General features: G+C 50.3%; 7 protein-coding genes, 1 long non-coding RNA gene and 1 pseudogene across 15 annotated transcripts; 5 read left to right on the top strand and 4 right to left on the bottom strand.

The window, feature by feature from the left end:
- Nucleotides 1–3,724: 3,724 nt before the first annotated feature.
- LOC110546463 (THO complex subunit 4-like) lies at nt 3,725–4,374 on the top strand (annotated as a pseudogene).
- A 20,324-nt stretch (nt 4,375–24,698) lies between these two features.
- On the top strand, nt 24,699–25,933 carry Ins (insulin). Its single transcript, XM_021634785.2, has 3 exons — nt 24,699–24,893; nt 25,012–25,212; nt 25,728–25,933. The coding sequence occupies exons 2-3, from the start codon at nt 25,026–25,028 to the stop codon at nt 25,871–25,873; spliced, it is 333 nt and encodes a 110-aa protein (XP_021490460.1). The 5' UTR covers nt 24,699–24,893; nt 25,012–25,025; the 3' UTR covers nt 25,874–25,933.
- Nucleotides 25,934–35,824: 9,891 nt separating this feature from the next.
- LOC132653753 (uncharacterized) lies at nt 35,825–44,118 on the bottom strand. The gene is made up of 4 exons (XR_009591612.1): nt 43,491–44,118; nt 38,970–39,028; nt 38,098–38,373; nt 35,825–37,399 (listed from the first exon to the last, which is right to left on the bottom strand). It is a non-coding gene; the product is annotated as an uncharacterized LOC132653753 (long non-coding RNA).
- Nucleotides 44,119–45,268: 1,150 nt separating this feature from the next.
- Nucleotides 45,269–51,720, top strand: Igf2 (insulin like growth factor 2). 2 transcript variants are annotated; one of them, XM_021633698.2, is made up of 4 exons: nt 45,269–46,206; nt 48,768–48,933; nt 50,179–50,327; nt 50,523–51,720. In XM_021633698.2, exons 1-4 carry the CDS (start codon nt 46,180–46,182, stop codon nt 50,757–50,759), a joined length of 579 nt encoding a protein of 192 aa, XP_021489373.1. In that variant the 5' UTR covers nt 45,269–46,179; the 3' UTR covers nt 50,760–51,720. The 2 variants fall into 2 exon arrangements, with proteins under 2 accessions (XP_021489373.1, XP_021489380.1); XM_021633705.2 differs by lacking the exon at nt 45,269–46,206 and adding an exon at nt 47,044–47,176.
- A 96,053-nt stretch (nt 51,721–147,773) lies between these two features.
- Nucleotides 147,774–149,384, top strand: LOC110546683 (uncharacterized). Its single transcript, XM_021633676.2, has 5 exons — nt 147,774–148,053; nt 148,142–148,277; nt 148,362–148,485; nt 148,570–148,694; nt 148,781–149,384. The coding sequence occupies exons 2-5, from the start codon at nt 148,223–148,225 to the stop codon at nt 148,984–148,986; spliced, it is 510 nt and encodes a 169-aa protein (XP_021489351.1). The 5' UTR covers nt 147,774–148,053; nt 148,142–148,222; the 3' UTR covers nt 148,987–149,384.
- Nucleotides 149,385–183,793: 34,409 nt separating this feature from the next.
- Nucleotides 183,794–191,683, bottom strand: Mrpl23 (mitochondrial ribosomal protein L23). Of its 3 annotated transcripts, none has more exons than XM_021633663.2 (5): nt 191,531–191,683; nt 189,152–189,274; nt 188,121–188,203; nt 187,149–187,222; nt 183,794–184,017 (listed from the first exon to the last, which is right to left on the bottom strand). In XM_021633663.2, the coding sequence occupies exons 1-5, from the start codon at nt 191,545–191,547 to the stop codon at nt 183,874–183,876; spliced, it is 441 nt and encodes a 146-aa protein (XP_021489338.1). In that variant the 5' UTR covers nt 191,548–191,683; the 3' UTR covers nt 183,794–183,873. The 3 variants fall into 3 exon arrangements, with proteins under 3 accessions (XP_021489338.1, XP_060238928.1, XP_060238933.1); XM_060382945.1 differs by lacking the exon at nt 191,531–191,683 and adding an exon at nt 191,163–191,524; XM_060382950.1 differs by lacking the exon at nt 191,531–191,683 and adding an exon at nt 191,013–191,031.
- An 18,418-nt stretch (nt 191,684–210,101) lies between these two features.
- On the bottom strand, nt 210,102–221,522 carry Tnnt3 (troponin T3, fast skeletal type). Of its 4 annotated transcripts, none has more exons than XM_021633620.2 (11): nt 221,513–221,522; nt 220,456–220,467; nt 217,356–217,374; nt 215,019–215,064; nt 214,369–214,485; nt 214,200–214,277; nt 213,825–213,938; nt 213,613–213,722; nt 213,377–213,467; nt 212,364–212,404; nt 210,102–210,287 (listed from the first exon to the last, which is right to left on the bottom strand). In XM_021633620.2, the coding sequence occupies exons 5-11, from the start codon at nt 214,450–214,452 to the stop codon at nt 210,233–210,235; spliced, it is 573 nt and encodes a 190-aa protein (XP_021489295.2). In that variant the 5' UTR covers nt 214,453–214,485; nt 215,019–215,064; nt 217,356–217,374; nt 220,456–220,467; nt 221,513–221,522; the 3' UTR covers nt 210,102–210,232. The 4 variants fall into 4 exon arrangements, with proteins under 4 accessions (XP_021489295.2, XP_021489278.2, XP_021489304.2 ...); XM_021633603.2 differs by lacking the exon at nt 212,364–212,404 and adding an exon at nt 211,681–211,721; XM_021633629.2 differs by lacking the exons at nt 220,456–220,467; nt 221,513–221,522 and adding an exon at nt 220,240–220,254.
- Nucleotides 221,523–231,102: 9,580 nt separating this feature from the next.
- On the bottom strand, nt 231,103–263,542 carry Lsp1 (lymphocyte specific protein 1). Of its 2 annotated transcripts, none has more exons than XM_021633484.2 (11): nt 263,390–263,542; nt 241,723–241,872; nt 239,554–239,712; nt 237,510–237,606; nt 237,074–237,166; nt 236,855–236,898; nt 236,621–236,702; nt 235,717–235,851; nt 235,329–235,406; nt 235,085–235,191; nt 231,103–231,472 (listed from the first exon to the last, which is right to left on the bottom strand). In XM_021633484.2, the coding sequence occupies exons 1-10, from the start codon at nt 263,455–263,457 to the stop codon at nt 235,102–235,104; spliced, it is 996 nt and encodes a 331-aa protein (XP_021489159.1). In that variant the 5' UTR covers nt 263,458–263,542; the 3' UTR covers nt 231,103–231,472; nt 235,085–235,101. The 2 variants fall into 2 exon arrangements, with proteins under 2 accessions (XP_021489159.1, XP_021489168.1); XM_021633493.2 differs by lacking the exon at nt 263,390–263,542 and adding an exon at nt 254,004–254,543.
- Prr33 (proline rich 33) lies at nt 232,609–233,975 on the top strand. Its single transcript, XM_021633298.2, has one exon. The coding sequence runs from the start codon at nt 232,609–232,611 to the stop codon at nt 233,926–233,928; it is 1,320 nt and encodes a 439-aa protein (XP_021488973.2). The 3' UTR covers nt 233,929–233,975.
- Nucleotides 263,543–283,150: the final 19,608 nt, after the last annotated feature.

Here is a 283,150-nt window from a genome sequence, read left to right as displayed (position 1 = left end):
CCACTCAATTATATTTTCAGGGTGTCCCCTTGATTCATTCCTTTTTAGTGATGCTAACCTGTCCAGTTCCCTTACTGGGAAGGGACTTTTTAGTCAAAGTGGGAGCTTCTATCTCCTTTACTCCACCCATTCACCTGACCCCAAGCTCACCAGCGTCCTGTCTCCTTTTCCTAGCTATCCTACCTACCAGTTGTGACACATCACTTCCTTTACCAGCCTCTCAGGTGGACCCCCAAGTCTGGGATGTCTAAAACCCCTCTGTCACTAGGCACTATTCCCCTGTGGTCATTCAGCTACAGGATGACCTGCTATATTACCTGCTATGTTACCCAATCCCTGGGGATGAGAGAACTAGAGAAGATAATTCAATGCTCCTCTAAGGTCACTGCCTCTCTGACATCCCCCCTCCTAAATAATACAAACCTGTTATTTCGTCTCCTACTTCACACTCTGACCTCAGCCTACAAGCTCCTTAATGTAACCTAACCAGGCCATGTTAAAACCTGCTGGCTATATGTTCCACCTGGGACCAACTCAGCACTACCTCTGACAGCTTCTCTGGTGACTCTGTCAAGTAAACTTACTTCACCATTCACTACTGCCCTGACTCTGATGTTGCCACAACCCTTTTTCATATTACCCTCTCTGGTGTGGCAAGCTGTTTCAAGGCATCCGGGACACACTGTAGGAATGCTAAGTTCCTTAGACTGTAATAAAACTATAATCCTTGATACCTCATCTCAATCCCAATGCTTTGCTGCTAATAATACCTCAATTCTTTGTGGTACTCAGGTCTACCATTGTTTGCCTGCTGGTTGGTCAGGAGTTTGCATGCTGGTGCTCCTCTTCCCCGACCTGGGGGTAATAAATGAAAAGGGGCCCCTACCAATACCGGTCATGAACTCAATAGCTGCCCAGCAGGATAAGAGGGCAATTCAAATCTTGTCCCTCTTTGCTGTTGCAGGAATCATGGCAGCTGTTGGGACTGGGACAGGGACAGCAGGACTAGCCACTTCACTAACTTTGTATTATCAGTTATTTTTTCCCAGTTCATCCAGGACCTCCAGCAAGTGGCTCAGACAACACTAACTCTCCAAGGACAGATCGACTCACTGGCAGCAATAGTACTTCAAAACCGACATGGATTGGATCTCCTTACAGCTGAAGAAGGTGGCCTTTGCCTCTTCCTCCAGGAGGAATGCTGTGTTTATGTCAACCAGTTGGGTATAGCAAAAGACAAAATCCAACAACTCCAGACAAATCTACAAAAGAAAAGGGAACAGCTAGAGGCCTCTAGCTCTTGGGCCTTTGAGAGACCCATATGAAAATGCATTCTGCCCTTTGTCACACCTCTCCTGCTCATCTTTCTGCTTTTGCTTTTTGTACTCTGCTTTATTAACTTACCTCTCTACATTCCTCCTACATTTGCATTTGCATTACAACAAATGCAAAAATCCTCTAACCAAACCATTAATCAGTTACTCTTACAGGATTATCAACCTCTTCCACAGAACCAGATGACAATGACCTTTCAATCAACCCTGATGGTGGGGACCAGCTATACCCTGAGAATGACAATTCTCCTTATCAGCAGGAAGGAGCTTGAATAGCAAAAGTCATCCCTATGCCCTCCCCTTCTTACTAGCTCCTTACTTTTTAATAAAACAAAAGGGAGGAATGTTGGGATTTGTAAGCAGGCATTTTTACAGCCAGCCTGAAGGGACCTGATAAACCGGATATCAGGCATCTGTGAGGCCACCTACCAACCACCCATGGACCACCTGAAACCACCTGCTAATGCTCTGGGTCACATTATAGGAGAATTCGCACCACCTCCTCTACCCCCCCTTCTCTTTCTCCCCTACCCTGCCCAGAGACAGTCTCTGTGACCCCCTCCTCCTTCCCTTAATAAAACCTCCCATGTGGAACCGGTCATGTGGCATGATTTGTGAACCTGCCATGTAACTTTGCTGCACAATCCTAACGATAAGGACAGGCAGTATCATAATAAAAGGCTTTAGAATACTGGTTAGTGCTACTCTAGATGGCTTAAAAATAGAAGCAGAAAATGAAAAGCTAAATAACTTGATTGAAATGGGCTCAATACCAATTATTATTATTATCGTTTTGGTATTTTATATTTTATCCTTAATAGGCATAGTGGCTTTTTGTACCTACTCAAAGAAAAATGCTTTAGAAACACAGGAAAAAGTAAAACATGAAAAGTGGATTGATAAGATACAAACCTTAGAAAGAAAATTAGAGAGACATATAAATAAAAATGAAAAAAATACTCAAACACAGGAAGAGGAATTTAGACAAGCCTAAGAAAGAGTTGTAAATGAGAATAAAGAAAATTCTCAGGCACAGATTTAGACAGTGTTATAACCTGCTTAAACTCTATAGCCTGTCTGTCGAGGCTTACTTTAGTTCTTAGGATAATTGTGTCTCCTCTGTTAATACCTGCTATAGCCTTTAGCATATCAGAAGCCATTTTGCCTCTAAGTCTTTATTTTTATTATAAGGTGAAATTAAGTTCAAGCTCTCAGGCTATATATGCCTGAGACCAGAGTACAATTCAATAGTTCAAAACTTGCTGCTTAGAATAAAACAATTGATGATAAATGAATGTTCTGCTTGAGTTAAAGATCATTACATCCTGCTGTGTTCCCTACTCCCAGAAAGCTAGAAAACCGCCAAGAGCTCCCCTACACTAAATCCCACCCAATCATCTTAGAGTGCTTTGTCTAGCTACCTAGATGCAACACAATACACTTGGAACAAAAGTGACTAGGTTTAGCTAGCCAAAATGATGTAATGTGCCCTCCCCCCATACCTGATTACCTGGTTGTTACCTGGTTACGGTTTTTCATATACAAAACCTGCCTTAGGAACAGACTGGCATCATAGTCCGGCTCCCGAGTACAGATTATGGCCCTGACTGGCCAGTTTTTGTTCAATGTTCAATAAGCTTCCATCATCTGACTCTGGTGTTCAAGTGGTCAGCGTGCGGCTATTTCTGAACCCATAACAGCAAAAGCCTACCTTGCCACCCCATAATGAAACTGAAAGGGGGTGGCCCAAGGTTGTTGGAAAACCAACCTTACTTTATCCAGTTACTATACAAGACATACCAGGAGATGTGGGTACCCCAAGATTATAATGAAATTAAGTGGAATCCTAGCAACATATTAGATTAGAGGAGATTTAAAAAAGTGATTGTGTCCTATGGCAGGCATTCATCCTATGTGAAGCAGATTCTAAATTTAGGGTGACTCAGAACAGGATTATCCCCTAAGACTGGAAAGATTTGGCAACAGCAGTATCGGAAGCTGGTCCTCAGAGCCAATGGAGAACACGGTGGGAAGAGGAAGCTGGGGCTACAGAGCTTTGAAATCAGACCAGCGGTATCGCTATTTCCAAGGATTGGTACCTAGGTGAAGGTCGATATCCTGAGTTACAAAGACAGCTTGAATTTGATGATCACACCTTGGCATTATGTCGTTTAGCAGCTTTAAATGCTTGGGGTAAGGTTGAAGACTCAGGAAAGAGGTCTGAGTCATTTACTAAAGTCATACAAGGCCCCAAAGAAGCCTTCACTGATATTTTGCAAAGATTGACTTCCTCTGAAAATAGAATAATATCAGATTCATAAGTCAGAAAAATACTAATTGAATGTCTGGCTTTTAAAAATTTTAATTCAGGGCCCAATTCCGCCCCCGCCATGGCCGACAAAATGGATATGGCTTTGGACTATATCTTAAGCTGAACCTGAGGCAGCCAGGCGCAGTGCAGGCCGCTGAGTGAATTGTGAATCGAGGCAGCGGGCCTATGAGGAACCCGTCATCGCTGCTGGTGCCACAGGCGGCAGAAACCGACTGGCACCCTACAGCAGACCAAAACAACGTCCCGACACGTGGCAGCACGACCTTACTTCGGGGGTGGAGCTGGTGTGGCGACAGGTGGGAAGCTGCCGGCGTCAAACCTGGACTTCGGAGCGTCAGATGCTGATACTCGGGACGTTAATTTGGAACGTTGAAGAAAGTAGCTATGCACTACGGTCGCCCTGGACGAAGTTTAGGGAGAGCAGATGTGCACTCTGAACGGAAGGCAGATGCCCTGAAGGCTATGAAACGGTACAGTGGTGTCCCTTCGGATGGCCGTCCTATGAACATCTAGCTTGCCACGTCACAAACTGATACACAGCGAAGACCTGCACAAAGCATAAACTGAGGTGGCATGACAAGAAACCGTGTCTCTGGGGGTTTTGGTGGTGGTGGCACCAGGAGAGGGACCCGTGGGGGCAGCCGGTGAAGAGGTAGAGGCGCCTGCAGGAACTCAAAGCAGCAGCTGGAGGCACAGCTGGATGCTTAGAACGTGAGGATGGACAGCAGCTAAATAGCGGAGCAAATCCGCACAAGTAACGGGACCCATAAGCCACGCCCATCATCCCTAGAGGGAGGGTTGGCAGCTGGACTGTGCAGAAAACGGTGGATTTGTTTTTTGTCTCTCCCCTCTCCCGTTTTAAAATAGGATCGAAAAACTCATGTATGTAAAGGCTTTCTTTCTTTCTTTCTTTCTTTCTTTCTTTCTTTCTTTCTTTCTTTCTTTCTTTCTCTTTCTCTCTCTCTCTTTCTTTTTCTTTTCTTTTTTTTTTTTAATTCTAAAAGAGGCCTGTTTTGTACTGAGTTATTTTGGGGATAAATTTTACTGGTTGCTGTTGTGGAGAAGTTAGCATTTTCACCTTTGCCATAATAAAATAGAAATGTGTGAGAACTGGGGAAAAATGCTAATTGAGAATGTAAAAAAAAAAAAAAGAGTGATTAGACCTTTAAAGGCAAGATCAACACCAACAGAGGAAAGGATTAGAGATTCAGCTGATATTGGATCTCACGTTTATGCTGCTAATATGACAGGAGAAGTAATTTCTAAAGGTCATAGGAAAAAAATCAAAATACCAGCTGGTAAGCAAGGCCATTTGAAAAGGGCTTGTAGGCAGTGTTCCTGGAAATAGTGGTTTTCCTAGAGATAATCCCCAAAGAAGGCCCAGCCTTCTGGAGTATGCAGAAGGTGTGGCAAAGACCAGCATCGGACTAATGCCTACAGATCAGCAAGTGTAGTGGAAAGCCACCGGTAGTGCTCTTGTTTTAAACTCTACTTTATTTGTGGGGTGTTTTGGCCTCTACCTCCTTTCCACCAAACCCCCAAACTCCCCTTAAGTAGGAGAGAGAAAAGGTTAGTGGGGAGAGGGGGCCCAGACTCCTTTACTTCTCCCTGCTAGTTAGGGTCAAGGGGTTCTTTCAGGGCTCTATACCAATCTCCATCAGCTAGCAGTCTCCTCCACGCTGCTGCACCCCAAAGCATTTCTCTCTGTCTGCTCCAAACTGCCACACCTCTCTGGTCTCAGTTCTCTCCAAATTGCTCCATGCAAAACGCCACAAAGAACACCACACAGTCTCTTCCTGGGCTTCATGTTTATACTCTCAGAGTCCTAGACCATGCCCCTCTCTGTGCAGCATGTGGAAGGCTGTTATCAGCTGGCAAAGATCACGCCCTGCACATGACAATTAACAGGTGTGGACAAACTGTAGCCCAACTAAAATCCCACAGTTGAGATTAAAACAAAAGCATTTTTTTTTCATAAACCAAAACTTTCATTACAAACAAGGGATAGGCACGATAACCCTTTGCCTTTGGGAAATGCCTGAGGGGGCCTCTCACAGGCCCTGATATCAAATTCAAGCTTTCTCTATCTGTATTAGAGAAACTCATTCCACCGACCAGTTAAAAGATTTAATGGCTATTGATAAAAACAACACTGCTTGGATCTACTCAAGAACACGACAACTTCAACAAGTAGTATAAAAAAATTCAGGAGAGAACACAACACAAATCTTTTGGCAAACTGCTATACATAATCAGAGACCTAAGCTGAAAATACAAGTAAATGGTATCAGAATTGAAGGTTTAGTAGATACAGGAGCAGATGTAACAATAATTTCACCCAACTCTTGTCATACAGATTGCCCTCTTCAGGAGGTAAATATCCAGTTTCTAGGGAACTTTATCTCAGGTAAAACAAAGCGCAAGATGAGTCAAATGTATAGGGCCAGAAGGACAAACAGAAAAATTAAAGCCATATGTGGCTAAAATAGCCATGAATTTATGGGGATGTGATTTGTATTGGCAATGAAAAACACAGATTAACATTACTCCAGTCTCACAAACAAGCTATAACATAAAGAATGCTTCTTAGAAAAATATTAAAAGGTGTTGAGAACAGTCACAGACTGTTCAGGTTGTCCATAAGCAGGACACAACAGGTGTTGGTCTTGCAAAGGTACCAGTTTGCCTTATGTTTCAGCCCAATGGGAACCTAAAGAAGGTTTTAGGTCCCAAAGAGAACAAGGAAAAATCCTTTAGATACAGTGATAAGCTGGTGATTGCTTTATGGAAACCAGGTGGACTTGGGCATCTTCCTGGGCGGCAGGGAATTCTTTGGCCTGAGAACCTGGGCAAGGCTGTAGGACCCAGTGAACATCTAGGAGGCCCTTTGGCTTCAGTGAATACCTGTACCAGGCTATAGACACCAGTAATGATCTGGGAATGCTGAAGGCAGAGTAGGAATCTCTGAAACCTTCAGTCCTTAGTGAGACTTTGTGGAAGGCCTGAGGTTGCATGAACACCTGGAGAAGGCATCAGGTCCCACTGAGAATTGTTAGAAGGTTGTCTGCTCCTTTCAGAACCTGGGAAAGACCTAATGTCTTAGTGGGGCATTTGCAAAGGCCTTTGACAAAAGGGAGAACTTGGAGAAGAGCTTAAGTTCCATTGAGGACTGTTCTCTGTAGAGAGTTTTCTGCTCCAGTAAGAATCTGGAAAGATGGAAGAGGAGGAGGACCTCCCCTATCAGTGGGCTGGGGGAGGGGCATGGGAGGAGAAGAGGGAGGAAGAGTGGGATTGGGAGGAGACAAGGGAGGGGGCTATAGCTGGGATACAAAATGATACAAAATGAAAAAACCTGGGAAAGGATTCAGGTTTTAAGGAGAAGGCCTCTGATTTGAGTGCCAACATGGAGGGCTTTATGGCCCAGTGAGAACTTAAAGAAAGCCTAGGCTATCCTAAGAACATAGCAAAAAACTATCTAAGGACTTAGAGAACCTGTTTGAACCTGAAACAAAATTTAAGCCCCATGAGACCCCGTGTGATACGTGAAGATCCAGTGACAATCTGCATGGATGGATTTTATGACCCTGTGTGTATATGTGGAAAACCTTAGTCCCTGGTAACTACCTAATGCTTCAAACTCAAGTGAAATCCTGTACATTTCAGGCCACAGGGACAACCTGCAGAAACCCTGGGGACTCAAGGAAGTTTTGAAGATGGCTATGGATTCAAGTGAGCACTTAGACAAGGTTGTGAGTCCCAGTGAGAACCCATAGGATGTTTTAGGCCCCAGAGACTAGCTGAGGAGATTTTAAGGCCATGGGGAGAAACTGTGGGATGTTTTAGAGTCCAGTGGGAGCCTGACAAGGGCCTGACTCTCCAGGGAGAATTTACAAAATATTTGACCAGTCTCTGAAAATATGGGAAAGGCCGGAAAAACTGACAGATTTGTAGGCCCCAGTGAAGACCTGTGGATGCCCTTAGACACCAGTGAGAACCTGAAAATGTCTTTGGTTCCATGTGTCCCTGGGAAGGCCTAGGCTCCACTGTTAAACTGTAAGGTGTTCATTAGGCTGCAGTAACAACCTCAGGAAAGCTTTAGGCCCCCCAGTGTTTTGGGAAGGCCTTAGGTCACAGTGAGAAACTAAAAAAATCCCAGAGCCACAGTGACAGCCTGCAGAATGTTTTTAGGTTCCAGTAAGAAGCAGGGAAAGGCAGGGGGCCTCAATAAAAAATTTGACAGTGATTTTTTTCCCATGGAGGGACCTGTAGAGTGTTGTAGAGAAGAGAGAGATATATATATGCTCAAGATGTTCATGTGAACACCTGGTGAAGCCAAGTAATAATTTGGGAAAACTTTTGGGTCCAAGGGAAACCATGGCCTTTGGATCCAAGAAGAGCCTGGACAATGTGACAACAGAAATAGGCCTTAGTCCTCAGTGAGAAGCTGTAGAATTCTGTAGGTAGCAGTGAGAACATGGAGAGTCCCTAGAAAACAGTGGGAACTTGTAGAGATTTGTGGGCTTCTATGAGAACCCGAGGAAACCCAAGGCCTCTCAGAGACAATGGAGAAGGCCTTATTTTGCAGTGAGAACATGGAGAAAGCTTTAAGCCCCAGGGAGACTCTAACCAAATGTTTTGGGCCACAATGAGAACATGGAGATGGCCTTCAGAGGGAGTCAAAACCTATGGTAGGACTGTTGGCAATTGTGTGATCAAGGGTTAATTATCAGGCTTTAGTGAGACCCTGGTTAATGCTTTAGGCTCCAGTGAGAATTGATGACCCAATGAGAACATGGAATAGGCCTTAGAATCTGGTGACTACCTGATGAGGACCATTGGTCCCAGTGAGATCCTGAGGAAGGCCTTCCATACTAGTATGAATCTGGGAAGACCTCAAATCCAAGTGAAAACCTTGGAAGGCCTTAGGACCAGATGATAACCTGGGACACACCCTTGGCTCCAGTGATACTGGGGGCAAGATTTAAGGCCCAGTGAGAACAGGTTGGAAATCTGAGGCCTGAATGAGACCTTGAGAAAGGTCATAAGCTCCAGAACTGTTAGAAGATTTTAGGCAACTGGAAGACTCTCTGGTAGGCCTGAGGCCTCAGTGTGACAGCCCTTAGATCCAAGTGAGAACACAAAGAAGGCATCTAGTCACAGAGAGAACTGGTCAAGGATAAAGTACCAGGGAGAAACTGAGGAAGGCCTTAGGCTCCAGTGAGACCTAAGGTAAAGTATGAAAACCCAGAGACAACACGTGCAAAGCCTTAGAGCCCTTTACAGACCTGGCAAGACCTTATGTCCCAGTGAGAACCTGAGGAAAGCTTTAGACACTGAGAATCTGGGATTGTCTTTGTCTACAGTGACAGACTGGGAAGGCCTTAGACCTAAGTGGTAGAATGGGGAAGTCCTTGGGCCCCAGTAAGAACCCGTGGAAAGCCTTAGGCTTCACTTAGATTTTGGGCAGGGCCTTAGGTCATGTAGAACCTGAAGAAAACCTTAAGTTCCAGTGAGTATCTGTTGAAGGATCTAGGCTTAAGTAAGTAACTATGAAAGAATGGAATCCCAAGGAGACATTACAGAAGGTCTTAGATCTCGGTGGAGAACCTGGAGAAGACCTTTGGCATAGTGGAAATCTAAAGAAAGTTTTAGTCACAGTGAGAATAAAGAGAAATCCTTCAGATACAGTGATAAGTTGGTGATGGCTTTATAGAACCTTGAGGACTTGGGGATATTTTTAGGCCATAGTGAATCTTTGGGTCATGCCTTATACTACAATGAGGACCTGGGCCAGCCTTTAAGACCCATTGACAAACTCAGAAGCTCTTTAATACCCTTGAGTACCTGCTAAAGGTCTTAGACCCAAATCAATATTTGGGAAGGTCTTAGAAGCTAATGACAACTTTGGAAGCCTTATGCCCCAATAATAACCTGTGAAAGGCCTTAAACTATAGTTAGGACATGGAAAGGCATTATGCCTCACTGTTTCAGTCTTTGGGGAAAGTATTAGATCTCAGTTAGAAACTGTGGAAGGCCTTAAGACCAAATGAGTACCAGTAGAATGTTTTAGGCAACACACAGAAGGCGTTCAGACCCAGGGGAAAATGGTCACAGGCCTTATAGACCCTGTGGAAACTTGGGAAATTTTTTATTCCCCAGTGAGTCCTTGAATAATTCCCTAGGCTTCACTGAGAACCTCTGTACGGCTTTAGGACCCACTGAGAATACAGATAAGTCCTTAGTCCCCAGTTTCAATATGGGAAGTTCTCAGTCTCCAGTGAGTAGATGTATAGAGCTTTAGGCATCAGAATACCTAAAGCCACAATGATACTATGAAGAAGTGCTTAGATCTCGTTGAGAACACTCAGAAGACCTTAATTCCCAGTGAGAACATGGTGCAAGTTTTAGGCCAGCGTGAGAACATGAGGAAGGTCTTCAGACCCAGAGAAAACCCTTCTTATAGGACCTGGGTGAACTTAGGGAAATTTTAGTCACTCTTAGGAACCCTTAGGATCCAGTGAGAACTTGGGCAAGGATTTGACACCAGTAAGGAAGAATATGGGGAACGCCTTAGACCTCAATGACAACCTTGGAATTACTTAGGCACCAGTGAGTACTGTAGAAGGCTTTAGGCCCTGTGAGAATCTTGAAAGTCGGTCTCTGTGGCAACCTGAGAGGACCCAAGGGCCCAGTTATTACCTTTGAAAGGCCTTAGGTTCCAGTGAGGCCATGTAATATGCTTTAGTCCACAACGAGAATTTGGAGAAGGCCTTCGATTGCAGTTACAACCTGCAGAAGGCCTTAAACTCCAGTAACAACATGTAGGAGATTTGGGACCACCATAGAAATGTGGTGATGGGCTTTAGACAGTGTAAGAAGGCTTTATATAACTTTAAAAACTTGTGAATTTTTTTAGATAGCTTGAGAGCCAGGGCAATTCCTTAGGCTTCAGTGAGAACCTAAGGAAGGCAGCGATATCTGCGAGAATCTGTGGAGGCCTTAGGCCCCAATGACAATCTGGGAAGACCTTAAAACCCAGTAATATATGGGGAAATATCTCACTCTCCAGTAAGAACTTTGCAAAGGCTTTAGGCCCTTGAGAGAACCTGTAGAAGGTTTTAGGTTCCAGTGAAAACCTGCAAAAGGCATAAGACTTTCAGAATTACTTAGATCTCAGTCAGAATTTGGAAAAGGTATTTAGGTCCATTGAGAACCTGTGAAGTTTTTTAGGCCACAGTGAGAACCTGGGAAAGGATTGAGGTTACAGTGACACATTGGGAAGCCTTATCTTACAATGAGAACCAGAAGAAGGCTTTTAGCCACAGTGAAAACAAGGTGAAAGCCTTACATACCAGTGGCAACCCGGGAAAGCCTTAGGCCACAGTAAGAACCTGCAAAAAAACTTCAAGAAATGTGAGAATCAAGGAAGGCCTTAGGGCCCCAGCAACAGCCTGTGAAGACCTTAGTACCCAGAGATAACCTCACAAAGGCTTTAAGCCATGGTGAGAAGATTTAAGACTCAATGAGAACATGGGGAAGACGTTAGGCCACATTTAGACCCTAAGGAATGCCGTAAACTTCATTGAGAATCTGTAGGTTTTAGGCCTCAGTGAGAACCTAGGGAAGTCCTCAGACCTCAGTGAGAATTCAGGGAAGGTCTTATTTTATAGTGAAGAACTAGAGAAGAATTTACTCACCAGTGAAAACCTTGAAAGGTTTTGGCCTCCAGTGAGGTCCTGGGAAAGTCTTGAGGCCTCAATGAAACTCTTGGAGAAGGCCTTAGATTCCAGTGAGCACTTGGAGAACATCTTTATACCCAGGGAGAAACTGGAAAAAGTGGCAGGCCACAGTGAGAACAAGGAGGAAGTCTTGAGACACAATGAAAACCTGTTGAAAGCCTTAGAGACACTGAGAATTTTGGAAAGGTTTTAGGCCCCAGTGAGATCCAAGGTACTGTGATTAGTGCTAGTAAGAACCTGGGCAAGGCTTCAAGACCCAGTGAGAACATGAAGACCTTAGACAGATCTGAAGAACTGAAGAAGTCTTTAGGCCCCTGTGAGAACCTGTAGGAGGTTTTAACTCCAGAGAGAATCTGTAGAAGGTTTTAGGGCACAGTGAGTCTTTGGAGAAGGCCTTTGATCCCTGTGAGAAACTGGAGAAGGCCTTAAGCACCCCTGAGAAACCTTCTACAGAGAAGGGTTCAGGACACAGTGAGAAAATTTGAAAGGCCTTCAAAGTAGTGAAATAATATTTAAGGCCTTATAGAATCTGTGAAAAGTTGGGAAAATTCTTAGGTTGCAGTGAGAACCTGGGCAATACTTTAAGAGCCAGTGTGAACAAAGGTGTGGCCTTAAACCTCATTGACAATCTGAGAAGACCTTAGGCCCTACTGAGAACCTGTAGAAAATTTTAGGTCCAAGAGAGAACCTGAGGAAAGATTTATGCTGCATTGAGAGTTTAGGAAAGGCCTTAGAGCACAGTGAGATTCTGAGAAGGCCTTAAGCCCCAGTCAGAATATGTAGAATGTTTAATGCTGCAGATAACCTTGGGAAGGCTAAGACTTTAATGAGAGTTTGAAGAAGGCCTTAAATCCTGAGGACCTAAAGAAGGCCACAGTGAGGACATGGGGAAAGCCTTCAGACCCAACACAAAAACTGTTGAAGTTGGGATTCTGTAAGAAGTTGGGAAATTTTTTAGACCCAGTGATATTCTGGAAAATGCATTAGGCCCTAGTGGGAACTTGGACAAGGCTGTAAGAACCAGTGAGAATGTGGTAAGGCCTTAGACCCCCATTACAACTACAAGTGCTTAGGCTCCAGTGAGAATTCGTGGAAGATTTTAGACAGGAGTATGGAACATAAGAAAATGGGGGAGGTGAACAGACCCAGTGGAACCTGTCAAAGGCCTTACAGAACCTGTGAGAACTTTGGAAAAAAATTTAGGCACCATTAAAACCCTGGGTAATGCCTTAGGCTCCAGTGAGATCCTAGGCAGGAATTTAAAACCATTAAGAACATGAGAGAGGCATTAGGCCCAGTGACAACATGGGAAGTTCATAGACACCAGTGAGTACATGTAAAGGGTTTTAGGCCCAAATAAGAACCTGAGGAAGGACCTCAGACCCAGTGAAAGCCTGTCAAAGGCCTTATAAAACCTGTAATAAATTGGGAGGATTTAGGTACCAGTGAAACCATAGGTAAAGAAGCCTGAGACTCCAGGGAAATACTGGGCAAATCTTTAAGTCCCGTATGGGGAAGGCCATAGACCCCAGTGACAATGTGGGCAAGAATTAGGCCCCACTGAGAATCTGGGCAGGTCTTATGCCCCATTGGTAACCAGGAGAAGTCTTTATGCCCCAGTAAGAATCTGTAAGATTCTTTAAATCTAGTGAGAACATGGAAAAGACCTTGGGCCTCATTGAGCCCATGAAGACTTAAACCTCAATGCTTAAAGCTCCAGTGAGAACCTGTACAAGAGTTTAGGATATGGTGAAAACCTGGGGAAAGCCCAAGGCCTCAAGGAGACTTTGGAGAAGGCCTTTAGCCCCAGGGAGATGCTATAGAAAGTTATAGGCCACAGTGAGAGCATGGGGAAAGCCTTTTCACCCAGTGAAATCCTATGGAAGACCTTATAGACCATGTGGGCACTTGGGAAAATTTTTAGGTCCAGATGATACCCTGGATAATGCCTTAGGCTTCACTGAGAATCTGGGCAAGGCTTTAGACAGACTGAGAACATGAGAAAGGCCTTAAAGTCCAATGACAACCTAGGAAGTTGTTAAGCCCCAGTGAGACCCTGTAGAAGGTTTTAAGCCCAGTAAGAATGTGAAGAAGGCCTTAGGGCTTAATGAGGCTGTGAAGAAAGCCTTAGATTTAAGTTCTAACCCAGAGAAAGCTTTAAGACACATTGAGAACCTAATGAAAGGTTTTTTGGTTGGTTTGGTTTGCTTTTGTTTTTGTTTTTTCTCCTGTGAGAACATGGTAATACCTTATGCTCCAGTGAGAACCTGGGGAAGACCCTAGGCCTCAAGGAGTTTTGGGGAAGGCCTTAGAGCACACTGAGTAATTAGAGAAGGCTTTAGGCCCCACTGAGAGAACCTGTAGAAAGTTTCAGACTCATGTGAGACCCTGGTAAAGGCCCAGGACTCAGTGTTTCTTTGGATAAAGCCTTAAATTACACTGAGAACCTGAAGAAGGCCTTACACCACTGTGAGAACTTGTAGAGAGTTAAGGCCATTTTGAAAAAATGGGGAAGGCCTTCAGACCCAGATAAAACCTGTTAAAGGACCTATAGAATCTGTGAGAACTTGGGCCCATGTTAAACATGGGAAGTTCGTAGAAACCAGTGAGAGTGTATAGAAGGTTTTAGGGCCCAGTGGGAACACGGAGAATACTTTAGGACACAATGAGATTGTGGGAAAAGCCTTAGATCTCAGTGAAAAAACTCAAGACTGCTTTAAGCCCCACAAAACCTGTTGAAGAATTTTGGCTTCTGTAAGAACCTTGTAAAACTTTAGACCTGATTGAGATCATGAGTTATGTCTTAAATTCCGGTGAGAACTCGGGGAAGGCCTTTCACCCCAGTAACAATTTGGGAAGACTTTGACCCAGGGGAGAACCTGTAGTCAGTTTTATATCCATCCATCCTGAGATGGCCTTAGGGCTCAGTGAGACTTTGGGGAAGGCCAAATATCAAAGTGAGAGCATGCAGGAGACCTTAAGCTGCTTTGAGAACCTGATGAATGTTTTAGGCTCCTGTGAGAATGTGGGGAAGGCCTAAGACCTCAACGATTCTTTGGAGAAAAATCTTAGATTGCAGTGAGAACCTGGAAAAAAAAAAGCTGATCCAGAGTGAGAAACTTCAGAAAATTTAAGGCAACCTTGAAAAAAACTATGGGCAAGGCCTTAAGAATCAGAGAAATACTATTGAAGGCCTTATAGAGTCTGTGAAAACTTGGAAAAAAAATTTAGGCTCAAGTGGAACCCTGGGTAATGCCTTAAGCTCCAGTGAGAACCAAGGAGAAACTTTTAGACTCATTGATAAGATGGGGAAAGGATTAAACCACAGAGACAACATGGAAAGACCTTAGGCTCCAATGAGAATTTGTAGTAAGGCCCTTTGATACCAGTGAGAATTTGGTAAGGCCTTAGACCCCAGCGACAAGCTAGAAAGTACCTTAGGCCTCGCCAAGAGCTTGTAGAATGTTTCAGGCTCTAGAGAAAAACTGAGGAAACTTTAAGGACCAGGGAGAACATGGGAAACACCTTAGGTCACATTGAGACCCTGAGGACTACCTTAAGATCCAATGAGAACATGGGCAAAGATTTTCAACCTAGTGAGAACATGGAGAAGGCCTTAAATAAGGCCTTAGGCCCCAGAAAGTACCTATAGAAGGTTTTAGGCACCAATGAATACCCAAGAAAAACCTAAGGCCTAAATGAGACTTTGGAGAAGACTTTAGATACCAGTGATAACCTAGAGAAGGCCTTAAGCACCAGTGAGAACTTGTAGAAAGTTTTACTACACAATGCCTTTTTCTCCAGTGAGAACTTTGGAGGAACTCAGACAGTAGAGCCTGTAGAGGGTTTAGGCACCAATAAATACCTAGGGAAGAACCAAGGCCTAAATGAGACTTTCTAGAAGGCCTTAGATCCCATGAGAACTTCAGGAAAGCCTTAAGCCCCAGTAAGAACTCGTAGAAGAGTTTATGGCACAGTGGTACCATGGAGAATATCTTCAGACCCAGAGATAACCAAAAGCTTTAAAGACCCTATGAAACCTAGGAAAAACCTTTCGGCCCCAGTGAGGTAGTAATGCCTTTATCTCCAGTGAGAACATTGGAAAAGCCTTAAAGCCACGAGACAAACTAGGAAGACCTTGGGTCTCAGTGAAAACCTCCAGAAGGCCTTAGATACCAATGAGAAACAAGAAGACCCTCTTCCCCAGTGACAACCTGGGAGGGTCCTAGGCCCCATTGATAACCTGGGGAAAGCCTTAGGCCCCAGTGAGAACCTGGAGAAAGATTTAAGACCCAGTGAGAACATGAAAAATGGCTTTGTTGTTTTTAAACACAAAATCTCAGTTGTTTAATTTTTACCAATAAAGAATCAGGAGCCAGATACTGGAGTGATAAACCTACCAGCTCAGAGAGGTAGAAAAAGCACCCAGCTGACCTTCATACTCAGCCAGCATTCCAGAAGGAAAAAGCCTTTCTACTCAGCTCATGTCCCAGAAAGAAAAAGCTAAAAGCCCTGAACCCCTTCTTTTCCACACTGTCTTAAATATCCTTCAACCCAATGTCTCTCCTTTCTGTTAATCCCTGTCAGCTGGTTTCTTGCTCCACCTCAGACCTAGGGTTAACTTTATTTAATCCTGTGTACAGAAAGCTCTTGGATTAAAGGTGTATGCTAGGGCTGGGCCATACCACAACCACCTGTTTACAATAAATAGAAAGTTCTTGGATTAAAGGTATGGGCTAGGTTTGAGCCTCTTCACAACTTAAAACAGATTTTTACAGTTGACAATCTCGGGATTCATGCTGGGATCAAATATTCTGAAACAGAGCTTAGAGTCCCTTGAGACCCTAAGGAATTTATTAAGTTACATGAACCTGTAGAAAGTTTTAGGCCACAGAAAGAACATAAGCAGGGTCTGCAGACCCAGTGAAAACCTGTTGAAGGCTTATAGACCTTGTAAGAACATGGGAATATTTTTAGGCTCCACTGAGACACTTGGTAATGCCTTTTTCTCCAATGAGAATCTATTCAATCATTTAAAACTCCATGCCTTAAGCCCCAGTGAGAACCTGTAGAAGATTTTAGGCCGCAATGAGAAAATGGGAAATTCCTCAGATGTATGGAAAACCTGTCCAAGTCCTTCTAGATCTAACTTGGGGAGATTGTTAGGCCACCCCGAGACTCTGAGTAATGCCTCAGGCACCAGAAGAAGTTAGATAGGTCTTTTAAAACATAGTGAGAGCATGGAAAAGGCCTTAGACCCCAGTTATAACCTGGGAAGGCCTTAAGCCTCAGTGAGAACCTGTATATTTTAGGCCACAGTGATAATGTGTGTGAAAGGTCTTATAGAACCTATGGGAACTTGGGAAAAAATTAGACCTCAGTGAGAACATGGATAATACTTTAGCCTTCGTTAAGAGCCCAGGCTAAGCATTGGGAGCCATTTAGTACATGGGGAAGAACTTAACCCCGATGACAAGCTGGCAAGGTCTTAGGCCCTAATATAACCTGTCTCAGATACCAGCAAGAATCTGAAAAAGCTTCAGGCCCCAGTGACAATCTGAGGAGGCCTTAGCCCAAGTGAGAATCTGCAAATGACAACATGAGAAAGATATTGGGCACCACTGAGACCCTGAGGGATGCCTTCAGCTCCTGTGAGAATCTGCAGAATGTTTTAGGCCACAGTGAGAACCTGGAGCAGGCCTTATGCCTCACTGAAACTTTGAGGAAGGCCTTAGATTGTAGTAAGAACCTGGAGAAGACCTTAAGTACTATTGAGAATGTGCAGAAAGATTTACTCCACAGTGAAAACTTGAGGAAGGAATTCAGACCCAGAGAAAACTTTTCAAAGGACTTATAGAACCTATGAGATGTCAGAAAAGGTTTTTGGCACTGGTGAGACCCAGGGTAATACCTGAGGCTCCAGTGAGAATGTGGGCAAAGCCTTAAGACCCAGTGAGAAACTGGGAAAGCCTTAGGTGCCAGTAATAACGTGCAGAAGGCTTTAAACATTGGTGAGGATCTAGGAAAGATCTTAGCCCCACTGAGACCCTGAAGAATGATTTAGGCCCCAGTGAGAACCTTGGCAATGCTTTAAGACCTAATGAAAACATGGAGAAGGTTTTAGACCTCAGTGAGAGCCTCTAGTAAGTTTAAAGCTCCAGTAAGAACCTGTAAAAGGCTTAAGTCCCATTGAGAACCTACAGAAGGTTTTATGATCCTGTGACAATGTAGGGCAGTTTTAAGGCCTCAGTGATACTTTGAAGAAAGCCTTAGATCCAATGAGAATATAGAGAAGGCCTTAATCCCCAGTGACAATCTGTAGAAGGTTTTAGACCACAGGGAAAATACATGGGAGGTATTCAGACCCAGTAAAAACTTTTTGAGGTCTTATATGTCCTGGAAAATTTTTTGGACCCATTGAGATCCTTAGGCCATAAGCTCTAACTAGAATCTGAGCAAGACTTTAAGACATATTAAGAAAATGGGAAAGACCTTAAGCCCCAGTGACAACCTTGGAATTCCTTAGGCCCCAGTGAGAACCTGTATAAGATTTTAGGCCCTAGTGAGAATGTAGAGAAGGCTTTATTCCTCAATGAGAGTTGACAGAGGTGTTAGATTGCAATGAGAACCTGGGGAAAGCCTACGGAGCCAATGAGACTTTGAAGAAAGCCTTAGATCCCAGTAAGACTCTAGAAAGAGGTCTTAAGCCCCAGTGAAAACCTGTAAAATGTTTTAGGCCACAGTGAGAGCATGGAGGAGGCAGTCAGACCTAATGAAAATATGTTGAAGGCCTTATAGTACCTGTAAGAACTTGAGAAAAATTTAGGCCCCAGAGAGACCCTGGGTAATACTTTAGACTCCTGTGTGAACCTGAGCAAGGCTTTAAGACCCATTGAGAACATGACTTGGGCAACATTGACAATCTGGGAAGGCCCGTGGCCCCAGTGATATCCTGCAAAGGTCCTACACAACAGTGATAATCTGGGAAGGCCTCAGGTCCTAGTGATAACCTGGAAAAGCTTTAAGACCAAGTAAGACCATGGGAAGGGCATGAGGTCCCACTGAGATCCTGAGCAATACCTTAGGCTCCAATGAGAACCTAGGCAAAGATTTAAGACCCAATGCGAACACGGGCAAAGCCTTAGATCCCAGTTATAACCTGGGAAGGCCTTGAGCCCCAGTGAAAACCTGTAGAAAGTTTTAGACTCCAGAGAATACCTGGGGAAGGCCTAAGGCCTAAGTGAGACTTTGGGAAAGGCCTTAGATACCTGTGAGATCCTGGAGAAGGTCTTAAGCCCCCATGAGACCCTGTAGAAGATTTTATGATACAGTGAGAACATGGGAAAGGTGTTCGAACCCAGCATGTCTTAGTCAGTGTTCTGTTGCTGTGAAGAGACACCATGACCATGCCAATTCTTATAAAACAAAGCATTTAATGGGGTTGCTAAAGTTTCAGAGACTTAAACCATTGTAGTCACAGTGGGGAGCATGGTGGCACACAGGCAGACATGGTGCTTGAGAGTTCTCTTAGGAAGGAAGAGAGAGCCACTGAGTCTGGCTTGGGCTTTTGGAAGATCTCAAAGCCCACCCTCAGTTATGCATCCTCCAACAGTACACATCTTCACACTTACACTAACAAGGCCACAGCCCCTAATCCTTTCAAATGATGCCACTCCATGCTGACTAACCATTCAAATATACGAGCCTATGGGGGCCATCCTCACTCAAACCACCATACAGTGGAAACCTGCTAAATGCTGTAAAGACCTTGTAAGAACTAGGGAAATTTTTTAGGCCCAGTGAGACCTCATGTAAAGCCTAATTTACTAGTGAAAACATGGGCAAGGCTTTAAAAATCAGTAAGAATATGGGGAAGATTGTAGAAACTAGTGACAACCTGGAAAATCCTAGGCCTCCTGAGACTTTAGGGAAGGCCTTAGAACCCAGTAGGAACCTTAGGCCAGCGAGACTTTGGGAAAGGCCTTAGACCCCGGTGGGAACCTAGAGAAGGACTTAGGCCTCAGTGAGAACCTGTAGAAACTTTTAGGACAAAGTAGGAACATTTGGAAGGCCTAGAAACCCAATGAAAATAATCAAAGACCTGTGAAAATTTGGGAGAATTTTTTAGACATCAGTGAGACATCAGTGGTTATGCTTTAGGCCAATTGAGAGCCTGGATAATACCTTAGGCTCCAGTGAGAACCTGAGCAAGGCTTTAAGACCCAGTGAGAACGCGGAAAAGGATTATACCCCAGTGACAACCTGGAAAGATCTTAGCCCCAGTGAGAACCTGGGAAGCTTTAAGACCCAGTAAGAACATAGGAAAGACCTCATACCCCATTGAGACCCTGATGAGTACTTAAGATCCAGTGAGAACCTGAAAAGAGCCTTAGGCCCTAGTGATAACCTGGGAAGTTCTTAGTGCCCTGGAGAAAGCCTTTGACCCCAGAAAGTACCAGAAGGCCTTCAGTTCCAGTGAGAATATGGGAAGGCCTTAAGTCCAGAGAGAAGCCTTAGGACCCACTGAAGATGTGGTGGATGTGTTAGGACCCAGTGAGAATGTAGTATAGCCGTTAGGCCATAGTGAAAACCTGGGGCAGCCTTAGATCCCAGTAAGTACCAGCCAAAAGCCCTAGGTCCTGGTCAGAACCTGAGAAGGCCTTAGGACCCAATGAGAATATGGTGAAGACCTTAAGTGCCATAATTCCTGGCATAAGATCTTAGCCTTCTGCGATACCATTGATAATTCCTTGGTATCTGTGAGATCCTGGAGAAATTTCTTAGCCCCATTGTAAACCTTGGAGAGTTGGAGGCCCCTGTTAGACCTAAAGAAAGCCTGGATCCCAGAGAACCACCAAGAAGACTTTAAGTCACAGAAAGGCCCTAAGGAAAACCTTTTTACCTCAGTGAGACCCTGGTAAAGTTCTTGGGCCTATAAAGACCCTAGAGATGCCTCATGCATCAGAGAGACCCTGGAAAAGCTTTTATGTTCCAGAAAGATGCTGGTGAGTGTCATAGGTCCCTGAGAGACTATAGAAAGAGTTTGAGTCCAGTGAGACCCTGGAAAGTCCTTATACTTTATTGAAGCCCTGGGAATCTCTTTAAGCTCAAATCAGACTGCAAAAAAGGCCTTTAGGTTCAAATGAGATCCTAGGGAAATTACAAGACAATCCCGAAGATAGCTTCAGACCATTGAAGACCTAGGACACACTGAGAATCTGAGGAAGACCTCAGACCCCAACCAGGCCCTGGAGAAGGCCTCAGGGAAATGATAACCTGGGGAAGGTCTTCAAACTCAGTAAAACAAAACAAACAACAACAACAACAACAAAAAAACCTAGTGAAAGCCTTAGGACCCATTGAGAACCTGGAGAAAGACTTAATAAGACCCAGTAAGAACCTGGGTAGGGGTGAAGAGTCAGAGAAGTCATCTGGATACAGCTTCAGACCAGAGAGAAGCTGCAAAAATTCTTAGGCCCCAATGAAACTTGGGAAGGCCTTGAGCCCTAGTGCAAATCTGGGAAGGCCTTAGGCCCCAGTGAGACCCTAGTAAAGGCCTTAGGCCCCAGTGAGAACATGAGAAAAGCCTGTTATCTCAGTAAATAGCAGGAGAAGGTCTTGGGTTCCAGTCAGAACCTGAGAACACCTTGGGCCCCGATGAGAATATGAGAAAGGCCTCAGGTGCAATGATACCTGGTGTAAGACCTTAGTTCTCTGTGATAGTTTAGATAAGTCTGGGGTCTCTGTGAAACCATGGAGAAGTTCCCAGCCCCCATTATGACTCTTGTAGGATTGTAGGCTACTGGGAGAACTTGGCTAAGGCCTGTGCCCTAGTGAGACACTGGGGAAACCTTTGGAATTAGTAAGACCCTGCAAGAATACTGGGCTCTATTCAGCCCTTGGTGGATAACTTTTGGCCACAGTGAAACTCGGAGGACAGTCTTTGGCTAGAGTGAAGCTCTAAGAAAAGCCGTTGGCTTCAGTAAAGTCCTGGGGAAAATCTTAGGCCCCAGTGAAACCTTGCTAAGGCCTGGATCCAGTGAGTCTCTGTGGAAGGCATTAGGTTCTTTTGAGGCTGTAAAGAAGTCCTTAGGCTCCCATTTTGTCACTGGAAAGGTCTTAGGCCCTGGTAAGGCCATCTGTACATTTTAGGCCTAAGTGAGACATCTGGATTTAACAAGATGATTCAGCTTGTAACTGTGTCTGCTACTAGGCCTGATGACCTGTGCTTGCTCCTAGGACTCATTTTGTGGAAAGAGGGACTCATGGCCTGTGTGGATTGTCATTTGACTTTCACATTAGGAAGCAGTAACGATTAATTAATTAAAATACAGATATAAACAAAGAGCTGAGACTTCAGGCAAGCTTGTGAGCTCCTTGGGAGTCCACGGGGACCTTAGGCTGTGTTGCCTAGTGAGACGCCGATGAAGGCTTCTAGCCCACGGATGCTCTAGAGAAAGCCTTTTTCCCTAATGACACACTTGTGTAGTATTTGAGTACTGCTGACCTCCTGGAAAATTCTCATGCTCAACTGTGACCTTAGAAAAGGTTGTAAGGCTACTTAGACCCTGAGCCGGGGATAAGAGCACCCTTAGGACAATGTAGAAGGGCCTCAAACTTCAGAAATTCCTAGCAAATCTGAGAGCCCACTGAGACCTGGAAAGAAGAGCCTGGAACCATGTTGCATCTTGAGCAAGGTCATCAATCCCATATGATTCTAAGGAAGACTGGCCTTTCCTGAGACCCTAGGGAAGTCCTTAACCCTGTTGAGGTACCAAGGCTTTAGCTCCTTTAGGGCCCTGGGAAAGTCTTTGGCTCACAAGATGCTAGTGAGAGTTTGGAGAGAGCCATGAACCTTACTGTGTGCCTGGAGAAAGCATTGGCTTCATTAAGAATCTGAGACCCTGGGGCAGAGAGCAAGACCCTCCAAAAACCTGGGGAACACAGGAGACTGTGCTGAGACCCTTCTGGAAGCAGTATAGTGCCCTGAGATCCCTGGGGGTTCTCTGTTCCTTTGAAACCTTAGGAGAGGTGAACCCTACTGCAACCATAGGAGAGATCTTGGGACCCACTGAGCCCCTGACATGATGGCTTGAGTGTGAGGCTTCCCCACAGACTCAGGTGTTTGAACACTTGGTTCCTAGCATGTGGTGCTGTTCTGCAAGACTGTGAAACCTTTTACACATGGGGCCTAGTTGATACATATAGAGCCATGAGAGAGAGCATTAGGGTTGTAGGCCAGACCTGCTTCTGGTCTGACTCTGCTCCCTGGCCAATGCCTCTGAAAGTTCCTTCTGCCACAGGCAGATCAGCTCCAGACACCATGACTTTCATTCCATGATGGACCATAAGCTGAAATAAACCTCTCCTTCCCAAAGTTGCTTCTTTGGAGGGATTCATTCACAGGGCTATCAAAGTAACTAATGCAGGGGGAAGAGTTAGGTCTTGGGAAGTCAGTGAGGCATGCTGAGGCCTTATGGAAGGCCATAAGCTCCCTTGGGGCCCTTGGGAATGCCATGACTTTGGATGAGAGCCAGGAGACAGTGTGAGCCCCACTGAATTCCCAAGCAGGCCAGGCTTTGTTAACATCTGGAGAAAACTTAAGTTCCTTTCGTGCCCTGGGGAAGGCTGTAAGAATTTGAAATAGTGATATGGCATGACCATGATGCTTCTTGGAACCTTGAGGAAAGGCTGTGAGTTTTAAAAGTGCACGGGGAAGGTCTCAACCTCACTGAGAAACTGGAGCTGTCTCTGGGTGCCACTGCCCTTAAGGGTACTCTGAAATCTCACAGAGACTCTGAAGAAGATATTTGTTCTGCTAGACCCTGGGGAAGGCCCAGACTCACACTGATCAGGGGGATCAGGGGAATCAGGGGGCACTTGCTGAGCCAGGTGGAGCCCCAAGGAAGGCCTTAAGACACAGGAAAACCCTGAAATAGGCCGTGAGCCCTGCTACAACCTTGGGGTGAGGTAAGCCCATTGCAGTATTGGCGTCTCCATGAACTCCTTTGAGACACAAGCTATGTGTGATTTCCCTGGACAGGCTTGAGCCCCCACAATGGTCCTGTAGAGTGCTTAAAGCCCTGTGGGGATGCTTCAGGTTGTCCCTGTGTGTCACCAAGACTCAAGAAAGAGCTTAAACATCACAGAAAAAGCATAAAGAAGACCCCAAGCCTTTTTAGGGTCCCAAGGAGAGCCAGAAGTGAGAGCGCATAGCCGAATTCCAGGACTTGGGAGGCTGGGGAAAGAAGTCTGTGAGGTTAAGACCAGCCCAGCTACACTACAGGACCCCTTCTCAAAAGAAAAAACAAAACAAAACAAACAAACAAACAAAAAACTCCTAGGAAGGTTGGAGCTCCAGTGAGACCTTCAGCAAGGCCCTCTGGTCTCTCTATGATCCTGAGGACACCCCTCCCTACCTCCCTGGTCTTCTCACCCCGATCTTGCTCCAGCTCTTTACCTGTGTTCCTCTTGAGGTGCTCAAATATCTTCTGCTATGGTGGGTCCACTGTAGTGTCCCAGGTACCCAGAGTTGGATGGCCACAGCACTTTCTAGGGGACAGGGAGCAAGAGAGCACGGAGCGTCCACAGTTCAAGTCTATTGACTGCGAAACGTGCACAGGGTAGAGTTCTAGCTCGTGCAACTACACCAAGGGTTTTGTTTGTTTGTTTGTTTGTCTGGTTGGCTAGGGAACAGGGCAGTACAAATTCAGGGAAGAAGGGATCAAGGAACCCCCAACCACTTCAAGTGGAGGCTGAGAAGGGTTTCATAGCTGGGGTAGAGCCCTCAGTAAGAGACGGAGGCAGCCGACTCTGAGCTCTGAGATATTTTCCTGTTGTGGGGACTTGCTGGCCTTCATGTGCTTTTCACGGGTACTGCGTGAGGATGTGCCACAGGGCTTCAACCTGGCTGACCCCTGAGTGGGCTATGGGTTTGTGGAAGGAAAGATGGTGGAGAAGGGACCAGCAATGCCTCGCGGCTTCAGGTCCACTTTCTTACTACCTCTGTGGGTGAGCTGGGGTCTCAGCCCAGCTAAGGACCCAACTACCAATGCAAACTGTGAAATAGTCCAAGGACAGAGATAACTAGGTCCCCAACAGTTCCAGCTCCCTGGGGAATGATGTGGAAATTGCTCAGCCAAGGCCAGAGAAGGCCCCACTCTCTCTGGGACAATGCCCCCTGCTGAGAACTGGCTCATCAGGCCATTCAAGCCCCTTGTTAGGACACTAATTACCCTAGTGCTAAGTAGAGGTGCTGACGTCCAAGGAGAGCTTTCTGCAGACCCAGCATGGGGAAAGTGTTCCGGAAACTGCAGCTTCAGCCCCTCTAGCCATCTGCTGACCCACCCCCTGGAGCCCTTAATGGGCCAAAAAGCAGAGTCCAGGGGGGCAAAGAGGAGGTGTTTTGGACTATAAAGCTAGTGAGGTCCCAGTGACCCTCAGCCCTACGTGACCAGCTACAATCAATCAGAGACCATCAGCAAGCAGGTATGTATTCTCCTCGCTGGGCCTGGTTTCCTAGCTGAGACTCCAGGGACTTGGGGAAGGATGCGGGCTCCTGTCTTTCATGGACCTTTTGCTAGCCTCAACTTGGCCTGTCTTCCAGGTTACCGTTCCATCATGGCCCTGTGGATGCGCCTCCTGCCCCTGCTGGCCTTCCTCATCCTCTGGGAGCCCACCCCTGCCCACGCTTTTGTCAACCAGCACCTTTGTGGCTCCCACCTAGTGGAGGCTCTCTACCTGGTGTGTGGGGAACGTGGCTTCTTCTATACACCCAAGTTCCGCCGTGGAGTAGAGGACCCACAAAGTGAGCTCTGCCCTTGAATTCTGTCCCTGGTGCTAACCACCCTGCTTTTCTTCGCCCTCGGGACCTCATAGATTATGTCCTGGGTGTGGAGGGTCTCAGGGTAACCAGGGAGGGGAGGCAAGTTTCCATGGGAAGCTGGACATACATAAACATGGCATCTGCTGGGAATGAGCGATAAATCCTGCCTTAAGGCTTCTAGATGGTGGGAACTTGGGACATATGGCTGGGCCCCAGGATGGGCACCTATTTGTGACCCCCACCCTACATAAAGCACTGTACTGACTGAGGGATGGTGGAAGGATATGTAGGCTTTGGAGCCCCATATACCCATGCCCAGGGATGTGTCCCACATACATGCAGTCCCTGCCAACTGTGTTGACTTAGCAGGGCATAAGGTGAGAGAAAGCCTGGGGTAGGCAAGGGCATGCTTAGCTACTCCTGACTGGATTGTCCTGTGTGTCTTTGCTTCCATGCTGCCGATGCTCTGGCCTGCTCTGACACTGCCTCCCTGGTAGTGCCGCAACTGGAGCTGGGTGGCAGCCCCGGAGCAGGGGACCTTCAGGCCTTGGCCCTGGAGGTGGCCCGGCAGAAGCGTGGCATTGTGGAACAGTGCTGCACCGGTATCTGCTCCCTCTACCAGCTGGAGAACTACTGCAACTAGGACCCACCACCACCCCGCCCACCCTCTGCAATGAATAAAACCTTTGAAGGAGCACTACAAGGTGTGTGCATGTATGTGTGCGTGTGTGTAGGACACTGAGTGAGGCTGGATGGGGTGGCCATAGCTTAGTCCACCTTCCTAACCAGGGTGGCTCCTAAAGAGTCGCAAGACTAACTCTTTGGTGCTCTCTGCACCCCCAGCTTTCTCCTGGCTCTCTTGGGCAAGCACACTAGACCACTAGACCAAACCTGGAACATAGTTGCTTTTCTAAGGCAGCCAGTACCTTCAGGAGGCCCATTGCCCCCATCCTGAGTTGTCTGCGAGGACCATGACCACCACTCCTGCTGCTTCTAGATGGTTAGAGAAGAGTTAGGGTCCTTAGAAGGCATGGGTAATGGTAGCTAGAGGCTGATGCTTCATTGCTCCACATATAAAGGACCAGAATATTCCAACATCAGCTCCCACCTAGCCTTCCTGAGTTCCGTTTCCAAAGCTATTTTAAAAGGAGTCTCTGAAGGGATAGAAACTGGGCTTGGGAAGTTGATCTGGAAGGCCCTGGAGGCCATTGTCACAGTGCTTATCACAGCTCTGGGAGGACAGAGGACAGCCCCTCTCACTGTCCAAGGGACCATTAGTACACTGGACAGGACTGGCATCCCACATGGGTGGAAGGATGTGGCAAAGGACTCCTCTAGGCACTGCTTAGGAGCCTCAGAAGCCCACTTCTCAGGAGGGGCCAGGCAATGTGGGACATGTGAGAGCCAGATAATGCAAGGCCCAGACTGTGGCTTCTTGTCATTTCTCACCCCTCCTTCTAGCTAGGCAGGGTCTCTTACCAAATTCCTTGAATCTGGCTACTTGGCAATCCCCTAGAAATATTCTCAGTCCTAAGGAAAAGCCACATAACATCTAGGTCTTTGGGAATCCCAACATAGACTGCCTCTCTTCCATACACACCGAGCACAGATTGGGTGCTACCTGTCTGGCAGATGAGAGCTTAGGAGGGTGGAAGGTGATTCTGGTCGTCCCAAGGTTGACCTGCCTGCCACTCAAGCCAAACCAATCTGTGTCTTCCTGAAAGCTCCACCCAGGCCCAGGGTGACAGGCCTCTGAACCCAGACACGGGCCTTCTTGCTGGTACTTGGTGGCTGGGAAGCCCCAGCACCTTGGAGTACTCTTTCCCAGTCACCTCCTCTCTGTGACAATACCACACCCCTAACCTAGAGAAATGTCACAGGCCCCTAACAAGCCCTGCCTCTGAAAAAGGGGGCCAGAACTGAGTAGGAGGATGGATGGACGGATGGACACTGGGCCTAGAATAGGAGAAAGGAGGCTGGGATCTTTCTTTGGGAATACCCCAGCAATCAATCAGCATGGCCTAAGGTGGGGTCCCCTGCTGGAGTGAGGGTATGTGAGCCTCTGCGGAACAAGGGCAGAAGCAAGGATTACAAAGTAGGCGGGTTGGGGGTCTGTTGAGTCTCAAGAAAGCCATTGGCTGTGGCTGCCTGGGCCTTGGGTGGGTGAGCAGATGGGGCACCCCATCATTCAAGTACCACAAACTCTCTGGAGGGCATATAAGTGAGAGGTGAAGGGAACAAGAATATTTGGGTCCTTGGGCCTTGGGGCAAGCAAAGCTTTGCAAGACATGCAAGGACTCGTGCTATGAGTCCTGGGAAGCTCAGAATTATGGTCCAGAAATCAGGATTAGGGTCCATGGTTTCACTCCTGGAGCCTTTGATCCAGGTCTCAAGGGCAGGGCAGATTGCCCCTGGACCCGTCCAGATTGGGGTGCATCCCCACTGCCTTCCTGGGGCCTCCTGCAACTCTAGTTTAGGGCTCTCCTTCCTAACTCGTCTCACTTGGTCTTCTCTACTTGCCTTGAGGAGAGGAGCCAGAGTACTAGAGACGGGTGTGTGCTGCCTCTCAGTCCCTGCAGGAGTGGACAAGAAGCAGCCTCCCAAAGGAAACTAGCGACCAGGGAGCAGAGGTCGAATGAGACTCAGTCTTTGCTTGGCACTACCCCTAGTTCTAACCCTAGACACCATAGCTGAGGACTTCAGAGGCTTCCTTAAGCCTCCAGGTCACCCCATGTAAGGGGCTCAGGCACTCCTTCTGGCCTTTCTGAGGCTCTTCTGGGTACACGATAGCCCTGCAGCACAGACGCTCCTTCCTGTTCTTGGAGCCTGGGCTCCCCTTGTTCATGGAGCCTGCAGTGATAATCATGTTTATCTGGCTATTGTCTGTCACTTTGGTGTTGGAACCGGGGTTATGTCTCACAGGGACCTGGTCTGTAACAACTCCCAATGCTGCTGGGGCCCCTCATCACCTCTGCCTAACATCTTGAGGGCCAGAGTATTACTAAAGATAGCCGGTACACTTGTGTTGGACTCTTGCCTGGTCTGATGAGGCGGTTCAGCTCCATATATGTGAGCTGGAGAAACTCACACTAATACTACACACAGGGAGACTGAGGCCTGGAGCAACGGCAGCCACTCTTCTGCTATGCACTCACAGTGCAGGTCCCCAGGCACCTGCAATGGTTTTTCAATGTAGCTGCCTCCAGGTTGGCTCCCCCAGGTTGCACTGGCTCCTGGCAAAGACGAACTGGCATCTCGGTCTAGCTCCAGGGACAGTATTTGCCTTCTCATATTATCAATGAACGCTTCCTATACTCATGTTTTCCAGGCCTAAACAGGCCCTGAGTGACATGAGAGGTGGGGTCAGGGATGCCGAGGTCCATTTTTGCCCTTTGAGGTCCTTATGCCCAGCAAGGTTCTGAACCAAGGAGTAAGAAGCACTCAAGAATCAGGTAGCTTCTAAGTCAACCTGCCCAGAAAAGTTGGCACTAGGCAGCACCAAACACTGGCTGGCCTGGATGTGATTGGAAGAGATCCCTGAGGAGCCTTCCCACTAACTCAGATTCGGCGTCCTTCGGTGTAGGTCACTGTTTTGGCTTAGACATTTGTGTTATCTGGACAATGTAGCCAGAAATGGCTAGTCAGAGAAGTGCCCAGCAGAGGGCGCCAAAGCCTCGCTTTTGAGTTTCGCCCAATCTGAAGAGCCGAAGGGCCTATCATCACAGTTCATTCTAGGGCTTGCATAGTGTCTCCCTTTGCTACTCTGCACTCACAGGGACAAACGGACTTCCCAAAAGGCTGTCTGCCCTGAACTCTGGAGGGTGTGATGTCTGGTAAGGAGAGAAGGTGTTTTATCATGTTGAATGTGCCCCTTTGGGGTTTAGGCTCTCTAGATGTCCATGGGGGTGGGGGGAGGTGAAGGGAAAATGTCCAGGTGTCTGCTCTATTCCTAGAATGTCTCAGGTTATAGTCAGCGACTGCCTGCCTAGAATTACAGCTGCCTAGAGGAGCGTGTAGGAGCAATCCATGCAATGCCCCCACACTGTGGCTAAGTAAACAGGCCAGGGGAGCAGACTGTCTGTTTCTATCTGGGACCTTTGTGGTCCCGAGAGCCCTGGTGGAAACAGAGACTGGGGGCCAGAGGAGCCAGTGGCCCCTCACTCTGCTTGGAGTTTTCTTAGGTTTACAGGCTGGAAGGCCAAACCTTGGTTTTCACATGAAGTGGGGGTACAGGGACCCCAGGGTGCAGGATGCCTCATGCTGAGTCCATCTGGGACAGGGTCAGCCCTTTCCCATGTCTACCTTCCGCCCAGTGCTGAGAGGAACGGAAGGTCAATTTTGAAAAGAATGCTGGGGGTGGCGTGGCCAGGGGTCTGAGAGCTGAAGGACGGCCTGGATACAGAGTCACTCCTCTCCCCCACCCAACCCCCCTACCCCCGCCACTATTGTTTCTGGCCTGGCCACAGAACAGCAAGGCAGATTCCTTCGAAAGTGAAGCTGTGAAGGTGGCCCTGTGTTGTCCAGTCACAGTGTGCTGGTGCCAAGTTACCCAGTGGCTTCGAGCCAGCTCCCCTTAGAGCCACTGGCCCCCTTCTGGCCCCCAAGTAGCCTGTCACACCACCACCACCACCACCACCTTACCAACACCTCATCCAGGACCCTTCTGCTGCATGTATTCAGAACCCTGTCCCTGCTCTGCATATCCCTGAGGTTGACCCTTGAACCTGGGCCTGTGCTGCGTAATAGGGTTAACAAGTCTCTCTCTCCAGGTAGGGCCTAAGCCAGGGCTCCTCAGATTTAAGAGCTGCCGTGGTGGTGCTTCATCTATACCCTCAAAGTGACTAGATCCAGTTATCAGACCCCTGTGCTAAGACCACCAACTCTGGTTGTCTGAGCTAGCCAAGTCTCAAAGGCCGTGTATGGTTCCTCTCTGTGGGCTAATGATGACTTCTTTACCAGACATACCTGTACTTTACCAATGGCAGAAGTAGGTCTTAAAACTGCCAAACCTGGAGGTATACAGGCCCTCATGTTTCCATGAGGCTTCGTCCCCTGCAGTCCTGCGAATCCTACTTTAGAATCCTACTGCTGACAATGACCCACATTCCACTAGGACCTCCTTCTGGCTCTCCCGGCCCATCTGTGTTTGTAGACAACAGAGTGGAGGCCTTCAGCCCTGCCAGTTTGTGGCTGTTCATGCTGAGGCCCTGGCACTCCCCTTCTGCTCATCAAAGGCCACCCTTGCTTAGAACTGAGTCCGGCTCCAGCTGGGTCTCCGGTCTGCTGTCCATCCCTAAGACCCACCATGACCTGGACTGCTGAGGGCCTGGAATACTCCTTCTGGTGTCTCTGGGCTCAGGTCCTTAGCATGGATCAGCAACACCTGGTGACCCAGCAGCAGTGAGAATGGGCCTAGGCACCGAGGTAAACTGAGGGACCCAAATCTGTGCTCTGGCAATTACTGCCTGATCTTCCATAGGTCTGACTTCTGAGGATGAAGAACAGCTTCAGCTGGCAGGGATAGGGAACTGGTAAAAGGAGAAGGTGCCCTCACCTGGACCCAGACGTTGAAAAGGAGATAGAAGAGGCTGGTTAAGTGGCAGAAAAGCTGACAGAGAACTGTTGAAGGAAGGATAGCTGTATCTCAGCTCTAGCTGCATGGTCAGACCTTAAAGGCAAGTTGGATATGAGGGATGGGGAGGCTTCCTGAAGCAGTGTCCATGTAATGCAGTCTGTACGCTTGAGGCAGGCCCACTGTGGCCTCCCATAATCTCCATCCAGGCACTGCTATGAGCCATGATTGGACTTGTGCTGAGCATTTCCCGAAGGCCTGTTATATAGGCTGGCCATGGCATAAACAAGGGGTGGCTATAGCCATAAATTGTATAAAAGGTGTGTGTTGTGTGAGAGAGAAGTAAGAGGTCCTTAGTTCCCCTTTCATCCTCAGTCTATTTGGGACAGGGGGGCTGAGGCATGAGAGCTAATGAGTCAGGCTAGTGGAGGCTTATGTCTTGTATCTGAGAGTCTCTGGCTTTCATCTCCTGGACGAGCGTACTGGCTCTCATGCGGGATTTTGGGGAAGAGAAAACTGGTGCACTTTCTGCATCATGCTCCCAGAATAGCCACGGTTATATGGAAGGCATCATATTCCAAGACACAGGAAGGATATCCCAGGGATGGAGGATGGAGGCCTGCACTTATCTTAGAGTGGATCGGGGAGAAATGGTTTAGTCAATAGTAGGCGCTTAGAAGAGACCAGCAGCGCCATGCTGTAGATGACGGTTCCTCTGGTTCTGAGGTTCACTCTGTATGTTGCGACAAGAAGGTCTTTGCAGCTCTTTGAAGTTCTAGCTCAGCACTCAAGGCAGCCCTAGACAGTGTTCCAAAATCTGGGGTAAAGTTTTGGTTGGACAGGCAGAGGAACTTTCATGTGTAGGTGTCCCACAACCATAGGTTCTGGACTATCCCAAATGCATTCATACATGGTTACAGAAACAACCTGTGTGGTCAGAAGATAAAATGGAGGCTCGGGGTAGACCGATTGCCCAAAGCAATGACCAGAGCAGGTATTTGAACCTAGGTAGTCACCAGGCCGTTGTACCCACTCTATTCCTGTGTGATGCCCAGTGGGTAGAAGGGTATAGAATGGACCCCTCATACCCAAACATGAGGCTTCCTGGGTTTTCATCTGTGGAATAATAGCTTATGAGGAGGTGGCCTCAGCCCTGCCAGTGAGACAAGGGGAGAAAATCAATGTGCAGGGGTTAGGGACAAGTTATGTAGAGATAGGATGAGAGTGTTTTTTCCTAAGCCATGGATTGAATCAAAGCTTCATGATTGAAAATTTCTCTACCACTGAACTACATTCCTGATCCTAACACCTTCCCTCATCCCTCATTCCCAAGGGTTGGTAAGGCGCCCTGTAGCTAGTTATGAATGTGGGGAAAGAGGTGCTTTCTGAAGAGTCAGTGCAGTTTCTAAAATGACCACCAGATGTCGAGCTTGAGCCAGGTTTGCAAATTCCTTTTTCAGGTGCAGGAAGGTGAAGCTGCCAATGGGAATTAAGAACAATTTTTTTTTTAATTGCTGATCATTTATCTAATAATGAGATTAGTATTCCAAATACATTATTTTAAAAATACAATTCAACAATTAAAAAAATTAAGAACAAAATTTAATCCACCGTTCCTCCCAGGAACTCCACCTCTAGGATCCTGGGAGAGAGCTAGGATCCTGGGAGAGTCCATCATAAAGTAGTTTTGATTTAACTACGTCATAGTTTTCTTAGAACTAGATGGATAGTGCAAGCAGTTTGGGGTTTATGTGGTTTGAGGTGACCCCAAGTCCTTAGACAGGAAAATATGCAAAGAAAAGAATGACTGATAAGGTAGAGGCACAAACAAACAAGCAGACAAACAAACAAAAACCCCTCAGTCCAGGTACAAGGTTACAGAACTCACTTGTACCTGATGCTACAGAAAGTCTCCTCTTTGTAGGGGGAAGAGTTACAGCTTCACCTCTCATCAATTCCATTCCCTGAACACCCCCCCCCCCCCGCCGCCCCAAATTCCTGTAGTAAGAACTTTAGATTGTGCGTTGTAATTACATGTACAGCCACCAGATGTCATCACGAGGTCACTTTAGCAGCTCAGCAAGGAAATTGGATGCTGGGGCTTTCTAGAGGTACTTCAACTCTGTTTTCCATAAATGAGAGCCCAGCCAGACCCCCTGAATTAGATGACTCTCTTCTCCCCAAGCCTCAAGTGAGTGCATATTTTTTAATGTGCTGTGCCTTTGTGGCTACACCTCAATATTTGTTCTGTTTTTGTTTGTCTGTTGTTGTTTTTATGATCCCTTCCTCCTGTGTCCCCTAGACTGTGTCCCTCAACCGTGGCACATCCATGAAATGTAATTCTGAAGGGTCGTGCCCCTCAAATCCTAACTCACTGATGTCTGCCCTCATTCCTGCCTCAGTGGCACCACAATTTAGTTGCTCCTCCATGGGTACTCTGCCTGCATTCTTCCCTTCCTTAAAAATTCCATGTTTTAAGACCCCCATGGAATAAAAATAGCCCCGGGCCTGTTTAGAGGTGAGAATTCAGGGGGACAGAGCTTGGAGTAAAGCTCTGCTTCCCCGACTGTGACCTGTGGAATGTAGCCACTTTCCCCTTACAGCTCCTTAGGTTTCTATCTGCTCAGAGGGTTCCTTCTCTTGTGAAGCTTCCGTGGCATCTCTTCATGGATTTGGATTACGTCTTTACCTTTCCCGTGCCAACCTTTGACTTAGTAAATCCAAGCCAAGTAATCTCAGAAGGTCCTAGTAGTAGCTCCTGGCAATACCCAGGCATATTACAGTGGACAATAGAGGACAGCCCTTATCATGTACGTCTAGCCACGGCCCCGAAGTAGAGCTAGAATCTTCACAAAAAAAAAAAAAATGCCTCATTCTGATAAGTGTGAGATTCCCTCTGCTATGTATCCCAGATGTGATTTGGGATCACCCACAAGTATCGTGAGAAATCCCACTTGCCCTTTTTCCCATGAAATAGGATATCTGCAATGTGCTGAGTCACCTTCATCAGATATGAATTGCCCTAAAGTTTGATTATCTTCGCTTAGAGAAAGTCTCATTTTCCCCAAACGTGCCTATCTCTACCACTAAGTAAAGGAGAGCAGGTGGAACCTGGACAGCAAACGGAGAGGGTATAATTAAGTCTTGGCCTGGGCTGATAAGATGAGTAAGATAAAAAGATTAGCTGGAATGCAAAGGTGCAAAGGTACGGACTAGTGGGTTTCTGTGGAGTGCACTTATTTATTTATTTATTTATTTATTTATTTGAGCCTTTGCCCTATGCCATGCTCTACCAACAAGCCAGGGACAAAGGTTTCAAAGTACAAATGAAAGTTTAGACAATACTTATATCTGACCCTTATGTCAGCTGCTGTCAGCTTTGAGTCTGTGCCTTAAATGAAGTCATAGCTAGGCTAAAGCGGGGCGAGAACCCACCCAATCAACTCTCCCAAAAGAGTGAACAAGTGTCACTATATATGCCATCTGCACCAGTACGCTTAGTGCTTGGCACCACTCGTATAGGGCAGGGGGCCAGGTCAGATGACTGATGACAGAGAAGAATTCTAAGTTGAGTACTCATGAAACATGAGACGACATGATGGCGCCGTGCCGCACAGATGCACCGGAAGCACTTAAAATGCAATTTTAATATTTATTTTGAACCCGGCTCCTAATTTAAATAGGCCACGCCCCCTTTTTACCTGTGCCACGCCCACAACATTCCAGGGTGTCAAGTGACTGCCAAGTGTCACTCTAGTGAAGCCCCACCCACTCCCCACCCCTTCACATAGTCACCACCCCCTAGCTAACAGGAAGTGCTTCTAGCTTATGTGCATACCCACATGGACGTCTTTCCGTTGGTCTGGCAGAGACCAAAGCTCCGCCCCCTAATGAATGACCTCTTGCCCTCGTGCGGGGAAGTGCCATAGTCAGCTGCCCCAGAAGCCATTGCTGCACGGTGTTGGCACATCGTTCCCAAATTTGGAGGGGTCTGGAGACAGGCGTGAAGGGGACGAGGAGGTGAGGGGCAATTAGAGTCAGTTAGCATTGAGCAGGTGCTTTGCTCAGTGGTGGAGAGCAGAAGCCACTTCTAGGGGCTCTTTATCATGCACAGTCTAAAAGTCCCTCTCACCACCTCTTCAGCCTCAGCCTCGTCCCCTTCTTCGAACCGTCTTGAGGGATTGGACAGCACACCCAGGGCACCCCTGGGTTCAGAGGAGGCTGCTGCTTTTAACCCACCCAGCAGTTCCTCGCCCAAGAAATTTCGAAAGAGAATCTTGGGCACCAGTGACTCCCCAGTCCTCATTATCCACCGTCCGGGGACTTCGGGTTCTTCGCGGCGACTAGAGTACAGGTAACTAACTGATTTTTCCTTTTCATGCCTTCTGTGTATGAGTGAAATTGCAGTTTAAATATTCTGGTATGGGTGGGTGGGCTGGGGACTTGGGATAGTTAGGATCCTTTAGCTAGTCTCCGGGGGAGACTTAGGGAAGGTTGCCGCTAGACTGACTGGAGTAACTTCAGCTTCTGAGGGGATAGAAAAGACAATTGGGAAACTTACAGGGCTGCAAAGCTACAAGGAACGTAAGTTTTCCTTCACTAATCTACCGTGCAAGAGGAGAGGGGCAGCTCTCTTTCTCTTCCCAGCAGGAGTACACAGCTGTTTTTGCAAATGTGAAAGAAAAGAGTTTTTCTGTGTGAAAAATTAACCCTGGTACATGCCCTTCTCTGTGCAGGGGCCAGATATTCTGCAGCAGCGTGTGCGTGTGTGTGCGCGTGTATGCGCGGGTGTGAGCGCACGCATGTGTGTATAGTATATGCATATATATTATATACGTGTGTATATTATATGCGTATATAATATATATAATCTTAAAAGCAAAGATTCCCTTTTTACTTCCTGAACCTTCTACCACCAGGATACTAGAGAGTAAATAGAAGGACCATGAAAGGAAGATATTCCTTGCTATTCCCTATCAGTGTTTAAAAAACAAAAGCTGCTTTTCTCCTGACTGTGCCAGTCTCTTTATGCACCTTCCCTCTAGTGTTCCCTGTCCATAAGTAGGAATTTGGGCCAGTAGCGGCACTCATAGGTGCACGCTTGTTTGTGCATAAAGTTTTTTTTCCCTGCAACTGGGAATCTCAGACTCCTTAATCCACCCAGTGTAGTGTTTATGGGGAGAGGGTCTATTTCCTGAAGAAGCCCAGTCACCCCTTCCAGAGGTTGCCTTACCAAAGCAGAGCCATGAGCCCTTTGGTTTTTTTTCTCCCACCAAGGTGGGAATGTGAAGACCACTCTTCACATGGGAGACTTTCATACTTTTAGCTGTGACCCCCTTAAAGAAAGCCTTTTGTGTTCAACACCCCCTGTCCACGCCAAGGCAGAAGCCCACCCACAACCAGGAAAAGGCCAGTTTGTCCTTCCCAAAGGAGGGTCTCTTGCCTCTGCCTGAGCAGTTGTCCAACTTGGCAGTGACTTCTCACCAACTGCTTCCTTCCTTCTACTTAAAAAGGGAGAGGGGGTAAGCAGCTGAAGGGACAGGGGTATGAGGTGGGAGTGCCCAGGCCTGACAAGGTGACCCACAGGCTTCCCCATCCAGCAACAAAGAGAGGGGGAAGGAGTGGGCTAGACTCAGCTGGAGAAGACTTGTTTTTGAGACCCTATCAAGGACTTTTGCTTCTCCTCAGGGGCCGAGTGGTCAGCACCCAGTTCACTGTGCAGGATCTGGATGATGAGGATGATCTCAGGGCCCTATCCCAGAATCCTACATCTCCTCAGACTGAGCCTCTTCTCCAGCCTAAGCCAAAGTCTGAGCGGAGGCCTGAGCCGAGGCCAAAACTTGAGCCGAGGCCTGAGCCGAGGCCTGAGCCAATCCCTGAGCGGAGGCCAAAACTTGAGCCAAGGCCTGTGCCAAGGCCCCCTGAGCCGAGGCCTGAGTGGAGGCCGAAACTTGAGCCAAGGTCTGTGCCAAGGCCTGTGCCAAGGCCTCCTGAGCCGAGGCCTGAGCCGAGGCCAAAACTTGAGCCAAGGCCTGTGCCAAGGCCTGAGCCGAGGCTGGAGACTGAGCCGAAGCCTGAGCCGAAGCCTGAGCCGAAGCCTGAGCCGAAGCCTGAGAAGCAACAGGCCAGAGCAGCCCGAGAATCCAGCCCTGAGGCCAGCTGCTGTGGCCTGTGGCCTAGGAGATCCCAGCGCTCCCAAAACTGAATGGAGCCGTCCACCAGCCCCAGTCCTTCAGAGGTAAGTGCCCATTAAGCATCCAGCACACCAGAGGTATCTCTAGCAATCTAGCACATGAGTCTTATCTGCAGGGCTCCTGCAGATAGAGGGTTCAGCCAAGTCCCCTGCAGCCAAAGAACCCCCCGAGGTTAGGAAGTCTATTCAGTCACACAGTTGGTATCTGGAATTCAGGTGGGCTCCAGGTGCCTCTCATTGGGAATGCAGGGTGTAGGCAAAGCAGGCATCTGGCAATCTCTGTAGAATGTAGGTCCTTGACGCTGTGTTCCGAGGGGTCCAGGAGCAAAGGTGGCAAGGGCTGAGGGGAAGGTCAGACAGCCGGAGAGGGAAAGGCTGGCTGGGGTTCCAGAAGAGGAAAGAATCTGAGGAAAGAAAAAGAAAAACAAACTGTTAGCTAGAAAGAATGGGAGGCTTAGGAAAGCTGGGGGCGCGGGGGGGGGCTGTTCCCCCTTCCCTTGGCTACGTAGTTGTAGCTGTGGTGCCCCTGCACCAGTGGCTTGACCTCTCTGTGTCAATCTCCATTTGTCAACGTGTGTGACAGTCTCAGGCCTCCTGGCTGAACTGTGAACAGCAAATGAAATAATGACCAAAGAGACATTCTGAGACCCGTGAAGGGACTTAGGAGAGGTGTATCCTGATTCCATTGTGTTCCGAAGGCCATGGGTTTCCTGTGTGTGAATGGGGATGGGAGGCAGCTAGAAAGGGCCTGGGGCCAGAAGCACGGTGGACTCTGCCTGAGAAAGCTCTGCTGCTTGGTGGCCCTGCAGTTCACTGGTCAGGTACTGGGGCTCTGGTGGAATTTTGGAGATTGGAGGGTGGTATGTGAGTATGTGCCCTTATGCCTCAGCCTCAAGTGGCACAGGCCTCCCCGAGTTGCCAGGGTGGGACCCAGCAGGTGAAGTCCCCTTTCCCGTTCATCATGCCCATGCCAAAGAGAAGCCAGGAATCTTCTTTTAAAGTTTGGTTCAGACGGTAAAGCAGGGACATGGCGGCGTGGCCTCAGACCTATCCCCACCCAGCATACCAGCATTCTCTGCTGTGCCCCCACGGCAACACTTACTTTTGGTTTGGGTGGTGCAATCCTCATGTTGGTGGCTCCGGTGGTGACTTCCTGGGGTTACAGGGTGGCACAAAAAACTCCCTGGGTCTCACTGGCGTGGAGTCCGTATGTGGTGCCCAAGTCCGCAGCCTAGCAGAGTGTGTCCCCTGCAGCAGGCGTCCAGCAGAGCACGAGGGAGAGCATACTGGAGACCCTCAGAGAGAAGCTGGGTGTGTAAAATGCTGGGCTTGTTCCCAGGGAGGGGGAGAGCAGTCAGCTCAGCGAGCGATCGTGGAGCTGGGAAAAGACAAGGGGAATAAGAAAGACTGGCTGCTTGCAAGGAGAGAAGGGAGACAGGCAGATCCTCTGTAAGGGTGCCGGCCAGGCATGGTGGGTGAGTCTGAATCTTAAGGGCTATTTAGTTTCTTCAGAATTTGAGCTTTTAAGCCCAGAATGGAGATCTGGGCTGCCACGGTGGTGGTGGGGTAGGGCAGGGAAGGAACTGGGGTCCGAATAGGGCTAGAGTCTAGTGGGCCATGCCCTGCCTAGAGGAAACCCCGTGACATCCTAAGACTGTTGTAGGTCCCTTCCCACCTTGGAGCAGGCAGGCAAAAATAGGGAAAAAGGAGAGGGCCTTAGAGAAAGAATCTATCTGGTCACTGATCCTGGCTGAAGGTAGGCTGTGTGCTTTTGAGCCTTAGGCTGACCCGGAACTGTACGAGCCTCTCCCTGACCTTTAGGCCACACTTTGACTAAATAAGGCCAGGTGAAGGCTCTGTGGGCAGCCGTGTAGAGGAAGGAGAACACGCATGCCCCATCCCCCACCCTACCCCGCCTGCATGCCTTGGTGGTTCTCCACTGGGCACCTCAAGGTGACCTCAGCGTTTTCCTACCTGGCCAAGTCCAGGAGTGCGTCTCCAGGGGGTGGCTCTGTGGCTTCTCCGGGGCACTTCTGTGGGGCCAGAAAGCAGAGATTAGGCCCCGAGACAGGCCGCTGGCATGACTGATGCCCCTTAGGAAAAGGAAAGCAGGAATCCAGAAACAAACCCTTACTCTTGCTCATCCCCACCCCGGGCCACTTCTTGGGGGAAAGGTAGCGAGCACCCCACCTGCCATTTCTTTCTAAAGGAGGCGCTCAGCAGAGGGCTTTAGCCTACTCTGGCCTCACAAGGGCTAGGGGTGTTCACAGGCACCTTCTTAATGTCCCTCGCTCCCAATAAGTTTACAAGTCTTCCTGGCATGGGGGACATCACCAGATCCCAGTCTTCCTAGCTGGAAGCTTCCTCAAGTCTATAGGCACACACGCAGCCAGGCCAGAAAAGCCAGGGATAGAGAGGCTGGGGGAAGGGGGAAGGGGGCAGCATGGGTGTGTGTGGAGGGTGGGGGGAGACAGGCCAGATGTTCTTGGAATGGGACACGGGGGTGATTGATGCAGACTGGAATTTGAAAGGGGAACATTCCCCACGTGCTTAGTGCTCCGGGTGGAAAATGGGTGTGTGTGTGTGTGGGGGGGGGCTGTCTTTCTGCTCGCTTGGCCAAACTAATACGAAGGAGAGGCCTCACCCTGCTGAGGTCCCCACACCTGTCCACTGACATTAACTCCTGCCTCCCCAGAGGGTCAGGCTTTGAGAATTCTCCGCTGTACCATCCTCTCTGGGTGACCACAGAGACAAGCCATGCTTATGGTCATGGCCCAGGTTTTTCCCCATTCCGCTGCTCCCTAGCAGCTCCCCCTACCTAACACCCCCCACCTCCCAGGTCCCACTAGAATAACGGCCCTTCACCTCCAGCATTGCCCAACTTTGAGGGGTGACCTCGTTCCCAGCAACAGCACGGTGAGCCTGTGTGTGTGTGGGTTTAATATTTGCCTTTAAGAAGCTGGACTTTCCCCAGCCAGGATTGGGTGGCTAGTCGCTGAAATTTTTCTGAGAAAACGAAATGAGGGCCCTGGCATCCGGCCACTGCCACCACCGTCTCATTCTGTGACGCTCTTTCCCCCCCCCCCCCAACTTTCTTTGCTCCCCCATCCTCTACCCTCTTTCTACCCTGTCCAAACAAAGCTGGTTCCTCCACTGTTAATTGTTAGGGAACGGGCAAGGCAGGATAGGCGCGTGCGGGGCGCAGGGGCAGGCAGGGGAGGCCACTGGGGGTGCCCCGGGTCCCCAAACCGAGCCAGGGACGAGCCTGCCCCCGGCGGCCGCCCGGCCGCGGCTTCGCCTAGGCTCGCGCCGCCTGAGCGCGTGGGGCGCAGGGGCGGCGGGGAGCCGAGCGGGGCGCCTGAGCCCGGGGAGCCTGGGGAGCGTCAGAGAGCGGCGCGCCGCCGCTCGATCGGAGTTCCCGCTCCCTCTCGGACGCCCGTCCGCTTTGGCCTCCTCTACCCAGCCCTTCTGGGTGGCTAGAAGGCAAAGGAACGGAAACTGCAGCCAGCTCGGGCGCGCGCTCCGCGGCGCCGGGGCTCCCTGCCTGCGTCGTCTGCGCCCCTTTCCCGCGCCCGCGTTCCCCTGGGAGGGCGCCCCTGCTCCGCTTGAGTTCCCTGGCTCGGCGGATCCTGGCGGCCGGTCCTCCGCGGCCCGGGGATTTCAGTTTCTCAAATACAGCTCTAGTTCTCTGTGGTCTCCCGGCAGCTGAGCAATTTGCCGGCTTCTCTGCACCTCAGGCGTTAGTTTCTCGAAACTTAAGATCTCGAAATTTAAGCTTTGCTTCTCGGGCCCTCCAAAATCATTCAGCATTTGTTCAGGTTACAAGGGAACCCCCCCTTTTTTTTCTTTGACACTTGATTTTCAAACATTTCAAAAAGTGGGAATTCTGCTTCCGCCTGCCCCCCAAAATTAGATTATGTGGGCTGGCCCCCCAAGTTTGCTCCTGGCTCATTACCGCTTCATATGCAAGCTCCTACAGATGTAAAAACACCGGCCTCAGTTCCCTAAAATTTAGTCCTTAGTCCTTAGTTCTTCTGACAAAATTTCCTTACTTGGGAGGGTGAACATTTTCGTAGCATTTAGGCGCTGTCTCACTGGGGTGGGTTGGGGGTTGTTTTTCTATGTTCCTATCATTTTATATCTGCAGTATTTCTACTGACTGTCCTCCCCCGCTACCCGTCCTTTGGTTTTATTAACGTGGACCATAATTAGACTAAATTCTGTACTCTGCTGCCCCAAACCCAGATTTTACAAGTTGAGTCCCACTCAGACATCCTGAATAATTTTTCTGGAACCCTCAAAGTTCCTGGGACCCTCAAAATTCCAACCTTTCTTTCTATGCCCTCCCCTAAATATAGGCACCTAAAGTAGCCTGCGCTCTCATTTCCCGAATTCCAGAAAAATCTAGGGAGTCCTTTTACAAATCATGCCTAAATTTCACTCAACAAGACCCCCCTCCAAAAAAAAAAAAAAAAAAAAAGCCATGCATACAAACGGGTCACAGGGCTTTAGGGTTTTCTAGAGTTCCTGCAAGCTTTCTGGCCACAGTTAGGGTTCTTTAAAATATAGACGTTCTCACTCAAGCTCCCAAAGCAGGCTGAGCAGTGATCTAAGGCATGTGCTCACACATGGTGGAGAGCTTTCCATACTCTCCCAAGTCATATAGGACTGTTCCATGTCTCTCTGGGTCACAGAAAGAACAGCATTAACTCTTGGCCAAAGCCTTTTTCTGTATACTGGAATGCTGCAGGCCCCCAGTCCTTGAGCACTCTGAGCATTTTCTTTGCACCGAGTATTAAGAGTCCCTGGGTCCCTATAGCTTACCAATTAAAAAAAAAAAAAAAACAAAAAACAAAAAAAAACTTTTTTTTTTCATTCAAACACTAATTGCAAAATCCAGTACCACCCTGGATCCTCCTCCTCATCCCCCATGTTGGCCCATGCCTAAAGTCCTCAAACATTAGGCAATACTTTCCAGGCCCCCAAAACACACTTAGTGCTAACCTTGGGTCACAAAAGGGTCTAATTTCTCCCTCTACAATGCCAGTTATGCACCCACTCAGCCCCCTACATTTCAACCCCCTCCCCAGTTATCCTGCACAATCTCTGCAGATTACAAATTTGTAACTGGTTCTCGGGCCCTATGATTTAGGGACTCATCATCTCTATTCCTTGTAACATAGGAGTTGGCCCTGAAGTGCTCCAAGGATACTGGGAAACTTTAAATTCCAAAATTATTTTCCTGGGGACCCCAAGTTCAGGCACTCCAAAACAAACTGAAGGATTTTTTTTTTCTTCCAAAGAGTTGGATTTTTATTAAATTTTAATGAATTTTGTTGAATTTATGACTCCTACTGGAGTCTTTCTACATTTAGACAATGTTTTATGGTCCTCAAAACACACTGAAATAATGCCCCAGATCCCCCAAGTCCTAGGTTTGAAAGGTCTGTGTCTTACAAATTTCCCAGCTACTAATTCTATTCCCTGCAAGTTAGATTTCAACATCCATTGGGTAATTTTTATTGATCCCTAAAACTCAGTATGTTTTCCCAAGTGCAAACACTGTCCAAGAAAACATACAAACTCCCCCCCCCCCTTGTTCAACAAAAGACCAACTGAAATCCGTTTTTAAAATTAAAATATTAAAAGACATTGATTTTCTGTCTTCCTCAAATGGACCACTTGCCTGCACTCCTAGTTGCCCCACATTTAGGCAGCATTTCCCCACCTGAAGCCGCAGAAACTATAGAAATGATTTTTCCCGGGGGCTGCAAGGTCCACTGGCCTCAGGGTGAACTCTAGTTTCCACTCTGTCCCCCCAAAGAATTGCCCTGGATCCCTAAAATCCATCTCTTGTTTTCATCTCCCAATTTTAAACAACTAAAACGAAGTTCCCCCAAATTTCATGTTGGGTATTTTCTTAAACTCAACAGCACCAACAAACCACCTAACTTCTACAAATTAGCCTAGGATTTTGTGGGTTCCCTAAGCTTGCTGGCCAAGATGTTAGGCCTGGATCAAGATCTCCCCCATTTTTTTCATGGAATAATTTCCCTCATCCCCCAACTTGGATTCTAATTTTTTTTTTCCTGGACTCTCAAATTTAGTCATTCTCCACACTTTCCCCATTTCTGGACTTTCCTTCGAGTCCCCCTGCTTCAGGACACTCATTCACAGGGCTGCAAACCAGACAAGGGTCTGACTTGGGATCCCCGAAATTTGAGCATTGTTTCTACTGGCCACTTCCCCTTTCCTGCCTCTTCACGTTTCCTACGGTGTCCCAGCGGCAGCTCAGGTTTTGGAAAAGTCTGTGTGCCCCAAACACGCTCCGGACACTGCGCGACGGCCAGGACGTGGGCAGGACTGCTCCCGCATCCAGGAAAACGACTGGGCATTGCCCCCAGTTTCCCCCAAATTTGGGCATTGTCCCTGGGTCTTCCAACGGACTGGGCGTTGCCCGGGGACACTGGGGACTGCCCTTGGGGTCTCGCTCACCTTCAGCTGCGGCCAGTGCGCTCCGTAGTGCGCCCTCCTGCCTGTCTCCTCGGATCCTCCTGCGCCCGCGACCTTCGGCCTTGCGGTGAGCTCCCCCGTGGCGCGGTGGTGCTGAGCTAGCCCTACGGTTGCTGGTACCGGGCTCCCTCGTGGTTTATCCCCAAGGGCTGCTGCCGAGCAGTGCGGGAGCCGGCTGCTGGCTTCCCCCTCGGCAGCAGCGCTTCCTTGAGCTGGGCACCCCGAAACGCGCGCCTCTTTGCCTGCCCTCTACCAACAACGCAGCGGTAGGGAAGGCGCCGGGGCGGCTAGGAAGAGGGAAGGGCAGCGCGCTGGGCGCAGCGAAGCCGGGGGAAGAGGCGCTGAGCGCCCGGGAGGCCGAGAGCTTCCAGCCCTACAGGTCGAGGGCTCGGGAAGGCGGCGTAGAGCGCGGGCGGGCGCGGTGACTGATGGCTGGGCCTGGAGGTTAGCCCCGGGCACGCGGGTTTCCGCCAGGCGGTGGCCCCTTCCACTCCTAGAGGTGCGGGAACGAGGATGGGAGAAGCAGGGTGACTGGGTTTTCATGGGTGGGTTTGACTCTGTAAAAAAAAAAAAATCACAGTGGCTCTTTTAAATCGTCCGAACCCTCCAGGAGATGGTTTCCTCAGACCCCCTAATTATCGTGGTGGCCCCTGGGGCCGAACCCGCGCCTAAGCAAGCTCTACGCACTGAGGACCGGAGAACGGTTAGCCCGGTATTCTGGGTGGGTCCCAAAGGCGTGCTGCTTAGAAGCAGTCCAGTGAGCTCGGGCTTCCAGGTATGGTTTGAGCTGAGCCGCCCCGTCCCGTTTCTCTCTCTGAGGAAGGGTACACAGACACGGTGCGGGGCTCCACGCGGGGGCCCGGATCGTGGCGTGGCCAAGTCAGCCTCCCCTCCGCGGCGCACCTGGCGGCCCCCTCCCCGAGGCCGCTCGGCCATCGCGCGCAAAGCACCGGGGAGGCGCTCGCTCGGGACACGGCTGCCGCGTGGGGCTCCGCAGCCCGACCGCCTGCTCAGACAGGTGGAGGCTGCGCGCTCCGCCCCGGCCGCTCCCGGGGACCGTCCCCTGCCGGGCAGGTAGGTCCCGCCGAGGACCCCTCGCCCCGACTACCTGCGCCTCGACCCTGCCTGCTGGGATGCCCTCTAACCCGGGCGCAGGCCCCCTCATTGCCACCGAGGCCTAGGGTGCCACGCACGTTGGTTCGCACCACGCGCCCCTATCGCGCAAGCCCGGGGCACCCCGGAAACGGGACACGAGGCCTCGATTTTTGGGAGGGGGATGGGAACCCTGGATCTCGTGGGCCTGCTGGGGAGCCCGGCGACCCCACCCTAGCCTCGGGATCACGCATCCCACGTCCCCCCCCCGCGGGCACCCCCTCCCATGCCCCCAGGGCCCCAGGCCCGCATTCCCCCCGGTGGCTCCAGTTGCGGGGGCGGTCCCGGGGCGGGGCGAGGGCCCTGCGGGCGCCCATTGGCGCGGGCGTAAGGCCAGCGGGGCCCGAGCGGGCGCCGAGCCGCGGGGTGGCGCGGCTATAAGAGCCGGGCGTTGGCGCCCGGAGTTTGCCTGCTCTCCGGCGGAGCTGCGTGAGGCCAGGCCGGCCCCCGGCCCCCCCCTTCCGGCCGCCCCCGCCTCCTGGCCCACGCCCGCCCGCGCTCGGCCCGCCAGCGCCTCCATCCGGGCTGGCGGCCCCGCGTCGACGCCGTCCGCCGCCTCGCTGCTAACTCCCGCGCAGGGCGCCGTCGGCGGGGCCGCGCTCCGTCGGGCCTGCGGATCTCCCCGCCGCCTCCTCCTCTATCTACCTCAACACCCCACTCCTGCTTCGCCAGAGGAGGCGGTCCCCACCGCAGGCAGTCCGGCTCGCAGGTCGCCGGCATTGTCATCACCCGCGCTCCCCCTCCCAGCCCTCCCCGGCGCGCGGCCCGGCCGCTCCCCTCTTTCTCGCTGCAGTCCCGAGCGGCCGCGGCGCCGCCACGCCTGTTCTCCCCCCCAAAAGAGGCCCGGGCTTACGACGGCAGAGGGCTCCGTCGGCCCTAACCGAGCTGGGTGCCCGTGGCCGGGGTGAAGCTTCCATTCCTCCCCCCTCATCACCGTCCTCGGCCCTTCGAAGTTGCATCCTCTCCTCTGCTGGCGGTGCGCCCCCCCTCGCGCACTCAACTTACCCGCCACCTTTCCTAGGCTCCCCTCCTGCCCCCTCCCCGCTCCTCCTCGCCTCAGACTCCCTCCCCCCTCACGTCCGCCCTCTGCCTTCGCCTACCCAAGTGGATTAATTATACGCTTTCTGTTTCTCTCCGTGCTGTCCTCTCCCGCTGTGAGCCTACCCGCCTCTCGCTGTCCTCTCTCCCTCTCTCCCTCTCTGTGGCCCCCCCCTTTCACGTTCACTCTGTCTCTCTCACTATCTCTGTCCCCCCACTATCCTTGATACAACAGCTGACCTCATTTCCCCATACCTTTTCCCCCCCAAAGTACAGTATCTGTCCCGCCCCAGCCCTAAGATAGCCCTCCCTCCCTAAAGAAGCAGAAGAGACGTCGTCCCCCCCCATCAAAAAAGCCACCCCCCCGTTCTGTCCCGTCGCACAATCGGTCCGCGCGACTTGGTCAGAGCGGGGCTGGCAGAGGAGTGCCCGGCAGAAGGGCCTTCGCCCGCTGTTCGGTTTGCAAACACGCAGCAGGGAGATGGGTGGCAGCTTCGCCGGCTTCCAGGTAAGGGCTTTCAGGGCCCCAGGGAGCTGCCCAGGGCCCGGCCTGGGCATGGCGGGACTGGTACGGCCGGGGGATGGGGGCTGGGGGCTGGGGGCTGGGGGCTGGGGGCTCGTTCCCTAAGCAAACTCTAGCTCCCCCGTGCGCCGTGGAGTGGGGGAGGGGGCAGGGGTATGGGGACTGGTGGGCAGGGGGTGTGTAAGCTGAACTCACAGAAGACTTCCTGGTCCTTTGGTGTGTGTTGGGGAAGGGGGACGGAGCGACTTAAAACGTATGATTCGTGTTGTGCAGGCCTTATCCCCCAGGGTGCTGGGTGATGGGGAGGGGGTGCAGAATCTCCGAAGCCCACCCTGGTATGTTGACTTTGTGCCTGTGAGACTGAGAAAGGAAAACTGGGTGGGCGGGGCCAGAAGCCCCCCAGAATTGGCCAAAGAGTCAGGCCAGACGCCACAGTTCGATGTCTTCCCCCCCATTCTGTTCCCCAACATTCCCAACCTGGAATGTGGGGAGAGGGCACGGTTTTGGGCTCAGAAGGGCAGAAAAGTTACAGTCCAGGGAGAAATAAGCTGCCCCTGCCTTTCACTGGGTGGAACTTTCCATAGGAGGATGTGAGAAGGAGACCCCTCCCCGCCCCCACTGGTCTGTGCAGAGAGGGCTGGGGGCGCACGATGAGGCCCCCCTCCCACTTGTGCATTGCTATGGAATGGTCCAAGGGTAGCTGTTGGGGGTGCAGGAGAGAAGGGACTGGCTGGAAGGAGAGAGGGGGCGGGTGCAAAGGGGGCGGGGGGAGTGGTCAACAGGGAGTGGGGGTGGGGGTAGGGTGGAGCCGGGACTGGGAGGAGCCGACTCAGACATAAAAGCGGAGGCACTGACCAGCTCGCAAACTGGACATTAGCTTCTCCTGTGAGAGCCTTCCAGCCTTTTCCTGTCTTCCTCTTCTTCCAGCCCCAGCGGCCTCCTTATCCAACTTCAGGTAACCAGGGCTGTGGAGCCAGGACCCTGCTGCCATCCCGCTCCGGCCTGCCCAGTGGGGTGGTCAGGGCACCGGCTAGCCTGGGGCCTCTGCCCTTGCAGCCGGGCCTGCTGCCTCTTACAAGCCTTCATCCTCCCTCGGCCTCTGTCCTGTGTGCCCACTGGCCCCAGGCTTCCTCACCTGCTCCGTCCTCTCCTTTTCCTTCTCCTCCGCCTGCCCCCTCCAACAAATGTGGGCCTTCCCTGGGTCCTCACCTATTCCTTACCTCTTTGGTCAGTCTCCTGCTTGCTTCTCCTAGCCACCTGAGCTGGACCTGGAGCCAGTGGCTTTGGGAAGGGACTTCGAGGTCAGCTCCGCCTGCCGCCGCCGCCTCCCACCCCCGCCCAGGACTAACTGTTGCAGCTATGGCGGGCTGATTGCAAGCGCTGGTGCCACAGAGAGGCGTTGGGGTTGGGGGGAGAGTGTCGGTCTGGGTCTTGTTGAGGAGGTGGGCAGAGGTGACTTTTAGTTCCCCGAGGGAGCTCGAACTTGTTTCTTGATTATTCCACATTGGTCTCTCACGTGTTTCTTTGCAGCAAGAATCCCCTGGGCCTGTGGAGCAGAGGCTGGGGCTGCAGCCTGGAGGGCTCTACTTACTTCAGGGTCAAGAGTGGCTTACTGTGGGTGGTGGCAGTCTCCCACCTCTAAAGAAGCTGGCTAACAGTCTGTGGAGGGGGTGTGTCCGTCTAAACTGGGGTGTTCAGCCTCCTAGGGGCCCAAAATGCCGTCTCTAGTACCCTAGGTATAATTTAGTTCCTATCAGAAAGCTGATTCTGTGGGCCGTAGAGGGACTTTCTAGGGTCCCTGACCCAGGATGGTAAGAGTTGAGGCCTGATACGGGATTTCAGGCTTTCTCTTGAGCTCTGAGGTGCCAGGGAAGCCTGGACTTGGAGGGCTGGGCGACCCTGGAGAGCCAGGCTAACGGAGCGCAGGCGGTCTCGATGCGCTAACCATTGAATTCTCCACCCAGGCCCTGTTCAGCATGGCCTGGGAGATGGGGGGGGATGGGTGGGGCTGGCTCTGCTGCTTAGGGAGGGGTGGCCAGCTGGGGGGCAGGAAGATTGGCAGCTGGTCCCTTTGGATGCACATGCTCCACGGTGGGTGGGGTGGAGCTATCTGCCATCTTGGCCAGTTCTTGGAGGCCAGGGTAGGAGTGGCAATGATGATGTGCCCTTGGACTGGCCCCACCCCCATGATATCATAGCATGGAAACCAGGTCCAGTGTCCAGCGCTGGCCCCTGCTGCCGTGGGTGTGGCTAAGCTGCGATTGCGCCCATGGGTGGGTGGTCCTCTAGGGTTTCTTACAGTTCAAAGGCACCTGGGGTGCCTTCCTGAGCACCATTGAATTTCTTCACATTCAAAGTGGGCTTTGACCTCAGCAAGCCCAGTGCTCTGTTTTCGCAGGTCAAATAAATAATGGGGAGCTGCCTTTCAAACTCCAATTGCATTCTCAATTGAGAGATGATAGGTGTCTTTGGTGGGGAGGAGCATTTTGGGAGCAAGGGTGTGGTGCGGGGGGCCTCTCGCTCAAAGCCTGCTTCTCTCCTTCCAGATACCAATGGGGATCCCAATGGGGAAGTCGATGTTGGTGCTTCTTATCTCTTTGGCCTTCGCCTTGTGCTGCATCGCTGCTTACCGCCCCCGCAGCGAGACCCTGTGCGGTGGGGAGCTCGTTGACACGCTACAGTTTGTCTGTTCGGACCGCGGCTTCTACTTCAGTGAGTTAACTCCAGAGAGATGGGGAGGGGGGCGGGGGGCGGCGGGGACAGGCCTGCCTGGGTGGGGGGACAGTTAAGATGGGGGGCTTAAGCTCCCCCCCCGCCTCGGGCAGGGCCGTGGCCTCACACTCACAGATCTGATAGCTTTAAAAGTTATTAAAAGTAAAGCCAAAATGTGGTTGTCAGGTCTCAAGCCAGGTGTACATGCAGTTTGGGAGTCCAGGGGGAGAGCCCGACCTTGGCCATCCAGATTCAGGGGTTCCCAGCGCTACAGCACGGGGGAGGGGGTGCTTACCTTCTTTTAACGTTGATCATGCTTCTCTTGATTTCCCGGGGGGGGGGAGGCTGAGCGATGGGGGACACGTGGGTGGGGCATGCCTGGGTGGGGCAGGGGCAGCAGAGTAGATGACTCTCCTTGCTGGCATAGGCCACTCTGTCTTCCTCACCTGGTCCTGGACCTGCAGCTCCTCCTCTGCACCTCTACCTACCTGCCTGTGAACTGCTCTGGTTGTGCTCCCACTTCTGGAACCCACTTCCGCTCCTGGGCACTCCGAAGCCCCCACCACCGGGCTTCTCTGTGCCCTCTGGCACTGCAGGGCCAGCCCTTGCTCGAGGAGCCACTCCTGCATGGAGGGGCTTCACAAATAGGAGGGCCCCAAGCCCAGCCTCGGACCTGAGTTCGTGGGGGAGAGGGGGAAGACGGGAGAAGAGAAGGGAGTGGTTTTTGGGTGCCTCACTCCTCCCCTCCCGTCTTGTTCTCTCCTACCCTATCTTCCCTGTCTCAATTCAGCGTTGGGGGTCAGGGGTGGGCCCCTCAGGCTCAAGGTGACACCAGGCCAAGGCCCCAAGTCCAGGGACCATACCTGTGTCCACCATGGCCCCCTCATGGGGCTCACCCCCTCCTCCTCCCTGTTTTCCAAATCACTCCAGTGTGGCCTCTGGTCTCCACGGAGTCTGTAGGGCCGAGGGGCTGTGCTGTTAGTTACCAAGCAGGAGGCACCAGTGGCCAGGGGCTGGTTCTGCAGCTTGCACTTTCATTTTTTCCTTTCTGGGCATCTTGGCCCACCTGGCTCACACTTCTACCTCATTCCTACTGGGTGACCTAGTGTCCAGCCTGGGTGTAGCGGGAGGGCAGAGGTAGTCCCTTCCACAGCCTTCCCTGCGGGGGCTGGGGAGGGCACCCCAATGGGGGCCGACCCCAGCGGATTCTGACTGAAACTCTCTGCCCCGTGGTGGAACTTCCAGGCAGGCCTTCAAGCCGTGCCAACCGTCGCAGCCGTGGCATCGTGGAAGAGTGCTGCTTCCGCAGCTGCGACCTGGCCCTCCTGGAGACATACTGTGCCACCCCCGCCAAGTCCGAGAGGGATGTGTCTGCCTCTGAGGCCATGCTTCCGGTAAGGCTTGGGAGAGAGGCAAGAATTTAGGTAGCTAGCAGGGTGGGGAGGCTGGGGGGGGGGGTGAGGGAATGGTGGGGCAGGACAAAGAGACCACCAGCTTCTTGATTGCGGGGGTCGAGTGTGTGAGAACTGGCTGGGTACTCAGGCTAACGTGCTACCCCTGACACCTGCTGACTAGCACCTCCTCCCCAGGACGACTTCCCCAGATTCCCCGTGGGCAAGTTTTTCCACTACGACACCTGGAGACAGTCCGCCCAACGACTGCGCAGAGGCCTGCCTGCCCTCCTGCGTGCCCGCCGGGGTCGCATGCTCGCCAAAGAGCTCGAAGCCTTCAGAGAGGCCAACCGTCATCGCCCCCTGATCGTCTTACCACCCAAAGACCCCGCCCACGGGGGAGCCTCTTCGGAGATGTCCAGCAACCATCAGTGAACCAAATTTTGTGGTAATTCTGCAATGTAGTACCATCACTCTGTGACCTCCTCTTGAGCAGGGACAGTTCCATCACGTCCCACACCAAGATCTCTCTGCTCCACTTCCTTCCCCTGGCTTCTCCCTCCCCACCCCCAATGCCCCGCCTCCCCACATCAGGCTGCCCCACACCATCGGGCAAAACCAAATAGACTGATTGGCTTCGAAACCAAATTAATTGATTGGCTTCAAAACCAAATTGATTGATTGGCTTCAAAACCAAATTGATTAGCTTTAAAACTAGATTGGCTCTAAACAACCCAAGTGACAACCCTCAAACTATAAATGCACATTAAAAAAAACTTTAAAATATACAGTCCCTTTAAAACAAATTGGCTTTTTAGAAACACCAGAACTTACAATTTAAAAATTAAATAACTAAAGAAATCAATTGGCTGAAAACATACCAAAAAATTAATTGGCTTAAAAAACAATTGGCAAAATCAAATGATTTGGCGCCCCCCCCCCCCTTCATCTTCTTCCCATTTGGATCTTTAGTCAAATTGGCCTAGACTTGGATCTCACCACCCAAGAAGAAAAGAAGGGGACCCAAATTTTTCCAGGTGGCATGTCATTGCTTCAGTGTCCTCTCCTTATCACCACTCAGATAGGGTGCTTTTAGCGTAAGCTGGCTCTGAACAACAATAGCCTCCCAAACTTTCTTCACTGGTCATTCCATCACAAATGTCACCATGTCACCATGGGGCTGGGTGAAGGAACAGAGCATGAAAATTGAAAACAAAATTTAATTGGCACAAGCCCCCAGTCTCAAAATCTCACTTTTCTGTACCTACCCTAAAAAGCACATGTTTATACTTATCCCTGCAAATACACAGACATGCATGCACACACACACACACACACACACACACACACACACATTCCCATGCACACACACCCCACACCTACACACACACACACACACACACACACACACACACACACACGCACTCAATTGGATGCACACCCACACAATTTGATGCGAATATTGAAATGGCTAAATAATCCTATTTGAACATTGCCCAAACTAAGGCCCATCCTAAATTCCCCAAGCAGTTTGCGTTGTTTGAGATTCCCCCCCCAGTCCATCTAGTTTCTGCTGCTGCTTGTGGGCCCTGTGTGTGACCAGGTTGTTAGTTCTATCTTTGCCAGGCTCACTTCCATCTGGGTATCTGTGCCCACAGCATGAGCCTGGTGCTCCCCAGCCCCCGTGAGGGCCAATGCCTTTCCATGATTCTGTGTTGGCCTCACCCCAGTGTAGAGTAAGTTTGCTTAGATAAGGAGATGGCACTGCCAAGTGAAACATGCTGCCCAAGTAGCCCCGACCCTGGGTGTGCCCCTGGGAGGAAAGATCTGGGGGAAACCCCCTACCCCAAGCACACCTATGGGCCATTTGCAGTCTCTGATTGTGGGGAGTGTGGGAAGTCTGGCGGTTGGAGGGGTGGGTGGGGGGCAGTGGGGGCTGGGTGGGGGGAGCTATGGGTAGGAAGTGGTCCCAGAGAGGTTTTGGATAGAAGAATCAGGAGGAGGCACAGGTCAACTTGCAGAATTACAGAAGAATCACGACCCCAAATTTTATGTCAATTGATCTATTCCCCTCTTTTATTTGCTGGGGCAGTGTTTTCCTTTTTTTTTTTTTTTTTTTTTTTAATCCCTCCTTAGCTTTTTATGCGCTCATAATCATATTATACCCACTCCTAAGTAACAGGGGAGCAGTGATGAAGTAACGAGCACACTGAGCCATCGTCGCCAATTACCATCATGTCCTGCTCTCCGCCATTTATCGCCCTTGATTGATTTTTGTTTTTAATCTATCTCTGTCGCTTGGCCTGAGTTGGGAGTGGAGTCTCTGTGGGGTGCTGGCCACGCACCCACAGAGAAACAAAAGGAATTGAGAAGGCCGCTGCCTGGCCTGGCTTCTGAGGACAGTGGCTGGTCCCCAGAAGTTCTGAGGAGTGGAGGGGGCGGGGGCAGTGTCCCCTCAGGTGTTAGGAAGGTGCTCGGAGGCCACAAAGATGGGGCCCCCAGCTGGCCGCTACCAGTTGGGGGGGAAGGGGATGTAGATGTGAAAGTAGAGAGGTTCCATCAGGCGGGAGCAAGTGGCTGCCTTCTGAGAGCTTGGGGGAGTCCTCCCTCGTCCCTCAGTGCCATCTTACCCACTCCTCAGCACCCCACCTTGTCCCCAGGAGGTCTGGAGCTCTACAGACCTCCCGGGAACAAGGTGGGGTGAGGCCCGGAGTTGGGGAAGCTAGGAGGCTTAACGCCTGCAGAGCCAGGAGAGCTGTGTACAAGGGGTCACCTGGGCCCCGAGGCCCGAGGGTCTGGTGAGCCGTAGCAGCCACCCCACGGTGCCTAGGACTGTGGTGGGGACCAGGGCGGCTGGAGGTTTACCTCACCCCCACTCCTGCTTCCAGTGCAGTCCCCCTGCCCAACAGTCCAACTAGCAGTCTAGAGGCCTGAGGCTTCTGGGCCCAGGTGACAGGGCTGGCACCTCCCTTGGGGGCGGTGTGTGTCAGCCCGACCATGGCACAGAGGGTCCCTTGGCAAGTGCCTGAAGAATGGGCCATTTGAAACATTGGACAGAAACTCAAAGACTAAATTGTTATAATTGGCGAATATTAATCGGCTTGGTACCCAAAAGATCTCGAGGCACCCTAAATTACCTGCCCATTTGACTGGACACCCACCCACCCAGTGTTAATTTGCCTCGCCGGGATGGGTGCTTTCAGGGGCATTTGCCAACCATCCTCTGTGTCCCCAAATTTGCAGTTCTCCCCAATTGTAGATCACCCTGATGCAGGCACCTCCCTGGCCTCCCATGCCTAGTGTGGCCCACCATCGTGTCTCTTCCCTACTGTCTTCGGTGGGATCCCCTCTTGGGTCCCTCCCTTTGTCATCCGTGAAGACTACCCACGCGTCGAACGCCAAATGTCACCTGTGCCACTGTCTGTGTCATCTAGCAGTGGCCCCGGGTGTTTGCCTCAACTCAGTCCCTTTAACATGCTGTTTCTGGCAAAATCCAAAGCCTGGGTTTTGTTTTTTAACTTGTAAACGCTTGCAAGCCTAATAAAGCATTTAAAATTTTATTTTCTGAGTTCTTTGATCTCTCGTTTGGGGGGGTCAAAGGGAAGAAAAGTTGGGTGGGAGGGAAGGAGAAAAGGGTGCCTGGTGGGCACCTGGGGGGGGAGGGCAGCAGATGAAGAGGAAAGACCTTTGAAATATGGAAAGAAGTGGGCTCAATAAGGCACTCTCTGAGCATGAGCTCAGTCCTGATTCCACTGGATGTGCCGGGATGGTTGGGGATGGTTGGTGGGGGAGCTTCCTTTGTCTGAGAAGAAGGGGAGGGGGAAAAGGGAAAGAGGGTGAGAGGGGATGGGTAGAGAAGGGAGGGGGCTCCAATAGGGATGAATAAAAGTGAATAAGTTTAAAAAAGAATAAGGCGCTCTCTGAAGAACCCAGCGGGTTGGGGACAACTTTAGGCACTAACTCCTCAAAGATGGGGTGCTGTGGGGCTAAAAGGATCCCATGATGCTTTTCTAAGGAGTCATGTACCATAAAAACCTACACCAAGGACACTGCCCTTAGCCTTAGAGGTTGGGGATCAGGATACTTCTGGAATCATTGTTGGTGCTGGACATCGGGACCCAGCGTGACAAACACCTGGGATGGTTTTCCTACACCTCTACTATTGCCTCTATGAAGGCTATGCTGGTGCCTGTCCCTAATACTCACTAGACCCACCTGTCCAGTGATGCTGGTCTTTGGGGTTCCTGACTCTGGGAGTAAACTAAGGCTGGCCCCTTGATGCTTGAAACCTGGCCTGGATATCTTTCTGCTCCTTTACTCTTCCTTAGTCTCCCACTTTTCTCAATGAATGCAAATGGGCACGTTCCCTTCCCCCATGTGAGAGGAGCCCGGGTTGGGGTAACTGATGAGGTCCTGCGCCTGGGACCCTGGCCCTCTTTCCCAGACATTACTATACACTAGCATTTCTTTTCATTGTGTTTGGCTATTGATTTTTTTTTAATAGGGTCTCACGCTCTACCCCAGGGTAAGCTTGGAACTGTAGATGGATGTATATGCTGGACTAGGATTCATAGCAATCTCACTCCTCCTGCCGAAGCCTCCCAAATGCTGAAATTACAGGTGCAAGCTGGCACATCAGTTAGCATTCGTTTTTAGTTTTATTTTCACTCCAGGGTCTCTGCTGGCCATGCTATGGGGTATGACCTCTGAAGGTCTGCAGTGGTATCTTCAGGGCGGCCTACATAGCCAAGGGCTGCTTCTAAACTCAGGTGTGCGGTGGTTATGGGGGACGGCTTGGAAGAAGCAAGCTCATCCTTGAAGAAGAGGACTGGCTAGCAGTAAGGTGAAAATGAAGGGCATTTGGGCTCCTGAGACTTGACAGAGTTGAGCTAGGATGGGGCCTGGATATGAATTCCACACCTGGGCAGACCACCTTCCCACCCAGAGATTCTTCTGAGACCCTTCAGTGTCTTCTGTGGCTGGAGGAAGCCCCAGAGCTGCCCAGTTCTTTGAGGAGTGTTCAGAGTGTTCTCATCAGCCCCGTCAGCTCCTGAAAGCCCCCACTGTGGCCCTGTCTACCGTCTATTGACTAGGGCCCTATGGAGCTGGCCTTGGGGTGTCCAGGCTCTAGACTCTTACTCCTTTTGCCAAGCTGGTCCCTTCCTGACCTGTTAGCCAAGATTATAAACCTAGAGTTCTTGGAACCTCCTGAACTCGTTCCTGAACTAGTTCATGCACCCCTAGAACTCTCAGGTCAGCCCCCTCACGCCACTGTAGTTGGCCTCCACTCTCACAATGGTGGACATCTGCATTTCCCAGGACCGCCTCTAACCTCCCTGGAGTCCTGGGTAAAATGAACCACTTTGCCCAGTCTTTTTGGGTTAGCCCTCACCTCTCATAAACCCCCTCAGGACTGCCTTACCACCACAACCTCACACTCAGCAGGACTGCCTCAGGTCTCTTTTCTCTCATTTTCCTGCTTGGCAAATTCTGTTTGTCAAAGTTCTTCCCTCCACAGATCCAGTTATCTGTCTAGCTGTCTGTCTCTCTGTCTGCCCACTTTTATAACTCTCTGCTTACCCATCCTCCAACCAATCACCCACTCATCTATTCTCCCCCTTATCTATTCCATATGCACATCCACAAATCTACCCAAACATCCACCTATCTGCCTACTCATAATTTAGCCATTCATCCACCATCCCCTTACTGTCCCATCCATTTATCCATCCACCTATGTACATCCACCTACGGATTCATCCATTGATGCAGTTATCCCCCACCCCCCATCTACTCATCCACCAAACCCACATATCCATCCACCCATCCATCTCCACACCTACCCACCCACTAATCTATATCCACACATCCACCCGCCTATCTTTGCCCATTTACCCACTCACCACCCATGTACCTATTCACCTACTCACTCATCTATCCTCCATCCACTAAAGCATACACTCTATCAATCTATCCGCCCATCCGTAGCATTCATACTTAATAGGCCCACTCACCCAGCCACCTACCTGTCTGCCCACTCATTCCCAAATCCCCTACCCATTTACCCACCTACTCATTCATGTACCCACCTATCCGCCAACTCATCCACCTGTCTACTCACCCACCCATTCCATATTAACCTACTCAACTATTCACCCACCTAATCTATGCATCTATTCATATATCTACCTACCCACTCATCTAAGTGCTACCCACCCATGTACTACTCCACTCATCTTCCCATTCATCCACCTAGCCACCCATTCATCCACCTACCTATCTACCAATTCACCCACACACATACACCCGAGTATCCACCCACCCATTTATTCACCTACTCACCCACTCACCCATTCATCCACCATCTACTCATCCACCTACCCAGCTCTCAACCATTCACCCACCCATCCACCATGCCCCATCCACTTATCTACTCATTGACTCACCAAGCTACTTATTTATCTCTCTGCCTACCTGCTCACCCAACAACCATGTACCTATCTATGTGTTACCCACCCACTGTCCATCCATCTATCACTTACCCCATCCGCACATGAAGGTGTGCACTTATAATGTTCAGGATACCTCAGCAGGGGTTGGGTCCGTGTGATGGAAGTGCTGAATAGGCCTCACCAAGAAGATGACATGCAGAACGGGGCAAGCGTGGAGAAGAACACGTAGGGGAAGGAATGCACATGAAGAGCCTGGAGCATTAGAGCAACACTCGAGATGTGCTAGGTTGCGGGAGTAAGAAGGACACATAGAACTGACGAGGTCAGAGCTAGGACAAGGTCACATCACATGGGCCATGTAAGCCATTGCTATTCACTCAACAAAATCTCTTCACTGGGTTGAACGGTGTCCTCCAGAAAGACATAGTTACCCCCTGACCCCGAGACCTATGGATGTGACTTATTTAGACAAAGGAAGGGTCTTTGAAAACATAGAAGGATTTTGCTATGACATTATTTTGAACTTAGAGTAGGCCTAATTCAAATGACAGTTATCCTTAAAAGGCATGAGACAGAAAAGATTACGTAAGGAATAAGGTAATATACAAAGAGAGAGACAGGGACTGGAGTGAGGCTATCACAAGCCAGGGGATGCCTGAGGGCCCTGGAAGTTGGAAAGAAGTAGGAAGGACCACCATCTGGATTCTTGGGAAGGGCATGGTCTTGGCATGCTTCAATATTAGGCTCCTTGTCTCTAAGAAAATGTGTTGCTATTGTAGACGCTCCCAGTGTGGGGTTGTTCTGGAAAGGAATTGCACTGGAGTGCCCTCATTCTGTTACAGCCCAGCCCAGTTCTGGATATGGAGAACTGTAACTTCAAGTGGTCTGAGCCCTGCCAGGATACACCTCCATTCCCCCTTCCCCCATCTCCCTGCAGCACCAAAGCAGTGGTATATAAAAACACCAGACACCATCCCACTTCTGCTTAGAACATGGCAGCAGCTTCTAGATAAGCCAACCAACTCATGGTGACCTGAAGCTACCCTGACACACACAGTCAACCATTACTACCCGTAACAACTGTCCCAGCCACAAGAGCCTGATAGCTGGGGACTCTAACCCTTTTCAAGGGCTGCCTGGGCCACGTGTCCCGTGAGACCAGCCCCAGGTGGGCTTTCTTGAAGGAGCCATCCTTCACAAGGCCTGCCCTGAGTACCCAGTACACAATGGCACTTCACACGCGTGTGCCCCACAGAGGCTCTAGGAATGGAGAGAACAGGTTTCAAAATGGCACCTCCTGTTCCCACTTGCTCCTAAGGACATCCTAGAGACCTTTCTACCCACTATCTCCATGCCTACAACTCACAAGACAGACTCTCCACCCCCTCTCATCATGTTCTCTGGGAAACCAACTGACAAGTCCAAATCTTGCCACTCTCCACCTAGGATCTCCTCACATGGCTCACATGGACTGTTGGGTGAAACCCAGAGCCTGTCTATGCTTTTGGGCTCTTCAGCATATGGCATCATCCCCACATCTCAGTTGTATCATTCCGTTCCTTCATCCTCTGGGTTCTCTCCTCAGTATCTCCAAACTCAGTCCTGTAAGGTGGTTGTCCTCTTTCCCAGACCCTTTGGCATCTGTCATCACCCTGATGGCCTTGGCATGCCTTCTGCTATCCTGAGGAGTTCTGTTCTGAACCCCTAAATGTCTGGTCTTCTTGAGCTAACACTTGGGCCCCTGCCCCTGTCCCTCAGAGATGCAGTGACCACATTGCAAGATGTCTGCTGTTGGATCCTCCCAGAGCTTGTCCAGATTTCTCTGTAGCTTCCACTGCAGAGCTGGCCAGAAAGATGGTGCCTCTGGTGACCCCAAGGCATCCACTGTGAAGACCCAGGTTTCTTAATGTCCATCTTCTTCGGGAGTGAGTCCTAGTCTTTGGTGGCCTCTTACTCTTGGACCAATTTCCTGGACCAGGTCATCAGCCTCATCTTTAAACACTTGTTTCACCTGTCCTGATGCCCTGGCTCCCAGGGTTCTCAGGTCTCTCCAGTCACTGAGGCCTGGCTCCCAGCTGGAGCTCTTGCCCAGGCATAGACAGGCTAGAGCTAGGGGTGGTGCCACACTGACAGTACCCCCTTAAGCCTTGCCTCTCTACCTGCTCTACTGAGGCCTGCCCCTGCCCAGCCCCCTTCTGACTGCTGGGCAGAGGCCTCAGGCTTCATTAGCGCAGCCTGCAGCCTCTCCCGCTCCCAGCCCCAGCCAACCCAGGCCTCTGCTGGCCGGCCAGAAACCAAGGAGAAAATGCCTGTTTATGCCAGTTATGCCGAAAGCAAAACAGTTTGTGGTTTGTGACCCAAATTTTTTGCCTTCTTTTTTTTTTTTTTCAGAACATAACAAAGCCCAAGACAACTCCCTCCCTGCCCCCACCCTTCCCCCTAGGCAGACAGAACTGATCTGTTTACACTGGCTGCTATGCACCCCCACTGGCCTCAGCTCCGACTCTGCCCTCATCCTGGGTACTGGGAGCCCCCAGGAAGGGGTTGCAGACTGGTAAAGTGGTAAGGAAAGTGAAGGAGCCAGAGGAGGCTCTGTCTCCCCTGGGGCAATGGAAGGATGCATCTGGACACTAGGAGTGCCAGGGCTCAGTCAGACTGGATCCGTATTGGACAGAGCAGGAAGGTGAAGAAACCACTGTCTGGTTGTTCCCCAGGTCTGCCCTGAAGTGCCAAGCGCCTACCTCCATTTCATGAGACTGCTGCCTAGACCGATGGGCTCCACCTGCCCACTGGCCTACCTGCTGCATCTCCTCATCCCTCAAGGCCCATAACACCCTAGGGCCCACAGAGCAGGGGTGTCCTTTGTCATTTGTGGCCTGGGTCAGTGGGTCAATAGATACACATCCAGGTGTTTCCTGGATGCCATCCTGAGAGTATGAACCTCTAGGGAACTGGCTGGGATTGGTACCTTGGACACAGTGGAAGTCCTGTAGTCAGGGCTCTGGCCATACAGAAGGAAGGACAGGGCCCATGCTTGCTTTTGCTCTCTAGGGAGACAGGAAGTTTAAGCAAGACTTTCCTTTGAGAATCATTTGAAAATTCTCAAATTTTCCTTTGAGAATCCTTTGAGAATCCAGCCGTAGGCAATCCTAAGTCTTCACTCATTTTCATTCTCCTACATCTGCACCAGTCAGGGTCATAGAAGAAGGGTCTTTTCTGACTCAAGGGGTTCCTGAAATAAGTTCCACTTATTCACCAGAGGGGCCAGAAGAATGGCATATGGTCCTGAAAAGGACCTCTCTCTCCCATGGGAAATCTTGTACCCTTGCATCTGAAGAGGACAGAGCAGGAGAACCTGTACATGGAGGGCTGGAAGAGTGTCTCTGGAGAGGAAACAACCAGGAGCTCAGAGCGTCCCAGGCTTGAGTCCTGGCTCTGAACCTCAGCTCACCCTGCCAAGGGCTCTGGGTGGCAACAGACAAGTTTTTAAGGAGAGACCAGGGCACTCAGATGTAAGTTTAGGAGAGATGCCGGTAAGTGTGGGGTACACTGGGCTGGGGAAGGTTGGTGGGGTGGTGATGGTTGGAGCAGAAGGGGCAGGATTGGGCGGGGAGCAGGGGCGGTGCTCTGGTTGGGAGAGGACAGTGTGGACCAACAGCACTGCACGAATTAGGGTGGGGTGTTCTTCCCATCCCTCCCACCCCTCCCAGCCCCGTAGAGAGCAGGCCTGGACTCCTCTGCTGGTGGGATTGAGGGGCAAACAGAAAGCACTGCCTTCTGCCCTGGAGGCCATTGGGGGCTGCCCTTGGCCAGGCTGGCAGGCTCCTCTTGCTGGCCTGGAGGATTGCTTTTGGGAAGGTCTGGCCGGTACCTCTATTTCCCCCTCCCCTGCCTGTCATCCCTGGCCTCCCCTCGATCAGGAACAGATGTGCCTTGGAGAAGGAATTCTAGCTATTTGGTTAGCCAGCAGCTTGCTGGACTTTCTGATAAGGCAAATTGGTTCTCTACAAAGTTGGGCGTGGAAGATGAGGAGGAGGAGAAGGAGAGAGAACAATATGCCCACCCTCCCCATCTTTCTTTGGCCACGACACCCTCAGACAGGTTCCTGGCCCAGCTCCAGAAGCTTCTTTCTGACACATACTGGGGTGATAGAAGGTATGCTAGTGCCCAGAAGGTGGGGATGGGCTAAGGCTCAGGGAGCCTCCCTAATCCCTGGGTGCAGAGCCTGATAAAGGGGAAAGAAATGCAGAGCAGAGCCCCAGAATGATGAAGGTAGCTACTGCCATGGTCACACTAGTCCCTCAATAGTTCCACCCCAGATCCAGCTCAGCATAGAGATCCTCTGTGACATTTGAGACTGAGAACTTACTGCTTCCCATATGTGGGATCCACCCAACTTTCTCCTTTCCTTTCCTTTCCTTTCCTTTCCTTTCCTTTCCTTTCCTTTCCTTTCCTTTCCTTTCCTTTCCTTTCCTTTCCTTTCCTTTCCTTTCCTTTCCTTTCCTTTCCTTTCCTTTTTTTTTCCTTTCCTTTCCTTTCATTAGTCAGCATTCCTACCAGACCTCAGAGGATCCTCTAGAATCATGAGGATAGACAGGATTCCATTTCTTGTCAGAATTTCATTCTGGTCTTCAAGATGATCATGGTAAACAGGACACAATACATTTTCATAAGCCTGATGGACAGCCAAGCTGAGAAGATAGTCAGGTTAACATTTTACAAAACCTTGTCCTGTCCTCTCCCAAGGTCCTTTTCAAACCTTCCCCAGGGAGAAGCTCTGTGGCTCTCCTGTTGGAGCTGGAGGGTTGCATATTCTGAAACTGGGCACTCAGATCTGCACTTTCTCTAAATCCCACAAAGGCATATTTTTTTCTGCCAATGACATTACTTTGTTAGGACCATTTTGAATCTTAATTGATCTCCCATCACCTGGCTTATATCTTCCAGCACTGGACATTCACTGTCTAGAATAGTATATAGTGGAGAGGAGGAACTCAATGCAAACTGCATAAATGGCGGATGTACAGGGATGTGTGAATGTGTGGGTAGTGAGTGGATAGAAGGATAGATGGACACATTCATGAACATGTGGCTGGACTGATGGATAGAAAGACGCAAGGATAGAGTGGTTGTTGGGTGAATGGATACATGTAGGGATGTGTGGATGGATTAACTGATGGACGGGCTGATGAATGTATGAAAGGATAGATAAATAGAAGGATGGATAGATAAATGCATGACTATGTAGATGACAGGCAGAAGGGAAGAGTGGATGGATAGATGCATGAATGTGTGACTAGATCGATGGTTGGATGGATGGGTGCATGGATAGATATGTGCATGGTGGGTAGATGGTTAGATGGATGGATAAAAAGAGGTTGAAGGTTGGATAATGTGTGAGTGTGTGAAAGGTTGGATGGATAGGTAAATACATTCATGAATGTATGAATGCATTGACAGGTTTGGAAAGGCAAATGGATGGATGTGTGAGTAGATGAATGTATGGAAGGATAGATGGGATAGAAAAATGGGTGGATGGGTGTGCCAACTATATATCCACCCTACTCAGTTCTCATCTGAGATAGTCTTAGAGGAGAATGGGTGAAGAGAGTAAAGAAATTGTTAAGTTATGGAGTGCCTGTTCCCATCGTGTGTATGCTCATTCTGGTTGTGCCATACCCTCCTTCTATGGTCTGACCATGAATAGGGATTGAGATATATTTGTTAATTAAATAGAATGTAAGGTAAATATCCAGAATTTCTGGAGGACCTAGAAAATCTGAAAATGTCAACAGCCAGGGATCTACCTGAAAGTTATAAAATCTCCCAGAGAAAGTGAGATAGTTTTATGGGCAGGTTTTTAAACTCTAAGACCATCACTATGCCATACAAAGCACAGAAGAGGGCTAGCATAAAGCCCTGACACCAAACCCAATCATGGTAGCCCAAAAAAGGAAAATCCATAGTTTAAAGTCACATGTGAAGAAAGATATAAAAATTATACATCAAGGAATTAGCAAGTTAATCTGGCACTATGCTGAGTTAAACTAACAATATGCTACGACCAACTAGTATCAGCTTCCAGGGAACGCAATGGTGGCTCGTCACTGAAAAATCCATTTAACATCATCATGTAAATAGGCCAAAAGAAGACCAAATGTATAATATTGAGATGTCCCAGAAGCATATTTAATAAAAATCCAAAATACATTCCCAGCATTCTCAGTTATAATACATACTTAAAAGGCTAGGGCTCACTGATGGTGCACACCTTTAATTCCAGCACTTAGGAGGCAGAGGCAGGGGGGTCTCTAAGTTTGAGACCAGGCTGGTCTACAGAGCGAGTTCCAGGACACTCAGGACTACACAGAGTAACCATGTCTCTGAAAAAAAAAAACACAAAAAACCAACCAAACAAACAAACAAACAAACAAAAAAGAGTTCAAAATACCTCCCCTAACCAAAGAGGAGCTCTTTGATCCTAAGTTTCCTGGCAGCCCATCACCCTCCACCTGTGTCTTGGTTGATAAAACATGACCAAAAGCAACATGGAAGAAAGTTTATTTTGACTTATGGTTCCAGAGGATACGAGTACATCACAGAGAGGAAGCATGTCAGCAAGCAGCAGATAAGGTGGCCATAGAAGACAGCTGAGAGCTACATCCCCAACCACAGAAAGAGCCAACGGGAAGTAGCACCAGGCTTTTAATATCAAATTTTCTTCAGCAAGACGGTACCACCTTAACCTCTTCAAACAGTGCTGCCAGCTACAGACCAAGTATTCAAATGTCTTAGACCAACTCATTCAAACCACTGCAACCCTAGCTCCTTATATCCTGTCACACCATCACCCAAGTCTCCTAACATTTCATCACTTCATCATCTGAGCTGCCTACTATCTCACCATCCACCATGGCCATCAAGGTCACTCCCAAGCATCTTTACAAAACTAATTTTAATAATTTATGTGTAAGAGTGTTGGCCTGCATGTATGTCTGTGTGCCACATGTGTACCTGGTGCTCATGGAGGCCAGAACAGGGTATCAAATCCCTTGTAACTGAAGTTATAGACAACTATGAGCTGTCATGGGGGTTATGGGAATCAAACCAGGGTTCTCTGGAAAATCAGCCAGTGTTCTTAACCTCTGAGCCATGTTTCAGGCCACCCCCCAAATTTCTTACACCCAAATATAATGCTTGTTTCTTTACCAGATTTACCAGATCAGCTGCCCTTGTGGCTGCTAAATTCCCCCCCCACCATCCTGAAATTATCTGGGTTCTCTGTCCTGCATGAACTATCAAAGTCCTAACACAGCAGCACTCCTGCAGAGAGAAACTTTAAACCCTGAGCTGCAGCAAACAAAAAAAGGCCCGGGTCCTCCAGATAATAGCAAAATCAGTTTGATTCTGAAAGGAGAGTTAAGGTACAGTGTGGTTGTCAAAATATGAATAATAAATCAGCTGTCTTTCTGATTGGAGATCCCTCCTACAGTGATAAAAAGTCACTAAAGAACGAGAAAAGAATACTAAAAGGTGGTCAGAAGAAAGTGTACTAGATCGTAGGTGCTTTTGTTGATGCTGACACCAAATACCTGTCAAGAAGCAACTTAGGGGAAGAAAGGTTCCCTTGGGTTCATAGTTTAAGGGAATGTAGTCAGTCACGGTGGGGCAGCCATAGTAGCAAGAGCAGTTCACAGCGCTGTTGGTAGAAGCGTGTTCACATCTGGATGGGCCAGGAACTAGACAGAAGATGGGAAGCAGTGTTGTGCTACAAAGAGAAAGTCTTGCCCCCCAATAAGCCACTCCCTCTATTTGGGTGCTGCCTTTCAGAGACTCATACCGCCCCCAAATGACGCCACAAACGGAGACCGAGCATTTGAATACATGAACCTGTGGGGAACATTTCACGTCTCCATCACGGCAGGGTATCAAGTCCGCTCATGCTCTGCTGGGGCCAGGCTGGGGAGAGCTGAGTGCTGAGCTGAGATAATTTATAGTTGTGCTGATCATGTCAATCACCTGCCCATACAGACACCTCAGCAGGACAGCAGCTTCCACAAGATAATATTTACAGCGCAGGGCACCATGTCAAATCACATGGCAAGCGTAAGGGTAAGTCTGTGTCCTATTCTCAGGGGACAAGACAACCGAGGCTGACCCTGATATGAGGGTGACCAAGCAGGCTTTACTTGATTGTAGGGGGCCTAAAAAGGAAGCTGAATAATCAACGAATTAAAAGGCAGGATGTCTCAGTGGGCAAAAGTTACTTAAAGCATCTAAATAGGTATTTTTGGACTAAATAATACAATTTCTGAAATTGAAAAGGAATATTCCCGGAGAGGGTTAGCCAAAGGCAGGGGGAGACAGCAGAACCAGTGAATGTAAAGGTATAGAACAAGATAATACATTCAATATGAATATGAGAAAAGGGGAAACAAAGAATAAGATGAGGGCCGGAGAGGCAGTCCAGTTAAAAGCACTGGCTGCTCTTGCAGAGGGCCTGGGTTTGATTTCTAGCACCCACATTGAGGTTCATAGCAACCAGCTTCTGCGGATCCCATGCCCTCTTCTGTCCTCTATGGACATCAGGCACACATGTGGTGCATATACATACATGCAGGCAAAAAAATAAATAAATAAATAAAGCTCATACACATAAAATAAAATAAATAAATATTTGAAAAATTAAAAAAAAATAGTCAAATGTACACTCAAGGACAAATGGATGGTGTCAGAAGTTTTAACACTTGAATAACTAACTGGAGTTCCAAGAAAGAAGAGAGCATGGGGTGGGGTGTGTTATATATAACTTTAACTAAAACCTTCTCAAATTACTTAAAAGCCTTCACTTACAGTTTCAAGTAGTTCATAAAAACCAAAATAGGTTCAGTTGAAATAAAACTGTGCCTGAGCTCACCAAAGTCAAACTGATAAAAGTTAAAACACAAATGAAAATCTCGAGAGAAGAAAATGATGAGGTGCCTAACAGGAGGATGAGTCAGAGGATTATAGATACCTCATTAGGGAACATGGCGGTCAGGAAGCCATGGAATCACAGTGGTCAGAGGCCTGAATTTGCTTCCATCAGCTGCTACTGGGCCTGCTCTGTCCTGTTTGCCAGTTTTTCTAGTTAGCTTTAGCAGCCAACTTGACACAGCTTAGAATCACCTGATTGGTGATTGACACATTTGTGGGCGTGTCTTTGGGGAGATTGTCATGGTTGTTCATTGATGTAGGAGGGCCCAGCGTATTGGGGGTAGCACCACACCCAGGCAGGTGATCTTGGACTGTATAAGAAAACTAGCAGAGTGAACAAGTCAACAAACAGCATTCCTCCATGTTTCTGCTTTGAGTTCTTCCCCTGATTTCCATCATGATGGACTGTGACCTAAAAGTGTAAGCCAAATAAACCCTTTTTTACTCTAAGCAGCTTTTAGTCAGAATGTTTTCCCACAACCTCAGGAACTCAAACACCTGTTCATCTTGCTTCATTTCTGGCCGTCCTTTCCTTAAAGGTCATGCCTAGTCCTGACCTTTCCCCCTTTTCTGACTTTCTCAGGCCTATACATTGGAGACCCCTGAGTCCAGCAGATTTCTTATTTCAAGGTCCTGGCTTTGAGTCCAGGTCCACAAACCTGCTCCATTCATCTGCTAGAAAATTCACAGGGTGGCCTTTCTCAGGACTACCCACCCTAGTCATGCAGTTGCCTGAGCCAGGATCCTACGTTAGCTATCCCACTCTGCGGTGGAATATTGTCCTCTGGGCAAGTCTCTACTATTGCTATCGTTTGTACTCTTATGAGATCCTTAGGAGATTGGGCCTGTTAACATTCTTTCATAGGAGGGGGAAGCCAAGTCATCAGACACTCCTCTGAGGTTCCAGCCACTCTCACAGTCCTGCTCCCCACTCCGCAGCTGTATGTAATCCCGTTGATGTGATCTTTGGAAGTGCTAGACCCAAAGCAAGGGGGTGAGATTTTGGTGATGTAGCTATTTGGTCACCCCTCTCCCATGTTTCTGAAAGTAACCCCAACTAAACTCACTTGTTCACAAAGCTGGATTTGGATGGAATCAGCCCTTCGTTTGGTTTGCTGGTGGTAGCCTATCTAGGGTGACTTTGTTCACATCCCACCTTCCCTCTTGCCTTTTATCATAGGCAAGGGATCCATTGACTATCCAGGCTTCTTGTCTACAAGCCAGACTTCACACAGAAGTTTCCAGGGAGAAAGGGCCACTTGATACTTAACCTTCTGCTTGTTTATCTGTTAGTTCATCTTCAAGGTATAGCTCACTCTCCCTATTTTGTTGACAGGGAACCATGTAAGGAAAGCCTGTCAGTAATTTCCTAGTTCTGGTGTGGCCCAGGTCAGACACTGTGCTGGAAATCACCACAGAAACGCCGAAGAAGGATAGGAACACTGCATGGAACCTGTCCCTGCAAACTCACCATCTGGAGGGGACAGTGACAGCTAACAAGGACTTTAATAAGCCGATTACATAATTATGGACTATGAAGAACAAGGCCCCTGGGTCTGAACCCTCCTGTGCCTAGAGTGGTACTCAACTTCTCTTGTCTCCTAAGTCTAAGGCCAGAGATGTTTGAGGACCTCTCATCTACAATGTCCCCAGCCTTGGCTCTCAGGCAAACCTCCCTCCTCCATCAGGCACAGGCTCTGGAGGTTGAGATGGTGTGGGAGCAGATCACTCTACTGCTTTCCATGGTTGGGAATGCATTCTCTTGCACTCCATGGAACAACTCTCAGGTAAGTTCTTGAGTTGGCATAGATGCTTGTGCCATCTCAAAGCTGTCTCAGGTCTCTCTGGCATCTCAGGGAAGGCCCAAGGACTTTAGTGGTGGGGCTCTATTCTCCTGCTTCGTTTTCAGCACTTTCCTCACTGTGGACACAGAGGTGACCAGCTTCCATTACCAAGGTCCTCCCCTTTGACTCATATGTCACATTCCCCCAAGTACTCATGGACTGATAGAGCTCCATACTCACAGGGAAGTGCTCCTGACATCCCCAGGAGTATTGACCAGCCTCATCCCCACCACCTACCGCAGGGAAGATTGATGCTCCAAGAGGAGAGCTCAAGCCTGAGGATGTTTGGATACCTGATGTTGGACATGCATCATCCTATCTGGATTCAGGGACAGGAGGTTCTGCCTGGGGCTGGGAAGGTCTAGCAAAGAGGGAAGACGGTTGTCTGGAAGGAAAGGGCCCAAGGTCCTGTGTTCTTCTACATTATAAGATAGGAAAGGGCCTGCTGAGGGGCCTGTGGCCTAGGCAGAGGACGGAAGAAAGAGAGGTCCTCAGGGCCTACACATGCTAAAGCCTGCACTCAAGTTCTCTTTTCTGCTGTTTGTGGCCTCCCACTAGGTGCCCATCTGTATGCACCATCCAAATCAACTCTGAGTCATTGGAGATCTCGTACGGGTCCATAGCATCATCATGGTGGAGTCGAGCTTCTGCGCTTCATTCATTCCAGGCAAAGGATCAATGGGAATGCTGGCTGCCCTGAAGCGAAGGTGCCTCTGGCCCAGATAAGAAGGAAACAAGGGGCAGCTGTGCTGGGCATGGCCCAGGTGCATGTGACCCTCCTAGCCTTCTGCCCTGTGAAAAACACAGGAGCCAGACAGGAAAGCCCAAAAGGGCACAAGCGACTTAATCCTGACATGTCTTGCTCATGGTTACTCCATGGAAACTCCTTATAGCTACTGTGGGGTTTGACATCTAATTTCATGTCATTTCCCATGGCAGTGAAGGAGGCTCCTCATTGTTTTGCATGAGAGGAAACTTTGGGGCAGGCCTGTCATAGTGAAGAGCCATGTGCTTACCTTTGCCACAGTCTGCTTGACATTAGCAGAGGGGCAGGTTTTGATTACTAATAAATCAAAAGGAGTCCAGGAAACCCTCAACTCCACTGAGGCTGGATTTGAGCAAGGGGGCTTATAAGAGGCAAGCTATATCCATGCTGGGTGAACTGAAGAGAGCACTGCCAGCTTAGAAGAGGAGGAGATAAACATCTTCAGAGAAGGAGGTGGGGTAAAGTGTCCAGGGGACTCTGCGGCAGAAAAGTCCATACCTCTACGGGGGAAACCTGGAGAACATGCTAGACAATAGAAGGCAGGCCAAGGGATTGCTAGAACCAGAGTGTGGAGAGCAGGACAGGACCATGGTGGTGGTAGTGGTGACGCTGAGACACGCTCCCACCAAGGCCCTCAAACAAGGTCAGTGTGGCTTGGGGTGAAACAAAGGGGCCAGTCTGGAGACCTCTGGGGGCGTAGGGTCCACTTTGAGAAGTAACCTCCAGGCGCAGGCTAGCTAAACAGCTAACAGAGGAATGACCTTGATAGACATTACATTTCAATCCTGGGATATGTCTTTCTTAATATCCGATAGGTATAGCTTTACCTCAGCCAAAGCTCTTTTGGGGAGCCTACATAATTTCTAGGAAAGCAAAGTTCTGATGCCAGAATGTTTGAGAAATAAGGTCAAAGAGCACAGGGCTCAGGAGTTACCAGATCAGCCTATCATCTGTGTAAAGAGGTGTGTTTTTTTAAACTTGGTGTGCTGTCTGGCTTCTTTTTGCCTCAGTTTTCCCTTGTGTCAAACAGACACTCCGTAAGGGTGGGCATCATAAGAATGAGCCATGTAAACAGATAGATTTTTGTCTGTTCCCCATGAAAGGAAGCTGATGGTCTCAGAGCCCAATATATAGGCAATCACTGAACAAGGTAAAAACTCATTAGGCCCAGGTTATAAAGATGGCTCAGTGGTTAAAAGCACTGACTGCTCCTACAGAGGATCTGGGTTGTGTTTCCAGAACCCACAGGGCATCTCACAACCACCTGTAACTCCTGTAATGCCCCCTTCTGACTTCTGTGGGCACCAGGCACACATGTGATGCATATACATGCAGGCAAAACACACACACATAATACAAATAACTATTTTAAAAAGCGAAAGCCCTTGTTGGCCCTACAGACTTGTGCAGAGGGCTGGGGATGTGTCTTGGTGGTAGTTTGTTCACCCAGCATGCAGGAAGCCCCAGGCTTCAATGTCTAGCATGGTAGCCACAGTGTGGTGGTGCCCACCTTCTGCCCCCAGCACGTACAGGATGGAGACAGGAGCATCAGAAGTTCAAGTTCAAAGTCTGCTTGGTCTAGAGTTCAAGGCCAACCTGGAAACAGCAAAAGGAACCCAGCTTCCCCAGTCATTAATAGCTTCCACTGATGTGGGACTTTGGTTTCAAATAGTCAGTGTCAACACACACTATAACTAAAGTACATGTTTACATGAGGTCACTCTTAAAATCATACATTCTCACAGATGAGACAAATGTGTAATGTCACCTGTCCACCCTTACAGTGTCAAACTTTCACTGTCCTGAATATCTCCTGGCCTCCACCCATCCCTATCCCTGCCCTGGGTCCTAACAGTCACTGATTTTTTTTTTTTTTAAACTTTATGGTAATGTTGCCTTCTGTAGAAATGTTTCAGCATGGTGGAATCTTTTCAGCCTGGCTTCTTGTCCCCATGTGTCTTAGGCCTGTGACTGACAACTTCTTTTTAACATGGAGCCGAAGCCCTTGGCATTGACCAATCCAGCTGTTCCCTACCACCACCTCACCTGCTGAGGGATAGCTAGGCAACTATGAGCGAAGCTTCTATAAGCATTTGGGTGCAGGTTCAGTGGTAGAGATTCAGCTCAAGGTGACTTGAAAGGTCATTTCTCTTACCTCCTGGGAAGATCTTTTTTGAGGTGGGGGACCATGCCCATGGATGCATTCTGCCCGTACAAGAAGAGGCCAACGGTCAATTTCTAGTGTCTTCTCCAGATTAATTTTTGAGGAAGTCTCTGGGACTACATGGTGAGGCATGCTTATCTTTTTATGTAAGGACGAGCCCTAGAACCAACCCAAGCTCAGTGCATTTCTGTCCCTTTAAGGATGGGATTCCCTCCTGGAACTTCAATTGTCTCCACTTCAAACCAGAGCTGGCTGAGACCTCTCTGCTGGACTGGCTACCCATTCCTGCTGCTCCAAGTTTCCTTCTGAGCCTCTTTGCCTCCTTTGGCTCATCTGCAGAGTTCAGCCTCAGCACTGCTTCAGGACAGGACCACTGAGACAGCCCCCTCCACCAAAGGCTAGGCAGAGTAGAAAGCGGTTTTCCCCTCTGCTCTCAAATTAAGTCAACAGTGGGGCTATGGGCAACAGGAAAGACTGTTGGGGAGGGGCAGGGCCTAGAAGCTAAGCTCAATAACATTCCCCACTCTTTTATTGTGAGGGCTGTAGCTTCTATCTACTGGTCTTTTCTGTTCACTTCTTCCTGGACCCCGTTATAGAGCTATTGGTGGTAGTTCACTTAGAGCAACTGACCCCAAAAGTGTGTGTGTGCATGCATTGGGAAGGCACTCTTCCTGGCCTCACCTGTCGAGTCAGGAAGCCCAAGGGTCCCCAGAGTCCTGTCTGGACATTTCTTCAGTGTCTGGAACAGCCCTCAGCACCACCAACCAGACAGTGGGTGCCCTAGAGACCCCAGCCCTCCCCTCACATTTACAGAAAAACAGCTGCTTCCTGTTTGTGTCCAGACCAGTTGTTTTCCTGTGCTGAGGGTCTAAGCAACCATGAGCTGGTTGTCCCGACTCTGCAGGGCCCGCTGCTCTGAGGAGAAACTTAATCACTTTGTTTTCTTGGTTTAGGTTTTGCTTTTTAATAAAAAAAAAAAAAATGACCCTGCTCTGCCCCAGCCCTGGGGCCTGCAACGTTCCTTGCATAATAGGCGTCAATTTAAATGCTCTGCCCCAGCTGGCAAAGCTGGACCATGGGCTCCCAGGGGAGGGTGGTGGGCCTCCAGGACTGGACTCGCCGAGACTAGAGCATTTGGGAGGCAAGGAATAGGCCAGAAGGAGCTCCTCATCCCTCTCCTTGGCAGCACAGCCCCAGAAAAGCTCTGACCTCTCCCAGCTAAGGGTCAGTGCTGAGGAAAAGGGCTCTCAGTGTCATGTTGGGTCTGGGCCCCACAGGAAAAAGGGTCAGGGAAAGATGGTGGATGACCTCTGGAGCCTTTGACTTCCAGCTATCCCTGCAGGAGTCTCCTCCCACTCTTTCTCCTTTCCTTTCTTCTCCCTCACTTGTGCAAAGAAGACAGGGTAGACCCACAGCCCGGGCTCTTTCTAATTCTCTTTTCTCAGAGGTGTAGTAACTGGGCTGGGTCCAATGGTACTGACTCTCTCTGCATAGGGCTCCAAAGTGTGCCCAGGGTCTATCTGCACCCAACAAAACACCTGAGATTCCCCTTTATTATGATTGTTGTAGCTGCCAAGTTGTGGGTCCAAGAGCAAGGGACCGTGGTGAATAGCCCTCCTAGATGCCAGCATTGTTGGGGATCAGGGCTCAGAACCCACTTCCAGGGTGCACACACCCTGTTCTTAACACTGATATTCAGAATCACCTCAGGAGTGTGGGGCACGGGGCCTGTTTCCAGGATGAGGGGCAGGGGTTGAAGGTCATGGTGGAGTGGTAGCCAGTGGTGATGGGGAACTGGGCAGAAGAGGTATATGTGAGGTAGTACAGGAACACTGGAAAAGGGCAGAAAGGGCAATAAACAGGAAGCCAGGCCCTGAACAGTGGTGCAGCTAAAGAGGGGCAGGAGAATGGGAAGGGAAAGGGATAGAAGGACTCCTGAAGAAGGAAAGGGCCTGAGGTGTCAGATGGGCAGCTTTGTAGGATGAGAAGAAGATGACAAATGCCATCTTCATCTACCTCTCTTATTCCAAGTGAAGTGGAAGAAGCCTGTGGCCTCTGAGTCACCTTCCAGGATGGCCCCAGAGGGATTCATCTCTGGCTTTCTGCCCCTCTCTATCAGGATGGTGTAACCAGCACTGTAAAAGGGAAGGTAGGTGTCTTAGTTCAGCCATAGAAAACTGAGTTGGGCCCTCCTGTCTTCCTTTGTTTCTGTCTTTGTCTGGACTCACAGATCCTGTGCTGAGGTCTGCATGGAAGGAACTGAGGCCTCCCTCTAATAGCCTGATACCTTGTCGGGTACGGCTCCATTTCCGCAGAGCTTTCCTGGCTTGGGGTAGAATGCAAACTTCCCAGGGTGCAGAGTTCTGAAAAGGAAACGCAGGCTGGTATGGTGGCTCAGGCCCAGGCTCTCTCCATGCCTGTATCTCTGACTGTTATAAGGGGAAGAGAGGCTCAGGCCTGCTTACAGGAGAGCCTCTAGCCAGGTTTCTATAGCACCGGTGACTGGGACACTCCAGGCTCTGGAAAGTTGGTGGCCTAATCTGGACACTAATCCTAGCAACGGACTGGACCTACAGCTGTGAGAGGGCCCGAGTGGACATCAACATGAGATTGCCCTGTCCAGGGCTGGCTTCCCACAGCTGGGCTGTTTTTGCATCTTGTCACTGGGTTAAATTGGCCCCCGAAGCATGACTTGCCTTTGACTTTTCCTGGGCCACTTATGGGCTACTGAGGACCTCGTGGTGGCTCTTACGTGGAGGTTGCCAGGGATTAGCAGGTGAGGGAGGCTGTGTGCAGTATGAGATGGCAGGAGCCTGGTGACCTTTGAGGCAGGCTCAGGGACCCTGGCACATTCACAGGGGTGGGGGTGGGGGTGGAGGTGGGGGTGGGGGTGGGGGTTCTAAACTGGAGCAGGACAGCAGAAGCGGGTTTTCTGGGCTGCTGGAGCCCTGAGGAAAGACAGAACTTGGAGTCTTAGACCAAGGTGGCCTTTAAAATGTGTGTGTTGTGTTGTATTGTGTTGTGTTCTGCACACACACACACACACACACACACGAAGAATAGGATGGGTCTATACCTTCATCTCTCAGGTTACTTTGGGTCTTCCTGTGTACATGCTTCTGTGAAATTCCCTTTATCTAACAATGATCGAAAAGGTGGTGGTTCTATCTATCACACTGGCTTCAGCTGTATCCACCTCCTGTGTGACAGCAGCAGGTTGGAGGAACAGAGGGGCAGTTCTGCAGAGCTCCCATGTGCTTCTCCAGACCCTCCAGGCAGGTGGGCAACCGTGGCCAGAGATTCTACCACCAACAGCTGGAGCTCTGAGTCTCGGCTGTCCCTCAGTCTGGGGAGAATGAAAAGAGGAGTTGCCTGGAACAGCTTTGGTTCCCTCCTTGAGACATGAGACTACACAGTTGCAACTGTCTCATGCTATGATAAGATTGAATCACCCCAATGCCTGGCCATGGAGGAGGTCACTGAGGTAGCCATAGGCCAAAACCCTTCAAACAACCAGAGACAAGCAGGGTAAGAGCAGGAGGGCAACAGGACCCTTTGGATTCCTTTACACTTTTTCTTTCATGTTTTCCTCCAGGGAGGCCCCTGTCCCACCCTGCTCCACAGCATTCCTGCCCTGGGATCAGTATGTGGGGCTCTATTGTATGTCCATGGGCCATGCATGGGTCCTGGGAGGCCTAGAGACAGGAGGAGTTCCTGGAGCCATCCCTGAGTTCCTGGCAGGCCCTGAGGAACAGACTCTCTAGCCCAATTTCCCTCCAATGACCTGACTTCCTTGGTTTCCTCCTGTTGTCCTCAGGGGTGGTACACCTAGGGGCAGAAGTTGGAGATCAGCCTTGACTTGAGTTTCAACAGGAGGCAGAGGGCTGAGACGCTGCCAGCAGGAAGGACTGGACCCACAGCCTCTGCCTTCCTTCCCAGGGTCAACTGGGCACAGTGGCTTAGGAGGCAGAGGATGGGTTGTGTAGAGGGAAAGGAAGGGAGTTGCTGAAGCAGGATGATTGTAAGGAAGAGGATGAGAGGCCTCCAGTTAGGAACTTGATGAAAAGGCAAAATAAACCAGAGTTGGAAAAGCAGACATCACCTTCCATTCTCATTTCTCCCCAAAAGGCAACCTGGAGCAGCTGACCCAGCAGTCTCATCCCCAGGGGAGGCATCTTCTCACTCAGCGGTCTCCCACATGTGTATTGCTTCCGTGGTCCTTTCTGCTTTCCTGCTCCCACCCCCAGCTCCCTGCATCTCATTCTTAGGGCCCCAGAACCTCAGCAGATGAGGAGGGAATTGGGTGGAGCAGGGTGGAGGTGCGGCATGACCAAGCCAGGCCCATTGTTTAGAAAAGGAGGAACTGACTTCAGCTCCGGGAGCAGACCTTCCACCCCTCCCAGGCTTCCTGCGCCCTGGCTGGCCAGAGTGGGCTTTGTCCACCTTATTTGGGGATTAAGAAGCCACACTGCCTTGTGGCCTGAGAATCAAGGCATGAGACCACAGACTCGAAGTATGTGTAGAGGGGTATCTTGCAGCCACTCTCTGTGTTCAGAACTTAGCTAAAGAAGGTACCATTAGAGGATCCGTTGAACATATGTAGTTGTACACAGCTATCTGTGTGCTCCCTATCCATACATCCATCCTATTCTTCTTCCACTCACTCACATCTTTAATCATATCCAAACACCTATACCCAACACCAGTCCATCCATCCATCTTACCTACATCTCTCACTATCTTTTTATCCATCTATCCAATAATCTACACACCCATCCACCTATATGTCCAGCCAGCCACCCATCATTCATCTACTTCTATTTCTCCATTTACTCACTCATTCACATATATATTGACCTATTGTCTATTCATCTATACATCAGCCCATCCACCCATCCATCCATCCACACATCAGCCCATCTATCCACCCATCCATCCATCCACATATTCATCCACCCATCTACCTAAACATTAGTCCATCCATCTGTCTACATGTTCACCCATCCATAAGCTCACCAACCTATCATATCCATTCACAAGTCCATGTTTGTCCATTCATCTGCCTATAATTTTATCATCCATTTATCAACCATTACTCCATCCATCCATCCATCATCTGTCCAGCCATCCATCTTCATATCAGTAGTGGTTTTAATAAGAATGGTACCCATAGGCTCATATGTTTGAATGCTTGATCTCTAGTTGGTAGACTCTTTGGGGAAGGATTAAGAGGTGTGATCTTGTTAGAGGAAGTGTGTCACTGGGAGTAGGTTTTGAGGTTTTAAAATCCCAGGCCAGGTCCAATCTCTCTCTGTCTTGTTCTCTCTCTGACTTGAGTCTGTGGATCAGATATAAGCTCTCAGCAACTGCTCCAATACCATGCATGTTGCCATACTTCCCACCATGATGAGTATGGACTTACCTTCTGAAACTGTAAGCTTATAAAATAAAACACTTAATTGGCTACCCCAATTAAGTGCTTTATTTTATAAGCTGTCTTTGTCATGATGACTCCTCACAGAATAGAAAAGTAACTAAGACAATCTCCCAACACCATTTTGTGGTATCTTGATTTGACATAGTAACTGGGAGTCCATTGCTAAGTTTCTTCAGTAAAGTTTGCTTGTTTGTTTGTTTTTATTTTTGCATGTTGATGACTTGCAGCTTGGGTCATTGTGAGTAATACCTGAAGCCATGCCCAGGATATAAGACTGTCCCATTATACAGATGGAGATGACATTTTTATGCAGGAGACATGAAGAGGGCTGGAGTTCCCAAGACTGCCAGTGTGGGGAAAGGTCCCTCTGAGTTCTGCTAGACTGTCTTTCTTCTCTGGTCTGGCCGTCTCTGTAAAGGGGGTACACAGGTTGCAATGATGTTAAAGTTGGTAGGAGGATTCTGCTGGATACCTTGAAAACGTTGCCTGGAGGTGAAGGACGTCCCTCTCCTTGAGCCTGCTCCAAAGTCCCTTGGGGATGAGATAAAACTTTCAGCCCCAAACAGAATCTCCGAAGTGATTTAATGAGTTTGTCATGGGGAAGACTCAAGTGAAGAAAAATGGTGCATCCAGCTAGGCCCACAGAAGCCCTGCTAAAATATCTGGGCCTGAGGCTACTTCTCTGGTGCCACATGTGGAAGGCCTCAGCACCTTTACGCTTTAATAACTAGTGCTTCTGAGCACAGAATCCTGGGTTTGGCTTGAGCTACTCTTTAGGACCCCAGTCTCTGCCTGAGCCTTCTTCCAACACTCTTGAGTCTTCAAGGGTGACTCTCTCCATCTTTTCCTTACTTTTAGCTTCCAACTACATAAACTAGGGGCCACTGCTGGGGCAGTCTCTCATTGTAGGCTCCTAAGTGTCCTCCCATTTTCTCATTCAGTCATCAGCAGGCATCCAGATGTAAACGAACCTGTGAAATGATCCTCTGACTCCTGTCCTAAGACCAAGTGTCTTCCAAACTGAAGCTAAAGGGTATTAGGAAAGTACAAGGAGCAAGTAAGATGTTTGTCTGCCAGGCTTTGAACTTCAACAGGGTTGTGAGGAGTGGAAAACAAGCCTGAACTGGATTGGGAGGACCAGGATGGGAGCAGAGGGTCCCGGTACATTGGACTCAGAGGGAACCTTCTCCTGTGCTAAGCAAGTTTCCTGTCTGGCTCAGGGAAGTGACCACCCCCCCCACTACAGACAGTGACGTCAGTGTCTGAGATAACAAGGCGCTATCTTGGTACACCCCCACACATACATAGTCCCACTGTAATCTGGACTGTCTGGGACAAAAAGGTCACCTCAGTTGGGGAAAAGCCACACTTGGGATGGGCTTCTGGTTGGCTTGGTGTGACAGAAATGCGGGTCCCACCTGGGGAGGACTGGGTATCACTCTGCCCTTTGTACCTCTGTTAGGACTTAGCTGTCTTTTGTCAGAGGCGCATAGCTAAATATGCAATGGGTGTCCAATAAATGTATGAATAAATAAGTGTGATCTTAATGAACCTGGCAAAAGGGATGAGGGTCATATTTGGACCCCTTCAGGGATATTTTGCCCAGGACAACGCAAGGTAGCCTTGAGGTCTGATCTTCAGTGCCCGGTCACTGCAGTGGACATTAGGGGGCTTAAACACTACTGACATGGCCCTATAGTGCTATTGGGGGGCCTGCCCATAGGCCACTCCTGCCCGTAGTCCACTTGTGCTACCTAAGGAAAGCAAAGCTCCAGCAGCAGCAGCAGCAGCAGCAGCTTCTCTGTGTATGTGTGTGCGTGTGTGTGTGACAGACAGGCTCTGTGTGACATCAAGCTCCTCCTCTCATTGCATTGTAGCAAAAGGTGTTGCCAGCAAATGAATAGGCAGAACAGTATCCCGGGGGCATGCGGCTCAGTTTCTTGGCATTAGCCTGTCCCTTGGCATCCAAAGCCACACCTCACTGAGGTGTCCCGTGCCAGCTGGCAGGGCCTACCTGGGGATGTTTAATTGTGTTTTGCAATGAAACCCATGGGCAGAGAAGCTATTCCTAGAATGCCAGGGCTTAGATAGGACCACATGAACCAGACTGGCGAGGATCAGCGATTCCTCAGGACCCCAGTGACCTCCAAGTGAGAGGGGCCAGAATGAGAGTCGTAATCAGAAAGTGTTAGGCACAGAGGTTCATAGGAGCCAAGTGGAGCTCCAGGGGACAGACTACAGAAGATCTAGGCTGGACCAGCATACAGGACGCAGGGCTTACCAGGACTGGTAATAGCAGGGGTTGGAGGGACCCACATACCACCTCAGCCTCTTAGGGTCACTGGGAGAAGTGGACACCTGAAGCTGGATGCCCATGCGGTGAAGGATGGCCGAGAATGGTATTGAGCAGACTGGCACTGGGAGCAAAGTGAAAGGGCTATGGTAAGGCTGTTGGCAGAAAATGGTAAAACTGCTGTGAGGTAGGGACTGGCTAGAAGGGCTGAGGAGTACCCACTGCCAGTCAGAGCTTGGTGCAGGCAGAGATAATGAGGTGATATGGCTGACGAGGGTGCCAGTGAGGGTGAGGCAGAGGCCTGGCTGGGTTAGGAGATGACAGACAATGGTCATGCTGTAGGGAGTTAAGGTCTCAAGTGTTCACCTGAGCTTGTTTGGTACATGTGATACAGGCTGGACTTGGGGTACAGACGTTTTCTAGGATAGTGATGGAACTTTTTTTTTTCTCACTTGCAAATGACTCTCCAAGGATCCCAATGTTTCATGGACTCTCTAGGCCTGCCTGGGCCTATTCTGGGCCCCTTGGCATACTGAGGCAGCCAACAGGGTCATGGCTTGGGGCTGGGAACTTGGCAAATCTTTGACATCCTGGGTTCTTTTTGAGATGTGCTGGCAGAGTGGCACCCAGGAAGGAAGGGTGTATCTGGCAAGGGCTTAAGCTAAAGATCCATCTGGTGTGCCTAGCTGTGGCTGGCAGCTCGGGCCCTCAGCCCATGCCTGTCCCAGTGTGCTGACTCTTTAGGCTCAGCTCTGCTTGCTGGGTGGCAGGCAGCTTGGTAACCCCCCTTCAAGGGTGAAAGCAGAGACTGAAGACAGGTGATATGCCCCCATTCATGGTCCAGCCAGGCCTGCTTGGTAGATCTCTCCTTAAAGCTCTATATCCAGGCTCCATTCTCCCACTCCTGCATACTTGCTTAGGGACCATGTAGCTTCCTGGAGCATGGAATGAAGTCTTCAGTGCTCACAGAACCAGGTAAGGCCTGCACACTCTGGGTTATCACAGGCATTCATTATCTTATGAAATGCACCACGGTCTTCGAGCCTAGAACAGAGGCCAGCAGATTAGATACTGTGACAGAGTAGGATGCATCAAATAGGAACTCATACATTCCAAGGTTCCTGACACAGGAACCTTGACTTTGTATGGAGTTAAGCGTGGCTCAGGTGTCTGGGTGGGTGAGGCAGAATGATTGTGGTTGAGTCTGGAAGCCCTGAGAGGCTGAAGTGATTGGCCAGAGGGTGCAGGGCCAGATCCTTTCCTCCAAAGTGTTCTGAGGTGAGTAGCTAAGCAGGGAACATGGTTTTGTTAGTCAGGAGAGAGTCAGCTCTACCAAGGTTGGCAGGGACAGGAGAGCAGAGGTCCTTGGCTGCCAGAACTTGATGAGACAATTGTCCCTCAGTCCCCGTCATTTCTACAGGTGTACTTTTTAGAGCTGCTGTGAGCATGTGAAATATGGGTTCCATAGACACTGGGAACTCTGGCTACAGGATGATGAGGTAGTGATCAGGGCACCCAGGCACTGATGTGTTAGGCTGGTGACTATGGAGATAACAGGGAAGCAAAGATGAGGGCCAGGACTTTCCCTGTGAGCTCCAGGCAGCCATGATTGGTGGTATGAGATGATTCTATGACAGACCATTGACTTAGCCTGGGCCCTTTCTGGTTAGAGGAACAAAAGCTAGGGTGAGAAGTTGAGTTTATTAATCCAGCAGAAGTTTCTGCTGGCAAAGGGCAGAGTAGTACATATGGCATGAACTTCTAGTTAGCATTATCCTCTGTACTCAAGTGGCTACTCTCTCTCAAACCCCAGTCCTCATCATCATCTGGATTTCAGCCTGGTCAGAACTGACCAGGACATCATACCAGGAGGGTGGCCTCCAGATTCCCTAAACTAGCCCACGTGAGTATTCTAAAAGCTCCAACGGCCAGAGATGCCAGCATCCCCCTATCCCACCACTGAGAACCTCGTGTGATCACAGAGCCAGCATCCATCTCCATCCTCCTGGTCCTGGTAATGCACATTGCTGAGATTTGCTGGGTACCCGCCTCCTCAGGGAAAAACTAAATAATGATTCCTGACTGGTGTATCATTGACTGCCCAGGACATTGTGGGTGGTAATCTGGGCCAGGTGGGGGTGGGGTGGGCCAGAGAGAGAGACCTACCTGACCAATGGTGGCCCGCCTGCCCTCGACGTGGAGAGCCTCAGGCTGGTCCACATTTGCCTTGAGTGATGATGTTTGTTTATTCTCACCTTTGGAACCTGGGCACAGGGAATTAATTTCCTGGTTTAGTAACTATTTGAAAGGCCAACAATCTATGTGGCAGCAAAGTCCTAAAGGCCTGCATCAGTCTGAACTGTGTCTTGGACCTGTGGGGCAGCCATGTGCTGGCTTTGGGGCAAAGAGTTCTTGGCTCTTGGGGCAGGGCATTCCATCTTGGTTACTTAAAGCTAAATGTCCCTGACCAGGGAATGCCATCTTTCTAGGTGAGCCCCTCAGACAGAAAAACTGACCTCTGCCGGGATCCATCTGGCCAGGTAGCTGCTGCAAGAAAAGGAAAGTTCTGGAAGAGTCAAGCTGGCTTCCAGAGAGGCGCCCAAGTGTCTTGGAGGTGTAGCCTGGAGGGTGAAACTGGAGAGGTTGCTAAGGCAAGCCTTGGAAACCTTCTTCAGTTTTATCTCTACTCTCCAGGGACCATTCCAGATGTTTCAGTCCCACCTGCCTCTAGGAAGGTGCCCTCTAAGCTCTAAAGGTGGAGGCTTGATCAAGGGCAGGATTTCAAGAGCCCAATGCCCATTCATTTCTCCTGCAGTAGCGTCGGGGTTCCCAGCTGCAAGAGTCTGGGGGTGAATCCAGGGCTGTGTCTCCCACCACTTGGTTGTGCTGGCTGACATGCAGAGTTTGCCAGTGTCTGTCCCATTGGATTCTCCAAAGGAATTTGGTAGGGATGGGCAAATGGGTGAGGAAACAGGCAGAGAGGGGCCAGGTGGTTATGGGGATGCCCAGTTGGCTCCATGACTGTCCCCAATCCTGTACTTCTTCATCAGGGTCATACATCAGCTGGGACACTTAGGTGTTTATACCCATATGCATGTATATCTAATATACACATGTATATGTGCTATACCTGTGCACAAATACCTGTCCATAGAGCACATGCCAGTGTGTTTGCTGGTGTGTGTGGCACAAGCGCATGTGCACCATGGCCGCAGAGAAGTCCTGTGCCCCTCACCCGGCTGCATCTACATTGCTATGTATCTTCTTACTTTGTGTTTGGCATTTCTGATGCTGAGTTGGGGGGCTGTGGTTGCAGGGGAAGGCTGGGTAGTGGGGGAAGGGGCTGTTTATGCCAAACATCTACCCAGGCTACACATTCTTGTGGTCATCTCTTTAACTTGGTAAAAATTTGGGAAATTTCTAAATAAAACAAAGCAAACATTTTCAAAAGGATTTCAAAATCGATGCTGCTGTGTCTCCCAGGAATTGAATCACATGGGGGAGGGGGAAGGGAGAACTTCCTGCCATCCAGTACCTTCCAGAGGGCCAGGCTGTAACGGGCTCCCTGTGAGGAGAGAGATGCTGGGCAATGGGCTCTGAGGCCTGTCCTTCTCCCTTCTGTGACACATCAGGCTCTGAAGGAGTCTCAGAGTCTTGGGATTCCAATTACCAGGTAGGAGTAGCTGGTCTCCACCCTCTCTGAGATTGCATGCAGCAGTGAGATGGGAAGGAGGGAATAGTAAAGAGTTTGGTTATGGACTGGGGTTCAGACAGCTGTGAGGGAAACCTTAAGGTAAGAGAGAAAGGAGAGAAACCAGTGATGGGTGGATGGGGGCCAAAGGGGAGTCATGCATTCAGTGGCACAGGCCCTGGGCATCCTGTGGAAGTCTGGCCTAGACAATGTGAGTGTCATGGTCTGGTCCTATGAGCCCTTTGTGGTCCAGGGGGCCAACATGGCCTCATGGCCCTCTGTGGTGCAGGGCGACATGGGGGCATTCCTCATTCCAGTATATATCTGCTCTATTTCTCTTAAAGAAGGAAGGATTTATTTTGTCCCACAGCTAGGGGATATGGGCCTTCTTGGTGTGAAGACATGGCAGTAGGCCTCTCCATGATGGTTTCAGTGGAGCTTGCCGCAGGCAGCTCCATGACAGTGTGAGCCGCTGGCCTTAATTTCAGCAGACCTGGAAGCAGAAAGTGGGGAACGCTGGTGCTTAGCTTGCTTTATCTTGTTTCTTTTTCTTCCACCAGAGACTGTAGTACCGTCCACACTCAAGCCTTTTCCCCTCAGCGACTCCTCTCTGGAAATGCTTGCACAGACAGCTCATTAACATTGTAGGTGTTTCAATTCAATCAGGTCGACAGTCAAAACTGGAAGGCTACCAGAAAGGTGGGGACAGGTGTGAGCAGAATCCTGGAGGTTCTGAGCTGCTCTCCATAGACCATGAACCCCACCTCCAAAGACAGCAGGAATACCCAGGTTGTGGCATCTCTGGGGCAATCCTGGAGACAGCAGATCCGCTGCTCTCCTTACTCTGCCTCCAGCCCCGGACAGGCAGACTGTTGACGTGCCTGGTGCGCAGGGATGCACATAGCTCACGGAAATGTCTGTGTGTTCACGCTTGGGGCACAGGGCACAGTCAGGAAAGCTCTCCAGTACCGAAAGATGTGAGCCACAGAACTGAACCCAGGTCCTCTGCAAGAGCAACAAGCATGCTTACCCACTGAGCCATCATCACTCCAGCCCCTGGTGAGTTATTCTTCCTGGGGGCTGGAGGATGAGGTCATCCCACCTCAGAGGCTGTCAGAGCCTTGGGGTCCCTGAGCTGTGCTTTTAATGGCTGCCCCTTTGGCCAGTAATGGTTGCCCTACTATTCTAAAACATCAGTCGGAAGAGGATCCTACTGTGAGTCTCAGGAAAAGAGCAGGTGGCAGAGGAACGGATTCAAAGTCTCCACTTCCTTTTTGGAAGAAGAAAAGGAAAGCTCTAGGTCTCTCAGTGTGAGCTCTGCAAGAATTCTCGGCTTGGGGTGTGATGTGGGAGAGGGTCAGTGACTCCTTTGTGTTTTTAAGTTGTTCTGGTTGTAATTAAAGGCAAGGCATCCCGCAGTCTCTCTGAAGTCCAGTGGATCTGCTTTGGAATACGACAGAGATGAAATGGGAGGCCAAATGTGATGGCCTGTGTAGCATACATGAAGTTCCTCATTCCAGTATATAGTTGCTCCAGTGGAACCTTTGCAGGGATTTCTCAAGTGTCTTCCTCAGATCTGAAAAACTCAAGTACAGGTTATGGGGTGTCACGGTGTCAGGGTGTCTGAGTGTCAGGGCAAATCACCCGTCATGGCTTTTGTTATACTGATAAAGGAGATTCAGGAGGCCTCTAAATGACTGTGATGGCAAGAATGCACAGGTTTTGGGATCTGTGACTTCAAGATCCGGGGTAGGTCAGGGATCTCAGGTGGAAGGTCTTTGTGGAGGAGGCTTTGGCTTCTTAAGGGCCTGAGATGAATAGGTGAGAAAGGCATGGAGAAGCACGGAGGTGGCTGTGGGGTTGAGAAGGGCAAGAAGGGACACTTCTGGAATACCATCATCGGGGTAACCTTCCGGGAAACCTTCGAAGAGGAATGATGACACTTGTAAATGCCTGTGTCGGACCCACAGAGACCACAGCTACCCACATAAGTCTGACTACCTCCCCAAGGGTAGGATGTTCATACTTGCCTGTATGCCCTTGGCTTTGGGGAGCATTTAGGGTAGCTTCTGGCTTCCTGGGGCCACTTATTTCTTTCCAAGTCTCCTACATTCTAGAAGATGATGCCTAGAATACACAGGGGTGTCTGGATCTCTAACTGAGTCCCAAGTTCTGTTTTGCCCATCACAGATCACTTCCAACATTCAGTAATGGTTAAACAGGATATGCAGGGTTCTGAACCCAGAAGGACAAGGGGAGATCTAGAGAGAACTGTAGAAAGGGCCATGGCAGGACCAGTCCCACAGAAAAATCATGCTGGTCTTTCCTGGTTTCCTGTTGGGCCTATCCCCAACCTCTGCCTCACAGCACCAATTCAAAAAATTGGACAAAAGTCTGGTGATCTAACAATCCGAGCTGGGAAGTCGGAAGCTGCACAGAAGTACAAAGTGGTGATTGCCATGAGGGCCGGAGAGACTGCTATGGGTGAAGGGCTTGACATGCAAACATGATGACCAGAATTCGGATCTCCAGCATCGATGTAAAAGCTAGGGAGGAGCTCATTGTTCAGCCAGTCTAGCTAACTGGGTGAGCTCTAAGTTCAGTGAACATCCCTGTCTCAATAAATAAATAAATAAATAAATACATAAATAAATAAGGCAGAGAACAATCATGGAAGACACCTGACACTTACCTCTGGCTTCCACATGCATGTGTACACATATGAATCTACATGTACATATACATACATACATATTAGCATGTGCATATACTACACTCCTGCCCCATCCCCTCCTTGATCAAAACACGAAGGAGTAGATGTGCACAGAGCGATAAGAATGACCTCAGGTCAGAGGGTTCTAACTTTCCTCAGAGCCTTATAATCCCGCTTGGACACTGCCTCTGCATGCCCACCCAAGGCAGCAAACAAAATTCACTGAGGAACAGGCTTACATCGTAGAGAGGTAGAGAAGAGACGTCACGTCTGTCTGAGGGCTTTCTCTTTCTCTTTGGAAGAGACATCCCTAGCTTTTACATCGATGCTGGGGATCCGAATTCTGGTCATCATGTTTGCATGTCAAGCCCTTCACCCATAGCAGTCTCTCCGGCCCTCATGGCAATCACCACTTTGTACTTCTGTGCAGCTTCCGACTTCCCAGCTGGAGGTTACCCTTGAGAGAGAACCAGAAATTCTCATGCCCGGAGAGGAGAATGTCAGATGGGCAGGAGTCGACCTACAAAGGCCATCTAAACATGGCTAGTGTTTGCTTGAGGCAGCCTTATGGGGAGCAAGAGTAGGTGGGGTTGGCAAGCACACCCACAACAGCATGTGTGTGGATTTCATAATGCCAGGTCTCTAACACACACAGAGGGCCAAGGCCAGTCCCGGCTCCAGTGCCATAGGTAGTGGCTGCTCTAATCCCCTGAGTGCCTTCCTTCATAGCCACCTTGTTCCACCCACCCCCTACCTTGGGAAACTCACTACCTTTACTTCTAGAACATTCCTAAAAACACTGGGCAGGTCCATGGAGCTTCTAATGATAGCCACCCTCATAGGGTTTAAATGTGACTCACCATCATCTGTCCATCTGAAAGGCTGAGGTTGGTGAGCCCTTCAGCTGTGTGGCAATGGTGGCGACAAGGGAACTGGCCTCACACCACTGGCCTCGTTCTTCCTGTTCCAGGGCATGGCAGGTTTCCAGGACCATGTCTGCCAGGTCTGCTGGTCTCCAGGTCTGGTGGCTGCCCCTAAGGTCCTTCAGAGGACTCTAAGCTCCAGAACACAATCTGGTGACTGACTTCAGCGGCCAATTCTAAGGTTGGTAAGAGCAGTTTCTTCAACTGGACCTGTTCCAGTCAGCGGACTCAGTTCCTCAGCTGGTCCTGCCCTCCATCCCAGCCTTTGGTGGGGAGAGTCCTTCAAGTGAGCACCTGCCCTGCCTCGTCAGTACAAGCTCATGGTGGATGGACAGCCCTGGACCTAAACCAGAGCCAGATGTGAGGTGCAGGTGTGGGGGCCCCAAGAGGCTGTCTAGCTACCCTACTTCCCTCTGTGGAGGCTGGCTGGCAGCCACTGTCAACGCAGCAGCTCCCAAAACACACACACAAAAACACAAATGCACAAGGCACGTTCCAGAACCACTTTAGGACAATATTTGCTCTGAACCAGAACCCTGTGGCCACAGCTGGCCTCACCTCCTGCCACCATGCGTGCGTGGGTGGTGGGACATTCTTAGAGAACTGTCTTCCTGCTCTGTACACATGGTCCTACTTCCGGCCCAGTGGCATGGACACCACAGTGGACAGGATCCTGCACTCCAAACTTCTGTTTGCGAGGCAAGAAGAGGCCCTGCAGGGCCCAGGTGGGAGCCTGAGACCTGGGATCATCTGTTACATACAGAGAGGCAGACTCCATTCTGGATGGTCCTGGCCTTGTTTCGGTGTTTCTGTCCTCCGGAGGTCTCACATGAGAGAAGGCTGTTATGGTGTACCAGTGTCCCTATGTGTTCCTAGTCTGTCCTTGTCATGCTGGATGTCAGGAGGATGGAGCCTGACATTCAGCTGTGGGACTAGGCCAAATTCTTGAACTCTCAGGAAGCCCCCGATGTCTCAGTTTCCCCAGCTGTAGACAGAGACATTGTTACCACCCACCACCTACCGAGGCTTCTCAGGTACCATGAAGGGAAGAGAAAGGTGAAATAGTGAGCTATGGAAATGTGTGTGTGTGTGTGTGTGTTGGACTGAAGAGGTGTCTGTTTGTCTGTTTGAGTGTAGATGTGAGCATATGTAGTGTCCATGACTCTGTGTGTCTGTGTATTCCAGTGTGAATCCATCTTCAGTGCTTCAGTGACTGTTTCAGTGTTTGAGATATTAATGTGAGTGAATATGAGAATGGGTCAGCATGTATGAGGGCTTGTGGGGAACAGGCCTGCTCAACTTCAGGGACCCCTTTTAAGAAGTTCCATGGGCCCTTCCCGGCTATGTAGTTTGTGTCTGCCTCTTAATGTGATGATGGGGCTACTGTCCTGCTTTCCAGATCTCCAGTGCACCGTGTCCCAAGCCCCCTCTCCTCAGCCTCCCTGGATAGACCCTTGGAAAATGCGTGATAAGCCAGGAATTTGTAGTTATCCACTTTCGATCCCATTTCACCCAAGAAAAATTTACATGACCTCAATTTTATAGGAATATAAGATGGGTATGTAAATCACTTACTCATCATAGATCATAAATAAATTTACTTCAAAAACAATTCCTTGATAGACATATAACTATTCCATTCATTAAAGATGAAAGAAAATTGTGTGCTGATGAGATGGATGCTTTTTTTTTTTTTTTTACATAAAGAGTGACATGTTGGCTAAGTATTTGATACCAAAGGCTGAGTTCTTCAGTATTTTTCAAAGTTGTCCAATATTTTGATTTCCTGACTGTTAGTGCTGGGGACACTGATGTGACTGAAAGCATAATACAAAGTATCAGGAGAAAATTTAAATACATTTCAGAAGTTGTTAGAAATTCTGTTTCAATCCTAAATCTGCCACAATGCCTTTGCTGCCATGATAGATTACACTCTCAAACTGTGAGCCAAAATAAACCCTTCCTTTCTTACTCATCAGGTATAGTGTTGCAGAGACAGAAAGGTAGTTAATACAAAGCTAGGAGGGAAAGAAACTCACTTACTCAGGCAGAAATGTTAAAATAACATCAGAACTATCAGCAACCTCCAAAGCTAGGAACATGTAAAACAATGCATTTCAAGCCCCGAAATCAAACAAATGTCCAACCAAGAGTGCTCTTTGCAAGAAATCTATATTGCAAAATTGGTGGTGGGTAAGGACATTTCAGGGTGAGCAGAAACTAAGTTCATGACCACCTAGGCAGCACTGAACATAGCACGGAGAGGAACAACACACACGAGAGAGAAAAGAGTCACAATCACAGACCACAGGAAAGAATGGATGTCATGAGAGAAACAGCTGAACAAAGGAAAGCTAGGTCAGAATCAGCGTGGCCTACCTACCATACTAGCAAACCCCTAATCCGAATGGGAGAAAGTATAAAGTAAGGAGGAGGATAGAGGGGAGATCACTGTGAATGGTGCATGGCATATGGAGAAGAAAGCATATGTAGAGAAAAAGGTAGAAACAGACTATGAGATGAGGAGAGTGGAAGCTGGATGGGAAAACTTGGTAGATGGTGTGTGTGAAATAGAGACTAGACTATTTTGAATGACGTATGGAGTACAAAATGAAAGTATGAAATAAGAGGTATGGACAATGGAGGGGAGAACTTGATCAATGAAGAGTGAAGCATGAGAGTATGCAGAATTATGCATACACTACAGAGTGAGGGGAATGGAGGGCAGACGACAGTGAAAGGTGAATGAGACATGGAGATGATGCTGTTGAATGATGTGCGGTGTATAACAGGATAGCATGACAAGACAGAATGGAAATAATAACACAGTGAATGGAGCATGATAGGTAGGGAAAAACCAACAACAGTGAAACAGAGACTATAGGAATAGTGTATGGAGGGAAGAAATGGCTATTTCTTTTGGAATAACAGTGAACAGAGAATAAGGTGTACATTATAGAGAATGCAGAATGAACTACACTGAAAGTATGGAGTGAAGAGAACGAAAAATGGAATATCTTGCATGGTGAGTAGAGTATAAGGTATACATAATAAGGGTGTCAAATGAATTATGGTGTGTGAGAAAAGAGTTTGGAAAGATGAGAAGAGAGACTACAGAGGCTAGCACCATGGGTGGAACATGTGGTAAGGAAAATAGAAAATGTAGAATGAGGTAAGCAGTGTGTGAACAGTGTTTTGTAGAAGAAGGGGGAAGCTCATGAAAGCAATGTGAAGCATAGAAAATACTTTGTCCAAAGAATATTTAACATTGTAGTATTTAGTCAAGAGGATGGAGAATACAGGGGAGAAACTGAGGACCGAACACATATGCATGGTAGAGCACATAGTGTGAAGTGTGGAGTACTATGTAAAGCAGTTAGCAACGGAAGAAGAAACATGGCAAACGGACTGTGAGGTATGGAGATTAAAGTGAACACAATAAGATATGGAGTGCAAGAACAATGATGAGAATAGAGAATGGAGAGGAGAACACTGAGAACGAAATGTGAAGTGTGGCGGACAGAACATGGAGAATTGTGTATGACGTAGGGAGACAGCGGATAGAGTAGGTATAATGGAGAAAGACCATTGTGAATGGAGCATGATACATGTAGAATATAGTAAGTAAAACAGTGAGTGTGTGAAGAGACCAAAAAGTAAGGATAACAGAGAATAGAGGGAAGAGCCTGGCCAGTGGAGTGTGAAAACATGGGGGATGGAAGAGAGACATTGAGAATAAAGCATAAAACAAGGACAGCAAAGTGTGGAGTGAGAATAACAGATACAGGAATGGAGAATCATTTAATGAACTATGAGGACTGGAGGATCAAGATGAAGAGGGAAACATGGAGAATTGTGCATGATGTGTGGAGACGAGTTTGAAAATATAGAGGGTTATATGGTGGGTGTAGTATTAGGTACCCAGGATAGAGGATGTAGAGTGAGGTATGGGGACAATAAAAGGAAGAGAATGGAAACAGAAGAGAGAATGTGGTAAATGAGAATGGAGAATGAAAGAACACAGTGGATGGAGCATGAGACATGCAGCATACAGTAAGAAGTATGAGAACAGTGTATGAAATGAGGAGAACAAAAATGGAGCAGATAATATTATCAATGTAATATGAGGTACAGAGAATAAAACACACAGAATGAAATATAACATACAGACCAAAGTATGGAGAGAGGAGCATGTGGACTGGAGGGAGAACGTGTGAGTGGCCTAGGAGTGTTGGAAGGAACATGTGTAGAATAAAATATGGACAATAGGAACAGAGTATAGGATGGAAGCGAAGTCAGGCTTTTTGGCTACTTTATTGGGTTCTATTTCCCACCACATTATGCTACCTTTATCCCTTCCAACACCGCAATACTAGGTAGGAGAGAAAGAAAGCTAGAGGGAAAGGGGAAATCGATACTTTCTGCTGATTAGGGGTGTTGAGTTCCTTAGGGGAAAATCTGATCTTCACCGTCAGCAATCCAGCAATCGGCAACAGCAACAAGAGCAACCAGCAACCAGCAACAGCAACAGGAATGGCTGCAGGGGAAGCATCAGCCGCTGGACCTCTCGGGGCTTTGACATTATATACCCTCTGAAGAATCCCCAGAAGGTCAAACATAAGTTATCTTCAGCTGTCAAAAATCATGTTCCTGCTAGAGCACAAGACAAATCATAGTCAACTGCTATGGACAATCTGGAGTAACCCCATATCCCACACCTGGGATTAAAACAAAAACATATTCCCATAACATTTCTGTGTTTTTCAAGAAACCAAAAATTCTCACTACATGGGTGTGGAGGGATGATGAACACAGAAAAAAAAAAAAAAAAAAAACATGGTGAAGGGAGCATGGGGTGTGCAGTTATCTGAGAGTAACTGAGAATGTAAGGAAGAGTGTACTGACTGGAGTGTGAGGTGTGGATAGCAGGCCATTATTTGTCCTATGGATTATAGGAAGAATAGAATATGGCATGAAGAGAGTGAGGAATAGAGAGGTGAGAATAGTGAGTGACGCATGAGCTATGCATATCACTGTACATCGTATGAACTGCAGAGCCTGGCATGATGAGTTTGGGTATGGGAAGGATAATGAGGTGAGTAGAATGTGATGCATGGAGGTCACAATTTGTAGAATGAAGTACAGACTATGGGAACAGTGAAAATACTGGAGAAAGAGGAGGGTAACGGTGTGGATGGGTTGTGGTGTATAAAGGATAGGGTATCTATCCTATGTACATATATTGTACAGAAAAGGGCATAGAGTGTGGAGAATGGAGTGGAGCGCATGGTGAATGGAGCATGACGAATTAGAAGAAAGTGTGGAAAACAGTATAGGAATATAAAGGATGGAAAGTAAAGGGGGAAAGTTAATGAATGGAGCGTGAGGTTTGGAGGCTAGACCATGTAAAATAAAGCATGGGGGTAGGAGGATGGATAAGGGAAGGGAGAGCGTGGTGAATGAAGCGTGATGCGGGGAATAAAATGTGCGGAAGGAAGTAGGGAAACAGGCCGTGGACAAGAATGGAGAGTGCAGGGGGCACGTGGTCAATGAGGTGTGAGATATGGGAGATCAGACTATAGGGAATAAAGTATGGAGTGTGGGGTGAGAAGAATGGAGAATGGGGGGGACATGATAGTGAATGGGCGTGAAGTACAGAGAGTAAAGTATGTAGAAACAAGTGTCAGAACAGACTTGGCACGAGGAGAAGAAGGGATAGAAGAAATGAATGAAGTCGATGTTGTATGGGGTTTTAGAAATACGCTGTGTAGAGGTGTGTGAGCGGTACGGGAATAAGGTGTGGAGCAAGAAGAATGGGGGAAGGACAGGAGGAGTGGTGAATCTTGTGTAGAAATAAGTATGTGGAAAACGGTGTGTGGCATAGAACAACAGAGTATGCGTGTGTAGAATGAAGGGTGGTGTATGGAGCAGAGTGGAGAGAGGAGAATAGAGGATGGAGGCATTAGCATTGTGACTGGATCGATAAGGATGGAGAGCAGAGGGTGTAGAATGATGTATGCGATGTGTAAGCAGTGTGCTGAGTGAGAAAACTAGAGATTACCAGGGAGGACTTAGGAAACAGGGTGCGAGGATGGAGAAGAGACTGTGAACAATAAAGTAGGGGGTAGAGAGTGAAGGATACGGAAAACAGAGAGGATAAAATGGCGGTTGCAGCAGAAAATACAGAGAGAATAGGGTGTGTAGAACGAAGCAGGGTGCGTGAGAACAAAGTAAGGAGTGAGGCTGTAAGGGAGACGATGGTGAATTTAAAAAGCCAGGGAAGGCCATCGAGAAGACATACAGAGTGTGAAAATGAAGTAGGGAGGGAAGGGGACACAGAATAAAAGGTAGAACATTGTAAATGGAGTAGGAGGGATGGAGAAAAAGAATGAAATATGGAGGATGGGAACAGAGCATGGAGAGAAGAGATTGTGACTGTAGGGAGGGACACGGTGACTGGATCATTAGTATGCAGCGTGGGCTACGCAGAGTGAAGCATGGGAATGGGGAATGGGCAAAGGAGAATGAAAACGGAGTTCATGATAGCACGAACAGGGTATGAGGTATAGGAAATAAACACTGCTGACCAGACTATGGTATAAAAGAATGCTATATGGAGAGAAGCAGTTGAAGAAGGTAGGGCATGGCCCTGTGAGTAGGGCATGAGGCACAGAGAACGGCTTGGGAAGAATGGGGATCACAATGTATGAACAGTGTGTTGTGTGAGAGAGGTAGCGAATGTCAAAGAGAACTTGATGAATGGAGTATGTTATGTGGAAAACAGACTATGCGCAATAAAGTAGGGAGCATGGAGTGAGCATAATGGTTTAACATGGTGAATGGAGCTTGGGATTTAGAGCTAGAGTCTGAGGAATGTACGAGAACCATAGAAAGAGGGAGGGAAATTAAAAATGGGACAGTGTGAACATGATCAGCAGTAAAATGATAGAGAAGAGCTCAGACAACAGTTGTTTGGAGTACGGGAACAGAAGATGGAGAGAAGAGAATGGAGAGTGGAAGAAAAAAGCCGGTGAATGGAGGAGAAGGTGTAGAGAAAAACTGTAAGCTGAAAAAAGTGTGTGGAAACTGTACTGAATGAGGAAATGGTGAACATAACAGAGTACATTCTGAACGGGGCATGAGATATGCAGTACAGGGCAGGCAGAATGAATAATCAGAAGAGAGAGCGGCATGAGGAGAATCAAAATAGTGCACGGCATGGTGAAGAGAGTATGAGGTGCAGAGAATAGACTGTGCAAAATGAAGCAGGGCACATGGGTGCCCAACATGGTAAGAAGAAAATGGACAATGAAAAGGACCAGCCGTTGAATGGAGCATAAAGTATGGGGGATCGAGTAAGTACAATAAAATATTCAATATAGAGTGTGGAGAATGGGAAACCGTAATGTGATGAACGTGGCATGGAATGTGGGAAATGGTGATATGTAGAATGAAATTTGGGGCATGAGAACAGAGCACAGAGAGAGGAAAGTGGAGAACAGAAGGAAGAGCGTGGGTTTGGAGTAGGAAGTGTGGATAAAAACCCGTACTCTGAGACATGGAGAATGGGAGCGGAGTACGGAGTGAAGAGAATGGAAATACAGTGGATTACGTGGTGAGCAGAGTACAGAGTGAAGCTAAAGAGCAAAGGAGTGTATAACGTGCTGAGCACAGTACAAGGGGCAGAGAATAGACTATGCAATAAAGTATGATATATGTGAGCAGAGCATGGAGAGAGAATAGAGGATCAAGGAAGTATTCCTGTGGACAGAATACGAGGTACAGAGAATAGTGTGTGTAAGACAGGCTTCGATGTGGTAGCAGCACGCTGTGTGAGACAAGTAGAGAATGTTCAGGAGGTCATAGTGAATACAGAGGGAAAGCAGAGAATAGAGTGTGTACTATGGAAGATGGAGTGGAGAGGATGGAAAATATCGGGGACAGCATGACGAGTCCAGCATGGCTAGAGACAAGCGCGTGCGGGATGAAACGGCGTATGAGAACAGCTCACAAAGCGGGGGGTACGAAGAACGCAAGGGAGAACACCGCGGAGCATGAGTTACGCAGTGTCTGGTGTGCATCTGAAGAATGGGGGGTTGAATTAGGAGAATCTAAAATGGGATGCGTGATACACTGAATACAGCACGAGGTATGGAGAAGAGACTAAAATGAACACATGGGACAGAGCGTGGCACAGAACAAATCTTATAGAAGATATTCGAGTGGACGCGACACGAGCTACCGATAACGGTAAGTGTACATGTGGCAGCAGCGCGTTGTGTGGGCAGAGTAGCGAATGCCAGGGGAAGTTCGTCCGTGGAGTATGAGGTGCGGAGAAGACACTATGTGCAAGCAAGTAGGCAGTGTAGAGTGAGGAGGATGGATGATAGAAAAGTGATGAGGAGTAGAGCAAAAATCAGGCAGGTTAAAGGGCATAGCATGGAGTTAGAAATATGGCACGAAGGGGTGGGTAATGGGAGGGAGGGTATGGCGAGGTGACTGTGATGTGCAGAGATAAGGATGTGTGTGATAAAAGAAGAAGTATGGGGGCAGCGAGAAGAATGGAGAAAGGAGGGGAGAACAGCATGAGCACGGTGGGATATGTGGAGGAGAAAGCACATAGAATTACGTATGGACTGTGGGAACAATGTTTGAATGGGGAAAATGGAGAGGAGGCCATGGTCAACAGAGAATGACATACATAGAGCAGTCCAACCGGAAAGCAGTATGTGAAACACCTAGAGAGTCAGGATAACGGAGAGGAAAACTTGTCCATTGGAGTGTGAAGCAGAGAGATTAGACTTTGAAAACTGTAGTACGGAATGTGGAAGAAGGAGAATGGAGAGAGGAGGCCATGGTAAATGAAGCATGATGTAGAGAGAATGAAGCAAGTGAAAGAAACTATGAGGGCAGACTACGGTGAGGATAGACAATGGAGAGAAGAACTTGATCAATCGTAGTGGGAGGAATTAAGATTTTATTGTGTAGAATGAAATACAGAGAATGGAGTGAGGAGAATGGAGGAGAGACAATAGTGAATAGAGTTGGATAGACTGAGAGCACATTATGTAGAAAGAAGTATGTGAACACAACAAGGAGTCAGAGACTGGAGATAGGGGGAAAACATCATGGTTGGCGAGAATAGACTATCTAGAATGATATACGGCACATGAAACCAGAGTACAGAGTGGGAAACGGACAATAGATGGGAAAACTTGGTTAAGAAAGATCGAGTTGCAGAGATGAGAATACCGTATAAAACAGTCTTCAACGTGGTAGCAGCGCGCTCTGTGAGCATGAGAACGCAGTGAATACAGGGTGAAATCAGAGAATAGATTGTGTGCTAGGGAAAGTGAAGTGACGAGAATGGAAGATATTGGTGACAGCATGATGAATTCAGCATGCATACAGGGATTAGCACATGTAGGATGAAACACACAGAGTGAAGTGTGTTGTTTGGAGAGAGTAGAGTGGAGAGGTGGGCATGGCTACTGGTGAATATGAGTCTGTATAATGATGCGTAAGTACAGCAACAGAGTTGAAAAATGGGGAGGCGAACATGACACATGAAGCTTTAGGGATACGGTATGTAGCATACAGAATGAAGCTTGGGAATGGAAGATGGACTAACAAGGATGGAAAACAGATGTGATAACATGGTTGGCACAGTATGAAGAATAATGTATAAAATGAAGCATGGTTTACAGGAAAAATAGCGTATAGAGAGAACGAAAATGAAAGGGAGGAAAGGATGAATGAAGAATAAAATACAGAGAAAACACTATGTAAAGTGAGGCATAAAGTATGGGTACAGATCGTAGGATAAAGACAATGGGAAAATGAAAGGAAGAGCATGGCGAATGTAGTTTGGGGTATGAAGAACAGACTATGAAAAATGAAACATGGAATAGGAGAGAGGAGCATGATGAGCACAGGGTATGTTCTGTGAGAAGAGCATGCAGTACAGAGAATAAAATGCTTGGAAAGAATTGTGCAACGTTGTGACAGATGTACTATGTGAGAAGAGTAGAGAACTTGTTGACCAGAGCGTTCATTATGCAGAGAAGGCTACGCATAGTGAGGGATAGGGAGAGAAGAGAAGAGGAAAGGAACACTGAACAGAGCTTGGGGCAATCAGCAGAGAGCACATAATTTCAAGTGCAGAGTATAGACTAAATAGATGGAAAAATCAAAATGGAGTGTGATGTAGGATTAAACTGTATAGAATGAAGTGCGGAGATTGGGAAAAGTGGGAAGAGTGGAGAACCGTGTGAAGAGAGTATGGAGTAGGAAGAGCTAGCTATAGAATATGGAAACGGGATAGAATGCAAGGAAAGGGGGCACGGCAAATGGGGCATTGTGTATATAGAGTTAGGTAGGAAAAGTATGTGAACAAACTGGAGTGAGGAGAATGAACAGCGGAGAAGCCGGTCAGTGGCATGTGATGTATGGTTATTAGACTATATGGAAACACGTGTGGATGGGCTGAGACGGACAAAGGAAGGACCATGGTGAGTAGCCGGGAAGTACAGAGAGCATATAGGCAGAAAGAAGTTTGGAAACACAATATGGAATGAGGCGAATCTCACTCCATACTGAAGACAATATGGAGTGAGGTGAGTCTCACCTTATATTATGAGAGTGGCTGGGAGAATCTGGTGAGTGGCATGTGAGATAACAAGAACAACTGCACACAATAATATCTTGTGTGTGGAAACAAGGTGTGAAGCGAGGAGAATAGGGAAGGGAAGGGAGAACTTGGCCAATGGAGATTGAAGTGTAAAGATAATGTATGTAGAATGGAGTGGGCGGCATAGAGCGAAGAGAATGTAAAATGGAGGGGGAAGCCCTCAGTCATACATGATGCATATAAGTCAGTATGTGGAATGAGGTGTAGAGGATAGCAACAAAGTATAACATGAGAAAACTAAAAATGAGGAGGAGAACAGGGTAAAAAGAGAATTATGTATGCATTATAGAGTACGCAGGTTGACATAAGGAAATAAAGTATGGAAAACTGGGGCCATGACTGATACACACACACACACACACACACACACACACACACACACACATTCAGCACGAGCCCTGGGGAATAGGATGCAGAATGAGAATGAGCTTTGGAGGGTGAGGAAAGAGTGTGGAGGGAGGAGAATAGACAATGGAAGGAAAAACACGGTGAATGAAGCATGAAGTGCGGAGAAAACATTAGGGAAACGACACACTGATTGTGGGACCAGAGTCTGGAGTCAGGGTGTGGGGAAGTGGTGGGAACCTGATAAAGGGAGCATGAGGTGTACAGCATGAGTGTGAAGAATTAGGTATGGGGAGAAAGAAGCAGTGAGAAGAACGGGAAACGGATTATAGCCTGGTGAATAGAGTATGCAGTGTAAATGGACTACGGAGGGCAAGGTAGGACAGTCAGGAACAGGGTGTGAAGAGGGGAGAGCTGAGTGACTAGCACGTGAGGTGTGGAAGCTAGCGTGTAGAATGAAATATGTGGCGTGAGAGCAGCGTGCTGTGTAAGAAGGGCCGAGAATACCAGGGATTCAGTAAACACAGCGTGAGGGGCGCAACAGAGGACAGAGTCTGAAGGAAGGGGGGTGGAGCGCAGAGGTGATGACACAGTGAGTGCAGCAGGAGGCAAGGAGGCTAAGGGGGTATGGAATGAAGGATGGGGTGTAAGAACAGAGCACGGAGTGGGGGGGTGTAAATGTAGAGGATGTGATGAATAAATGAAAAGTATACGGTATGTTGAATGGAATTCGGGAACAAAGTATAGAGTGAGGAAAGTGGGAAATGAAGGAGAGGATTACGTGCAGGGAATAAACTATATAGAAAGAAGTGCAGCATACGAAGAGAGGAAAACAGACTGTGCGGGATGGCATGACTTACAGAGAGCAGAGAATGTGGAATGCAGTGTGCAACACGGGGACAATGCTTTTCGTGATAAACAGCCTATGTAAAGGAGAAGTGGGTGGCAAACGTGCGAGCTGTGGGGAAGGGATTACACACGATGAAGCACGGAGCGTGAAGGGAAGAAAGTGGAGGAGAGAAAACCATGAATGGAGTAGGGCGTATTAATTGTACTGGTTTTAGAGCACATCGCATAAAATACGAAGTAGGACACGAGGAAACCGGGAATGGAAAGGAGAATATCATGAGTGGAGTGTGACGTGTGGAGATTAGGAAGTATGGAATGAAGTAAGGGAGCACGGGAACGGAGAGGAGGATGGTGAAAGGAGGGGCAGGACAGTGTGAACGGAGCATGAGCTGTGAAGAACGGGATATGTCGAACCAGGTGTAGAGGGGAGACAGAAGGTGGGGTCAGAAGAATGAAGGCGAGACCATGGAAAATGAAATCATGTTTGTGTAGAGAATAAAGCACGTGGAAAGAATTATGAGAGGAGAGTGCGGAGTGACGAGAATGGAGGATGGAGGGGGGATCTCAGTAAATGAAGCATTATGTGCAGATATCGTATGTATGATGTGCTGGGTGGTAGGAAGTGAGGTGAGTGTACAATGAAGAAGAACCATGGTGAATGGATCGGATACATGAAGAAGGGTGTATAGACTGATATGTAAAGTATAGTGACGCGGTATGATGGAGAGGTTGAAAAATGGGGAGAAGAGCATGTTAAATTGAGAACTAGGTGTGCGGTGCAGGCTGTGTAGAAACAAGCATGGGGACAGAATAGTGAGTGAAGAGAATGGAAAACGCGTGGGGATAACACGAGGCACGGAGAATAGACTGTGCGGAGCGAAGTCTGGAGCCTGAGCTCAGAGTGCAGAATAAGAGTGGATAATGGATGGAGAACTTGGTAAAGTACAGAGTATAGAACGGTGAGGAGATGGAGAGTGGAGGGGAGAACAGGGTGGGTGTTGTACGAGTGTGAATGAGTCATGAATGACAAATTTATAGAATTATCTGTAGCGGATTGAAATAACGGATAGAGGAGAATGGAAGGGACCATCATGAATGCACAATAATGTATTAAGATAGAGTAAATAGAAAGAACTGTGCGAACAAACTACAGATTAAGGAGAATGGAGCTGAAAAGTGGAGTGTCAGGTAGGGAGAGCAGACCGCAGAGTGACCTTTCAAATATCACATTCAAATGATGGGGAACGGAAGGGGAGAGCTTCGGCGTAATGCGTGATACTGAGAAAACACTATGTCTAAAACAAGTAGGAGGTAAGAGAACAGAGCGTGGAGTAAGGAGAGCGACTGACAAATAGACGGTGAGGTATCGAGGATCTGGCACGGAAAATGAAAGGCGTGGAGGCGGAAGACTGGAGGAGAGAGGGGAGAACGTAATGAAGTGTGCACGGTCTACGAGAGAGGGGCGTAAAATGAGTCATAGATCATGAAAACAGAGTAGCATGAGGAAGCTAAAAGCGCAGAGAATATAGCAGAAGGGGCATTAGGTGTCTAATAGAGTATGGAGTGGGGGCAAAGTATGGAGTGAGGAGAACTGGACACAGAATAGCATGGTGAACGCAGCATGAGACACAGGCTGCAGAAAGAATGCAGGGTGAAGTTAGAAGGCTGGAGAATGGAAAGGAGAGCACAGCATAAAAGACGGAGACGACCATGCACAAGGATGTTTGCAGTATGAGAACAAGGTACAGAGTGAGAAGAACAGAAAATGGAAGATCTAACGCTGTGGATAGAGTGTGAGGTATGGAGAATACTTGCAGACTATGCAGGTTGAACTGTGGCATACAGAATCAAGAATAAGAAGAGGGGATGGAGGGAATGGCATTGTGAATGGGACACAGAGCACAGAGAACAGAATATGTGGGATCAGTGTTTATGTGAGAGGAGTAGAGACTGTAAGGAAAAACTAAGTGTAAGCTACAGAGAATGGACTATGAACAACGAAGTATGGCTTATAAGGTGAGGAGAACGGAGAACGGAATAATATGGGGAGTGTAGAACGAGATAGAGAGACTGAAGTGTCTAGAATAAAGTATGGAGCATGAAAACAACGAGGGAGGAGAATAAAAAAATATAGGGCGAGCACATGGTCAATCAATTATGAAGTACAGAGAAAAGCTTCCACAGAAGATTACGGAGTGTGAGAACAGAGTACGGAGAAAAGAGAGCGGATAGTGCAATGGGGAAGATGGGGAACAGGGTAGGAGGTATGGATTAAAAACTACAGTGGGAGTGAAAAGCTGAATATGGGTACAGAGGATGGAGTGAGCAGAAACCAGATGCAGCAGAGAAGATGGTGAATGTAGCATGAGGTATGCAGTCTGGTACACATGAACAAAGCATGAAGTGAGAAAAATGGGAACTGGGGGATAGACTAGGCTGCATTCGGTATGAAGGGCAGAGAATAGACATGAGAATGAATCACATGTATGGGGACCGAGTGTGGGGAGAGAATGGAGAAAAATGGAGGATAATTCCATGAACAGAGCATGAGACGGGGAGAATAGAGCATGCAGGTCGAAGTACTCAATGCGGAAACAGTGTGTTGGGTGGGGAGAGTAGAAAGTGTGAGGGAGAACTTAGTGAACAAAGGGTGAAATGTGGAGAATAGATGAAGCACACGAGGATTAAAATGTGGAGAGAGAATAGAGAACAGAGAGGAAAAAAACAGTGAATTGATATGAGGCATGGGTTTTAGAGCACTCAGCATAACTTATGGGGTGTGTCGTGGGGAGGTTAAGAATGGAAGAGAAAACATGGGAAATGTACTGTGATATGTACAGAAAACATGGGAAATGTACAGAGAGCAGAACTGTGGGATGAGGTGTGGAGGACAGAAAGTGCAGAGAGCAGAGAAAGCCGCGGAGAGCACTGCGGATAGAGTATGGCATAGGCACAAGGAAATATGTAGAACCAGGTCTGAAGTGTGTGCACAGGGGAGGCCATGAGGAGAACAGAGGGCTGGTGGGTTATGATGACGGTAGAATAAATCAAGTAGAAAGAAGCATACGAGTAGACTGTAGAGAGAGGATAGAAGAGAATGGAGTGAAAACCTGATCAGTGGTATCAAGAACAGGCCGTGGGTAATGAAGTATGAGTTATCATGACAGAGCATGGAGTAAGGAAACAGAAGGAAGAACTTGATGAATGGAGGGTGAGGTTTCGTGACTGAAGTGTGGAGTATCAAATGAGAAGGTTGAGGTGTGCCTGGGAGGGCATCGTGGAGAGTGTGAGATGTTGAGTTTGCGTGTGTGAGTAAAATATGGCGTATGAAAAGCTCACCTACAGTAAGTAGACTGGGGATGGAGAAGGGAACATGGTGGATAAACCATTGGGTGTGCAGTGTAGAGTCTGCATAATGAATTATGAGAGTAGGTTAAGGAATGAGAAAAAACAACAACAACAACAGGTGATACATGGTGAGCGCAGCATGAGTTGTGGAGAAGAGAATGAGTAAATGGAAGTATGGCATACAAGGCAGAGTATGTAATCAGGAGAACAGAAATGGAAGAAAGACTGGTCGGTGCAGTGTGCAGAAAATAAAGTATCTAGAAAGAAGTATCAGAACAGAGTAAGGACAGAGGAGAATGGAGGGGAGAAAATGATGGAAGAATGGGCTTATGGATAGTGCTACCTGCAGAATGCGGTATGTAGTATGTTGTGGGGAGAATGGAGACTAGAGGATTGCTACATGGCTACAGCGTGATGCTGTTTACAAAAGCAGTTTAATCAAGTACGACATAAGAAAAGAGTACTGACAAGGAGATGAGAATGTAAAAAAGAATATGGTAAGTAGATACGGGCTGTATAGCACAGCATGCAGCATGAAATATGGCGACAGAATATAGAGTGAGGTGGATGGAAAATGAAGAGGGAGCATGGTGAATGGAGAACGAGGTGTGGAGAACGGAGTTGCCCATAGCACACAGTACAGAGTGAGGAGAATGGGAGGGAGGTCGTGATGAATTGGTGCTGCGATGGCGTGATGTTTGCTACACTGTTTAAATTGCCTTGCTCTTGGAGAAGATGACTCTGTAAGTGGGGTTACCCCCCATCCCAGACCCAAGAGTGTTATGTCAAGTATCTTCTAAACACCCTCTCCTGGATCCAGTAGCTTCCTTGCTCTGTAATAGTGAAAGGGAAAACAGCAAAAACAGCATAAAATCATTGTGCCTTTGAGAACAGCTAGAAAGTAAACTATTTTGACAGAAGTTGTGATTATTTAATCCCGTGACATAAAAAATGCCTGCAGTGGAAAGAGAAGCTCATCTCTGGAGAGAACCCTTTGCTCTACTGGACCTCTCGTCCAGAACTGCAGCATGACTCTTTCAACCTGACTGCCTCTGGAAGTTCCTGTTGCATGCTATGAGCACACAGCTTTGCCTATCTGCTGTTATTTGTTATTTTACTTGAAAGTCTTAGCTGGGCGGTGGTGGCACATGCCTTTAATCCCAGCACTTGGGAGGAAGAGGCAGGTGGTTCTCTGTGAGTTCGAGGCCAGCCTGGTCTATAAAGCATGTCCAGGACAGCCAGGGCAACACAGAGAAACCCTGTCTCGAAAAACCAAAAATCAAAAGGAAGAAAAAAGAAAGTCTTGCCTTAGGGACACTCTGCTATATCCAGGAGTCTCCTTATTGGGAACCCCAGCTGGCACCCTCAGTTGGGGCTTCTTCATTTGGTTTCTCCTGGGTGTTTGTAAGTCCCCAATCTGAAGATGTTACTTTTGTTTGCTCTCAGTCAGAATACTCCAATGGTCTCTGCTGGATGTTGCAAGGGCCTGACTTGATGTTTTACTATCTTTCTGGTGCATCTCCCCCTCTCTGCTGCTATTTGCTTCTTATTCCCTTATTTTTGTTTGGTGTCTACTTAAGAAGCTCACTTGTTTAAAAAACTGAAAATACAGCTGAGTGTGGCAGCACACACCTTTAATTCCACCACTCAGAAGGTAGAGGCAGATCTCTGAGTTCAAGGCCAGCCTGATCTACAGAGAAAGTTCTAGGACATCCAGGGCTACAGAGAAACCTTGTCTCAAAAAAAAAAAAATCTCTGAAGATACAGCTATTGTAGCTTTATAACCTATAGAGACACATAATCTGATTGGCCCTTTCAAATATTGAAACATAGTATTTAAACCCTGGTTGGGATCATATGGACAACCTAGTACTATCATTTGTAATATTGTTTTACCAAAAAGTTTCAGTTTTATAAATTTTCTCTAAATGTAGGCATAAACTAAGAATATTTATTTAAAAAAAGTATAAAATTAAGTAAGGAATACAAGGGCCATATGTAGAGTAAAGAGGGTGGAGAACAGAAGGAATAATATGATGAATGGAACATGAGGTTGGGAGACAAGAGAACTTCAGTGAAGTATAATGCTGGAAACAGAATTAGAATGGAAGGAAGTACATACGTGATGAAGTACAGAGAGTCATGAAGTCTAGAGAATAGAATACATTGAATGAAATGTGAAGTATTGAGTGATGAGGTTGAAGAATGGAAGGAAAAATATCATGAATAGAATGTGAGGCATAGAGATTTAAGCGTGGAGACTACAGTGCGGGAGTGAAGTTTGAGAAGAATGAGAAGGAGGGGAGAGAGAACGAGGTAAATGGATAACAAACTATGTAGAATAAACCATGAAGGGTGAGATCAGATTACAGAGTGTAAAGACTGGAAAGTGGAAGGGAAACATGGTGTTTGTGTGGGCATTGTGTGGGCATTGTGGAGAACAGAGTACGTAGCACGTAGTGTGCAGTAGAGGTTGAAGATCTGTAGAATGGTAGGGGGTGGAGAATGGTGAGTAACAAATGATGGATGGGTGCGACAGTATGTTAAACAATGTGTGGGCTCTAACAGCAGAGTGTGAGTAGAGAACTGAAAGGAAAACACAGTGAATGAAACGAGGAGAATGAACAGTGGAAGAGAGAGTACTGTGAATGGAGCATGAGTTAGAGAGAATAGGGAATGCAGAATGAGTCACAGTTTGGGAACAGTGTGTTGAGTGGAAAGAACAGAGATCAAGTGGTAGAACTTGGTGAATCAGGTGTGAGTTACTGAGAACAGACTATGCAGGATAAAATATACAGCATGGAGAATGAGGAGTGTATAGAGGAGAAGATGCTGAGGGTGGCATGAGGCATGCGGGTGAGGGTGTGTAGCATGAAGTATGCAGTACAGCATGAGGAGGAGGATGGATGGAAGGAAGGATGGAGTGAATGAACTGGGAGGTAGGGAGTTTAGCGTTTGTAGAGTGGAGCACGGAGTATGAAGACGGCACAGGACCGAGGGGACAACAATGCAGCTAGTGCTAAGGGCTGGGAACTGAACACGTAGAATGAAGCAGGATATAAGAGACCAGAATATGAAGTAAGGCAAACAGAGAACGGCTGAGAGGACATGGCGAACAGAGTACCCCGAGCACGGTATATAGGATGCTTGAGCAAGTGCGAAAACAGTATAGAGTGACGAGAATGAAAAATGGAGTAAATAACACTACGGAAAGAGTATGAGGTATGGAGAATACACTGCACATAATGAAGCATGGTATATAGGAAGAGTGGCTAGAGAGAGGGGCACAGAGGGCAGAAGGTAGAGACCTGTGAATTTAGCATGAGGCGTGGAGAACAGAATGTGCAGCCCAATGTGCGAATAGTGTGTTTTACGAGGGGGAATAGATAATGTGATGAAGGATGTATTAAACGGAATGGGAGTCACGGAACAGACTGTGTACAGTGACGTATGGGACATGGAGAGAGGAGGATGGAGAATGGAGAGAAAATGGCGAATGGACTATGAAGCATGGAGATTAGCGTACACAGTGTGGGGTGTGGAGAACAGCATGGAGACCATGTGGATGGTGTTATGGGGAACAGAGTATGTAGGACTACATACGGGGTATGGGAATAAAAGATGGAGTTTGGAGATACAGGGTATACTATAGTGACTGTAACCTGGTGTACAGAGAACAAAGATAGAAAATAGTGAGCAGACTTTGGAGCAAGGAAAATGGAGAGTAGAAGGGAGAATGTGGTCACCCAATTGTGAAGCACTGAGATTAGATGGTTTAGAATGAATTACTGAGCCTGGAGTGAGAAGAATGCTGGATTAAGAGGGAACACGATGAGTGGAACATGACGAATGGAGAATAAAACACACAAAAAGAAGTTTGGGAAGAGAATGTAGAATGAAGAATGGAGAATAGAACATGGCAAATGGGGGGGGGGCTACGGTGCGGAAAATAGGCCGTGTAGAATAAATTATGATGCCCAGGATCAGAATATGGAGTGAAGAAATTAAAGAACGGAAGAGAGAACCGGGTGGAACGTTGAAGTATGTAGAACACAGTACATTGACTAAAGCGTGAAGAAGCAAGTGAGAGGTTGAGAAATGAATGGGGGAACACTGTGAATGAAGTATGAGGTGTGACATTTGAATTTATGGAATGAAACATGGAGCATGAAAACAGAATATGGAGTGGGTATGATGAAGGGTGGACAGAGAACACAGTGGATGCAGAGTAGGTATGGGTAATGAGAAGTGTGGAGTAAAATATGGAATGAGGACAGATTATGAAGTGGAGAGACATGGAGATGAGGAAAGGAACATGGTAAGCCGAAGGTGAGTTATGGAGAAGAACGAATGTATACTGTGGTATGAAGTATATACTAAGGGCATGCATAATGGTCTGAAAACACGGTGAATGCCTCCTGATGTATGAGCACTAGAGTATGTAGCATGAAATATGGGGCACACGAACAGAGTATGGGGTGAGGAGAGTGAAGGGACAACGTGGTGGATGGAATAAAACGTATGAGGATTAGGCCACGTAGAGTGACTATATCAATGGACTATGAAGTAAAAAGCATGGAGAGGAGAGCCTGGTGAACGGACCAGAGTGTGTGGAGACGAGCGTATGCGATGCTATGTGGAGTATAACAACATAGTGGAGCGTGAGGAAACTGGAAAATGGAGCGGAGAACATGATGAAGGGAGCACTGGGCATTTAGTATAGAGTACATAGAATGAATTATGAAAGCAGTGTGGGATGGGAGGACAGAGAACAGAGGAGAGAACATGGTAAGTAGAGCATGACATGTGAAAAAATAGGGTATATAGGAAAAAGTATGGCGTGTGAGAACAGAGGACGGAGTGAGGAAGATGTAGAGTGGAAGGGAGACTATGGTGAATGGGTAGAGAGGTATGGAATATAGACTTCACAAAATAAAATGTGGATTATGGGAACAAAGCATGCAATGAGGAGGATGGAGAATGGGAAGGACAACATCTTGAGTGGAGTAGGAGGTATGGAGAAAATACTATGTAACATGACTTATGGGATATGGTAACAGAACGTGGCGTGAGGAGAAGGTGTACACACGAGAGAACATGATTAATGGTGCACTTAGTATGCCGCGTAGAATATGCAGCATGAAAGATGGTAGCAGAGTGCAGGATGGGAGAATGGAAACAAAGTGTACAAAACGGTCAATAGAGGATGAGGATATGGATAACTGGCTAAGTGGAAGGAAGCATAGAGGATGGGAAGACAGTAGAGAGAGAGAGGAGAATGGAGAATGCTCCACTGTGACAGAGATGAAGTGTGCTGAATAGAGAATACAGAATGAAGCACACATCATGGGGACAGTGTATTGTTTGAGTCCAGAATGTTAGAGAGAACTTAGTTTAAAAGACTGAGCATTACAGAAAATACACTCTATACAATGAAATACAGAGTGTGCAGTGAGGCGGTTGGGGCACAGAAGAGAAGGGGAAATATGTTGAGTGATCCACAACGCATGGAGATCAGGGTATGTAGAATAAAGTGGCATGGAACATGAGAGCAGTGAGGAGAATGGAGAATGAAAGGGAAGATGGAGGGAAGAATGTGGTGAATGGAGCAGGTGTACAGTATGCAGAATGAGTCTGGGAGTAGAGTGAGCAGTGGGGATAAATGGACTGGAAGGGAGAACACAGTGAATGCAGCATGATGTGTAGGGAATTGGGAATGCAGACGGCAGCGCTGAAACAGACTACAATGGGGTAAACGAACAGAAGGGAAAGCATGGTAAAGGAATGCGAATTGTGGACAGTAGAATACGTAGAATCAAACATGGACTGTGGAATGAGGAGAAAATGGGGAACAAAGGGAGAACATGCCAAAAGAACGCTTTTATGGAAAGTAGAGTATGTAGATTGAAGGATGGAGCGTGGCGCATGGAAACAGGGACTAGAGGGTAGAGCATAGCTATTACATGACAATATGGAATCTAAAGTATGCAGAATCAAGCACAGGTGTATGGACTGAGAACATGGCAAAAGTCAGACAGAAAATGGTGAATTGGACATGAGGTATGCAGAACAGCACATGCAGACTGAGACACTGGAACCAAGGAGGATAACAATGTGAATGTTGCATGAGCTGTAGAGGATACTGGGTAAGTTGAAATGTGGAGTATGAGAAAAAGAGTATGTCATGCGGAAAATGTGGACTAGAAAGGGCAACATGGTCAATGGAACAGATGGTATTCAGGGCAGACCATGGAAGGATGAAGTGCGGGAACAGGTTATGGAGTTGGGAGGATGGAGAATGGGATGGAGAGTGTGGTGAACAGAATACAAGGTATGGAGAACAGACTGTGTATAATAAAGCGTTAGTATGGGAACAGAGGACAGAGTCGGGGTTGGGGAATTGAGGGGATTGCATGATTACTGGAGGATATATTACTGGAGAATAGACATGTATAACGAAGTATACAATCAGGTTTGTGTGTTGAGTTAGGAGAGTGGAGGATGGAAAGTGAACTGTTAAAAATGTGAGGTGTGGAGAACAGGCGTGTAGTGAGGAGAACAGGGTGAAGAGAATAGAGAACGCTGTGAATGAAGTGTCTGGCATCAAGGTTAGAGTATGTGGTGTGTATGTGGAGTATGAAGTGGAGAGCGGTTGACGGGGGAACATATGGAAAGGACTGTGAGCTGGGAATATTAGTGCATATGTAGCAGAATGGAGCACGGGAACAGTGAGGAGAAGCAGAAATGGAGGGAGGACTAGGAGGATGGAGTATGAGTTAGGGAGGATAGAGTATGCATAACAAAGTAGGAAGTGAAAAAACAGTTTGGAATGAGGAGACTGGAGTGGAAATCATTTCAAGTTGGACAGGAATGATGGAGAATACAGTGTGTAAAATGAGGCATGGTGTGTGAAAATATAGAATGAAGCAAATAGAGAACAGAAGTGAGAGCCTGGTGACTAGAGGATGAGATATGGAGAAGAGAACACATCAGATGATTGTGGAGTATGGAAACAAAAGATAGAGCCAGGAGACTCGATATTGGAGAGGACAATATAATAATAGAATGTGAAATATGGAAAATATATGTGTAGAATAATGGAGTTAGAAGCAGAGTGTGGAATTAGGACATTGGAGAATAAAAGAAATAACATGGTGAATATAGCAAGAGATTTAGCGAACAGAGAGTGAAGTATGACATATTGAGCAAAAGGATTAAGGCAAGGACTAGAGAGCATTATGAAGTCAGTATGAACTATGGGTATTTGAATATGTAGAATGAAGAATAGAGTATGGGCAAAAGAAGAATGGAAGGGAAAACATGGGAAAAGTGGGTATGGGGAATAGAATGTGAAGATTAAAGTATGAGAACATGTTATAGTGAAGAGGATGGAAAACAGAAGTGAGATCATGTTGAATTCAGTGTGAGTTACCGAAAACAGAACACGATGAAGATAGTGTGGGGTGTGAGTCAAGGCCATGTGGAACACTTTGTGGAATGTGAACAGAACATGATGTATGGAAATTCAAGTATGCAAATGACATCAAACATAACCAAGTATGGAGGAAGGAGAACAGAGAACAGAGAGGATAACATGGTGAATGAGCATGGGATATGGAAAACAGAATATGCAAAATAAAGTGTAGACTATAAGAGGATGAAGTGAGAATGAAGATAGGAAATGAGATGAGCATGGAGGCTAGATTACGTACAACGAAGCTGGTGTATCAGACTACAGTGTGAGGCGAGGAGAATCGACAGAGGGGAGTAGGTTATGTTCACACCTATTAGGTTATGTTCAAAGCCTGTTCCCACCAGCGTGGAAACAAGGTGTTGGGTGAAGAGAGAGGAGAATGGAGAGCAGAACTTGGTGAATTTAATATGAGTTTTTGGGAGTACACCGTGCAGAACAAAGTATGCAGTATGAATTGATAGAATGGAAATTATGGAAGAGAAGAGGACAATGGAACATGAGCTATGCAAACTAAGGTACATAGTAAGAAGTATGGGGTAAAAAGATTGTGAAATGGAAAGGAAAATATGGTGAAACGTGTGGGGTACCGAGTCTAGAGTTATAGAATGAGGCAGAGAGTATGGAAACAATGAAAACAGTGAAAGATGAATGCATTGTGAGATGTGGGGAACTGAACACGCAGAGCTTATGAGAATAGAATAACGAATGAGGCAAACAGAGAGTGGATGGGAGCGTGCAGGGTGAATGGAGCATTGTATGAACAACAGAACATGTGTAATAAAGTATGGAAACAAAGTATGGAGTGATGAGAGTGTAGAATCGGGAGAATGACATGGTGAATGGAGTATGTCTTATAGAAAATAGAATACAGACAATAAAGCATATACAGTGAGGAGAATGTAGAAAGGAGGAAGAATCACGGTAAATTGTACATGAAGTATGGAAATAAGTACATAGGACAGTTTTGGAGTTTAACATCAGACTATGGTACGAAGAGATTGGAAAATGGAAGAAATGTGGCAAATGAATCCCCAGCTATGCAAAATAGAGTATATACAGAAACGGAGCGTGGAGTGGGGAGAGCATAAAGCTGGGATTCCATGCTGAATGCAGCATGGCACGTGGAGACAGAGTGCAGTAAGACGTGTGGAGCATGTTACCAGAACGTGGAGCGGGAAGAATGGAGGACACAGGGGGTGGCAGAGTGGATGCTGCAGAGCTCTGGAGAAGAGTGTGGAGAGTGAAGCACATCACGTGTGCACAGTGCATTGAGTGAGAAGAGCGAACAACAGAGGGTGGACACGGTAAATGAGATGTGAGTTATGCTACAAAGTCGCCCTCTGACCGTCACGTGTGTGCTGTGATATACACATCCAGACAAACACAAAATAATATAAATAAATATAATTTTAAAACACACATAAATAGATGTAGAGAAAAGTGTGTGGGTAATGAAGGAAATATGGAGTTTAGAATACATACATAAAACGTGCAAAATGTAGTATAAAATACAGTATAGGAAATGGTGTACAGAGGAGAATGGAGATGGGAGCTAGATTAACAGAAATGGAGAAGTGAGAAGAAATGAGGTATAAAAATAAGATGGGAATAGAAATGTGATATGTATGAAGAACAAAGTATGGCCCTCAGGGAATGCACAGTGATGTGTTGGAGTATACAAAAGCATGAAGAATATAGAATGGATTGGAGAGCAGAGTACTGAGTAGGAGGTGTTGACACAGTGGATGGAGTAAAGAGGGTGAGTAGTGAATAATGCTGTGTGAAAATCGAGAGTATAATTCAGAATAGAGCATAGTGTGTGGAATAAAGCGTACAGAAGATGAAGAATGAAGCATGGACTGTAAAGAAAGGAGAATGGAGATTCGAGAAGAGAGCTCGGAATGTAGGCTGGAGGGTAAGGTGTGGATAATGAACTCTGATGGCTAGACAGCTATGGAAAACAAAGACCAGAAATGAAGAGTGGAACATGAAATACTGGATATGACATATGGTGTATGAAGAGCAGGAAATAAAAAGCAAAACGAAGACAGGGGAGTGTGGAGAATGGGAAAAGGAATTGGACAGTAGAAAAGGCTGTGTGTGTGTGTGTAGAACAAATTTTGGAACTGGTCAATGGTATGTGGAGCATAGCGCATGGTGGATGACACATGGAGAATGGAACGTGAAGAGGGGAGCGTGGAGAACGGAACATGAGAGGTAGAGGGTGGGACTGGAGACTATGGAAAACAGAAGATAGAAATGAATATGGAAACTGAAGTGGAGAGTGCAGAAAGAATAGCAGAGAAAAATGAAGAGTAAATGTTGGAGTGTGAAGGATGGAAATGAAGAGTAAAAGAAGGATTTAGAGTACATAGAGAGGATGGAGAGTAAAGGATGGAAGGTGGAAGATGAAGAGTGAAAGGAGAAGAATGGAGGTGCAGAGCGGAGGGTGGAGGATGAAGAATGGAAGATGGAAAGTAGGAGATAGAGAGTGGAGGATGCATAGTGGAAGATGGAGAGTGGAAGATGGAGAGTGATGGAGAGTGGAGGATGGAAGGTGGAAGATGAATGGAGGAGAAGACTAGAGGATAGAGAGTGGAGGATAGAGAGTGGATGATGGAGAGTGGAGGTTGGAAGGTAGAAGATGAACGGAAGATGGAGTGTTGAAAGTGTAAAGTAGAGTAGGTGGTGGAAGGTAGAAGATGTAGAGTGCAAGATGGAGAGGAGAGGAGAAGGTGGAAGACAATGAATAGAGGATAGAGGATGGAAAAGAGAGGATGGATAGTGAATGATGGAAAGTAGAAGATGTGGAATGGTATGAAGGATGCAAATGGGGAATGGAGAATCAAGTGTGGATGATACCATGCTATGGTGTGCTTTGAATGAAAATGGCCCCCACAGGCTCAGAGGGAGTGAGCATTATTAGGAGGTGTGGCCTTGATGAAGGAAGTGGTCTTTGAGAATTCAGAAGCTCAAGCCAGGCCCAGTTGCTTCCTCTCTCTTCCTGCTGTCTGCCAATCCAGATATAGAACTTCTAGTTCCTTTTCTAGTACCATGTCTGCTGTGCACTGCCAGGCTTCCTGCCATGAGAACAGTGGACTAAATCTTTGAAACTGTAAGCCAGCCCCAATTAAATGTTTTCCTATATAAGAGTTGCTTACAAAAAAAAAAAAAAAAAAAAAAGAGTTGCTGTGTCTCTTCACAGCAATAGAAACCCTAGGACACATGTGGATGATGGCATCTGAAGGTGTAGAATGAGAAGGTAGTGAGGAGGAAGGAGAGTGGAAGCTGGTGTGTGGGTGATGAAGTACAGAGTGAAGGATGTAAATGGGGAACACTGAGTAAGTATGGTGTGTAGAAATGGCATTGTTGACAAGAGTCTGGAGAATCTGCAGCGGTGCAGAATAGAAGGTGTGGCCTGGAGTATGATGGATGTGGAATGAGATTTGAATAGGCATTGAGAAGTGGAGGATGGACTTTCTCCTATCAGATTCTGGGCTGACACTGGCCTCATTAACTTAATGTCTGTGGGTTCTCGTGAGCTGGGCACCAGCTCTCCATTGTGGGTGGTCTGGGGGTGACACACAGCATATGGGATCTTTAGCTGTGAGGGCAGATGCTTGCTGCATGGTGCAGTGGGGAACACTCACCCATCCCTCCAGGCTCTGGTCAAGGCACCTTGCTTGTTCTGGGTGTGTTCTTCGAGTTCTTTCGTGCTGTTCTCACTGTTGCTGATCACCACTGCATGCCGTACTCCACTCCAGTGTGTCTAACCTCCTGCGGATGATAAGCAAAGGAAGGCCTCAGTTTCCCTGCTGTTTCTGGAGAGATAGGCACGCCACCTCTCAGTATCTCAGGAGAGCCCTCTAGGAGAGAGCTGTGAAAGTCTGGGACACCAAGGAGACAGCAGATTTTGGAGACCAGCGTGGAGACAGGAAGCCCCCAGGTCCAGGTGCTAGGCTCTTTGCCCTCTGGAGACCTTGACTGAAAATTCAGGAGCATGGAGTTTCAGGGTTCTGCACAGCAGGGCTCCTAGGAAGGCCTGAGAAAAATGTGCTGCCTTGGTGGCACCTCCTGGGCACACAAGTGGCTTAGTGCTCTATGCCTCACTTATTCCACAATGGGCCTCAGGGCTCTGAGTTGTGGGTTAAAGAGGCTCCTCTGCCCTTGGTGCAGCCATCATCATGGCTCACCTCCCCTACCTGGGGCCTCTTCCTTCCCAGGCCTCTCCCTCACCTGTGCCTACTCATTTCTATCTCCAAGTACCTCTGGATATTTCTACAAACCAAACCCTGTCAGAAAAGACAAAGATTTGTTCATTGTAGAAGTTTGAGAAGTGTCTGAAGTGGTCCAGTTAGCAAATAGCAAACAGGACAAAACAACCCACACCAGCACCTCCCCCAACCCACAGACTTTCCCCACACCTCCTAACACAGCCCACCAACACGTGGCTTGGCCCTGGCCCCAGCCTCAAGGAGTTAAGTAGACAAAAAGACCCTTGGCGGGCTTGTTCACGCCCACCCTACCGCACTGCCTGCTGGGGACCAGGCAGCAGGCTGGGGCAAAGGATCAAGTGATAGACATGGGCAGGTGGCTGCATACCAGGCTCCTACCCTCACAAGGCTACAGTGAGGGGCTGCAAGCCCCCTCCAGCTGCCTTTGCCGGTGTTAGCTAGTATAGAGGCTCGTGGGAACAGTGGTCCCAGGCAAAGACAAAGGCCCCTACACACACTGGGAAGCAAAGGCTAAAGCACAAACTGGATAGAGCCACAGTTTTGCCTCTTTCAGATGTGAAGGTCCTCTTCTTGTCCACAGAGCTCAGAGCCAGCTGGGAATCCCACCAAGCCTGCCGGCCAGCCTATCTGTGAGATCTTTCTGTCCCCCAGATGTCCCATATGAGGCTTGGCCCACTGGTCTTGGGCCTTTCCTTCTCTTCTGGTTCCCAGGGCCTTCTCTGCCACATTCAGGATCCACCAACCCTCCTCTATTCAGAAGGGTTAAAAAATGGAAAGAAAGCAAAGGCCTGGGCTGTGCTGGAGCCAGACTGGAGGTACTAATCCCCAAGAAGATCCAAGTGAGAGATCTGGGGGCCCAGAGGAACCTGTGTACCTAGATGACTCCTCTCCTGGTCCCTGCTGCTGCCCTGTCTCCCAGAGGTGCTGTCTCAGTTCTATGCTGTGCTGCAAATTACAGGACCATATCTCCTGCTTAGCTTGCCAGGAGCTGAGCGCACAAGGGGAAACAGAGGCTTGAGAGGGAGAGGGCATATTTGGAGGAGGGGTGCTATTTTTCCCTGAAGACATGATCTGGAAGTGAACTGATAAGGGTACTGAGTGTAGCACCTGACACAGCAGTGGCTACTAGAGTCCTTCAGCCTCAGTTTCTGCCTGACACAATCACCTTAGAGAGGGATGCTAGTACGAGGGCAAATGTGGGCTTTCCCAGACAAGCTGGACCTACCTGGTTCCTATCAAGTTCCTCCAACTGGCCTCCCTGCTTTCACCCTTGCTCATGATCTGACTGTGCAAACTTCCATGGCTCCCCATTCCTGGACAAAGGACCCCTACTCCAGTAATGCTATGAGGAATTTTCTGCTGACCTCTCCACTTAGCCTTGTGGGGACAAGGGCAGCTGAGTCCTCACTCCTCATGGTTTCCCCACTACAGCCTCCACCCAGAATCAAAGCTAGAAGAAAAGAAGAAGGCAGCTTGTCCTCCAACCAAGCATATTGCCACCCCAGCCTAGTGTAGGGGTGACATGCGGAAGGACATACAATGGTGAGGGACAAGTCCAGCAATGGTAGTGAGCTTTCCTGAAAAGGACAGGCTGGACAGTATGCTTCAGGACTCTTCTTGGAGGAATGAGCTCCCGGCCCCATTGCTTTCACCCAGAAATCTTCTATGGCTTCCCTGGTCTCCGTTCCCTGTAGCTACCAGTCCACACCAATGAGGAGCTCCCTCCTGACCCTGGACAACCTCCCTCAGCCTCTCTCAAGACCCCGAAACAAAGCTCCTGCCCTGTCGACCCGGGAGTGGCACCCCCACAATGCTCCTGCCTAAAGCTGGGCCTCCCTTCCCCCACCCTCCCCTGAAACATCCCTGCTTGGAATCCTGCCAGCCTTCCTGTCCCCACCCCATTCGTCCCTCCCTCTGCTCTCAGGTATCTTACCACCCAGCTCTCTGTCCAGGGCCCCTATCCAGAGCCTTGGCCCGGCACCATCTCCTCCCAGCCTCTCTCAGGCCACTCCCCCTCCCAGGCTGTCCCCGAGCTGCAGTTTCCTGCTGTCCCACACCTAAGGCCATTAGCGCTCCAGCTACCACCCCTCCCTCACAGCTCCCATTGCTAGCCCTGCAGCTCCGTAACTGCACAGTGAGGCTGGGCCTGCCTGTCTGGTGGGGTGGGAGTGGGGGTTGGTCCCTGCCTAGCCTAGGGTAGGCAGAACAGTATCCTTTTCCACTGCCTGGCCCCTGAGAAGCAGGAAGAGGAAAAAGGAGGGGAGAGGAGGTGGGAGAGAGCCTAAAGAAGACAAGGGAAGAGGTGGGAGAAGGGTAATGGGCAGAAGGAAGTTAGGGGCCAGAGAATCAGCAGGGGCAGGATGCCTATCAGGAAGCTGCCAAGGAGTGGGGTCTTTGACAGAGGTGGGGGAACCCAGTTAGTCAGGCTCAGCCCTGAAGGTTCTGGCCACAGCCGGACTTCGCCTCCAAGCTAAAATTTTGTTGTCTCTTGCGCCCCCGTGAGGTCAGTGGTTAGCACGACATCCATTTTGAGACTGAGGTGGGGCTCCTGGGGGGTTGCGGGTGGGAAATACCCCCAACCCATGCTTGCTGCCCCCGAACTTGGGGCTTTTGCTTATCTTTGGGTTTTCTGGGGTCCCTGGAGACACCAGGCTTTTCCACATCACTCAGCTTCTCATCTCAGGGTCTCTTCAGAGGAAGCGTAGTTTACCACCCCTGTCTCCTTTTGTTCTAACACACACGACCCTCATCCTAGCCAGTAGAATCTTTCAAGTTCCTAGCCCATTCCTTCCACGGTTCCCCAGTCTAACCTCTTGTTGCCCTTTCAGCTACTTCCAAGTACCTGGACTTTGACCAGTCCTACCCTCAGAAGTCACATTTGTTAAAAGTTTGGGGGTCACAGTGTTCTACACCAAGCATAGCTGAAGGCAGAGCCCCTAAAGTTAAGGCTCTAGTAGAGGGCTGGGCTGTACCTCTCAGGAAATGGCGTCCCCTCAGGCAGCAGGAGCCCCCAGCATGGCTATAACTCCACTACTCACAACAAACTGCTAGAAAAAGGAACCCCAGCAGCCTGCTGGTTCAGCATTTCCCCTATTCTCCTGGTCTTTAGGGCCTCTCCCCCTATGAGGAAGACAAAGCTTGGGAGGTTGGGAGCTAGCTCCTACAGGCCCACACCTAGGAAGACACCGTAGGATGCCGGCTAGTGTGATGAGACAGTGGGTCACAGGCAGAGAAAGAATAAAGAACCATGTCTGGATGAACAGCGTGAGCACTTGTGCTAGGGAAATGCGTATCTCAGACACCGTGGCACCACAGAGTTCACAGGGACACAGGGGCTCCTGATGGATGGGGAAGGGACCCTGAAGGTGTAGAAAGCACAAATGAGGCTCTCCGTATCCCAGTTGGAGATGTCTCTGTCCCCTTCTGGGGAGGATTCCATCACTCTCAAAGGAGAAAGTTAAGTGCTCACCCCATCAGAATCAAAACATCCAGTGATGGAGGCTGTGGGTTCAAGTGAGCAAGTCTGAGGTAGGCTGAGGGGACCTGCGATCACATCCTGGAGCTCCCCCCCCCACTGTCCCAGATGCCCTCAACAAAGAGCTGGGGTTGGAAGCCACATCCCCTTGTCAGGAGAGGATCTCTGTCCCTCTGTGTCCCTTCATGTCCCTCCTCTCCAGGCCAGAGTACTGATGGCTCCCATGGAAGGATGTCCGTGTTCTCAGATCTGATGGGGCCAGAGCCAGCACAGAGGAAGGGGGCTGTGCAGGCAGCCCAGCTGGGACAGCAAACAAGCCTCTGGGGTCTCTCCTTTCCCTTGCCTGCCCACCACAGGGGTCTGGCTGGGGCCAGAGCTGGGGGAGACTTCCTCAATTTATCTCTGCAGCCGGTGGCCAGCCCCAAGCCTGGAATCCCGGGTCAGGCTAAGGTTTGCCTGGCCTGCTGTGAGCAGCTTGGAGCTGGTCAGAAGGCCTGAGCTGAGCAGGGGGCTGGGACTGAAAGAATTCTGGGAAAGATCGCTTGGGGCCTGTGTTTGGGGCTCCAACAAAGGCAATGGCCATATCTTTCTTGTAGTCAGGGTCTAGTGAACAAGGACTGGTGCTGTACAATGCTGACATGGCCTCGTCTGCAGTAAAGGTGAACAGGCCAGGGGCATGATTGCTTTGGCTGCCGTCCCATGCAGAAGGCAGAGTGAGCAAGGAGGGACAGGATTGTGCCCACAGCAAAAGAGAAGCCAGAGTGTTTCCAGAACCTCCAGGGTTGGGGGAAAATAAGTACATGGATACCTAGGATACCTATAAAATTTTGTTCTACCCATAGTGTAAGGCAGTGACCAAAGCAAGATCACCCCAGGAACAAGACTCTAATCACATTCTACCCTAGGAAGAGACAGATATGCTGGCGGGGAGGTCATGTAGCCTGTGGGGCTCAGGACTGGTAGTCCTTCTACTGCTGCCCTCACCAGTCGGCTAAGGGTCCCTCAACATTGCTCATTACTGCTGATCTCTGGTGACCTGGGTCCTTGCACAGGTTCCCATGGTTGAGAAGCTGGTTGGCCAGCTGGGCTCACCAGAGTCCCCTGTCACGAAGTGCAGGAGGGAGCAACGACCCTCCAATGAGGGTCATATATAAGTCAGCTTCTTGGAGGAGGTGCTATCTGTGGGTCTTAGAGAGGCCAGAAGCTCAAAGGCTCAGAGGGCATAGCAAACACCAGAATATCCCAGAAGGAGGGAGCAGGGCCACCATTTGGATCAACATCTGGACCACCATCTTTCAATGTGCTCATGATACAAAGTTCCTCTTGCAGTATCAACCACTGTACCCCGCTCCAAATACCTCTGTTCTACTTCTTCAGCCCTGTGCATGTCCCTGACCATGAATCACTTATCTTACATGGCCCCTAGTCTCCTACAGAATCACAGGACCGGCACCAGCAAGGAAGGGGGTGACAACCCGCCCCCCGAGAAAAACGTCTCTAGGACTAGAGTCAGAACGCCTGTCCCTAAGAAAGCAGCCATTCAGATGGCACCAGATGCCATCCTGGCCTGTGTCACACCCGACACCATCTAGTCCAGCTACAGTGCCTGTTGAAGCCAGCAATCTCCACCTGCCTGGGCTCCTCCCTCCTTGCTCTGGACTCCAGTACAACTGCAAACACACAAGGTCTTGAGAACTAGTCTGCCTTGGGAGACATGTCTGTATATATACTCATCTCAGAGAGTGAGGTGCATTTCCCTGGGTAGCACTTGCCTACCATGTAAGAATCTCTGATCCATCCCCCTCCCCTCAGGTCCCCCAAACAAGCAAAGAAAACGATGATCTTGGCAGAGGCCTAGGTGGTATGAAGCCTGCTCCCGCCTGGGCAGCAGACACTGTCTAAGGGTCAGCTCCAAGTCATTGGGCAGACATTCAGGACAGGGAAGACTCAATAGGAATCATCAGGACCCTGGGGGTTAGGACGTGACCAGGACATGTCCTTCCACCAGTTTGTCAGGTTCTGCAAGTACCTGGCCTGAACACCTCTCCACGTAGCCACAGCCTTAACTGGACCTGCTATCCTCTTAGTCAGTCTAGAGCCTTACCTCTAGATCATGCAGCTCAGGCTTTACCTCCCCACCAAGGCTGCCAGGAATATGGGTTCAGGCTGCAGAGCAGCGGCTCCTCCAAGACCGTGTAGTTGTCTCCGCCTTCTGGACGTTGGGAGAGGGAATCATGGTGGCCAAAGCTAGAGCTGCTTCTCCAGCTCCAAGCTTGTACCTGGCCAGGGGACCCAGGCCTGCTCTGGACATCCCAGAGTCCCTCCATCATCTGCACAGCCCTTTCCTTGACAATCTTAAAGTGCTGAGTAGCTCAGCCACTCTGACCAGCTGCCCCCTCCATCAAGCAGCCATTACCCTTCCCTATCTCATAGGCTTTCCCTATCATAGGAATCCTGGAGGTGGATTTTAGGGGTTATCTTTCGAACTGGAAGCACCTCTAGATGGGTTCCAAGGGAGATATATGGGGTCTCTGGGTGGTGTTGGCAGGTCTCTCTCATCTACCCTAAAGAAGATGTTAGCCCAGGTCCTGAGTAGAAGTCATGAGTGCCTAGTCTTTTATCCTCTCCAGTCACCTTGCAGGTGGCCTACCCGAGGCTGGGAGACTAAGTGGCCACAGTCCCCGGAGCCTCAGGGGTGTGACTGCAGTTAGAGTCCCAGGTAGGCAGCCAGCAGACCTTAGGCCACCTACCCACCACTCTGATCACCTCAAGGGCTTCTGTGACCAGAACAACATTCCCGCATCGCTGAGGAGCAGAGGCTGGCAGGGTGGCCAGTGCGGGGACTCGGAGCAGCACAACCTCTCCTCTCCGTCCATCTAGACCCACTCCGCATTCCTGCAGGACTTCTGGGCCTCCATTCCTTCACTTGCCCTCTCATGAGGATCTCTCCCCTCACTGGTCATGACAGACATTTGAGCCACCTTTCAAAGTACTCACAATGCCAGGTTCCTTGTATGTTATCAGCCTCCTCCCAAGACCCTAGAAGTGGGTCTGCACCATAATACTCCTGTAGACCCTTAATCAGAAACCACCCTTTGTCCAAGGTTCCTGGGGAAACTCCTATAGGACATAGGACCATAGAGAAAAAGGATATGGGGTCCCAACTGCGGTCAAGATGCATGCCTTTGCCAAGGACATCTGAGCCCATACTGCAGTGGCAGAACAGAGGTGACCAGGTGCCAGGTGGGGACACCCAGGAGCAACACATATTGTGGCTGCAGGTGGTACTGGGACTTGGAGGCCCTGGGTATCCTGCTATGGAAGACACAGGAACAAGACCAAAGGGAGGACTTAGAGGTGCATGGGTGATGATTGCAGGGCAGACAGACAGGATAGGCCCTGCCTCTCCCAACAACAGTCACAGCAGATGCGAGAGCACAGGTTCGAGAGCACGGGGAGAGCTGACCCTGGGAGCATCCCTACGAGGAACTGCTGAGGCCATGTGGGAATCTCATGAGGTCTTGAGGAAGGAAGTGTGACACAAGGCTATCCCGGGGTTGGGGCACGGCTCCCCTTTGCCCTGTGCCCTGTGTGTGCACTGTTCATAGAACTGCAAGTTCCCTGCAGCTACCACTGGCCTCAAACTCACTGCCTTACTCCTAAGGAAGTACAGCTGTTTTCCCCTTCATCTTCATCATGAATGGTGACTAGCTCCCAGCCCACAGCAGCTGACACCTTTCTTCTTCCAGGGCCCAGCAGAGCCCCAGTAGGCCTTGGCCCAGGTTGCAGGATGTCTGCATCCTGCCTCCAATCCTACACTGCCATAGAATCTGCGTCTCCATATTGCAATGGCCCTTGGGTGAGGAGGCCAGAGAACTCCCGTGAGTGGCACTTGAAGATGGATGTTCCTGGTGGCCTGGAGGGGCCAACACAACACCCAGCACACACATGCAGTCACCATGAGTCCTTAAGCCTCAAACACCCCTTGCCAAAAGTGGTCCTAGGCCAGGGGTCTAGACCATAACATAGACTATATAGACAGAGTATGGACTATAATGACCTATAATGGCGATCTGGGAAAGGTTGCCTCTCCATCTCCTAGGGTTCCCTGAAGCTCCAGGCCCGGGCCCCTCCACCCTACTCAGACCTCAGAGCGCAGTCCTGCCCTCCCTGAGACCACATGAAGACTGCCAGGCAAGCTCCAGGGCTCCATGCCTGCACCAGACTGGGATGGGACAGCTCTGCTTAGCCCGACTCATGCTTTCCACTGGCCCTACAGGCCAGTGAGGCTCTGGTGGGTAAACACGTGTGTGTGGGCACCGTGGACATGTGGCGGCCCCGTCTCCTGCCCGCCCACCCGTCACTTTTTCCTCTTTCCTTAATACCAGCCAGGCTGCTCAAGCCCTGTGGCCCACCCAGACTGGGCGGGTCCTGCAAGTGAGGGAGAAAAAGAAGCCACTGCAGAGGAGGAGTTTGGGGTACCAGGGGCCAAAAGCTAGAATTTGGGGTCCAGGGAAACACATTTCTGGAGGAGATGTCTTCTGAACCCTGTGCCAAGCTGAAGGCATTTCTGTGTTCTCCAAACCCAACCTGTTCACACACCAGTGGCCTGGAAGAGGCCCCTGGCCCACTCTTCCTAGGCCTTGCCTTCCTGCGAAAAGACTTTGAGGGATTTCTTAGAAAGAGTAATTAGAGAGCCGCAGGCCCTATGAGGTCCAAGAGGCTCCATGGCAGGCCCAGCCCGCTTCCTCCCTGGCCCAGCAGTGCAAAGGGTCCCATGGAGCCAAAGACACAGGCGGCCAGCCTACCCAAACCACTGTGGCCGCTCAATACTAGGCCTCCTTCCTCTTCATTTCCAAGGTTTCTGTGTGGAGTACAAACCAAAGCCCATGAGAGAGCCAAAGGCTGGGAGAGCCACGGTCCCTGATGAAAAGGGGGCATCACAGCTCACTGTCAGCCACCAGTAGCCCACTTTCCAAGTGCCCAGGTCTCCTTGCCCCTATGAGGCCCAAGGCTCGGCCACCTGGCGCTGGTGGGGAGGGAAAGGCTACTATGTGCCTTCCACTGCAGCAGTGAGAACAGTGGCATGGGATCCTTAGGACGCTTTGTATTTCTGAGCCAGGATGAGAGCGGCTTCCTCTATCAGCAGAGACAGAGGATAGATATGGGATGTGTCCCAGGGCCTGAAGGAATAGGAGGAATTCTGGAGAAGAGAAGGGAGGAATACCTTATCTTTAATATGCTGAGGAGAGCATAATCTGTCCCCTAGCTTCCCCTGGGCATGGTGTGAAAAGCCACATAGTGCGCTGGGCCAGGGGCACCAGGGATGTGGTAAGGGCTAAGGGGCTCGAGTTAAGGGTGGGGGTAGGCATCTTTGATTGTTAGAATAGCTACCAACCTGCTCTAGATACCTCCTGGGTCCCATGGCTTCAAGGACTCAGGGTATAGGACCAGAGAGAGAGATCTCTGAGCAACACTGCCCACCAAGAAGAACCCATGCACTGCCCTTTATCCTGCAGAGTTGGGGGCAGCAAAATACCCAGCAGAGCTCTGTTTACTGGTTAGCTAGCCTCAATGCAGGGCCAGGGCTCCACTGTCTGCTTGGAGCTTAGACCTCCAGGTCTATAGGACCCCAGGCTCCCTAAAGCTTGTTTGTTTCCCAGAGCTTGGCTTCCTACCCTGAGCTGGCAGGGTCCCCTGGAAGCCTCTTGTGCCCCCATGCCAGTTCTGTGCATACAAACCCACCACCAGAAACACCCCCTAAATCACCACACTGTCCATCCACAAAGCTTCCCTGTTGCAAGAGCCCCCATTGGGCCTCAGGGTCAACAAGACTAAATTCCAAGGCCTAAGACCCTGGCAGAGCTGCTCGTCTCTGAGGAAAGCCATTTATCACTCTGGGCCCCGGCCCACCCATCCGCTCTGCCACCCTGGCCAGGACCCTTCAGCCCCACCGCCAACCCGCCCAGCCTCCCCTTGGCCAGAGCTCCTTCACCATCATCTGCCAAGATCTGCTGTCTGCCTGGACTTCCAGGACCCTCTGTCTCAACCCAAACTCTCTATATCCACCCTGTTCTCTCAGCTGCTCACAGAGCCCCATGGAAAGGATAGAAGAGGAAAGGGTTTCTGCACGCACAACAGTCAAACATGAGCCAGTCGGTGGGGTTCTCAAGGCTCTTCTGCCTCACCCTCAGGCCCCTGCACATTTCCAATGAGGTCTTATTGACTTGGCTTTGTGGGCACAAATGTAGGGCAGACACAGGTCCAGTGTGCCTTGTTTTGGATACACGGCTGACACAGTGGGCTGTTTCAGCAGCCGCCAGGGCAGGCGCTTAGCCCTGGCATCTTTGGCAGAGAGTTCACTTCCTGGTGGAGTCCAGTGGGCAGCAGGCATCTCTGGGGCCCTGGGGCCCACAAGATCTCAGGCAAACACACGGCCTTGTCTAAAACCACATCCCCCAGGTAAGTTGCTAGGCCCCTCATCTCTCCTCTGCCTGTTCCCATCCATCTGGGACTCACCTGCACCAGGCAGATCTTCATCTGGAGCCCAGGGTCTTTAGCCTCTAGTATCTGCCCATAATTCTTCATTGTGCGCCTCATGTGATGATTTGGGACACCTCTATACACTAGGTCTGGCATAAAATAGGACAGGGAGAGACCATTAGGATCTAGTGGATCTAGTGGATTCCATGGATGGCTTTGGAAGGTGGAGGAAGTGGAAGCTCGAATGTGATCTCTCTCACCTGGAAGAAGAAGGTAGACGGTGGGAGCTCCTAAAAGCTCCAAGAGGCCCCGGCCACCGGACTCCATGGGGAAATGGTCAACTCTGACTATGTGTGGGCAGCTCCTGTCGCTGCACAGGGCCTGGGCTGGTGGCAGTGGTACCAAGGGCTGAGCCTGGAGTCCAGGCTAGTGGTCAAGGGTCTGGAACCCGAGGACCCAAGACCTCTGACTACTTCCTGGCTTTGTAGAGAGAAATGTAAGGCTTGTTATCCAAAGCTCCCTCCTAGACCAAGGGCTGGACCCCAAGCTTGAGCCCTTCCTGAAAAAGAGTCCATTTCCATTTTAACAGCCCTGGTCCTCTTGCGCTTCCCGGAGCCTGTTGTCTGTGACATAGCTCTGCTCCCCAAACCCAGATATTCTCTCCCAAGAGCTTCCTCTGCCTTCTGTACCCAGCATCCTCCATCCAACATCCCAGGCCTCTTAACTGGAGCTCAGGGTTGATGAAGAACTATGCTGTCCCCAGCTCTAAGTATGTGGTCACGCAGAAACTACAGAACCCCAAGATCTAGTTAGCTTTAGCTTAACTAGACCAGCTGGCCTCCACAGCCACAACCACTGCAGAAAGAGCTGGTAGCTCACTAATTCAGGGAAGTTAGTTGACTCCCTTTTCCCAGTGGAAGGAGGCAATAGGTATAGCGAGGTTCCCATGCTGGGACAGCTTTGGCTGAGTGTGCCTGTTCTGAAGGTGTTCGTGCTAGGGCCTAGATAACCAGTCTTCAAAGTTCCCAGGATCCCTCCTGTTTGGTGCTCCAGTGCCCTGGGCTCTAATGATTCGGCCTCCTCTATGCTCCAAATGTCAGTTTCACGCAGTTCCCCAGAAAAAGGATACTCCACCTATGACTGGCTTTCTGAACATCTCTAGTCATGGGGAATACCAGCCAGGGTGTCACCTCAGGAGACACGGTCTTCCAGTGAAACTAGACATTTCCAGAAGCTCAGGGCATGGGGGGGCATGGAGTAGACACAGTGATGCTAGTTGATTTTACATGCTTCCCCTTGCTTGCCTTGCCTTGGTACCCATTCCTGCTTACCTCTCTTGGGGAGAGTCTGGGTTATTGCTAGCCCTTCTCATCCTGCTACAGTGGAAAAGAACCAATGGAGTAGAGCTGGCTTCTTTGGCTATGCAGAGTTGGTGAGAGATAGTGAAAAGCAGGAGTCAGTTTATTCCACCCACCCTCCAGGAGTGTCACAGAGCACTGGAGAGCACGGCCTCTTAGCACTGTGACTGTAGATGCCCTGCCTCACAGTCCGGGACCAACTTATCCCTAAAACATTTTGTGGTCCAGGCTCAACCTGTGTCAGCCCTACTATTCACTAGTTAGAAAGTGAGAGACTTCACACTTGTCATTTGAGCCTGGCCCCACCGTGGTGGAAACTCCAAGGCCAGGTGGGCCAGAGAGTAGCAATGGCTTCCAGAAGTGTCTGGATACCAAGGGTCATCCATGGCTTGGGTCCTCTATTTCTCCAAGGCTGAGAAGTATAAGGTGATGTGAAAGTCGTGGCCAGTCAAGCCCACCCTAGGAACTTGGAAGAGAGGTAGACTTCCTGAAGGCTGTGACCAAACCTGGAGTGATGGGCCTTGAAACTGCCAGAGTAGCTCATAAGCAGAAAGGAACACTTGATAAGTCTGAGCTGACCTCTCTACTCCTTTCTTTGTCCTTTTTGGGGGTCTCAGAGCACCTGGCTGGAGCCTGTACTCCCTCTCTTTAGGACCAGACAGAAAAATGCATGCCAGGGCTGGGAATAGCTGTTCTTCTGTGCCCAGCATGTCTGTGCATATGGCTGTGCTGATTGGTTTGCTCTCTGTGGCTCCCCGCAGCAAACAGGCCCAAACAAGGACAACAATATCCCCAAGAGTCCCCATGTCCCAGAAAATTGAGGGCCTGAGAGTTGAGGATGAGGTTGGCAGTGGTACCTGCCAGTGGGTCCCAGGCCAAGCAGGCATAGCAGCTGAGGCTGCCATTCTTTGCCTGTCAAGACCAATGGAGATGGAAGAAGACAGCTGGGCAGGAAGGGACAATGGGAACATCCTTTTGGCAAAGCAGTACTTAGGGTAGGAAAGAGGGTACAATGAGGGGAGCAATGGGATACTGCTAAGCCCATGCTGACCACTACCCAATGCATCTTGTCTGCCATCTCCCTCCATCCTGGAGTCCCTAAGCAGGTTCACTGGTCTTCTTGGCTGGCCAATTATTGTATCCCCAGAGACGGTCCCTAAGTTCTGACTCCGGGCATAGCCAGGGCTGAGAACCCATTGAAAGAGATGACAGCTCCTTTCCCTCACAGGCCCATAAACAGACCTAGGGACAAGGGCAGCTGAGGGGGCCACCAGGAGATAAAGGGAGAGCTGATCTGGGAAACCCGAGAAGGCCAGCTGCTCTGCCATTTTTATTTCCTGTCAGCTCAGCAGCTCATGCCCTTTTTGGGGTCTCTCAGAGCCTGGCCATCCCAGCTGTCTCTCATGACTACATTCCCTACCTCTTGAGGAAAAGTGCTGATCACTGAGGCTGGAAATAGCTGTGCCTTGTGTCCTGAAGAGGCCCCTAGGGACATCAGGGGCAGCAGTCCCTCAGTAGAGGGGCAGCTGGGAGGGACCCTTCGGAAAGGTCCCATGTGGTCACTCACACTGCCCCAACTGGCTCTGGCCTGCCTGCCTCTGGTCTTCTCCCTTTGTCAGAGGTCCTTAGGCCTGGACTTGTGGGGAGCAAGGCGGGTGGGCTGGAGGACAGAGCCCAAGGCAGGGGCCTGGAGCAGCTGTTGGGCCGGAAAGAACATGCACTGCGGGCGGCCCAGCAGGGGCAGCGGCTCTGTGCCATGTTTTGCGCGTGATGTTTCTTTCCTGGAGGCCCTGGCCTCAAGCACCCTCACTTGCTGAAGTTTCTTTCTTTCAACTGCATCCCGCTGCCCGTGTTTGCTTTCCTTGGTCTGGGATGGGCAGCCGGGGAGCCGGCTCTGTGCGACTTGGCTTCTTCCGAAGACCGCTTCCTGGAACACTTGGCAGGGCTTGCCCTGGGAACCGAACCGTCCTCTCCCTCCTCCCAGCCTCATTCTCCACTCCCAGGCAAGACACCCAGAACCCAGCTGAGGTTCTGCGCGAGTAAAGTGGGGGTGGGACAGAGGTCCAGATTCAGCACTGTTCCCATGCCCAGAGTCCCAAGTTGGGGAAATAAAATTGTACCACAGCAAAATGTCCTCAGAGTCTAGGCTCAGCCCCTCAACTCCATGCACTGTGTTCTCAGTTTCCCCGTGAGTTGAATGAGAAGGAACAGACACATCCAGGTCTAACCCCCCCTAGGGCACAGGCTATGTAGCAGCTCACTTTGTATCCATCCCTACTGCTGTCCCCTTTTTAAAAGTCCAAATCCATGTGCCAGACCAGAGCTCAACCTGTCTTTCTAGTGCTATGGGCCCCTTCTTGGACTTACCCCTGGCAGTATGTGGTGGACATGTGGTAGGGATCTGTGTGAAAGGCAGACTTAACTTGGCCTTAGTCCCTTAAACAAAAAGGTAGTGACATCCATAGGTGGGCACAGTTTTTGTCTACTAGGGGCCTTCCTGAGGCCCCATACCAGCTGGGCTTTGGACCAGCATGCAGGACCCTTACACACCTTCCCAGCATCCTGTTGGAGAGACTAGGGCCCTAACCAATAGCATCCTTCCTCTTTAGCATCCACTTGGGAGGGTGGGAAAGGGTCCCAGGAACCAGAAGGGTATGTGTTGGAGTCAGAAAGGAAGAGGGGCCCTGCGTGGGGGGTTTCCTTGTGGTTTCTCAAGGCTCCCCTGCAGTGATGGAGTCATTCACACCCATTTTCTGGCAAGAGCTAAGCAGGTACGTAGACTGACACCCAGAATTACCCATGCCTCAGGACCTCCTGGCCCTTGGTAGTTGTCTATGTGGGAGCTTTCTGTTCCCAAGGTCTTTCTGTGGACTTTCTGAGTCCCTGTAGAGGAGCCTCCTTAACATGACTGGATTTCTAAATCCATAGTTCAGAGGAAGAGGTTCTCTAGGGTAGGTAAGGCTGGTGGGTAGTGTCTGCAAACCAGGCAAGCCCATGTCCTCATCACACAGGAGTTGGCACAGCACCTAAAGGCCTAGACCCTAACCATTTATATTAGGATATCTGCCACCTCAGGACAGGGAGGCGGGAGACTTGAACAGAGGGAACTACTGGCACCTCTGGGGGGCCATGGTAGTGAGTGGACTGGACGTGGCTAGGACCTCCAACACATATTGCAGGATTGTTGATTGCAACTTGCTCACTTATATGTCTGGAGAAGTAATTTTCCCTTGTGGAACAGGTTTACCCATCAACAGACAGATTCTAGTGCCCCCAACTCAGAGCAAAGCACACTACACTCCTGCTAGACGATCAGGGCACGCCTCTCTTCTACAGCTTCTCGGTCCCTCTGCAGAAAATCGCCATCACTATCCCCCTGCCTCATTTGTCAGCTCTGTAGGAGCCTGGACACAGCATAGTTTCATGGACATCCCACTCCACGAGAGTGGTTCTGGGGTGCCTCTGTCACACATGGCCCCAGGGCACCCTATAAGGCAAGGGACAAGACCCACATACGTGACAGGCACTGCCTGCTCCAAGGCTCTGGTGGTCCAGCCTGGCTCTGGGAGGGGGGTCCCCCTGTCTGGAATGCACATGCGGAAAGATGGCGCCTGGAATTTTTTTTCCTTTGGGGGAAAAAAAAGGGAAAGAAAAAAATTGTTTTAAAAGGGGAAAGATTGATGTTCATTTTGCTTTCCCACACTTGATTTGGAGCCAACGAGGTGGTTTGAGAAGAAATTCTCCTGTCCGCTATTACATGTAACCGAACACGGTCTCCGTGTACAAAATCACAGAGGGCCTCAGACACGAAGTTCAGGAATCTTCTCCCCCCCCGCTGCAGGCGAGACATACACTCCTCACTTCTGGCCAAATGGCTGTGCAGGGGCTGAGAGCGGCGAGGCTGAAAGATACCCAGAGACGAAGGAGAAGTGGAGAGCCTGTAGTCAGGAGCTTCTCACAGCTGACCAACCAGGCCAAGGCCCCGAAGTTGCCCAGGACAATGGGTCAGCCAGCCTTGGCTCAGGGGATCAGCAGGCTTCAAATTTGAAGCCTTCTCCAGGACGAGATGGGAGCGCTTGAGACCTCCACAGACTCCCCTTGTCACTTGTCCCAGGCCAAGTGCCCCAGTGGCCGATTCCAGCAAGATAACCCACTGTTTGGCACTGGTAATAGTCTTCCCCCCAAAGAAGAGAGTAATGGGGCCAGCCTTGCCCCTCAATGGAGCCCAGGTCTGTTCTCAAACTCTGTGGACTGTTTTTCCCCTGGCTGGGAAAAGAAGCAGGTGGGCAGAAATACCACAGGGTACTGTCTGCTGAGTGCTGGCCTTGCCTCCAGGGTTGCCTGGCCCCATCCCTCTCTCCCTTCTGAAAGCACACCTGTGCACACAAATGCACAAAGGCCACAGCCTCCCAGGCCTAGTCTTTACAGATTTTCAGCCTTGCTGCCAGTAGAAAGAAAGGAATGTTTGTGGCTCACCACCTCCTTGAACCCCTTTCTCCTCGTACCTGTCTACACACTATCTAGAGCTTCTCAGACAGACAGGGTAAGAGGAGTCGCTTCCTTAGTGTTCCCAGCTGGAAGGAGGGCTGGATGGCATGATCAGAGGCTCTTTGGGCCCCAGAGAATCAGCAGGGGACATAGGACAAGACCAGAAGCTGGCTCCTCTTTAGATACCTGCTAAATACCAAAGGGTTCCTCTACCTGTCAGCCCAGCTGAGCAGAGCCAATGATAATCACGAAACACCAAGGGTCTCGGTATCCTGAGCAGGCCTTCCATGTCACGCGGTGAGACACATCTGCCTGCATGCTCCCTCACGTGCTCCCCAACTTTGATGGCTGCTGGAAGAAGGTTGGGGACTGAGGTGGAATTCTTCTGTTCAACCTTGTTATTCGGGCTTGCTCAGAGACGGCACACGTCTTCTCAATGGCGGGGATATCCTGTTGGCTCAGGACAGCCAGAGCATGCGGGTCTGCTGCTACACATGGGCTCAGCCAAGACTTCATTTGCCCTTAAGACACCAGAGGCTCAATGGGTAGTTTTCCACCAACTGTACAGACTTCCCAGTGTATGGCTGGTCTTGACAGTTGCTGGGTAGTGGATCAAATGCACCCAGTACAGCAAACAAATTCACTGATAAAATAAAAGATGCCTGGAAAAATATACATTAAGATAAGAACATGTGCTGTGTAGGGCAAGGGGGTCCAACTGCTTAACTTCCCTGGGCCACACTGGATGAAGTAAAATTGTCTTGGGCCACATACAGTGTAAGCATGTGGCATTGTGAGATACAGCCCATACTGAAACCCTCTGTGCTGACCTGTGATCCAAGTCTAGCTAACATGTTGCACTTTATCCAGTGACCCAAGACCACAGAGTAGAATGAGTGCTCACTGGAGCAAGACAAGTCCTCTAACCATTCCTGCAATGTCACCTCTGCTCTGTCATCCAAGACCGTAATTTCCCACCACCAAATTAGAGTTAAATTAGCCATACCTCAGGGGCTCTGTAACTGGGCTCCTGGCTGGCTAATGACAGTCTGGAATGTTCCTGTTACTGGATGCGTCTATCTTGATTGCTTTAATAGAAGCATCCAGATGTCAGCTTTAGATGTTAGCCCTGGGTGACCAGGAATTCCAATTATCACAGGTTAGGCTTTTGGCCAGGATCTCCTCAAGAATACCTTACACCTAAACCCATGGTTACTATATCTGGTACCTTACCAATGAACTGACTCTCTTACTTCTGTGATGCCTGAACTCTAGAGGATCAGCAGTTCAAAGTCATCCTTGCCTCTATAGTGAGTTTGAGGTTAGCCTTGGCTATCTAAGACCCTGTTTTTGTTTTTTGTTTTTAAAAAAAACAAACCAAACAAACAAAAAACCCAAATGGACAGATAGACCAGCAAGCTCAAATTGAGGTTGCCTGATACAGCAGAGTAGTCAGCAGAGATCCTCTGGGCCTGCAAGTCCTGTACCTGTCTGACTCTGTCTCTCTGTGGTTCTCCTTAAACACACAGACTGGGAAGGTAGGTCATCCTCCTGAGCAGTGGCTTGGGACTTTCACTAGACAACAGCAGAGTATACAACTTGGGCTCCCAGTCACTCCATCTCAGGGACTGACACTCTCAGAGCATTTCAGTGTGCATGGGGCCTACTGAGTGCAGAGACCAGCATGAGCCAGGGCTAGGCAGGCAGGGCTGCCACAATAGTCCAGGTGTAAGATAATGAAAACCGTCTGTGTAAGAGGGGGCAGGAAGGAGAGAAGGGGGCTTCAGCCAAGCTGGGAAGGCTGCCAACAGGGGTGTCAGGCCTCCCCCTTCCTCCCAGCACCCCAGCTCAGAGCTTTTTCTTGCAGAGAGAGCCCTGTGTCCCTGCTCTTCCAGTACCTCCTCTGTCCTACTAGGACAGGCAAGCATCCATTAACACATGTCCTTGTGCTAGGCACTATGCAGATTAACAAAGGCCTTTAGTACCCCAGAACAGTCCAGACCCCACCTATCTTGAAGTCCATTCAGCACCTAAGCCCGGTTGAGGGTTAGAAGCCACTGGTGGGGTGCAGAGTGTACTACACCCCCAGCTCTCTCATTACTCCTTTGTGATCCGTGGAGGGACAACAGGCAATGCTAGGAGTCAGATTGGGAAAGAGCCCCACAGATGGGGGTTTGGGGCCTATAGAAACATAATAGCCCATTCTTAGAGTCCATTGAAAATGTGACTTCCCAGAATTCCCGGCATCCCTTCCCCAGTACTACTTCAGGGTACTTGCTTGGCCTTGTGGAAGGGAAACTATAGGCCACCTAGAAGAAGCCTACTCAGGACAGGGAACAAGGCGAAAAGACTAAAGTGGTCCTGGGAGAGAAGGGAGAAAGAAGCTGGACTTGCCCCCAAGGTGGTCCCACTGTGAACTTTCTGCACCTTGCTCATTCTCCTGGGCTCTGAGTTAGCATAGGATCACATGGTAGTACTTGCCTATCCTGCCTAGGCTGTGGCAGCTTAAAAGCTGGCTGTGAGGGAGTCTTTACACCATGGTAACTAGTGGACAGCCAAATGGAGGGGTTTTTGTTTTTGTTGTTGTTTGTTGTTTCCTGAGACCACTTTGTTTTAGCTTCCCCATTCTGTGGGACGGTTGGGGCTAGGTCCTTCTACAAAAGACAGCCATTAGCAAGGTTTCCCAAGGATTTTGCTAAGAAAAAACTATTCTGTATATTTAAACAAGGGCAGATCTGACACACTAGAGGCCTTTCGCCCTGTCACGGATGCATGGGACACAGAACACTCCATAAAAGTCCCTCAAGAGGCTTACTGCCTCAGGCGGGTCCCTTCTACCTGTCTGTCTCACTGTGAAGGGCCGGCGCCTGCTGGCTTGGCTGAGTGGGATTAGCCCACAGTACATTCCATCCGGCATTCTCCAAACAGAAGAATCTTAATAGGAAATTAACCTTAAAAGGTGATGGGGGTCTTCTCGGGGCCACCTTCTGCAAGAAGCAGCATGTCAGGGAGGAGGGAAAACAGGACTTAATCCCCATAGCCTTCCTGGGAGCTTTGCTGATGAGACTGTCACAGCTCTTGATCCAGCCTGGGCCTCCCACCTCCCACGCCATCCATGGCCTGGGGGCCTGACATCCTACCTTGACATGGCAGTGTGTGTGGGGAAAGCACAGGGCCTCTGACATCTGCACCTGAGGGGGCTCAGTGAGGAAGGGGTATGGGCGAGAACTCCAGGCTTCCCTGAGTACTACAAGCCAAGAGAGTCAGCTGGGGAAACTGATGACTCTCTGGGTTCAAGGGCACATCAGAAAAAGAAAGGGCAAGGATCGCGGTGCATCTCGTTTTCCCTCAGGAGGCTGGCACCATCTCAAATCCAGCTCTACATAGCAGAAGCGTGTATGTCTATTGTGGTGAAGACCTGAGGGGTGACTTTACACAAAGGGTTCTTTCTTACCCAGCCCCCATTGGCCCTACAAAGGGAGGGGTAGAGTGGGGGTGCACCTGAGCCCAGCATTCTGTCCCTGGGTGGGCCAGATGCTGCAGAGTCCAAGGCAGGTTCCCCTCCTCCTTGAGCACGCCTGGCCAAGGAGTGCTGCTGCAGATGTCATTATTACCAGGACCCATTTACAGGGTGCACTTTGTACACGCACCGGTTTTACAATCCCTTTTATTAGTCATAAAAAGGGACAAGAGGAGAGACGGCAGCATGTTGGGGCTGGAGCCCAGCTGCTGCCCTGGCTGGAGAAAGAGACCCAAAGCTGTGTGATAGTCTTTAAAAACAGCCCTAGCCAGACCTGCTCCTGGGATCTAGGGTCAGGGGATGCACGGACTTCAAGTCAGGGCAGGGTCCCTTGGACCTGTGTGAATCTTGGGTAGAGGGCAACCAGGGGCTCCAGAGAGCCCAACACTCAGGGCTTCGTGGAACAGAGGTAACAGTAATATGGAGCATGGGAATTTGTGAGTCTACACTGTCATCCTGGAGGCATCCCTATTTCTGAGCTCTCTTTTAAGCATGTGGGCTGGTCCGGGCTTCCATCTCTTGGATGCCAGCTTCATGTGTCATTGTATCACCTCCCTTTGCCTCTCCATGAACCTTAGGGTATTCCATGACCTCTAACTGTACCCCAAATCATAAATGGCCTGTAAGATCATCTCTGCAATGCTTTTTCTTAGTTTGCCAGAGCCCCAGGTAGCTGACTCAAGAAATCAGAGCTGTAGAGGATAAGCACCCAAGTCCCAGGATGAGAGTCAGGCATTCAAGTTACAGACAAGTTACAAGACAAAACACTGGGAAGCACAGCCAGGACAGCTCCCACCTCAGTGTCTGTCACAGGGGACCTGTGTGTGCAGCCCTGACCTCTGCCTACCTGGTACTCAGCGACTCCACACCCTTAGCTTTCCATATGAACCCCAACTTTTTAGCTGCCTAGAGCCCAAGATTTGATGTGCTCAAAATGTCTTGGGAGTGACTTCTGGGGTGCAAGAAGGTAGCTAGCTAGGTGAGGCCTTGACATTTTAGGAGCCCCACTCAGCCTGTTTCTGCGCTCTATGACCAAGGTCCTTCCTGGGAATTAGTATGATTGGCAAGCAGCTGATGCTGACCCCACCACCACCCCACCACACACACACACACACACACACACACACACACACACACACACACTCGCACTGCCCTTCCACCAGGGAAAGAAATGTTCCTGACTCTGAAGAGTCCTGGCTCTGCAAGGATGGAGAGGCTATTCCTATCTGGTGAGGTCCCCCTCTAACTGGCTCCCTCTCTTTCTCAGCACAGAACCTTTGCCCTATCTAGGAGGTGAGATGGGAGAAGCTCAATCCCACATAAGTTGTGAGTGGAGCTGATGGTCACTTTCAGGGTTCTACGCTGGAATCTAGGTCTTTCAGTATAGCCAGTACCAGAGGCAGAAGGACCACAGCCTCTCTGCCTCAGTGCTATCTGTGGAGGCTAGAGCTACTGGGTTCATCAAAGAATTGGTATGGAGTCCTCAAAATGGTGCTGGCCTTGGCCAAGTGTCACCCAACCCTGGTGACAAGCCTGGAGTTAATCCAGTTCTCTGGGTGTCCTTTCAGGATTTTGACAGCCCCCTTTCCCAATTTGTCTCTTGACAGCTGTAAGGCCAGATCAGGAAGTGGGTTCTGAACCCACCCAAATCCAAAGCTTAACCATTATGTTGCAAGCATATACAGGACCAGTATTAGAGGTTTGGTGGCTACTACAGTCTCTGTTCAGTCTGTCTGGAGTGGGGCTGCCCCTCCCACAATGGGTGTTTTTCCTAGGGTAGGGGCTGCCTTCTACCACCATCCATCAAACAGGGCCTCCCTCAGTGCAGGGGGAGAAAGACCTGAGTCTTCGGGGTCTTCCCAGAGGCACCCTGCCAGCGGCTGCTCCCCTTCCAGGCTAAACATTCATGGAGGCCCCAGTCTGGCCTCCCCTACCACCATGGAAAGCTGGTCCTAATCAATAGGGCCACACGCTAAATAAATCATTCGGAGGCTTAGTGCTTGTTCCCGCAGTGGCTGTAATAATAGTATTAACAACAATGTCCCTCAGAAACCTGGCAGAGGCTCCACTTGTGGGTAGAGATGGGGCGGGGGCAGGGGACTATACTGGCATCCAGGGCTGGACCCTGCTCTAGCCTCTACCCACCCACAGGACCCACAGCAGCCCATAGCCGCAGTTCAACTCCGATGGTCACTCTGTTCAGGGCAGTTGGCAAGGCTCAGACCCAGGCCCAGCCAGACAGGACTAAAATCCACTGTGATCTGACCCTACCCCCTCATCCCAGGACGCATCTTAGGACATACACAATCATCCTCAGGGTGGTTTCTGGCCACTCCTGAATGGGACTTCAGGAAAATGATGGGGAAAGGAGACTGAGAGACCCCAGGAAGGATTGAGAGAGAAATGGTGAAGGCAACAATGAGAACATATTAAGACTGGGTACAAATTTACCCTTTATTTCTCAAGGACCTGTTATTCCTTAGTTTCACCCCTCAACTATCTCCAAAGAGTCAGGAGGGATCTGTGACTACCTAGCCTGGCAGGAAAGTAGTCTGACCTGTGGGCCTAGCACCTCCCACCTCTATCTCTCTAGAGGGGATTGGTTAGCTGGACCTGGAGAGCAAGCTGTGGTAAGTGTGGGACCTTTATCTCTCTGTCCCTTTGTAGAGTGCCTAGTAAATGAATGATGTTCCATAATGTGCTGCAAGAAGTGACAGCTAACAGAACAGAATGGAGAGGCTTATCTGTTCTGCTGAGGGCGGCAGTGGAGTCAGCAGGAGGCCCAACCCTGCAGAGGCAATGGGTGGTGATTTGTTTCACCACACAAACCAGTTCCCTGTCACCCAGAGGCTCCAGTCCTGTCTAGAGCATGGAGAGAGATAAATAGGATCCGCTCTCGATGTGTATGATTGAGTGAAGGGTATTCTCTGAGAGGCGCAAACCACTATGGGGATAGAGAGCCTGTCATTTCTCCCTCAGTGGGGGAGCCTTGTAGCCTCTGATAGGCAAGGCCCACAGATGACCAAGGACCAGCGAGGAAGCCCTGGCTTTGGAGAAGGACATGAAGGGCACAGGGAGCCTGGCACCCCATCTGTGCTCCTTTGCCCAGCTCACTGTCTGATGATGACTGGTAGGACCACTGGGGAGAGCGTCCTTAACTTCGCTGTGGGTCCCTGAGGGGTTATTTAAGAGGGATCACTCTCCCAATCCTGATCCCATGCCATGGTTTGGGGGAAGCTCAGTGTATGTTGAGACATCAAAGACTGTTGAGTTCAAAGATTCCACAGGGCAAAGGGCACGAGTTCCAGTTACCCCTGGTTTCACCTCAGCCCCTAAAAAGAGGGGTAGGGGAGGAACATAAGGCCTCTATACTAGGCTTTTTCCTCCATGCCTTGCACAGGGTGGGGAACAGAAGAGAGTCCTCGAGCAGTTTGCACACAGCCAGCGCCTGCCTTTTATTTTTTTTTTTTTTCAAAAGTAATAGAAAACAAATACTCTGCTCCTTGCAAGTCCCCACATCCCCCTAAAATAAACCTGAGGACTCAGCATCCAATACAGCAGAAAAGCCAGTAAGTTGTTTGTAGCACCAAGAGGATGAGGAGTTGGGAGGGGTGTTCTTTTCTTTGTTTTTGCCCTTGAGGCCCTTGAGCCTGAGCAATAATTTTCCTGCCCCAGCCTTGCCCCAGTGCCTACCCTGGCTGGGCCTAGGGCAGCAACTAGATGGAGGAGTCCAGGAAGAGGAAGAAGGAGGGGAGGGAGGGAGGCCACAAGGGGTGAAATTCAAACTGTTTGTTGGCCCAACCACCAACTTAAAACAATGAAGTCAGAGGAAGTCCCATAGGAAAGAGAAACAGGCTAGGGGCCAGGTGGTCAGGGGAGCAGCTTCCAAGGGGCCAGGGTCACCCTCAGAGACCCAGCTCTCTGCACAAAACTGAATGAGTAGCATGGAGTCTTCTGGCGAGGTTGAGTCAGTTCAACACTGGCTCTAAAGTGGGGCTCCAAGAGGAGCAGAGAGGCAGTCCCTTGTGGGTACTCCAGGTGATCCAGGCATTGGCTGGGTTTCTCAAGGAAGGGGTCCCATGGTCCAGGGATCCTCCTTTGGTACAACTGCCATTGAAGCTTGATAGGCAATATGGAGGAACCCCTAAATAGGCAATGGCCCTTCATGGCCTTCACATTGTTTGATGTCACTTGCTTGCCAGGCATTCTCTAAAGGGATAGGGAAACAGAGGCCACACACTCACCATAGCCTTCTCACCACTAGAAGACAGTGTCAGGGGAGATGAGGAGCCAAGAGGCCAGACCGCTCTCCTGCCTGGAGACCCCAAGTTCACCACAGCAGGAGACCCTGGCAACTTAGCTCACAACGATCCATGTGAAGCCAGCGCTCATACCCCAGGTACCCCCACGGCATTTCTAAATCCAAAGCCCTTCTGATCTGGACCAAGTATGTGTGCTTGGGTATTCACATGGGGACTGAGGTCACAGAAAGGAACTGCTCCCAGGGCCTGAGAGTTGGAACAGTATTCAGTTCTGAGTCAGGCAAAGGGAGCTGGGCGCCTAGGCCGCTCTGCCTGGCATCTCAGCCGAAGTGAGGCTTTGGGCTCCTCACCCAATTTGTTCAATCTGCTGTCCTCCATTGTATCTGAGGATGGAAGAGTCCTTCCTGGCCGGTGTTCCACAGAGGCCTGAGGCCTGCCCAGACACAAGTTCTAACCTGGCTTTGGTTTCAACAGGTTCTTGGGGGTCAGGAGGAGAGCTGGGAGGTGTGTGCATACTGCCTGTGTGTGTGGACAACTGTGTTGTCACTGACATTGAATTATAACTCTGGGCCCCTCTGCTGTAGCTGCAGTGTTCCAATATGCACAGCCAGGCAGAGCCAGCTGGCTTCTCATAGGCCTCCATGCCCTAACAATGGTACCAATCTTGCCCAACTATAGCCAAGGCAGGAATATGGTATTTGGGGACAGACAGGACCACTGAGGAAAATATTGTTGCCTTGGCTGTAGGTCCCCCCATGGAATAATCCTGACTCCAAGAGCAACAGATTCAGGAATCAGACCTAGAGGCAATTGCCCAGCACTGGAGCATGGAAGGGGCCCTGAGAGGCTGAGAGACAGTCTAGTCACTCAGAGGCAAGACTAGTAGGGGCTGGAGGGCAAGAGTGCCTGAGGAGAGTCCTTGCTGAGAAAGAGGGATGCGGTGCAAAGAAAGTTAGAGATAGCGGGGAAACTGAGGCACAACAAGAGTGTCACTGTTTTCATTGGCTCAGAGCACCATACAAAACAGTGCAGACTAAGCAGTTTAAATAACAAAGGCACTGCTTGCGTCTTGGAAGCTAGAAGCCCAGAATTGAGGGGCTGCTGGCCTGGCTCTTATATGGCTTACAATATGGGATCTCCCCCACCCCACCCCCCAGTCCTTGTGTAGTTGCTTTCTACAGATCTGTGCCATGTAAGATCTCTCCTTGTAAGGGCACAGTTGTGCGGATTCGCGCCCACCCTGGAGACTTCATATTAACTTACCTCCACAGAGTCGGCCATCTCCAACTATGGTCACATCCTAAGGAATGAAAGCTAGGGTTTCACCTTACTGGTTTGGGAGTGGGACGGACATAATTTATCCCATGATTTTTACCCCAAGAAGTGCCACATGAGGAGAAGGCTGGATCAGGACACCCACAGACACTAAGGAAGTAAGAAGCAGAGAAGGGCAACAGAGCTGTGTCACAGGGGTCACTTGCCACTGAGGAAGAAACCAGACAGGAGCGGAGTAAGCTAGGCCATGAGACAAGCAGGCAATGGAAGCTCCCTCCTTCTCAGGGCCCCAAGGGTGAGGCCCAGGGCGGGGAGTGCGGGGGCCTTGGTGGGAAGACAGGCAGTCAGTCATCTCCTCAGCCAGGGGAAGGAGGGAGCCGAGTGTGGGCTGAGTACTTGGACGCCACAGTGTGGGAAACAGCCTCGCCAGAGCAGGATGTGAGGGGGACCCAGGAGAGGGGTGGGAGGCCATCGAACTGGTTGCACGTGCTGGGACATGGCTCCTCTGCCCGGATCCTGCTGGTCTCCTGGGGGGACCCAGACCCCTGACTCATAGTCATACCACCAGCCAGGTGGAGACCCGCCCAGGAAGGGACTGGAGCCACCAGCTGCCTCCAAGGTCTGAGGGGCTCCCAGGCACCATGGGCTCCCTGCCTCCCCTCCCAGTCCCCACATGAGGCTCGGATGAGGGAAATGAGTGAACGCATAAGTTCCTTCCAACTAGCTCATCAGCAGAGCCCAGATGGAAAAATCCGCCTCCATGGAGCCTTTGAAATTGGAAATGATTTCTCTGGAAATATGTAGCATGAGGGGTGAGATAAAGGACAGGCCTGCATGTTCCTGAGGAAAGACACTGTTGGTTCCACACACCATGAAACCCCTTCCTGGGACCCCTACCATCACCTTCTTTCATTCTCTTCTTGTCCCCTATTCCTGATTGTCCCAACTCTTGGTGACATGGGAGGTTCTGGGTCAGTTAGCATTAAGATCCAAGATTCAAGGTGGGAATGGGGACTGTGAGCTTATGAGCTTGTTTTCCCCCAAAATCAACAAGGCCATAAGATGGTGGCCTCCCAACCAAGCCCTCCCTCCCCAAGCCTTGCCTGTTCACACCAACCTGTGATTAACTAAAGACACCTCAGCATACACATGCTATACCCTTGCCTATGGTTTGCGCTCCTCTGTTTGTAGTGGAGCCCACTGTCCCTCTGTCCTCTTGACCCCCCCAAGTCTCACTTCCCTATTCACTGATGAGACAATGGGGTACAGCCCCATGTGCACACATCTTTGTAGTCATCACTAAAGAGTAGAAGGTATGCGAGGAAATCCCAGGCTCCTGCCATCTTGTGGCTCTGCACCTCTGGGACCCTTGGACAATATGCCCTTCCTTCTAGGGGCAGAAGGGCAAAAGTAACTGTGTTGCCACTTGTGAATCTGGCTCCATGTCTATGGTCGGGGGATATATCCACAGCGTGGGTGCTTGCTAACCCCCTCATGGCCTTGCCTTCCACTTCCAAGCTTTCACATCTCTTCTATTCTGTGGACCCTTCTGCTATCTTCACAATGATGGCTCCTTAGCCATCATGATGGGACTGACCTACTCAGGATGGTAAGTACCCTTGACCTATAGCAGCCTCTGTGCTTCTGGGAAAGGAAGAGGTTGAGAGGAAAGAGTCTGTGCTCTAAAAGCTTTCAACCAGGTGCTTCAAGTGCAGCCCAAACTCATGGCAAAGGGATAAGAGGCACTCTACCTACAAAAGGGCAGGTGGGCATGGGTGTGGCCAGCAGCAGTGTGCAGCATACAATGTACATCCCTGTGTACAGTGGATAGTCACAGAGAGTAAAGACCAGATGGGCCCCTAAACATGGACTTTGGGAAGAAAAACAAGGGAAATGTCCCATTTCCTGGTGAGTCCCCAAGCCATGAGGAGAGTGTGGGAAAGTAGAAAAGCCAGGGAACAGCAAGGGTTCCAGGGTGACAGTGGACCTTCCTCTGGCCTTTCTAACAGCAGCCCCCAGTGCACAGCCTCAGCCTTTAGGAATGTCCTGTCAATGGCCAGAGCTGCCAAAGAGAATGGACAGGACCCAGGAGTGAGGCCCAGGCAGGTGGCCGGCAGCTCTGACACTTTCCTGGCCACAGGCTTCATCCCCCATGGACACTGCTGAGGTTTGGGGGGCTTAAGCATCTGGGTGTAGGGGAGAGTTTCCAGGCCTTTTGGCCCATCTGCTCAGCTCTCACTTGGAGGGCTTGTGTTGTTGAGATGTCTGAAATATTTGTTTTCCAAAGGATTAACTTCCAGATGATTCCAGAAGGGCCAGGAACAATCCACAAGGCTGGAGGAAGGAGGCCCTTGTTCCCTCTTGAATGCAAACCAGGACAGTATCCTCCACCTCGACAGGCCACGGTGACCTTATTTTTCTTGCTCTAAGCAGTATTTAGTGGATTCACTCACTCCGCCACTGGTCCCTTCAATAAATGCATCCTAAAGCTGTGGCTGGGGTATTCAAATCCCTTGGCCAGCGCCCTTCTTTGCCAAGTGTGAGTGTGGTGGCAACCCTCAAGAAGTCACTGTCACAAGAGTGGACTTGGCCTGGCCTCCCTTTGCTGCCTGATCTGCCAACTTCTCCCCTTATGTACTGAGGCCTCTTCTCTTCAATTATTGTCCTCAGATGGATGTAGGTCAGAACCCACACTGTCCCTAGGAATCAAGGTGATGAGTTACTACCTGCCCTAAGAACCTTCTTCACCTTCCTGGGTCTCATCCACCTCACATGATAGCTCATGGGATAGTGGTGGTTCTATGATGAAAGGGAACATGGATGATGGCCTGGCCAACTTGGTGAGACCAGTCGACAAGAGTGAGGGAAGATTTCTGAAAACACATAGTTTGTCTTTGAGGTCAGAGTCTCTGTATGTTTGCTCAGGCCCTGAATAAGAACTCAGATTCTTGTAGATGATGGCCCCATTGGGTCAAAAACAATGCTCATATGTCTTTTGCAGCCAGAGCAAAATCAGTGATGAGGCTAAAAGAACAGATGTAATAGATACATAAGGTTGAGGAAGAAACAAGAGGGTCAGCAGAGGCCTGAGGAAGGTTGCAAGATAGGGGCTGAAAGCAGCCAAGATTGCCAAAGCAGTGGAAATACCAATATATGATGGCCTCAAAGCTGTGATTGCAAAAACTAGATGAACCACATATCCAGGGGCCACAGAGAAGAGCCCCCCAGACATGTTCAGCTCCCTCTTTTCTCTCCATCCCCATCTCTCCAGAATCCTCTTTTGGGACTAGATAGCATGCCTTGTGTCTACCCACTCTGTTGTAGGAGACCCAATATGCCTGCCAGGATTCATCCAGAGATGCCCATGATGGCTGCAGAACAGGGCACAGTGCTCATGGGTCAAACCAGAAACAAAGGAGCCATGGTGCTTAGCTATCTATGAGAGTCCGCTGCTCAGGTTCTGAGGCCAACAAGCCAGAAAGGAGATGGCAAGATGTAGGAGAGGACACAGGCCATGTGGACATTACAAGGGCATGTGCAAGTAGACAGTCAAACTTTTGTCTGTCCCTTGCCATTTTGGATTGCATTAAGATGTTCCCCCAGTTCAGGTCTGTCTTCAGCTGAACATTAAATCTATGCAGGTGTAACTCACTGATCTTTCTGGTCCACTCTGCCCTAGATCTGATGATGGCATCTGTAGCAATCAGAAGAGAAAGTTAGGACACAGACATAGAAAAACAGGGGAAGCTTCCATAGAAAAGAAGAAGAGACTTGGTGGATGTGGGCACAAGTTAAGGTCCCCTAGGGTCTCCAGAGCTTGGAAGGAGCAGGAAGGATGGTCCCGTGAAGCCTTTGGAGAGATGCCTTGATCTTGGATTTGTGGTCTCCAGAGCTGTGCTAGAATAAATTTCTAGTTTTTAAGTCCCAGTCAGTGATAACTTGGGAAATCTCAAGATACCCACACATACTCCAAAAGAAGGGTGAGGGGTTGTCAAGGCAAGCTGGCACCTTTAGTGAGAAAGCTGCAATACAGTCAGCTCAGCATTTACACCAGCTGCCGGGCAAACCTGAGATAATGGGCTGGTTAGAGGTTAATACCACACACATGGTGCCGTAGCAAGCATCCAGAAAACACCCTCTGACGCAGTTTGCTGTTGCTCTCTATTTTAGTCAGTGCTCTACTGCTGTGAAGAAACAGTATGACCATGGCAACTCTTATTTAAAAAAAAAAAAAAAAAAAAAAGCATGTATTTAGGACTTGCTCACAGTTTTCTTCTACCATATCCGGACCCATAGGTAGCAGGAAGAGAGAGCCAATGGGCCTGGCCTGGGCCCTTGAAACCTCAAAGCGCAGTGACAAACTTCCTCCAACAACAAGGCTATATACCTCCTTGTTGTTTCAAATGGTGGCGCTCCTGGTAACCACACAGTCAAAACTACGAACCTATGGGGGACATTCTTATTCAAACCACCATACTCTCCCACCTCCAGGTTAATCTTAGCCAGGCTAGTCGACCAGGAGCTATAATAAACATTAAGAAATTTGTGTTCTGAGAAGCAGAATCATGGAGGTGCACACCTGTAACCGAACACTCAGGAGGTGAAGGCATGGACTTCTATGTTCATGCCCTGTTTAGGTGACAACTCTACTCATGTCCCACCTATATGACTCGTCTGTACCCTTCTCTCATCCAGGTCACTTGTGATATGCTCATGTATGTGTCCAAATGCCAGGACCATATCCATGTTATTGTTTCAGTGACAACACTCTGCCCTGATGCTACATGGCAGCACTGTGCTCACAGTGGTCTGAGAGACACATTGTAGGGGTTAGTTCTGTATGGAGACAGTATACAGAAGGGGACAATGGAAGCTGGTTCCCAACTGAGGGGGCTCATTGTATGAGGTTAGGACCTAAGTGATAGCCATGAACTAGAAGAGAATGAGGGTCCCCAGAATGTCCTCTGTGTCGTCATCCTCTAGGAGAGTTAGTAAGAAGAAACCTGACTCCTTCTTCGAGCAAACTGGGCTCTTTCCACTACCTAACCAAGTTCCATGACCAACAACAGGGCTCAGACTAGGCTCCCATGGGGTACCGTCCCCCATTAACATAACATGCTTTAGTTAGGTTTGATTATCCATGAGCTGCTAGACATCACCTAGTTCTTAACCTCACACACTACTACTATGGCCAGAACCAACTAGACTTCATCCCACGAGCCCCCCCGAAGAACATTGCACTCATTGTGCAAGCCCTAGCAGTCCCCGAATTGACAAAGGCATGTCTAGCTTGTATCTGGCTCTAGTTCTATCCTATAGAAATACAAATCCACCATTAGGAGCTCAGCCCAAGGGAGTCTTCCTGCTCTCTGAGTCAAAACCTCCACCACATCAATGGTTGGAGGTTATACGGTCAACCCCAAAGAAGTCTGACGATACCAGGAGGAGCACGGCAGAGGGTAAAGGGCCATGGTGCCATGATGAATATATGTTCTGTGCAGCAATTGATGATCAGAGAGCACTAGGCTCTGCCTGGAGCCTGGGTAATGCGAAGAAGACAGTTACTGCCTACAATTCCTGAATCACAAAAAAGGAAAAGGTTCGCGAGAAAAAAAGGATTTGATTTTCGGGTCCTGGGGGTGATGTACGAGACACTTTCGCCCAGGACCCAAAGGGGCACCCCACACACATATGAGCTTCCAGTAGGCATGGGGATTCTGCAAGGAGACCATGCTCTATTTTTGGGTGTTCGCTCAATCAGCTGTGCGCTGACTAAAGTTGCCAGGTGGTGGCAGCACGAACCCTCGTTCTAAACCTGAAGACCTCCGCGATTAGGATTCACGCGCGGCAATGTCTTGGGTCATCCGGGTCCAGTACCTCAGTGGGTCACAAAAGTCATTAGGAGGGCCGGACACATGCATTTCTAGCTGGTCCCCGTGGTCTCAGACCCCCAAACCAACAAGCGCGGCTCACTGCCGGTAAAGAAATCGGTTGTGTGTTAAGACCGCGGTTGCCGCACGGTGGCAGTGAAGTTTCAGACATAGCAACCGTGAAGCGACTGCAACTGAAATTGGGGTTCATTCACAGCAGCATTTGTGACCCCCACGGGCATGGGCTTCGTGAGGCCAGGGGTTTTCGATAGTTCTTGATAGAACTTTCTTATGTGCTATCCCAGGCATCTGACATGTAGGGCCCCCGAGGACATCAACGCTATGGTGTGGAAATCAAGGCAAATCTACCACGTGTGGTGATCCTGGAACATGTTGCAGGTATCCTAATGCCGACCTTCATAATGCCACTCCGCAAATCTTAAACCTGTGCACTGGCATCTGGTGTCTCCACGGAAGCACTTAACCGGAACACTTCACCCCAGCCCGCGTCACCTTAAGACTTTCTCAGCGAGAAAGCTTGGGCTTTGAGATGCTAATTGGCTAGTTCAGGTGCTAATGATTCCCGGAGCACAACAACCAACAGTTCTGAACTGTGCTTTCTACTTATCCTGCAGCTCAGCCACCAGCTCGGGAGCTGCAGAACCCTGCCTCACACTTCGGGTACCAGCTGAACCCCAAATCAGTTCAGGGGTGGCGGGACCCCAAAGTTGCCAGTTTTGTGGCAGCATAATCTCACACACGGTGCAGCCTATAGGCAGCAAATGTTGGGTTTCACCTGTTGCACTGTCTCTGAGAGCCACTACACAGCAGAAGGCACGACACTTGCGCAATTCTGGAAGGGTCTCACCTTCGGTCTCGGATCCCATAAATCAGTGCATCTCATTTGATATCAGATAGCACGGAAGCCATTGTGAATGGAAAGACCCAAACTGCCGCACTGGTGACAGTCTTGTCTTAAACACTGCAGCCTAGAGGCGACCAAAGTTGGGGTTTGGTTGGGGTTTGCACATGGCAAGGTCCAAGGGCTAAAGCTGGGGTTCGCCCGCGGTAATGTCCGAGGTCCCGATGCCTCAGCGATAAGGGTCATAAGAGGGTGGAACACTTGCATCACTGGAGGGGTCCCTTTGGTCTCTGAACCCCAAAACCAACCAGCGGGGCTCACTCAGAAGGCGTAGAAGCCGGTGTGTGCACCGAGGAACGAGGAACGGACGCTGCCACGCGGTGGCAGCATAATCCTATATATCGTAGCGCAAATGCGACCGACTTGGGGGACGGGAGAATTCATTCCCAGCAATGTTTGGGGTCTCATCCACCCTGATGTGGTTCCTGGGGGGTAATAAAGTGTGTGCACCTCTGGAGTGGTTTCCCTGCACCCTGAAACCACAGAACTTGGCTCATTCCCTACACAGCACGGAATCGGTGGTGGTTGGTAAGACCGAGGTTGTCCGCGGTAACAAACAAAAGAGTATTGCACATTTCATCACAGTTGCGACCAATGTTGGGCTTCACCTGTGCCAGTGGCCTAGATCACTCAGGACTCGCATTCAGTGATTCATGAGGGCCATGGGATGGTAAGACACACACATTTCTTGGGTAGTTCCCTTCGGTCTCGCGCCCTTCACGATCGGCTTACACAGCGCAGTATTGGCTATAGTGAGAGAGACAGGCTTTGCCGCGCGGTGGCAGTACAGTTCTACACATTGCTAGGCAGACGCGGCAAAGGTTGGGGTTCGCCTGCGACAAAATCCAAGTAACCCAAGTTCAACATGGGGGGGTCAGACATTTGTGCACTTACGGAGTGGTCCCCTTCGGTCTTGGGACCCCTCAAAGTAGCCAGATTTGCCTAATCCCTGCGCTGCAATGGAATTGGTTATGAGTGGGGGACACAAACGTTGCCACGAGTCTCACACGCGGAACCCCCGATAGTGGTGAAAGCATAGGCTGGGGTCCAGCCACGGCATTGTCCCAGGTCGCGCAGGAACCGTAGCGAGAAGTTGCAGGCTGTATATCGAGGCTAGGAGAAGCCGGGGTTCAGCTTGGTTTGAAGCGATGGGAAGGGGTGGGGCAGTGTGCCGTGGCGGCGAACTGCTACCTAGCCAGCGAACGGCTCACTTGTGGCGGCCAGCCCTCAGCCTTTGCTCTTCGGGTGCTACCAGGATTCTTGAGGTTCATCAGAGGCTGGGATACTTATGGGACCGGCTCTGGCTTTTAATGCCTAGCATAGAAGGGTTTCTGGGGTCCTTCTTTTGCATCTTCCATACAAATCTCTGAAAAAGAGCACTTGTTTAAGCACTCATCCACAATCGTGAGGTGACAACACAAGACATTGCAGTGGCAAGATAACTGAGGTGGGGGGCAAGTTTGGTGTGTCCGTATCATAATTTGGGGTCCATTCATGGCGATGACCAGGGCTCTTCACAGAGAAAAAATGGGGGTCATCCACACAAGAGTCAGAAATGAGGACTTGGCTGACATGCAGAACTGGGCTGAGGATCTGTCGGAGCACTATTGCACCCCACATACCTGAAGCCCTGCCAAATGGTCATGAAGGTCAGCCCTGGGGTCCTCCTCACAACTGAAGTTACAGTCACTTCCATCTAGGGCGGCCCTACTCTCTGGAGCCTCCAATATCCCTGACTTGTGGGTGCTGACCTTGTGGGTTAGAGCCTCCAAACCCTCAACAGAGTCTAACAGCAATGGTGCACCCCAGCTGTCTGGGTGTCTCCCCGTCCTCATTCCATCACTGATAATGGTACCTCCACAGGAGGACCGTATTGTGCCCCTGACTGGCTGGGTAGAGCAAAGCGAGACTGTGAGGTTGCTAATAAGGACTCATCACCAGAGAGTACCGGCAAACCGAGTGGCCAGGAAAGAGATGGTGAGGATCCCCAAAATGAGCTACCTTGTTGAAGCCACCATAGCCAGAAACGGTCAGTCAAGTAGACAGGAACGAAAACTGAGGGTTGGCCCCTGGTAGGCTGTACGTACTCCCTGAGGCAGTGTGAGACCCCCGCCCTGTATTTCTGTCATACAGGCACCGTACAAGCCGAGTGATGAGCAGCTCCAGCACGGCACGGCGCCGGTGCACCCCTGTTCCACGAAGGGACACCAGCGGGCTAGGGGGCTGTAAGTTCTCACCCCCAAGGAAGATATCTGGGGACAATGCCAGGCCCTGTCTAAGGGATTCCAAAGTGGGAATTGTGGTGAAACCGTCTTTGGAGAATTTCAGGACGGGTGCGGGTGCGGGGTGAGGCGAACGTGCGCTGGAACGATCCAGGGTAGAGGTGGGCCCTCCGGGGGCCCCGGCGGGGCCTTGCACTGATTGGCTGACAGAGGAGGGGCGGGAATTCTGGGCGGAGCCACCCCAGTTAGAAAAAGCCCGGGCTAGGGGGCCCGAAGTACCGGGTGCGGGAGGGGGGTGGGTGGGTGGGGGTGGGGGGTTTCGGGGGAAACTGGGGAAGATGGGGGCGCTGGAGGAGAGTGGTGTGGGGCCGAGGAGCACCTCGGCATCTGGAGTCTGGCAGGAGTGGTGAAGGGCAGAGGGGCTAGCTCAGGCAGAGCAGAGGCAACAGGACCTGGGAGCCTGGGAGGAGGATGGTGTGACTCCCAGGAATGGCAGAGCCTGGAAGACATCGGTTTGGGTGCTGAAGGGCCTGAGCTAGGGTTGGAGAGGAAGGGGGAGCCAGGCATTCATCCCGGTTACTTTTGGTTACAGGACGTGGCGGCTGGTCGGATAAAGGGGAGCTGCTGGGAGGGTTCGACCCCAGACCTGGGCAGTGAAGGTGTAGCTGGCAGCAGTGGGCAGGTGAGGACCGCCGTCTGCTGGGCAGGTGAGTCTTCTTCTTCTCTCTGGGCTTCGCTGCACTGACCTTCCAGAAGAAGGTTTAGAGAGCAAGGTCCATGAGAAGAAGCGGCTGGCCTCCCAGCAGAGTGGCACATGAGAGGCAGGGCAGTTAGCAAAGGAGACATCGTCTCGGGGGGAGCCGAGACAGAACAGGGCTGGGGGACCATTGGCCACCCCGGAGTGGAAAGAGCATTTAGGGCAGGAAGAAGAGGGTGTAGGGCTGCCAGTAAAGACTGAGGCTGCTGACTCCAGGGAGGTGATAGGAGCCCTTGGAGACAGTGGCAGAGACCATGGGATCCAGCAAGTACAGAAGCATTCCAGGCTGGGGTCAAACAGGTCAGAAGACACAGATGGGTCCCCAGCCGCCACCACACCCCACCGTAATTCATTTAGAAGCAGGTTCAAGAGTGGCTCTGGCAGGGTCTTCTGAGGCCTTTGCCAGAGCTTTGAGGGCCGGAGAGTGAGAAAGAAGGGCAGTGCGCGGGCAAGATAGCAGGTTGTCACCAGGAGAGGAGTGGGAGCTGCAGGTGTTGGACTCCAGAGGGATTTTACAGCAAGGAGGCTGCAGTGGGTCCAGCCTGCAGACACACCATTCCCACGCGGCACTGCGGCCCAGGGACTGGCGCGGAAAGGGCCCACAGTGGACTTGGTGCACTGTATGCCCTAACCGCCTAGCCCCTGGGTCTGGCATGACAGACAGACTTTTCCAGGGGAGTCAAGGGCACAGGATGAAGCCAGATAAGGCGAGGCAGGCGAGGCAGAATGAGTGAGTTTTCTAAGGAGGGAGGATGGGGTGCAGGTAGAGCGAGGTAAAGCAGCTGGGGTGGTGAGCCAGCGAGGCACTGGCCTCCAGAGTCCGTGGCCAAGGAGGGCCTCGCGGGCGGCGACGGAGCAGTGATCGGTGCCTCTGAGAGCTCGGATTGGAGACTTTGGGTAAGTTGTCCTTCCCGCCTGTGGTTACCCAGTTAAGTGGACCTCACGCCCAGGTCCACTTAACTCGTGTCTTCTTTTCTCCCCACAGCCAGGTCTCCAACAAAGGTGGATGCGCCCGCCAGCCACTTGAAGGCCAGGATGGCAGGTGTGGTCAACATGATAGAAAGACATGACATGGTCCGGTGTGATGGAGAGGACAGAAGGACGGTCATCCAGCCTTCCTGGTGAGCATACTCTCTGCCACAGGGGTCCACCCCACTCAACCATTTAGCTGCCCACCCACTCACCCCAGATTCTGTCTTTTGCAGAACACCATGGGCTGGCGACACTGCCAACAGAAGCCGTCTGTTCTTTTACTTTTCCCGAAGAGCTAACACATCTCTGCTGCTCTCTGGATCCTTCTCCCCCTACCTTGAACCCTCAAGATGAAAGGTAAGGACTCTTCTGCCCCATGAGGGTGGGGCATGGCAGGCTGCCAAGCCCAGAGGTCTCATTCTCTCCCCCCCCCCCCAACAGAAATGGTGCTACCCAGCTCATGTCTGGGCCTTTGAATCCGGGGACTTTAAGTCCGTCTCGTTCTGAATCAAGAATACTCTGTACTCGGAACCACTACACTACCTGCCTCAGGAATCGGCTCGAAGGTAAGCCAGGGCACCCTTCTGGAGGCTCGCCAAGCCCACCCCTCCCTTCTGGCCCCCACCCATTTGTCTCTTCTCTTTTTTTGCAGGTGAAGCTGAAAGAACAGACGGTGTCAACATCTTGAAAAAGCAGACCCACAGCACCCACCCACCCCTGAGATTCCATCTTCATGGCCAACTCTGCCTCACCCGGGAGACCACCACCCACACCATCCCGGAGCCAAGCCTCTATCCAGGGATGGCACCATCATCATCATCTCCCTCCTGTCTTTTTCTTCTTCATCCTTTCCTGTAACCTATCTTTCTTTTCTTTTGTGTCTTTTTTCCTTTGCTTGAGAGACTCAAAGCATCCGTGACTCTGTTTCCCCCTTCGCCCCTTTTGAATTTGCACTAAGTCGATTGCACTGGTTTGGAGTTACGGACATAGCCTTGAGTCTCTCCGCGTGAATGGTGAATGTATGCAGCGAGTGTGGGGGCCCCTTTGGCTACGCTGCCCCAGTGCCTACCTGTCATCCACTTCAGTCTGGGGGGCAACTGGGTGTGGCCGAGTGCTTGAGGCCTCGCCTTCCCCTCGCCTAGTCTGGAAGCAGTTCCATCATAAAGTGTTCAACATGCCCTACTTCATCCTTTGCCCCTCCCCCACCAGGGCCTCACCAGAGGTCCTGGGTCCATCAATAAATACAGTTACAGTCATTGGTCTCAGTCTTGAATCATGATGCGCCTCACTTCAGGGGAGTTGGGGGGTAGAGAAGAGAAATGAGGGAGGGGGATAAAAGGGATTGGGTACAGCACCCAGAAAGAGGGGGATTATGAAATGGGGAGAGCCTCTGGGATGGAATGAAGAATAATAGGAGGGGCTTATGAAGAAGAATGGGACACTGAGATGGGGGCACATGGAATGGCACACAGGGAGGGGGTTCATGAGATGCCAAGAAGTGATGATATGGACGGGGCCTATGAATATGAAATGGTCCATAAGGAGTGAAGGAGAAGACTTACAAATGGAGACTAGCAGAGTGCCATGTGGAGACAGAGGAAGGACTGTGAAGTGGACCCCTAAATACGGGTGTGGGGGGTGGAGGGCAGGGTTGAAGGGCATCCTGAGCAATGAGAAAGGTGGTGGGCCCAACCAGAAACCTCCAGATTCCACACTGCTGCCCAGTCCTGCCTGGATGGATCCCTAAGTCCTCAACACTAGTCACCAACCCTGAGGCATAATGTAGGTTATAAAGTGAACCTGACATGCAGTGGGGCTCAAAAGGGGTAGGAGGCCATACTTGAGGCTGGGTAGGCCACTGTCACTGAAGAGACCCAGGGTTGCGTCTGGGCCTCCCTCCACTACATATGCTGAGCTCTGGGCTGGAGCTACATGCAGGGGTACTTTCCCCTTGCTCTCTGCGGTGGGTAGGAGCGGGAGGGCCACAGCAGAGGGACGGGAACATGCATGGGTCTGAGCGTAACTAGTGTAGAACTCAGGGCACAGTGGGTACCCAAAGGAGGTTAGGGAGGCCAGAGAGAAAGACAGGTAGCTGGAGGGCTGTCACCGGGGTCTTGCATCACAGGGTGCATGCAAAACACCCCATGAGTTGGTGATGAGTGTCCTCGTAGAGACAGCAACTGGCTGCGCTGACACCCCCTCCCCATCTCCAGGCCTTCTGCTAGCTGCGCAGATACTGGGAAGGGACTTGAAGAGCAAGCTCTTAAAAATGAGACTGGGGTCCTTGGCCTTCATCCCCCTCCCCCAGTCCCAGTGCTTAAAACAGTCAAGAAAATCTCCTCCCGCTGACAAAGACCAGACAGGACTGACTGTCAGGAACACCCACCCTCTCCACCCCATACCCTCTCTGGGCAGTGGGCCAGCTCCTCCCCACCCCCACCACATGCCTGGTCTCTCTTCTGGACCCTCCACAACCCTTTTTCTCATCATCATTTTGCCCTCAGATTTTTTTTTTTTCTGGGAAGGGGACCTTTGTGGTCTCTCTGTGCTAGAAAAGAAACCTTAGGTACCCACTGGGCAGGCACAATTACATGTGAGGGCTTCTCTGATCACCTCCATAAAGGATTTCAAACTCTGCGGGTCAGATCATGCCCATCTTCCTGATCCCACTAGAAGTTACTTTCCCTAGTGACAAAGAAGCCACCTGTTACTTGTCATGGGTTGGGGGGGGGGTATGTACACACAGCCTTTATGACAAATATCTGACCATCCTACCCAGCAAAAGCCAGGCTCAGAAGCTAAAGGCTGCCTTACAAGAGATGGTTAGAATAGCAGGTAGACCCTACAGGTAGCCCAGGGGATGGATGTTGAAGATTTGGGGTAAGGGCACTTAAGAAGACCTAGAGTCTATCTAGAGACATAGAACTACAATCACAGAGTGAAAGCGGGGTTCAGGAATGACTTGAGCTACCTCCTCTGGACCCTGCTTTCCTGATCACTTGGAGAACCTGGCATGCTAAAAAAAGAGCTTTACCCAGGCTTTGACGGTTAGGGTACTAGAACCACACATCCCCGTGCTAAGATGAATTTGTGGAGATGAGGGTGCCAGTGTGGCAATGGAGGAATTGCTCCTTCCTGCCCTCTCTCACCAGTCCATGGCGGATGCCTCCACGTACCACTCCTGTGAATGTCACAGATGGTGAGGGTGTCACCAGGCAGGGCCTACCCTGGGTTTACCCACATCTTTTTTATTTAATGCAGAGGGTTCTAAAGCTGGTATCTGGAGTCGTACCCAAGAGCCCCCCCCACAAGAGGACTGGGTGGATATGTGGGGGAAGGACCTCAAGATGTAGACTGGTGGGGGCTAGATGCCCCCAAATCACCATAGCTCTGCAAACAGGTGTGCCTGTGGGTCTTGGGCCTCAAGAACCTCGCCCAGGGGTGGGGGCTGGGAAAACAGAGGTGGCCCAGCCCCCCAGCCCCCCACCTCCCCAGCCAGCACAGCCCCTCCATCAGCCCACAGTTTGGAATGTGTTTACCTTTAGCCCAACCCGATTTCCTGCTTTTTAGAAAAGGGGCTTAGAGAGGGCTGCTAGACAGGCTCCAAGCCTGCCACCCAAAGGCACTTTCAACCACCCCCCCTCCCCGCGCTGAGAAGCTAACAGGGGCTTGAATTTCATCCCCAAACCCAGCCAGGGTGGGTAGTGGGGAGGGTGGGGAGGGGCTGGCTGCTCCATGCTGCACAGCCTGGGAGGAGATGTTTCAAATCTTCATGGGGCCCAGGGTCCCCAGCACAACCCCCAACCCTGCAGGCACAGAGCTACAGGGGTCCTCACACACCCAACCCCCCTCCCCAGATATGTTTCAGGGACAAGTTTAGGTTGGACAAAGACTGAAGTAGCCCATTAGGGAAAGTCCTTATCACATGTGGTGTTATGGCCACAGTGATAACTCAAGGTTTGTCCATGGGGACCCATGTGCTGTGGGTCAGTATATGTCGGAGTGTCTGAGGGTCACACAGCCTCACGTATACCCCATTCTACGTGGTAGGGTCTGTGTGCTGGCCAGTTGACCAGTGGCTGGTTTTGAGGCTGAAGCAAGGGTCCTGTCCTTTTTCAGGATTTTCTGTGGGGGCTGTATGTCTCCAGGAAAGTGTATCCTTGAGACTGACTGTGCTGGACGTCTGTGGTTTCATGTCAGGTTGAACTGAGTAACCCAAGAGCATGTTTCAGGCAGGAATTGTGGACATGGGGGAGGGCCCGCAGTCAGGATATCTGCTATCCTACTGAGTAGAAAACATTCCAATACTGTGCAGAGAAGGAGGCCTCTTAGGCCCCGGGGGCTGCGGGTCTGACTGCAGCATACCCTGCAGAATCTCAAACATGGCACGGGGCTGCAGAGGTTGGCCTCCCTCTAGCTAAACTCTGAGAGAAGGGTCTCCTTACCAGAGAAGCTACAAAGCCAAAGTCCAATCTAAAGACTTTGTATGTTGTTCTCTTCACCCATGCAGACCAGCACTTGACCAGAACCAGAGGCTGGGCTCAAAGACTGTCCTTCTACCAGCATGACCCCAGCTTCTCCACAGAAGACTTATCATTTGTGTGCATACCTTCGTGTGCGTGCGTGCATGCGTGTGTGTGTGTGTGTGTGTGTGTGTGTGTGTGTGTGTGTGTGCTCTCGTGCGCCCACAGGAGCATGAAAACCTAAGGCCTTCCCTAAGATTGTGTGAATCTCCAGAAAGGAGAACAGAAGGTTCTGGAAGGAGCTGTGGTCAGCTCTAGCCTCCCCTCAGCCTGTTATAGCCAGGCTAGCTCAGCAGAGCTACCCACCCTCTTTCCTTTCCTTTCTTTTCCTTTCCTCCCCTCTCCTCTCCTTTCCTTTCTCCTCCTCCCCCCTCTCCTGGTGACATTGTTGGCCCCTTTCCAGGGCTGAGGGGAGCCGGCGGGGGCCCTTCCTGGAAGCCCACCTGCAAAGGCTTGCTGGGAAGGGGCCTGCTCTCCCTCAGGCTCCCACCCGCCCACAGCCGTTTCCTGGAAGCAGTCACTGTGGGTATTCTGTTCCTTGTCAGCGCGAGCCTGCAAATAAAGCAGACACTGTGCTCCCTGTCCTCAGGGAGCCCAGCTCCATCACACCACACCTGGCAAGACAGCGGGCGGGCAGCCGGGCCGTGGGGAGCAGTGTGAGGTGGAGGCTGGACCCATGAACAAGCACAGGCGCCAAGTACAGGATGCTCCTACCCCCTCCCTATGTGTGACACCTCTGAGATGAGCACATGCCAAACCCCCAAACCAGCTATAGGTGCAAGAGGGATGTCGCCAAGGAAGGGACACCGTGAAGACCGCAGGGAGAGGCTGGCAGCAGGTCCATGGAGAGGTCAGCCTGGGCTCTGCAGATATCTTTTACCTGAATGGTGGTCCCAGGGAGCTGGGGTCACATGAGAAAGGTATCACAGTAAGGGAGAGAAAGGGCTTGGTAAAAGCCTTCACCTTGAGCCAGGGAAAGAGGCAGTACAGAGGCATGGAGAGTCAGAGTCAGGGCCTTGTGGGCACCCCATCTGGGAGAAGATATTTGATGATAAAGCCTGGACTCCCAGTCTTTCTGGGGGAAGAAATGAAAGGATAGTGAGAGGCCTGAGAACAGGCGAACCTTTCCGGGCATGTTCAAAGCACTTGACAGAGTGTACAGCCAGCACTGAAGACATGCATCAGGTCTCCAGGCCAGGTGACAGATGGGAGAAGACTCCCAGGAGTGACCACGGGGTGCATTGCTGACTAGGTAAGGTGACAGAGAACAAGAGAGTGACTTGTAGGGTTACGGTGCCTGGTGTCCTGGTGTCAGACTCTAGGGTCCATATATCTGAAGAAAAATAGGCTTAAAACATGAGTCTGGGAGAGCTCAGGGTAGTGCTGCAAGGGATGGGGCTTAGGGGAACAGTGGGGCCCCATGAAAGGCTAGGAAAGATTGGTTTATTCAGGTGGCATTCAGGTTGTGCGTGTGCATGGAGGAGCCCATGGGACTAAGGGAGGTGTACACAGAGCCCTCAACAGGCTCCCCATTGGCTGCTGGTGACTTCACTCCTGTGTCAACACCACCATGCCTGCAGCTTCCCGGCTGGCCAGGGTTTATGGAGCGGGACAAGACCCCGCCTGGGCCCCCACCTCACTCAGCCCACACACTGGCCCACTGTTAGGGTCTTGGGGGGGGGGTGGAGTCTGCACTATAACATCCTGGTGCCTCCTACTCTTTCACCCACCTCGGAGTTCCTGGGACAGTTCTTTCCCTCCAGGCATCCCTGGCCAGAGGGTGTGTGGCTTCTACCTCCTTCACCCACTGGAAAGGAGCTTGGGGCCCTGGGGCCACAGAGGCCAGCAGCCTGTGCCTATGGTTATGGAGTCAAAAGTACTGCCCAGAGCGGAGGCTGTTACGTGAGCCAGCCTTGTAGACTCTCCTCTTGCAGGGTGGCCACTGGTCAAAGAATAGCCAGAAAAATCATTATGATGACCATCCCTGCCCACCTGGCTTTGTCATTGTCCTTAGAGCAGGATGTGCCTTCAGGGAAGTCAGAAGGACCTTTCTGATGACCAGAACCCTGCTTATCCCTCCAAGAGGCTAACAGCCAGGGAGGAGCTGAAGTTCTTGATTCCCAGTGTCCATTTGGATAATGGATCCAGAAGGGGGCCACTCCACCCCAGAGAGGCTACAGTCCCAAAAGTGGTGGCCAACAGCAGGAGTAGGTGCGTTTCCCACAGAGCTCGTAGCCCAGGACAGCTGAGCAGACTGGTTTCATCTTTGTATGCTAGGCCACTACTGCTCCCACCATCATGGGAGCTTCCTGTTGGGGTTCTGATTTGCTGTGCCTTTCTCAAGGGTCCTCTGGGATCAGGATGGGAAGAGTCAGCCTGGGCAAAGAGTGATCCCTGGCTTACCTGAAGCTAGGATACTTTCATAGGGAGGTATAGATACACTGGGGTTCCCTGAAAGGCAGCAGGGTCCTTGTGCCAGAGCAGCCCTGCTGGCTGAGGAGCAAGAGAGCTGGGAAGGAGGAGATTCAGATGCCCTCTGTCCTGCCTACTCCATAGTTCCATGTCCAGTGGCCTCCATCACCAGTGAGCTATATCCAGAAGCTTTTAAAGAGTCATAACATATTTGAGTGGGGCCAGATTGGAAAGGCAAAATGGAGAGGAGCAATGAAGGTGAAAGGCATGGAGGGAGATGGAGCTGGCTGTAACAAACTAGGAGGAAGAGCCCTCTGGGGCCAATAGCAAGGAACCTACCAACTGTAACTAAATTCTAACTCCCATTGGCTGGCTTTCGATTCCAACAACCATTCCCTAGGAGCAGGTCTTGGATACAACCCCTGTCCTTTCACATCCCTCCCCCTTCCCTCCCCGTGGAGTGGTCTCTGTTTGTGAGAGCTGTAACCTGGCTCTGCCCTGCCATGAACCCCTCCCCTCACCAGAGGCAACATTGTCCCCTACTAGAGGGTGAATGGCCTCCCTCTCCCGGTCGTGGGGCAGAGTACATGTGTGCCAAGAGAGGCCCCCATGGGCCACGTGGCTGTTTGCAGTTCATGAGAAGCAGCTGAGATAAAAAGCTGTTTTCCCAGCGGGCACAGGGCCAGAGGGGGCTGAGGGGGCTGAGGGAGTCAAGGCCAGGCTGTAGGGCTTTATGCAACCTTCGGCTCCCCCTCCTATGTGTTTGTACCTGCTGGAGGGGGTGCAGCTGCAGAGCAGTCTCCGCACGAGGCTGTTAGCTCTACTAGCTCCCTAGACTTCCCCTGGGTGCCTGAGAGTCCCAGGCACCCTATTAGGAGGCTCCATCATTCAAGTGCCTAACTATGACTGCTTGTGGTCTATGATTTAGGTGGGCAACCTATACAGGATCGGGGTGAGGGTGGGACTGACATCAGAGATATGTGGGCTAAAACTTGGCAGATGTGGAAAGAGCCCAACATAAAAAGATTAAGAGTTTCCATTATGTTCAAGTCAAGGTAGATGCTCATAACATCTTCACCTGGGAACTGGTGAAGTCTCCAGGAAAAGGGACTTCAAACCTTCTACCCCCACCTGCTTAGGGAGGCCTCAGGATAATCTCGTTGGGTAATCAAAAGGCTGTGGGCTGGAAGAAGTCCCTGTCTCTATCTACCTGGCCTCAGTAGGCATGGAAGGGTAGTCCTCCAAGAGAGAAGTCCTCCAAGATCTCTTACCCAGCCGGAAGTACTGCCAACCCATCTCAGTGAGGCTTCTGGTGGGAGCCTAGGTGGGTCTAGAGAGAGACTGGCAAGCAGGTCCTTGACCACCAATCTCCGAGTATGATTGATGGGCCTGTCCCTTGGGGCAGTTGGCTAAAAGGACCCCTGTGAAACTAGGAGTCTGTGTGCTCCCTTCATAGAGGCCTGTGAGTCCATGAACACATGCCTTATTTATATCTGAGGCCTTTCTTTCCATGGCCCTGGTGTATTAAGAAGGGTGTATGTTCACATCTGCCAGATGGGCTCTATGATAGCTTCCAAACCCTAATCTGGGTATGTCAGCGAACAGTCAGCATGCTGGTGGCTAGTGTTATTAACAAGGAGACGGTCCTTATGATTCAGCTTGATGTCCCCACCTCCAGAGAGGAAAACCCATCCTTCCATCAGAATGGCACTTTCAAAATGGCCGACTAAGGGGCCCAGACTCTCATAACCCTCAGTGGGTGCAGTCAGGGCTAGTGTTCATTGAGATGGGGATGAGTGTAAGGACTCTTAGCTTTCCTGGAGCCAGGGAAGGAGGCTAGACAGTGATAGGAGATCACCATTGTTCTTTAAGCACACTGTCCCCATTCCATGCAGGAAACTTGCAGAAAATAGGGAAGGGGTAAATAGGGTGCCTCTGGGAAAAGATCCAGAAAAGAGAGACTGTGTCAGAAGGCCACATGCTTCCCACCAGCCCTTGCCTCCAATTGATGAACCCTGATAGTCACCAGTCCATGGAGTATGAGCCATATTTCCTGGTTTTATTTTTCTTTAACTCCCCAAGCTCTCACCTTCCTACTCTAGCACAGATGTGTTCTTATTTATTTATTTTTATTTTTTGAGACAGTCTCATGTACCCAGGCTAGCCATGAACTCACTAGGTGGCTGAAGATGACCTTGAACTCCTAATCCTCCTGCCTCTACCTCCATATCTGTGAGATTACATGTTGTGCATGCTGAGATGACAGGCATGCACTTCCATATCCGGTTTACGTGGTGTTGAGGACTGAATCCAGGACTTGGTGCATGCTAGGCAAGCATTCTATCAACTGAGTTACATTCTGGTCCTATTTTAAAATTTTAAAACTGAGTGTACAGGCAAGATCAGGCAGCTCCCACAGCACAGCATGACCTAGTGAAAAGGTCCATGCAGGGAAAAGAAGCCTTGAGATCTCCATTCCAGACTGGGCATCCCCACTCACAGAAGACTTCCGGAAAGTTACTTAGGGTGCTACGGGTGAGAGCACTAGCTAGGGACACCACAGAAGCTCTGGAGATGAGAATGTAGGGCAATGGCAGCCTTCTGTGCCAGAAAGAGGGTGCTCTGGCTATTGGATTCCCACCACCAGAACACAGAAGCAAGGCAAGTTGTCATACTGGACACAGTTGGATAAGCCTCTCATAAAAGGGTCTTAGGTGATAAGTCTGGCATACCAGCCATGTACTTCATTCGAAAGAAGAAGAAACTGTCTAAGAGGCCCATCCAACCTTCTGATGCCACACACATACAGATAACCAGTGGTCCCTAAGATTCACGAGGCAGCCAAAAGATGGTTCCTGGGGACCAGCTATGGAGCATAGAGAAACAGGAGGAACTTTCTAGAAGGTAAAATGGTCCCACTGCTAGGGTCAATAGAAACCCAGCCCACAATCCCTCCCTAGTCAGGCAATGCAAGCAGAATTGAAAAGGGCAAAGTCCTAGGACACTGACCGCAGAACTCAAACAGGACAAAGGCCTGATCCACTGGACAGGCAGTGGGTCATGATGCAAACTTAGGCAGGGCACGAGTGCCCCTCAGTGTCGTGAGTGGGCCCTACATTGCTGTCCTTGCCATACTCCACAACCTCTCTGGGAGAGGTAACCAGGAGCTTTTGAGAGCAGGGAGCACATGCCAGGCTTGGTACCTTCACTGGGAAGAGCAACCTTCTTTTCTATAGTACACGAATCCTTCCTGGGGGACCAGGGTTTCAAGGTGCTCTCTTTCAGATGGCTTCTCAAGTTCTAACTCCAGGGCCCCAATTCCAGACTCCCTCCCCCCTTTCCCCTTGTCACCCTCAGGAAACACAGTCCTACTCCTACTTCTGGGGGCCCTGTGAGAATCAGGGCACAATGGAAATGAGAGTTTCCTCCATTCCTGTCCTGTTAAACCCGTGGTTGGAACAGGCAAAGGAAATGTCTCATTGCCACACAGTGCTGGCAGTCAAGGAAGTCCCCAGAAAGGGGACACTGATTTCCCTCAAAGATATTGAAGCTGTAGAAGAGAAGGTGCATACAGAGTGGTGGGGGCAATGCTAGCCCAGCTTCCAGATGTTTCTGACAGCTACCATCAAAGCTCCCAGCCCTCAGGCTGCAGAGGTACCCTCCCCAAGTATATACCCCAATCTGTTGCTCAGAAGCTTTCACAAGTGCCTCTGGGATATTCTGGGTGCTGAACGCCAGGTAGGGAAAAAAGAAGAGGTGTTGTGAGATGGCTGTGACCATCATGGATCAGAACCACAGTGGGATGGGAAGGACGGGCTGGCTTCTGTCTAAGAGGAGACAGAATCGCAGTGCCCTGAAAGAGGACTTAGAGGGCTGGAGGGACATATAGTCAAGGTCTCAATATATCTAGAGTTCTGGCTGCAGGGTTAAAATGGAGGCTATAAAGTCCTGCACACTGGACTTGAGAAGAGAAAGGGTGAGTGCAGGTCCCAAACCCCAGGTGTGCAGGGAGGGATTGCACTATCCAGTGAGTAGGGAAGGGGTGTGAGCTCCTTTAGACCCCAGAAACTCTACACAGCCCTTCTTTTGGAATAAAGACCCTCTGTACATAGAGCGGTAGCTATGAATGACTTATGAGCAAAGGTCCGCCTCCTGGAACCCATGGCCAGGCAAAGCAGGCCTTTCTTCCAGTGACAAATGGGGCAGGAGGGGGATGCCCAGCTGCCAGAGCCATCTGGTTGAGGAAGACACTAGCCCAGAGGGTGTGGTGTGGCCTGCTCAGGAAGGTCAGAGGCCATGCTGGCCCGGAAGAGCCTCCAGCCACCTGGGCAATTGCTGTTCGCTGGTCCCCACCCGCCCCTCTCCACAGGATCAGAGGAAATCACAGCAGTGCAGGCAAAGTGTTTATTTTCAAATGACATTTCTAAGAAAAATGGCCTCCCCCAAACGCTTGACCCTATGCCTGGAATGTGGGGAGACAAACAGCTGTCTCGACTCCCAGGCCCCATGAAGCCCCTGGTTGGGGGCAGGGTCTGTGGGATACCTTCTGGGGATACACCAGCTACAGTGGTCAGGGCACAGGATCCTGGCTCTGGGCTCTATTCCCAGCCTTGCTGTGTCCTCAGCAGGATGCCCACACCCCCATGGCCCTGGGGTCACATGCATGCAGGGACAGCTTGTCTTGACCAGCAGGGCCCAGCACCCCTAGTGTGGAGTTCACAGCATTGGCCTCCAAGCACGCGCCATACCACAGGTTGCCTTAGCGCCACTGCTCCTGCTGGGCTCCTGGCCACCCAGGCGTGCTCCAGCCCTCCTTCTGAGCTCCCCACTCTGGGAAGCACACAGGGTACCACAGGCTCAATCCACAGAAGGGTCCCAAGTCTTCTGCCCCATAGTTCCCACAGCCAGAGACCACGGGCTCTAGGGGCTGAAGACCCCGTTTCATGATTCCCTCCTAAGATGATTCTCTACTGCCTAGCCCTCAGTGACCTACTGCCTGATCCCCACCCACTGTGTGGGGCTGAGGAGAGATCCTGGTGGATGGTTGGGGAGTCAGAAAGATACCCCAAAAACTGTCCTTGCTGACTGAGCTCTGACCCAATCTCAGTAGCTGGTTGTTAAATCTTTCCTGCTTCCACTTAACCGTCCTCTGGTCTTAGGGTACCCTGGGGATTCCTGGAAGCCACTCTGTGTACTCATTATGAGGATACTGGACCTCAGCAATGCTAAGCATTGTAAGGCGCAGAGGAACCTCACCTGTTACTTTCTTGGGGTTCCCCCTCTTAACTCTCCTGTGAGCAGAGCTCAGGAAGCCACAGGCAAGCCCATGCTCCAGGAGTAGGGGGTGTGCCCAAGAGCTCTGATAGCCTGTACTTAGACAGGAGTGGGCTACAGAGGGGTGAACAGGCTGCTTCTCTGCCCCCAAGCCCCCAGCTTCCTGCCTTACAGCCCACAAAGCACCAAAGGCCACAGGTCCTGGCGACATCAAAGGCCCAGGAAGCTCCTTGTGCTGAATTAAGTGTAAATGGGTCTAAGGCATGTGGCCTGTGTCTCCCGCAATTACCCCTGTTTGCTACAGGATGAGACAGGGATAGGGTGGGAGGGAGGCTCTCTGAAAGGCCAAGTTTGGGGCAAAGAAGCATGCAAGGACACCCCTTTGTGCCCCAGGAATAATAGCTGGAGGGACCATGCTGGGCAGCTCTTGTTTGTTGACTACCTCTATAGGGTCTGAGTATCAGCTTTTCCATGCTGAAGTCCTTTATGGGAGCATCTAGCACAATCCATCGGCAGAATAGGACCATTTGGGGTCTTCACTCACATCTGAGGGTTCTTAACCTATGCCTAGACACAAAGAGGACAAGCAGGTGTGGGCCCCTGTAGAGCCCACCAGTGGGGAAGCCTCTTGGAGCTGCAGACCCAAGCTCAGGAGGAGGAGGTGATAGCGGGAAGAGACTGTGTGGAAGTCCAGGGAAACCCAAAGTTCTAGGAAAAGACCTGATTCTCCTCTAGCCTCAGGAAAAAGGGTGCTAAGCCCACCTACATGGTAGACAACAACAACATTTCCCAGAGATCTGAGAATGTTCCAGAAGAGTGAGATAACAGTTGGAGGGGGCAGGGGGCTGTAGGGTCGGCAGGGATCTGAGTCCAGTGAGGGTCATAGAACAGACGTCAATGACCCGGAATCCTTATCACCTGGGCCTCTCTTTACATACAGTGTCCCCCTCTGCAAACTTAACTGAGCAGAGGCCAGGCCAAGGGTCAGGGGCCAGCCATGGCCCCTCTGCCGGCTCCGTCAAGCTCTGCTGCCCTCCTGGCCAAAAGCCAGCTCAGCATCTGTCCATTTGGTCCCAACTGAGACAGGCCCCTCACCCCAGGGAAACTTGTAGAGTCCTTCATTCTGGGGCACTTGAAGCCTCTGTGCATGATCAGCCTGTCTGGCCCTGGCAGCATGATTTGCGATTTTCCGCCTCCACACTGCTGCTAATTGCCCTGGACCTGGAAAGGATGGGTGGGGGAGGGGTTCTGTAATCCCATCATCCCCAAGCAGGGGAATCAGGCTGCCAGGAGATGACTCCATTTACCCAACTAACGTCGGCAGAACCCTGGGCCTGGCCTATCCGTGAGGAGGGGTAGATGTGAGAGAAGTACCATGGGACAGAGAGGTATACTTCAGGCAGTGGGGGAAGGAGGGTTACAGAATGGGGGAGGTGCTCCAGTCCCTGTGGCCCCTCAGCCCCTTAGAGCAGCTGCCAGGCTTCCTGGAGCCCATGCTCCTTGGTGTGGATAACCACTGTAATCCACCGTGGAGGGCTTAGCCTAGGGGGGCCAGAGTGGACCTGTCAGCCGATTCCAAAAGGCAAAGACAGCTGCTGTTCCCCAGGATTCTCAAGGACCAGACCCACCAGGCATCAGAGAGAAGCCCCCAATGTCACCTACTCCTGTTCACAAACCATACCCTTGCAAGGGTCAAGTAAGTTAAACTCATAGACACCCAGGCCCCACAAAAACAGGTGGCACAGAAGATGGAGCTAGTACCAAAGGTGACTGAAGGGATCTCTAGGCAGCTATTGGTTACAGGGGACTCACATTGAGCTCCATTTTGCAAATGGGGATGAGAAACCTAGCAAGGAGCCTTGTCTCGGGTCACCTGCAAGGTGTGGCAAACTCTGGGACTGTAACCTGGCTCAGCAGGGGGGCTGAAGGTCTTTGATTAGTTGCTGGAAGGAGGGGTGACTGTCTGAAGGATGAGGACAGCTGCTGGCCTTCATGGTGAGGGCCCCTTCTCCTGATGGACACTCAGTCCCCTCACCAGCTATAGCCCACCCAGGACAATGCTGTCCCCCACTCCTAATCCTCCTGTCTGCTTCTTCCCAGGAGCCCAGGCGATTGGACACATTTTCAAAATTCTCAGGCTGCTGCTATTTCCTCCTCAAATTTCTTCTTGCCCCAGCCACCCCAAATCCCAGCCATGGGAAAGAGACAGCACTGCATCAACACAGACACCATCTCCAGGCAGGGCTTCATCCAACACGGAGTGGATGAAGCAGCAGCTGGCTGTGCCCAGGCAGCTGGGAGGTGTGGGGGTGTCATGGAGAAGAGCCCCGATTACCAGGCTTTCGTGGGAAAGCTGTAAAGGAAAGCTACTCAGAGACCTTTTTTATTTTTTTTTTATTTTTTATTTTTTGCCAGTAGCCCCCATTCCACTCTGCCTGGATTTCTGGCCTCCATGTGCCCTAGGGAGAGGCAGATGGGAGTCTCAGCTGGGGCCACTTGTGTCCTGCTGGCTACAGACTCTGCCAAATATGCCCATCTGCCTGTGCTGGAGTTACCTGGCTCTATGCATGGGTACCAGTTCATCAGCTCAGGCTTTGCTCAATACATCATTAGGGCAGAGCCAGTCCACCCCCAGGAGTCTCTGGGCAGCTCAGTCACCATCAAGTACCCTGTATGTTCTCCACGAAGGGCTTAGCACCAGAATAATGCCCTCCTGGGCCTGGGCACCAGCTGGCTGCCAGGTCACAGCCCTGAGGCAAAAAAGGCCTGGTGGGCAGCTCTAGTCACGTGGGCATGAGAAACTGTGGATTTGTATGATTCCCAGCCCCCATGCCCACATGTCCAGGAGGACCTGGGGGAGGACACAGTCTGGGCTCTGTGAGAAGTGGCCAAGGAGCCACGTGGTGACCGCCTGGAGAGACAAGAAAGGTTTACTGAAGATAACAGGAGGAGGGAGTGGTAGGCATGACTAGACCCTGGACCCCAACCTCTCCTGGATTCTCTCCGGCGGGCTGGCGTCTCTGGGGTCGCTCCCAGTCAGCCTGTAACTGTGTAACCACTGCCTTATCACTAGATGTAGAAATGCTTACAGCCTGGTGGGCTGTGGGGGCCGGGCTGCCCTCCTGCCTCGAGCCCGCCCCACATGTCATTATCGGCAAGTATTCTAGCGGCCTCAGCCTTTGTTCTTCCCACCACCGGCCCAGCCTTGATCCCTAGCTGCCCCCTACGCCTGCTGCCTGCCCTTTGCCCCCCCACCCCCGCTCACTGCAGCCAGATCGAACCCCCACCGGATCCTTCCTGCCTGAGGCCCTGACATCCCATGTCCATCTTTGCTTTCCTCTTTCTCCACTCCATTTCATGACATAAAGCAGAAAGTTTCCTTTGCCTGCCACAGTGGGATCCTCAAGCAATGTGGCCAAAAGGTCTTCTTGAGCTGGGACCACTGACTACTTACTGAACCATCAGATTACTTACTGAACCACCCTTTCTCCATGGGCCCTCTCCTTGTGGTTTTGAATTCTAAATGACATTCTTCATTGTCTCTGCCCTGCCTGGACTTAAACCAATACACACACACAAGAAAGGATCTTCAACAGAGCCAAATATACTGAAGGTAGCCTACACCACACACTTGCATCTTGCCAAGATGTCCACTGCTGGCCTATCCAGGTCTGGTTAGCTTCCTTTACCCAGGAAACTGGAGGTTAGGCATAGAGGTACCAAGGCTGAGAGCAGAGAGAGCATGTCTGCTGGCTAGAGCAGAGGGGTCATGGGAACACCTAGAGACCCTGATTCTCCCCAGAGATGACCAGAGAGGCGCCATTCTACATGCAAGGACAGAAGGCAAGAATCTTGTCCTCTGTAAACTCACTCCTTCAAATGGTGCTGTAGGCCTTTTGTTTTATTGTGGCATGATATGTAACAGACTAGGCCAAACAAGCACACAACTTAGTGGTAACAGGCGTAAGCCCAGTGCTGGGCAGCATCTAGATGTTTTATCTTCCTTCCCTGGCTGCAGCTCCAAGGTCTCCTAGCTTGATAACTCTCCTCTCTCAGGGTTGAATGGATGCAGAGGTGGTCCTGTGTGGTGAAGGAACTAGACATCATCTCACCTCTCAGACAGGAAGCACTAGATGGACTGAGGGCCAGGAGAGGGGCAAGACAAAGGCCATGGCCAGCAGAACTTAAGGCTGTGTGCTGGAGACTGAGCAGCAGAGTAGGCCCTGCAACCTGACCCAGTCCTGCCCTGGATCCCACCTGCTGGCCAGGGTCCCTACACAACCCTGACAGCTAGGGAGTCACACCTTCCCAACTCTGGTTGTCATTAGCTGCTCCTGGCGGGAGGTGGAGGGGTGGAGGCTTGGCCTGGCAGCCAGCAAGGATCGAGGCTCACGTGGGAACACCTGGACCTCATTATTCTTAAGTGGTCCAGTCTGAGTTTGGGGAGAGAGGAGAGAGCACTGCCCCACCCCCACACTTCAGCCAGCACACTGGGGCCTTCTGCTGCCATGATGGACCACTGAACCCAAAAAGAAATCCACAGAGGGCTCAGCCCCAGAAGAAAGGGACTGAAGTTACTGGGCAGGGGCTGAGCAAGTCAAAAGGAGTTTGGGGCTGAGGTGGGACAGGAAGACAGGCTCTGTTCCTTCCCTGTCACTTAAGGTTCCTCTGTCCCTCCCAAAAGTGACCTGGGATGTTTAAGAACAAGGCCTCCATCATCACCCTGTTACTGACATGTAAGAAGGGTTTAGAGCATTCTCTCCACAGGACCACCTAGGAAAGATTCTGTCCCCCTGATCAGCTCCTGTCCACAAGCGGAAGGATGCCTCTCAGGAGGCTTCTAACCAATGATGAGCCTGGGGTGGTACTAAAGGGCCAGCAAAGGGGTGGAAAAACATGGAACCCAAGATCCTAGTTCTCCCACCTGTCCTTTGGTTCTGAGTATTCCTCCCACATACCCCACCAGCATCCACATACAACCTTAGTCTACAAGAGAGCAGCTTGGTTTCCATGAAGGAAGAATGAGCTTAACTTTCAGACCAGTTCTCAGAGTGAAGCCTCCACTTTGATCAAGCAGTGGCTATTATGAGGGTGGGGAAGGGGGCATCTGTCAGTGTTCAGAATCTGGGGTAGATGGTTAAGCAGAACCCTTGAGTCTTGACTCAAGCCTGCTATTCTTTTAAGACTAACTTGGACACCCACACTGAGAGTCCCTGTATATCTCTATGTATATTCTGGAGCTGGGATCAGGCTCTCTGTTCCCTCCTGTGCAGCCACAGGAATCTGCAAGGTGGCTGCTAGAGGGAAGGCAGGGTGGGGCAGGGCGGAGCTGGGCATCTGTGGGAGGTTGACCTGAGCAAGGGGACATTGGTGGACCGCTGGCATCATCACCTTCATATTTTGACCCACTGGGTGAATATACACTAAATGAAGCACAAATTAGCACAGCCAAGGGAGAGTCAATTGTGTCCCTTCTTCTTAATCCCTTTGGCTTAGGGTTTCCCCAGCCTGGACAGACTGTCCGAGAGGAAGGCTGCCCAAGGGCACCCGGGCATCCGTCCGGGGACATTCAGGCAGTGACCAATCCCAGGCCGCCCCGTTGTGTGCCCTGAACTGTGGGCCTTTTCCCAGCCAGCCACTGTGGGGGAGCAGCCACTGTGGGTCCCCATGTCTTAGAGAGATGATCAAGGATGAGACAGGGATGGAGATCAGCATGAAGCCATGTCATGGCTAGAAGAACATGAAGGCCAAGCAGAAGGACATCTCTCAGAACTAACTCTCCTCTTTCAACTCCTGGCACCAAAGCTGAAGACCACTACAGTCCAGAACCCAGCACGGCCACCATTACATCTTGGCTGACCAGCTCAGGACAGGTCAGTATTGAGACATTCAGTTGAGCTCTGGCAGCTGAAGAGAGTATCCCTCAATGAATCTTGGGGTCTGTCCCCAGCATGGTAGGGCTAGGAAGGGGCCCAATGGGGGTCTCTGAGGACTTGAGTACTCTCCTAGGGGCCAATCAAGGCTGAGCATCCAGTAGAAGGCAATGCCTCATTGTGATGGCCACACAGAAGGCAGTTACCAGTATCCAGCTCTGCGGGCTGCAAGTACCCACAGCCTCTCCTGCAGAGAAGGTACCCTCCCCACTAGCCCCCAGCATATTTAGGCCTTGAGTGTCTTGTCATGGTCCCAGGAGATCCTCCCACATCAGGACAAATCCCCAGCCCCATCTAATTCCATCTCTTCCCCTCCTCCTGGCTTGCCTGGAGATAGGAAACAGAGGGGCCGCTCCCAGCCCCCAGTCTCAGAAGGGTGCCCCTTTGAGTAGATAAGCCTCCCTGTACCAGGACAAGCTAGCAGCCCCTACTGTTCTGCTCTGAAGGCCAATTGGCCTTGGGATAAGCAGATCTCATCCGGAAAGAGCCTTGTGCCCCTCACCCTAATCCCCGGCCCCTTGAGCCCAGCGGGCTGGGAGCTTTGACCTAAGCAAATAATTAGTTCAGAGACTGGAAGGCTCAAGGGGATCGAAGACAGGAATCTGATCTTTGTTCCTTTCCTTTATCCTCCCCTCCCCCCTTTAGGTCTTAAGATAACCAACAAGCCTTTGTGGGATTTTGGGGGGTTGTGTGTGTGTGTGTGTGTGTGTGTGTGTGTGTGCTTTCTTCAAACGCTCTCCAGATCAATCCAGCAGAGATGGGTGGGCTGACAATCCAATCTGCACCAGAACCAATGTCCAGAGAGCAGAGAGAGCTATGGGAACAGCCAAAGGGGACAAGATGGGGCCTCACCACCCGAGGGAGTGCTGGGACTACCTTGTGTACAAGGAACCTCCTGGAACACGGCAGGGGAAAGAGACCAGCCGAGGTTCCTAGACCCTCTTCATGCCTCTTCTTGACTAAATTCTCTGAGATGAAGCCTACTTCATCCAAATAGGTCTCCTACCAGGTCTTATCCAACCATGGGCAAACCCAATCCCTAGAGCTCTACCTTTCCAGACATTTCTCAAGACAACCTTCCCAGTGTCTACTACCTCAGGACCTCCTTTCCCTCTCATCTCCTCCAGCCCTTTGGGTGGGACTTCCAGGAGGAAAAACTATGTCCCAGGAGCCCCCAGCTCAGTTCCACCCATCCCACTTTACCCCATACAAGCACACAGATTACCTTCTACCACCCCCAAGACACAGAAATATCATTTCTTCCTGAAATTGCTAGCCCTGTGTCTTGGTGTCCAGTACCGGGCACACTGGCTACCAACTTCTCAGCATTCCAGGTCCCAGGGTGGCTGAACATTCTCTCCTACCTTCCGCCCTGAAGAACACATGGTCATTAAAAAAAAAAAAATGGTGCCCATCTTGATGGCTGGCTCTAGCAGGGGCAGAAAAACACTTTCTCCCCTGGGCAAATTTGGGCTTTCTTCATTGTGCTGATCTTTTCTCTGTCCCTCCTTATGTCAGAATGTCACCCTCCCCTAACACTACCACTTAGGTCCAGGAATGGTACCACATTCTGTAGTCCACTTCTTCCCCGTGGTCTGTTTCTATCTTTACTATTCCCAAAATCCTTCTTTTAAGTATTGTTCACTTGTCTCCTGTAAAGTCCATTCACCTTCCCCAAGTAATCTCACCTGCTGGGCCAGCCCTGGCCCCATCAATCCAACATCCCCTCTTTCCCTTCTTCTTGGGCTTTTCCACTCCCTTTTGGTCCATCCTTAAATGAAGGCCGGAAAGTCAGAAGGGAGATGGCGGCCCAGGTGACTCTGGCTTGAGGATGTCCCTGAGGGTTTAGACACAGGGGAAGAGAAACAGGGTGCTTTGCCATTTGAAAAGCTGAAGAAAAGGCTTCATCTCAGGCCACAGAAGCTTGGGTGAGCTGGGAAGGTCTTGTCTTGGAGTTGGGCAGTGCCCGTATGTTGGTCCCCTGGTTCCGGGCTCTCTGTGAGCAGAGGGAGACCCATGCATCACTCTTATGCTGATCACCGGGAGCAGATAGGCATTGCTTCACCTTGAGGGCCACTATGTTGCAGTGTTAAGCAACTAACAGCACTACTCTTGTTACAGTATGGTCACAGAGTCCCACTGTATCCCAAGACATGAATAGGACTGGACTCTGGACTTGTAGCTGGCCATGGATATTCTTTGATGCAGCAAGGGAGATGGATTTGGGGTCTAGGATTAACCCAACCGCCACACCAGGACGATCAAGGTCTTACTTGAACAAGAGATTCCCTTCCCAAGAGATGCTGCGGCCAGGTTCCAGATCCCACCCTCTGGGGTTAAGGTTACCACGGGGTACTGGGCATGTCTAGAGTGCCCTTCTCCCTGGGCTTGCCTGCCCCTGCTGGAAGAGAGAGAAAACAAGCTGCTCCTGGATAGACGGTGCTTCAGCCATCTTGCCCTTCACTGGCCTTCAGGAAGGTTGTGTGGGTAAGAAGGTCAGAGAGAGGCAGAGGAGAAGGTGAAGGAGTCTCAAAGCACGGAGGGAGGCTGGATGCCGCAAAGGTGAGGAGAAAAAAAAAACATGGCTGGGTCTGGCACACAGTGCCCTTGGTAGCCCGCTGGCTTTGGCCAACTCTGCCCCTGAAAGAGTGCCGTGCCTCACTGGCCAACCTCTGACTGCTACTTGTGAGGTTTGTGAACAGTGCTGACCAGCTAAGCCCCACGGGTCAAGCCAGGCTCCAAGGGACAGGAAGGAGCTCAGTGCTCAGTGCCTGGCCTTGGGCACGGCTGAGCCATCTCCCATTTCCAGGGCACCTGGGGACGGGCAAGACCTGGATGCTCAGCAGGGCTACTGGCTGTCACTGAGGGAGGATGTTAAAAATCTACCCTCTTCTCCAATGCCTCCACCCTGGTCATTTTAGCTACTCTCCCACTTCAGCCCCCAAGGCCCTTAAGAGCACTTCTCTTAGTAACTGAAGGGATGGGTCTTCCACCATGTTACACTCCAACCCCTGAAACACGCTGGAAGAAAGCTAGATTTCAGGGCCAACTAGCTCCTTCCAGGAGAACAAGGGTGGGGCTAAGTAGTCCCACTCACCCAAGTCCTGGCAGAGAGGGGGACTATAGGGTGGCTGACGTGCCGAGAACTAGCAGGTAGTAAGCAGATGGGAAAGCCATGCTTGTGCCCTCAGCTGCCCTCTATGGCCACAGACACCATCTTCTGTGGCTCATAAATATGGATGGGCATTGTAGAGGACAGCCAGTTTGGGCATGGATGTATTTTTGATACCCTGAGAGAAAGGAAGTCACTGGGAGAGAAGAGAGGCCAGAGGAAATCATGGTTCTGCTAGTTTATAGATGTCTTTTCCCCAAGGCTGCACATCTCTCCTGGAGGAAGGGTACTTTTGGTGCGGGGAAGCTTGGACCTGAGGCCAGTAATCACCCAAGGAAATTACAACGTGGAACAGAAAGGGAGCCTTCAGACGCTCATCAAAATGCTGGAAACAGACATGCTGAACACGGGACTGGGTGTCTTAAAGAATTGTTCACTTGGCTTGGGAGGCAAATCCCTGCAGTCCTGTGTAGGGGCTGCAGAAGGGGTCCACAGGGGCTTTGAGGGGCTTGGAAAGTGCCAAGGTGCTTGCGGAAGAGCTAGGGGTCTGTGGACTAGGACAGAAGCAGCTACTCATCCAACAGCAGTGGGGAGGGACCTAAAGACAGTTGTGAGAGACTGGACAGGGGGCAAAGTTCATTCAAGGGCCTAGAAAGTCAGGACAAGTGGTAGGTACCTGATGCCCCAGAGCAAAGTTGGCAGGACCCACACAGCCTGGGACTTGGGGTGTCAGAGCTGATGTTTCTGACAATAGGAGACTGGGAAGGCAACTTTGCTTAGAATTGGGGTGAACTGGGCCTGGTGCACAGCCCAACCAGTGCCCTGCCCCCACACCTCAGCCTCCTGCCTGCCTGCCCTCCCACCCGCTTGGGCCTTCTGGATTCCATCAGGTACCACAGCAATCTGGCTGTGACATAATGAGGCAGGCTGGGGTCAGCGGGGTGACCTTTCATGGCCCCAATGTTTGGAAATCCCCAAATCAAAATGACCCAACAGACAAGCTTGAGAGTAGATTTCCCAAGTGGCCCCTTCAATTACCAAGAGAGGAAAACAGCAGGCCCCAGCCATTACCAATCTCCGCAGACAACTCAGGCCCAGTGAGGTCCCAAGCAGGCATGCTCAGCTTTCAGCAAAGGCGAGCCAGGCTGCCTGGAGACTGCACACACCAAGCAAAAGATCAGTAGAGGGGTGCATGACTGAGGGGTTCAGGGCCCATGATTCTGTAGCCCATGGCCCATAAGCCATAGCAGATACGGGTTTAGGGTGGAATGGAGGCCATGAGAGGGTTAACTTATAACAGCTCAGAGTGGGGGACACTAAGGGCTGAATGAGGCAGGGTTGCAGGACAGCCACCCCCAGCCCAGAGTTTTGTGAGCCAACATTCTTCTTTTGTGTCCTTCCTCTCCAGGTGTTATTTGAAAAAAAAAAAAAAAAAAGCACTTCAAACTTCATACAAAAAAGCTTCACGCTGAAAATTTAATGTAGAAACCCTGTAATCGCTTTTCCAGAGATAAGACACGGCCAGGAGGGGAACCTGATCCCTGTAACACAGAAAGCAGTCGGGGAGGCAGGGCCTGAGACTGTGAGACACAGGCAGGGTGGGGAGGTGGGAGAGGGGGGAGGCAACAGCAAGAAGGCCACCTTGGGGGCACATCCATAATGGGGACACTTGAGCCTTCTAGAAGGCTATTGGCCTTCTGTGTACACAGGCGCTCCTTCTTTGGACAGGACCCTTCTGCCCCAGGAAGCTCGAGTTTCACAAATGACGCCATGGCCTCTTGACCAGCAGCCTCAGAGACTAATTTGGGGTCCTGGAAGGCTCAGGTTGGGAACAGCTAAGCTCTGAAGGGCAGCTAGGCCAGGAGGGTATATGACCTCTCCTGCAGAGAGATGTCCTGTTGCCTTCTGATCAGCAGCGCCATCACCGGTCAAGACTTGGGGACACCATTGCTCCCACTAGCCCCTACCCACCATGTGGCCCTGGGTGCACACAGCCCTCAGACCCACCAAGGCTTGTGTGTAGATGTTGGAGATCAAGAACTACCTTTTCCCTAGGCATGAGCCTCTAAAGACAAAGAACTGAAAACTCCTGGCTCTTGCCTCAGCCTCCTATCCCCTGTGAGCAGACCCAACTCATTTAGGTTGTTCCCCACCCAGAAAAATATCAGAAAACAGGCTAGGAGAGTGCAGAGCCTGAGACCTCCCTGCCAGAAGGTATGGGGTGGGGGTGGGCTGCCCTGGCGGGGCCCTGGGTGTGTTTGTGCCAGACCTGCACTTCTGCAGCAGCATTCCGTGGGTGGGGGCGGAGGAAGGCGCCATGTGGAACCAACTGGCCTGGCTTGGGGGCAGGAGGCCCCCCAAGCAGTGAGCCCAGCTGGGCATGCCTGCTCCTCTACTGCCCCCTTCAGGTGGCCCAAGCCTAAGGGCCAGCTCCCACAGAGACCCCGCTGAGCACTCTTGATGAAGACTCAGACACCCCAACAAGTGGGATCCTATGTCTAACAGAAGGAATCAGGACACAGAGACCTCTAAAGGGGGAAAGGAGTGATTTCCTTTGAATTAATGGTCCCAGACCCTCTAGAATTCAGTGGGGGAGGGACTGGTGATATAGCTCAGTAGGTAGAGTGATTGCCTAGTATATATGAAACCCTAGGTTTGATCTGCACTGCATTAACTGGACATGGTGGCACATGCCTGTAATCTCAGAACTGGAGAGGTGGACGCCAGAGAATGGGATGTTCAAGGCCATCCTCAGCTATATAACAAGTTCAAGGCCTGTCTCAAAAATGAAACAAACAACAAAAAAACAAAAAGCTTGGGGTGGGGAGAGAGACCACATAGCTCTCTATAAGATCCCAAGATCCTGGGAACCCTGATCTTCCCTTGGAAAGAAGGCCACGCTCACCCAAGCCCCACATTGACACCCCAATAGCTCTTCTTGACATACTAACTTGGTAGAAATTGTCAGGGCACACATGGCCAGGCAGGACCCTCACAAAGCCAGTATATGTTTCTCCCAAACTTGGCCATGTCTCTCTTGTTGTCCACTCCACCAAGAAGACATCATAGGCCTGGGGCTACTGTTTGTCTGTCCCTCCAAGTGTTGCCAGGACAATGACACAGAGGCCCAAGAAGGAATCATATCTCAGAGGTGACCGAATGGTGCAGGGGGCCCTGTGCCAGCGTCAGGTGCCCTGTACCCTCTCAGGACTGGCCCCAGCCCTCCCAGACTCAACAAGAATATTCCATGATCTCCATAGGCAAGCACGTGGCTTGGTTTGCCAGACTAAGTCCGTCAGACTGGCGCCAGCTCTTAAGCCCCAATGTCCCCACCTGGTCACCCTGTCCCTCTTTGGAGCCTCTGGCCACTTAAGTCCCAGGTCTAGTTTCCCAAATGGGAGCACCCTGCCCTTTTCCACTACATCCCCACAACTTCACAAAGGAGAGTGTTTCTATCTGGTACCCTTACATACAATGCTTCTCTACATCCTGGGGTCCTTCCGGTCTTTGGTCCTCACATTTGTTCATTGCAGGGTAGTAGGGACCCTAAAGTGGGAAAAAGAGATTGTGAGGAAGCAGAAACATGCAAGAAACTTTGGCCTGTTCCCTATCCAGGTCACGAATGAGACAGCAGACCTGGAGAGTTAGCTGACCCCTCTCAGTCCCTTTCTGGAGCCCCTGCAGTTTTTATAGCATAGGGGTCCCAAGAAATAGTTCCTAAAACCTTGCAAGGTCTGGCAATAAAAAGCACCATTCTGAGCGCGGCCATATTGATGGATGGGAGCAACTGTGAATACTCCAAGAGGCACTTCTATTTCAGCGGAGGACGGCTGGGGCGGGCTTCCCGCCATCTCCAGGGCCATCCGATATTTTCGGATAAAGGACATTCCTGGCATCCTTCATCACTCTCCTTGGGCAGCTGTTGGCTCCTTTTATCCCAGCACAAGTGGCCATGTCCTCCTCAAACCCCAAAGGAGGCTCAGAACACATACTTTTCCCGTTATGTACCGGCCGAGGGGCCAAGGAGGATTTAGCTCGGGTGAGGCCCAGGGCCCAGCAGGCAGGGGATGTTCTGAGAGGTGAAGACAGGCCAAGATGGGGAGAACAGCTGCTCCTAACCCCAGAGGGCCTGCTGGACCTCGAGCCTGGGATTTATTTTTAGGAGGCCCCTTCCAGAATTTAGGCTGCCTAAATTCTGGACATCCCAGGGACACAAAAACAAACTCAGAATGTTCACCAAGGTACCCCAGTCTCTGGAGGGTCCCTCAAATCCAAGAGTTCCCAGTGGGCTGTGTGGTTCTGGTCTCTGGGGCAAGTGGCCTCATTCTTTGGGCATAGTTTTCTATGGCTCATTTATTCACAACTGCAACTTAGCATGAGCCCTAATGTTGCCCCGACCCCCAGATCTAATGTTTCCTGGACTCCCGGCCCCAGGCCAACTGCTCCTTCCCCTGAAATGGGTATAAGCCACTCACACAAGGTCGCCCAGTTGACTTGGGACATAGGGAAAGTCAGAGTTTGGCAGTCAGGGTACCTGTGTCCCAACAATAGGACTTCCGCAGGCTGAGGAAGGGGATACCTTCTAAGAAAGAGTCAAGGGTCAGTGGTGTGGAGAACGTCAAGGTGAAGCCCAGACACCAGACAACAGACCTAGCAGGACCCTAAGATCTCCACAGGTTCCCTGCTGGCTTCAGAACAGTGATACTGCCTGGACACAGGGCCCTTCTGGTAGCCTCCAGCCCAGTGAGAGACTGTTTTGGGGGCTGCGTAGTGTTGTGGAGTGCCTTGGGACCTGGGACCCTCCTTCAGGGAATGGGATGTCCCAGTGGTCTGAATAGGCCTTAAGGACCGGAATTTACAGCTCTTCCAAAGCTGAGGCCAGCCTGGAAATAGAATCACTGCAGTTGGCACTTCAGTTGGTCTTGGTGACTGGGCAGGCTGGCCACGCCACCTCGTGGTCGGGGTCTGGGCCGGCACAAAGGGAGGCTCCCTTTCCATGCCAGCAGGAGCAGTGCCAGCTTTGAAGAGCAGTTTGTCCACGAGGTGCCCATGCCTGGCCACACTCTGCCACACCGTGGCCACTGGGAGGAAGGGACAGGGACCAGGCTAGGCAGCAACACATCAAGGTTTTGCCTAACTTCTGGGTCCACTGGGACAGAGGACAGGGGCTAGGCATTAGGCAGATGAGACTCCTGGGAACAGATCACCCCATTATTGTTCTGTGCCAGCCAGGACCCCATGTGGCTGGCATTATAATGCCATGTTTAGGTTTGGTTTGAACAACACTAGAGACCGAACACAGGGATTGTTACATGCCAGGCAAGTACGCTATTAACTGTGCTACATGCCCAGTCTATAATATGCTTTTTCTGTAATTATTGCTGCTTACTGTTTTGTTTTGAGACAATGTCTCATGTAATCTATGCTGACTTTAAAATCACAATGAAAGGGAGGCTGGCCTCAAACTCTTCATTCTTGCATCCATCTCCCAGGTGCTGAGATTACAGGCCTACCTCACCATATCTGGCCTCTGTGACACATTTTATGTAAAGGAAGCTATAGTGAAGGACCTCAGTCACAAGGCCAGCATGGCCTTGGAGTGGGAACTGGACGACTTAGGTCATGTTTCCCTCCCAGAAGCCCCTTTTGTCTACTCTTGTCCTCCAACAGCTCCAATGTTCACTGAAGCAATGAGAACGCTCTGCCTAGATTTTGGGTTTTGGCTATTTTGTTTTCTTTAGTTTTTTTAGATGGTGGTCTCACCATGTAGCCTAGGCTGGTCTTGAACTTTCTAAGAGTGGTGCTTATAGTTGTGTCAAACACTCAGTTTGTGACTGCTGACTTCAATCACACACTTGCACTAGATGCAAGGCCAAGGAGTCGGGAAGAGTAGGGGGTATCATTTCCACCTTTGAGGATACATAGGGTGTTCCATAAACCTTCATAAGGGCCTTTAGGACAGGTCCCAATGGTCTAGCACGTGTCCTCAGAAACTGAGAGATGACAGCTGAGGGGTGGCAAGATGGGAGCACAGGGGACCACCCTGAACTGCTCAAAGCTCCAGGAGGTAATCTGTGGTCCAGTAGGGAGATGGGGGAGGGTTGGGCCTTCTCTTCCAGCAAAGGCACAGCACAGGAACAGCAGACCCTGTCTGTGCCTGCCGCCTGGCCGGCTTTCCTAATGAGCTGTTTCCAAGCCCTTTGATCTGGGGCTTTAACGACACCCCCTACCCAGGAGCCTCTCATCCTGCCTGCAGCCTGCACAAGGCTTATTATCCAGACCTGATGACCTGACTGGCCTGGGACTAGCCTGGCTGCCACCTGGGGTGGATGCTAAGGGCTCTTGTTCCCTTGTTGGGGGAGGATGTTCCCTTTGGGTCCATGGGATGGTCTGTGAAGTTAGGTTATTCCCAGGGTTACCTGGGCATCTGTAGGCCTGAGGCTGGATTCTCTGACCAATATGCTCTTTTTCTAATCATTTGGGGCCTGCTGGAACTTTCACTGACAGATATGATGTAGCCCAGGTCTAAGGGATCTTCACTCACTTGAACAGGATATTCTTTCAGAGCTTGGGAGGCCACAGGCCCAATCTCCAGTATCCTGCAAGCCAGCCCCTTGTTCCCTCTTGGGGCTTATTCAGAGTAACTGCTAGATCAGCAAGCCTCTTTTCCATTTCCCAAGGCTGTCCATCCATCAGCAGAAGCTGCCCCCATCATCATGCCTCTTCCTAGGCAGACTGTCACTCTGGTTAGCTCCTTTGATCTCTGCAGCCATCTTGACCTCCTCTGGCCATGGCTGTGCCTCATGGAGCAGTGAGCCACCCCAGGCTAGTCAAAGTAAGCCTTTGAGACTTTGTAGGGACTGAGTAGGACCATCTGTCTCTGATGGGGGTGGTAAACATGGAGTGAGACCTGAGCTGAAGGGTCTCACTGTTTGGGGTGACCCTCCCCCCAGGGCATCCCTCAGTCCCTTGTGAACACACTTATACACACACTGGCGGGAAATGAGGCCTCTATGTGCTGGGCTCAGCCCTCCCCCCTCTCTGGCAGCAGGCTTGGAGTTTTATGAGTGCTACAAATCAGGTGTCACACAGTTTGGGGCTGACATGGTTTTTATAAGAATTATTTAAGGTCCTAGCCGCCGCTGAGGTCCCAGGGAGAACTGGGGTAGGGAGCGTCCAGCTGTTTGGCCCATGGAATTCCAAACACTTCATAAAGTGAAGGTAGAAAGGGAAAGGGGGTGGGGGAAGCACCTTGTTTTCCTGAGCTGCAGCTTTCCCCTGTCTCAGTCCTGGGGTTGCTGGGAACTCCTAAGTTGGAGTGAAAGAGAGGGGTCCCCACCACTGCAAGAGCCAAGTTCATACTCTCACTCCTAGAGGCCAGCCTGGGAGACCCTGGATCTGGGCTATTGCAGGAAAGTAGCAGACACGGACGGAGTTTGAGAATTTGCCCACCAGGCCCCAACAACACCCCCAGGACATTCTTTTTTGAGTTCTGGGAACAGAGGTCAGATCCCTCCTAGTGACCTTTCACATTTTCACTGTCCAACCACCTAGGTCCCATGGGCAAACTCCTACAAGTCCAGCCTGTGATGGAGACCCAATGATGCACCCTAATTTTTTTAAGCTTGACTCATTAAATCAGCTGTTCTCAACCTGTGGGTTGCAACCATGAGAAAACAAATATTTCCGAATGGTCTCAGAAACTGAGATACCACTTGGTAGCAAAATCATAGTTAAGATGTAGCAACCAAAATAATATTACAGTTGGGGGTCACCACAACATTAGGGAGGTGGAGAACACTGCACTAAGTGTTATACAAGGTTTGACTGGTGAAGTGAACTAATCAAGAGCAGCCCTGAAAGAATAGGCAGCGGTCCAGTGGTTAACAGAGGGATGGGAAGATGGCGAGCCCCAGGCACCAAATACACGTACCCAGGGAGAGCAGCTAGCCTTTCACACAGAAGAGTGAGCAGAGGGAAACAGACACATGGACCCCTGACCCCATCACACAGCAGTCTCTGTTCTAGTGTCGACCCCCCCCAGCAGTTTATCCCAGCGTTGGGCACACTGCACTGCTCCCTTCACAGTTGGTGTGGGCACCCACAGAACCTAAGAGAAGGCACTCTGCCCCTCAGGGCCCTGGGGTTACTCCCCTGTGGCAGGAAAAGAAAGGGTGGGCTCACATATGCCAGGAGACTAGGGCTGAAGGCCCTCTATGAGAAGGAAGACTGCTGCTTTAAATATAGCCAGAGGAAGGAGAGACCCAGTTCTGCCTATTGGAGGTCCTGAATCAGACCTGGCCTCAAAAAGAGCTGGTGAGTTCAGGGCACCTGTGCGGTTCTGTGTGGTACAAGTGTCCAGTTGGGAAGCTGTGGCCCAGAGTAGGTGTTACAGCTGGATTCAGAAGGCTCACCACTTTCCCGGGCTCTAGCTTCACAGAGGAGGCCTCTTCCCCAGAACCTTCCTCCTTGCAGAAGCATCTGCTGTGGTGGTGAACATACACACAACCCCAGTACAGGCAGACAGAGGCCCTACCTCACATCACCTCACACCATGACTTATGTGTAGAAGCGATGGACACTTCCAACATCTTATTCCTCTCTGAAAGGGAAAGCGCTGTGGCGGCCTAGTTCTAAGGGTGGGGACACTTCTGAAGGCATGACAGTGTGAGGAACGGTACAAATTAGCCTACGGTGAACCTTCAAGGCCCCAAGTCTACAAAGGCCGATTCCTACTTCAGCAGGTGGCCTACCATGCACAGCCATCTGATGAAGTAGCGGGTTCCAGATATATGTGAGAGCATAGGTAGGGACTATCTGGAGGTGTGTGTGTGTGTGTGTGTGTGTGTGCATGCGCGCGCGCAAGTGTGCAGGACTAGGGCAGCTTCCTTCATCGGCCACAACAGCAGAACCCTCAGAGGTTGGAGCCAATCAAAGCCAGATGTGGCAGCAACAGAAAAACCTTACTTACAAAGAAATAATGAAGCCATTTGGGGGATTGGTGCTGGGGGGTGAGCTCAGATAGGGGGTGACGAATGCAGACACTAAGCAGGTTCCTCACGGCAAGGGCTGGAGGTGGTGTTCTTCTAAGGTCTGGGTGAAATGGAGGTCTATTGGTCCCTTAGCGGCCTCACTTCTGCCAGGCTGAGCTGGTGGGAATCAAACAAGGTCCCGGTGAGGCTCTTCTTTTGTCTCTGGAAACTATATGCCTGAGGGAGGAGCAGGGGCAGAAAGTGCTAGAAAGAAACTGTACAACCCCCACCAAAGAAAGGCAGCACAGGCTATGTCAAGAGTCCTGAAAACTAGGATGTGTAAGGCAGATTATAGGAGAACAATTCTTTGTGTGTGAGTACATGTCTGTACATGTGTGCGGAGGTCAGAGGTCAACCTCAGGTGTCATTCCTCAGAAGAGAGATGTCCAGCTTTTTTTTTTTTTTTCTTTCACTGGGACCTCGCACTCTCCTATTAAGTTAGGGGGCCAGGCCAGCAGAGCCTTAGGTATCCTACATCCTTAGCACTAGGAATACAAGTTTTAGCATGCCTAGCTTATTGCAGAGGTTCCAGAGAGCTCACTCATGTTTGCACAGCAAATACTTTATACTCGCAGAGCCATTTCCCCAGGCCCAGGAGAATATTCTTCACAACTGGGTGCAGAGCTGAGATAAGGACCCTGTGTGCCCATCAGCTACCTCTGCAACCTCATGCAGGAATCCTGCTGTCTCCTGAAGCTTGATCTGAGATTGAGGCTTGAGGAGGCCCATGACTGGAGCAGCATCTGGACAAGTGGGTGCAAGCCTAGAGACAAGGAGGGTGTCAGGGAAGGAACCCTGCTCATAGCAGCCATGGCACATCAGTCCACCGAGGCCAAGAATGAATAGTTCTCTCAGGAGGAACAAAAACACATGCACACACCAATTTGAGTAGCAGCATCAGTCACAAGGGCCAGATGGTGGAAATAACTCATGGGCCCACCGAGACATCAAAAAACAGACAACAAAAGTCTACCCATACCACAGACTACTACTCAGTCCTTAAAAGGAGAAATATCTTGCCCTCTGCACAGCGTGGATGGACCTTGAAGGTATCGTTTGAAGATTGGAATCAGCCATGGGAAAGGCAGATCTTCTGTAACATCACCCATGTGAGTTACCTCATCCATAGGGGCAGGAGACAGAAAGATGCAGGTGCCTGTGGCTAAGGAGGATAAGAGGCAGGTGGGGAAGGCACTGAAAGCCACTATCCCACACACTGAAGTACAATCTACAAAGCATACCTCCGTAAATCTGTTTGAAAGTCAGAAATGACGGGGCTGGGGAAAAGGTGGCTTCAGAGGCGAAGCCACCTGCCACCACACCTGCTGAGCTCAGTTTGATGCCCTAGAAGTAGAGAATGGACTCCTGAAATGTGCCCTTTGATCTCCACACCCCTTCACGTACAATAAATAAGCAAATGTAATTTTACTTTATTCTAAAGAGTTTTAATATGTGTCTACGTGTGCATCTCTGTGTGGGGAAGGTGCACGAATGAATCCTCGCATAACTCAGAGGCATGGGCTCACCCTGGAGCTGGAGTGAGACTTCTGACATGGCTGGTGGGAACCAAACCCATGTCTTCTACAAGAGCAGTGTGTGCTCTTACTTGCTGAGCCATTTCTCTAGCCCAACCAATGTAGTTTAAAGTAAAAGGCAGCCTGAGCCGGGTGTGGTGGCACACACCTGTAATCCTAGCATTTAGAGAGGAAGAAGCAGGCAGATCTCTGTGAGTTTGTGGCCAGCCTGGTCTACAAATCAAGTCCAGGACAGCCAGGACTACCCAGAGAAACCCTGTCTTGAAAAAAAAAAAAAGAAAGAAAGAAAGAAAGAAAGAAAGAAAGAAAGAAAGAAAGAAAGAAAGAAAGAAAGAAAGAAAGAAAGAAAGAAAGAAAGAAGAAAGAGAGAGAGAGAGGAGGGAAGGAAGGAAGGAGGAAGAGAGGGGGAGGAAGGGAGGGAAAGAAAGAAAGAAAGGAAAAAGAAAAAGAAAGAAACCAGCCCCTGGAGTCCTTACTAGGGAACAGAAATGAACCTGGTTAGTCCTTTCCCTCCTGTCACTTCAGATGAGAAGGGGGACCTGCAGGTTGTGTGGGTTGGAGAGGGGACGCCTAGCCTGCTCCTCTCAGAGAACAGTGTGTGCCTGAGGTTGTAGGCAGCCCATGTCCTGCCGTCTAGAGCGCCCCTTCCCAGGTGCTCTATGGGCTTCTCAGTGCACATCCGTGGTGTGGTGAGCAGGGCTGGGCTTTTCTAATAGTTTCAATCAGCCAGGCAATAAGCACACCTCAGTGATAAGCCTCGCAGGCCAGAGAAAATAGAGGGGGATAGGGAAGCTTCAGCATTCCTTGAGGGACTGGGGCAGGCGATCGATCATCTCAAGCTCTACCAGCCAGACTGGGATCAAAAGTGGGTTACTCTCTGTGGCTAGCAAGATGTGCATGTGTGTGTGTGTGTGTGTGTGTGTGTGTGTGTGTGTGTGTGTGTGTACATTTGCACATGAGCCTGCGGTAGTAGCTCACCCCTGCCTTCTGTCACCCTATCATTATCATATGCTTTGGGACTCAGCCTGTGGGCTTACAGGAGCACAGAAGGGTCCCCGTTGAGACTGTTCCTTACACAGCTCCCCTGGAGTTAGTGGGCTTATGTGAGCCAAGTAGAGATGGCAGACAGTTCTCGCAACAAGGAGGCAGGTGACTCTGTCTCCATGTCTATGGCCATTTGTCCACCAAGGCTGCCTTATTATATGACTTGACTGTAGACTGAAATAACTACTGCATCCAGGGCACCACAGATCCCCTACCCAGAGAGCTTCCAGGATATGGGGGAAGCAGGCACCAGGAACTGGAGGCCCCTGCCTCCTTCCCTGGCTCGAAGAGTAGGCTGTGGCCTGAGCCTGTGAGGGCCATGGTGGGGGTGGTAGGGGTGTGTGTGACAGGGGCAAAGCTGGTGGGGGACTGTGGCAGCCAGCAGGACATGATGAAGGGTGACCTTGGCCCTCAGGGCTGCCTGTGCCTGTGGAGGTTGTGAGCAGTCCCTTGTGCAGGCGGCGTGAAAAATGGGATTCCTCCTCCCCCAACACTGAGGGTCCTCTGTGCCCGGGGCCCCATGAATTATTTCTCTAAGGAAAATACAGTTCTCCTGCCCACTTCCTGACCTTCCCCATCCTCTAAATCAACACTTGAAGGGTGCTTTTGCTGGCCTTCAGCCTCCGACAGCACCCCCCACCCTTCCAGGCTGCCTTTGCGCTCCAGTGGGGGTGGGGCTGAGCACTGATTCCATCTCAGGGGCCCCCAGGCCCTGCTCGGAACCCACAGGCCACAGCAGAGCCATGTTGCAGCGCATGGATTTCAAATCCAGGCAGGCAGACACCCAGAGACAGGGGCAAGATACCACAAGGACAAATGAGTGGTGAGACTAGGCTATCCCTGGTAATACCATGACCCAAATCTCTAAGCAAACTTCCTCCTTAGAATTAAATTTCACATAAAGGCACACTTATAATCAGAAACACGGAAACAGTCATAATCACAACCACACACACTTAAAAAGACACATGCACATACACACTGAGGCACAATTGCACACCCAGACGCACAAAAACTGAGATGGTCCCCCCCCCCCACACACTGACATACTTAAGACAGTGACAGTCACAGACACATTCAAACACATATACTGAGACAGTCACTGTCTCCTATGTGACTGAGATAGTCACTCATACACACTGGCACATAGTTTGACATACCACTACAAACACACACACTAACACACAAAGTCACATACTCAAGACAGTCATAAACACACATACTGAGATACATACACATTTACAGTTTGACACTCACACTGATACACAAAGTCACATATTCAAGACAGTCATAAACACACATACTGAGATACATACACATTTACAGTTTGACACTCACACTGATACACAAAGTCACATACTCAAGACAGTCACAGATACACATACACACACTGACACATACAATCACAGACACGTATTCGGACATATACTGAAACGTGTAATAAAACACAGTGATAGTCTCAGCCGGGCAGTGGTGGTGCATGTCTTTACTCCCAGCAGAGGTAGGCGGATCTCTGTGAGTTCGAGGCTAGCCTGGTCTACAGAGTTTGTTTCAGGACAGCCAGGGCTACACAGAGAAACCTTCTCTCAAAAACCAAAAAGACAAAAAAAAAAAAAAAAAAAGAAAGAAAGAAAAGAAAATCCCACAATCATATTCTCAGGATCACACACATACACTGAGACACAGCTGTACAATCAGCAATCAGATATAGCAACACACATAATACTGGACATAGTCAGAGATACTTCATTTACAGAACAATATAGTCAGTCAGTAAAATGGCAGACTCCCTGACACCTTGACAGAGTCATATACAGACACAGTCACAAACATGAACTCAGGCTGAGAACAGTTGTGCATACTTTGAATCTCAGCACTTAAGAGGCAGAGACAGGCAGATCTTTGAGTATGAGGCCAAACTGGTTTACAGAGTGAGTTCTAGAACAGCCAAAGCTACACAGAGAAACTTTGTGTCAAAAAACAAAAACCAAACTACCACCACCACCACACACACACACACACACACACACAAAATGTCAAGCATCAATGCTGAAAAATAATTGACACACATCCTCATGATTCTAATCAACCTAACTAAAGGACTTCGCTCCTCTAAAATCTTTAAAATTCTTGTCTGTGTATGCATGGCGGGTTTGGGTGGGCATGTGTGTTGAAATCAGAGGAAAATTTCGTGAACTCTGCTCTGTCCATCCATTTTACGTCAATTCTGGGGATCAAACTCAGATCTCCAGGCTTCAAGGTAATTATCTTTATCTGGCAATCAACCCTGCTGGGCCTTTGCTCCTTGTAATCTCTGTGAACCTCCATCCCCATAGTCACACTGGCTCCGAGGGGCTCTTTCATGTCTCATCACCCATAGCCTCTGGTCATGGTGGCCTGGCTATCTCCCTGCAATGACAGAGTCCCTGGAGCCTGCAGATCTGCCTCTGATTTCCCTCATGCCCTTCAACATCCTTCCTGCTCACCATCCCTCTCTGGTCCTTCCTGCTATTGTATCACACCAAAACCTGTCTGGACAGGCGATTCCCTCCCAGCCCGTCCCCATCCCCACAATGAGGACTGCAATCTGGGACTGTTTCCGGGGGCTTACCCGCCTGCCTGGCATCAGGCCTCTGCTGTGTCACCTTGAGCTATCCTGTCAGGTACAAATGTTTACACTGCTGTCTCTGTGCCCTAGAATGCTAAACGGCCTCAGACTCTACCCACAGCCAAGTCTTCTACAGCACAGGTGTCAGAGACCCAGAGCTGTACCCACTACAGAAGGCAGACTGTCTCCCAGTTCTTTCTCCGCAAAGGATTTTTATTGGGGCTTGTCAGAACCACTGTGTGCACTAGGTCTGTGATCCCTGCTGTCACAGGTCATAGGCCAAACCAGGAAGGGATACCAGGGCACCGTGGGTCGCTGCTCTGCCTCTGCTGCTGTAGCTCCTCTTCCAGAGGGTCTGCAGGACTGGGCTTTTTCTCTGGAAAAAGATCTGGGAAGGTGAAGGTCTGCCCATGGGCCTGGGGAAGAGAAACAGGGGCTTAGTTGAGAGCTTAAAGCTTGCCTTCCTCTCACACTCGGGGCCTCAATGCTTAGTTGCTAGCAATCCTGGACCCTGGATGACAAACAACAGGATGATGAGCCGCCAGTGTCTCTAGGCAGGGTTCCTGCTGGGAAAACAAACACCTTACAGGCCAGCCCTCCAACCTTTATCTATCAGCAGCAGGCTATTACCAGGACAATGGACCTTTTCATGGACATTATCTCTTTACAGGGGTCTGCACCAGTCCGGGGCTCGTTAAAAGCAGTCCAGCAAAGGCCCATTTACTAGGCGGCAGCGGGTGGAACTGGGGGCAGGAACTAGGAGCAGAAAAACAGGACACAAATGACGTCTGGTGCCATGCTAAAACTTTTTCCATCCAAAATATCTAAAGGCCTTCAGCCACATTAAAGGCCGCCCTCCTCCAGGCTCCGAACTTGGCAAATAAAATGCACACAACATACACAGAAACCTACATACGCAGCAGTCTATAAATCAAGCTCGGCTTTGCAAATTAACTGCTTTTACGTCTTTCACTAGAAGTTCAGAGTGTGTCAGCATGGCCACGTCCCAGCCTGGGGCCCCAAGCACGTGGACCGGCACCAGTGAAGGCCCTGGGAGGGGGAAGAAAGCCAGCTCTACAAGGCCCTAAGCACATACAGGGCTGGGAGGCTCACTTGCAGCCTTTGCTACCATCCCCAAGACAAGAGATGTAAGAGGGAAGGGGTACAAAAGAGCCCACCTTGGAGTAGAGACCCCTTCTGCTGTTACCTCATGTCTCCTAGGTGGACAAATAGAGAATTCTGAACCTGGGACTTCAGTAAGTTCAGTCAGAGGCCCTCAAAGACTCTTGTTTTGGGGCTGGGCATGTAGCTCAGTTGGTAGAGTTCTTGCCTAGCACACATGAGGCCCAGGGTCTGATCCACAGGAACTTGGTGTTGTTTGAGCCTATAATCTTAGCACTGGGGAGTTGGAGGCAAGAGGGATCAGAAATTCAAAGTCATCCTTGGCTTCACAAGGAGTTCAAGGATAGTCTGGGCTGCAGGAGACCACATTTCAAAAACAAAATGGGGAGGCAGCAGCTAATAAGCAGAGCTGACTGCCCATCTAGAACTGACTGCTGGCTTTGGTGGCAGATGAAAGCCAAAATGACAGCCTAAGGCCCAGAGACAAAAGACAGCCTGTAGCCTGTGCAATGGGGGTGGTGTTGGGAAAGAGCAGAAGCAGATGCAACCCCTAAGGGACCCGCATCACCATCTATGGGTACCAGCATGACTTCTTTGAGGGCTATCTCTAGAGATAATTACTTCATACTTTAAAAAAAATGTACCCACCCATCTCCAAGGAGGGAGAGCCGGTTTTGAGGGGCCCAAGGCGGGAAAGAAAGAAAGGCCAGGGGGAAAAGTGGAGAAGCCAGTCCTGACTCCTGACGCCAGTAATCCTAGGGCCCCGAGGGCCATTGTTGGGCTGGACTGTGCCTGCCCGCAGCATTTATTCTGGAGCTGAGGGCTCATGGCCTGTGTGCACCACTCAGTCAAACACCATTCTGTGTAAACATGGTCAATGCTCTTTTTGTTATGTGGGGACTGAGAGCTTGCTAAGGCTCCCTCCCCACCGACCAAAAAGATGTTTATCAGGTTGTCAGAAGAAAAATGTGGACGCCCAGCGTGTGGGACCCGCCTTTCCCCTTCCACACTCACAATGAACTGTCTCTCTCTTTCTCTGGTTGCCCCTTCCTGAGCCTCACAATGCAGTTACCAGAAGCCCCTCACTCCCCACAGGACATGGTAGAAGACAAAGACAGTCTTTGCGGATACAGCCAAACACAAACCATTTCTGGGCTGGAGCTGGGAAGGGGGTGCGTTACAAATTTTAATTCTGGCTGAGAAACCTGGCCCAGTGGGGGCACGATGGGTCCCCATTTATCATGATTTCACAGAGGAAGGTAGACACGTCTGGTGGCAGCTGCATTTGCCAGATCTAAGAACCACTGAGTCCAGCTTTCATGAGTGTGGTGGGGCTGGGGAACGGGAGAACGTAGGGGCTCAGATGTCTCAAAAGCCACTTGTAACCATAGCTGTCTCTGAAGTGACTTGTGGCAAAGGCCAGCATATGGATGTGGCCCCGCAGGCCTTGACAGAGAAAGATGGGTGACAGAGACTCACACATTCACACACACAAGCCTTCAGAGGGCCCAAGCCTTCTTTTCCCACCTTCATTGGTTGATTTTATGCACAGCAAATATTAGGCTAAGTTTAGAACAACTGTGGCTCTTTTTTCAGCAAAGCTGTGTCCCTCACAGGGTCTTTGAATAAACAGCCATCCAGCCCTAGCGGGTGGGAGGAGCCCATTCTCAATAGCATGACTGCCATCTAGTGGCCAGCTATGGAGGCTTGGGCTCCCTGGAGGACTGTTGACACTGAAACTGGAGAAATTGAAGGAAGCCCCCCTGTGAGGTTCAAGCACTAGGGGCCTAGTTAATGGACCCAGCCTAGGGGAGTCTTGCTTGCAAGATTCCCAGAGGCCAAAGTAGTTTCTGTCCGGAGACTGAGACCGAAGAGCACTGGGTGGTTTAAAATCTGGTCTCAATGCCAGCGGGTCCGGAATGTGGCTCTCTCCTGGCAAGTCTGTATCTCAGTGAATAAAGGCCCAGGCTAGGATTCCTCTCTGTGGACCCCAAGCAAGAATGAAGTGAAGTGGCTTTGGTGCCTGTACTCACATAATCACCGTCATGATTAGATTAACAGAGGAATGGCAGCGCTCATGCGCCCCAGAGATCTCAACCTCTTCATTGCATGGGGTTCCAAGGGGAACATAAACTCTCCATCAGGCCCGGGATCTGTCCAAGGCCAGGTTCTCACAGAGCTGTGGCTTTGCACATTCATCCTCTGATTTCTGTGTTCACCAAACATGAGGACAAGACATGGGCCTTTAACACAAAATCAGGAATGGACTTCCTGAGCTCGGCAGAGGTGCTCTGCTCTGCTGAGCTGCACTCTGACCTGGACTCCTCCCCTCCCCAGGTCTCCAGGTCTGGGTGGAGTACACTGCACAAACAGCCCCGGGGACGCAGATGTGAAAATGAGCAGAAACAGGGCTATTATCACTCACCAGCTGCACGTAGGCCACTTTGTAGTCTGGCTTCTTGATTCTGACATTCTTGTGGTCCCTCCTCCTGTTGGAGCCTGTGAGGGGACAGCAGACCCTGCTTAATGTCTGGTCTCTTATCAGCCCCACAGGCTAGAAACCATTTTCCCAGCGAGGCACAAGATATCATCTGGAGGTGTGTGTGTGTGGTGGTGGTAGCGGGCATTTGAAGGGTAAACTGAGCTCCAGGAGGGACTGCAGACAGATCTCCCAGCAGAGAGCAGTTCCTCCATTTACTGTGTAAAAATAGTCTTTGAGCCAGCTCGTAGAGGCACACACTTTTAATCCCAGCACCCAGGAGGCAAAGGCAGAGGGTTCTCTGAGTTTGAGGCCAGCTTGGTCTACAGAATGAGTTCCAGGATAGCCAGGAAATACACAGAGAAACCCTGTCTCTGAAAACCAATATAAAAGTTTTTGACAATAGAGACGACAGCAAAAGATTTTAAAAGAATGAAAGGAACCTCTTTGCTCTCTGGCAAAATGTAGATTCTCTGGGAAGGGCATTGTCTAGGAGGGCAGCTCTGGCAGCCAGCCCTGGGTACTGGCTCTGCCACTGATGGGCCACATCAGGGTCTATGACAGGAGGAGGCTATGAAGGCCTACTAGCAACAAGTCCAGGCTAAGGAAGTGGTTCAAAGGAGCAGAGGACATTTCAGGGTCATAGCTAAAATGGAGCAGAGGACATTTCAGGGTCACAGCTAAAATGGAGCAGAGGACATTTCAGGGTCACAGCTAAAATGGAGCAGAGGACATTTCAGGGTCACAGCTTCAGTGAGCTACAAGGGGATGGGAGCAGACTTCTACCAAGGGGTCCATGTGAGTCTGGCAAGTTACCTAAGCCCCTCATGCCTCTGTTTCCCCTCATGGAGGGTGGAGACAACATGAAGTAGGCAAAAGGCTACATCCTGGAGGCAAGCCACCAACACAGGAACTCACCATGCTGTACCCGTGTGCGCACAGCAGCCACGGGAACATTGTAAATTTGCTCAAGGTAATTCCGTAGGTCCACTCTGGTCATCCTGGATGAGACAGAAAGAAAACAAGTCTGAGCTAAGCCTAGATAAAAGACAGAGAGGCAGATAACCTACCCAAAGATAAGGGTGAAAGTCCAGGAGCAGCTGCGGCCAGGTGGGGCTGGGCCGCAGGGCTGTCCTTTCCAGACAACAGGACAAGTTAGGGCATGAGATTTGGGCTCCATTAGAATGGTTTACTTGGTCCTCTGCACCTGGGTCTTTGATCATCACCAGAAGGCAGCTAGGCTCACCCCAGAAAAATGTAGGGTATCAGGCTGGTACCTAGGCTGTGCTCCTATCTGCGACTAAAGATTTGCTACTGTGGTCTATGAGACACTTGTTAGAGAGGGTCCTCTAGGCTTTGGCAGATGAAGCCCATGCTAGCTTTCAGCCACCATAAGCTCCTGTGTATGCCTATAAGGCTGAAGAGACCTTACCCCAGCTTCTACAGGTATCTGCCCCTGACCCCGGACCCTTCTGCTCCAGCTGAGCTGGTCCCCGAGGCTTTTAGGACTCAGAGCAGCACCAGAAGTTGGGGTTGCACTGCACCTTCCTTAAAAAGTGACACACTGAACTGAGCAGGATGAGGTGAGGAACTCAGGGCTAACATTCTAGAAGCTCTGCAAATCTCAGCATGCTTCAACCCAGCCTCCGGGGACTCCTTTCCTGGGAAAAGGATGGAGGCAAGAATTCAACAAATCTCAGGCTTTTTGTTAAGCTTTCCCCAGGTGGAGGGCGAGCCAGGAAGCCAGCCAAGAGCACGCTTGCTCCCTGGCTGCCTGAAGCTCTGCAAACACCAGGCCCCTCCACCATGCGCTGAGCAAGCAAAGTGGCCCCAGGTCTTTCCACCACAGGAAAAGCCTGGCCCTCAGGAGCTAAGCTAAAAAAAACAGGACAGGACCCACATACCGGAGGCCACTCCCCAGCCCCTGAATTCCTTTGGGGCTTACTTACTCCATGGGGATCCGGAATTGCACAGTATCTTCAGGCTGGGCAGTACCAGGCCGCACCAGCTGAATGAAGAAGTTTGTTCGAAATACACGGAGCTGTGGGCCGCCCAACTGATAGAGAGGGTACCTGCCCAGGAGAAATTAAGGGATTAGGGTTTTACACACACACACACACACACACACACACACACACACACACACAGTGCTGCAGGCTCAAGTGCCCACTCACACCCAGCAGGGTCAAGGCAGGCTGGGAATGGGACAGTTGTCGCAGGACAAAAGGGAAACGAAAACAAAACAAAACAAAAACAAAAACAAAAAAAACAGAAGCTGAGGCTTACGGTGTAGCATGGTAGCAGAATAATGGTCCCAGCTTGTAAAACCGTAAGAGAACAAGGAAGGGAGGACCTCATAATCAGGGCAGTGGTAGCACTCGACTTGGAGGTAACACCTCCTCCAAAGGCCTACCAACTCCTGCTCTTAGGTGTTTCCACGGCCAGCTGATTCACTCTCCACAGCACAGAAGAACCCTTGCTCCTTGAGAGGGAGGCTCACAGGCTAGGGGCTGGCAAAGACAGTGTTTTCAACACAATGCCCCAAGCTGGCAACATATCACTGGACTACTAAAACTACCCAAACAAGCAGGATTTGGGGTAGCCACTGTTTCCCACCATTATCAGACCTGTAGAATAAGCAGACTATCTGCCTGGTGGTCTTGTATACTTCTGTGCCTATCTTACCAGGCACCGAAGTGGGGGAGAAACTCAGGGTCTATGGAATTACTAGAGGTGCACAGTAGCTGGTGCCCAGGTGGAGGGTGGGCACACAGGACCATCTAGGCATGGGCATGTGGGCCAGACCTGGGAACACCTAGCCCTATGATAGACTTGAGTTTCATGCTGACTTAATTTTGGAGAAGTATATATTAGCTATCCAAGTCCAGGGAGCACCACGTTGGAAGCACCAGGCTGACCACACTAGGGGAGTTTCAGGGCTGAGAAGCAGGTATCTGGGTTTCAGATGACCATGTAGGTAGCATGGTGGGAGACTAAGAGGCAGGCCCCACGGCTAAATGTTTGTCAAACTCAGTGGCTCAAGAGCCTACCTAGTGTTCAAATCCATATATTGTTGGCAGACCAATGGCCTAGAGATTGCTACCAATGCCCTGGCAGAGCCTCCCCTCTCTACCTACAAGAACAGGCAGCTTAGGGGGGACAGGGAGAGACCTTGAAAGAAGCGTTCTGAAGGGGGATAGGGAACCCTGATTTACTAAAAGTACAGGACAACTGTGGTACGAAAGGGGCTTCACCTTATCAGTAGGGCCCAACTGTGGTGCAGTACAAGAACAAAATTGGGGAGATCTTCCTTAATGGTAGAAAGGGGGAGCAGTGTTCACTGAACATACTGGTCTCTGAATCTTCAGGATTAGGATAGGAGGGCAGAGGCCCTGATACCATATGGGAGTCACGTGGACTCTTTACAGATTTCTGTTCTCGCTAGATCTGCCCTTGCACACAAAGTCTCCCCACAAACTGCCAGGCACATCCCAAGCTTGAAGACTCCCCTCTGAAAACCTGCAGCCTCCTCTTGGTCCCAGGACTCTCCCTGCTCTTCTGAGGCCTGGCCTTTTAAGGGTTCTCCTAACTTCCTTTCTACTATTTTTTTCCACAAGCACCCCAAACAGCAAGTGGTACTCTTGGCTCTAGTCTCCCCACTGGTAGGCTGTCTGGGCCTTGTCCCCCAGCAGCTCAGGGCTAATTCCTGATCTCACCTTGTCCTCCACCCACTCACACATAAGTCCCACCAGCTCCTTACAAAGCCAGAGGGTGAACACGGTTGTCTGAACCAGGCTGGCCCTGCCTCACCCTGCCCTGATGCTGAGGTTCCTGGTCCCTCGCAGCCAGTCTGCAGAAGGAAATCACCAGGCAACGCCTACAGTCCGCTCCCCAGGTATGTGCAGGGTCCCCCAAATTCCATCTCCATGAGAAACCCCCAAAACCTCATTAATGCTCAACCTGGGGCCTCCCATCCAGTGGGTCACGTGTTCACCAAACACGTGTTTCCTGCTTAAGACTGTGGGAGGCCAGCTCTGCTGGCCACGTGGCGACCTGTGAATGTAGCAACTTTTGGGGGCTTGGGCCAGGGGTGCTGAAGGCACCAGCCAATCCCAGCCCAGCTCTGGCTGTCTGCCAAAGCGGACCCGAACTGCTGGCTGTGATTGACAGCCAAGACACCACGCCGAGGCGGGCCTGCCCCGTGGACCCCTGCGGGAAACCCGCTGCGTGCGAGCGATTCCAGCTTCCGGTCCCAGGAACCGCCCGGGCCCCGCACCCACCCGACCTGGGCTGTACAGCCCGCACGGCCGGGCGACGAGGTTACTCACAACACATTCCGCGCCATTGCAGCCGCACCTCCCGCGCAGGAAGGAGCGACGCCCGCCCCGCACAGCGCCCGCGCTGGCACAGCGCCCCCTCGCTTCCGGAGGCCGCGCTACCCTCTCCCCGCACCGCAGCGCCCCGCAAGTTCGGTTTCCCGCAAATCCCCACCCCACCCCCGCCCCAGAACCGCAAAGCCCCTCCCCCACTCGTCCACCGCAAGCCGCCTGTGCACCGCCCCCGGCACAGTGCACCCCGCCTCTCAGCCTTGCACACAAGGCACAACCCCGCCCCTCACTGGGCCCCGCAAAAAGCCTGCGTGCACACTGTACCCTTTTGCCCGACCCCCACTTATATGCTGCACAGAATCCTGAATACCACTCAGTGTTCAGTGTACCTCCTAAGTACCCCCCCAACACACACACACACACTCACACGCGCGCGCTTCCCCATCCTTGAGCAGACCCCCACTTCTGCACTACTGGCTGGTGGATTCTACAAAGGGCATCTACAATCTTGCTTCCCCCACCCCAACATTGCATGGCTCCACCAAGTACTGTTATCCCTGTACCCCCAAATCTATTCTGAGATTCTACTCTGTTCCCTTGTTGTAGGTGACTTTTCTTCCCACTCCCTTTTTCTGGCCTGGACCAATCCACCCCATAAGACTCGCCAAGGCCTGGCTGTCCAGCCCCCACCATGTATCCCACAGCCTAGCCGCACACGCAGCCATCCACACTGCCTCCCTCTATGCTCAGCCAGCTTTTTGTCCCCCTTTCCCCCATAAGCACACCAAGAGGCTACACCCATGCCTCATCCTGCATTGGACCCTAGCTCTCCTCAACAATTCAGTCACAGCCTAGCCAATGATCCCTTGAGCAGCAGAGATGGGGAAGGGTGGGGTGGGCTGGACCTTCTTTCTGAGGTCTAAGGCCTCTCTCCAACCCAGACTAGGTCGTTTTCCCTTCCAGGCTAGACTCCCAGGACCCCCTCCTTTCTCCTTCCCTCCCTTTCTTGGCTGTCCAGCCACGTTTGCAGCCCAGCAGCTCTGAATACTCCCTGTCCCAGGAGCCCCTGACCACACCTCCTTCAAGAGGCCACTAGCCTCCCAGTGCCTTTCTTTCCACAGTCCTCTGCCCTGCGGGCCAGGGACCCTCTAGCCTGGCCCTAAGAGACCCTGTCCAGACCTCTTCTCCTTCACTTGGTGGTAGTACTACAGCTCTCTCCTGCTTGCTGGCCACACTTTCCCCACAGATTCTCTCTGCTGGTTTCTAGTTACCTCAAGCCCTGTAGCTTTCTGACTTTATCGCATAGCAACATGGTTGTCTTTTGGGGCTCAGGGAAGGAGGTGTGGATGGAGGTATCAGGCACATTATAAGAGACCATAGTGGTGACTCTAGGAGAAGCATCCAGAGTGTCTCCTTGCCCGTTTAATGATCAAAATGACCACTGAGTTCACCTAGGATGAAGGAATTGAGATGAGTAGTGGACGCAGATCCCTGCCCGTGTCCAAGCCTTCTGTGTTGTGACACATACTGAATATGGTTATGGCCCAGCAGCAGACAGTCTTAATCTAGCCTGAGTTCCGAGGTTCCTCTCTCTACCTCTCCAGGTCAAACTTCCAGGGTTCTCTCCTGCTTCCTCTCCCTTCTCTTGTCGCTCAGCCCTGTACACTACCCATTCCACACCTCTTCCAAGAGGCCACTGGCTAAAAGAGGGAACATGAGGACCAGAAAAGTTCAGGGTTCATATTTTTTTATTAAGCATTGTTGGTAGCCATATTTTAAGCTGCCAGTTTGGTGGGCTCAGGGTTGTAATCCAAAATGGAGTTCAAAGCTGGCCATGCCGCTAGGAAAGAGACTTGGTATGCCACGTAGGTCTGGGAGATTGAACTTAGATTCATCAGGCTTGGAAGCAAGCAGCTGTACCCAAACTGAGCTATCTTGCTGGCCTGATCTAAAACGAGGTGCTTCTGAGATACCCCTGGGAAGAAAGCATTCAATATGAGGCAACCTTACATGCCACATATGGTATTTATAACCCAGGGAGAAAAGACTCCCCAAAGGTCAGGAGAAGGGAGGGCTGGGAACGAAGAATGTGCTGGGTGGAGAGATGCCACAGGGCCCTGGGAGCTGGGGTCCTCACGGCTGAGAAAAGAAAGGGCCTGGGGGAGGGGGGGTGATGAGCAACCGATACTAGGACACATTGTAAAAGGGAACATTATTGCCACTTTAAGTGTCTACCCCAAACCTGTGCCACCAGGGTTCCACAGTTCTCTTCTGCTTGGAAGTCTCTGGTTGAGTGTCAGGTGACTCTGGGACTGCAAGATGGACAGCATAGAGAAGGACTACAGGCTGGGGAGACACCTGGTCCTCCCCACACCAAGCTGAGTTCCATTCTGGCTCATATGTGGTGGTTGTGGCCTCTGAGCAAGCCACATCTTCCAACACTGGATAAAATAAGAGTGTGGGGACACACCTGTAATCCCAGCAGTTGAGACGAGGAGGCAAGAGGATTAGATGTATGAGGCCGTCCTCAGCTACATGCTGAGTTAGAAGCCAGCCTGAACTATAAGAAACCCTGACACACACACACACACACACACACCCCTCTTTTTCAATTTGTCATTAGTCTTTTATTTTGAAGGTGGCTTTCATAATGTGTAACTGACAGGCCGTATTTACTCTGTATAGTCCTGGCTGTCCTGAAACCTGCTCTGTGGACCAGGCTGGCCTCAAACTCAGAGATCTGCCTGCCTCTGCCTCCAAGTGCTGGGATTAAAGGCGTGCACCACCCCAGCTCATTCCCTTCCATTTTTGACATGTCATGTAAATGAACTTGTGGGGTATGGACTGTCCTATCTGACTCTTTTCACAGTGTGCTTCTGCTGAGATTCATCTCTCAGGTTGCTATAGAGTCAGTTAGTGTTTGCTTTGATGGTCTGTCCTCCCCAGCCTCTGCCACCTTGCCTTTCTCCTCTTCCTCTCTCTCTCATAATATTTATTTAGAGACAGAACCTCATGTCCTTTAGCTCACTATATGGCGGAGATGACCTTTAATTCTTAATCCTCTTGCCTCCACCTTGCAAGTGCTAGTTGACAAGTGTGTACTACCATGCTGGGTTAATCAGTGCTGGGCACCAAACATGGTGGACACACCAAGCAACATTGTACCAACTGAGCTACATCTCTAGTCCTTCTTTTGGCTTGTTTATTTCTTTTTTTCTTTTGAGAAAGGATCTACCTATCCATGGATGACCCGGATCTTGCCTCTGCCTTCCTACTAGAGTGCATCAAATTAAAATCGCGCCAGATGCCACCATACCTGGCTCTTTTGGCTTTTTTGAGACAGGAGTACCACTAAGATCAGGCTATCCTCAAACTCTCCAAAGTCATTCTACCCTGTTTTCACAGTGCTGAGATTATAAGTGTGAGCCATCATGCTGGGCTGGCCTCAGTGGCCTTTTCATTTCAGCCTGCCTTGCGGTGCCTAATGCTAGTGGGTCCCCACTTCACACGATGCCAGCAGCATATCTGCTGATCAACTTTTTCCATGTGCCTCTTCATGGCTTGCCTCTTCACATCCTGGCCTAACATTTTCCATTTGGGATGTTTGCTTTCTTTGTTTTGTTTTTCTGAGACAGGGTTTCTCTGTGTAGTCAGAGTGAGTCCTGGAACTCACTTTGTAGAATAGGCTGGCCTTGAACTCAGAGATCTGCCTGCCTCCGACTCCCCAGTGCTGAGATTAAAGGTGTGTGCCACTCTTGCATGGCAGCTGTTTGCTTTCTAATCTCAGAGTTTTGAGGTTCTTTAGGGATCTTGGATTAGACCTAAAGAAGCTGATGCTATGCAGAGATTTTCTCTCTCGGTACCCAGCTTTTCTTCTCAGCCTCCCTGTAATGACCATGTAAAGAGCCAAATTAGTAGTAATAATAATGACGATGAATTTCAATTTGTCAATTTGTTCTAGAGAATATGCTTTTAGTGTTGTGCCTAATAAACCTCTGAATGACCCCAAACCGCAAAGATTTTCCCTTGAGTTCTGTTCCTACTATTCCTTTTTGAATAGATTTTACATGCTGTATGGGTTATAAGCTCTGTTATTATTCTTTTATTTTACTTTTTTTTTCTTTTGTATTTGGGTATTCCGTTGTTCTAGCCAAGTTTCTCAAAGAGGCAGTTTTGCGCTCAGTTGCCTTTGCACCTCGTGTCAAAACTCCATGACAGCTCAGTGGGTAAAGGCGCTTGCTATGAGAGCTAACTACCCGAATTGGATTCCCAGAACCCACATGGAGAGAGCCAATTCCTAAGGATTGGCCTCTGACCTCTACATAAGCACTGTGGCACGCATATCCTCTACACAAAATAAATAAGTACACGTAATAAAACATGTTTTTCTCAAAAGTCCTGTTGTGCTCATCTCTGGGCCATCTTGTTCCTTTGATCTATTTCAGTGTTTTATACCCATGCCACCCTGTTTAGAGTTTTAGTTCTCAGAACGTGGGCTTTTTGATTTTATTGTTCTTGTTCAAGGATGTTTGTGCTGTTTGGGGCCATCTGCTAGATTCTGTCCACAAAACCATCACCGGTGATGATGTTTATGGGGGAATCTGATGTTCGAGAGCATTGTAAGGAAACCCCGGTGCCACTGTAAAGTACACACGTATTGAAAAGTTGGGCCAACGGGAAGTTTTTAAGAGCAGAAAAAGGGAGACATTTACGTAAGTTCCCTGGGAACAAAGTTCACCGGTCAATCTTGAAGAGCCAGGGGCGGCTTTGGCGCCAGCTCCTTGGTGGAGGTACCTCCGGAGGGATGTGTGTTCTGTCCAGAGTGTCTTGTAGGCATTGCTGCAGGCTTAAAGAATGTTAAAGATAAACTTTGTTGCAGAAATCTGTGCATACGTGCAGAGCCAGAGGGGGTGTGGAATGAGAAGGAATCTCTGGTGGGCCTTCAGAATGTGCCTGAGAAAGCAGTTATCTCCGCCAGCCAGCCAGGCGGTCTTTATTGCTTCCCCGCTCTCAAGTTGTTTAGGTCCGACAAGAACAATTTTATCTCAGACTCAGCAGGTTTCACCATCGGTTTAAATTTTACAATCACCAGTTAATTTTTACAAATTCAGGGAGAACTGGGGTGCTTATCAACATGAGCTCTGAGCAGCCCCATTTATTCAAGGATGTTCTTTCAGTTCTGGTTTTCTGCTTCTTTTCGATACATTGGTATCTCACACTGTCAGAACTGTCACTAAGCATGCTATATTTTTATTTCACTGCAAAGTGGCATCTTGAAGATGTCAAGGCCAGACCATTCTGGGAAAATAAGCTTGATCTTGTGTATCCATCTTGTCTCTTGCAACTTTACCGAATCCATATTTTCAATTTTTTGATAGATTTTTTATCAGAGAAGATGCCTGTGTTATCTGTTAAAAAAAAAAAAAAAAAAGCTTTCCATTTTCCCTTCATGTCCGCAGCTGCTTCTGACCAGATTGCCTGAGACTGTAAGAGGGCACAGCAGGGGCCTGGGGGTGGGGGAAAGCAGCTATCCCAGGTATCCCCCCCCCACGCTAGTTCTCAGCAGGGATGAGGGCTGCCTTGGACCTCCTGGAAGGGCTGAGTTCTCCACCTCACTGCTGAGAGCTGCTGTTTTCCCCCTGAAGTCAGGCATGAATGCATGCTAACACCATTCCTGTAGTTAATGAGATGATCATGTCGGCTGGGTGGGGTAGGGGTAGGTGAATTGTAATCCCAACACTGGGGAGGTAGAGGCAGGAGGACCAGGCATTTGAGGCTCTGGTTATTAAAGGTCAGCCTGAGCTACAAGGGATTCTGTCTCAAACAACTAGAGGACAAAAAGAGATCAGCTTGTGTTTTTCCTTGTTGGGTTCCTCATACAATGGGTCACTTGGATTTTCCAGTGTTACAGTAACTGTTCATTAGTTCCTGAGATGAAGCACAGTTGATCTCTAGGCAGCAGCCTTTTCCTGGAGAGTTGGGTTCTGCTGGCTAAAGTTGTAGTTTTATTTGGGGGTGGGGGAGGTAGTCCATACTGTTAGTTTCTTATAAGGACATTGATTTTGTGTGGGATACTCTGGCCTCACGCACTTGGGAGGTACTCTCTCCTCTTTATTTATTCTTTTAAGAAATGTATATAATGGCTATTATCACTTCTTTAAATATTTGGTCATATCTTGAGGAGAAGCCACGAGGCCTGGGAGTTTGGGCAGAAAGGCTTGAGCTGTCTTCTGTAGTGTGAGCACTCCCCGGGATTCTCAGCAGCTCTGGCAGTGTGAGCTTCTCAAGAAACGTGTCCAGTTGGTTAACTTGTCAGTTCTCTTAATATAAAATTGTTCAAAAATATTTCTTTAGAGGCTGTAATGGTGCCACCTCCCTCTTTCCTGATGGTGGTAATCTCTCTTCCCTCTCACCAATCCCAGTCACATTGGCCAGAGGTTAATCAATTGTACCTGGTTCCTCTAAGAACCAGGTTTGGGGTTTCTTGGTTTTTCCCATTGCTTTTTTGTCTTTGACCCCCACCCCCACCCCCATCCCATCCCATCCCCAGCTTCTACTTCCCGGCTGGACCATTTCCCTCCTCCTGCTTCCGTTGGTCTGACTGTTTTTCTTTTTCTGTGTTCTGAGATGTGAGAGCCGAGACCCTCGGGTCAAGCCCTTTCTCAGTTTCTCACACAGGCCTTCGGTGACAAGCGCCCCCCCCCTTCGCCCCCCAACCCCCAGTGCCTCCTGAGCAGCATTTCTTAGCCCTCAGCGCTGGGTGTTCATTTTCATCCTATTCAGAACACTCCCCAATTTCCTTGTTGAGTTTTTTCTTGTTTAAAAGTATGTTATTGAGTTTCCAAATACTTGGGGATTTTCCAAGGATCTTTCTGTTATTGATTTATAATTTAATTCCATTATGGTCAAAGCACATACTTTATAGGGCTTGAATCCTTCTCAACCTATTAAGGCTGATGTAAAGGACTTAGAACTCAGGCCGGTGTGCATGAGTGTTTCCTACACACCGGACAGAGTATGCCTCAGAGGAGATGTCCCGGCACTGTCAGTCAAGTCCCGCTGGGGTGGTTGAACAGTCAGGTCCACCCTAGGCTTGTTGATTTTATTTTTTCTTTCTCACTTTTGCTGTTCATTCCTGGGAAATAGTCACTAAAATATCAGACCACCAGCCTGTGTCGCTCACCCCTGTCTCTTCCTAAAACAAAGTCTCTCTCTATAATCCAAGTTGACCTCACACTCTCAATCCTCCTGCCTGAGCCCCTCAAGGGGTAGCCTGGTCATAGCACCCTGGACACATTGCAGCCTGGCTCAGCTGGGGATCCCTTTGTTCTTCCTTTCAGTTCTGTGAGTTTCTGCTGGCATAGTTTGAAACTTTGTTATTTCTTTTAAATCATTTGTGTCTACATTTTGGGGGGGGAGGCAGGCCTTTTTTTTTTTTTTTAATTCAACCTGACAAGCTTGATTTTCTCCCCTTCCTTTATTTCTTTGCCAATATGAAACAGATTTGTTTCTATTAAAAGATATTTTAATTTTCTTTTAAATTTATTTATTTTTATTGTATATGTGTGAATGTGTGCCTGTTTGTGTCTGTTCACCAAGTGAGTACTTCGGCAGAAGTCAGAGGAAGTCATTGGATCCCCAGGGGCAGAAATTACAGATGTTTGTTAGCTGCTATGTGGCCGCTGAAAATCAGACCTATGTCCTCTGAAAAAGCAGCAAGTGCTTTTTAAACACTGAGCCATCTCTTTAGTCTCTAAAAAGGCATTTTTAATAATGGCTTTAAGCACAGGGTAAAGAAAAAAAGAAGAGAGGAAAACACACCCAGGAATATGAGTTTGGGCTGTTCTGAGACAAAGTAACCGTTTTTTGTTTTATTTGTCACATATAGACCAGGAATCAAAGCCATGTAGCAGCAATACGGGGATTTCTGTGGTCCTGGGGTTTGACCCCAGGGCTTCATGCACACTAGGCAAGGACTCTATGGTTGCAGCCTGTTTTTTACCTGGGATATTTAAACCAATTACTTGGTTTTGTTTTGCTAGAGATTTGGAAGTCAGGGCCTTACTCAGGCTGAGCACACAAGCTACCTGAGTGCCCTCACCTCCGGTGTATGCTCAGGGCTATCTTCAGCTCACAGCCTTCATAGCTGCTTGTTTTGTCTCATGACCCCCCCCCCCCCCAACTAACCCTCCACCATGGCCCCTGCTCCACGGTGCATTGATTTGAACTTGTATTCATCTCTTCGTCTCACCCCCCCCCCCTTTTTTTGTCATGGCCTTCCAGCTGCGCCCTTTGCAGTCTCTCTGAGTGGGTACCTTGGGGTCTCATTCAGCTTCACCCCATTTGCTTTGGCCCGATGACCCCTGCCTCATGTGTTACCTTTCTTGCTTTGTTTCTGCTTGATGGGTTTTACGGGACCCCGGACATCCTGAGTTTTGCCTCAGCAAGTGCCCAGTATCTTCACATTTCTATAAATATTTTTGAGCTTTGTAGTTGATAGACTGCATGCCCCGCAAGAAGCCTGGGTTTGATCTCCAGCACTGTAGAAACCGAGTAAGCAGACTGTAACCCTATCTCAAAACACACACACAGAGGCGGGGGGCGCAGAGCGGGGGAGTTGGATCTTTCAGGTCTTGTTTTTATGATTTCTCACAGGCAGGTCTGGAAGAATGTTCAGCTCCAGGCCAAAGGTCCTTAAGACTTGGGCAAGGCTTCCCAGACCCAAGACCTGTGAGCCTGCAGCCCTCTGCCCTGGGTGGTGGGAACAGCCACCATTCCTGGGCATGGGAATCTGCAGAACTCAGGATTGTTTCCCAGGCTTGTGTTGGCCCCAGCCATGCTTGCTGTCCAACTGATGGGTGTCTGCAGGGACCCCAGGTTCTCTCACTCTGCAGCACTGCCCTCCCCCGCTGAATCTGTCTCTTGAACTACAGTTACCTCAGTCCCTGGGACCCTCAGCTCAGCTCTTTCACTCAAGTATCCTGGGGCTCCACCTTGCTCTCTTCCTGCCTGAGGCCTGGGAATTCTCTCAGGGAAGAGAGCTGGGCAGTGAGAGGCCCCTAGACCTTTCCGTTGCACAGGGGTCATTGTCTTTGCCAGCTGATGTGCGGCGCCCTAGACACCATTGTTCCGTGGCTTTGTGTCTGTTTTGTTTTGTTCTGTTGTTTTGTTGGCTGCAGCAGGCAGTTGGGTAAATCCGGTCTCTACTACTCCATTTTAGCCAGAGTGGAAATATGACTTTTCCTTTTGATGGACAATGTTTTGACATACAGAAATTTAAAGTTTCCCTGCACTTGGGCCGTGGAGGCAGAAGAAACAGATGTTTCAAGGTCCTATTGTGCAGCATAGTGAGTTTAAGGCTAGCTTGAGTTACATAGTGAGTTCAAGCCCAGCCTGGGCTACATGAGACTCTGATTCAAAACCACAAATTAACTTTCAAGAGGTAGAATTTACTACCCTCTTTGTCCCCCACAATTCTGTTTTGTTGTTCAAGCTAAGAAAATATGTTTCTCAGCACAAAAACAGAGTTTACTGTCCTTCTGAATTTTTATTTTATTTTTAAACACCATTTTATTTGCTCTTTGAACACTTAAAGCATGAATTCAATGTATCTTGATCACATCCACCCTGAATTTAGTTTTAAGCATCTTTCATCTGCTGAGCTTTCTAATTTCCTTTAGCCACTGGCATGGAGCAAAAATCTCATTCTCTCTCTCTCTCTCTCTCTTTTTTCCCCTCCCAAATTCATATTTTATTTTCCCATCCTTCTCTGTTAAATAGACCCCCTCCTTCTCAGCTTGGCTGTGCATCCCCGTTTCCCATCAAACGCTCATGTAGTCAGTGTTGTATGCTGATAAACACTGGGGAAAGGATGGGTGCTACAGTCTAGGAAAGCAGGGGGCATGGAAGGCATGGCCAGGCTGTCCCTCCCAAGCTTGTCACTCGGTAGCTGGGTGGTTTGGAGCCTCTGTGGGAACTGGTCTGAGCGCCTGTGTGCTGCTCTTGGAACCTGGGCGATGGCAGGATCCACTCTCTTTGCTGTGAGGGTCACAGGAGACATGCAGTTGCAGCGTGCTGGGTACACGTCTTGGGAGGCTGGACTTGGTGCCTTCTTACCCACATCTGCGTATTTCTGTACTGAGTTTTAGATTTGTCTCTCCAGAGGCTGTCTCACCCTTGGCCTTTACCCTCAAGAAAGCCCTATTAGATAGAATTTTGGTTGATTCTGAACACTGTAGCACTAAAACCTATACTCCCAGTGCTTGGGAGATGGAGGTATCCTTGGCTACATAATGCCAGCCTCAGATGCATAATGAGTTCAAGGCCAGCTTAGACTACATGAGACCCAGCCCCAACAAACAGACAATCACATGAAAAGTAATTTTGGCAAAAAAAAAAGAAAGAAAGAAAGAAAGAAAGAAAGAAAGAAAGAAGAAAAAGAAAATCTGTTAAAGACATAGAGCAATGCACTAATTTTTTTAAAAAAAGGTTATTTAAGAGACAAGCTTTCTGTGCAAAAGCATGATTTTTTTTTCTGTTTTTATCTTTTCTTCAAGTTTCATTTTACCATGTTTTAGTAGTTTGAAATTGTCTTTCTGTAGACCAGGACAGTTCTCAAGAGGATCGTGTCTAAATACTTTTATGCCTTTGATTGCGGCTGTTGTTTTTATGATTTTTTTTTAATGGAAACTTTTTTTTTCACTCTTCTGTATCTTCTGGCTGGTTGCTGGTGGAAAATAATAAAATATATTGATTTACAATACACCCTTTGCATCTGACTGCTCCCTGAACCCCTCATTCATCCTGAGAACTCTTCCGCCAGCTCTCCAGGGGCCGCAAGAATGTGGTATTTTGGTCTCCTCCTTTCCAGAAGTTATACATCTTATTTCCGTTGAACATCTTTTCGCATTGTCTTGGGTTTTCAGACCCGGGTAAAGCAGTAATGGCAAAAGCAGGCATCCGTGCGTGGTTCCTGCCTGAGCTGGGGGCTCCGGGTTTTGCTGGCTGGACAAAGATAGGGCTTATTTATAGGTTTCCCTAGTTACTGTAGTTTTTGTTCTGTTTGCCTGTGCACATAAAGATAGAGTTTTTGCGATGTCCTTCCCTCCATAGAAAGTAGTTATTGAACTGTTTAACTGTTGAGATGTACAGAAGGCATAATTAAACAGGAAAAGCCTCCACCCGCCTGTCCAGCGCTGGCGCAAGACAAGGAACGTGAGGAATGCACCCCTAGGCTCTGTGTGGCCCCCTGGCCCTCATGTCCCCTCCCCTGCCGGGCTCCAGGGACCCTTCATCTGAATTCCGAAGTGCTCTGCAAGTCTAAGCACGTATGATAAATTTTTTAGTTTAGTTTAGGTTTTGGGTTTTTTGGTTTTTTTTTTTTGTTTTTGTTTTTGTTTTTTTGTTTTTTTTGAGTTTCTGGGGCTCAAACCCAGGGCCTTGTACATAGGAAGTGAGTGCTCACCCACATGCAGCCCAAACTTTGCCTTAAACATAAAATGTCTTTAACTTGTGTGGAGGTAGGGTCTTGCTGCATTCCCCTTTTGCATGTTGTCTTCTCCCATTCCCGTTTTGAGCTTTTCCTTAGTGACTGAGAGCTGTGGGTCAGATGCTCCTGTGGTATCAAATTCTTTGTGACTAAAATAAAACCCGGACTTGACCTGCTCTTTGGCCCTTCGTGGGTGGATGTTCAGGGTTCTTTCTTCTTCTTCTTCTCCTCCTCCTTCTTCTTCCTTTTGCCTCTAACCTTTGGTTTTCTGCTGTGTAGCCCAGGCTAGTCTTGTTACTCTGGCTGGTCTCAAACTTGGGATTCTAGAGACTCTCTCTCCCAGACACTAGTCCTACCTGCTGACACACTCAGACTTCTGATTTGGAACATTTGCCATTTTTTCCTAGCACTGCCTTGGGTTTTCTGTGGATGATAAACTACTTATTTTGGTAAGATTCTCTGCTTAGCTGCACTTCAGCCAGGCCCCTGCACTTCCCCCCAGCCCATCCCTAGGCATTAACAAAGAATCCTGTTTGTCAAGTCTGCAAGCTCACCATCCTGACACCTGAGCACCCCCTGGCGTCTGGTCAGAGTGCTCCTCATCCCCGGCACCTCTGCTTCTGCCTCGTTAGTCACAATTCACCTTGCTCCAAGGCCCTGAGTCCCCTGCCCACACCCCACGGAGCTAAGCCTGTCTACCCACTGTATGGACCCACAGGGTCTCTGTAGATATCACTATGGTCTTAGATGGAGTCCTTATTCCTGAGCTCTTTCCAGAGTCCCAGCATTCCCCTTTAACTGGGGCCTGGAACACAGGGCCAGTAAGTCGACCTAGTCCCTTGAATGTCTTTCAATGGGGGTTCTTTATTTTTATACTTTTTGCAGAACTGTCCTGTGAGTCTTTTGTTGGATTTATTCTTATCATCCATTGGAAACGTTTCCAATTTGGAGACTGACAAGGTGGCTCAGTGGTCAGAAATGCTTGCCTTGTAAACCCAACAACCCTAGATCTCCAAATCCCACGGAAGGAGAAAACCAACTCCCAAAAGGTGTTCTCTGACCTCTACATGCTTGTCATGGAAGGCTCACATGCTCATCCAACATGCACAAATAATAACAATAAATTAATTTTTTAAAAAATAAGAATATACACTGGCACACGCCTGTAATCTGAGTGCTCGTGGAGGCAGAGGCAGACGTATCTCTGTAAGTTTGAAGCCAGCCTGATCTACAAGGCTACACAGAGAAACCCTGTCTCAAAAAAAAATAAAATAAAATAAATGAACAAACAAATGCAAACAAACAAAACCGAAAACCCCCGTTTCGAATGGCATACTTTTTTTGCGGGGAGAGGACAAAGTCTCACTATTCAGTCCAATCTGGCCCTGTGATCCTCCTGCCTCAGCCTCCTCAGTTGCTGGGATTCTCAGGGCGCCACAGCCAGCTCTGGACAGCATCTTTAAGCCATCAGGTCTCAGCTCTGCCCTGATCCTAAGGAAGCCTCCACTGCTCCATCTTGCTCACTCCTGACAGCTGTTCATAATGATAAGGGAGTTTTTCTTTGCCTGCAAATCCCTCTTCAAAACATTCCTTTATCTTTTGTCAAGCTGACTAGGACATCTGGTCTGTTTGAAGTACAAGCTGACATTCTTGCTCTTTTTCCTTAATATTTTTATTGTTTGTTTGTTTTTGAGACAGAGTCACACTAAGTCCAGGGTGATCTCATGCTGATTAGCTGAGGATAACCTTGAAGTTTAGATCCTCCTGCCTCTAGCCCTCAAGTGTTAGGGATGGAACCCAGGGCTTGTCTATGCTAGGCAAACATCCTACCAACTTTTCCACGGTCCAGCTTTGCTTTATGCTTTGAGTTTTTGAGACAGACTCCTTTTCTATAGTCCAGGTTGGGCTGGAACTCAATATGTTTGTAGTCTAGGCTTGTCTTGAACTCACAAAATCCTCCTGTTTCAGCCTTTTAAATGCTGGGACTGCAAATAAATTTAACTCACCACAACCAGCTCTTAGCTGTTTGGTTTTTTGTTTGTTTGTTTTTTGTATTTTTGTGTTTTTTGAGACATGGTTTCTCTCTGTAGATTTTGATTGGTCTCAAAATTTCAGCAATCCTAACTCAGTCTCCCAAGTTCTGGGATTACAGATGTGCATCACCACGCTTGGTTTTTGCTTGGTTTCTTTGTCACAAAGAGAATATTTCAGCCATCCACTTCCCAGGGTAAATCTTCCCTGTAGGTTTTTGGAAGATGGCCTCCTTGACTTTCCTCCTGGAGCCATAATGTGTTATTTTTGGTTTTGTTGTTGTGGTGAGACAGGGTTTCATTGTGTAGGCCTGTCTAGCCTGGAACCAAGCTGCCTTCAAATTCCCAGAGATTAACCTGCCTCTGTCTCCCAAGTGCTGGGAAGCCAAGTGTTACTGTACCCACCTTCCAGAACCATGGTGTGTGTTCAATGCTACTTAAAAAAGAAAAAACAAAACAAAACAAAACAAAACAAAAACCTTTTGACCTTTGCAGCGCTGGGGGTCTTATGCATGCTAAGCAAATACTGTACCACTGAGCTTTGTGGCAGTGCTCATCATGTGGTTGTTGCCTCTATGCCCTTTTCATGTCGCGTAAACTCAAGTCCCACCATTCTGATTTCTGATGTGAAGCCATCCTTGCCACAGGCACGATACTGTTTTTTAAAAGTGCAGAGCGGTATCGGCAGGCATGGTTTAACCATGGTGTCAGCTCCTTTCAAAAGAGCTGTTTTTTTCCAGGTTTCCTCTTCACCTCAGCCCTGTTTCGCACGTCATGTTTCCCCTGGGGACTGGGCTGCTTTATCCAGTTTTCAGGTAGATTGCTGCAATGTGTTTGTGACATTCTTTCAGGGTAATCAAGTCTGGGCCATCTCTGCAGTTATAGCCCTCTTTCCGGCTTCTCATTATCTGTATCTGTCCCCTCTGGCCACTGAGCTTTCCATCAGATGGCGGTTGACGCAACTCACCTGTCTCACAGACCGGGTGTCTGCCTCTGTGACCCTCCCATACAAGTTTCTACTTATTAACTTCTGTTTTTCATGGTCTTCTAGCTTCTCTAATTCTCATTAGTTCTTGGATGTTCTGTCAATTTCTCAAGTCCTACGTGTGACTTGTACACCTAACTGACATGGAGGCTGTGTTCCCTCTTCTAACGTGAGCCGAGAGGCCCACGGTTTTACCCTGTGTCCCTCCTGTTTCCCCGGCACCATGATCCATTATCCTTCAACCCTAAGTGCTTCCTGCCGCCCTCTAAGATTTCCCCCTGGGTTCAGAGCTATTCAGCTCTTTTCCAAGACGTGCTGAAAGAGTCCCCTCCTTGCTGGCTTAGGGCGTCTCTGTTCTGCCTCTGTTGGAGTGGAGTGTGCTTTGGGTCCTAGGCTGAGATCAGACTTTGTGAGTTTCATGTGCATTCCTGGCCTGTGGGAACAGCTCAACAGCCTCTTATTTCCAACCTCACACATCTTCTCCCAACCTGCTTTTTTTTTTTTCTTTTCTCCTTAATCCACCACTACTGTGAGTGGCATGCTCAGAACCAGGGCTTTTTGGAGTTCCCAGTTCCCCATTCAGTTCTGAACCCCAGCCAGCTCCTAGTACATGGGGCCCTCCTTCCTGCCCAGGGTAGTGGCTCATCCTGTCCCCAGCTTAGCGATTCTCTTCAGGCAGTTCTGGGCTGTTCAGCTGCCTTTCAGAACAAGGCAAGGAGATGAGATTGATTTCTGGACTCATGGGCCCCAACAATTTTTTATTAATTTTTCCAACTATACATTTCTGAAAAAAAAAAAAAATCTAAAAAAAAAAAAAAAAACCCAAAAAACAAAAGCACCAGGTCACACTGTAGGAGAGTGGCTGTGTGTGTGTAGAGTGTGTTTATGGGTGTGGGAGTAGATGTTCGGGTGTAGGAATAAGTGTGTTCTATATGAAGGGACAGGGATCTGTGGGCCAGTGTGTCTGTTGAGTGATAAATTTGTCTGAGTGAACTGAGGCTGTAGGGACACAGGGCCACCCGTGTGAGAGGCTATTATCTGTGAGGCTGTATCTGTGCGCATGCATGGAGTTTTGAGCTATGTTGGTGTGCATATATACACTGCGTGTGGACAAAGATCCTCGGCCACACTTCACCCAGGCGCCTGTGCTCCCTGTCTCCTGGCCTGTCTTTGAACTTCCTGTACAAAAGAAGGAGCTTTGCTAAGTCAGGTCAGCAAGCCCCTGTCGTGAAACCCGACCCGAGCAGCCTCATGTGATTTTAGGGTGCTCCCTATCAGTTGTATCCTGCCATAAGTGAATCTGTGTTGTAAAAAATTTTGGGGTTTTTTTTTTTGTTTGTTTTGCTTGCTTTTTTTGTTTGTTTGTTTGTTTGTTTTGAGACAGGGTTTCTCTGTGTAACAAAGCCCTGGCTGTTTTGGAACTTTCTTTGTAGACCAGGCTGGCCTCAAATTCAGAGATCTGCCTTCCTCTGCACCCAGAGTGCTGGGATTAAAGGTGTGTACCACCACACCCAGATTATTTTTGTTTTTGTTTTTTGTTTGTTTTCTTTTAGGCTGTGTGTTGCCCTAAGGGACTCTTTTATTATTTTTTTTTATTATTTTTATTTTTGTTTTTTCAAGACAGGGTTTCTCTGTGTACTCTTGGCTGTCCTAGACTCGTTTTGTAGACCAGGCTGACTTTGAACTCACAGAGATCTGCCTTCCTCTGCCTCCCAGAGTGCTGGGATTACAGGCGTGTGTCATCAGGCACCATGAGAGACTCCATTTTATAAGAAGCTTTTGACTCCATTTAGAAGATGGAGGGTGGCTGTGTGCCTTGGTGGACGCATGAATAATACCATCTGTCCAGCACCACACAGGAAGCACAGATTGATAAATCACTTACTCCCAGGAGTGGAGAGGGCGCCACCCTAAAAATTTATCTGAGTGAATTGAGACTGTAGGGACACACAGGCATGTTAAATTCATACTAGAGAAACCAGACTCAGGAATTCACAGACCAAGAAAAAAAAAATGGACATACCTCACTCAGACTTGATAAAGAGACCTAGTTCAGGGGTGGATGGCGATGTCTCCACCCCAGTGTGTAGTGTGTGTGTGTGTGTGTGTGTGTGTGTGTGCGCAGAACTCACAGGCAGAGAACATGTAACTGTCCCAGGGACTGTGCTCAGCTTGGTGCCCACTGTTAATGTGACTTATTCAACAACCATCCTCCTGTTTGGACTTGCCATCCATCTCTCTACCTGTTGGCTCATCCTGGACCCAGCCCTGCCCTTCCCTTCACCTCATTCCTGTACCTCAGCTCTGACCGTACAGCAGGCCCGACTCTACACAAACCACTACAGCCTCTCCAGCCCCTGCCCTAGCTCCATTCTGCCCTTTATCTTATCAATACAGAGACTCTTATGGCCCTATCAATTCCCCAGCTCTGGCTTCTCAGGACTCTTTGAAACTTCCTGCCTCTTTAAACCTTTGTAGCCATTATGTAACATGCGTATATAGATAGAGCTATAGATAGAACTATTTACTGTGTGGTGTGTGATCTGAGAGTCAATATTAGTAATTAAGATTGGAATGAAAGAACCTGTGTTTGCCTCGGCCAGGCTATCAAAGAAAGCGGGATTATCTGGCAAATGCTGCCATTGAAATGGCCTTACCTTGTGAATGTACTGCTGTTAATCAATACTTTCTAACATTGTGGAAAGACACAAATGTGTTTGTCTCTGTTTCTCACTTAGCATAACAAGGATAACACCCAAGCGATGTCTACTCCCCCGGCCTGCCTTCAGCAGCATCATGCAAGACCTACTTTAGCCAGAGTCCTCCAGCCTGGTGTCTCAAGCACTGTCCATTCCTGCCCTTTAATTCTGTGTCCCTTGCTTATGCTGGACTGGCTGAGCCCATCCTTTCTACTGCAAGGTGTACTGCTAGCCCCGAAGCTGATTTGGTGCTCATAGAGCCTTCCCTGCTGTGCTGTAGCCACGGTCACTGAACAATTTTCTTTTTCTTTAATACTGTGCACATGCTGGGTACAGAGCATCTAGATACATCACCTTATAGTCTATTTTCAGCCCTTTTAGTGCGAGTGTGCATGTGTGTGTCCACAGGAATCACAGCAATCGGTGTGTATTGGGACACACACACAGATGGGGTCTCTACCTCTCTCTTGTTGGGGTACACACACAGATGGAGTCTGTACGACTCTGTGTGTTGGGGTGCCTGCACAGATGGGGCCACACTGCTGTTTCTTGGGGTACATGTACAGATGGGTTTCATGTGCTTTCTGGGGCTTGTGTGTTGCCCTCAGGGGCCTGGTGAGGGCTGACTGTATTCCCTGTCTTTCATTCAGGGCACTGGCTGCGGCTGCCCTGCCTCCCCAGTCTTCCCGGAGGTGTCTGTGCACAAGCCCCTTCCTCTATGAATACCTCGCTGTGCAGGGCTCCGCGTCTTGATCCAATTTCTGTGATTTATATTTTCCATAATTCTATTTGGTCAGGACTTTCAAATTTATTGCACAGTTGTGTTCTGTGTTCCCTGTAATATAGGAGAACGCTGTTTGCCGAGCTTGCTCCCTCGTGGGAAACGTGCTTTCCTGCATTCCTCTCCCCCCTTGATGTGCTAGCTGGAGCTCCCCTCGCCTCCCCCCTTTCGGGGTGTCTGCAACGTCTCCAGGCAGCCAGCCTTCCTCCCTAACCCTCCCAAGACTGGGCTGTTTCTTCTTTAAACAGTGCTTTGGGCTGCCCAGGCAGCTTTCTAATGTGGTGGGCTCTGGTGCAGGGGACAAAGGGAGTACTCTAGGAGTAAAATGTCTGTGATAAGAACAGCAACAGGCCAAGTTCTGGAGGTGCATCAGGCCACGGCACCATGTGCAATCAAGCCACAGTCACTAACAGCAGTAAGATACCCCCAGTTTTGCAGGGCTGTTCTGAGGTGTGCTCCCATGGTGCGGGGCTCCTGTCCTGCAGCTCCACCTCTCCACCCCCCCTAGGTCCTCTATGCATGACAGGACATACACAGTTGAGGGGAGTCTGACAACTTTATTCCCAGACCCCAGAAGGTGAAGGCATTGCAGCAGGATGGGCCCTGAGCTCTGGAGAAAGCTGGGGCAGAAAGAGGGTTGGAGGGTGCAGAACTGGAATAACGGCCCCTGGCAGGAGTCGGGACGGACGGTCTCTGCTGCAGGGCATCTCTGGGCTCCTTTACTTCCAGCGCCCACCGACTTTGCCCTTGGCTGTGGCACCAGCCTTCTTGCTGCTGCAGATGGGAAGCAAGTTGTGCTTAAGGATCAGAGGGTCCAGCCAACTAGTGGAAAACTTCAGCTTCTGTCTACCCAAGCTGCTGCCCCCCACTTCCGATGCACACACCTCATTCCAGCCCGAGCAGTGGGAGCCGACTCACCTGCGGTAGGCCTGACAGGGCCTGGATGCTAGTGTGGTTAGGACAGGGTTAGCTGGGTACCAGGGCTCACCTTCTGTTCTCCTGCCTTAGCCAGGAGGACTACTGCAAACAGACCCATGCCACCGTAGCTTTGAAAACTATTGTTTTTGAAAAGCCCGTGTCTTTCCGGATGACAGCTAAGGGTAGCTGTGCCCAGGACTTGGGACCATATTATTTGAGACCCTCTGTACCCCAGCAAGCTGAAGCGGGAGAGGTGCTGTGCGATGGTCCAGGCAAACAGGAGGATAAAAGGACGTGAGCCCTGGAGGCTGCCCAGTGGGACCTTGGTCGGATGATGTTGTGGCCTCATCTGAGCACCCTGACACAGCATACACCAGTATGCACATGTACATGGCATCTCCTCAGACCAGCCTTTCATGAGCCTCCAACAGAGAGGCAAACCAACAGACCCTTTCTGGGTCTGTGGAAGGATGGAGAAAATTCCCAGAAACAGGAAATCTAAGCAGCTCCATTTGATTCTGTCCTTGGAGTATGACAACTCCATGTCCAGGCTCAGCATTAGACTCCCAGCTTTATATCAAGCTCAGAACCCAGTGAGGGATCTGTTGCAACAGATCCTGGAGTCCTGTGGGACCTGATTCCTTGTGTGGAGGGGTTACCCTCCAGAGGAGTCAGTTCATTCATATTCTCTCTCTCTCTCCTTCCATCTTATATATCCCAAGCTGGCCTTGGAACTTACTCTAATCTTGAGCTTCTGATCCTTCTGCCTTCTGTCTCCCTCACAAAGTGCTGGGGTTATGGATGTGCTCCAGCTAAGGTACTGGGATTCAATGAATGGTCTTGTACATGCTGGGCAAGCATTCCACCCACTGAGCTATACGTTCACACATCCCCTTTTGTTAGCTGAGATAGGGTTTCATGTAGCCCAGGTTGGCCTTGATCCCGCTTCCAACTCTGAAGAGGCATTGAGATTACCATACCCTGTTGCAGGCTCCGTGCTGGCCAGCACATCATAGAGGCAGGAAGGTATCCCTAACAACCCCCATCTGGCACCTCCTGCATGCAGGAGAGAAAGGAGCCAGGGGGTCCCAGGGCCCAGTTAGTCTTGTTATTGCTCTGGTAAGGGCCAGCCACCAAGAGCCCTTGTTCAGGGACTGGCTAAAATGTCTAGGCCCTGAGCAGGGTTGCTGGTGGCTGGTCCTGGGGACTCTGGGCCCAGCACAGAGCAAGAAGAGTCTGGGCTACTTACTGCTTCTGGGCTTGGTCAATGCGGCTCCTGAGGGTGGTGATCTGTAACAACACAGGTGACTTACTGTGACAGAGACTTGGGAAGGCCAGCCAGGCACTGGCCAGGGGACACATGTCTTCACCACAGGGTAGGCCAACCGTGGCAGACCCACTGTCTCCTCATTGCAGGGACACAGCATTCTGTGCCATTTTCCTTACTGTCTCCTGGCTCCTTTGTGAGAGGGTACTGTTTTGTCCTCAGGCTGCGTCTTGACTTGCTCTCTCTAGCTACCACACATAGCAGCTCTCAGCTAGCTACTTACCTTGTGGCTGTGGCCAGATGCAGGGAGGAACAAGGGATGGAGTGGAGGTAAGGCCTTCAGACCTCCCTAACCTCCACCTCTGACTCCAGACCCCAACCTTCCTGCTCCTTGGCCCATGGTGCCTGCTCCTGACTTGGTGGCCCAGAGGCCCTGGGCACCAAGTGGAGCTCTGGGAAGGCAAGAGACTTCCTTTCTCATCTGCCAACAAGGGCAGCAGGCTGACCTCATAGCCACCAGCTGAGGTCAGGAGGGAGGAGCTGGGGCAGGAGGAAAAGTCCGTTTGCCACCAGTGTCCTCAACAACCCAGGTCTTTGCCATGCGAGAGGCTAGCTGAGCATTGCACACCCACAAGCCTGGCCTGTAGCAGGCTCTGCCTACTCACAACTTGGCCAGCATCTCCACTCTGGCCCGGACAGTCATGATCTAGAAAAATCGAGATGGTTATGAGGTTGGGTGGTCAGCTGGGGCTTCAAGGCCCTAATAAGTATCAGTCCATCTTCTGATGGACTGCCAGGCTCTGAAAATGCAGAAGACCAGGCACGAGCAGAGTGTATCTGGAGGTTTTGGGTTCCTAGGTCAGCTACGGTTGCTGAGGAGAGTGGCTTGGCCTCTGATTGGTGGAGCCTTCTCTGAGCTAGCTCCTGGGGGTAGCCTTGAGGCTGAGGGATGAGTCTCTTTCTAGGGATGGCCAATGACAGAGATATGGAGATTGAGGCTCTTCAAAATTGAACAATTAAGACCCATCTCATCTACCCAGAGGTTGCAAGAAGGAGCCAGGACTTGCATGTCTAAGGCTGTGGAGATGACCGTGTGTGAGTTCCCATCTCTTCCCTCACTGGGCATTGGGCACTGATTTGCCGGTGCCAGGTGTTTGCATTTGTACGAAGCAGAGTGGGCACTAGGGCAGGTGCCTATATCCATAGTGGGTGGAATAAGCATGGCTTTTATCTCATCCCACAAGGAAGGTCCTGCCCTGCCTCTGCAGCCCCCTACCTTACCCTCAGTACCTATGAAGGTTGCAATCCCATTCCAGATGTCCTGAGCCCCCCAGAGGAGACACAGTACTAAAAGTTTCCAGTTTCAGATGAAGGTATGAGTCAGCCTGCCTGTATGCTTGTCCACCCTGAAGAAGCAGATGTCATGGGGACCTCAGCAGCTTGAGAACCCATAACAGTTCTAGCTACATCACTGGTCAATTCGGGTGCAGGTCCCAGGTTGATAGCTCAGTACCTGTCCTGAAGGACAGTCTCCAGCAGTGAACCTCAGCTGGGCTCAATGGAACCATGTCTCAAGGCAAAGGCAAGAACAGAGTATGACTGGGAGGTGGGGAGACAGCTGACCTCCCCTGGAGAGTGAGATCCTGAAAGCCCAAGAACCAGAGATACCTAGACTCACATCATATTTCTGGCGCTTCAGCTTCTCTCCAAACTCGAATTTGTCAGTCTCCAGTTGGTACAGGGTATCCCAGAGTTCCTTGGCTTTGTCCCTGGAAGATGGGAAAAAGGAGATTTGATGGGATGAAGCTAGAAAAGCAGGGCTTAAGATCCTGCTTCTTCCTCTAGCTACCACAGAGAGCTATGACTCAGTTCTTTGGGGGAAAGGCCCAGTGCCATTTGGGAGGGCCACTTTACCTCAGCTTGTCATCACTAAGATGGTCGATGTTCAGCGGCTTGCGTCTTTCTGCAAGAATCTTCTTCTTCATTTCGCGGGCTGTCTGCTTCTTGCCTCTCTTCTGGTCAGCCTGGGGAGTGGGAGGGGATGAGGGGCCCAGTCTCAGAAGGTATGTGGGACAAACACCAGCTCCACATGAAGGACACTTCAGGGCTCTGAGCACATTCATTACCTTGGCCAGGTAGCTGCTGTAGTTGGCGCCCATGGAGGATAGAGCCTTTTTCTTCTTCAAGTCATCCTCGGCTCTCCTCTTGGCATCCTCCTCCTCTCTTCTGGCCTTCTCCTCCTGTGGAGACCCCCCATCCCCCAAGATCCTCAGGGCCTGCCCTTTGCAGGAGCCTTCCTTTGAGCAGGCTTCAAAGACTAGCTCTGGACTTAGAGCCTCCTGGAAGGAAGCTGCTCTCTTTTAGGTTTCTGTAGAGCAAGAAGCACTAATTCAGTGGCTCTGATTGTTGGTCCTGCAGAGGGCCCCAGTAAACGAAAGGCCTAAGACTCTGTGTTTCCCTGGCTACACAAGGAGGTTGCAGCAGGATGACGTAGTCCTTACCGCCAGTCTGTTCTGGCGTTCTCTCTCCTTCTCAGCACGGATCCTCTGCTGCTCAGCCCTCTCTGCACGACGCTTCTCCTGCAGCCAAGAGGGCAGAATGGTCAGCCCTACCCTGTCATGCCCAGGCCCTGAAGAGCACCCAGCAGCCTCCCTGGGCAGCAGTACTCACAATTCTTTCCTTGAGTGCAATCAGCTCCTCTTCTTCTTTCTTTCTAGCTTCAAAGTGGCTGTCAATGAGGGCTTGGAGCTCCATGAGGTCCTTGTTCTGACGCTTTTTCTGGATATCCTGGGGGAAAGAGAAAAGTTCCTACCTCTGTTTACCAGCCTTGGGACCACCTGTAGGGGCACCTTCTGCCTGGCTCCTACAGCTGTTGCCTTCCTGAGGCCCAGAGTGGCCTGTTCTGGAAACCATAGACAGGGTCAAGATAGTGCCTTTTCTGTGGAAGAATCTAGGCTCTGGCTAATCATGAATACAGCACCATTCTTAAAGCAACCCTGGCTCTGACTTGTCTCTGTCATCCTCAGAGATGGCCTCTTGAACTGGGCAGAGAAGAAACCATGAGATTAGGTTGCTTCATACATGGATGAGTGTTTGTACAGATAAATGGATAGATGAATCAGTAGATAAATGATAGACAGCTGAGAGATGGGACAGGTGGATGAATGTATGGATGGGTAGGTACAAGAATGGATGGAGGAGAAGGGAGGGGATGTGTATTTCCATGGGTCTGGCTGCTTGAGAAGACATGACCTGAAGCTTAGTCTAAAGTTCAAAGACTAGAGTTTGGGACAAGAGTGATCTGGGCCCCATAAACTTACATCGAAGTCTACTTTCTCCCCTTCTGGGATCTTTGGAGCAGTGAGTCTAGGGAAGAGACACAGAAGTTGTTTCATAAGCAGGGACATCTGGGACCATCCCACAGTGGAGGCCAGCCGACCTCGAATCTAGGCTGGCCCTCCTCTTTCTTGCACCCTGGCACCCAACAGAGCATGCCCTGACTAAAGCAGATTTGCCTGGCTCTTTGTTCTTGGATTTCTAACCCACGTCCCAGGGGTCATTTGCTTCTTCTTAGAAGGTGTCACCCTGTTTGTATCCACCTCTGTTTTGCTCACTGCTTCATGCCACCTTTCTTAGACACATAAAACAAATGCAGCCAAGTCCTAGCAGAAGGCAGGACTTTCACAGGCCCTCCAGGGTCACTGCCAGGCATCAGCCTCTGGGGTAAGACCTGTCTTGTGGCTCTGGACACCCTTTTAATCTTTTTTTCTGGGTGCCCCAATGAAGGAGAGCCTGTAAGGGGAAAAGGAGCCCCCAGCCCGCTGGCCGTGCGACCCCCTCCTCCTGCCAACACATTCCAGATGGAGCAGGGAGCCCAGACAACTGCGGCTTTTAGAAGCAGGCCACAGAAGAAAGGGGAGCTGAACAGCGATCAAAACCTGGAGATCCGGGAAGGGATTTTTCTAAGCTCTGAAGCCCCAAAGTTCCCTCCAAGGGAAAGCTGTACAGATGATGTTGTGCAAATGAAAAACTTATGTATGTGGGGGGGGGAAAAAAAGAGCAAAATTGAAACGCAGAGGGGGAAAAAAACCAGACTGAAAAAAAAATCTTTTCAGCAAATACAGAGAAGATTTATATCCCCGAGTAAACGGACGATTAAGCAAACATGGAGATGTGTCGGCCATGAGATAAACGAGCAAGGGGCACAAGCCACTGACTCGCAAAGAAAGACGACCAGTTAGTGAACACCGACGGTTAGCGGTGGTGCCATCGGAGGAATGCTAAAGCAAACAGCCATGAGATGCGGTTGGCCGCTCATCAATGGGTGAGGGGCAGACGCCCTTTCCCGCCTCTCGGCACAGAGGATGTGGGACACAGACTGCTCACAGGCCACGTAGGAGACCGCCTTGGCTGGGCCCTGGTGGAAAGCAACTTGGCAGTGAATGCCAAAGTCTTCAGAGCATTGGTCCTCTTTGACCCAGTAATTCCAGTTCTGGGAATGTGGCCTAGGCAAATAGCCCTCAAGACAGAAAATGCTTTCTGCCCAGCATTATTTATGATTGTAAAATATTGGGGGAAGCCTGTGATAGGGGAATGGTTAGGAAAATTATGGTTTGTCCAATTGATGGAATATTATGTGGCCATTCAAAATATTTAAGAAGACTATGTAAAAACATGGAAAAATACTTATGAATAGTGCTAAATTTTTTTAAAAGCAGAATTCAAGGCTGTATAGACAGTCCCGTGCTTGAAAAAACACAGTCAAGATCTTTATTTTCCAAGAACTTGATGTAGAAAAAGAGCAGGAAGAAATAAAGACCTTTTTTTCCCCTCTCTGGGCCTTTCCACAGTCTGGCTGGTGGGTGAGTGGGAGAATTATGGATGGATTTTTTTCCCCTTCATTTGACTTTTATGTATTTTCCAAATTTTCTTAATGAGGTGTTTTATTTTCATATTGAGAACATAAATAATTTTTCTAAGATGAGAAACTATCTCACAATCCTGCGTTACTTTATGTGAACTTGATTTAAAACAGCATTCAAGCGAGGAGTATGGGCCAGCCACACTCTTCACCGAGCTCCATTCTTCTCTCGAGGATGGGGAGGGAAATGAGGGGCCAGTGCCAAAAGTTCAACCTTGTTCAAGAGCAGGGAACAGGCAGACAGGCTCAAAGGGACAAGAAAGGCCTGTGTATGGAGGGCTGTGGACTTCTAAGCTCAAGATTCTGGATTCAACCAGCCCCTGGTGCACTCACAAGTAGTTATGTGAGGCTGAGGTAAATCCCTACAGAGCAGCTCACAGTGGGCTCAGCCCCTGAGCAGTAGGCTATTTTTGACCAGATCCATCCAGAGTAGATTCTCATCTTAAGTAGGAGATCCTAGCCTCTCAAGCCCATATCTATCTATCTATCTATCTATCTATCTATCTATCTATCTATCTACCTATCTATCTAAAGACCTGGGCAGTTCCCAACATACCAAGGCATGGAATATGTGTGTTTTAGTCTGTGGCCTCCTCCTTAACTGTGTGGGCTGATGGGGAAGAATGGCAAATTCTGTCCCTATCATCTTCCTCCATTTGGGCTTTTCTTCTAAAGCAAGCCTGCCCCCCTCCTGTTCTGGCATTCCCCCATAGCTCTGCCTGGATCCCATACTTACTTGGGTCTTGGTTTCTCCTCTAGTCATACGGCCAGCATGGAAAGGGGGAAAGAGAGACCAGGTAAGATAGGATGGTCGTTCCTGCCACAGGATCCACCAGACTGGAGGGTTCTACTCAGCCCACCCAGACCCACCCCTCTATCCAGCAGCACCATACCTATGAAATTTCTTAGGGCCTCTAAGAAGGACTTAGGGTATGGGGATGAAGGGAAGAAGGGAGAAACCACAGCAAGACATATGTGTCCGCAGAGGGATGGAAGGGAGGGAGAGGTAGAAAGACAAGACACCTGTCTGGGAAGTCTGGGATGCTGGCTTGTCTGCACTAACCAACCACTGCCTCTGAGTGGGCAGAAGCCCAGCCCTGGCTCCCTAACTCCATGGTGGATGCACATAGAGCCTTAGCATCTTGCCACTGAGGTCCTGTGCCACGGAGAAAAGGAAGACAGACAGACAGACACACATGGACAGGTAGACTGAAAGGGCTGAAAAATCAACAACATAGACACTGGACCGTCGGTTCCTCTTGCCCCACACGGGCAGAGCCAGAGTCCTGTGCAGGTGGAGCAGGGAAGCTGCAACAGCGGCCGGCAGGCCTTACCTTCCTCGTCCTCCTCCTGCTCCTCCTCGGCGACAGCATCTTCACGGTGTGGGCGCAAGCGCACATGCAAGAAAAAAGCCACACAGCTGCAGAAGTGCAGAGGCCACACAGCAGCAGTGGCCACATGGACAGCAGAGGCAGGCGCACACAGGGCCCGGTGCCTGAACGTGGCAGGTCAGCTCCTACACCCTCCTACAGGCTTGGCCCCCTTCATGAACCCTGTTTTCAAGACTGAATTTTCAGTGTAGTCAAGGATGACGTTGAATGCCTTATCCTCCTGCCTCCACCTCCCAAATGCTGTGATGATAGGTACGTTCCGCCACACTTGGTGTATGCAGTACTGGGAATTGAACCTAGGGCTTTCTGCAGTCTGGCAAAGGAGGCTTGTGTGTGAATAGAGAGCATGGGGACCCGCCTTGCCTAAAACTGGAGCTAGGTTTGCCCCTGGGAAGATCCTGAGGCTGTACCCTACCTTCCAGCTGTCATGGAACCTTCCATTACTTTCTACTGCATAGTCTTGTACCTGGGCATACACCATGGTTTTTACAGTCACTTTATTTCAAACTCTTTGCTTAAAAGTCTTTGCTCGTAGGGCCTGCCTGAGATCCAAACATAGTTTTGGCTCATCCATATCTATGAGCTTTGACAGGTTCAGCCCTCAGGAAAGGGCCTCCTGATCCTGGGAACCTGCCCTCTGACCCCTAAGAGGCTTTTTCCCAAGAGTCTTAGGGGGGCCTCTCTACTTCCTTTTCTTTAGAGCCTTGCCTCAGCTGGTTGCCCTGAGGAAGGGCTGCTTCCTGGGAGTGTGAACCATTCTGAAAGACATCAGGGATTGGTATTGACCCCAGCCAGGGAATGCAGCTGCTCAGCATCACTCTTGCACTGTTGTCATTTATCCTTGCTCTGGCTTCTGGCAGAAGCAAGGCCACTGACATGTGTATGCTCTGCTCGCGTGGAACACAGTAAGACCTGACGGGGGAGCATCTGTAATTCCCAAAACCTTTGTACTTGGTCTGTAGCCAACAGGCTCCATCCAAGGCTTGGGTGGGGGGTTTTGCCTGTAGTGCCTTTCTGGAACACCTATTTCTCACCCCTCCAAAAGACAGATGGTTACTTAACAACCAAAGCATGTGGCAGCAGTGCCTGAATAGACAGCTTACACCTACAGGAAGAGCTTGATGCCCCTCTTGCCTAACATCTTAGGAGAGGCCATCCAGGGAGCAGTGGGATGCTGCAGAGCCTACTCTTGCCTGAGGTCCAAGGGAGTGGCCTGGGGAAGGAAGTGAAGGGGCTGATGGGCTCACCCTCCCCTTATGAGATTCTGGAGACAGGGAGGGATGGGGTGATTCTAAGGGTTGCATGAGAGGCAGCTGCATAGTGGCAAGGTAAGGCTTCACCGGTGCTCTTTCTCCCCACCCTCCTGTCCGTCCATTTGTCTGTCAGTCAGTCTCAGTTCTGGTCCCAGGAAGGCCTGGTGCCCTAAGATGTGTGGCCTGAGAGCATCCCTGGGTCCCTCTCCTATCTTGTTCTTATCCAGGTGTTTCTTCTCAGGCCCAGCCACCAGGAGCCTGCAAGCATGTGAATGGAGGGGCCAAATGGGTTCCCTGAGTCCAGCCCCTCCTCCCTTCCCCAGTGTAACCAGCCCTGCTGCTAGGTTGACAGTCCCCCTCCTAACCTCCCCCCAGCCCCTGTCAATTCTGCTTGATGGGTGTGTCTGGCTCAGGCCCAGGCACTGGGTGGGATGCTGGGATCTGACTGATTGCCTGTTCACATGCATGGCCCCTGGCTGTTCCAGGTCTCTGACATCCCCACCTTGGGCCTCAGCCTGACTTTTTGCTTCACCCCACTTGCCTCTCCACCCTTCCTTCAGCGTCATCCTCCTTACTTTCCTCCCTCTGGTTTGATAGCTGGGGTAGGTTGGACACTACCTAGCCATACTCTCTGCTTTGCTACCTATCCTGACCCAGGGAATCTCTAGCACCCATCTTCCTAAGACTTGCTCTGAAGACCCAGGACAGCCCATCTGTTCTATTCAATCTTCCTGACGGAGGCCCAAGAAGAGCCTTGTTCCTTGCCCTTAAACACTATGACTGAGGACTGTCACTGTCGGCCACCTAGGCCAGCAGATCAGGCTAGCTTCCCTATTCTTTACTGCCCTCAGCCCAGAGGCCAGCAGGACTTAGTTGGTCATGGGCGCATCGGAAAGGTGGTGAGAGGGAGGCAGTCAGAGATGGGTGAGGGAGGAAGGAAAGGCTCCTCATGGCTGTGAGGTGGACATGGACCTACCTTCTTGAACTTCCTCTGTGGAGCAGCACCAGGGGAGGAGAGAGGGAGGGAGGAGAGAGAATGAGTGAGTGGAAGGCAATGTGAGAGAGGGGAGAGGGAAGAGGTGTACAGGGGAGACAGGAGAACACGGCACCCTCTTGTTCCTTCTTGGCTGGCTCCTGCACACACACCCACATGGCCACATATGTCACGTGGCATTAAAGTCATGTCACATACCTGGTTCGGGGGCTAAGGAGGGCCACGGAACAAGAGGCAAAACCGCGGGTCAGAGGTCAGAGGTCAGAGAAGGGATCCAGGTTAAAAGGAAACAGCCGGTCACCGGGGGAGTGGGATACGTGCGGGAGGTGAGCAAGAGACTGTTAGAGTTAGCTGGGGTCCTACCACCCTCCCACAACCCAGATTCTGGGGCCCGCTCAGAACTTGGGAATACGAGGGGCTGAGGGGAACCAATCTTACTCCCAGCCTATCCTGCCTCATGAGTAGGGAAACTGAGGTGAGGGCTGAGAATCTGGCCCTTGCTTTTGTTGCAGTGTCTCTCTAGGTTCCTTCCCTCACCCACCCACCTCCTGTCTGCCCTCAGCTGGGCCCCAGCCTACAGTTGCAGCCTACTTGTAGGCTCTGGTACCCAAGGGGTGCAGAACCAAGGCCTGCTTCGAACACCTCTTTATTTGCCATTCCAGAGCTAGGAGCAAAAGCCTTTTCTTGGACCTCTGCATGGTATAGCCTCTAAAGAGGGTCGTGGTGGGCCCTCTGATTGGGTTGATGGAGGACACAATTGGCTAGGGAAATTGATTTAGGGAGAAGGCCTTGGCATAGGAGGCCTTGGCATGTCCTCACATCAGGCCTTGAAGAGGGGCCTCTGACTAGTCCTGCATCTCTCCCAAATGACCTGAGCTCTTTGGACATTTTGGCATGGTCGATCTGGACTAGCCAAGGTCTCGGTCAACACTATGGACTTTCACTCACTTCTCTGGTAAAGGGCTCAACCCACACCTGGCTCTGTAGTCTGCCCCAGCACTTCTGTACTAGGCTGCCCTCGCTAGCAATGAAAACACCTGGCAGAGTCTGGGCAGCTATGCTGTTTGTGGGGATTCTTGGAGTCCTCATCCTCTTTGGTCAAGCATTGGCCATGGTTAGTGGGTTATGTGGGACCACATGGGGGGCCCCTTGGTTGGCTGGTGCCTCCTTGCTTCCATGCCCTCTTCCCCACACCACATGGCTCCAGCCAGACCCTGGGCTCCACATGGGGACCAGAAGTCCTGTATCCGCATACCTTCCTCCTGGACTTCTGCGGCCGAGGAATGCCAGGGAGTGCAGGGTGGCAGGGAGGAGAGAGGATAGGATTAAAAAGGAGCACACAGCAGGCCCTTAGAGACAGGGGCTGAGTTCACAGCCCTATAAGAGGGACGGTTACACCAAGTTCACCATTAGGACACAGGGCAAGGGCAAGTAGGGGTCAAGTCCTAAGCCAACTCACCTTCCTCCTGGGCCTCCTCTGAGGGTGCGCAAAGGTGACAGAGAGATGGCATGTAGGGGAGAGAATGAATAAGAACAGACATTAGAAACAGGGCCTTTCCTGGGCTCTCTTGGCCCAAGCATGATGAGCAGGTCAGATTCCCATTCTTGGCCTGCAGCAACTAGCCACAGTGAGCAGGGGTCCTTAGGCATCAGCCACTGCCATCCCTGCTGAGGTGCTGAGTTTGTACTTTCCTCAGGCATGGCCCGCTGTACCTTACATCCCATGTCTGGGTGTTTGTGATTCTGCTTTATAGGGTATGCAAATGAGGGTCAGAGCAAGCTCATGCTTTTTTTTTTTGGCGGGGGGGGGGGGAGATCTCCACATGCTCAGACCATTTCTGACCTAGGAGGTCCCATCTAGCTGCCAGGAATGAAGGTTGGGGTCAAGGGGCTTTGAGGAATCAAGAGCCTTCTGGCCAACCCTAGGGAAGGGCAGCCCCAGGGCCACATCTCACTCGGAAACCAGTCTTTCCATCTTCTGGTGGCAAGATGTTTCCTCGGGTTGTTAAGGTAGCAGGTATTTTCAAAATATTTTGAAAACACGGCACCCAGCAGCCCTTGCAGGATGGCCTGTCTGGTGAGCTGCGTGAAGCCTCCCTAAGCTGAGCAGGTGCCAGCAGCAGACAGCTTGTCAGGCCTGGGAACTGCTGTGCCGGGCTGCTCCCAGGTGCACCGGTACTCAGCACTTTGCCCGCCCACACCTGCCCAGGCACGACAGAGCCAGGGAGGGGTCTCCAGCAGCCCAAGGGTACAGCGAAGGAGAGATGCTAAGAGAGACACACAGAGAGAGAAAGGGATATAAGAACAGAGACAGAGAAATGGAGAGAGGTCAAGAGAGACAGAGACAAAGAGAGACTGTGATAAAGGGCCACACACAGAGAAAGGCAGAGATAGAGAGAGAAAAAGAGAGACAGAGAAAGAGCTGGAGAGACAGATGGGGAGACTGGAAAAGAAGCTACAGTGATTCTGAGAGTTACAGTGAATGGGGTCAAGACCCTTGTTATTAATAAATGAGAGTTTTAATGGCCAGAACACACCCCACTTCATACACCATGGATACAATGACCACAGGGCATGTGTGAGTGGTTAATAATTGTCTATTAATCAGTTGAAGAGATAGAGGATTAATTATTTAATTAATGATCAAGACATTGACCATTAATTAAATAATGGTGTTATTAATCACTAACAGAGTTAATGACAAGTGATGATGGTTAATGATGCATTAATGATGAAGGAAGTAGACAGTTAATTGTCAGCTCAGGGAGGGTCCCCACAGGCCTTCTCATGGATGGGTATTGAGAGGCCTGTGGCTTCCTGAGTTACCTTCCTCTTCGTATTGTTCTGCATTAGAATAGAACAAAAGAAAAGAGCCACATTAGCAGAAATGGAACTGGGGAGGGTGAGACATTTGAAGGATCGGCCTGTTTTGTCCCTGGTTAGCCTGATATTTTCTGCTGGTTAGGGATCAGGTCTGGGATCCTCAGCCCAAAGAGGCTGTGTGGCAGCTTGGGGAGTCAGCAAAGTGTAAGCATGAGGACCTGAATCAGATCCCAGGATTCAAATAAAAAACCAAGTGTGATTACACACACTCTCATAATCCCAGCGCTGAGGAGGCAGAGGCAGGAGAATCCCTGGGACTTGCTGGCCAGCCAGTCTATGCTGATCATCAAGCTCCAGGTTCAGTGAGAGACCCCTTGTCTCAAAAAACAAGGTGGACAGCTTCTGAAAAATGACATCGGAAGTTGACCTCTGGCCCACACATTATGAACACATCTGTAGCACTCCTATATACACACACACACACACACACACACACACACACACATAGGCTTTGTGGCTTTAGAAGGGAAAATATCTCAGCCACAAGGAGACATTGGATGTCTCTAGATGTTGTCCTGCTTTGGCTATGTGTAGGCCTGAAGGTGACAAGGACAGGGAGGCTGCCCAGACTCTGAGTCCTCAGTGCCTCTTACACATGCAGGTAGGTGTTGGGATTTGGAGCAGGTCAAGGTTTGAACATCACAGGAAAAAAAAAAAAAAAAAGGTAAACCAGAGATTTAAGATACTTTGGAAGAAAGATGTTTTTTTGAAGCTCAGTGACTGATCTAGCTGGTCTAGGACTCTCGGGTAAGGGGTTCCCAAGGAACACATGGTGTTCACAGTCAAGCTCTCCTCCCCACAGCAAGGTGACTCTTCTTTCTAGAGATGGAAGTGAAGAGAAAGAAAACAGAGCAGATACTTACCCTCAACTTGTTCACTGTCATGGTGGTGGGAGTGGTGGGAGAGAGAGAGAGAGAGAGAGAGAGAGAGAGAGAGAGAGAGAGAGAGAGAGGGTGAGCTTGTGCTTCTGACCTGGGCCAGACGGCTGTAGATGTAGGTCCAGGAGTCCCACCCCACTAGCAAGGGAGGTGACCATGTGGCAGGGTACTCACGTTTCCTCGTCAGACATAGTGGCGGTGGGTTGTGTCTGGAGAGGGAATGACAACAGAGGGACAGTTGGGAATTGTCTTGGTTTAGAAACCTCACAAGGAAGCAAGCTCTCAGAGATTGGGGCCTAGAGGGGATGTGTATAATCAAGGACCACCTCGAGGTTGCCCTGATTGGCCCTTTTCCCCATGACTCTGATCCCCTTTCCTATTTCCCTGGCTCCAGCCTGGAGCTAGACTCCACAGACTCCATAGCTGACTGGCTGCTGGAAGGTTGTCATATACATCTAACCATGGACAGGTGTCCCCTCTACAGTATTTTTGTGGAATGCCATCTAAAATGCAAATACATGCTCAGGTTGCGGGGGAGGCTCCAGGCCCTCTGGATCTGGGGTCACCCTGCTTGTCTGAGTTGATGACCTCTGGCTGGGGAACCACCCCAAGATGACTGAGTCCAGCTCCAAGGGTACAGACATTCTCAGTCTGCCGGGCTCCTCTTCCCTGAGTGAGCTCAAAATTCCTGCTGTGCCTCATGTTTTCCTCGAGACTCCAAGCTCCTCTTGGGGTGCCCCAGGTCTCCTTTTATGTTCTCTGAAATCCTTTGAGGTACCCCTTCAAATTACAGAGCCCATCGCCGTGGAGACTGAACATGTAAGGGTGAGTCTGAGAAACTTGTCTGCTGGAAGCTCGAGTTTGACACTCGTGCTGAATGGATTGAGCTAACAGCACATACACCAGGGTTACACACATGCTCAGGTATGGTAGCAGCAGGGACAGAGAACTTAGTTCCTGAGAACTGGTCACTGTTCATGCCTGCAGGACCTGGGGCCTGGGAACCTCCATAGAACTGGATCAGAATGTTGACTCGGGGTCTGACAAACAAAGGCCATAACAACACACTGCAGCTGACTCGAAGACAATAGCTCCAGTGTCCCCAGGGAGCTCATATAAGAAAACGGTTGTTCAGGGGCTAAAAATGCACTAGCAGCTTGATGCTAAGGTGGGAGCTGTTTCTATGCCCTGTTGATAACATTAGCTTTCCCAGAACAACTGAAACTTCCTGCAAAATTAACCCACAGATACCTGGGAGGCTCTTGCCAGGCACCAGGTTCAGCCCTGCCTTATCCCTGAGCCTCTGTGTGAGACTCCATCTACCATAAATAAGCCACCCAGCCAGAGCTGCCCAATCTTCTTGCTCCACTCTGATCCCTATCAGTCCTTTTAACTCCTTTACTGCCCTCTGCACCCCCCCCACAGGGGCATGCTGAGGGTTGGGAAGGCCAGGGGGGGTGGAGCAGTGGAGCTGAGGCCCCATCCTGCTTTGCCCACCACTGGTTTCCACTGGACCCACACACCTGTCAGCAGTAAAAGGGGGGGGTGGAGGGTTGTGCATTTATAAGGAGCCAGTGGCAGCTGAAGTGTCCAAAAATAGGCATCAAAACTAGCAAGACTCCTCTGTCCTGAAACCCAAGATGGCAGGGGGGCAGGGTACTGAGAGCAACCCAGTCATCTTGGCTCCCCTCCTGGCTCTTACAGGCATCCAGCAAGGGTGAGGAAGCAATGCCCTCCATTTCCACGTTGGGAAACTGAGGCTCCTGGGGTCCTCTATAGAGCTCCTGAAGGCCCCTATTCCAATATCCCTGAAAGTCAGGGAGGGCAGGGATGGGGTGGCAAGGATGGAACCAGGGATGGCCAAGCAACAACTGAGAAAAAAAACAGTTGTCCTGTAGAGAGCTCTGGCCTTAGAAGGGGGTCTATGAACATAGTCTGTGAGGTCAGTTTCCTTGGAGTTACATGCGAGGCTTCCCTCCTTCAAAGGTGACAGAGTCCAAAATGGGGCAGGAGGCCCTGCCATTCACTTGCTATGGGATCCTGATCACTTCCTGCTTTGGGCCCAGTCCCCTCTGACCAACCTGGTCCCATCTCTTCCAAGGATTCCCGAAGATTTCTAGAAGTCTCAAACTCAGGAAGTTAGGGTTCCTAGCCTGAAAACTTTAGAGAGGCTGGGGCCTGGAGGACTAGGGTCTGTTCTTCCAGCCATAAGCAGGATTAGACATAAGCTTTCTACTAGGCCCAGGCCCTTCCATTCCCTCTGTCCTGCTTTAGCTTGGCCCCTGTCTATCTTGACCTGAACCTTAGGACTCTGCCCCAGATGGCCCCAGATCTCTCTCCCTTGAGCGCATTCCCAGGGTGACCTGAGATAAGTCCACGTCTACAAAATGGCAAGGGTAGCTTAGGTCCCAGAGCCCTAGGCTCCAGGGATGAGTTGAAATCCCATTCCTTCCCTAAGGTCATTCTTCCAGAGCTCCAGATGGGCTCCCAACCAGCTGCCTCACTGCAGGCAGTCTTCAGAGCTCTGGGCAACATTTGCTGAGTTGATCCTTATCTTAACCCTTCTCCCTGGATCTTACCTTAGGAGGACTCCTTTTTCCTTAGGTTCCCAGGAGCCCCCTCCTCCCCACTCCTATTCCTTTTCATTCTATTTTCAGGCCAGGTCTTCAGTGTCATCCCAAGTCTTACCCACCCATGTTTTTGTCACCAACATATAACACACCATGAGGGTCAGGCCCCATTTGAGTGCCCCTTAGATGCTAGGTAGCCAAGCCCTGACATGGTCACCCACTCCTAGGGAGGCTGTTCACGTCCATACCCACCTGCGGTTGAGTCTGAGAAGGGCTGGGGGCTCCTTGCGGACAGGACCAGCAGCAGGCACTGTCCCACAGCCTCACCCCTTCATGTTATAGTGACATCTGATCTTCCCTGGCAGCCCATTGGCCAGCAGATGGGTGGCTGGGGCATGGGGCATGGGGAGAGAGAGGGGGAGGGTGTGCCCAAACAGGCCCCTGACCAAGTATAGGAATGCTCCAGAGAAGGAAGCCCAAGGAGGCGAGGATGGAGGAGACATGCCTGGAGGAGGAGGCAAGGTCTCCAACTGTCCCAGAAAGGTGTCAGCTGCTATTTTTACCTACCCTCCCCCTCAGCAACAGACACATGTTTTTGATGGGCTGACGGAGGGAGGAGGAATGGATTGGGTCAAGCCCAAGGGTGTTCTTGAGCCAAGCTATTGGGGAGGGGTCATCAGAGCCTGGGTTTCAAGTTCCTTGGACCCTATTTCCCTGCCTAAGGTGCCTTGTAGGAGTGGGTACTTTGTTGCCTAACTCCATGTGATACCCCCCGCAGCTCTGCCCTACCTTTCCATCATAGAGATAGCTCAAGATACCTACAGAATGAAGGACCCTGGGTCCCTGGCCCACATCACACTAAACCCCTTAGAGGCCAGGCCTATTTTTCTGAGTGGATATTATTGGAACACATAGAATGAAAAGATGGGTGAAATGATGCCCTTAACATTGTGATAGCTATCCATCTTCCCCTGTGATTAGGGGAGGCTGGGTTATGTTTGGGCCTGTGATTGGTCTGGGGGATCCTTACTAAATAGTGGAAAGCTGGAGGTCATATATCTGTTCCAGGGATGTGGGCCCTGTTGGGCTCTGAGCAGGACTGGCTTTGTGCCTGGCCTTTCTTTCCTCAAGACTCCAGGGGGCACCATCCAACCATGGACACCTCTCCTGGGCCTTGTGTGCCTGGATAGCCCTGCCTCTAGGGAAATAAAGCAGCAAGTCGCAAAAGACTAACCTGGCACTTCCTAGTCTCTCTCTCAATCCTCCCTGGCCCCGGGGGTTGGCCATAGCTGGTGGGGTCCTTGGATCTGTCCAGTTCAGTGGGAAGGCCTGTTTGAAGTATAAAGTAATGGTGGATGGTTTTCTGGGGTATGTGAACCTCAGGGAACTCAGACAGGGCTCCCGTCCTTTCACATCCTAAGGTTAGAGACATCAGATGACCAACAGGAGCCTCATAATATCCCAGTTTCAGCTGAATCTTAGAGTTTCTGGAAGGTTGGGATTGACCCATCACCCACTTCCTACATGTTAGAAATGGGGCCATAAAGTGCCAGAGAGACACAAGACTCAGCTTGTGTTCAAAAGCGAGGGGGGGGGTAGTTTTCCAGCTTGCTGGCTCATAGAACAGGGCTTCTCTACTGCTCTCGTCTCTCTAAGCCCCTGCCCCTTAGAGGCCCCTGGAGTTGCTGGGTCACCCCAACCTTCCTGGCCAGAGCCTATGCTTTCTTCCACACCCATCTATGCCCTTGAATGCCAAATATTGTGGCTGCCCACCTCAGCATGACTGTGAGGGTCCTATAGAGTTGATGAAGCCCCACACTAGTGCCAAAGGGACACTAAATATCTTCTGTGGTAATGCCAGCCTCCCTTCTTATCTGGCTCTACTGAGACCAAGCACATCACTCAGCTGAGGAACACAGAGAACAAACATGAGAGATTTGGTCCAGTCTGTGGTTGTTGAGCCCCTGAATCCAGAAGCTCTTGTCTGAGAGGAATGGGTGTCCTTAGAGGTCTATAGGTAGGTATGCTACCATCTTTGTAATGGCTCCTCACGGCCAGCAGGGGAGGGTGGCTGCCTGCTTCAGAAGACTTTGGCATGTGCTCTCAGTGAGGTCAGAGAGACAGGGCACGTCTTATTTTAGGTAACAGTCATCTCCTCCTCAGGGGACCAGGCCCAAGGTACAGCAGGACAGCATAGAGTGGGCACTGCTGGACCAGCTGCTGCCGGCCACCAAAGACTTGAGCAGGCAACACATGCAAGGTAACACATAACAGGCCCTGTGTGGCCTGGCTGGGCTTGGCGGGGCAAGGAGATGGGGTAAAAGGCTCCCTGGTGACCTGGGATAGGACTAAAGACCCTGGTGGAGGTGGGGCACAAAGTCTGTTGAATGAGGGTATGGGCGTCTATCCAGGAGGCTGAGAAACCGTAGGGTTCGAGGCTTTGCAGGATAGTTGTGGGGGATCCCACAAAGTTGGCCAATAAAAAAACTGAGCCTAGAGGTCAGAGCCTGTCCTTCAAGTGTCTTGGCTTCAGTGGCCTATAAGGGTGACTCCCAGAATAGCGGGGTATTCAGAGGCCACTCAATCTGGGTGTTAAGCAGACTGAGACTGAAAGAGCCCCTAGACCCTGAACCTCGCCCGGCGCCCCTACTTGACCCGTTGTGGCTGGCTCTTCCAAGCCCAGGATAGGATTAGCTGACGTGGCACTTGGGACTCAGCCGCTGTGATCTGGGTAGCAGCAGCCTCCGCACATGAGAGCTCCTCCCGGTTCTAAAAACACACTGATTGGCTCTACAGGTGTTAGGGAACTTTCTGTGTCCTAAAGTGAAGTGGGGCTTCACTTCAAGCAGGGCCCGGAGGAAGAAGCAGAAGCTGTGGGGCCCCTCAGCAGGCTGGCAGGAAGATGGAAGGGCAGTGTCCTGGTGTCCCTGGCAGAGTGGGCACTGTTAAAACAGGAGGTGGGCTCCACACCTGGGACCCAAGTAAGATTTAATAGAGTTGTAATCAGAGGGGCACACCTTTTATTCTCCTCCCAAGGCCCAAGAGAGGGTCTAGGCAAGTCATGGGAGTATGGCACAATAAATACTTTAACACCCTCCCCCACACACACACCATTTGGCATGCCCATGCTGGTCCTACAAGGTTATGAACCTTGAAGCTGTCCTTGGTCACCACCTCATTTGAGTAAGGAAGGGCAGGAAGTGCCCTGTGTCCTAGGAGAAGTTCCTGGTTGAGCAGAGTAGGGCTCTAGCATGGTGAGAATGTGAGCAGGAAGGATGTGGCCATCTACTTGTCTGCCTCAGCAGTTGTATCTGTCGAGCTTTAATCTTCTAGAGCTGTGTGTCCCTACCAGTGGAGTTCGAAGCTTTTCAAAAGTCAAGATTCTGAGTGCCTGGGTAGATGTCACAGTCAAGCTTAGGCCACCATCAGTCAAGAAGCTCTAGATTCTTATGGCAACAAGGTTCACAGTCAAGCCCAGGAGTAGGCCTGGCAAGGGGAGGGAGCCCCTGAGGACATCCCACAGAACTGTCATTCATTTACTTGTCCAGCCACTATACACTCATTTATCCCCACACATCAGCTCTCACAATCACTACTTTCCTTCCTTCCTTCCTTTTCTCCTTTTCATTATTTTCTATTCATCTATCCATCTACTCATCCATCCATCCATCCATCCATCCATCCACCCACTTAACTACTTGCATATCAACCTATCTACTCACCTATCATCTAGTCACCCATCTGTCATTATTCATCTATACTTCTCCATCTATCCATCTCCTAATCCACCCTCCCAGCTAGGCATGTATGCATGTAGGCATCTATCCCTCTTTCTACCCGTAAATTATCTATTCCCTCACCTATACACTCACCCACCCATCCATTTATCCATCTGCTTACACAGCTGCCCATCCATCCACCGATGCACCTACTCACTCATCCGTAACTTACCATCTACCTGTCTATCCACCTATCGTCCATTCATCATTCCCCCATCTACTCGTCCATCCACCTACCTAACGATCAGTCATTCATCTTTCCACTCCTGCATCTGTCTTCTCATTCATTAATTTATCATTTACCTACCTATCTGTCCACCCATCTACCTGACTGCCCATCTATCCGACAATTCTTCTCATCCATATGTTCCTCCACCTCATCTTCAGAGAGTACCCTCTGGGTACTGAGATGGGAAATCCCTGGTGGCAGCACTTGTCTTTAGTGGTCACTACCAGGAACAGACAGAAGTGCCCTTATTCAGGTACTACGAGGTTTATTCTACTCCAGGAGAGGAAGTGTCACCAATGTTCTGGAAGAGGAGTAGACTACATCCATTATTGATACCCCAACTTGTGTCACCCCATACCTCAGATTCTAGAGCATAACACACTGCAAGGCCAGAGTGGTTGCCAACAGAGCTGATATATGCTATGCAGTGTCAAGTGGCCAACAGATGTGGCCTTTCTGTTCTGACCACTTTGGCCCCTGTTAGTGAGCACAGACAATCCAGTGCATGGGGTACTCAAGGTACTTTATTACACAAAATGAGGGATCTCTAAACAGGGCATGGCAGGACTCGGAGTCCTGAGCATTCAGCACGGGGACAGGTACCCCTTGGATCTGGTTGGAATGCTTGCCTTCTCTTCTCCATCCTTCCTTGGCAGCTCTTGGTTCCTCTAGGGAGTGGTCCCTTTAGCTGACTGTGAGAGGCAGAGATGGGGGATTGATCATGAGGATAAGAGAAAATAGAAAATGGAGGGTCCGGGAGCAAAAGAAGGGGCAAATGGCAGCCCCTTCTTGTTGTTGGGGCACAAGAGCAGGATACTGGCAATAGGAAGTGATTTCTTGGTCATGGCTCGAAGCGGCTTCTGGCTGGAGTCTCTCCTAGGAACACAGGCAAGGGTATAGGGTCCATTAGGCTAGGGTTGAAGGAGAGGCATAACCTGCCCCCTCTATGACCCTATCTTCCTAGTAACCATCAGACCTCATTATACACCCTCTTATTACCCAGGGAAGCTCCTGCTTATGGGGACCAGTTACCTGGGAGAACTCAGTATTCTGGGCCTAGTCTGGCTCAGTAGAGAGTACTGACTACCCACTGAGGCAGCCCCCTTGAATCAAATTCAGGGTTGGCCCAATTCCCAAGTTCTAGTTCCCTAAAGGTAACCCAGAAGCTGGGAGCAAGTGTGGAAAGACCCCTCCAGACCCCTTGCCAGTATTTGCTCCTGCTTCAGCAGAACAGGCCCTTTTGCAGCAGCCATAGGCCTTCTTCCACCCCAACCAGATGGCCTCCAGCTTGGCCCAGATGCCATTTGTCAATGTCCTTGCAAACACGTGGCGCCCAGAAAACAAGACAGGAAGCTTGGCCAGGACCACCCTCAGCAGGAGGGCTGTGGGGATATCCCATTCAGTGTAGCTCAGCAAAAACCGCTCCCATCTTCCAGCCAATCTACCTCTAAGAATACAGCCTCAGCTTGCTTGAGCCTTTTGGCTGCCACCCCTCACCACCGTCTCAAAGCACACGGACGCGCCTGTGGTCAGGCTGGCGACGGCAAGGCGCCCCTCACGTGTCTGCAGGCAGCCTGCCCTCCACCGCTGTCCGGCAGCTGGCCAGGCACAGGCAGTTTGCTTGTAGTTCATCAGTGGGTCTCTGTTCCCATCCTGCACTACTCTAAGTCTGGGCCCAAGCTGGTACTCGCAGGTGGGCCAGCTTTGTGCTGGGCCATCTTAGAGGACAAGATCCCTGAAGGCACGTTCTAGCCCTTGTCACCCACCCAGTGACCTGGAACTACTGTAAGTTCACTTCCACACCAGGGTATAACGAAGCCACCCACAGTGAGTAATGCGTAAGGCTAGAAGGTACTATGCAGTTTTGGGAAGCATGGGAAGTGAGCTTCTCACAGAAGACCCTGCATGTTCTCCCACTCCATACAGTATGAGAATACCCCTCCCGTGGGGCAGGGGAGGGAGGGTAGCTTGACCACTGTCTCTCCCCTCTACCCTAGGGAGCATACTCAGGGATGCTCATTTCCGTTGTGTCAATGCCTCCGGCAGCAGGTGGCTGGAGACCTGAGCCCTCCCCAGGGCCCCCACCACCCCTGCTGCCCAAACCTGGAAAGGACAACCAGAGACTTCAGAAGCTACTGAGAAAAGCTGCTCGGAAGAAGATGGTGGGCACGACTCCCACTTCACCGGGGGCCTTTCGTACCTCCCTGTCCCCCGTGAGTGAGGCCAGCCATGACCTGGAGCCCACAGTCCTGCCTCCTGCTGAAGCCCCTCACACGGTGACTCCCTTACCCCGCTCCCCACACACCCCCGTTATTCATCACGTGGCCTCACCCCTGCAGAAATCCACTTTCTCTTTCAGCCTTCCCCAGCAAAGGTCTCTGGCCACTCATTTCAAGGCACCTCCTAGTCTTGACGCTCCAGCTCTAGAAACTGCTGGGCCCTGCGGTGGCTTTGCCCATGTATCTGCCCCTACAGCAAGTGGTACCCACATTACCCAAGTGCATATCCGGCTGTCACCATCCTTGCATACTGGGACTTCTGAGTCCCCCAGGATGGGCCTGGATGGAGATAAAGGCCTGTGTCCTTCTAACACCCAGTCTGTCATCCCAGTAGCACACATTCGCCCACTGCCCTCTGGGGTTCAGACAGCCAGTCCTGAGCCTGAGGAGGCCCCTGTAATGAGGCCACCACCCAGCTTTCAGGCCTCAGTATCCAGAGAAGCTGGTGCTAGGGTGGTGGTGCCCATAGCCCCTACATACCGCTCACCTGGGCCCTCACCTTATAGCCCAGCTCCTGTAGCTCCTGAAGCAGAACGTCTGGAGGAGCTACCTATAGCCAGGCCTGCTATGGAGCCCAAGCATGTCTCCAGCCTCCCTGAAGCCTCGGGTCCCTCAGGCCTCCACCCATCCCCTGTTCCCAAAGTTTCACCCAAGCCCTGCCTTAGTGGCTGGACACGTCTAAAGAAGCAGCTCATGGAGGAGCCAGAAGAGCCTACGTTTCCAGAGTTGAAGCAGAGCCTAGAGCCCACGCAGCCAGAGAGGTCAGCCCCTGTGGGCCCACAGCCCCCTGCCTCCCGGGCCTCCAGGATGTGGGATGCAGTGCTGTACCGCATGTCACTGGCTGAGTCCCATAGAGGCCACCCTGTGGGGCCTGAGGATGGGGGTCGCCCCCTGGCCTGCCTCAGCCGCCTGCCTTTTCTGTGTCGACCTCGCTTCAATGCCCGGAAGCTACAGGAGGTTGCCAGGCCCCCTCCTACCCTCCACCCCATTCTGGAGCTGCATTCCCGGCCCAAGAATTTCAATCGGACAGCAGCAGGTTGGAGGCTGCAGTGATACAGACAGAATGGCCTCTGGGACTCTGGACTGGGGTTGATGGAGATTGGTTGAGACTGAGGATACAGAGAGAGGCCCTCAATCCTCACAAGTGAACACAATGGGTCAGGAGGGTGCATGGCCAGCAGCTGGGCACTGCCTGCTGAAAGTAGCCTATTGGATGGACACAGATCAGTTGGTGGGAGCAGAAATGGAAAGTGAGAGAGGGGAATGAAGCTGGGAACATGTGGCTGGAGGCAGTTTGGGGTTGTGGAGGAGAATCCAGGATACAGAATGTTTATGGATGGTGGGGGCCTGACCTCAGGACCAGGGTTCATGATAGGGAGTTAGGCCTAGTGCAAGAGGGATTTGATGAGGGGTATTCAGATGTCCACAGGATTGGACAGTGGAGGAAGAATTTTCTGTGGTCCCATGTGCATCCTTTCAGATGTATTGCCACCAAGTGCTTATTGGGTAGGACTGTACTGAGGGAAGGGCTTGGTGAAAATCACAGCCAAGTTTCAAAGTTTGGGTAAGGATGGGTTAAGCCAGAGGGCTACAGAGAATCAGGGTCTAGGCACTAGATAAACCTCTAAGATCTGCCAGACTCTAGTAGAATGTCATCTGTGAGAGGAGGGACCCAGAGGAGCCAGGAGAGGCTTCCCATCACAGCCACCATAACAGGATTCAGAAGGGGTTGAGCTGGCAGCCCATCCTGGGATGTGGTGGGTGTTATGACTGGATGGAACCACAAATAAATGTATGTATATACATACAGACATCACGTTGTGTTCTCAAACGGGACAGGAAAAGCAGCAGAGTTCCCAGAGGCCTTCAGCTGGGCAAGGGGCCCAAGCTAAGGTCTCAGTTTCTTTACTATATAGCAATCCATACTCTTAGAGGCTGTGCCACACCCACTTTCTCCAGTGCTGGCCTATGATGAACCTCACTGGATATGGTAGAAGTTCCTAAATAGAATTTTGAGTTTCCTATGGATAGTATTAGGCCAACCTGATCCTGCTTGAAGGGACAGAGCCAGGAAGACAACTGGTAGCCAGACAAAAGATATGGCAACTCTAAGGCCAAGCCTTCAGCTTTCAAGACCTGAGATATAGTCAATCAGGGCCTATCCATGTCCCCAGGAAGACCCATGTCATTCTCTGGTCCTTGGACTCACCAAGATGCATACATGGTCTATGGCGCCGAGCCCTCATCCACAAGCACTTTTTCATACTTCCCATGTCCAGTGGCCACAAACTTGTACCTCTTTCCAGATGGAGTGCTCTGTTAGGTGAGAACTAAGTGTCAAGGAGATAGCTATAAAAGGGAGATACTGCTGCCTCTGGAAATCTTTGAGGATGGCAACAGCAGCCATCTTTGTTCACTATCAGCCTGTGCCTATCACAGAGAGACATACTTACCTTGATGGTGGATGAGATCTTGGAGCCTTCTTTCTGTTCCCACAGGCTTTTCTTGCTCATGTCTCCAGCTACAATATCCTGGGGGCAAACACAGGGTCTGTCACAGGAAAGATACTGGTCACAAGGCCTTTTCTTCTGCCTGGTGTTCCCTGGCTAGAAGATGGAGGACCTACCTACCTCACTTTTGGCAGGGAGGAAAGGAGAAGCATAGTGGTTGTTTGTCAGGACAACATGGATTTTCCTTGTGCCCTGAAGCCTGTCCACCTACACTTCACCTTGGCTATCCTGGTTTTGTTTTTCCAAAGGCCCCCTCACCCCCCGAGCCCCATGATGGCTGACTTTCCATGCTCAGCCTTCCCAGTTTGGCCTGCCTGGGTAGGAATCATACCTGGCAAGAGGATGTCTTGGAAGCAGACTGATTCTGCACCTCTCCTGTCTCCCAAAGAGTCTTGGTACTGGCCACGGCCTTGCTGGGCAGCTCTATGGAGGGCTGGCGGGACAGCTTGGGAGTTCGGCCAGCAGACTGCAGAGGAGACAGAGCCCCGAGACAGTCAGCATGGTAGACATCAGCAGCCCTTGTTCATCTTTGCATTTGCTGGAGGTGGGGATTCTGGACAGATAGCTATCCTTCGTTTGATGCCTCATGAGCTACCCCTCAGTTCAGCTTCATGCTACACGTCTTGGGGATGGAGGAGCATTAGTTGGATGGAGTATGTGAGTTAGATGAAGAAAGGGTGTTGGTTGTACAGAAGAATGTGGGCTTGATGGAGGAGGACTCACAATGGGATAAAGGAAGAGTATGTAGAGGAATGCTGCCTGAATGGGGTGGTGCAGATTTGTGGAGGAGTGCTGGTTGAGTAGAGAGACACTGATTGGATGGAGGGGTACTAGGTAGGAAAAGAGATACTGATTGGATGGAGGAGTGTTGCTTAGGTGGAGGGGTATAAAATGAAGAAAAGTCCTGATAGAGGGGTACAGGTTAGATGGAGGGATGTTGTTTAAGGAAGTGGTTTTTGTTGGACTGAGGGCATATTGGCTGCAGAATGGAGTGTTGTACAGTGGGAGGGGCACAGGCCGAATGGGGTAGATGACAGGACAGAGGAAGGCCTGTTGTAATGTGAGAGACCCAGGGTTTATGGAAGAGGCAGTGTGAGCAGATGGAAGGATACTGGTTGAGTAGTGAGAGGGATATGATGGGATGGAGTGAGTTGCTTAGGTAGTATGGGAGAGGGAGGATGGATAATGGCGTATTAAAGAGGAGGTTTGGCTTCAGAGAGCTGAGTATACTTCACCTCAGTGGCCTGGGTGTACTGTTGCAGGCGCTCATCGATCGTGGAAATGGGCAGTGTTGGCTGGGACTTCTTCACACTGTTGCTGGGGGTAGAAGAAAGGATAAGCCTTACGTTTCCCTCCAAGGTCCTCCCAGACCACCCAAAGCTCCTCTCAGAACACCACATCCCCTGAGCAGGACCCACAGCCACTCTCCCAGCCTGTCTTTGAGAATGCCAGAGAGCAGGTAGACACACCTCTTCTGTATGGAACGGTTCAGGGACTCCGTCCTTTCGGCCAGCTATAGAGGGTACACAGAGGTGTGAGTCATGGATAGCCACATCAGGTCCATGTTCCAATCCCAGTGAGTCTACCCACTGACCCAACCCCATTTCCATATCACAGGGGTTTGCCGCTGCAGCAGGGGATGAGGAAAACATGAACAGTGAGCAAGGGAATGTTCCGGCTTCACCTACTTTGGTGGTGGGGCTCAGGGGAGGTGAACTCAGTTCAACAGTGTCTTCCAAGGCCAAAGGGCTGGGGGTCCTGGCCTGATGACTTGTTATGTGCTAGGGATAACACAGGGATAAGAAACACAGGCAGCACAGATGACCCCTCCCTGCACCCTTCTGCCCCACCCAGGGCCTGTTGGAGCAGCGGTCTTCCCCTCCAGGGGCCTCAGTCCTGGTCTGGCCCTGACATGCCACAGCTCTGGAATCCCTGACTGCAGGGAAGAATCTCTTGGTCATGGAGGAGGAACTTGCCCAGAGGGTCACCAGCTTCACCATCCTCCAAGAATGTGTCCTGGAAGGACTCAAGTACAGGGTTGGGGGTGATGTCTCTTCTAAGCCAGTCTGTGAGACCACAGCACCCATGGAGTATCACAGACCCAGGCTTTTAGAGAGATCTCACCTCTTCTGCCCCACCAGAACTCCCAACAGTATCCTCTGGGTTTGGCTCCCCATGGCTCAGGTTCAACTCCTCCAGGTGGACATCGGCTTGGTGAGACCTGTGGGAGAAAAGGAAGACAAAGACAATTGTGGAGAACCATTTGTTGCTTGGTTCTAGGCTATTTTCTAGTTCCAAGGCTCTAGAGTGTCTTCTGTAAAATGGGGACAGTCCAATGAGTTGGCATGCAGGGCTCTTAAGACCCTAGCTATTAAAAAAAAAAAGTTGGTTTTCACATTTATTTATTTATTTACTTATTTATTTAAAGAGACACAGGGGTGTCAAAGGACAACTTGAGGGAAGTCAGTGCTCTCCTTCCACCATGTGGGTCCTGGGCATCTAACCCAGGGTGTTAGGCTTAGTGTCAAGCGCTTCCACCCACCGAACATCTTACAGGCCCAGCCACAGCACTCTCGTAAAAGGATATATAGAGCTCTGTTCAAAGCTAGCACTGTCTTCTATTGCCTCTGTACCAAGAGGTCCTATAAGGCCCCTTTGAAGACATTAGCTACTCACTCTATAGGGCCACCCAAGCACTGAAGCTGGATGCCCCCTGCAGCCCCGAATCTGGGCAAGGCCAGCTTCTAGGGGCTTTTACCCTGCCCATATACGGACAAATGGGTCAGCAGAACTTAACATTGAGGAGAGACCACTGGGGGCCCAGGCCCAGAGTATTTGGGGTGCTGGGTCAGTAGATGGAAGATGCCAGGGAAGAGTCGGCATTACTGAGGCTAGGGGCTTTTGGAAGGGGCAGCTATCCAATGGGTGGCCGGGCGTGACTCTGCATTTGAGCAGCTCTGAACCTGGAGGAGAGGATAGTAAATTCTTGTATTTTCCATGATGTCAGGCCCCTTGGTGTACGTGCCAGCCAAAACCCAAACCCACCGCCCAAGGTGGGCTGGAGTCGGAGCCAGCAGCAGCCACACAGAGGGGCCATTCAAGAGCTGGCGTGGCCAGGCAGCCAGGCGGATTTGAGAGCAGGGTGGAGGCCACAACACCAGGGTTCTGCTGGAAGATCTAAAGTGCCCCCTGCTGTTGATCAGGAGAAGAGAGTGAGCTGAGGGCAGAGCTGTAGCTGCCTGCCTAGAAATCCAGAACATGCAGAAAGCACATAGGCACAAAGGGGGGAAATTGAGGCTGGTGATGGGCAAACCCAGGATAGCTGGCAGTGGGCAGGCTCAGAGCCAGGGCCCCAAAAAGAGAGATGCATTTTGGAGTGCAGAGGACGATTGTAAGCTGAAACTGAAGTTCATTAAACGAGAAAGAGTTGAGCAGTTGCTCCTGCTGGCCCAGGGGCCTCCGAGGGGCCAGGAAGGGCTGGATTGCTGAGGGAAAGACAGCTCAGCCTTTGGCTCTGGCCCACTCATGGAAATGGGGCCCTGGCCTCCAATTCTGGGGCTCCTTAGCAGGGTCAGGGACCCTCTCTGCCTAGGCCTGGTGGAATAGGCAGATTTATCCTCACACCTGGTCCTGAACTGGGGGGAAGGCAAGGTGAGACTTCATCAGCAGCCCCTCATCTGCAGACCCAAGGGGGCTTTGGACCCCCATTTGTCCTGATTTAGACAGGCACACACATCCACACATCTGGAAAATGTGTCCCCTGGGCCGCCTCATAGGCTCACATCTGGAAGTACCTGCTCCCCTTCGTGGGAATGGAGTTCAGCCAGGCTGGGGAGGGTGGGCGGGCGTGGGCTGCAAGCGCCTACATTACGTAAGTGGGCTGCAGCTGTGTGCTGATGTGGCGCCCCCCCCAGTTGGCCACAGCTGGTCAGGATGGGGCCCCCAGCCCTGGGGAACCCAGGAATGCAATATCCTCATTGCTCTCTCCCTGTAGCCCCCTCACTGGCCATCCTGCCATCTCTCTTTCTTTCTTCCTACCTCCCTACCTACTTCATACTCTCGGAGTATTTTGGGGGGCTTTTGGGGAAGGGTGGGCAGAAAGGAATTGTCTAGGTCCAAGCTGGGGTCAGAGAGAGTCAGCGCCTCATCCAGCCTGGTCCACACTTGCCTCTCCTCTGTTTGTTTCTCCTCTGTACTCTCACTTTGAGAGAGCTCAGTTCCCTCTTCAGTCCCCTCGTTCCCACAGAATTGCTGCTGTGGCTCTGACTTTTGGGACCAGTCACCAAACCCCTCATCTTCATCCAGTTCAGAGGACTTCAGGCTGGGGCTGAAAGAGCAGGGAAAGAGGGGGTTAGGAAAAGACCTTCATGCTACAGCTTATGTTCATTCCCTTGTCTCTTCCTTTAGACCCTGACTCCCAGTGTAAGAGCAACCATCTGCTTCAGTGGTGGCTCTCCATGGCTAGGTTTTGTCTCCTTGTGGTCTGAGAATCACCCAGGGTAGGGCTGTGCCTTCCCAAAGTAGCCTATAGCTTCACAAGAATAGAGTTGTGCTTTCCCTATCTGTCAAGGGTTCCCCAAAGGCAGAGCTATGACTTCACCATCAGTCTAAGGGTCCCTGAGAGCAGGGCTATGGTTCTACCAACAGTCTAGGGCTCCATGAGAGCAGGGCTATGGTTCTACCATCAGTCTAGAGCTCCATGAGAGCAGGGCTATGGTTCTACCAACAGTCTAGGGGTCCCTGAGGGCAGGGCTATGGTTCTACCATCAGTCTAGAGCTCTGTGAGAGCAGGGCTATGCTTCTACCAACAGTCTAGAACTCCCTGAGGTAAGGGTTATGGTTCTGCCATTAGTCTAGGGCTCCCTGAGGGCAGGGCTATGGCTCCACCATCAGTCTAGAGCTCTCTGAGGGCAGAGCTGTGGTTCTACAATCAGTCTAGAGTTCTCTGAGGTCAGGGCTATGGTTCTACCATCAGTCTAAAGCTCCATGAGGGCAGAGCTGTGGTTCTACAATCAGTCTAGAGTTCTCTGAGGTCAGGGCTATGGTTCTACCATCAGTCTAAAGCTCCATGAGGGCAGAGCTGTGGTTCTACAATCAGTCTAGAGTTCTCTGAGGTCAGGGCTATGCTTCTACCACCAGTCTAAAGCTCCATAAGGGCAGAGCTGTGGTTCTACCATCAGTCTAGGGTTCCCTGAGGGCAGGTCTAAGGTTCTACCATCAGTCTAGGGCTCCCTGAGGGCAGAGCTATGGTTCCACCAACAGTTTGGGATTCCACGAGAACACAGCTATGGCTCTACTATCAGTCTGGGGCCCCCTGAGTCCAGGCTATGCATCCTTCATTACTCTATGACTTCTTGAGAGCAAAGCTATGCCTCTTTCTTCAGTGGAAGGCTCTCTGAGAATAGAGCTATACCTCCACCATCAGTCTAGGGCTCCTTGAAGGTCAGGCTATTCTGCTCAGATTAGTTTAGGTCTATCCAAGAGCATAACTTTGCCTCCTTTTTCAAGCCAGGGCTCCCCAAAGACAAGGCTATGCTTTCTTCAACAGACTAGGGCTCCCTGAGAGCAGAGCTGTGTTTCCTTCACCAATCTATGACTCTACAAAAGCAGGGCTCTGCCTCCTCCTTCAGTCTAGGGCTCCACAAGAGAGGGTTGTACTTTCCCCCATCCATCGAGGGTTCCTTGAGGTTTCTGTTACTCTCAGGCTGGTCCTCACAGCCTTTCCCAAGCTACAGGGTAAGCTACTGAGTAAGAAGGAGTTGGGGGCTAGCAAGGACCCAGTAACTGAAGACCTTGCTGAGAGTCCATGACCCCTGCAGCACCCCACCCCGCCCAAAGCTGCTGACTCCGAGAAAATGGAACAAAACAGGGCCAGGAGGAAGGGGAGAGTTATTGGAAAAACAGCCCAGCCCAGCCGCGGAGGCCTCCTGGGCCTGAGGAGGAAACGAGCCGGCCCGTGGCCGCCAACTTGGACGTGGCCTCCGTGAGTCACTGGCAGCCAGGAGTTTGGGCGGGGGGCTCGGGGGCCAGGGCCTCATGGCTGGGGTCAGCACCAGTCCAAGCCAGGGCTGGGGCCATTCAGGGTGTCCAGAGCCTGAGTCAGGGCCCCTGGAGGCTGTTTGGGAGGGGGAGGCCTCACATAGCTCTGTGGACCCTTTGGCCAGTCAGCAGCCCACAGATGGTGTTTACTGGAGGTTGTAATGACCCTTGTCCCAAGAGCTGATCCCTTCCTCTAATTCCTACACTGTGGATCCAAGACCAAGGCCTGACCCCCAGTATATGCTTCTGCCCAGGTCCTGTGTGGCAGTAAATAGTGGTCTAGGACCCAGCAGCTTACGGTGCCTGCTGTCTTGGCTGTTCCAGAGAATGACCACCTTCATCTTCATCTTCATCTTTGTTGTGGTCCTGCAGCTGCCTCTCTCGCTCCCGTTGACGCTGCTCACGGGCAGCCTCTTCTTTGTCTTCTTCTCTCCACTGAGTCGTGAGCCTGGAGGGGCAGACACAGAGACAGTCATACCGTGAGTGACATGAGATGGTAATGGACAAGCCTTGCTGTTGGCTAGTGAGGGAAGGCCCCTGAACCAATCTGCAGGCCTCAGTTTACTCTAAAGATGAAGGCTGTGCAAAGCACTTTTAAAAGTGCCTCTGGCCAAGAAGGTGATCCCAGGGCTCTGTACACACAGGTGACCCTCTGGGAAAGGAAGAGACATCAGTGTCCACACAGGCTTCAGGCAACCCAGTGTTGGAGCTGGTGACCAACTGTCCTGTCCTGCTGGCTGCCTCCTATGACAGAACAGGGTTGCCTTGTTCCATGTGGGGACCAAGAAAAGCTTTGGTAAAGGTGACAGGGAGTCCAGAGAGAGAGCCTAGGCCATGGATACTAGTCAGATAGCTATCCCTACAGTCCCCATCTGGAAGCCCCTGCCTCCCAAGAATGGCATGTTGGGAGACTGATGTTACCACACGTCCCCCAAGTGTGGAGACAGATCAGGCTTACTTTGTCTTCCTACCAGCCCCTTCTCTCTACTGTGCACTTAGGGACCTTAGAGCGCCCCACCCTCACCCTAGGGTCCTCTGTGGAGAGTCTCTCTGGGTTGTTTTGAAGGTGGGGAAACTGAGGCAGGCAGTATCTGCAGCTCCCAGAGCATGCTGGCACTCAGGCTCCTCAGAATCTCTCTCCCTAGGCCAGGGGACAGTCAGAGATCAGGCTAGACTGGGTCTAGAGGATCTGGAGACCCTACACAGCAAATCTGTGTTGCTGGTGTCTAGTGGATACCCCAGGCCTTGGCCACTGCCCCCTTCCTTCACCATACCACCATAGCACCTCCCTCCCCCAGGCTGCCCAGGAGCTGAGAGGAAATGTGTCCTTGTGCCCAGGCCCAAGGTGCCTGAGCCTCTCAGAGTTGTGTCTCCCTTCTGGGGTCTCTGTGCTTCCCGGGCAGTGTCCGCCGAATGACCCCACATCCCGCTCCCCTCTGGGCCTCAGTCCCCTGGCCAGGAAGCCCTGCCAGCACATGATCTAATCTCTCCAGGTCTCCCCTAAGCCTCTCAGACGAAAGCCAGGCCTCTCCACAGGCTCCAAGCTGAGGTTCACTCCTCCCTCATCCCCCCCCCACCTCCCGCCCCGCCAGCCACATGGGACTCCAGCCACGCAAGCTGCCTGCCTGCTCCTACCTCGCACCCCCAAGCCGAGCTGCCTGCCTCAGCCTCAGAAGGGCCTTCAACTTCCAGCCTGAGAAAGCCCCTTAATTCCCTACACCTGGCTCCCATCACCAGCAGATGCCGAGGGCCTCCTGGTTCCCTCCACGGCCTCAGCCAATGTGGGGCCGCTTTTGGCCCCTCTCCACCTGGTGAAGTACAGCTCTGTGTGCTGGGGGCTTTGGGTCACTCCTTGCACACACACATTTACCAGCAGCCCCCACAAAATGTCAGGGCAGAGTGGATGGGGAGAAGAGGACTCCCCACTCTGCCTGCTTCAGAGGCAGCCCATAAGGAGATACCCTCCTGGTGGGTGAGATACCCTCCTGGTGGGTTTGTTATTGCTTTCTGAGCCTATGTACGTGCAGGGTAGCTGTACATCTGTTTGAGCCTATGTGCAAAGCTCTCGTGTGTACAAGCCCTCTGAGACTGGGGCACAGGACTCAGCTCTGCGCTGGGAGTGTGGCTATCCTGAGTAGGGGGTCTCACTCTGAATGGGACCAGAGTCTTGCCCCATCTACCAAGTGCAATCTCCCTGCAAAGCTCATTGGGCTCAGGGCCCCTTGTGGGTACTTCACTCTTGGAGCACAGGATCCAAGCTACCACAGCCTGTCACCATCACACAAAGCCTGAAGAAGGGGGCTGCGGGGCTGGGGCTTGAAATGAATATAGGGACGAATACAGGGACCCAAACACAGATCTCTCCTGAGCAGGGTGTACACACACACATACACATCTCCTGTGGCCACATAGGCACTCACACACAGGCCCTCAGCGCACGTGCTCACACATGAGTACACAGGGTCATCCTCAAACATGTGCAGGCAAGGGCAGGGAACAGGGGATCACACACACAGCAGGTCCCGTCCCCTCCCAAGCTCCCTCAGGGGGCCGCCCCTGCCTCACTATTTACTGTTTTCCTAACCATCACCCCGACAACGTGGTGCCGGCCTGAGCCTGGGACTGGCAGGAGGCCAAAGTGTATTTTCTGGGAACATCCTTTGTGGGACCCACCCCCTTCCAAAGTTACCCTAACTTAGCCCTTTCCTGAACAAAGTCTTGGGGACAGTGGGGGTGCAGGATAGGGGTCTACTGGTATCACCCCCTCCAGCCCCTTGCTGGAGAGAAGCTTGTTCCAGCGCCTGACCCTGCTCTGAGGCTGACGAGGCCTGGGGCCCCTTTCCCCTGCCTCTTCCCTCCTGCCTGCCTCAAGCAATGAGTAATGCGCCCCCTCCCCATGACCTCACCCCGTCACTATTCCACAGCTGGGCTCCGTTCTGGGAACTGGAAGGGGGTGGCTCTCCTGGGGTGGGGTGGGGTGGGGGCCTCTGGCCTGGGAAAGGCGCCCCCCGGCCAGCGGCCCAGACCCCTTGGCACGTTCTTCGGAGCTGTCAAGACTCTGGCGATGGCCGCCCCGCCCGTGGCCCTGGCCCCGCGCAGCTGCAAGGGATTTGGCGTTCCCGTACAAACGCAATCAGGCCATTTCCTGAGTCTGTTCTGGCTCTGGGGCCCAGGGCTCAGCCTAGGGGCTGGGGAGTGGGGCCCTGTCCCCCCACATCCTGCCCACACTGTCACAGGGCTTACCACAGGCTGGGAATGGGGTTGGAGCTGGGCCTGGGGCTGGGGCCCCACCCAGGTGCACCAGAGTGTACAGAACAGACCCCCCCACTCCCATCCCACACTGAGAGGGGCTCTTTCACTCAAGGCAGTTGCCCCTGCCCTCTGCACCCCTACTCAGTGTCTTGTCCCTCTACATCCTCTGCGCTCCTACCCCCTCCCCTGCTGCCTAGACCCTGCTAAGAGCCCAGCAATGTCTAGCCTGGGTCCAGCCCTCCCAGCTACCCACCCTCTTTGTCCTCCCAAGGATAGCTCCAGAAGGTTGGCAGGCTTCAGTCCCTGTTGCAATTCTGCCCCCTGCAGGATGCCCATGTGACTGGCCCTTCCAGCCTGCTTGAACCCAAAGGTCAGTACCTGTACTGTTCCTATGCTCCCCAGAGGACACTAGAAAGGACTGGGGAGAGGGATCGTGTAAGACTATCCCAGGTGACCTTCTCCTTCAGGATATAGGGACCCCCTCTCACCACTGTCTCCTGGGTACCATGGGACTGGAAGTAGTGAGGAGCCTGGGGGCAGCCACAAGAAATGGTTGAATTGACTCTAAGGGATCACCAGGCTCTCTTACCCACAGGGGAGTAGCTTCCCCAGGGCCCATCAGTGGTGCACTTGACCTGCCAGTGGCATAGTCCTGGGGAGAAGGGACAGAACAAGGAAAAACCTCCTGTTTCAGGCTCCCAAAGACAGGGGCAGACCTCTGAAGCTGGAACTCAGGGTCAGTCTTGAGCGATCACTGTAGGCCACTACCCATGTCCCACACTTCCGAGCACCAGTCCCTGTGTGCTATCTGCAGGACCCATTTGACTGTTGGCTGCAGGGGTCCCATTCCCCATGGAAAATCTACAAAGGGGTGTGGGTGCACAAACGCTCAATTGCCACCCACCTCTGGGAATAGTCCTGGAGGTGGGTGTGTGGAGCCAGCTCAGAGTGCAGAGCCCCTGGTCAGTAGGTGGGGCAGGCAGGAGAGTTCAAGTCACCTCTTTGAGGCTAAGTTGAGGAGAAAAGAACCTGGGCCCCCTCCCTGGACACTTGGCTCTGGTCCAGGACTCCCTCCATCATCTTTCTAGCCAAGCAAGGACACGGTGGGTTACTCTTTTCTTATTGTCAGGGCCAATGATGGGGGTCTGAGGATGAGGGTGGTGGGGGTTATTTCACTGGACAAGACCCTGTCTCCACTGCCCAGAAAAGCACTGCAATAAGTCTGTTAAAGGGGGAGGGCATGATCTTGACCACAGTTATAAAGGATGAGTGAGAGCTTTAGGCCAGAGAGAAAGAGAGCAACACGAAGAAGAATGTACAAGGAGCCTGTAGACCTCAGAGGGACTCTGTGACCCACAGGGTGGCCCCTACGGGTGTGAGTTGATCCCACACCCAGGAAGCTCTGGTTCTGGGAACTGTGAGGGGGGGGAAGGATGGGGGAGAGGAATGAAGGCCAGAGGAAGTAGGAGGGAACAGCCAAGTCTGTGCCATGATGGGAATGGGAGACAGGGAAGTGGCCTTCAGAACAACCCGGTGTCTGTGACATGTGCAGCAAGGCCTGGGCCTCAGCTGGGAGAGACGCTGGATGAAGCCCGGGTCTGCAGCATGGGATGAGAGGGCCCCTGCAGACAGTCAGGACTACGTTATGGCTGCTGGAGGCCCTCTCTAAGGGTTCCTGAAGCAACAGCCTGAGAAGGCCAGAGGTAGCCCAAAGGAGCTGAGATATGGCACAGGGAAGGCTGGATTGATTGGCTGCCTGGTACCCAGGTCTTCCCACCTCAGGGCACTGCCCAGGTCAATGTTCTGTCCACTGCCGGCAGCATATACACCCAGGAAAGGAGGGAAAAAATCACCCCTCAGTGCCAATGGCTAAGATTCTCAGGCTGCTGCCCTTGGTCACAGGTAGCCTGGACAGCCATGCTTGCCTATGGGATCTATTCTTTCCACTTTTAAGAATCAAGCTCTCTATTCTGTGCTGAGTTCTTTGTCTTCCCTACCCTCAGGACACACAAGCGGCCTGAATTCTTGGGAGTTGGTTAGTGTTATCTGTGCAAGGGATAGCTCTGAAGGCTCATGGTAGCCAAGCCTAAGGGGCGGGCCTTGGGAAGATTAAAAAGTGAAGATTGGTTGGCTGGGGATATGGGAATCACAGAAGGTTCTGGGCAGGGAGAGGAGATGCTTGGAGCTAGGAAGCTCTGGCTGTCTCAAGGGTAAAAGGCAGATGAGGGAAGATACAGTAAGTGGGGAGTTAATTGCTGTCATTGGGGCAGCCCAGCATAAGGGCCTTGGCATGGGATGTCACATGGAGAAAGCTGCAGAATCAGGATGAACATAGCTCCTTCCTGTCTTAAGGAAAAGAAGGGATCAAGCTAGCAAGTGGGAGGGCAATGTGGAAGTGAACTGGGGGAAGCCTATGGGTGCATGTCCCAGTCCCAGGGAACACGGACAGGGGTTTAGGTGGGATCTCAGCTCTGGAAGGGAGAGAGAAATGAAGGAACTCCCCTATACACATAGCCTCTACGTCAGACTCCAGGCCCAGCCTGGGGTTCTAGGATTTAGACATCCTGCAGAGGGCCTCAGAGAAGGCTGTGGACTCCAGCTTTCTCCTTCCCACTGGAAGGAGGCACTGTCCACCCTAAGTGGGCCTGCTGACTGCCACTCTTGGTACCCTTTGAATGCAAAAGGCTCTGGGGTGGGTGGGGCTCGTGAGGAACTGTCTTTATGAGCTGACCCAGAACCGCCCACTTCTTCCTGTGACAAGTAAGGCCATGTGTCTCCATCATAACCTTGCTGTCCCCACAGGCCATATTCCACCCCCACCCCCCGATTTTGCTTTTATTTTCATGGGGCAGCATATTGAATCGGACGACATCTAGTTGTGTTCACCCAGGATCCCCGAATCTGCAGTCTTCCCAGCTGGCCTCTGCCTGGAGTTCAGCGCCAAGGCCTCTTAGAGAAGGCCATCCTGCCTGTCAGGCCTGTCAGACCACAGTATCAGGCCATGCTCCCTCGGAGTCCTCCCGGCCTCCTCCTCTGCCTTTGTCCCACCGACCCCTCTTGACTGCTGGATCCAAACTCCACCCAGCAGAACAGGGAAGAGATGTCCCTCTTTTTTTTTTTTTTTTTGCAGTTGAGGAGTGGGAAAATGGAGGCTGTAACCGGGACTTCACCACCAGCAAGGGGAGTCAGAGAGACCAAGGCTTCATTCTGTCACCGTCATTGGCTCTGAAGGCCTGGTAATCTGTTCCTGCTCAACAACACCCCAATATCTACTATCTGCTCTACTGCTCCACACTAGCTGCATTTGTCTTTCTAAGACCATGGCACCCCCTTATCCTCCCATAGACCACTTCCCCCTTTCTTTCTTAAGCATTCCCTTGCCCGCCGGGGCCAACTATGGTAAGCTCTCCACCGCCTCAGTGCATCCTAGTAGTGCTGAGAGGCCAGCCCTGGCCCTTTGGTGTAGATCAAGGGCCACAGAACCATCCACAGGCGCTTTCAGGCACACGGGGCAGCAGGCGGGGACATTCAACTGACACAGCATACTTAAGGCAAGGTACCATCGCCCATGCTGCCCTGGTGACATGATGGTGGAAGTGGCTGCTGCAGAGTGGTCAGGGCCTCAAACAAACACACAGGCATCCGGGAGACATCTCCAGAAGACACCATGGTTTGGGGGATCTGGAGAGGGGAAGGTGTCCAGTGGCAAAGCTGGTTCCCTTCCAGAGTGTTCCCATCTTCCCATCCTCAGTACAGAGGCACATTCTCCTGTCCCTATGCCCCTCAGTCCAGGAACATCCTACACCATCTTGTTGCAGCTCCCTGGCCCCTGAGGGCCTTAGATGGAAAGGGGTTGGGGTGGGGGTGTTCTTGTATCTTCTTCCATCCATCCTTACCCCACAATCTGGGGCTACCCATTTCATACCTTGCCACCTGTACACTCCTTCCTGGGGTGATGCACACTCAGAAGAGACAGGCAACATCTCTCCCCTGGGGTGAAGAAGGGGTGAACCTTGGAGCCATACCTCAGGAAGGGGTATCTATCTAGGGGCCACAAAACCCTTTGGAAGAGCCTGGCTGAGTCAGATGTGGTCCACACCTGTCCATCACACCACCCAAGCTGCCTAAGCAGCCCCCCTAAATCTGCATTTGAAAAAAGTGTCAGACAGTCAGAGACTGTGGCTTCCTCAGAGGCGTCTACAGCTGGGATTTGCAGAGCCCCACTTTGAGCTCTTGAGGCTGGAAAAATGGAGATGCTGCAGGGCCCCTCTATCCTACACCTCCCTTGGAGGCTGTGTCAGTGTTCTGCCATCAAAATCGGGTCTAGACCCAAGCTGGCTGTCCCACTAATAAGCCCATCCCCTCCCCTGGGTTTGGGAACCCTACCTCTTATGACGTGCTTCCTGGTCAGTCCATTGCTGGCAGCTTCCTCATTCAGGACTCCTAACTCAAACGTCTCTAGCCCAATCTGACCAGTCCCACCTGACCCTCAGGGCCTAGGGGTGGACACCAGGGCCTAGACCGCTACTTCTTGTCATAAAGGCGGCTTGTGCTGGCCTGAGCTTGCTTTCTGCTTTCACTGGCTCTACACACTCCATGTCACTGACCAGAATTGTCACACAGCTGGGGCCAACTGCACAGCAGCCATGAGACCTCCCTGGTGCCTGAGCTCTGCTGCTAAGAGATGTCTTCTTGCCGGCCCACTCATCACCAAGCTCCCAGTGAGGACTGGGCTCAGAGACTGTGGCTTGCAACAGCAGACGGCCCTGGCAGAATGCTCACAGGGCTCACGAGGCAAGACTCTGGCACACTCCTTGACACGAGACGGTGGCTGGCACTGGCTAGAGACTGCCATCCCCTCCTTTTTCCTCCCTGGCTGGCTGTACCCAGATCCACCTCGCCCCGAAGGCCTGGCTACAGCTTTCCTAATGGATGCTGCTCAAATTCCTCATCCTTCATCTGGTCACAGGTTTACACATTGTCTAACTTGGCTGCCCACCTGGGCAGATTCATGGCAGATGACAGTGTGTGGCCAAGTCATGCCCCCAAGCCATCATCCTATGCCTGGCCCTAAGCCTCCTGTGTGCCTCAATTTTTTTGCCTCCCTGAGGAGCTAGACAAGTAGCTGGGCACTCACTGATTGCTTTCAACATGTATCTGCTCCTTGATCCAGGAACACCCTGCCTGGCCCTGTGGCCACATCTAAGCTCTGGGTGCTACCCAACCACTTAGGAGGGACTGATCATTTCTGGGGTGCTGAGGGAGGAAGAGGTCTATCCCAGCTCAGCCCCTTTCAACCTGCAGCCTGATATATCCCTCAAAGCTGAACCGAGCTGCTGCACGAAACCGGAAAGGGCAATCAATCCCCCATGGGCTGTGAGAGACTCACACATCCCTGGGGAGGTCACATCAGCTGAGGCCAGTGGGATGTGCGCTGGCCCTCTGAGCCCATTTCCTGGCCAATGCCTAGAGACAAACTGAGCAGCCATATTTGAGGGAGAGAGGCAGGCACACTGGTTCTCACTGTGTCCCCACCACGCATGCTGTGGCTCAGAAGTGCAGCATCCTAGACCTGTGAGTGACAGGGTGACCCCTCATCCTCTGTGAGTTAAATGTGAGGAGACAAGGCAGCAACAGGGGTAGAGAAGCAGGACTCAGTCAGGAGGTGGTTGTTCAGGGGGACACCGCCTCCTCCCTTCCCACAGTTCTTCCTCCTTCCATCTGTCCTTTACCTTCTCTTGCTGGCTTGAAAGCTTCTTCCCACCATCACCTTTATCCTTTCCCTTTCAATACCAACCACCCCCTGCCCAGGTCAGCTAAGTGGGGACTACAGAGAAGCTACCCTCCCTCCATTGCTGGCTAGGAACCCCTCATCACCCCAGCTCCATGTATCTTGTTCTTTTCCTCCCTCTTTGCTCTTTCTTCTTCCTTTTCTCCTTTCCTACCTGGTAGGACACATTCTCTCAATTCTTTCAAAGCCCCTGGGAGCATCCAATGTGCTATTCCCCTGGCACCATCATCTCCAGGCCCTCTTCCTCCCGGAGTGCCATTACCAGCTAGCCTCAGCATGTCCCCTGTCCTGGGTGGATAGTAGCAGACCCTCATAGCCACATTTCTGCTCCTTGGGACAGCAACCTGCACAACCAGATCTGTGGGCTGAGGGCCAGGTCTGGTCCCAGAGCCCGAGAACCTTTCTCTACCCACCCAAGGGGTTCTAACCTCATCTACCACCTAAAGCCCCCCTGCCTATCCATAGCCACTTGTCCACTTCAGCCCCCGTGCCCACCTGAAGTCCTTTGCCCTCCTGCAGCCCATGTGCCCACCTGTCCTCTGGAGACCTTGGGGGTCCATCCTGGCATTGTTCTCTGGAGAGATGCTCTGGGCCTGTAGCAGTGTCCTTGCAGGCTTGGGATCCTTCAGCTATCCTGAGGGTCCCAAGAACCCCTGGGTGTCGCCTCTTGACTCCAGCAGAAGCATGGGGTGGGTGAGTCTCTGGGTGCCTTGGCGCCCTGGTTGCTGCTTGCCGCCTGATCTACCCAGCTCTGACGCACCGGCTGGGACTGGAACCGGAACCTCAGTCCTCTGGGCTCTGGCCCTGACACCCTGCCCAGGGGGCTGGGCCACTTGGTCCCTGTACCCCCTGCTGCTGGCTCGGCCAGGCTCCAGGCAGGACAGGCTCTGGCAGACAGACCACCCGGCCCGCAGGGGTGCCGCCCACCGGCCACCCGGCCTGCCAGGGTGGGGCAGCCCCACCCTCGGGATCTCGGCCTCCAATGGGCCCGTGGAGCCACGCCTCCCTGGACACTGTGGTTGGAGGCCTGGCTTCCCCTCCCCCCACTGGGCCACCCAGCAGACTGCCAGCCCCATCTACTACCCTCTGCCACACTGGGATCCCCAGAATCCCAGAGGGCCACATGTTGGGGTGGGAGCCTGCCTGAAGAGACTTACACCCCAGGGGAGCCGTAGACAGATGCCGTGCTATCTGCTGGCTGGTGGGTGCTGGGACTGATGAGACAGAGGCTCATACCACCCAAGGGAGCCTTGGTTGGTGATGCCTGCCAAGGTGATTCTTGGCTCAGTCTCTTAGGATAGCATCAACCCAAGGTGTTCCTGACCAGCCCAGATGCTCTTAAATCTAGGCCACCCCAGGAGGAGAGGGGATACGGCAGAACCAGGTAGCCAGCTGAAAGCCCAGGTGACTCTCTTTAACCCTGGCCTGACCTATGGTGGACATGGGAGGACCCTTGCTCTCCTGGGGGCAGGAAGTGGGTATGCAAATCCCTAGCACAGGGGAGTAGGAGTAAGCCCAGAGTCTAGCCAGTGACATGTTAAGCCTCCAATTCACACCCAGACTCAGACAAGAAGACTTAGAGGGACGTGCCATCTATTTTCCCACTAGTCTATAAAACTGTTTCTTATGAACTTAGGCTGGATTCACTGTGCACCTTGGCCTCTGATGACATACAGCAACTGCCCCAGAGCTTGTCTGGAGGAACTGGAGGACTCCGCTACCACGTGTGGTGAGAGAGCCTTGAATTCTTGGGGAAAGATCTGAGCAAAGGCAATGGATGGTAGGAGATACGTTCACCATTACCTGCTGGGTGACCTTAAGCAAGTCACTTGACCTCTCTAAGCCTACTTTTCCCATCACCTATCCTCCAGGGATGTTGGATGCTATAGACATGTGGACAAAGGATCAGGGGTGGAGGGTATTGTAGTACTAGGTAGCAGTGTGCATATGTCTGCACATATGTGTATCAGTGCACATGAGGGGTGTGTGGCTACAGTTCAATCACAGGACCGGGCCCTCAAAGATGCACAGCTTACTGTATATCTACCTCAGGCATCACCCATGTCATCTACTGTGGACCCACTCCACAGTATGACAGATCTCCATCATCACCCACAAGGGATAATCTGCTGGATCTACTCTCCCACTTCATCAGAGATCACTAAGACATACCAGGAACCTGCCTTCCTGTTCTGTCTGCTGGTTAACCATTGTAGGCCTTGGTCTCTGGGTCTCCTCCCATCTTTCTTCAGCTCAACACTGTGAATGGTGCTGAGCCTAACCCCTGCCCAAGATCTTGCCTTGTCTATAGCTTTAGTGGCCCCATTGCCCTTCCTTTGGGCTAGCAGGACATGAGTCTGGTGCTAGGTCTTGTGGCTCTTTCTGTCACCCGACAGCCACCAGGGTGCTGGAATCAGTTTCCTGCTCGTTATGTGGTACTGGCGAGTTGATAAGATTGATCAAAAGTGCTCCTAAATTCCCAGGAAACAGGACACCATGAGGGATAGTAGCAATGGAGGATATATCTCAGCCTGGACAAGAGGGACATCCAGAGTGAGGAGGCTGTGCATGAGGACTCCGAGCAGTCTGAGCTAACCCTGGAAGACTGGCATGAGGCATGGCTATGGTACTGTCTGGGGGCTAGGGTGGTGGGTTAGGGCTGGTCCTAACCTTGGATGCCAGCTGGGACCATGATAGGTCTAGGACTTGGAGGTAGCTGTCTCCTGGCATCTGCCCACCACCATCTGTGCCCTGTCTCACCACTGAGAGCCAGGGCCAAAACACACAGAAATATGAAACAATGCCAGCCCCACCCTTCAGGAGCATGGGGTTTAAGCAGCCATGAAAGTGGGTCAGGGAACTGGCCACCAGATGAGCAGAGGAGCAGAGCCTTCCTGGCTAGGGAGACCATGACAGGCTGCCCGGAGGAGGCGGCACTGCAGCAGAGCCTTAAAGCTGGAAGAGGGAGGAAGAGGAAGGGCACAGCAGGTAGCTCAGAGAACAGCAATGAGCTCTTAATTATTGGAAGTGCCTGAGTTTGTAGGGCCTGGGCCCATTGCTCTCCTCTCACACATACTTTACATAGGAGAAAACAGGCTGAGTGAAGCCTCTCAAAGGCCTGAGGTCCAGTGGCCAGAGTCAGGATTCCTAAAGGCTCCAGTACCTCCCACTCCCGGGACTATCAGGCCCGTGGTTTCTGGGGCCTATGGCTGTGGGTCCAATCTCATTTGTAAAGTGAAGGGTGTCTGGCTAGTTCCCCTGGACAGCAAGAAGACATGGCAGTGGGGGCTCAGCGGCTACTCTGAGGATACATTCTCTGTGGGTCCTGGGGACACGCAGGGCTGATGGGAGGAAGAAGTGCAGCTGCCTGGCTGGCCAATATGATGGTTTTATGCTGGGCCTCAGTATCTTCCCATAGGTGTGCATAGGCAGCCCGGCTCAGCCTACGGGCCACATATCTGCCAGTCAGGGTGTAGGGGGGTACCACTGTCGGCAAGGGCGCCGCGGGCACCATGCCTGGGCTGGGAGGGACCTACCTCAGGAGCTTCTCCAGGCCCCGTTTGCTAGCATTTCTCCTCAGGAGTGCGGGGCCATTCATGCTGTGGGCCTGCCCGCGACGACGCTGGTGACCTGGCCTGACCCTGGCCCTGGGGACTCAGCCTGCAGCTTCAAAGACTCGTGGTGCTGTGGCCCAGCACCTCTGTTCTCCTCTCCCTTCTTTGCCTTCTCTTTCCCCCTTTCCTTCTTTCTTTTCCTCTTCTCTCCCCTGCCCTGCCCTCTCTCTTCTCCTTGTCCCTCTCTTTGTGTTCTTGTCCCTGCCCCCCCTCCCCCTGTCAGTCTGTCTGGTCTCTCTGGCTCTGAAACCCCTTCCCTGTCTCCTCTGCCTGTCTGTCTGAAGGATGTCTGTCTGTCTGTCTCAGCCCCTCCAGCCCCTGGGGGCGGGGGTCTGGGGCAGGCTCCCAGATGGCAGCCCCAGGCCCTTCCACTGTCCCTGGACCCTGTCTCTGTGGGTCTCTCCCCTCTCCTTTCTCAGGACGATTAGCAGCTGCTTTTCTTTTGTCCCCCAGCCCCCTTCTCCGCCCCCTCGGTCTCCTCCACCTCCACCACCTCCTCCTCCTTCCGAGACTAGTAAAAATGTCAGAGAGAAACCCTCCCAGCCCCGCAGTGTGGGGGCTTGGCTGGACCTCCACACCCGCTTGTGGGCAGCATGGTGGTATGCCCCCCTCAGACCATCTTGGCAGCTTCTGCCACTTCCCACCTCTCTGCCTACCACTTCACTCTGGGTGCCTGGCCCACAGGTCACCTCCCCATCCTCAGAGCCTCTTGGCCATCTCTGCCTGCCTGCTGGTCCCTGCTCTGAGTCCTGCTCTCCCTGACCCCTGGTTCTCTCCTCCCAGATCTGGGCCTCAGCTGCCCTGACCTGGCTAACTGCCCCTCCTTGCCCTTTTCTACTCCTCTGGCGTTTTCATCCCTATCTCAGTCTCCCTCCTACCTTCCCTCCCCCATTCCTTTCCCTCCCTTCTTTTTCTCCCTCATTCCCCTCCCTTTTCTCCCTCCCTCTGGGTCTTCAGTTTCCCTCTGTTTATTCCCAGCTCTCTGCTCTTGTATAACCTCCAGGGGAGGCTGGGCACCCCAGGAATCTTCCCAGGTCACCTAGTTGGGAAGCTACTGCCCTCCCCAGAACCTCAGGCTACATTCAGAGCAGGGAGGTAGAGACACCACAGAGAGCATCTTCCTCGTGTAGGAAGCCAGAGTCCCCAGGGTCATGGCGGGTACCAGGGTGGTCGGTGCCCTCACCAGCCAGCCCCCTACCCTATCCTCTGGCTCAAACCCAGGGACAAGCAGCCCAGCCCATTGTTTTTCTGGTTGGGCTTAGTCACTGTGACTCACTGGAGAACATTGGAGGCTAGTAGCTGGGCTGGGGGAAGTTGCCATGGGCCGGTTCTGGGCGAGAAGGCTTTCATCTGGTGGCTTCCAGGATCACCCACACTCATAGCTGTGGACAAGCTGTACTGCTAGACCCATGAGCCAGATGGAAAAACCAAGGTTGGCCAGCAGCGCTGGGCCAGGTCCTAGAACCAGAATCTGGTATAGCCAAGACCATAGTTGGGTCTATTGATGGCCAGCAACTGCCCACCATGTCTCCCTCTACACAGCTGGCCCCCAGTGGTTCCTCCATCTCCACACTTGAAGAATGGGCACACATGAGTTATTGTGACCTCTAGCTGGGCTAGGAAGTGAGATTCCAGGAAACTTAGGACAACTGAGGACGGACATGGGGGTTGGGGGTCACATGAGTAGATCACTGGTGGGAAGGAGGCAAGCTTTAAAGTGATGGCATAGATACAGTTCCACAGCTCGGATGTGTAGTGACTAAGAAGCTGACTACCCGCCTTTTCTATCGTGCTTGCTACAGGATGAGATCCGGCTGTTCTGAGCACAGCGGTTACGGCATCTCCCTCCCCCAGCATCTCCCAGGAGGAGATGGAGCCAGGGAGTAGAGCAGAGACAGCAGAGTCCGCTGCCCTCACCAAAGCTCAGAGACATAAGAAACAACACATTCTGAAGGCGTAGGATGGGCTGGTATGAACCTCCCTCCTGTGAGCCCATGCTGAGGAGGTCACCTAGTAGAACCAGATCGCCTAGGAAACCAGCTTGTACTGCGCCTGCACCATCGCAACTCCCCACACCACCCCCTGGCCCCTGTTCCTACTCCAGCTAGACAGCCAGAAATGAGACGTGATCAGGCGTGGTCAGGACAATTTGGGTTCAAAAGAAGGAAGAACATTTCCAGACAGGGAGGACTGCCTTAATCGGGGGTAGTTCCCACGAAGAGATGTGGAATTTAAGGCTTTGAAGCCATGACATATATGTACAAGAGGACAGAATGTTTGATACTGGCCTTACTGTTTATTATTTTTCTGCCTCCCCATCCACTCATCCACCCATGGATGTGTACACCCATTCATCTACCCATCTATTCATCGACTTATTAATTTAGCCACCTATCTACCTATACATCTATCTACCCATCCATCCATCCATCCATCTTGTTTTTATGGTGCTTGTATTTTTATGTATCATTTTTCAACCCATCAAGTCTTCATTATGCTTTTCCATCCCCCAATGTGAATATAACATAGCCTACTATTGAATTATTTCAGTCCATACATCTATAACCATGTCTATTCACCTTTCATCATGTTTCTCCATTGAAAAAGGATCTATCAGTTGATGAATCCATTTATTCACCCATCCATTCATCTTCCCTTAATCCATCCATGCACCCATCCATCTATCCATGCATTCATCCATTACCCATCCACCTGTTCATCCGTTCTTCCTTCTATTTATTGATCCACTTACTTAAACATCTCTTTAAAAATTTCAGTTTATTATTATTAAGGGAGGCTACATATACCACAATGAGCATTCAGGGGGCAGAAAACATCGTTGTGGAGCTGGTTCCCTCCTTCCTTCTTTACCTGAATTCTGGAGACCTAACTTGGTTACCAAGCTTGCCTAACAATTACCATTTTACCACACTGAATTATTTCATTACCACACTTAGAAGAAGTGTTCAGCAATCCATCCATCCATTTGGAGTACAATAACTTCCCATTGCATACTAATTAACACTACCTCATCTTCAGCCTTCAAGTTGTATGTGCATTTGTCTAACCAGGAATTTTTTTTCAATCCATGCTGTCCCCTCTCCAAATAGTCTTCTGCTCTTATTTTCATGCAGATTTCTGTTTTTTAAATTCTTTTTTCATATTTGTTCATACATCTGTCTTTTCAGAGTCTTCTCACATAGGAAGCTGCACATCCAGCTGCACACATCTTTGTGTGTGACACTGTATGCATGGTAATCTAGGCAAGTCAATACAACATTATAGGAAATCAGCCCAATTTTCACCACCTACTCTTTTCCCCTGCGTCACTCTTCTAATCACAAATCCACTTAATTATCCACACATTTGTTCATCGATCTGTGTGTTTATTCAAGAAGCACGGATTGAATTCCAATAACTTCTAATGTGCTGGGAATTCAGCCCCACTCTCCAGGGCTCATGATGTTGACATTTTAGTGGGAACAAATAAGTAAATATGGACCAACACATTGCAGATGGTGGTTAATGCTGCTGAAAGTATGAGTTGGCGTATGGAAACAGGGAGCGCCAGGGGACTGAGATGCATTGTATGATACTCAAGGAAGAAGAAAAGTTTAGTGGAAAGGGATAAGCACTTCTTGGTTTAAGAAGGAAGAAGAGAGGGAAAAGGAGAGAGATTGACTTTCTCACAAAGGGAGAAAGTATTCCAGAAGGATAATATAAATTTATGTGGAGAGGTGTCTTTTCACATATCTATATTTTCAATAGTTCATTCCATACCAATTTATCCATTTATTGATCTGTCATCTGCTTATCTTTTCACTCATACATCTATTTTTATAACTATTTATTCATTATTTATTTACAGTCATAATTTGCCCATTTTGATATTATATTTGTCCAGTCATTTATCTATGTCCTATCTACCTCCTCATTAGTCCACCTATTCTTTCATCCCATATGCCCATCCTCTAATACATCCTTTTATCTATCCCATCCATCCATCCATGCAACTGTCTTTCCATCCGTCCATCCATCCACTAACCCACCCATCCACACTCATACACTTATCAATCCAACCCCCATCCATCCATGTATCTATCCATTCATCTACCCACCCACCTACTCACTCATCAATTTATCCATTCACACCCATCCATCCATTCATCCAACCACCCACTTACCATCCACCCATCTAACCCACTCAAAAATCTATCCATCCACCAACTACCTCATGCAATCACCAATGCACCAATTCACCCCGTATCTATTCAACCACCCATATGTCCATTCATTTACCCATTTCGTCCACACATCTATCCATCCACCTATCCATCCATCCACTCATTCATCCATCCACAGATATACCCACACACCCATCCATCTACCCACCTAGCTATTCCCATACCTTTTTCTTTATCCATCTTTCCCTCTATTTGTGTATTTCTCCACTACTGATTCTTCTTTTTATTTTCTTTATTTTATGGCTAGACATGGCTCAAAAGCATATGGCTTGAGAATAAGGTCCCAGGAGGTCAGGTCCCTCTTAAAATGGACCCTAAACAGAGATCCAGAAACACAGATCTACTCCCTTGTCCATGCATCTTGGTAACCCCCAGAAGACATACTTCAAGACATGCTCATAGACCAGTGTGTACCAAAATGAGGAAAGACACAATAAGCAGTGGGAGCCTACTGGTGGAGGGGTCTGGAATGGTGACTTTTAATAGTAATGTGGCCCTGATTTACATAATGGGAAGCCTCCAAATGTTTCCTGCACTCATTAGCTCCATGTGTTTCCTTTTCCAAGCAGGATCTGGTGGGCCAGAGCTAAGGGCAGGGCCAGGGAACTGGGTGTGGTGATGAAGCCAACTGTGGTTGGAGCTGGGACTAGGAGAAAGGGTAACAGAGTCTTTCCAGATTTCTTTGGAATAAACTAGATATATTCATCTGTCATGAACTCTATTGCTCTTTTGAGGAGAGGTTCCTGGGAGAGAAGACAGAGGTAGAAGGTGGGGGAGAAGAAGATGAGGAGGGGAAAGAAGGAGGCAAAATAAAAAGAGAGAGAGGAAGGAGAGAGAGAAGAGGTGAAGGAGGAAGAGGAGAGAAAGGGAAGGAAGAAGAGAAAGAAGAGACAGGGAAGAGAAGGAGTCAACTTACAATATCCCAACTTGGAGGTGGTCAGCAAATGGAGCTTGGTAAGACTGGCCTGGCCACAAGAAAAAACCAGGGGCTTTCCTCACCCACCCATTGTCTACTCTCAAACTCCTATACTCTAAACCCACAGCCCCCTGCCTCTCTGCTAGCTCCTTGGTGCTGGGTAGGAGTGGCTGGCTGGTGAAAACCTAATCCTGGGGAATGGGCTGTATTGTCACCAGGTAACCCCTTTATCCAAATCTGTCCTCTGCAGGTAACATAGTACTGCCATCCAAAAAGAGGCCCTGATGCCTCAAGGCCAACCTACCCAAGAGTTACCCTGTGATCTAATGCAGGAAGATAGGGGCTCCATAGCAACAGAAGAACTTCCCATAGCCCTGTAGTCCAGGGCTATGCGGATGCAGAGACCCATGACTATAACTGCCATGACCATGACCCACAAAACTTTCCTACTCCAGCCTGGGATGTCCCCACAGATCACCTGCTACCAAACTTGGCCTATTCCCACAGAGTGCCCTTCACCCTGACCCAGTCTATGTCCCACAAAAACCACTGGTTCTGTGTTAAGCTCCTTTGCATAGCAGTGGGCACATTCTGGGGATTTTTACCAGAGCAGCCGGGAACAGCCTATCCTAGGTCTCACCCTAAGCCCATAGAGGGCTTGTCTAGTCACAGTAGTCCATCACTGAAAGGCTTCCTTTTATATTCTTGAGGGGATGGTGTATACAAGATGTTGCTGGAGCCTTACAGGGCTTGGCAAAGACACCCAAGCCATGAATGCTAGACCTGAGTACCTGCATTCTGAGTGTGCATTTGGGAAAACTGAGGCACCAAAGGGTGGCTCTTACTCCCTTCTCCCTCTCACCTTGAAATGACACCTCAACCCCTGCCCCAAAAGCCTGAGTTCCCAGAGAGAAAGGCCCAGTCTTCTTCCCCTGGCAAGCCCTCACCTCCTCATGGCTCACCAATCCGTCTCATAACCCTCTTAGGGAAACTGAGACAGACAGAACCACTAGTATAATAGTAGTGTCACCCTGACAGGGACATCCCGTCCTAGAACATCTGTCCCCAGACATCTCTCCCAGAACTGTCTATCTCAAGTAGGCAGGGCAATTTGGGAGCTTCTAGAATCAGCAAGATTGGCCTGTGATGTCACAAATGTGCCAGGCATCTGGTTTTCCTTCCCCAACCCAAGATGGGGCTGTAGAGGAGCTGGACAGAAGATGACAGAAAGCCTAGGGCCCAAACACTGTTTGGGTGAAGCTTGGCTTCCCCCTCTGTTTTCAGTTTGACTGGTCTGGCCTGGCTCAATTCTGCCATCTGGGGAGAGAACTCCAGCTCTCACCTCCTGGATGTCTCATCCTCTGAGCATACTTTGGGAGGGCAAGGTTGGAGGTCCCTCCACTGGGCTCCTGCCTCTCAAATGAAGGCTCCAATAGTGCTCACAGAACTCTGACTCTAGCTCAGAGGGCCAGAGGGACAGGTGGTCCAGGAAGGAACCCTGCCTAGGTGACCTTCAGATTGTCCTGTTAGTCAGCAGGTGTGAGCATAGACCAGAAAAGTTTCCAGGGTAGATGAGGATCCAGAGCAGGGACTTCAGCAAAGCAGCATCAGATGCTGAAAAAATCAGGATGCAGACAACCCAGGGGCCAGATGAGCCCTGGTACTCAAGGAATAGGTGGCCTGGTGGAGTGGGCCAGACCTCTGCCCCAATGAGAGAAAGCATGGCTCCATGCAGAGCTGGGGTTCCAGGACATCGATATGAGGCCCTAAGGGCATGCTGGCCCTCTACCTGTGAGCTGCTTGGCTGCCTTGTAGCTCCTTAGGCAGTGCATAGTGGAGGTGTAGGGAAGTTGAACTTGGTCTTGAGGTGAAACGTTCCCTCATTGTCACCCAGAAGTCCCAGAAGATTCACTTACAGCCCTGTGGAGGTGCCACACCCTGCTCCCAAGGGACAGGAACAAGCCAATGACCCTGTGTTGGGTAGCCAGGCAGGGAGGGAGGAAGAGTGGCAGTCCCAAATAAATGGTGGGAGCACAGGAGTGGTACACAGTAGCATCCCAGCCACCTAAGGCTCTGTGGGAGGGGCTTGGCCTGCTTTGGACTTGGTGTGCATACGTGTTGTGTCACACTCACCCTGGTATACCAGGGCAGGTATGAGGAAAGTGTTTGGTCTCTGCCTGGTGTGCCTGGTCCTCTGTGGGAAGCATGGGGTGGGGAGTCCTCTGATCTACTCCAGTCAAAACTGACCCTGCTCAGCTCTAGCCCTCCAGGGTTTCCTGAGTGGGAACTTCTTAGGGCAAATAGCTCCTTTGGGCACTAGGGACATTTTACCACATTAAACAGGAGAATCCCCTGGTCCCTGAGTCATCCTGTAAGAGGACAGCCCCACCTCCCCCTGGGTCTCAGTTTCATTTTGAAAGGTTGGCAGAGCACTTTGCTCTCTTTCTTCCTCCATTTTGGGGAGGACATCTTTAGGGGGCTCCCAGGCCCCTTGAGGTCTTAGGACTGTGGAACAGGAGTTCCTGAGAGATGGGCACATGTGCAGCCACGCCCAGTTCTACAGTGAGATGCCTAGGGATCGGTGCCTGCCAGGGCTGTGGGCACCCTTGACTGTGTTGCTTAGACCTCGGCATTTGAGACAGCTGAGAGAGGAGGCTGAGGAAGGGCCTAGGAGGAGGGTGGGGCCAGCTTGGCTTCTTGCAGCTGCCCTTCTATGGGCACAAGGTGGCAGGGGCACTGACGTGAGGGCATTTCTGAACAGGGTCACAGCTGTTGCCCGATCACCCTGTTCCACACACCCCACAGCTCGTGTCCTCACCCAGCCTGGGCAGAGTGTCCTTAGAGCCCTTCTTGGGCTGTCATAGTGCATGTCCCCTCTCCTAGGAGACAGCCTTCATAGAGCCTTTCTGGGGACAACATGGCCCTGGAACCCCCAGGCTGGCACATGGATGCTGACCCAGGCCTAGCTAGTTTCTGCTTAGTTTCACACTCCTTTCCTGTCCTGGGGTTTCCTGAACAGCTCTCAAACTGGGGTCCAAATGGAAAGCAGTAGTGGGGAGGCTGAGGTTGGCTCTCTACCCCCCCCCCCACTCCATCCCTCACAGTGAGGCCTCTTTCCCGTTATCATTGATAAGGACTGAGGCATCAATGTTGCTATCCAAGATCTGAAGCCTGGCTCCATTTCACAAGACAGCCTGGAGACTGCAGAAACCCTGAAACACCTTCTGAGGTGGGCCTTCTCTCCTTGAGCTGTGGTTGAACCCCAAGGGTCATACCCTCTTTGCCAGCCTGACAGCTCTGGCAGCAGTTCTAGGGCCTCTAAGGTCTTACCTCCTTCTTCCCCTTCCTCTTATGCACCTGGACCGCAGGCCCCACATCCTGCTCCCATGAGGCCTCTAGCTTCTGATATGTCCCCTTCTGTCCCTTGAAGGCCCTGACTTATCCCCAAGACCTGACACTCTCTTCTGAGACCTGTCGTGGGACAGGACAGAGCAGGCACTAATGGCCTGGCTTAGTCTCCATGGCTGCCCACAGACAGCTTCCCTCTCCATAACCCCCAGCTTATGACCCAACGCAGAGAAGAACCTCAGCAATCCTTTAAATCACAGATGCCCTTAAGCAGCTGGCAGCCTACAGGCCTTTGCTCAACCCTGTCTGTGGCAGAGTAGTGGCCCCCTTTACCTCTGCCAGTGTTCCCTTCCCATACCCACTGTACCCAACAGCAGTGCCTTGTCCACAAGATGCCATTGGGCTTCTCTATCCCCCTAGAGAAGCTTTAGGAACCCCTGAGACCTGGTCACCTCTGAGTATCTTAAGGCAAGGCAGAGCCCTCAGACAATCCTACAGGTGAGAGCCTGATCAGGATCCTTAGGCCCAGTTTCTCCCAACACAGCTTTTGCTTTCTCCCACTGTTCAGGCACTGTTCAGTCCCTATCACACCAAGCATCCTCCCCCTTTGTCCTGGCTATGGACCCTAGCAAGGGAGACCTAGCCTTGCCCATTTAGGCCAAGCTACAGAGGTAGAGGGAAGAGACATCCGTGGTAAGAGGAGGTTTCTGACGGACCTCTAAGTCTCCAATAAGTGACCTGTTCAAGAGTCTGCCCCCTCAGGACTTAGCACAGAGGAAGCTGCCTAAAGTGATGCTCACCCTTCGCTGTCTTCTGCATGTAGCTCTTCCTGCTCCTCGCAGCTGGGATCGCTGGAAGCCTCCGCCATGGGCCTGACGTCTTCAGTGCGAGTGCAGTTGTTGTGGCTCCCGGTGCTTCTCTGTAGATGGGTGGGGGCTCTAGCAAGTTTCACTTCCTCCTTCCGGCAGCAGGTTGAAGTTTTTGAGCCTATGGGGATTTTTTTTTTTAACTATGTTGCTGCAAGAGAAGAAGAAAAAGCTAAGCCCAAACCACTCATCAGGAAGTGTTGAGCAAGCTGCAGCCGCCTAGGGTGACAGAAAAAGGTCTGAGGGCAGAGGTGGGTAAGGATACTCCTTACAGTTCTGGTCCATGTAGCTGGGACACCTTGTGAACCTCCAAGGTTCCCATCAGAAGCCCTGAGAATAGTTAGTTCTCCCATGGTGTCCAGAATCCATGGTCCCTTCAGCATCCGTGGGCTGCTTCCCACTGCTTCCTCTCTGCTTCCAAGGGTGCTCATAGAACAAGGTGGAACCAGGTCTTGATGCTTCAAGAGTGTCTTGGGCACTCTTAACTTTGATCTCCAACCATGTCCAGGCCCTGCACCCCATGTTCCCATAGTCTGTAGATCTAGAACTTGTCTCAATCTGTCCCCATTCCTAGCTGCTGGATGCTTGTGTCTCCTTGCTCTGTCAGCTCAGTTCTCTCTAATCCTGTCTCGGTGCTCTGGGCATTTGAAACCAAGCTCAGAGTTGGTTGATGTTTCCAGCTATTACATGGTGGGTCATGGGTTCTCTTGAGAGGTAAGACACTGGCAGGACCAAAGGGTGGACTGAGACTTTTGGAGGGAACCAATAAGACTCTGGGTCATTAAAGAGTGATGGGGAGTTTGAGGACCAGATTCCAAAGTCCCAGGACTTGGACTGAAGTGTCACTGAGCCAAGTTGGGGCAGCCACAGCATGGAAGAGACTCTCTCCTTGAGGTTCACTGGCCCAAAAAGGTAGGAAAAAAATGAAGCCAGGGTCCTCTTGCTCAGCAGCAGCCAGTGGGCAAGAAATCCAACTATGAGGTCTTGCAGGGGAAGAGGGGCAAAAGGGCAGCAGAGAGCCTGAGGGTTTTGGGAAACTCAGTGGAACTGACAAAGTGACGTCCAGAGGCAGACCCGTGCTTGCAAGCCTGCCTGAAGGCACTGAGCCTTTTCTCACCCATATAGCTCAGTGGCGGGCAAAGCCTGGCTTACTCCATCCCAATCCTGAGGAGGCACATGAAGACCCAGGTGAGCAATGTTCAGCAGATTGGATCAGAACACCTGCCTGCTTCATCGTCAGCCTCCTTTCCCTTTTCGCACTTTGCTACCTTGGGACCCTCCTGAGTGCTTCATTGGTGAGTGGCTGGCAGTGCATGTAGCAGGTGACAGAGCTATTTCACTTCTGTCCTGACACCTCTTAAGAATTTCGACTGCTTCCTCTGTCTGTCACAAGGCTCCTCCATCCAGGCACCTTATCTGTGGATTCCAGCCACTACTCTGTATGAACTTTCTCTGGCCTGCTGGTCATTAGGGCTAAGGGATGGGCAGGTGGAGGCTATTGGCTATCTGTAAGCTGGGATGGCTTCCTAACTTTCAGGGCCTCTAATTCAGCAGCTAGCACCTTCCAGAGGGAACTTTAGACCCAACCAGCACAGGCCCATCAGGCTTGCAGAGCCAGCTCTGCCTGAAGAGAAATCCCAGTCTGGGTGTCCCAAAGCTGAAGTATTGCAAGTCCCCAAGAGTAGCATTGTTGAGAGCGGGATTCCTAAAAAAGGGGGGGGGCTTATACCCAGGTCATATCACGGGGAGTGACTTTGCTGTAAAAGTGAATTCTGGGCTAGTAAGATGCCTTAGTGGGCAAAGGTGCTTGAGACCAGGCCTCATGATCTGAGTTCAATCCCTGGGATCCGAAAAGTGATAGGAGAGAAACAATTCCTACAGGCTGTCCTCTGATCTCCACACATGTATCCTGGCACATACACACCCCTTTTCTGTGAACTCCAGCCACTACTCTCTATGACCTTCCTCTGGCTTGCTGATCCTTAAGGCTGGAGGACAAGCAGGTAGAAGCCATTGGCTACCTATAGGTTAGACTGACTTATTCAGCAGCAGCTAACATCTTCCAAAGAAAAATTCATGTCCTACCAGCACATACGTGTGTGTGTGTGTGTGTGTGTGTGTGTGTGTGTGTGTATGTTTTTTTTTACATGAGCCTTCCCTAACAGAGTTGTCTTGTCATTTAATGGGCATGAAGAAGGCCTTCCCAGAGGTCAGCCCCATGTTTCTGTATGTCCAGCCTCCAGAACTGAGAGCAAAGCAAATCTTTATTGTTTATAAGTCACTCTGCCTCATGGATACTGTGTAGCAGCAGAAAGTACACCAAGGTGCCCGAGACACATGGGTGCTGTGTGAGCTGCCTCATCCATTATTTTAGTCCCATCTCAAGTGGGAGAGAGTTTACCTTTTCTGAGTTTCATTCAGACCCCAGCCATCAAAGAGGGTGCCTCTGCCTGCCTGGCCTGTCTCCATCTTCCCAGACTGATGCAGAGGCTGAGCCCTCCCATTAAGGATTGAATTGCATACTCTAAGATGCATATGTTGAAGTCTTAAACCTCAGGACTTGAGAATGTGACCTTATTTGGAAATTGCCTTGTTGCAGATGTAACCAGTTAGGATGAGGTCATTGAGGGGAAGAGCGTGCTCCAGTGTGATTGGTGTCCTTACAAAAAGAGGAAATCTGGACAGACACACACACACACACACACACACACACACACACACACACTGTGAGAGAGAGGGAGAGAGGGGGAGGGAGGAAGGGAAGGGGAAAGAGACAAAGGCAGAGAGAGACACAGACAGAAAGAAAACCAGTAATTAAATAAAGGCAGAAGCTGGGGAGAGTCTCCCACTTATCCCCAGTGGTGTTTGCCTTACTGTCTAGTCTTCTGCCTCCAGAATGAGAGAAATATGTCTATTGCTCTTTAGGTTTAGATCTGAAGTGTCTATCAGAGATCCTTAGCTTGTGACACTGTGTATGTGTGTGTGTGTGTGTGTGTGTGTGTGTGTGTGTGTTTTGCTGGAATAAAACCTAGGGCCTTGCACAAGGTAGGCAAGTTCTGAGCTATCTATACCCCAGCCCTTGTGGTGCTAATTTTAAAAGATGTTTGTGCAGGCTGCATACACACACTGTGGGGCCTTTGGGAGGTGGGGCCAGGCTCTGGCTGAAGTAGGTCAGGAAGAGCAGAACTTTCCAGGTCCCCCTACTCTTATCTCTGGGTCATTTTCTCTACTGTCTAGTCAGCCCCTGTTGAAGTCAGGCTGTGCCCTACACTAAGTGACTCTATGTTGTAAAAAACAGTGGTTTTAAAGACTATGCATTGCGCTGGGAGACACCATTTCACAAGCAGTTTTGCCTTGACTCCATTTTGATGGAGGAGAAGGATGGCAGCCCCTGCGTGGACTCAGAAACTTCACCCTCTCTCAGGTACTCCCTAGCCAGTACAAACTGATAAATGGCTTATTCCTGGGAAGAGAAAGGGAGCCACACAATTGAAGCCATTGGGGCACATGAGTATTGAAATCATAGCAGAGAAACCAGGCCCAAGAACTTATCAGGTACCCCACACCAAGGAAAGGGTATAACTCTCTCACCTGGACCCCACAAACAGATGGACACTTGATATTGTGTTGGTATCAGCCTGACACCTCTGCCTGGTGTCAAAGACTGACAAGCAGAGGAATTCCCCTGTCTCAGGAGCTTCAGCTCTGGTCTTGCTGGTTGCTGTTGATATGTCCTCCTTGACTGCCTGCCAGTCTACTGTTTATCCATCTGGACATGAACCCCCCCCCCCGGTCCCTGCTCCAGAACCCCTTTGGATTTTTCACCTGGACTCCACAGTTTCACTCTCACACCTTGGCTGCAGCAGCTGCCGCCTCCTGCACTGGTTTGGTTTGTTATCTTATCGGTACAGACCTTCTCTCAGCCTATTTCTGAAGCCTCTTGAACTCTGCTGGAGCCAGGGACTTGATTCATTCTGTAAAGTGCATATGGGAATATAGATATAGGTGTGTTTATTGTGTGTTCTGTGGGGTGTTATCTGAGAGTTAATAATAGCAATTAAAATTGGAAGACAAGAGCTTGCATTTGATTCGGTCAGGCTACAGGGCAGGTGAGACTATCTGGCAAGCTGCTGTCATTAAACCACTAACGCCTTATAAACATCTTATTGAATACATCCTAACATCGTTCAAAGGCAAGAACTTCATATTTTATGTAGTTGTAGTGTGCTCATCACAGCTTCCATGTGAGGGATCTCTACCGCATATTCTCACTGTCCAGGAAGGAGCCCCTCTCATCCTGTCCTCCCTGCTGTGATGAACTGAAATGTTCCTAAAACCAAGCACCAAAATAAACCATCCGTTCATTGAATTGTTTCTTTCAGGTATTTGGTCACAGCTACGTAAGTATAACGGTTTAATCCCCATCTACTCAATGCTGGCCTCCTGTGTGTCTGTCAAAAAGGCCCAGCCATTCCCAGGCCTACAGGGCAGGAAGCCTCCCTATCTTTTAGGACCTTTAGGAGGTCCTAAAGGCCCCACCAGCTACATGATGATACTCTGGGCCTATAGGGTGCCTTAGAATCATGCACACCGCTCCTCCCTCTTGCTCCTACTCCCCTCCCCATTCTCAACAGACTATTTGTCCCTCCTTCTGCTTCTCAGGGGACATAAAAAACAGAGCTTCTGGTACCCTCATGCAGGTCCCTTCCAAATAAGAGAGCAGATCGGCTCCCATTGGCTTCAGCACTCCTTGAGTCCTGGGTTCTAACCCTCTCACATTTTAGGACCATCAGACTCTACAGTCCTCCCCATCCCTTTCAGGGCTCCATTCTCTACCATCATCTTCATTCCATCTGGACCAGCAAGTGTGCAGAGATAGAGTGCTCCTGGTAGGAAGTGCTGGCCATTTGGCTTTCTATGATGGTGGTGGTGGTGTGTATATGTGTGTTTGTGTGTGTGTGTGTGTGTGTCAGGGTGAATGTTGTCTGAGCTCCTTGATAATAAGGCCTCTGTCAGACACAGCCCTTCCTGCTGAGCATCACCCCAGTGTACACACATTATTTGTTACCTTGGAGTCATTGGCTCCGTAAACTCCAAGGGCAGTATAGGATCAGGGCAAGCCCTTGTCTGTACACCTAAAATAATATCCAGGGTCAAAAGAGTGATAAAGCAAGGGAGGCTTTGAGTTAGTGCTGGGATATACCCTGCTCTGTCTGGAAAGACAGAGTGAACAGGCACAGCTGAGGAGAATGCCTGCAGACCAGGCAGGGCAGATCACCTGGAGCCCTTAGAGCTGGAAATATCTCCGGAAGGTGCAGGAAAGAGACTTGAGCAAAGCCCACTTCTGGTTTGTTTCCAGCAGAAGACAGAACTGCAGACAGCAGAAGTGTGCCCTAGGAGGGGAGGGGTGTGGGCAGAGTGAGGGGGTAAAGAGAGGGGCATTATGGAGATCAAACAGCCTCACTTGAATAAGGAATTGTAGGGACAGTATGACACCCAGGTCCTGGATGGTGAGCCCATGTGGACCGTTCAGGTGAACAGAAAGAAAGGCAGGCTTGGAGGGGTGAGGTTTGTGTGTCGCTTGAAGCTAAGAGTACTAAAGTTCCCCTAGGCTATGATCTGGGACTTCTTTTTTTTTTTTTTTTTTTTGTGGGGTTTAAAGGAAAAAGGGTCTGGGTACCGTTAGAAATACATTCAAAGTCACAAAGACAGAGACTATCCCTTCAAATGAAATGTGCCTCCAGATCGAGAGGGTGCGCTCCAAGATGGAACACAGAGAACAGAACATGAACTGGCTTTTGTTCTGACTCAGGTAGTGCCTGTGTCTTTCCCCCTCTCACAGGGGCCCTCAGTCTTAAATTAGTTGGCTGCTCTGAAAAGAATTGGCACACAGGGAGTGAAGGAAGAAGGGGGAAAGGGTCACTGCTCCAGGCCATCAAATTCTTGGAATGCAGCAGGGAGCCTTTGTGTAAACAAAGGTTTTACTGAGCAGGGAAATTAAACAATTTGCATAACTCTTACAAGGTGGGGGAGATAAAAATATTTGAATTCCTTGTCCTGAGTTTGATAGAAAAGGCTCGTATCTGTTGTTGTTTATAAACCCCTCCTTATTTTTGGCCTTTCTGTTGTGTCTTAGAGTAAGACACTGAGTTGGGCAGGGTGCACCAATCCAGTAGTAGCTGACTCAGTAAGACATAGTTAGGTCTTTACAAAGAATTAACTATTACATCTATTTCACTAGCATGGTTTAAGGTGAACCCGCTCTCTTACCGGTGGTCCCTTGACCAGGAGACTGACCTGGCTCCAGAGATCCTTTTCTTTTGTTAAGGAGGGGTTTTCTCATAAAAGACTGTCATTGCTGCTTTATTATTCTGCCCCTCTGAAGACCCTAGAAGCCCTTGGGAACAAGATCAGAGATCCGAAAACACTTTTGGTATCTTTAGCCCCTGGAAAGATGAAGCTGCCAAGAGTCCTAAGAACATTTCTAGTTTTAGTCAAGAAAGAAACTGGTTGCTTTTCTTTTGAATCTTTTTACCCTAAACTGCCTAGTCAATGTCCACCTTCTGTTTTTATCCTTCCTTCCTCTGAAGGGGTAACCCTAACTACTATTATGGGATTGGGTTCATGGCTGATCTGGCATCTTCCAGCTTGTCAGGTCCAGGGTTTCGGCTCCAGATGTAGGAAGTGAGGATACAACTGTTCCAAGGTATAGTTAAGGAGGAGTTTTTTTTTTTTTTTATTCACTTTGTATCCCAGCTGTAGCCCCCTTCCTCGTCCTCTCCCAATCCCGCCCTCCCTCCTTCTTTTCCTCTCATGCCCCTTCCCCAGTCCACTGATAGGGGTGGTCCTCCTCCCCTTCCATCTGACCCTAGCCTATCAGGTCTCATCAGGACTGTTTGTATTGTCTTCCTCTGTGGCCTGGTAAAGCTGCCCCACCCCCCTCAGGGGGAAGTGATCAAAGAGCCAGCCACTGAGTTCATGTCAGAGACAGTCCCTGTTCCCCTTACTAGAAAACCCACTTGGAGACTGAGCTGCCATGGGCTACATCTGTGCAGGGGTTCTAGGTTATTTCCATGAATGGTCCTTGTTTGGAGTATCAGTCTCAGAAAAGACCCATGGACCCAGATATTTTGGTTCTGTTGCTCAAGGAGGAGGTTTTTTTTTTTGTTTTGTTTTGTTTTGTTTTTTGTTTTTTTTTTTTTTAGATATAAAGGATAGTACAGCCAGAGGCATCTGGAAGAGTCCAGAACACAGAAAGCAGTAGACTAAACATGACCAGCAGACTGAACTGTGCCACGAGAGGAAAGGGAGAGGTGGAGAGTGAGAAAGGAAAAAAAGAGAGAGAGAGAAGAAAGAGGAGAGAAGGCCGAGAGGGAGGGGGCCGAAGAGAGGGAGCAAAAAGAACATATGGCCAAAATGGTAGGGTATAGAGGAAGAAGAAGCTGGGGAAAGGGAAGCCCATGAGCTAGAAAAATTTAAGGTAGGTGGTGGAGTGGGAAGAGCTGAAAGGAGCCAAGATGCCAGCATGGCCTCTATAACAGAGTTCTTGCAATGCTTAAAAAGCCTGGAAGCCAGCATGTGCCTTGATATTCTTATAAGCACCACAGTTATCCATTTGCCTTGGTTTCTTTTAGACCTGACACAGATGAATTTGGGGCAACAGGCATGGCAGTTTTGGGGTACCCCTTGAGAGGGTCTGTCTAAAAGACCCCAAATGTTAGATGTAGGAAAAGAGGGAAGTCCTTGACTGGTATCTAGACAGGATTTTAAAATGTAAAATCCAAATAAAAGTAGAATCTCATAATAGACTCCACCTATTAGGATCCTTGTTGTTTGGCCTCTAAGGTTGGTTTATAGAGTGATGAATGCACAGTCTGTTTTCATGTCCTTTGATAGCTGTTGGATCAGCTAACTTATAGCGCGATGTTCTCTCCATATAGTTTGACTGGGGTGGTACAGCTGTCAAACAGTAATGCAGGTGTCCTAAGGCGAAACCTTCTGTCCTAAGGACAGAAACCTCCCTTGGAGCAGAAGGGCAAATACAGACTGAAAGCAAGACCCCATCTCTTAACAGAAAAGAGGGAAGATGTAGCGAGATGTATAAAAAAGCCTTTGTGTAAGTGAAATGTTTCAGCTAGGCCTTTGCTATGTTTGCATTAATCACCAGGGGCTGAAAATTGTTTTGAGACTGTTGAACCTTGAAGAAATGTTGTCTTTTTAGAGAATCTGCACCTAGTGCTATGTGAGAACTTGCAGCTGCACAGACCTTGGTCCTAAGACACTCCTGGCAAACCTGGAGTTCTTACTTTTGTTTATGGCTAGCCGTGGTCAAAAGGGGCTGAGGTTTGTGTGGTCTCACGGCAGCAAGAGCAAGGTAACTTTGGTAGTTGGAATCTTTCCCAGCCCCAATTAACCTTGTATAATGTTTGAATAAAATAACTGAAGTGAGCTAGCTGGGTGTCAGTCTTTTATGAAGAGGCTGAGCCCCTCTGCTCCTTTGGGAAACGAAGGCTTAGCATCTTGGTGAACTACTTTCTCTACTGTGGCACCTGCGACTGACATCTGCCAATACTTGTAGATAGGGAAAGAAGAGATATTGAGCCATCATTTAAATTTTAGGTTAAAACAATAGCAGACATGTCTGCCTTGGCTGTAGGCAAGTACTGCAGTGCCAAATTTACTATGTATACAGTGTTCTATGCAATCTTTTTATTAAGAAGAAAATATTAGTGAAATATAGTTGTCTAAATAACATTTCATGTAGACTTATGTCTAATTGTCTGGTATATGTGATCCATTGGACTGTTACTAACCCCCTCAGTTATACTTTCCTATGGGATATTTAAGGCCATGAAGGTAGTCAAAATTAATTTCTGTTTCTATACAAGGCCAGATGAGGATCCAGTCCTCAGGGGTCACGTGGGTTTGAGAGGAGCCTCTGACTCTCCGAGCCTTTCTTTACCAGTCATCCATCTCTGTAAGATAGTCAAAGGCCTTGCTTGTCCTGACTGGCTTCTCAAGGAAGCACTGAGGCAATCTCTTCTCTGTGTTGGCTCCTTTGTTGACTGAATGCTGGTTAGAACTCATTGAGTGGGTCTCTATGACCTCCCTGAATAAGGGAATAGGTGACCATCTATACTTCTTTCAGAACATTTTGAGATGGCTCAAGTCCTCTAGAACTTCAGTGATCTTGGAGGACAAGGAGAAATATTCTCCCTTTTAGTCCCTCTGGCCACATTAGAATAGTCTCCAAGCATGGCCAGTGAACACCCAGATCAGTTACAGACTGGTACTTCTAGCTACTGTACAATTTTTAAAATCAGACACTACTAAATAAACTTTGACAAGAAATCCATTTTAGCTAGTCTTTTTTTTTTTTTAAGATTTATTTACTATGGATACAGTGTTCTGCCTACATGTTTGCTTGCACACCAGAAGAGGGCACCACTTCTCATTATAGATGGTTTTGCTAGGAATTGAACTTAGGACCTCTGGAAGAATAGACAGTGCTTTTAACCTCTGAGCCATCTCTCCAGCCCTTAGCCAGTCCTTATAATTCTTGATCTTTGACCTTAGAGACTTTAATACCATATACATCATCTCAAAGTTTCATCTCTTTTGTATCTTAAGTGTCTTGCTCAGACCTTCATAATTTACATAAACTTTCCAGTCTTGTCCATTCTGGAAACACTTAGCCATTTTAATCTTCATGTATATATAAATCCCTCTTTACTAAAACAATTTCCATGCTTATCTCCTTCTAACATCTCCTTTCTTTCCTTTCTTTCTCTTTCTTTCTTTCTTTCTTTCTTTCTTTCTTTCTTTCTTTCTTTCTTTCTTTCTTTCTTTCTTTCTTCCTTCCTTCCTTTCTTTCTTTCTTTCTTTCTTTCTTTCTTTCTTTCTTTCTTTCTTCTGTTTTTCTTTGTTGATACCATGAGACATAATAGCGTTAACAAGTGAACTTATCATCTGTTGTGACAATTTTCTCCCTGAGGGGTTATTAAGCAAAATGTATACCCCCTCCTTGTTAAGTTCCCATAAAAACTAAGGTTCAATTTCCCCAGAGTTCACCCCGTGGAATCAGTGAGTACATTGAGCTTACTGACTGACCATCGGTGAGGGCTTACTGGCAGGAGTGTGCGTTCACAAAAGCAACCACACTGGAAAGTCTTCACCAGGTGTCTGTAATGGTTTTCCGCTAGCTGCACTCCCTCTCCCTCACCTTTTCCAGCATACATACTTTTAGCTCCTCTCCAAAAATCATGAGATTAGGGCAGAATTACATACAACTGTCCAGGAGAGAAGCTAGATACTCAGAATGATGGTCCAATGACCCTCGCTACACACTCCCTTCTAAGAAAGAAGACCACCAACAACAGACCCAGCATTGGGTGAGCAGGTACAGGTGACCCTATTAAGACAGCAATGGTTTGGCTTAGGACAGTGCAGGGCAGTACCACTCGAATAAGAGAAAGCTGAATACATATGACACATGTGATAACAATTTATTAATTAACGTCACATCGGCACCTACTGTTAACTGTGAGGCCTTGAGTTTCCAGGTCAACCTTATGTAACCACAGGACAGTCTTTATACACTGCATGGAGTCACTGGTACAGCCACCCTTTTGGCTTTGAAAGAGTGTGCCTAGCAGGTCAGAAAAGCAGCAGATACACAGCAGAACACCATCACATTATGGTTACAGCACACAACAAAACTCGACTAAGAAATCCCTGTGAAAAGTGTGGCGCTGGAGTTATTATTGACAGATCTTTAGATCTTTCCATCTAGCCTCTCCATGGATGAGCATCCCGCTAGCTGTTTTTACCACAGATGTCTTTATCTCCTGAGATAGACAGCCCTATACACACAAGGTATTGTTCCTCTATAAAACAGAACCCATTGGTTCACATTGGACAAGAGACCTGCTTCTGAGGCCAGTGGAAACTAGCTAGACCAAAAGCACTTGAATTGCTTATAATCCAAGTAGATCTGTCCAGATTAGTGTCATCACCTCTTGGGTCATGTTGGGAAAAGGGATTAAAAGAGACAGAATATATATGAGTTAAAGTACTGTAACAGACAGAACAATTGAATTTGATGGGTTATCTTCTCATGACTGAGTAGAAGTCAACATCCATGATTGAGGAGGATCAAGCAGATACAAGTGTCTGGGCCCATCCCTGGATAGACTTGAAGTGACCAATACTGACAGTTTAGGTGCATCTGTAAATGGAGGCAAATAACCTGAAAAAGCAAGTACCTTCTTCCCTATAAAGGAAACAAATTGTCAGACAATGTAATATTCTGTTATTTTTCTATAATGGCTACTTTTTTCACCTTTAGTTTATATTTAGGTGAGGCCTGTGTATAGACAAATATTAGACATTTCTTTGTTAAGGCCCATGGATAGAAGGGACCCCAATGGCTAAGGATACAGTGAAGGAGGGGGTCTTTACCAACAACTTCCCATCTGTGAGACAAGGGAAGACATATTGGAAAGTCCCCCAGATCTTCTTTGTCTTCTTTTGGAGCATTCCCAGCTCTTATTCCTTTCTTCATGAGTGACTATAGAGAAAGGAGACACTTATCACATTAATCACTTTATTAATATGGGCCTGGGTACCTGGATAGCTTTCCCTTCCTCATTAGCGGCCATGAAGAAGACAGAGACTCTCCACCTTATCCAAGCCTACAGATGTGACTCTAACAACCTGTGACCTTATTGAATTCTCTCTGTATTTTGTCTTGCAGATTTTAACCTGTTTGTGCTGGATTCTCATTCAGAAAAACTCCCAAAATATATATATTCAAAACTCCTGGAATAAATATATATATATATGTACATGTATATATGTAGGTATATTTACATATGTGTGAATATACATGAAGTAATATATATAATGTATATGGATATATATATATATATATATCTTCATATGCCAAAGAAATCAGTCAGCTTCTAGTGATTGTATAAATTGGGGAGGATTTTGGCTCTCTTGTGGATTAACCTTCCAACACTCTTTGATCCTTCACATTAATATTCTATCAGTCTCTATTACATTTATCGATCTGGATAGGAACCAAGCATGAAAGCATGGCAGCATTCAGGCTGTTTCCTCCATTAAAAGATGGCTTTCTGTCACTCAGTCTGCCTGGGTTAAAGAAGGCATAATATAATTTACCACACACAATCTTGGAATAATTATCCATAATTTGGAGAGTACAATACACAGAAAACATTTACAATAACTTAGAAAGAGATGGCATCAGAACGTTCTTTTTGCTTAACCTGTTTATGTCAAATCAACTAGAAAGTGAAAGCAAAATCATAGGTTTCCGGGGCACAGTGAGGCAAAAATAAGCGAACAGTAAGCATGGGGCAAAGGAGACCTGAGTAACTGAGAGGCAAATAGTCTCGGAGATTCTAGGTACCAAAAGCAGGCAGTAAGACACAGCACAGCCTGCGCCTCGAGCGTCCTGCCCAAGCAGACGCATTCTTCGTTGCCTCCAGCTCTTGTAGCTGCCCACTGGCACAGCTGGCACAGCTGTCTAACATCTAGCAGTGCATCCTTTTGGTTCCCCTGTGTCTTGATTAGGGTTACTCTAGCTATGATGAAACACCACCATGACTAAAAACAAGTTTATAAGGAAAATGTTTATTTGGCTTTACACTTCCATATTGTAGTCTATCAACGAAGGACGTCAGGACAGGACCTCAAACAGAGCAGGAACCTGGAGGCAGGAGCTGATGCAGAGGCTTGTAGAGGGGTGCTGGTTTCCGGCTTGCTCCTCCTGGCTTGCTCAGCATGCTTTATAGAAACCATGACCACCAGAGCAGGATGGAACCACACACAATGGGGTGGACCCTCCCCCATCGATCACTAATTAAGAAAATATCCTACAGCCAGATCTATGGAGGCATTTTCTCAATTGAGGTTCCCTCCTCCCAGATGACTATAGCTTGTGTCAAGTTGACATAAAACTAGTCAGCACATCCTGAGAACGGTGCTTTCAAGATTCCACTGTGAGCTGATACAAATTCGCACGAGCCTTGCATGTCTAACCACTTCAAAACGTCAGCTTCTTTTGATACCTAGCTAGTGTTGGAGTCACATGACTGAGAAAAAAAAAAACCAAAAAACTCCTAGGTTCCATCTAGAACCTAGTAAATATCATGAGCCAAAATCAAAACAAAACAAACACAATAGAGATATGGTGTTACTTCCTTAGTATAATGTGAAAAGAACAGTCCCCAGAGGGCTCACTAGCACCAGAAAATTTATGGGTGTCATCATTTTTATTTAAGCCATTTGGTTATCACATGGCATTCACCGTCTTTATGATGTTATTAGCCAAGATAGTGGCGAAACACATGGTTATTTTCTGCTCATGAGCTCAGCCCCATAGTAAAGTGAGTCCATCTTCTACCACGGCACAAGTCCCTGTGGATCCACACGTAACACACACTAAATGTGGACTGTATCCCTGATTTCTTTAAGAAGACACTATAGTTAGATTAACCTGACTATACAAGATGGTTCCTACGGCCTAGCTGGTAAGGCTTCAAATAGCAAAGAAACAGAAGAAGGAATTCTGTGGTCTCAACCAAGAAAGTTGAGTCCATATATCTTTCTGTGTGAATTGTAACGGTGGACACCAAGTGTTGTCATCTGGATCTTCTTTTATTGTATCCTCAACCCCTAGGCAAAAAGATTTTGTTGGCATCATTTTATCCCACTCAAGCATGGTGTGGGCTGGGATCAGATGGATCTTTGACTCCCTATATTGGCTGAAATGTAAGACCTTTGGAAACCAACTAGTTAAACTAGTTAATCCTAATTTTAAAATCTTAGTAGCCTTGTATGGCACCTTTACCTTGTTAGAAAATCAGTTGCCGGATGGCATCATCTAAGGAAGCCAGATTTAACCACACCAAGAGCCTGCCTTCACTCTTTACACTAGACCTGGTGTAAAGTTATGCAGGTTCTCTGAGGCAACTGGGTGGAGAGGGAAAGAAGAGAAAAATCCAGTGCACAGGGGGAAATATTCCCTTATAAGACTAAGATAGGGAGTCAGCCTGAGCTTGGGGGCTCAAGCCTGCAATTCTAGCTACTTTGGGAGGCTTGAGCAGTTGGATCAAAAGATCAAGGCCGGCCTGGGCTACAGAGTGAGTTCCAGGCCAGCCTAAGCAATTTAGTGAGACCCTACCTCAGATAATCATAAAGAGCTTAATGGTAGTGCACTTACATAGCTTAGTGGCATATCACTTGCCTGGTGAGACCCTAGGTTTAATTCCAAGCACTAAAAATGTAAGAAAAATAGGGACCTAGGCCTTCTCTGGAGGTTTCAGCTTGCATGGCCTGGGATACATGGTCACTTAGGTCCATAAAGGGGGTTTCTGGGAGAAGAGTAGGTCAGGAGCACAGGCTTAGTGAAAGGTGGTGACCAGAAGGCATGAGGTAAACTAGGTGCAGTCTAAAGTGTGGGGCCAAGGATGTGGCCAAGGCAGAAAGCAAAAGGCAAGTCTACTTTGGTGATAGCTTCCTTGGTATCTTTGGTAGAAAGCACAGGCAGAATCAGGGGGCATGGAGATTGCATCTGGATTTCTGCAGAGCCCCTTCCAGCAGCAAGGAGGCTAGGTCCCCTGTGGCAAGTCATGGAGTTATCAATGGTATGGCTTGTCTTTCCCAGATCGTGACAGGCAGAGGAGTGGCCACTTGGAGGAGGAAAAACCACACCATGGGCCATGCACTTGTCAGAGCAGAGCCCTGGAAGTGATCTGGTGGCAATTTGGTTACTGCATGGATATCTTTGAAGGTGGGAGTTAGACAGAGAAGCAGAGAGACAAAGGGAAGGTCTGGAGGTCAGTCAGGAAGCTGAGTTTCTGAGGTGGTACCTAAGGTTCAGGGCTGGGGAGGCATGATGGCCCTATGGACTTTACTAGATAGTGTGTCCCCTGAAAACTTATACACTGAAGCCCTGACTCCTGGTATGCTCTTCAGAACATGACTATATTTGAAGCCCAGACCTTTTAAAAATAATAATAATGGTAGAAAGAGGTCACCAGGGTGGTCCTGATCCAATGTGACTGGGGTTCTTATAGCAAGAAGAATCAGGGCACCGACGCTTGTGAGGGCATATCTATGCAAGACAATGGAGAGGCCTCCAGAGGAGCCATCCCTGTGACACCTCCATCTCTGACCTCCAGTCCCCGAATGTGGGATGAAAATGGACAGCTTCTGTTGAAGCCCCTGGCCTGTGGGCTTTTCTTTGGTGGCCTTGGCAAAGCTATACCAGGCTGGTCTCAGATAGGTAGAGAAGAGCAGTTGCTACAATGAGCATGCTTCCATCTTAGAGGCAGGGCTTCCTGCTGCATCCCATTCTCAAGCCAGATCTACTACAGCTATTCTGGAACCTCAAGGTTTCTCCTTGAGGACCTTCACCTGAGGCTGGTCCTTTGGTAGGGGACACTGAAGAAGGAGCCACGCCAGGACATGCGTCATTGAGAAGGCCCCTGTTTGCAACAGGTATGCCCAGAACAAAGGGAATCCATAGGCAGACATAGCTTCCAGAACCTTGGCCATTAGACATGGGGGCTGAGGAAAAAGAAAGGATATTGGCAATGCACTTGGGACAGAAAGAGAACTTGGGACATGTGTAGTATGACATGGTAGGACCTCCGCCCTCAGCTTCTTCCTGTAGAATCATTCCTTGGGGCATGAGTGTTGCTGGGTCTCGCCACGGAGAGCAAGACTGAGCCATGATACATACTTTCTACACAGAAACTGGTGTGGATTCCACATCCCAAGCCAGGCATGAGAGACAGTTTCTCCTACTGGGCACCTCATCCCGAGTCAAGCTCAAGGTCAGCCTGAGGGCCCCTCACCCTGGACTTCTGTTCTCTCTTTACTCTTTTGGGTATGTTCTTCACACTTCAAGATATATCTGCATATATATATATATATATATATATATATATATATATATATATATATATATATTCATATACACACATATATATGTATGTCTATATATATGTATGCATATACATATATATGTATATATATATATATATATATATATATATATATATATATATATGAAATGTATCATCCTTAAGAAGACATCCAGACTCTGTCTCAATTAGTGAAGAGAAAGCCGGGGTATCTTGTGAAAGTCTGTAAAGGGGCAGGAATAGCATGGCCCAAATGAGAGGCAGGCATCAAAAGAGGACAGACTCCAGAGAGAAGTCTCAGAGGACCCAGGCCAGGGGATCAATAAGATGAGAGCCGAGGGAAAATGTGGGTGTAGGGGTCAGTTTCAGCCACTTTGGGGACAAGTTTGGGAGAAAAAGGTTCTTCAAGGGTTTGTGACTAAGCATAGACAACTAGTCTCTCAGGAGTTGACACCAAGTGCCAAGATAGAGATGGACTGAGGCTTTTGATTGCTTGGGGACAGGTGAGTCTGGCTGTGTTTTTCTTACTTGGAACAGCTGAGTGATCAGGCAAGGAAAAATTCCTGGGGGATCTGGGGACAGGAGGGTTGTCTGAGCTGCATGTGGTATCTGTATTGTGGCTACAGGACAGTTATTCCCCAAAGATGTGTGGGGCTATTTTATGAGGAGAGGCCTCCTTATGTTCTTTGCAAGGCCTCTGATCAGAGGAGGGAAGCCAGATTATCTTATATGAGAAGAGAGACCTGGGGAGCTAGCGGGAGGTAGAGGATGCTACAGTGGAGCTTGAGCTGGGCTCCTGTTGATCCCTCCCTGGTTGCCTTCAACCCCCACAATCTTCAGAGTTGGTTGAGCAGATATATCTGCAAGTGTGCAGGACATACCCAAAGGGGTAAGGACAGAACAGAAGTCTGCAAGATGGGGGTTGTGGGGAGGGGACAAGATGTTGAGGCTGACCTTGAGTGTGAGTTTCAGGATAAGGAGACCCAAGTAGGACAAACTATCTCCCTTGGGCTAGGCCCCTCTCAGGCCAGTGACAGGGCTAAGCATCCATTTCAGGAAGGCCATGAGCCAGGACAGAGACTGTGATAAGGGTAGGTGATTGGGGAGGTGGATATAACAAGGGCAAGACTAGGAAGGAGCAATGTACCAGGATGGGTCTGTGCAGAAGCTGAGTGCTAACTGGAGGGCAGGTGTTCCGGTGTCACTGCTGTTGCTGTGATAAAGCACTCTGGCAAAACTAACTTTAGCAGAGAAAGGGTACCTTAGCCAATGGCCCCAGTTTACAGTCCACCATCCTGGGGAAACCACTGAGGCCAGGGCTAGAGATGGCTGGTTACATCATATTCACTGTCAAACGAGGAAAATAATAAATGCATGTGTGCTCAATACTTAGCTCACTCTCTCCACTCTTACACAGTCCAGAACCTAAGCCAGGGGATGGCTGCTGCCCACTTTCAGGCTGGATCTTCTCACCCTTTTTTTAAAAAAATTAATTAATTTTTATTTATGTGCATTGGTGTTTTACCTGCATGTATGTTTTGTGTGAGGGTGTCAGATCCCATGAAACTGTCACAGACAGTTGTGAGCTGCCATGTGGGTGGTGGGGATTGAACCAGGGTCCCACTGAAAGAGCAGCCTGTGTTCTTAGCCACTGAGCCATCTCCCCATCTTAATGTAAACAAGACAACCCCTCCCAGACATGCCAACAGGCTAACCCGATTCAGACAGTCTCTCACTGAAACTTTTCCCTGGTGATTTTAGACTGTGTCAAGTTGATAATTAACCAGGGGGCCAGGGGCCTCCTGACCTGTGATTGTACCAGCTCTGCTAACGGTGGCCAGTGTGTCGGATGAGCACAGCGTGGGCACGCTAGCATGCCAAAGGCACAGTGGACATGCAAACCACCCTACACCCTGAGGACCTCACACCTTTGTCTGTTAATGATTGTGAAGGTCCCATCAATTATGAAGGTGAATTATAAAAATCTCATCCTGGGTAAGGGTTGTTCTTGAGAAAGGACAAGAACTTCCTTTCTCCGGCACAGCTTAGGTCCCTAAGCTCATGTGTTTACAGAATCAAACAAATACAGGGCATTTTGGTCATTTTGGAAACTAACTAGAAGAAATGGCCTGCTGTAGGGCTAAGGATAAAAAGGACATGATAAGTGTATCTGGGAGGCTGCTTGGAGGAGGTGACTTCTTAGAATGATAAGAAGGCCATAGGGGAACTCTCTAAGTCTGGGCAGAGGCAAGCTAGCTGTCCTTGGCCTGACTTTCTACAGACTGGTGGCCAGAGGGCCAGAACCAATGAGAAAGTCAGATGGGAAGTACCCACTGTCCACCTGGTCAAGTAGGTGTTTTCTTCTCTATGTCTAGTTCATGGCCTGGGCAAATGAGACCTAATGTTGAGGTGAAGTGGGGCTGGGCCACCGAGGTCAGCTCTAATTCCCCAGATTCCAGGCTCGAGGGTCACAGGGAGGGAGCCAGAGCTACTAGGTTTGTTCCAGGTAGACTTAAATGAGGAACATACCTAGAGCTGCCGGGTCCCTGGATAAAGCTGGTCAGGTCCTAGTATCCATAGTGTGAGCTACTGCTCGGTGTCTAGTGGAAGCTCGCAGCAGTGCAGGTGGCAGAAGATGGGTGTCTCGGAGGGATTCTGGCTAACTCTTGGCTATGTGTGGAGTCCAATCTGCCCCTCAGAGAGAAGCCTGTGGCCACCCCCCATCGCAGCCCCAGCAAATCTCCAAAGCACACTGCTGTTCCTCACTGTCCAGGATCCCGTCAGCAGCCTTGGTCTACTCTAAAGAACTTGCCAGAGCTCCCTTGGGGTGGGAGTGGTCCCCTTGCCTCCACCTGAGCCCTGTGAGCTCCCTTACTGCCCACAGCTCAGTCTCGAAGTCCTGCTTGTGATGGCTTATGCCGGCCTTTCGCTTTGCTTGCTTCTGTTTAAGAATTTTATTGTTGGGTCTGGGAGATGGCTCGGTTGGTAGAGTGGAAGCATGAGGACCTGAGTTGGTCCCCTAGCATCCCTGTTAAAAACTAGGCGTGACAATACTGGGGAGGCAAACAGGAGGATTCCTGGGCTCTCTGGCTCGCTGGCCCGCTGACCAGCCAGCCTAGCTGAATCCTGTGAGCTACAGGTTCAACAAGAGATCCAGTCCCCCCAAGTAAGGTGGTGGATGATAGAGGGAGACACTGTCATCATACACACACCACCTGCAAACACAAAGAAACGTATTGTTGATGCACTGAACTTTAACTTTCAGAAAATTATCTTGAGCTTTCAGAAGTGTCCAGAGTCAGAACAGAGCCAGGACATGCAAAGTACCCTTCACTTTCACTGCCTCCTTGTGGGACAGTGTCCTGGAGGGAGTGAAAAAATTCTAAAGACACAGGTGTGCTTCTCCCTTTGGCCATCAGACTATTGGACCCCAAGTCATTGGAATTGCCCCAGGGGTCTCATGCTTAGGGAGAGAAAGGCTGAAGTCTGGGGCCAGCCCGAGGGTGCTTGTCTCTCAGAGACACCCCCCCCCAGAGTTCTGAAAGCTTGCAGACCACCTTGCAGGAGAGACTGGAGCTGAGACAGTGAGGGGTGAGTGACGGGAAGGACCACACCTTGACCAGGACTGCTTAGCTATGCGCTCTTCCTGCCCTCTGCTTAAGCCTGAACCTCATGTTCAGACCCTGAAAATAGATTTGGGAGTCACAGGACCTCTTTGTCCCTCTTCCTAGTGTGG

This window comes from Meriones unguiculatus, chromosome 1 (assembly GCF_030254825.1).
Source record: "Meriones unguiculatus strain TT.TT164.6M chromosome 1, Bangor_MerUng_6.1, whole genome shotgun sequence".
Taxonomy (NCBI): domain Eukaryota; kingdom Metazoa; phylum Chordata; class Mammalia; order Rodentia; family Muridae; genus Meriones; species Meriones unguiculatus.
Note: the sequence above shows the minus strand (reverse complement) of the source record. Positions and strands in the feature narration are given on the sequence as shown.

Excerpts from the sequence above, each read along its gene's own strand:
- Tnnt3 (XM_021633620.2), bottom strand. The coding sequence starts at position 214,452 with ATGGAGCTCCAAGCCCTCATTGACAGCCACTTTGAAGCTAGAAAGAAA. Across the intron at positions 213,468-213,612 it reads CTTAGTGATGACAAGCTGAG|GGACAAAGCCAAGGAACTCT; the intron begins GTAAAGTGGCCC and ends CCCATCTTCCAG. Across the intron at positions 212,405-213,376 it reads TGAAGCGCCAGAAATATGAT|ATCATGACTGTCCGGGCCAG; the intron begins GTGAGTCTAGGT and ends CGATTTTTCTAG.
- Prr33 (XM_021633298.2), top strand. The coding sequence starts at position 232,609 with ATGCTCATTTCCGTTGTGTCAATGCCTCCGGCAGCAGGTGGCTGGAGA.
- LOC110546683 (XM_021633676.2), top strand. The coding sequence starts at position 148,223 with ATGACATGGTCCGGTGTGATGGAGAGGACAGAAGGACGGTCATCCAGC. Across the intron at positions 148,278-148,361 it reads ACGGTCATCCAGCCTTCCTG|AACACCATGGGCTGGCGACA; the intron begins GTGAGCATACTC and ends TGTCTTTTGCAG. Across the intron at positions 148,695-148,780 it reads CCTCAGGAATCGGCTCGAAG|GTGAAGCTGAAAGAACAGAC; the intron begins GTAAGCCAGGGC and ends CTTTTTTTGCAG.
- Igf2 (XM_021633698.2), top strand. The coding sequence starts at position 46,180 with ATGGGTGGCAGCTTCGCCGGCTTCCAG. Across the intron at positions 46,207-48,767 it reads GCAGCTTCGCCGGCTTCCAG|ATACCAATGGGGATCCCAAT; the intron begins GTAAGGGCTTTC and ends CTCTCCTTCCAG. Across the intron at positions 50,328-50,522 it reads CCTCTGAGGCCATGCTTCCG|GACGACTTCCCCAGATTCCC; the intron begins GTAAGGCTTGGG and ends CCTCCTCCCCAG.
- Mrpl23 (XM_021633663.2), bottom strand. Across the intron at positions 188,204-189,151 it reads CAATTCCGGATCCCCATGGA|GATGACCAGAGTGGACCTAC; the intron begins GTAAGTAAGCCC and ends TGTCTCATCCAG. Across the intron at positions 184,018-187,148 it reads AAGTGGCCTACGTGCAGCTG|GCCCATGGGCAGACCTTCAC; the intron begins GTGAGTGATAAT and ends TCTCTTCCCCAG.
- Lsp1 (XM_021633484.2), bottom strand. The coding sequence starts at position 263,457 with ATGGCGGAGGCTTCCAGCGATCCCAGCTGCGAGGAGCAGGAAGAGCTA. Across the intron at positions 236,703-236,854 it reads AACCGTTCCATACAGAAGAG|CAACAGTGTGAAGAAGTCCC; the intron begins GTGTGTCTACCT and ends TTCTACCCCCAG. Across the intron at positions 235,192-235,328 it reads AGATCTCATCCACCATCAAG|AGCACTCCATCTGGAAAGAG; the intron begins GTAAGTATGTCT and ends CTCACCTAACAG.
- Ins (XM_021634785.2), top strand. The coding sequence starts at position 25,026 with ATGGCCCTGTGGATGCGCCTCCTGCCCCTGCTGGCCTTCCTCATCCTC. Across the intron at positions 25,213-25,727 it reads TGGAGTAGAGGACCCACAAA|TGCCGCAACTGGAGCTGGGT; the intron begins GTGAGCTCTGCC and ends CCTCCCTGGTAG.